This window comes from Mesoplodon bidens (assembly GCF_964165515.1).
Source record: "Mesoplodon bidens genome assembly, chromosome: Y".
Taxonomy (NCBI): Eukaryota; Metazoa; Chordata; class Mammalia; order Artiodactyla; family Ziphiidae; genus Mesoplodon; species Mesoplodon bidens.
The window spans coordinates 52,502,978-52,712,502 of NC_138180.1; the positions used below are offsets into that span (position 1 = coordinate 52,502,978).

Here is a 209,525-nt window from a genome sequence, read left to right on the forward strand (position 1 = left end):
TCAAGGGCCTGAAAACCCTTCAGGAATTTGAGAGCCGGGGCTCCCCTGGAGTGGGGGTACCCAGTGAGATGGAGGTGCATTTGTAGTTGTCTACCTTTATTTGTGTTTAACTAAGATCTATCCTTTCAAAACCGAAGATTTCAATGCACAAAACCACGGGCAAAAATCGCATTTGGACTCGCAGTTTTCAGCAGAAGCCAAGGACGTGGAAAGACTACCGATTTGGCAGTCAGATCTGTTATATAAATCAGCTTTCATCTGTCTCCATAAAAACAGGAAATCAGCTCAGATGAATAATTTATTTGTTCAATTAAAAAAAAATTGGACCCTTCACACACAAGCCCTAGAGACCAAGCTCAAATAATTAAGGAGGCAATAAGAAGTCAGATATCACGTGAGAAAAAAAAATAATGCATTACATACACACAGGCTCCAATGATGGAATTTATATTCTCTCTCAATAAGCTTCCTGGTTCTGACAGGGTGATATTTGGTCCACACTCCAAGGCTGAATGAGAACCGTCTGTCCCAATGACTCCTTGATTTTCCTTTTAATTCTCATGCCCATTGCTTCCAAATTCTCCATTTTTCTCCACTACGGAAGATGCAGAGATTCTTTTGCAGTCAGGACCAACTCTAGCCACGGTGCTTTGTGGGAAGCACAGCTCCAGCCTCTCGGAGAGGAAATATGTTTGTTGCGTGAGCACCACACCCCGAGCCCTGGCCCACAGCCCCCATTGTGACCGCCCGCTAAGCCAACCAAGACTCTGGGCCCAGGGCAAGGGGTGAAGGGTGCACACAGTCAGCACAGATAGAGGTGGGATTCGGACTCACCTAACAGGGACCCCAGAGCCTGGGTCTGTCCTTCAGAGAGATGAGAGGCTGGGGGGGGGGTGGTCTCGACCTTTCTCGGAAGGTGCCCACAGGAGACCGGTTGTTCTCCCACCGACCACATCTGCAGGGTCTGCACAGCTGCCCTGCTTCTCGGAGGGGGCCGAGCTCGTCCTGCCGTCACTTATAAGGGATCACATCCAACCTTGACGCCAGGGCCCTTGAGGTTGACCATGACAAGATCATTAAAATGATAAACGTGGGAAAGACCCAAGAGGCTCTGGGAGGGGACCCCTGACTCCCCGACTACTGGACGTAGGGGAACCTTACATCCAGGGTTAGGTTACAGCCTTGATGGGCCCCTTCCTCCATTTAAAAAATATAGTTCAGGGATCTCTGCTCAGTATTCTGTAACAACCTAATTGGGAAAATAATGTGAAAAAGAAGAGATACATGTATATGCGTAACTGAATCACTGTGCTGCACACCTGAAACTAACACAACATTGTTAATCAACTGTATGCTAATATAAAATCAAATTTTAAAATAATAAGAATAAAAACTTTAAAAAATAAAAAAATATTAAAAATTATATTTTATGACTGTGTTGCTATAAACATGAATATCATCCAGGCTGTGTTATAGGCACATTTTTTCTTTCCATTTTAAAAGCACTGAAAGCATTTAATGGGCCCCTAAAAGTTCACAGACCCTGGGCACTGCAAGGTTTTGTTTCAGTTTGCTTTATTGTGCTTTGTACATGTTGTGTTTTTCACAGTAGATTTGTGGCAACCATGCGCTGTCAGATGCTGCTTTACATTTTTTAGCCATAATATATATTTTAATTAAGGTAGGCATATTTTTTTAACACCTAATGCTATTGCACACTTAATAGACTACAGTCCAGTGTGAACATAACCTTTACATGCACTGGGAAGCCAAAGGTTTTGTGTGACTCTCTTTATTGAGATATTCACTTTATTACAGTGGCCTGGAACCAAATCCTCACCATCTCCGAGGTATATTACCTGTACCTGATGATGAGTACATTTTACATAGACAAATTTTCTTTTAGAAGAGGGTGCATACTGGATGCAACCTTTTTTTAAAGAATTATTAATTTATTTATTTTTGGCTATGTTGGGTCTTTGATGCTGCACGCAGGTTTTCTCTACTTGCGGTGAGCGGGGGCTATTCTTCATTGCAGTGCATGGGCTTCTCATGGCAGTGGCTTCTTTTGTTGCAGAGCACGGGCTCTAGGCGTGTGGGTTTCAGTAGTTGTGGCACGTGGGCTCAGTAGTTGTGGCTCGCGGGCTCCAGAGCGCAGGCTCAGTAGTTGTGGCACACAGGCTTAGCTTCTTGGCGGCATGTGGGATCTTCTGGGATGAGGGCTCGAACCCGTGTCCCCTGCATTAGCAGGTGGATTCTTAACCACTGTGCCACTAGGGAAGCCTGCAACCATGGCTTTTTGTTTTTCAATGTGGCTTCTAGGAAATTTTATTTATTATTTTTAAATGTTTTATTTCTTATACAATTTTTAATGGTTACACTCCATTTACAGTTATTACGAAATGTTGGTTCTATTCCCTGTGCTGGATAATACATCCTTGTAGCTTATTTATTTTATACATAATAGTGTGTACCTCTTAATCCCCTCCCCTTATCTTGCACCTCCCCCCTTCCCTCTCCCCACTGGGAACCACTAGTTTGTTCTTTATACCTGTGAGCCTGCTTCTTTTTGTTATATTCACTAGTTTTTTTAAAAAAGTGATTCGGTTGTATATATATATACATACATATATATATTATATATATACACTTTTTCATATTTTTTTCCTTATAGGTTATTACAAGATATTGGGTAGAGTTCCCTGTGCTCCGCAGCAGGTCCTTGTTGTTTATCTATTTTATATATAGTCATGTGTATCTGTTGATCCAAAACTCCTAATTTATCTCCCCCACTCCCAGCTTTCCCCTTTGGTAACCGTAAGTTTGTTTTTGAAGTCTGTGAGTCTGTTTCTGTTTTGTACATTAGTTCATTTATATCAGTTTTCAGATTCCACCTATAAGTAGTATCATATGATAAGTGTCTTTTTCTGTCTGACTTACGTCGCTCCGTATGATCATCTCCAGGTCCATTCATGTTGCTGCAAATGGCGTTATTTCATTCTTTTTTATGGCTGAGTAACATTCCATTGTATATAGGTACCACATCTTCTTTATCCATTCCTCTGTCAATAGACACTCAGGTTGCTTCCATGTCCTGGCTACTGTGAATAGTGCCGTCTGGAAGAAATTTTGAAAAGGAAAGCCATTGTCTTGGAAAGAGCCCCCTGGAAAGTGGACCAGGTGAGAGTATGAGATGAGATAGAAGGAGAGAGTAACCTACATTGTCTGGGGCGTGTTCACCAAACCTGTCCACAGAAACTTCAAAAACCCTCAGGCTATAGAAACATTGAAAACTTGGTAAGGACACTAAAAAAAGAAATAGTCCAGATGTTATTTTCAGTATCAACGCGTTGGCCATTTCGGAAGAAAGGAGGACACGAGCTATATATAAATATGTTAACAAATGAAAATTCCTTTGTGACTTTGCCACCTCAGGAAAAACACCTCAGCTCCTAGCTGGATATCTGGTATAATGTTGGGAATGGTTGTGTGGATTTTTCTTTTCATGCCTACATCGAGAAAGCAGCTCTTTGACAGTGTGAAGCTTCCAGAAAAGGTGGGAGCAAATTTAATTTGCATGAAGATTAATACCCTGCTCTGAGGAAAAGAAAACTCATACTCCAAAAAATATACAGAATCATTTGATCCTTGAGCGAGTGTGTGTGTGTGAGCACTCAGTGTGCTGTGTTGCCCTTTGGAGGTGAGACAGGCAATGCTAAAATGTAATATATATATTTTCAAAGTTTTATTGTGCATACAGCTGAAACTAATATAATATTGTAAATCATCTATATCTCAATAAAAAGAACATTTGTAAACAATATAATACCACCTATTGAGAAACAACAAAAAATTTTATTATGATAATATATATAAATATTATAAATATATATTATATATCTAAATATATATACAATCATATTATACAAACACCATATTAACAAATTAAGGAATAAAAACCATATGATCATTTCAATAGATGCAGAAACAGCTTTTGACAAAATTCAACACCCATTTATGATAAAAACTCTCCAGAAAATGGGCATAGAGGAAAGCTACCTCAACACAATAAAGGCCATATATGACACACCCACAGCAAGCATCATACACAATGGGGAAAAACTGAAAGAATTTCCACTAAGATCAGGAATAAGACAAGGATGTCCACTCTTGCCACTCTTATTCAACATAGATTTGGAAGTCCTGGCCATGGCAATCAGAGAAGAAAAAGAAATAAAAGGAATACCAATTGGAAAAGAAGTAAAACTGTCACTGTTTGCAGATGACATGATACCATGCATAGAAAATCCTAAAGATGCCACCAGAAAACTGCTAGAACTAATCAATGAATTTGGTAAAGTAGCAGGATACAAAATTAATGCACAGAAATCTCTGACATTCTTATACACTAACAACAAAAAATCAGAAAGAGATATTAAGGAAACAATCCCATTTACCATTTCAACAAAAAGAATAAAATACCTAGGAATAAACCTACCTAAGGAGGCAAAAGACTTGTACTCAGAAAACTATAAAACACTGATGAAAGAAATCAAAGATGACATAAACAGCTGGAGAGATATACCATGCTCTTGGATTGGAAGAACTAATATTGTGAAAATGACTATACTACCCAAAACAATCTACAGATTCAATGCAACCCCTATCAAACTACCAATGGCATTCTTCACAGAATTAGAGCAAAAAATTTTACAATTTGTATGGAGACACAAAATACCCCGAATAGCGAAAGCAATCTTGAGAAAGAAAAACGGAGCTGGAGGAATCAGGCTCCCTGACTTCAGACTGTACTACGAAGCTACAGTAATCAAGACAGTATGGTACTGGCACAAAAACAGAAATATAGATCAGTGGAACAAGATAGAAAGTCCAGAGATAAACCCACACGCATATGGTCAACTAATCTATGACAAAGGAGGCAAGAATATACAATGGAGAAAAGACAGCCTCTTCGATAAGTGGTGCTGGGAAAACTGGACAGTTACATGTAAAAGAATGAAATTAGAACACTCCCTAACACCATACACAAAAATAAACACCAAATGGATTAAAGACCTAAATGTAAGACTGGACACTATAAAACTCTTAGAGGAAAACATAGGAAAAACACTCTGTGACATAAATCACCGCAAGATCTTTTATGACTCACCTCCTAGAGTAATGAAAATAAAAAGAAAAATAGGGCTTCCCTGGTGGCGCAGTGGTTGAGAGTCCGCCTGCCGATGCAGGGGACACGGGTTCGTGCCCCTATCCCGGAAGATCCCACATGCCGCGGAGCGGCTGGGCCCGCGAGCCATGGCTGCGGAGCCTGTGTGTCCGGAGCCTGTGCTCCGCAATGGGAGAGGCCACAGCAGTGAGAGGCCCGCGTACAGCAAAAAAAAAAAGAAAAAAGAAAAATAAGCAAATGGGACCTAATTATACTTAAAAGCTTTTGCACAGCAAAGGAAACCATAAACAAGATGAAAAGACACCCCACAGAATGGGAGAATATATTTGTAAATGAAGCAATGGGCAAAGGATTAACCTCCAAAATATAGAAACAGCTTATGCAGCTCGATATGAAAAAAAAAAAAACAACCTAGTCAAAAAATGGGTGGGACAAAGTGAGAGAGTGGCATGGACATATATACAGTACCAAATGTAAAATAGATAGCTAGTGGGAAGCAGCCGCATAGCACAAGGAGATCAGCTCCGTGCTTTGTGACCACCTAGAGGGGTGGGATAGGGAGGGTGGGAGGGAGGGAGACACAAGAGGGAGGAGATATGGGGATGTATGTATATGTATAGCTGATTCACTTTGTTATACAGCAGAAACTAACACAACATTGTAAAGCAATTAGGCTCCCACAAAGATCTATTAAAAATATATGCAATCAATAAAAATAATGAAATCTGCCATTCTGACCATTTTTACGTGTGCCGTTCAGTGGCCGGAATTACTTTTATACTATTGTGTAGCCACCATTCCTCTGTGTTTCCAAGTATTTTTTAAAGTAGTAAGCCAAAGAGAAAAAATGCTTGCTTTCTAAAAATGTGTTTGGACAAAGGCTTTGAGAACGGTTGCCAACGAATCTTTCTAAAAATGATGAAATCATCTGAGTCAACTGAAGTCCATGGCATTTGGGAACAAACATGTTTTGCTGTGCTCACGACCGTTCCTGGGGTCCAACAAAAATTCTGGGTCCATTTGGCACTAAGACATCCTTGATGAAGGAAGGAAGGAGGGGACATTTAAAAGGGCAATAATCATCAGGGTCATAGATCTTGGGATTTCAAGCATCAGGCTCCTCAAAATGCCTTCTATAATCTGCACGATGTATTTTATTGTTATTTTTAAATAACCGTGACCCATGTTATCTCTATGTCCCATGAAACACAGACAAAGGTTTAATCCATTAACACTCTTCAAGGGACCTCTGATGTGTTCCACCAACCCTGTTCCTGTGCATCTCAGAATAATTTGGGAACTGAAAACTGTGTTGGCTTTCCACCAGTTATCTCGATTGTGTAACCATCCTTAGATATTTTTAAGGAAAGAACACTGCTTAGATTATTTAAAAAAAAGAATACAATGTCCACTAACCAGGATATTTGTTAAGCCTTCCTACACCTGTGTGAAATAAGTCAAGAAAACATAGTTTATGGACGTCCCTGGCAGTCCAGTGGTTAAGACTTTGCCTTCTAAGGCAGGGGGTGTGGGTTCGATCCCCGGTCGGGGAGCTAAGATCCCACATGCCTGGTGGCCAAAAAAGCAAAGCATAAAACAGAAGCAATGTTGTAACAAATTCAGTAAAGACTTTGAAAATGGTCTGCATCAAAAAAACCTTTTTAAAAAAAAGCAAAGAAAAAGGAAACCTAGCGTGGCACCACTTGGTTTCTGCACACAGACTGGAAGATGAGTCATTGGTTTTCTAGGACGCCCGAGGGGACACCCACCTGGAAACCCCCCCCATGGCAGCAGTGCCCCCAGAGAGCTCGGGCATGGCACAGAGTCTTCACTTAGGGGTTCACCACTGAGAACCAGCACGCGGAGAAAATCACAGCTGAGGCTCATGGTGGAGACGGAGCCGACACATCTGTGGCTCGCCGTCTAACCTTCATGAGAAATGGAGATGAATGTTCTTAAGACTTCTGTTGAATTTAATTAGGAAGGGATGCCGTAGGGCTGCTGAATCGATAACTTTCACAGCTTTTATTAAATCCCTCTCTCCTTCCCTCCTTCCTTCCTTCCCATCTGAACTCTTACATTACCCAGGAGCAGGACAGCTCTCTTCCACCCGGTGTACGCCGCCACATTTCTCTAACACTTGTGACCCATCCCTTCCCTCTGCTCCTCAACACCCACTACCCAGGCTTCTGCACCCTGCTCAACCTGTCGGGGCAGGGGGTCTGGTGCACCTGGACCACATCCCGGGGCTCCCTTGCCCTTTGGCTGCCGTTCTAAGAGTGGGGAGCCCCAGCCGAGGCTGGAGGGGGCAGCACATCCCTGCGTTCCTGATGCAGCATCACCAAGCACGGGCTTTCTTCTCTTGCCCAAGGCCCCGGCTCCTGTCCACTGGCCCTGTCCATTTAGCTGCCTTTTCCGGGTCTGGCGGCTGTCCCTTTCCTCTGCTGCCATTGCCTGAGATGGTACAGGCTCGCCAGGTTCCCAGCCCCCAGGAGCCCTCCCCGACCACCGCTGCACCTCTGGAAACAGTCCTTTTTTACAACTCTCCCACACCTTGTGTGTCCATCCACATCCTCCCTATAATCCACCCTCCCACCCCTGTCCTCAGAACCAAATACCAACCTGCGATCTCTGAGGGTCATCAGGAAGCAAGATGGTTCCACACACAAAAGCCCCCTCGTTTATCAGTCACTCAGACATCGAGTGCAAGAGGTGCCTAAACACGCTGGGTATAACATTACCTTATAGGGGAAAAACGCTGGAGCAGTTGGATGTTGAAAGCAAAGCATGGACATGCACCCCGAATTTTAAAAATCGCATTTACTGTTTCTTGAGCCCCGACTGTGCAGACGTTGTGGTAATGTTTTTAAAGTTTATTTTATTGAAGGAGAGTTGATTTGTTGTGTGGTGTTAATTTCTGCTGTACAGGAAAGTGACTCAGTTCTACATATGTATACATTCTTTTCCATATTCTTTTCGATGATGGTTTACCACAGGATATTGAATAGAGTTCCCTGTGCTCTACAGGAGGACTTTGTTGTGTATCCATCCTGACTATAATAGTTTGCATCTGCTCATCCCAAACTCCGGATCCATCTCATTATGGTAAATATTTGACACGGATCCTCTGATGGAATCCTTCCAACTTCACACTTAGGTGGTGTCATTATTTCCAGCTTACGGAAGACAAAACTGAGGTCCCCAAAGGATGGACCACAGGCAGATTCTCTGCAAACGCATGTCTGAGATATTGCCTCGTTCTTGTTGTTCTTGCAACCATGTTTGCAGAAGGATATTGGAAGAAAGTGATATTTTGAGCACTGGGTGTTCCGTGGTGGGTAATATAACCTTGTTTTACGTGAGGTGTGTGTCATCTGTACACCATTGACAACAAATTGAATTGTAATGCCGATTCTTAAATACATCTGTCGTTTGATTTTATACTAGGTATTTAACCAAACTTTTTGTTTCAGAATAGTTCCAGGTTGACAGAAAAGTTGCAAAGATAGTCCAAGGAGTTGTCGTCTAAGTTACAAACTTTCCCCTATTACCAACATCCTACATTAACCTAGCACGTTGGTTACCATTAATGAACAAATATTGATGCATTATTATTTACTGGTTCACAGCTATGCAGATTTCCTGCGATGTCCTTTTTCTATCCCAGGATCCACATGACACTGAATTGTCACCTCTTTGGGGGCACCTCTGGACTGGGACCATTTCTGAGACTTTCCTTGTTTGTGATGACCTTGATAGTTTTTTTAAATTAATTTTTATTGGAGTATAGTTGATTTACAGTGCTGTATTAGTTTTTGCTTACAGCTAAGTGATTCAGTTTTATGTATATATAGGTTCTTTTCTTTAAATTTTTATATTTATTTATTTATTTATTATTGGTTGCGTTGGGTCTTTGCTGCTGCGCGTGGGCTTTCTCTAGTTGTGGCGAGCAGGGGCTACTCTTCGTTGTGGTGCGCAGGGTTCTCACTGTGGTGGCTTCTCTTGTTGTGGAGCACGGGCTCTAGGGCACACGGGCTCAGTAGTTGTGGCTCGTGGGCTCTAGAGTGCAGGTTCAGTAGTTGCGGCGCACGGGCTTAGTTGCTCCGCGGCATGTGGGATCTTCTCAGAGCAGAGACTAAACCCCGTCCCCTGCATTGGCAGGCGGATTCTTACCATTGCACCACCAGGGAAGTCCCTACAGTAGGTTCTTATTAGTTACCTATTTATCTATAGACCTTGATTGTTTTGACTGGTGCTGGTTAAGGATTTTGTAGGCTGCCCCTCTATTGGGATTTGTCTGATTTTTTATCACGGTTAGACTGGGATTGTGGGTTTTGGGAGAGGAAGACCACAGAGCTCAAGTGCACTTCTCATCACGTTATACTGGGGTGATGACTACGAACACGGCTTATCACAGGTGAGGTTGCCCCAGGTGCCCTGGTGGAAGTGTTTATTGGATTTCTCCACTGGGAAGATACCCCTTCCTGCTCTTTCCCATACTGTATCATTTGCAGCCTACACTTACGAAGCGGGTAATTTGCTTTCTAAGCAGTAAACACTTCTCCGATTCAGCATCCTCATTTAAGAAGTGAGCAGATATGGTCCTTTATCATAGGGGTGGGGAAAACATCCACTCTCAACCACAAGGATTTTTAACAACGAACAAACTTCTCTATAATAATATATAATTATAGAATTTCTTCAAATCATCTCTAAGGCTGCACCACACAAGGATCTCAGTTATAAAAAGCAGTGGAACACGTTCCCAAGAGATAAAAGTGCTGAGGCTCAATTTATGAAAGCAAAGTGCTCTTCTGAGCAACTTGACGCCTTAAAGATGCTAAGAAGTATCGAATTCCTTTCCCAGCAATTGGAATGTAGCTTCAGTTGGACTGAACGTCCTACAGATAACAAGTATAAACTCTGGATGAAATTTCTAAACATTAAAACTCTCTGAAGACACTGGGGCATGACCCCAAATGAGCAGAAACCAGAGCAGGGTGGGGGAGTCTTTTGAACAGTGAGGAACTGCACAGTGAAAGTTGTGTATCTCTGCGGCGTTTCTCCTGAGAGCCGCCCCCAGTCTGCTAATCTGGGGGAAGCTAAAACCACTGCAGGTTTACTAGTCTGTAAGTCAGAAAACAGAGCTGGCAGGTGCCTGATCACCTGGAAAATGAGGGTGAGATTCCTCAATGGGGCTTCTGCGGCAGGAGGCCTGAAAATCTGTGTGTGAGTGTAGCCCACATTTTTGGCAGATCTGGAGGACGCCTGTGTAGGAAAGTTCCAGGGAACTAGGTAGAATGGTTTAGCCTGAAGCTGAGGTTTCAGCTGCTGCCCAGTGCAGGGAAGGCAGAGTTTAGAGCTTACATCCAGCCTAGTGAACTGTCTGCTGGACTCTGCAGGGGAAGTTGACTGTCTACAGAGTCAGTGACAACACATGGACCACAATGTCCATCACACACACACACACAATAGATGTGAAGAACCAGGAAAACATAATCTAAAATCAACTGGATATTTGTTTTTCTCTTTCTGACTGACTTCACTCTGTATGACCCTCTCTAGGTCCATCTACATCTCTGCAAATGGCACTATTTCGTTCCTTTTTATGGCTGAGTAATAGAAAAACAAATATCGTGTAATATCACTTACATGTGGAATCTAGACAAATGGCACAGATGAACTTATCAGCAAAGCAGAATTACAGACACAGATGTAGAGAATAAATGTATGCATACCAAGGGGGGTGGGTGGGATAAACTGGGAGACTGGGATTGACATATACACACTATTGATACTATGTATAAAATAGATAACTAATGAGAACCTACTGTATAGCGCAGGGGACTCTCCGTGATCTGTGGTGACCTAAATGGGAAGGAAATCCAAAAAAGATGGGATATATGTATACGTAGAGCTGATTCACTTTGCTGTACAGCAGAAACTAACACAACATTGTAAAGCAACTGTACGCCAATAAAAACTAATTAAAATATAATAAAATAAAAAAAAAATAAAATAAAATATAATAAAATCAAGTGGAAAAAAAACCCCATATCAATTCACCCCAGATGACCTGGAAATAGCAGATACAAACTTTAAGTGTTTCCATATCAGATCCCTTGACCCTGACTCACCCAAGTATGTCATATTGTTTCCTCAGGGCTCCTCCCTTGTCCCTGCATACCCTCCTACCCTGATTAGCAACTGTTTGAACCTGCCCTTTGGAACTCAGGGAAGGTCCAGGAGGCTGAAGCCTTTATTCTGCAAATAAGAAATGGGGGGACACAGAAAGGATTTGTCCCCAGGAAGGCCCCTCAGGGTCCTGCTCAGTTTCAGGCAGACAAAAGTTTGAGGGTGGATGTGGGATGTCTTTTCCCCAAACTCTCAGCTCTCACATCTGTTTTCTACTTGGCCTCAATACCGCTGGCCTTGTAGAAAAAGCCCAATGTTATTATTCATGTTCAAAGACCTCCCTGGAGCCCCAGCAAATCCAGACAGAATATACCTGCCATGCTTTCTGTGACTCTTTTAGGATGAATGACCAGAGGCCAGAGGATTATGAAGTCTTGATCAAGAGTCTGTGAAATAAATGCTCTTTTCCCAGGAAAAGAGGACCAAGGATGCACAATAAATAATAATTATGATGATGGAGACACAAACTTCTGAAGCCACCAACTTTGACATCTAAATACATAAATTTCCGGGGAAATAGAGTCAGATATTTTCTCATCAGAAAAGAATTTTGCTTCCATATTACAGAAATAAAAAGGAAAATGGAACACAGATAAGACTTTAAAAATGCCCCTGGGACTTCCCTGGTGGCGCAGTGGTTAAGAATCCGCCTGCCAGTGCAGGGGACACGAGTGGGAGCCCTGGTCCGGGAAGATTGCACATGCCGCAGAGCAACTAAGCCCATGCACCACAGCTACTAAGCCCGCGAGCCACAACTACTGAGCCCACAGGCCTAGAGCCCGTGCTCCGCAACAAGAGAAGCCACCGCAATGAGAAGCCCACGCACCACAACGAAGAGTAGGCCCCGCTCGTCGCAGCTAGAGAAAGCCCACACATAGCAACATAAATAAATTTAAAAAATAAAAGTAAGTAGAATAAAAATGCCCCTGAGAAATAGGGGTGGGGTCATGATTCGGTTAAAAGCGAAGGAATTCAAGGAATGACTTTTAAGATGTTGGATGCAAGAATCTCACACTTTGCTTAGTCTTTAGAATTCCTACAGGAGCGGAGGACCTCCAAGGCGTTTAAACTTTTCGAGATTCTATACACTGAACATGGAAGAATGTAATGTCTTCCCACTGTTTTACTTTTCTGAACCTGTTTTCTTTGTGACGGCGTCTAGGAGGGACAGCAGTGAACATCAACAGGATTAAAATACAAACCTGGACTTTGGGGACTTCCCTGGCCGTCCAGTGGTTAGGACTTGGGGCTCTCACTGCCGAGGGCGCGGGTTCAATCCCTGGTCAGGCAACTAAGATCCCACAAGCTGCGTGGTGCGGCAAAAAACAAACAAACAAACGTCACTCCATTCACATAAACCCAGCTGTCGTGGAAAGAGGTTTGTTATGAATAACAAGACACCCATTTCAAAAAAAAAAAATCTGAACTTGGGAAAAGGCAGGGAGGACGAAACTAACATGGAGCCCATCACTGTCCTTGGAAGGCTTCCTTGAAGTGAAACGATTCTTATATGGGGCTTGGTGGTAGAGAAGGATGCCCGAGTTGGAGAAATATCCACACACGGGCGTCACCCTTAGCCACCCAGCTGCACCTGCCTTCTTTGTTCTGCTCGTCACAATAGCAGAAGATAAAATGGGATGGCAGATTTAGAAGCAGATTTCAAAGGCACCCTCTCTTGCGTTTCCCCAGGGACACACATTATTGTGTGAATACCTACATAGGCGTCACAGCTGCTTCCGGAAAGAAGGAACACACAAGGCCAAAAACAAAAACAAAAAGCTCGACCATGTTCATTTTCTGAAGTGTTCTAAGGAGTTTTCTAAGGCGTTTCTCACCAAGTCGGTCGACAAAGCGTCCAGGTGGGAAACGCCAGGAAACTCAGTGTTGGGAAGAGAACACTTATGATCACCTGGATAGCTCACAGCCTTCTCCTAACATGAAGGAGGAAAGGGATATTTCACCGGGACCCTCTCCCCTGTAAACAGATAAGGTAGGAGGTCCCCGAGAAAGAGAACTAGGCATGGCTTTCTTGACATAAGAGAAGCCATTTTTGGCTGAAACCATTTTGGGATCTAGGCCTGGCCGCCATGCTTGCCCTTGAACAGATCTTGGTAGTTGATCATCTTAAGGGAACCAAAGAGCAAACTGTTATCAGACAAGAGAAGGAACAATAGCAAACATAACAAACCAGTGGTAGAGTCTCCCAGTTCTGTTTCAGTGGTGAAGATTAGTCTGAAGCCTCAACCACCAGATCCACTGGGACCTAAAGGAGGAGGATGATACTGGCCTTTTCTGACCCTGTGACTTCAACTCAACTAAAGTTTAGACTCTGTGGACCTTGGCCCCAGTGCAATGTTGAATTCTCCTCTGCTCAAGCCCCTTCATGAATATGCATGTACCACCCAAGTGTTCCCCCCCCATGAATATGCACATACCCTGAGATTAAAGCTTCCCCAATTTTGCTGTTCAGGAAACACTGCTTTGGGAAAGGTCTCCTGTGTTCTCCACATCCCCAAGACCATCCTCACTTCCAGCGCCAATTGTAACTTGTGGGCCCCCCGAGACCACCCTCAGGGTCCATAGTTCACCACGTGGACCCAGAGAACTCTGCCAGGCTGCTGATGTCATTGTTATGGTTCATTACAGGGAAAGGGCACAGAATAAAATCGGCTGAGGGAAGTGATGCGTGGGGCAGTGTCTAGGAGAGACCAGGTGTAAGCCTGCAGGTGCCCGTCCCCACAGAGTAATGGCAGGGCTCTCCCCTCCCACCAAGGGTGTGTGCTAATTTCCGGCTATGGCCAACCAGCATGGTGGACTGCCTGGAGGACTGACTTTGGTCTCCATCTCCTCCAAGGTCGAGCTGACACTGCATGCCCCAAGGCCTCCATACTAAATCACTCTGGAGCACAAACTATCGTCTGGCCCAGGCCCCAGGCAAGCAACTATACTCTTATCAGGCAGGATAGCCAAGGGCTCAGAGGTGACCTCCCAGGAGTCCGGGAGACAAGGCCAGACCTGGCTTTGAGCAAAGTTAATTCTTTCCTGCACACCTGGGTCCTAAAGAATATTCTCTATCTGGACTGGAAACTTTGAGGTTGTGGAAAAACACAAAAAGAGGACTCTGATCTCTTTCTGGGCCTCCCCAGAAGCATCCGCTCCCCGTCCCCCCCCACACCAGGTGCTGTTAGACCTTTTACGGGGCTGCACCGCCGCAGCAAAGAGATCTTTATCCCCGAAGGCCATCGGTGCTGATGCTGAAAGCTCAGCTTCTATTCTGCACCGTTGCCGAATTGCATCTCGGAGGGGTGAAGTAGAAAAGGAGAGGTTTATTGCTTTGCCAGGCAGAGGGGGGCACAGCGGGCTCCTGCCCTCGAAAAACTATGTATCCCAACTTGGGAGGGTTTGATGAGTTTATAGCCATGGTTCAAGGGTGGGCTTGCTGATAAGATTAGGGTGTGTGCAGGGTCTCCGGTGTGCAGGGGCTTGATTAGCAACTGTTCGCATCCGCCCTTGGGAACTCAGGGAAAGTCACGGAGGCTGGAGTCTTGCCTACCAGAAAGGCCTCTGTGCCCCAGAGCCCCAGAGGGCCCCACTCGGTTTCAGTCCTGGGGTTGACATACACTGCTCTGAGAAGACCTCCTGGAGCTTCCCCTCTTGCTACTAAAACGGATGAGATAGTTTCCTTGTTTAAAGCGTTCACAGTTTACGTGTATGTCTTTCATCTATGGCATTATTATTGTTATGTTTTGACTTATGAAGAGAAATAATGAGAACCCCAATTGCTTGCAAAACGTCCACGCTCGGCGTCTGGGTGATTCTGGCCCTGAGGGCTGAGCATTTTGTGCCGTAGAACTGGCAGGGCCGATGCAGAATAAAAATGCAGCCTGTGCCCAACCTTGATTTCAAGATGGCGACATGTGTACAACCATCTGGTTCCAGAATATTCTCATCCCTCCAAAAGGAGACCCCCCCCCAACCCCATGAGCTGTCACTCTCCAGCCCCTGGTAACCACAAATCCACTTTCTGTCTCTGTGGACTTGGCCTGTTCTGGACGTTTGCTATCAACGGAATCACACACTGTGTGTCCTTCTGGGTCTGGCTTCTCTCACTGAGCATCGTGTGTTCAAGGTCCATCCACGTGGTAGCCTGTGTCAGAGCTTCACTCCTTTTCACGGCGGAGTCATAGTCCACGGTGTGCATGGACCCCAGGCTGTTTCTCCATCCATCTGTGGATGGGTTAAATGATTTTACAAGCACTTGATTCCATCACAGTGAGAATTCCCTCACGCCATGTATAATAAGGATGCAAAAGCAAACCTATAAACACCCATGCCACCCAGACACACACACACACACAGTGAAAACAAAACAGGGCACACCTTGGCATCCACACCAGCTTTCTCTCCAAACTTCCGGGTCTTTCTCTTTTTTCTCTTTAACAATTCTCCAGTGGATTCTGACTCAGGAGGTATGTAATGTTTTCTGGGAGTCTGCCTTTTAAGTGAGTGCCCAGGTTTTAGATTTTTTTGATGTGCGTGTGTGTTTGTGTGTGTGTGTGTAATTTCTGGCAGGTCTGGAGCACACCTCCAGGATGCAGCCGTTAAACGAGTCTCCCCAGACTCATGGAAAAACACCCCTATGGATCTGCCCTGTGTACACGCCATCTGTGTAGGGTCGCGCCTGGTCTGCACACTCAGTAAAACACTGGGATCCACCTTCCTCCTTACACCACCGCATCCCAGCCTCCCAATCATACTGCACCGCAATGATGAAAATTAAGGCCAATGTGAGGTGCTTCCTTGGTGTCTGGGGGGAACCAGGGGGCCCTCAAATGGCCTGATGGCACACTGGCCTGTCCGCTCAGCATCTCCCTTTCATTTCCCCCAGCCCAGCCCCCTCCTCAGCAGGGGGGCCACGCTCGCTGAGGGTTCATCCCTCCGTAGTCAACTGAGCTCCCATCTGCTCGAGGAATTATTCACACGAGCCCATCACACCCTCCTAGGGTCCCCTCAGACCCTTGTGACTAGAAAGCCTGCCTCTGGGGTCCACCCTGACCTCAGGGGCAGCCCCGTGCGGCCCCAGTGGGCTTTTCTCCTCCACAGGCTGTGAGTGTACGTGACAGCCCGTCTCATGTGGGCAGTGCAGGGTAGCATGTGTGAGGCCATTCCCCCAACCCCCCGGGGCAGCATGCACGCACATGCAGGCACTCACACCATGGTTTAATTGCTAAATAACCCATCAACTCTTTTATTTATTTAGGCTGCCCCGCGAGGCATGCAGGATCTTAGTTCCAGGACCAGGGATCCAACTTGGGCCCCCTGCAGTGGAAGTGCGGAGTCTTAACCATTGGACCGCCAGGGAAGTCCCTAACCCATCAACTCCTGCTCCATCATTCAGGAGGGAGGTGAAGTAGGAAGAAATCAGTCTCATGTGTAAAGGTTGCATCGACCAAGTGTTCAAAGCGCGTGTCACAGCTTCCTATCGTGCTGGATAGAGAGTCATGGGGCGTCCCCCCTTCCAGGAGCTCAGGGCACTTGCCTATTTCTCCATCTGCTGCCGGGTACTGAACTCGGGCCTCCCTGATACCCCAAGAAAGCTGGACACCCAGAGCCTGGAGGAGATTTGGGCTCCGTGATGATTGTGATGGATCCATGTCTAGGTTATAGAATCTGAAGGTCTGAAGACATACTAGGGTGACCACAGAGCTCGAGGGGTCTGACTATCCCCTCAAGTGTCAGGATTTGAGGGCTCAGAACTGTGGCTGGGGGGGTCCCTTTCAGGAGAAAATATTTTTCTTCAGCATCTATGTTAGGTTCCGAGGGCTTTCATAACCAAGTACCCCAAACTGGGGAGCTTAAACAACAGAAATGTATCCTCTTACAGTTCTGGAGTCCAGAAGTCTGAGATCAAGGTGTGGGCAGGGCTGGTTCCTCCTGGGGGGTTTGAAGGAGAACCTGTTCTAGCCTCTCTCCCAGCTATGAGGCTCCTGGGACTTCCCTGGTGGCGCAGTGGTTGAGACCCTGTGCTCCCAATGCGGGGGGCGCGGGTCTGATCCCTGGTCAGGGAACGACATCCCACAGGCATGCCACAACTAACAGTTTGCATGCCACAACTAAGGAGCCTGCATGCTGCCACTAAGGAGCCCGCCGGCTGCAACTAAGACCCGGCGCAACCAAACAAATCAATCAATAAAAAAAAAAGACCAGGCATCCTAGTGAATTACTATAGCACAGTTTGCACTGGCAGAGTCCACGGTTATTGGTTATTTGCAGGGAATACAATTTGCACAATAACAGTGTTAGCACCAGGGATAGGAGAGGAATGAAACAGAAGTGGCCGGTGTGGCCCATGTACCTGGTGTGGTAGAGGAGCTGCCATGGGGGCTGCCTGCTTACAAGGAGACTCAGGTGGGAGGGAGCCACTGAATTATCAGGGGCTGTCGTACGGAGGGTGACCTTGGACCACAAAGAGGCTCCTTACCAACACAAAGTTCTCTGAGGGCCCACGTTGCTGTGGTTTAGTGTGTGGCCAGCATCGCTGAAGCCCCCTTCTCTAGGGCCAGGGGCCTCTAGGAACTGACCACCCCATGTGATGCTTCAGGATCTGGCTTCCTCGGGGCCATTCTATGGTCACCTTTGCGGCTTCCATAAGATATATTAAAATGTATATTTTTTTTTTTTTTTTTTTTTTTTTGTTTGTTTTTCTTGCGGTACGAGGGCCTCTCACTGTTGTGGCCTCTCCTGTTGCGGAGCACAGGCTCCAGACGCGCAGGCTCAGCAGCCATGGCTCACGGGCCCAGCCGCTCTGCGGCATGTGGGATCTTCCCGGACCGGGGCACGAACCCGTGTCCCCTGCATCGGCAGGCGGACTCTCAACCACTGTGCCACCAGGGAAGCCCTAAAATGTATATTTTAAGACAGTTCTGGTAGAAAACTTATTTTCCATGCTGCATGCATTATTTGTATTTATTCATTATTATTATTATAGTCTTCCCCCCCGCCCCCGATTTTAAGAGAAGTTCAAAAAGACTCCAAAGATGATTATGAGCACCTTGTAACTGTGCCAAGGGTGCCTGATGGCAGATGTTGGCCTCTGGGTCAACCAGATGGCTGCTCTCGCCCTGCTTCCTGGTCCTCTACTAGGGAGCCCCATTCTGCCTAACCTTCTTTTCCGGGGGGATGTCCTGCCCCTCAGCTGGAGTTGTCCCTGCCTCTTCTGGTCCAGGTGAACCTACCTTCAGTGGTGGAGTCCTAAAATCCTTGAAGGGACGGGAATTTGTCAAGCATGGTGGAGGAGACCAAGGATATCTCCCAAAGGTGTCCAAGCCAGAATCCCCTGGAACTTTATATGGCACAAGGGACCTTACAAATGTAATTAAGGTATGGACCCTAAAATAGGGAGATGATCCCAGATTAACCCGGTCCCTGCTCCATTCTAATCCCATGAACCCTCAAAAGCAGAGAACTTTGGCTGGAGCGGGAGAGATGTGAGAGACGGGAAGGTGACTAGATGCTGAGGGTGGCATCTAGGGGACACCTGCTCAGACCCCTCCCCACCACTGACCACCAGCGTAGAGGCGGGGACTTCAGCCCTAGAACCACAAGGAACTAGATTCTGCTGTTAACCCAAATGAGCTTGGAAACAGGCTCTTCCAGATCCACTCCCTTGGGAGCCCAGTGGGTAGACATCTCGATTTTGACCTTGTCAGACCTTGAGCAGGAGACCCACAGGCAAGACTTCTCACCTACAGGGCAGTGAGATCCTATGTTGGTGTTTGTTCGAGCTGCTACACGCGGGGTGATTTATTACAGGTGCCATAAAAGTCAAGTGCATTTGTAGCATCAACATTCTAATGCGTTCCAGGCTCTCTGAATTGGGGGCCGTGGCCGGAAGCAGCTGGTGACGACCCCAGCCCCTGCATTCACTGCTCCAGAAACCACGTTAAAACACAGACGCTTCGGGGAAACTGGGCAAGAGGACAGGAGGCGTCAGCTGGCATTGCTATGCCTCCACAGATAACATGCCTGGCAGCGGGCCTTTCTTTTTGGACAAACACCCAGGGACAGGTCCACGCCCCCACTGTTCCCTGGGTTCCACCTGCTTCTAGGTCCTTCTTATTCTATCACTGTGGCCACACCTGGGGCTCTTGCAGGAAACCCTTGAGGGTGGCAGCTATGGAGGCTTTCCCTGATGCTCTTTTCTGGGCACACCTGGGCATGCCTGGCACACCAGGGTGCACCTGGCCAAGGGGGGCAGCTGATACCATGGTCTTGCCAGGGATCCTGGGAAGGCTTCCTGGCCTCGGTTTTCTCATCTGTAGGACAGAGGGTCACAAAGACCAGAAGGACCCTCCTAACCCAGCCTTGGATTCCACCAAAGAGGTCTGTATGCTGAGCATCTCCAGGTGGCCTGAGTGGAGGGGGGCAGCCTGCACGTTGGGGGTGACCCCCCAAGTCAGACCAGCTGGGTTCACTTCCTGTGGCGATGGGGGGAGACCCAGAGTCCAGGTGCGGGGGTCACAGTTCCAGAGGGTTGTGGAGTGTGCGATCCTGGGTCCTAGCAGGGGCAGGAATCCTGGTGGGGCTGGGGTGGAGATCCTTGGTCCTGGGTGTTGGCGGGCACTGATGACAGGGAGGAGGAGGTCTCTGCTGGTGTGTGTATGAGGGGTGCTGTCCAGTAGGTGTCTGAATTGGGGGGATATGGATGTGGTCCAGGGTTCTGGTGGGTATTAAGGCCCCTGCAGGGTCTGGGGTTGCCAGGTTTAGGGTTTCTGTAAGGTTCTGGATAGGGGTCTGTGTGGGGTCTTACTGGGGGTCTGGGTTGGGGAAGTGTGGGGTGGGAGGGTCCTAGCTGTGATCTGGGCGGGGTCTGTGGTTCTAGTGGGGGTCTGGTGGAAGTCTGAGCTGGGGGTTCCACGCTCCAGGAGGGATCCACGTGGGAGTCCATGGTCCTGTCTGGGGGGCCTGGTGTTCTGTTGTGGAGGTGGGCAATAGCCTAGAGGGAGTCCACGGTCTCAATGGAGGGTCTGAGGTCCAGGGGGGCTCTTGTGGTCCGAGGGCCGGATTGGGGGTTCCGGGCAGGAGTCCAAGGTCGGTTGGGTCCACATCTGGGTGGGGGTCCTGCAGCCAGGCAGGGGTCCTGGGGATCCGGGTGGGGTCCATGGTCTGAGCAGGGGTCCGGGGTCAGGAGGGGTCCCAGGGCCCAGACAGGGAGGGGCCGCTGGTTCGGGCGGGGGTCCCTGGGGTCGGGGGGTGGTCCCTGGGTTCCTTGGTCTGGGCGGGGGTCCCTGGTATCCTTGGTCTGGGCGGGGGTCCCTGGGGTCCTCGGTGCGGGCGGGGGTCCCTGGGGTCGGGGGGGGTCCCTGGGGTCCTTGGTCTGAGCGGGGGTCCCTGGGGTCCTTGGTCCGGGTTGGGGTCTGGGGCCCCGGCGTCAGGCAGAGTCCCGGGGTCCGGGCGGAGGTCGTCATCCGGGAGGGGGTTCGCGGTGCGGGCGGGAGTGCCTATTCCGGGCCGGGGTCGGGGGTCTGGGGTCCGGCGCCCCGGGTCAGGCGGCGTCCTGGGGTCCAGGCGGGGTCCGGGCGGGGTTCGGGGCGGGCGCGTGGGCGCGGGGGGCGGGCCGGCGCGGGCGCGTTTCCGCCGTCCGGCGGGGCTCTGAGTCCCGCGGGCGGCGCGGAAGCGGCGGCCGGGCAGCCATGTCGCCTTTGTCTGCGGCGCTGGCGGCCCTGCGGGTGTACGCGGTGGGCGCGGCGGTGGTCCTGGCGCAGCTGCTGCGCCGCCGCCTCCCGGGCTTCGCGGAGCCAGGTCAGCGGTCGGCGGGGGGCGGGGGCATCGGCGCCGGGAGCGGGCGGGGGGCTCGCGGCGGCGGCGGCGCCCGGCCGGGGTCGCGCCCATCGCTCGGCCGGGACCCCCAGGGTGGGGGAGGAACGGGGGAGGGGCGCGGCGGGGACCCGCGTGCCCTTGACCCCGGCCGCCGGTCAGGGCGCGCCGCGCCGGGCGCTCCCGGAAGCAGGGCCGGGCGGCCGCGCGGGGGGAGGGAGGTGCGCCGTCCCCACGCGCCTCCTCCCCCGCTCCGCGCATCCCGGGCCGGGGTCGGCCCGGGGGTCCGCTCCCCGCGCGCACTGCGGGCCGGGGTCCCCGGGGTCCCGCGCGCCCCGCAGCCCCGCGGCCGGGGCGAAGGAGGGGGCGCTCGAGAGCCCGGCCGCGCGCAGGGTCAGGTAGGACGGGCCCTCCCGGGGTGGGTGGGGGACGCCGGGCGCGCTCGGGGGCGCGGCGAGTCCTGGAGGGAGGGGCTTCCGTTCTGGGGCACCTTGTTCCTCTGGCCCCCGCGACCTCCGCGGCGTCTCCGGTCCCAAACTTTCCGGGGACCCGTTCGCGCTCTTCACGCACGTTCGGGACCTCCGGGGGGCGAGGGGGGGTGGCGGTGCGTCTGGGGCTGTGTCTGGTCGCAGCGGCGTGCCCAGGACGTAAAACGGGGAAACGTGTAGGAATCTCTGTCTGCCCTAATTTGCAGGAGATCACACTCTCCCTAGGCTACGCGAGCATACATGACATTGTATTTTTAGGTGACAGATGACTCCTTTCTAAAACAAAGTATACTGTGGGAAGAGTGGTGCTGTGTCACCTTGTGCCCGGTCTCTCTACTGTGTGGCCTAAGGGGATAGATAGAGTCTCAGGTTCACCCGTGTTTCCACCCTATGGACCTGGAACCCCCAGCAGCATCTGGGCAACACCCCTGAGACGCGGGGGTGAAAAAAAGGCAAAGAACATGTGACTTTGGTTGTGAAAATACTTGAGAATCGCTCCACTCCCCGACGGCAGGGGCGCTGCCGGGGCCACACTTTGGAAACCTGCAGCTCCCCAGCAGGAGTAGATATTTTTATATGAGCTCCACCCTCCCAGGCCTCCATCCAGGGAAATACATCTTCCAGGTTTATGTGAGGTGAGCATTTGGTTTTCTGATAAGCTGGATTTCGGTATTTTTTTATTAAAAAAACACATTGAGAGCGATCAGAAATGAACAGAGGGTAAGACCCCAGCCAGTAGTACCTGGGGCTCGGGGGTGGGGTCCGCATAGTCACCTTTGAGATCAGGACTGGCTTGAAAACAGCGAAGAGGTATGGAAAGCTGTCCCAAGTTGCCCCGCGCTCCACTCCGAGTAGTTTTGCTCGGCAAGACAGCGTCTGGCTGTCTCGCCTGGGAGCCCGTTTAGCTGCTCGCAGAAAAGACAAGTTAAGGATGGAATTTAGACTTGTCGCTGTTATCGCAGCAGCACCCCAAAGTGCGTGCCTCGGAAACGTGTTGGAGATGCATCCAACCTGAGGGCTTGCCTTGTGGTTTCCACCTGTTGATTGATTGAGGAAAAAAAAAAAGTTGTGGAAAGGCAAACCAGCCATGAAGCCATGTGTCAGCCGAGGGCATCCTTATTCCGGCTTTTGCAGAGGGTTGTTTCATCGAAAGATGGGCTTGCTGTGTGCAAGCCACGTGGTCTGCGGGGTTAGAAATCATTTTAGGTCTGGGCGGAGGAGTGAACGAACATCCATCCCTTGTGCCTGGTGGTGGCCGGTGTCCCAAGTGGCACTGTTCCTCTGCTTTTGGACCCATTTTTTATTTGCCCCTAACTGGACTTAACCTTTGCGGGGGAGGAGACATTGAACTTTGTCCCGGTATGGAGCTGAATAAACAGTAACCAGAGGCCCAGTCCACATGGAGAGTAGCTGGGGTTTGTTGTTCTGAACCATCACGTTTTCTTTTTTTTTAAAATAATTTATATAGTCTATATAAATAAAAATGTGCACAGTATAAGATAGTTGATACGGAAATATTCTCTTATTTATATATTCTAAACGGGTAACGACAAACCACAGCGGTGATTATTGAAGTGCATTTGCTATTGTGAAAGTTCTTTGATAACCCACCCTGAGCGGTCAGATCATGCATCAGATTTCAAACTACCTTGGTTACGATCGTTTGCTAATATTTGCATGTCAGATATTCAATATCTAGAGAATCTGTCTGTAGATCGTCTCAGCGTTTTGATGAGTTGCTTGTGCATACTGCACATATTTAATGCAGGAATAAAACTTTTATTGGGACTCAGATAACATGGAGCTGCCTCACAGTTATTACTGTTGCTTTGGAATTGTGGGTGGTCCTGCACATTTTACCAGGTGGGGGACAGGCGTGTGGTGTGAGTTCACGTGGATTCTATGAAAAGGTGAAGGAAGATGCTGAAAAAGTAACCCACTCCTGAGTGTAACCTTAAAATGCGCCATCTGTAAACAAGATCATTACAGACTCATGATTGTTGCAGGTTGTGCCTGGATAGAGACGTGTGTAAGCAAATTAAAAATTCCTGTAAGAGACTCTGATTTCCAGATTCTCTGTGGCGATTGTCTATTACAAATTAAATGTCTCTGATGCATCAGTGAGTTTTGAAAGGGAGAGAAAATCATCCAGATGCGTTTTACAGGGCAGTTCTGATACCACACAGACATTTCCCTTAAGAATTCTGTTGGAAATAGGAGGTAGGTCTGGAAATGGACTTCTGCTGATGGGCTGACACCCCAAAAGATGTCAGCTGGCCCATTTATGAAGCTATTTTAGGGTGGATCCTGGTGTTCAAACTGTAGGGTTTTTAAAAACCGATAAAGAGGAAGTTATTTCTCGTTGGTGTTGTGTACAGATGAACAGTTGGGGGTTGTGGATCCAGGGAGGTGAAGCCACAGTTTTCATGATCTTAGGCATTTTTTACTCTTAAAAAAAAAAAAAAAAAAGTACTCCCCCCACCAAAGAACTTTTTTTAAAATAAATTTTTAAATTTTTACTTTTCGGCTGTCCCACGCAGCATGTGGGATCCTAATTTCCTGACAAGGGATCGAACCCATGCCCCCTGCCTTGGAAGCGTGGAGTCTTAACCACTGGACCTCCAGGGAAGTCCCCAAGAGCTTTTGTTTATGTGGCTTTTACTTATCCATGTGGATCCTGTTCACTTACATGTTAATTAAATTTAAATTTATTTGAAATGAAAAAAAAATGTGAACAGAAATTTGAAATGGAAATTTACAACATATATTTCAAGTAACATAACAAGTCACTTACATGTTATTCCCAGTAACATTTTTTCCCAGTGAAGAATAACTATGTTCTCCAACACAAACAAACAGAAATCAGGGAGAGTGGCCCTGTTTTTGGTTCTTGCCAGTTTCCTGAAGTACCCACTAGGCAGAATGCAGCTGATGCTCCACTTGGTGGCTTCATCCTGTGTCTTGTGACATGTTCCTTGTGTTGGTGAAGCTGATCGGGAAGATCTGGCTGGTGTCTCTGATGTGAGAAAAGGCAGGACCTCGCCACATCCCTGGCAGTGTCTTGGCGACGGTCCCCCCCAGAGATGCTCAGGCCGCCCTGTAAGAAGGACCCTGTGGAGAGGCTGCTTTGACAAAACCTTGATTCCTGACTGACGGGAGATGTAGACCTTTCCCTCCAGACAGTGGAGGGTGGCTTTGTGCAGCCGCCTTCAACGTATGTGCTCAGAACCCTCCTACTGTGTGTCACCTCCTTGGAGGTTCTGACATCATTGGCCCGAAGGAAGTGATGCCGCAGGGGGAGGCCCCACAGGCGGTGCCTCCTTAGGTTGTCACCGTGTCAGGGATGCTTCCTGCTTTGTGGGCAAAAGTTTGCGCCAGGATGGCGCTGGATTCCTTCAGCCAAATCACAGCAATAATTCATCATCATCATCAAGGTGTAGTCGGATCTGATAAAACTGAATCGCGTGGCCCGTGCGGGATGTGGCAACTCATATTCCAGAGCCCAGGTGTGGTGCCCGCTGTGCAGTTCCCGTCGCTTTTTGGGACCACCTTTCCCACGCTCAGGTGCCCCATCCTGGCTTGGCTGTAGGATGTGCGGTTTGGGGGTTTCCTCTTTGTGAAAGTCCTGGCTGTGTCGGAACCCCTCCTCCTGTCCTGGAGACTCTGCTGCCCCAGCCCTGGCTACGACGTGCCCCTCAAACCAGCCCCCCCAAGCGTGACCTCTCCCGGAAAGCCTCCGGTGGGCCCTTTTGACCGCAGGGCGCCCAGCACCAGGGGTGATGTTACCACTCATAGCTTTTTATAGTTTTGTTCTCATCAGCAGAGCGTCTGGGGGCGGCTGTAACAAAGTACTTAAAATCATGGAAGTTCATCCTGTCTCTTTCTAGAGACCAGAAACCCGAAGTCAAGGGTGTCCCAGGGCCGCGCTCCCTCCAGAGGCTCCAGGGGAGGGTCCTTCCAGCCTCTTCCAGCTTCTGGGGGCTCCAGGCGCCCCTGGGCTCGTGGCCGCCTCCCTCCCGTCTCTGCCTCTGTCTTCACGTGGCTTCTCCTCTGTGTCTCTCCTCTTCTGTGTCTTAGAAGGACCCTGTCATTGGATGCAGGGTCACCCTCATCCAGGAGGACCTCATCTCAGACCCTTCCCTGCATCACATCCGCAAAGACCTTTTGTCCAAATAAGGTCCTATTCTGAGGTCAAGGTGTCCCAGGGCCGCGCTCCCTCCAGAGGCTCCAGGGAAGGCTCCTTCCTGCCTCTTCCAGCTTCTGGGGGCTCCAGGCGCCCCTGGGCTTGTGGCCACATCCTTCCTGTCTCTGCTTCTGTCTTCCCGGGGCTTCTCCTCTGTGTCTGTGTCTCTCCTCTCCTGTGTCTTGTAAGGACCCTGTCATTGGATGTAGGGCCACCCTCATCCAGGGGGACCTCATCTCAGACCCTTCACTTCATCACGTCCGCAAAGACCCCGTTTCCACCTAGGTCCCACTGTCAGGTTTAGGGGGGACATGAATTTGGGGAGGGGGGCCGCTTTCAAACCACTGTCGTTGTTACTGGGTTTTGGTTTTGAACATACGCCCCACACTCAGAAAACACCTGGTTGGTGCACTTTGTGTTTTAACCCCCTGAGTGCTGTACAGGGGGTTGAAAGCTCGCAGACTTAACCCATTTCAGGGGGAAGTCTGTTCCATGGACATCATTTGAGGAAATCAAATAAGTAATAAAACTAACATTCATGCTCTTAAAGCATATCTTTTTCTCTCTGTGTCTAGGCATATATATTTATGTATATTTGTTTATGATTATTTACTTAAAAAGTTCTCTTTTATTGAAGCATACTTGACTTACAATATTGTGTTAGCTTCAGGTGTACAGTACAGTGATTCAATTATACATATATATTCAGATTCTTTTCCATTATAGGTCATTACAAGATATTGAATGTAGTTCCCTGTGCTATATGGTAGGTCCTTGTTGCTTATCTGTTTTATATATAGTAGTGTGTATCTGTTCATCCCAAACTCCTAATTTATCCCTCCGCACCTTTCCACTTTGGTGACCACTAGTTTGTTTTCTATGTCTGTGAGTAACAGCCAGCTTTTAAGAAAACTCAGCTGCCCTTTTGGGTGTCCTGGCCCTGATTGGCAGCTCCAGGAAGCCGAATGTGTGGGCACCACCAACAGTGGGAACCCGGGGATCTGGACCTAAGGTCGACTTCCCCACTGACAGCCGGGCAGTGCTGCACCACAGCTCATAGGTATCTCTGTGCCCAGGTGTGAGTGCCCACGGTGGGCATTTTGAGAAGTTCCAGGGATTGAGAAGTCCAGTATTGCCCCAATCTGGTTCCTGATCCCAGATGCACCTAGGAGAAAAATAGAGGGACGTCCCTGGTGGTCCAGTGGGTTAGACTCCGCGCTCCCAATGCAGGGGGCCCGGGTTCGATCCCTGGTCGGGGAACTAGATCCCGCATGCCTCAACTGAAACCTGACGCAGCCAAGATAGATAGATAGATAGATTTTAAAAAAAACAAAACAACTAGAGCGTGTGCAGTTCAGAAAGTAATATTTTTAACTTTCTTTAATTGATATATAGTTGATGTACAGTATTATATAAGTCTCAGGTGTACAACATAGTGATTCACAGTTTTTAAAGGTTATACTCCATTTATAGTTATTATAAAATATTGGCTGTACTTCCTGTGTTGTACTATATATTCTTGTATCTTATTTATTTTATACTGAGTATTATAGTTCATTCTTCTCAACCCCGTTCTCCTATATTGCCCCTCTCGCTTCCTTCTCCCCACTGGTAACCAGTAATTTGTTCTGTATATCTGTGAGTTTGCTTCTTTTCTGTTATAGTCACTAGTTTAAAGAAAAAAAATTTTTTTTTGGATTCCACATATAACTGATACCATACAGTATTTGTCTTTCTCTGTCTGACTTATTTCACTCAACATAATAATCTCCAAGCCTATCCATGTTGCTTCAAATTGCGCAATTTCGTTCCTTTTTTATGGCTGAGTCATATTCCACTGTATATATGTACCACATCTTCTTTATCCATTCCTCTGTCCATGGCCAGTGGACGTTTAGGTTGCTTCCGTGTCTTGGCTGTTGTGAATCATGGTGCTGTGAACATGGGGGGTGCATGGATCTTTTTTCTAATGAGTGTTTTTGTTTCTTTCGGATAAATATCTAGGAGTGGGATTGCTGAATCATATGGCATCTCTATTTTTAGTTTTTTAAGGAACCTCCATCCTGTTCTCCACAGTGGCTGCATCAGTTTACATCCCCACCAACGGTGTAGGAGGGTTCCCTTTTCTCCACACCCTCAACAGCATGTGTTATTTGTGTTCTTTTTGATGAAACCCATTCCGCCGGGGGGTGAGGTGATATCTCATTGTGGTCAAAAAGGCATCATTTCAAAACATAAAATTAGAAAAAGCTCGTATTTAATGCCACTCTGCCAACTTAATATCCGCTTGAGACCCTCTGTTTTCGTCTTCTGATCGGAGCCACATCTGATGGTGGTGTGTGGCACGCGTGCTTGCTGACCAGGTTTTCGGCTGGGGTGGGGGTCATCTTGGGCTGGTGGGGCGCTTGGGAATGTGGCCTCCATCTGGAGAACGAGCCCCCCTGCTTGGCATCGGGGCTCCTGGATTTCCTAGAACAGGACAGAGTAAAGCAGCTCAGGTGAGGAAAGAGCTGTCATCAGCAGCCCAAAGACGATCCCCAAACTAACAATAAAAAACGCGTGTCTTCGGACGCACCTGGATGGAAGAGTTGCTGGCTTGTCAGACTGGCCCCTCTGCTTTGCCAAAGCCACGAGCCGGAGCGGCGGCCCCCGGGGTCCCTCTCCGTGCGCCCTTGGTTCCGGAGCAGCCCCGGTCCCCGCCAGCCGGAGCCGGGTCTCTTCTCACGCTGTGTTTGTCTCGCTGCTTCTCGGCAGGTCGTCCCGAATGAGCGGAGGCCCGGCCCGGGTGGCGCCATGGAGGGCAAGAGCCTGGAGGGCGCGCAGACCGACCTCAAGCTGGTGGCGCACCCGCGCGCCAAGAGCAAAGTGTGGCGCTACTTCGGCTTCGACACGAACGCCGAGGGCTGCATCCTGCAGTGGAAGAAGATCTACTGCCGCATCTGCATGGCGCAGATCGCCTATTCGGGCAACACCTCCAACCTGTCCTACCACCTGGAGAAGAACCACCCCGATGAGTTCTGTGAGTTTGTCAAGAGCAACACCGAGCAGATGCGCGAGGCCTTCGCCAGCGCCTTCTCCAAGCTCAAGCCCGAGGCCGCGCAGCAGAGCGCGCCGGAGCCGCCGGCCGCCAAGGCGGCGGCGGCGGCGGCGCACGGCCACGACGGCCGCAGGCAGCAGGAGCTGACGGCCGCCGTCATGGGCCTCATCTGCGAGGGGCTCTACCCCGCGTCCATCGTGGACGAGCCCACGTTCAGGGTGCTGCTGAAGACGGCCGAGCCGCGCTACGAGCTGCCCAGCCGCAAGTTCTTCTGCGGCAAGGCCATCCCCGAGCGCTACGGCGCCGTGCGCGACGTGGTGCTCAAGGAGCTGGCGGAGGCCGCGTGGTGCGGCGTCTCCACCGACCTGTGGCGCAGCGAGAGCCAGAACCGGACCTACGTGACGCTGGCCGCGCACTTCCTGGGCCGCGCCGCCCCCCACGGCCTCTTCCTGGGCTCCCGCTGCCTCAAGACCTTCGAGGTGCCGGAGGACAACGCGGCCGAGACCATCACGCGCGTCCTGTACGAAGCCTTCATCGAGTGGGGCGTCAGCTCCAAGGTCTTCAGCGCCACCACGGACCGTGGCAAGGACATCGCCAAGGCCTGCTCGCTGCTGGACATCGCGGTGCAGATGCCCTGCCTGGGCCACACGTTCGATGCGGGCATCCAGCAGGCCTTCCGGCTGCCCAAGCTGGGCGCGCTGCTCGGCCGCTGCCGCAGGCTGGTGGAGTACTTCCAGCAGTCCACCGTGGCCATGTACATGCTGTACGAGAAGCAGAAGCAGCAGAACGCCGCCCACTGCATGCTGGTCAGCAACCGCGTGTCCTGGTGGGGCAGCACGCTGGCCATGCTGCAGCGCCTCAAGGAGCAGCAGTTCGCCATCGCCGGGGTCCTCCTGGAGGACAGCAATAACCACCACCTGCTGCTGGAGGCCGCCGAGTGGGCCACCATCGAGGGCCTGGTGGACCTGCTGCAGCCTTTCAAGCAGGTGGCCGACATGCTGTCCGTATCCAAGTACCCCACCATCAGCATGGTGAAGCCTCTGCTGCACATGCTGCTCAACAGCACGCTCAACAGCAAGGAGACCGACTCCAAGGAGATCAGCATGGCCAAGGAGGTGATCGCCAAGGAGCTCGCCAAGACCTACCAGGAGACGCCCGAGATCGACATGTTCCTCAACGTGGCCACCTTCCTGGACCCGCGCTACAAGAGGCTGCCTTTCCTGTCCACCTTCGAGAGGCAGCAAGTGGAGAACAGGGTGGTGGAGGAGGCCAAGGGGCTTCTGGACAAGGCCAAGGACGGCGCCTACCGCGCCCCCGGCGACCAGCTGTACGCCCCGCCCGAGGAGCCCCCCGTGAAGAAGCCGGCGCCCTCGGCCACGCCGCCGCCCGCCAGCGTCATCAACGACATGCTGGCCGAGATCTTCTGCCCCGCGGCGGGCGTGGAGGACCAGGACGGCTGGCGCGCGCAGGTGGTGGAGGAGCTCAGCAACTTCAAGTCGCAGAAGGTGCTGGGGCTCAGCGAGGACCCCCTCAGGTGGTGGTCCGACCGCCTGGCGCTCTTCCCGCTGCTGCCCAGGGTGCTGCAGAAGTACTGGTCCGTGGCGGCCACGCGCGTCTGCCCCGAGCGCCTCTTCGGCTCCTCGGCCAACGTCGTCAGCGCCAAGCGCAACCGCCTGGCCCCCGCGCACGTGCACGAGCAGATCTTCCTGTACGAGAATGCGCGCGGCGCCGGGGCCGAGCTGGAGGACGAGGACGAGGGCGAGTGGGGCCTGGACCACGAGCAGGCGTTCCCTCTGGGCGACGCCGGCCACGCCGGCTACTTCGGCCTCAGGGACGGCGGCTTCGTGTAGCGGGGGGCGAGGGGACCCAGCGTGGGCGCCTCTCGTCGGATGCTTGGCTGTCAGTACTGACCCCGCCGGTGGGCGCGCTGCCCGGGACAGAGGAAATGCGCAAAAGAGAGAGATGGACCTTGGGTGGGGCTTTGGGTGGCCCAAAGGAGAGAGGTGGGCTTTGGTTGCCCCAAAGGACAGGTAGGGGGGCTTTGGGTGGCCCACAGCTGGTGAAAACGAGCGTTTTCTCTGGAGGGGCCCCTTGCGTTGGGACGCAAGGGAAAGAAATGACTTATAAAAGCTCTAGATGTCCGCCGATAGGCTTGCAAATGCTAAGCTCCGCGACAGAAGCACGGCCGGCAGGGATGTTTTGCCTCCTAGATAATTCCGTACCCGCAACATGCGTGTCCTCTGCGAGGGACGGTTTGGGGTAAATCGGAGAAAGACTGAAACCGGCAGGCAGCTGAGGATGAAACCCCCTGCGTGTCCTGCACCGACACCATCCGTGGATGTCAGCCGTTGGCTGGTGAAGGAACCCGTGTACGCTGTCGTTTACGTGGGAGCCTTGCCTCAGGGTAGCCGGGGAGAGACACTTTCGCCAGACGCCCTGTTTTCAAGAGACACCAGTTTTATGTTTGGTGGAAAATGCTAACAGTGAGAGCCTGCAGTGCAACCGCTTATAAAAAAAAAAGCAGAAAAGAGGTGTTGGTTGTGGTGTGTTTTCTGCCATGAATCAGTCTTTTTCTCCCCTTGCCTGAATTCACAGTCCTTGTGAGCCCCGTAGCTACTGGGTCTTGAGGTGGGTTTTTTGTGAGTCTGATGCTTCAAAGGTCCGGTTTCCCCAGAATCCCTTTTCTTGGGATGAACAGAGAGAAGGCGGTCCCCTACTCCTTGGAAACCCTGCTTTTGAATACGGGGGACCCTCTTGCGCCCACGGCTGGCTCTAGAGGGCTGGTTTAGATTTGATTCCCGGAAAGGGCTCTTGCATTCTCTGTTTTAAACTCAACACCGATGGGGGGCGGGGGGCATTGAGTTAAAAATAGTACCAGGGATCATTTTATCTTTGGGGGTCCTTATGGGTTGCTTCCGCCATTGGGGGAAGCGGGAAGGCTGTTTCTAACACTCAGAACTACTTTTATTTATTTATTTATTTTAAACGAATTGCTTTTCTTTAAGAGGCAAAGCCCCTGGACTTCCCTGGAGGTCCAGTGGTTAAGACTCCACGCTCTCAATGCAGGCGGCAAGGGTTCGATCCCTGGTCGGGGCCCTAAGATCCCACATGCTTCACGATGTGGACCCAAAAAAGAAAAAGCCACCACTCTTATCTCTGGCTCCCACCTTAAAACAACCCAAGTCCGGATGGATGTTTTGTCGGGAGGTATGCGATTTACAAATGCCCCATCTCAGCCCTTGGCAATCTTTTCCCAGGATCCCAACATCGAGCCGCATCCCGGGGGCATTTCTCCAGGTTCATTGCCTGGGGACTTCTTGTGGCTCTGGCCAAGGCAGTATTTTATCTTCATGTCACCAGCCTTGAATGTGTTTAGGAAATCGGGTGTCAGAAAGCAGCTTCACCTGCGCCGTCTCCTTGAAGGAAAGCGATAACATCGCTGTCTCCAGACCCTCTGCTCTCCGGCTGGAAAAAGAGCCGCAGAGATGCACATCCCACCTCCCGGGCCGTATTTGGCTGCTTTGCATCTGACCCACCCCCCTCACATTTCTGAAAATCTTGGCTTTCTGTCACTCATGAAAACTTGGGTCCTTCCAGCTAGCCGCCTCTCTGCGTTTCTCACGTTTTTTTCTAAGCCCTGGGGTTGCCGGCCCTCTTCCTGGCTTATACTTTTCCTTATTTAACGCTTTCGAATCGGACGCTTGTTCAAGAAACCCCAGCAATAAACGGACTCCTAATTTATCTGCCCGACGTGTGTGAGTAACGCTTCACACTTGCAGGAAAGCCTCCGGCCTCGAGGGAGGGTTTTCTTTCTGTTTGTTTAAAGAGACTTTTCCGAGCCACGCAGAAGAAGTAAGGCCACTGTGCTTTGTTCTGGGGTCTTTGGAAATCACATCAAGGGTGTGATGCATTTCTGGATCTTTTGGCATCACAATGTGTTTATGTGAAGAAAGCTGCCGGCCGGTGAAGCCTGCTACAGGAGTAGGGATTCTGCACGTTCGTTCCCTGGGCTGTCTTTGCACTGGGCGTAGGGAGGATGATTCTAAAAAGCCGAGCCTTTTGGGGTGCTGACCTCGGACCATGTGTATAGCTAGGGCATCTGGGTTCTTTCCCATCGACTCTGTTCTCTCCCCGTTCCCTTCCTTTCTCTCCTTCCTTTTAAGAAAACGAGGTACCCCAGGAACAGACAGACTGGGAGGTCGGCGTCCGTCGTATTTTTCTCCTTTTGCATATTATGGGTTGCCTCTGTTCCTGGGGGCGTGGGGTGGGGGATTCAAACGTATAATTTTTGTGCACAAACATTTTGAGTTTAAACGGGCCAGTTTTCAGTCATGATAACCTGACACTTCCAGAGCGTTCTCCGTCGAACCGTTAAGTGGAATGTGGCCTTCAGTGTCTTAGATAAAGTATCTTTGCTGGCATCCAGAGTTTCTCGTAAAAACACAGCCCCTAACCGTTAAGGATGTGTCTTATCTGGGTCTGCCCAGGACTCTGCTTCCTCAAAATGGTGTGTGTTTCACGCTCAGGTCTTGCTATAAAGTCAGTTTCCTTTCAGAGTCCCGCTCTCATCCCGGCTTAGGGAGGCGGGCGCCTCAGTGTGTGTTTGGAGTGACCCCGGGGTCTCGGCCACCCTCTGAGCAAGGCCTGACCCGCTGAGAAGGCCTGGGGCCCTTCACAGGCTTCTGAAAGCACCGCGGCCCTCGGACGGTTCATTTTTCTGGTTTCCGCGTGCAGTCTGGACCAATCCCGGACACATAGCTAGAATTCTTTTCCTTGGGAACCTGCAGCCCCGTGTGTCCCCGTCCTATAAATTGTACTGAATTAAGACCCAACGTTGGACGTTTTGCAGCTGTTCTGGCCACCGGGGGCTGGGTTTGCAGCTCTGCCTGGAAACACAAGCCCTTCTGTGCCTCTCACGGCTAGCAGACCCACGGCTGGGCCTTCGGGGTCCTCCTTCTACGTGTTGGGGGCCCTTGGCCACCCTCCTCTGAACTTTGCTGGCTTCGTCCTCTGCAGCCCCGTGCGGGTGGAATACAGCTGCTGCTTGCCTTGGGTGGCTTCAGCCTCCAGCCCCGCCGGCCTCTCCTCCGGCCCTGCCGTGCACACAGCCAGCCCCATCCTGTCATGCTCAAGTCAAGATCCTGACCGTTCAGGCTCCCCGTTCCTCTCTGCAGACCCGGGTTCCTGGCCTGCAGCCCTGGCCTAGACCCGGCCTGTGGGCCAGCCCTGCAGACGCAGGGCCCTCCCAGGCCCTGGGGTTTGGAACCTGCGTGGTCTCCGGGTCCCCCAGGCTGCCTGGGCCCATCCCGGCTTCCCAGGCTATGACTCTGAGGCTGGGGGCTCTGCGTGGCCTCTTTGCTGGGGTGGTTTCTGCCGGTTTTCTGGGAGCACTCTTAGACTGTCTGCTCAGTGGTTTGCCCTTTGGCCTGAAGCAAGGTGGGACGCTTTGCCCGCCTCTCGTTTTCAGCCCAGTTTGTTCACCTTCTCGACTGGCCCACACTCACTCAATTTTTTGGGTGACGTGAGACCAGATGGGATAGGCTTTTAGCAGACGGCAGGTGGCACGAGACAGGGGCAGCTTCCTCAGCAAGTGTTTCCTTAGGGAGACGGGCATCGCTTCCTCTGTTAGAAGGATGGAGCCCGGTGGTCTCCGCAGCTGTCCTTGAAAGAGGACTTCTCCTGAGAGATTTTGTCACGTGGGGTTGACAGCAGATGCGTTTCCCCTCGGACGGTGGGTGTTCTGGGAGATGGTACTTGATGAGTCTTCTTGGGGCTTTTGCTTCCAGGAGGATCCCGGCTGGGTCTTCGTGGAAATGAGGCAGTGACTGGAGGGTAGGTGACATCGGGAAGGTCACGTCTCGTGCACAGCGCCAGGGACGCCGGGATTGGGGTTTATGGTCCAGCGGAGGAGCTGATAATTGTGTCGATGGCCAGTTTGTTACATACATACTAACCTTTGTGATTCCATGCCTGGATGGAGTTGATTCTATTTTTATATATACATATATATATATATATATATGTAATATATAATGTAAATATGTATATAAACATAAGTATATATATTTACATATATAAATATATATACTTTTATATCTTATCTATGTATATCTTCTTTTCTATATTCTGTCAATTATGTCATCTATTATCATCCATCTATGTATTTATTACATATCTATCATCTGTCTACATTTTTATCATCTATGTATGTATTTATGTATTATAATCTATCTATGCATCTATAATCTATCATCTATGCCTTTGTCCATTTTCTATATATTATCTATCAACCTATTATCTATATCATCTATGTATTTATGTATCTATGATCAATTTATCATACATCTCTGTATCTAACATCTTTCTATGTATCTATTATTTATCATCTATATACTTATTATTTATTTATCATCTATGTATCTATGTATTTTCTATTACCTATCAATTTGTCATATCTATCTATCTATGTGTCTCTGTTTATCTATCCATCCATCCATCCATACTATACTTTTATGGGTAAACTGAAGATGTGTTGAGCAGCTTTGATTCTCCCTGCAGGAAATTTAATGAGTTAGCACATTTCTCCTTCAAGGACAGCTGTCATTGGTCAACGTGTCATAGGTTCACACGTTTCCCTGCTCCATAAGACACTCTGGCAGGAACCGTGGGATTCCTGCAGGCCACCCTCCTCCCGGAACCTCTGAGGACTCAGCATTTCCAGCTTCTCACCCAGGAGAGTTGGGGGAGCATCACCCTGCACTCAGTGCCTGGTCCCCTGGCTCCGAGGCTGGTGTGGCCCTCACCCCTTCACACGCACTTGGCCAGAGAGCTACACCATGCCTCTCGGGCCCGGGCAGCTGGCCCCGTAGTGGATGGGCTGAGTGGCCGCAGGCCTGCCTGGGGGGTGTGTGTGTGGGCTCTCCCCAAGGAGGAGCCCGTTCCTCGGCTGTGGGCGGTGAAGCCCACATGGAGGGTCTCCAGTGGCAGGAGGACGTGGGGGAGGTCCAGCCGCTGGGATGCAGTGACCGGGTCACCTCCCTTCCTGCTGGCATCCGGGGTCTCGTGTGCCAGGCCACGGGGGCCAGTCCTGGGTTTGTGATCAGGTTGGTTCGGGGCTGTCCTGCCGTGTACGGCCTCGTGAAGGTGCGCGGCCCGGGACAGCGGAGGTGGCACACGCGTAGTGCCCGAGCCAGTGGTGAGCCTGCCTGGGTGGGCGTCTGGCAGGAGGGACACGCCCTGGGAGGGGCTGGTGAGGTCGGGGCGAGGGGCTGGCAGGGGCCCTCCCTGGTCTTGTCCTGAGCACCCCGGCGAGGCGTTGGGATGGGTTGGGACGGGGCGATGGATGAAGGGAGGAGCAGATACACAGTCGGGGGGGATGGTGGGTGCACGATGCACGTGCAGGAAGGCACGTCCGTACTGCTGGCAGTGCAGGGGGAGACCGAGCAGGGAGCCCCCGGCCCTGCCTTTCCTCCTCTGCCTCTGACCTCGTGTGGACACCTCCGGGTGAGGTGGCGGGAGCACGTTACAGACTGAGTCTTTGTGTGCCCCCCGAATTCGTTTGTGGAAGCCCTGACCCCCGAGGGGATGTATTAGACAGTGGGGTCTTTGGGAGGTGATGAGGGTTAGATAAGGCCATGAGGGTGGGGTCCCCGTGATGGGATTAGTGTCCTTATAGGAAGAGGAAGAGACCAGAGCGCTCTCTCCACCACGTGAGGACATGGCAAGTGTGCAGCTGTGCAAACCAGGAGGAGAGCCTTGCTGGGAACTAATCTGCCCTCGCCGTGGTCTCGGCTAACAGCCTCCAGGACTGTGAGGCACGTGTGTCTGTTGTTTAAACCACCTTGTCTGTGCTACTTTGTTATAGCAGAGCCAGTATTAGTCAGGGCTCTCCAGGGAAACGGAACCAACAGGATATATCTAATATCTATGAAGATGGATAGATGATAGATAATAATAGATAGATGATAGGTAGATAGCTAGCTAGCTAGCTAGATGATAGATATGTAGATGATAGACATATGATAGGTAGATAGATGATATATAGATAAATGTAGGTATTGGTTCTGTTTCTCTGCAGAACCCTGTGTAGTACATATATCTGTATCTTTATCTCTATATCGGTATGTATATATTGGTTGATTGATTGGAATTGACCTACACAGTTCGGGAGATCAAGAAGTGCCACTGTCTGCCATCTGGAGCCCCAGGAAAGCCGGTGGTGTGTTCAGTCCGAGTCCAAAGGCCTGAGAACCAGGCACACAGATGTCCAAGGGCAGGAGGAGATGGACATCCCAGCTCAAGGACAGAGAGAGAGAGAGAGAATTCTCCCTCTGCCTTTCTGTTCTATTCAAGTGTCAACTGATTAGACGGGGCCCACCCTCCCTGGGGAGAGCCATCTGCTTTCCTCCATCCACCTGTTCAAATGCTCATCTCGTCCAGAAACACCCTCCCAGACACATGCAGGGATCACGGTGCCCCAGCCACTTGATGCATACCTGTACTCACCATGCAGCCCGAGCTGGCAGATAGAGCAGCTGAGTGCCATGGGACGTGACCAGGGCTGCAGGCCTCAGCGGGCACAGCTCTTGGGTCCAGCGACTCTGTCGCCCACGTGCTCAGGGGTGGCTGGGGGCCTCTTCAAACTACCTGTTACCTCACGTGGCCCGCAGAGGGGGTGGGGCTTATATTCACACATAAAAGACTCCTGCTTAGAAAGGCCTCTGTCGGGTCCACGTGGAGGCTGTTTTCTCTCCCCCTTTCCACATTTATTCCTGTCATCCCTGGGGCTTCTCCCCACATGGCTCTTTCCTCTGGTGTTGGCCCTTTTAGCATAACCGTTTTTATTTTTTTAAAAAAAATTATTATTTATTTATTTAAAAAATTTTGGCCATGCTCTGAGGCTTGTGGGATCTTAGTTCCCCGACCAGGGATGGAACCCGTGCCCCCTGCAGTGGAAGCATGGAGCCCTAACCGCTGGACCACCAGGGAAGTCCCATGGACCTCTTGTATTTCTCTCGGTTTGGAGGGAGTTGCCACAGGGTTTAGTGGTGACCGCTGTAGGAGGGAAGGTTTAGGATCCATGCAAGGTGACATCACGAGGCTGAAGAGCCGTGGGGCCCGTCAGCTGCCCCCAGCTCTTCCTGTCCCCCTGCTGTTGGTGTAAGCAGCTTTGCTTCGTGGCTGACACCTGCACTTGTTTCTCAAGCTGTGGAAACACGCCAGCATGAGAGGCGGCCGTCAGGTCCTCCTGCCACAAGGATGAGCCGTCATCCAGGTGACGGTGCCATGCTGGCTTGAGCTGGTGCCTTTTCCACATTCCTCTGGACCGGCTGGCTGGGTCCCTGCTTCCAGACGATGCCCATCGGAAGCTAGTTAGGGCTCTCGGTTGCCTGAACACTCATACTTTGTGCTGGCTAATTTTATGTCCATGTGGCTGGGCTGTGGACCCAGCTTTATGGTCAAACGGTGGTCTAGAGATTGCTGGGAAGATATTTTTTAAGATGAGAGGAAGGTTGGGACTTCCCTGGTGGTGTAGCGGTTAGGACGCTGTGCTTCCACTTCAGGGGGCACGGGTTCGATCCCTGGTTGGGCAGCTAAGATCCTGCATGCCCCGTGGCATGGCCAAAAAAAAAAAAAAAGATGAGATAAACATTGAAATCATGCAGCAACATGGATGGACCTAGAGATGATCATACTGAGTGAAGTAAGTCAGAGAAAGACAAATATATAATATCACTTATATGTGGAATCTAAAATATGATACAGATGAACTTCTGTACAAAACAGAAACAGACTCACAGACATAGAAAACAAACTTATGGTTACCAAAGGGGAAAGGGGTAACTAAGGAGCTTGGGATTAACAGATATACTCTATATAAAATATAGAGTATATATGTACTCTATGAGTATATGTACTCTATATAAAATTAACAGTACTCTATATAAAATAAACAACAAGGATTTACTGTAGGGCACGGGGAACTATATTCAATATCTTGTAAAAACCTATAATGGAAAAGAATCTGAAAAAAATAAATCACTAAATCACTCTGCTGTCCACCGGAAACCAGCACCACATTGTCAATCAACTACAATTTAAAAAAAATTGACACCAGGAGGCTTTGACATGCCAGATTGTCCTTCACAATGTGGGTGGGCCTTGTCCAATCAGTTGAAGGTCTTAGGAGAAAAAAAGACCGAGGTTCCTCAAGGAAGAGGGAATTCTGCCTCCAGATGGTGGCGGGACTCAACCTGTAACCTCAGCTCTCCCTGGGTCTCCAGCCTGCTGGTCTACCCTGCAGATTTTGGGGTGCCCCCTCTACACATCTGTGGTTGAATGAACCAATTCCTTCAAATAATCTGTCTCTTTCTGTCTTCCTTTCTCTTTCTCTCTGTGTTTCCTGTTGGTCCATTTCTCTGGAGGGACCCATAACTAAACACTTTATGTCCATAGATGGCACTACAAGAAAGCCAGTTAGAGTTGGGGGTCCAAGGAATACAGGAGCCAAGCCCCTCCCAGTCATGAGAGGACCTGTCAAAAAAAAATTTCATTTCCTCATACTGACGGACTTAATTGCCAAGCATCTTCCTCTCGTGTAAAACACCCAAGCTGTGGTCACCCCATTCGCTGTCAATTTTAAACATTTCCTTGTCATTGAATTCTGCTTCTCAGATGCCAATTGTTTTTTTGTAATTCAGCAAATGTAGTTTTAATAAACCCTTCTTAAAGAAACTGTAAGTCTTAATTCTGCGTAATTGATAGTTGAACAGAGAAAATATTCAACTCCGTAGTTTAGATTAAAACGATATTGGCAATTATTGTTACAAAATAAAATGGTAATATTATAAAGCTGTCAATGTGAAAATTACATTACTAACCAAAGCTGTCAGGAAAAATGAAATAGAATAAGAAATTCATGTAAGTATTCCAATTTTATCATTCTTTAAAGATAAAAATTAAAAATGTCACATTAATTTAATAATACAAGTAATAGGTACATAAACAATTATCAAGGTATGGAACCAAACCCTAAGCCAACATGATACTGATGCCTGCTATCTGCTATCATTAGTCTTCCTTTTTTCGTTCTTTGAAAACTTACTTGAATTTTTCATTTATTTAAAAAAAAATTAAAAATTTTTATTGAAGTATTGTTGATTTACAATGTGGTGTTAGTTTCAGGTGTACCGCAAAGCGATTAAGTTTTATATTCAGTTATATGTATATATATATATATATATTCTTTTTCAGATTCTTTTCCCATATAGGTAATTATGAAATATTGAGTATAGTTCCCTGTACTATACAGTAAATCCTTGTTGGATAAAGAAGATGTGGTACATATATACAATGGAATATTACTCAGCCATAAAAAAGAATGAAATAATGCCATTTGCAGCAACATGGGTGGACCTAGAGATGATCATACTAAGTGAAGTTAGACAAATATCATGTGATATCACTTACATGTGGATTCTAAAATAATGATACAAATGAACTTATTTGCAAAACAGAAATAGTCACAGACAGAAAAATTTACGGTTGCCAAAGGGGAAAAGGGGGAGGGATAAATTAGACTGGGATTAACATACACACATTACTATATACAAAACAGATGAACAGCAGAGGTCATTATTAGTGAACATGCTTTTTTTTTTTGCTATGAACATCTGATTTATTTCCCTATAATGTTAATACTCTTTAACCATCATCCTACATCACATACAACTTTGTATCCTGTTTTGGTGTTTTTTTTTTGTTTTTTTTGTTTTTCACTCCATCATTTCTCTGTGGTTGATTGAAAACCAAGTATAAGTGACTGCAAAATACTTGCCTCTTTTTTTGGTCACTTGCATAAGGTTCTAAATTGTTCATCATGTAAAGCGTGATCGCTTTACAGGTGATTCCCTCTTAGTTATGCATATACCCCCTTAATATCACATTTCTTTTCTTCCCCAACTTTATTGAGGCAAATTGACCTGTAACACTGTGGATGCTTCGTGATGGACGTGCTTAAATAGAATTGTGCAAAGCTCAGGGCATGCTCCGAAGGTGCTGGTTGTTTAATTCTCCCCTGAAGAATCCAGGCACTTTTTCTTGCATCTTTACCAGGAGCCATGGGTGTCCCCAACCTCTGATGTGTTGGGATAATTTTTGGGAAGCGCTTGTTTTCCTACCAGCCCTGGACGGCCTCAGAGTCCCGGGTGGTGGCTTCTGAGGCCACCCCATCACTAATTTGTTTGTTTGTTTTTGGCCACATGTTGCAGCATGCGGGGTTCTAGTTCCCCGACCAGGGATGGAACCCATGCCCCCTGCCTTGGAAGTGCGGAGTCTTACCCACCGGACTGCCGGGGAAGTCTGAACGCATCACTAATTTTGACCCCCCGGCACTTCTGTCGAGTCTGATGCCTGGGCCTGGCTTCTCGGAGTTACGTCCTGGGTCGGCTGTGGTTTTTCTCTGACATTCTCATCCTCTCCACGTCCGTTCTCTGGCAACTGACAGCTGGTGCTGTCGATTTTGGGTCTCCCACCTCCAGCCCACACGAGCCCCCTTCTCACGGAGAAATTCCCGGGACCTATACACATCCACGCCTCCTCCGTTGTCCGTGATTCAGCACGGTCTTCACCCATGTTGAGCAGCTTTATTGAGATTTAATCCACCATTAAATCATACAATTCAGTACAGTTTTCAGGGGACCTGCCTCCTGGTGCTTGGGCTTCTGGCTTATGCCACCCATCGCCGAAAGCATGAACTCCTGCTCTCTCCAGGGATCTGGACAACATGACATGTGCATGGCCTCCCTGGACCCACCATCACTTACTGTGGCACAGTATCATTCCTCACACCATTGCTCGTAGGACTAAGTCACTTTTTTCTTTTATAAATTTATTTTATTTACTTATCTTTGGCTGTGTCGGGTCTTTGTTGCTGCACGCAGGCTTTCTCTAGTTGTGGCGAGCGGGGGCTACTCTTTGTTGCGGTGTGCGGGCTTCTCATTGTGGTGGCTTCTCTTGTTGCGGAGCACAGGCTCTAGGGCGCAGGCTTCAGTAGTTGTGGCACGTGGGCTCAGTAGTTGTGGCTCATGGGCTCTAGAGCGCAGGCTCAGTAGTTGTGGTGCACGAGCTTAGTGGCTCCGCGGCATGTGGGATCTTCCCGGACCAGGGCTCGAACCCGTGTCCCCTGCACTGGCAGGTGGATTCTTGACCACTGTGCCACCAGGGAAGTCCCCTAAGTAGCTTTTTAATGGAGGGTCTGGATGTCTTTCTAGATTGTTTCCTTTTCTGCCAATCTCACCTTAGGATTGATACATAGATGATATGATGTATTCATATACTAAGCTTTCCCATCTCTGCCCCCCCCTCGCCTCTCCAGTCTTAATGCTTCTAGATCATTCTATCCCTGGGATGAATGGCCATCCTGTCCCTCTTCCCTGGTCACCAGACGGGGCACAGGCTGGTATGGTGTCCAAAGGGCCTGATGGTGGCTTTGTCTGGAAAGGTTGCATCCCATCATCGGTCTGTCAGGCAGGTCTCACTAGTGAGACTTTTAAGTTTCTTAATTATCGTGGTTTATCGACACAGCCATTCTTAAGGACCTACGTGACGCTGCATGTCAGGAAAACGTGTTCCTGGGGCCAGCTGACGTGGAGGTTCAGCTATATGTCATTTTAACATCATTCTGTCAATTTTGAGGACTCTGAGATACATGCACACACACATGCCTAAGATGGTAGGAGGTCCATGAAAGGGCGGCTTATGTATGTCCGTCTTCATTTGTGAGAAGAATACCAGAATTTCCAAGTCCCCGCCTATCCCCCATTATTCACGATTAAGCAAGTTGTTTCCATTTTAAGCTGAGAAATACTTCACCATACAATACACCCAGTAAATGGCGCAATTCAGTGGTTTTTAGTATATTTGCAGAGTTGTACAAACACCATTGCTATGTCATTTTAGAACATTTTAAAAATCACCTCCCAAGGGAATCCCTGTACCTGTTACCTGTCACTCCCCACTCCTGTTCCCCGCCCCCAAGGTCCTCTGTCTCCATGCATTTGCCTATTTGAGAATTTCATGTAAATTGAATCATGGCATATATGCTCTTTTTGGGTCTGGCTTCTCTCACTGAGCATCATGTGTTCAAGGTCCATGGACACTTGGGTTGTTCTCACTTTTCTGGTTACTGGGAATCATGGTACTCTGAGCATTCATCACAGGTATTTGAGTGGATACGTGTTTTCATTTCTCCTGGATAGATTGATACTAGGAGTGGCATAGCTGGGCTATTGTATCTCCATGTTTAACCATTTGAAGAATCGCTAGGCTCTTTTCCAAAGTGGTTCCTGCAATTTACATCCCCACCAGCAGTGGAGGAGGGTTCCGATTTCTCTACATCTGTACCAACTTTGTTATTTTCTGTTTCTTTCTCTCTTTCTTCTTCTTTTAAATGGTGTTTTTTTTTTGTGGTAAAAGTCACATAATATAAAACATATTGTGTGGCTTTGATTTATGTTTTGCTAAGGCTCTCTTCAGAGAGGTATGTTGTTATTTCCCAGTGGAGCACAGGATCAAAGATTTAAGCAGTGAAGAAATGAATTGACCACCCACGTGCTCTTGGAAAGAATTCAGGGTGGCTTACACGTGTCTGTGGAAGATAGAAAACACGGAATAGAGACCAAAGTCCAGAAACCTGGTAGATGAGGGACGAGGTAGTGTTGCTGCTAGCCTGGGCTTAGCAAACCCCTGTACCTGGTGTCCGCTTTGTCTCGTGACAGCGGGCAGTCCTGGCTGGGGGTCCAGCTCTCAGTATTTGATAAAAGGACCAGGCACGGGGTCATCCCCAATTCAAAAGGGAGCCAGAAGGCTCGGGTCATTTCACGACAACTGGACAGGGGTCAAGAAGGCAGAGTTCTTTGTTTTGCTTTTTAGTTTAGTTCTTTTCTCTTTTAGGAAGGCTATATTACATGGCATTAGTTTAGACTTTTTAAAAAAAGTTCCTGGGAGTTCCCTGGCGGTCCAGTGGTTAGGACTCGGCGTTCTCACTGCTGAGGGCCTGGGTTCAGTCCCTGGTCGGGGAGCTAGGATCCCGCAAGACGTGTGGCATGGCCAAAAAAAACAGTTCCTACTTTGAGATAATTGTAGATTCACGTGCAGTTGTGAGGATTAAAATGGAGCAACGCTTTACCTGTTTTTCTCCCAGGGCTACCCACTTGCAACACGGCCGTACCATATCCTAACCTAGATGTTGACTTGGGTGCAATGCAATGCTTTTATTCAGAGTTCCCTGTCCTGACTTGTATTCGCGCATGTATGCGCGCCTGTGCGATCCTGTTGCATGTGTGGCTTTGAGAATCCACCATCACGGTCAAGACACTGGGCGGTTCTGTGACCCCAAGGATCCCTGGCGTGGCCCATCTGCTTCCCACACCAACCCCCCACCCTTGGCAGCCACTAATCTGTTCTCTATATATATTCTGTCATTTCAAGACTGTCATAGAAATGGAGGCATACACAATGGAACCCTTTTGAAATGGCTCTTTTTCTCCCCACTCGGCACAATTCCCCAGAGATCCACCCACCTGGTTGCCAGAACACGATGCTTTCTTTTGAATAACACCTGTAAAATGACAGTCACACTAAAGATCTTTCTTGTACGAACAAGGCTGCAGTGAATATTTTTGTTCCTGTGTCTCTGCAGAGCTGTGGGAGTATGTCTGTGGCATTAAATTCTTAGAAGTAGAATTGCTACGTAGGGGACATGCACGTCCACTTTAGACCCCCTCCAACTCACCTCCTAAAAGATACAGTCTCCGTGGAAAATTGAGTAAATGTGCAAACGGTTCATTTTTCTGGGGCGTTGCCATCCTGGATGGGAGGGAGCTGTTCTGATTTGATGAAACCCACTAACTTCCTTTGCTTTTATTTTCTTTAAGGAGGAGTGAGTTCCAACATCCGGTTACATATCTGTACTTTATTCAGTATCGGTGAATTCCTTGTTATTTCCTTTTTCTCTTTTTTTGGGAGGGTACAAGTTCGGGTCAGGCACCTGTGAGGCCAAACGAGCCCAGGCGTCGGAGTTTGGAGCACAGAAAGGTTTAGGGCAGGGTCCTGCAAGGAGACTGTGGCTTGTGTCCCCAAACCCCCGGACTCCCCGAAGGGTTTCAGCAAAGCATTTTTAATGGGAAGGTGAAGGAGGGGTGTGGGTGGTGATTTCAGACTTCCTGGTGCAGGAATCCTTTGTCCACGTAGGTCAGGTCACAGCATTCCTGTTAACCTTCAACAAAACCAATGTTATTCTCTGCTGTGCAACTTTTTCTCTCTCTATGAATGGAAACGTAGTTACACCCTTAAAGGCCGGAGCCTTGAGAAAGGGCTCTCCTGTATATTTCAGGCTATGGGCAACATTCTGAACTCAAAGCAGAAGAATACAAAGGTTAAAGTAAAAGAAACAGCCCTAATGTGGAGTCACACATGTTCTTCTCCGTTGCCCTTGGAGCTGTCTCTAATGTGCCGTGAGCTCGGTATACAGAGAGCTGTCCTTTTGCCATTTTTCCCAAGCGCTGGCCATCACCGAGGCATGAGGTCAGCGCTCCAAGTTAGACGCTGCAAACAGAACCGGGAGCGGAGCGCGTTCTAATCATAGTCTGGAAGGGACCTCTCTCCCCGCACCCTGCAAACATCGTGCCATTTGCCAAGATCTCAGTTGCCTTTCTTTTTGCGGTGCGTGGTGATCCAGAAACCAATCCAGGGGCAAGTAGCTTCCTGCTGCAGCGTTGGACCCAGAGGCTGCAGAGCTGAGTGACTTTGGCAGGAAAGGAGCAGGTGAAAGCCTTGTCATGGGCGGCTGGTAGATACCCATCTGGGACGGGGCAGCTGGCGACGCGGGTCCCAGTCACCACACGGGTCCCAGGCCCGGCTGGTGCGCTTGGGATCAGCTTACATCTGGAATTGACGGAGCCCTTTCTCTGACATCTGTCGGACAGGAGCTGACAGGTTGGAGTTGGTGTTGAACCCAGGATCAAAGACGTGCACGGTGTGGGGAAGAGAGGGTGACCGTGGAGGTGATTTGCAAGGACCCCGTGGATCTGTTTGCAGCTAGATTTCCGGGGGAAGCGTGGAAGGAATGTGCATTGCAGCTGACCTGTGTCGGGGAGATAAGGGGGGCAGAGAGGGCCCGGGTCACCTGCCCTCCTAGGGAGCTCCCTCCAGCCAGGCTGGTGTGTCCTCGCATGGATGTACGTGTGTGTGCAGGTGTACGCCCCTGGTTAGGGTTTGAATCATGCCTCCTCCCCCAAAAAACATATGTTGGAGTCCCCCCCCCCCACCAATACTGTAAACTTATTTGGAAATAGGGTCTCTGCAGATGAGTCCTCACCCAGCAGGACTGGGGGCCTAGTAAAAACGGGAAATGTGGACACAGAGATGCTGAGAAGGAGGACCCTGTGACGACACAGAGAAGACGGCCATCTACACGCCAGGGAGAGAGGCCTGGGGCAGACGTTCCCTATAGGCTGACAAAATGAGGACGTGTGCTGTACAGAGACCACCCAGGATGTGCTTGGACTTGTTGGCTGAAGCACCCCCCATCTCAGCAGAAACGCCGTCAGCTTGGATGGAAGATAAATAACGCACATGCTTCTAGTATAAGCATGTCCCGGTTATTGCATGGGCTCTACTTACACCAAAAATTGCTCATTGCTTGTTGTAAATTATATCTCTATTTCTATCTTTTCAACTGTATATGTATCTATGTATCTATCGTCTACCTACCTGAACGATCCATTTATCTATTCTCAGTCTGTTTATATCCATCTGTTATCTGTCATTTATCTGTCATCTATCAATCTATCATCTATGTATGTATGTATGTATCCAACCATCTTTATCTATCTTCTATGTATCGCTCTATGTATCTTTCTATCACCATCTTTCAAGTTATCCTGTATCTGTCTGTCTATTGATATCTATCTATGTATCTATCTATCCAGAGATTCATTTTAAGGAATTGGCTCATGTAATTATGGTGTCTAGCAGGTCCCAAATCTTCAGAGTGGGCCAGCAGGCTGGGGGAAACCCATGGAAGACTTGCAGTTTGAGTCTAAAGGCCGTCAGGAAGCAGAATTCCCTCCTCCTTGGAGAATCTCAGTCTTTGTTCTACTGAGGCCGTCAACAGATTAGACGAGGCCCACCCACACCAGAGAGGGCAACCTGCTTTCCTCAAAGCCCCTTGATTTAAATGTTCATCTCATCCAATAAAACACTGTCACGGAAACACCCAGAATAATGTCTGACCACATATCTGGACCCCATGGCCCAGCCAGTTTGGCACGTAAAATTATCCCAGGAGCTGTGATGGCCGTGCAACCATGGAGCACCTGTGATAGGATTCTTCTCTCAGCTGAAGCCAGAGGGAGACGCAGCTCCCACACCAGGCAGGGCACTCGGATTCGACAGCCTGAGACTTGGACTGTTTCTGGCTGGGCATGTCAGCTTCTTGCTTTGGAAGTCAGCTCTCCAGGAAATGTGGGGACTGGCCCACGTCTGGCCTGGGTGCCCAGCATCAGGGCGGTGGTCTCGTTCTCAGCACACATTAGAGGAATGATTCCCTTGACCTCACATCCAGTGCCTTTCGCCCGGCCATTCCTCCGCCCACCCTCCCTGGGGTGCTCCTGCCCATTTCCTCCTTTGCTGCCTGTCCTCCCACGGCTGGTTGAATCACGTGGACCCCTCTGCAATCCCAGGGTGCAGGTGACGCAGATGCAAAGACTAGCCTCTGGGATCTGGGAGGGGCAGTCTCTCTCCTGGGCATCTCTCGCTTCTTCTGGCCAATGCCCTACGCCCGATTCAGAGTCCTCTGACTGCTGTTGACCTGCAAGGAGGAAACTGTAGACCTTACTCATGTTGGAGGGGGTATGAATGCCTTCACTGGGTTTTCCCGTGGCCACTTCTCAGCAATAGACATGGGGGTAGAGGCAAGATTTTCAGACGTTGCAGGTGCTGACGGAAGCGTGTCGACATTGGATCTTTTTCACTTGACATGTCTTTTTTTTTAAAATAAATTTATTTGTTTATTATTTATTTTTGGCTGCGTCAGGTCTTTGTTGCTGTGCATAGGCTTTCTCTAGTTGTGGTGAGCGGGGGCTACTCTTCGTTGCAGTGTGTGGGCTTCTCATTGCGGTGGCTTCTCTTGTTGCGGAAAACGGGCTCTAGGCATGTGGGCTTCAGTAGTTGTGGCGCCTGGGCTCAGTAGTTGTGGCTCGCGGGCTCTAGAGCGCAGGCTCAGTAGTTGTGGTGCACGGGCTTAGTTGCTCCGCGGCATGTGGGATCTTCCCGGACCAGGGCTCGAACCCTCGTCCCCTGCATTGGCAGGCGGATTCTTAACCACTGCGCCACCAGGGAAGTCCCGACATTTCTTTTTAATGAAGTATTCCATTCCTTTCTGGGTGTGGACCGAGGGGTTTGTTTGGAAGCCTCCTTGACAGGGAAACAGAAACCCTCTCTCTGTTCTTTTCAATTCTGGCGGGAGGGACCAAGAGAATTAAGGACCTTTGTTCTTTATTTTAAAATTTAATTTAATTATTTTTTATTAGTTTTTCAAAGTGTAGTTGATTTACTATGTTGTGTTAGTTTCAGGTGTACAGCAAAGTGATTTTATATATATTATATAACATGTATAATATTGATACTTGTTATTTATATGTGTATTCCTTTTCAGATTCTTTTCCCATATAAGTTATTACAGAATATTGAGTAGAGTTCCCTGTGCTATACAGTAGGTCCTTGTTGTTTATCTGTTTTATGTATAGTCGTGTGTATATGTTAATCCCAAACTCCTAATTTATCCCTCCCTTTTCCCTTTGGTAACCATAAGTTTGTTTTCTATGTCTGTGAGTCTGTTTCTGCTTTGTAGATAGGTTCATTTGTGCCATATTTTAGATTCCACATATAAGTGATATCATATGGTATTTGCCTTTCCTTTTCTGACTTACTTCACTTAGTATGATGATCTCTAGTTGCATATATATATATGACTATCATTTTTACATAAATAAAACAGAAAATAAAATATGTAAAATATGTGAATATAAATATAAAATAAATATATTTATAAATATTATAAATATTTATATAATATATAAATACTATATAATTTATAAATCTTATAAGTAATATAAACATTATAAATATAAATAATAAATGTTATAAATATAACATGTATAACTAATACATATTTGTATAGTATAATATGTAAACATAAATATACAATATTTAATATTCATACATATTACTTATATTAACAAATATTTATGTTAAAATAAAAGTATCATTTATTTATTTTCATAGTCTTTTATCATTAAATAATACATCCTATTTGCTATTATTTACTTTTCTTGTTTACTTATTTTACATTATTAAATATTTTTAATGTATTAAATATATTAAACATTTAAATATATTAAAAGAAATATAGGGGGCCTCCCTGGTGGCGCAATGGTTGAGAGCCCGCCTGCCGATGCAGGGGACACGGGTTCGTGCCCCGGTCCGGGAAGATCCCACATGCCGCGGAGCAGCTAGGCCCGTGAGCCATGGCCGCTGAGTCTGCGCGTCCGGAGTCTGTGCTCCACAACGGGAGAGGCCACGGCGGTGACAGGCCCGCGTACTGCCAAAAAAAAGAAAGAGCATTCAATAAAATAAATATGTAAAATATGTAACATTTAAAATATATAAACGTAATTTTACCTAGGATAAGACTATAGCTTAGATACTATTTACAAATATCTAAACAGAAACAAACATGTCATTTATATTTATATAAGAATATATTTTACACATATATTTTTATTTCTTTTTTTTCCTTAGCGGTGGTGTGAAAAAACTTCTGGGCAGCAAGTGTGTTGTATGTAGGTTGCGAAAGTCTGGGGACCTGTGTTGTAATCTACTTTGTCTTAACTGTTCAGTTTCCCCCGTAACCTCGCTTTGAGATGAAAGTTCAGGCTGCTGATGAGGCTTCTGTGGTCGTCCTTTGGTTTTTCTCTTTTTTTTTGGCCCTGCCGCGTGGCTTGCGGGATCTTAGTTCCCCGACCAGGGATTGAACCCAGGCCCCTGGCAGTGAGAGCCCCAAGTCCTAACCACTGGACCACCAGGGACTTCCCCGTCCTTTGCCTCTTCTGTGTAACACTGGGAGCTGTAAGATGTCCCCTGCAGCCCAAGACCCCAGTGTGCACCTGTGCTCACGGCACACAGTCGGCGCAGCACAGTGCTCCACACGCGTTCAGAACCTGCTGGTCTGCGTTTTCAGGAGGGCAGATGGATGCCAGGGGGACAAGAAAAGTTGAGTTGGGTCCTCCCTAAGGCTCCCCGCCCTGCAGCGCGGTGCTGGGTCCCTTCTCTGGAAACGCCAGGAGCCTAGGAAAATAGCTGTTGTATTAATCCGGCTCACCTGCCCAGGAACTAAACCCACACGCGGTTGGAATCCCTTTAGTAGAATCAAGCCTGGGTGTCTGGGAACTTTGTGGGGCGCCCGAAGGGCTCATTTGGGGTTCCCGCGAAGGACGTGCTCTTTCTGATGGATGCGGTGACGGGACATATTCTCGGGGCGGGGACAGGAGGAGTGGTGGTCCTCCCCGCCTCCCGGGAGATATCGGTGCCCCTGCATCCCTCTTGGGGCTTTTCTTTGTAGGGTTGTTGCTTCATGTTATGGGCAGCGACGCCTTACTGCCCTGGTGGACAACAGGTTGTCCCCATTTATTAGAAGGATTTTCTAACAAGTGGATTAAACCTGACTCCTGGCCAACAGGTGGAATTATCCCCTGAGCTTGGACCGCTCGGGGCTGCTCAGTGTTCCCTGTGTGATGGTGGAGACCCAGGATGGGCTAGGATACCCCATGGTGGGGGTGAAGTATGCCCTACTGTATGCAGGTATGGCAGGAGGTTTATCCATCCTTCTCTACGGAGAGACAGGTGCTGCCCTGAGGAACCTTGGCTTTACGTTGGCAACTGGCCTTGTCTCTCCACGGCAGATTCCTGGAAGTGATTTTTCGAGATCAAACGCTAGAAGCACATATAAGTGCACTAGATATTACCCAGTTTCCCCTGATGGGGACTGTGCTGTTCTGCACTCCTACCCACGCTGTAGGTGAGAGAAATGAGGATGTTGAAGTCTTTGAACTTCCGCCAACCTGATGGGTGACATGGTATCTCGCAGTTTTCGTTAGCTATTAACATTTCTCTTATTAGGTGTAAACTTGGGCATGTGTGTGTTTGTTTTTTTTTTTAAGAAGATGTTGGGGGTAGGAGTTAATTAATTAATTAATTTATTTATTTTTGCTGTGTTGGGTCTTCACTTCTGTGCAAGGGCTTTCTCTAGTTGTGGCAAGCGGGGGCCGCTCTTCATCGCGGTGCATGGGCCTCTCACTATCGCGGCCTCTCTTGTTGCGGAGCAGAGGCTCCAGACGCGCAGGCTCAGTAGTTGTGGCTCACGGGCCTAGTTGCTCCGCGGCATGTGGGATCCTCCCAGACCAGGGCTCGAACCCGTGTACCCTGCATTGGCAGGCAGATTTTCAACCACTGCGCCACCATGGAAGTCTGGGCATGTGTTTTTAAGGGCCATTTCAGTATGGTTTTTTTTTTTTTTTGCGGTACGCGGGCCTCTCACTGTTGTGGCCTCTCCCGTTGTGGAACACAGGCTCTGGACGCGCAGGCTCAGCGGCCATGGCTCACGGGCCCAGCCGGTCCGCAGCATGTGGGATCTTCCCGGACCGGGGCACGAACCCGTGTCCCCTGCATCGGCAGGCGGACTCTCAACCACTGTGCCACCAGGGAAGCCCCTTTTCAGTATGTTTTTATATCAACAAGTGCTTTTGCCCTTCTCTGTAGCGTTTTTTCTTCTTCTTCTTCTTGATTTTTAAGAACTCTTTACATACTCGGAAAATAGCCCTTTGAATGTGACTTTGCTTATGGTGTTGTTTTAATTTTAATTTTTTGGTAGGATTTTTTTTCTTCTTCTTTTTTTTGGGCCACACCTCGTGGCTTGTGGGATCTTAGTTCCCAAACAGAGATGGAACACACGCCCCCTGCATTGGGAGCATGGACTGTTAACCACTGGACCGCCAGGCAAGTCCTTATGGTGTTCGTTTTTTTTTTTTAAACTGTGTACACTTTTTTTAGGAGTGAAATTGGTCTATTTATTCTTCTCAATATTGAGTTAGAATTAGGAAGGCATTTCCTACTCTGAGGTTGAGAATAGATTTGTCCCTGCCTTCTTCGAATATTTTCATTGTTTAGCTTTTTTCCTCTTGGAGTTCATTTTGATGTGTCCTGGGAGGTATGGATCTCATTTCATCTGTTTTCAAAGGTCTTTTTAGATGTCCCCACACCATTTATTAAAAAGTTTATCTTTTCTAGACAACAAACTAGTGGTTACCAGTGGGGAGAGGGAAAGGGGGAAGGGAGAGATAGGGGTAGGGGATTAAGAGGTACAAACTGCTGTGTATGCAATAAATAAGCTACTGGGACTTCCCTGGTGGTCCAGTGGATAAGACTCCACACTTCCACTGCAGGGGGCATGGGTTCCATCCCTGGTTGGGGAACTAAGATCTTGCATGCTGTGTGGCACAGTCAAAAAAAAAAAAGGAGAGCTACAAGGATATATTGTACAGCACAGGGAATACAGCCAATATTTAATAATAATTATAAATGGAGTATAACCTTAAGATATTGTGAATCACTGTGTTGTACACCTGAAACTTATAAAATATTGTATAGCAACTCTACTTCAATAAAAAACGTGTAAAAAAAATGAAATAAAGGAGACAGGGAAAATACAAAATTCATCTTTGCCACCTTGATCCTATAGTTAAAGCTCCTAGGACTAGCCAGTTCCTACAGGTAGCAAATAACTGACCTGTAAACTTGCTTCTCAAATACAAAGCTACCCATCCAGATCCACACCCCACCCCCTTCTCTAAGGGGCTCCCATACTCTGGGCCACCATCCACCTGCCCTCATCCCCCCCAGGGCAGGTACCAGACAACAAGGACAGTCCCTGCAGCCAGGACCCGATGAAGTTATTCACACCAGCCCATCCTAACCCCGCCTCACCTGTTCCTTCCTGCAAAAATCACAGTAAAGCCTCTTGTCTGGTTTCCCCCTTTCCCTTTGCCTCCTGACCAACCCTGGTGCTTCCCCGTGTAACCCTGCATGGTGTGCTGTGCCCCCTCCTCTTGGGAACTGAGAGAGATCAACCGTCTTTTCAGTATTGGTCGTCTCCTGACCTGTTGGCCTCACCCCATACTTGAATAATAATAAAACCTACACTTTATCCTTTCTTCCTTCCTCCCTCCCTCCCTCTCTCTTTCTTTCTTTCTTCTTTTTTAGTTTTACATCATAATATACCCTTTTTATTTTGGTCACACAACGCACAGTACAATTTTAAAATGGAGTCAAAAAGAGAAGTCTAAGTTTAGTAAAGCATTATTTCATCTTGTATAATAACATGTTATTGACACTTTGGGTAGTTTAAGATTTTATTAGACACAGTAAATTTTATTTTATTGACGTATAGTTGATTTACAACGTGTTTATTTCCGCTGTACAACAAAGTGTTTCCATTATACATACATATACATTCTTTTCCATATTCTTTTCCATGATGGTTTATCCCAGGATATTGAATAGAGTTCCCTGGGCTCTCCATAGGACTTGTTGTTTATGCATCCTATATATAATAGTTTCCATCTACTAACCCCAAACTCCCAGCCCTTCCCTCCCCCAAGCCCTGCCCCATTGGCAACCACAAGTCTGTTCTCTGTGTGTGTGTCAGAAACAGTCAATTTTACACCATCATGTAAACGTATATTCTCATATGTTTGCATACGTGTAGGTTCATGCAAAGGTACATGGTTAAAGGAGTCATCGTGTTCTCTGTTTTTATAAGATACTCTATATTCTCATGTGGTCTTCAGACTTTGTAGAAAACAATGGGCCGTCCCTCCATAACAAGCAATTTCCTAACTAAATTTGAGAAAATGAGTACAAGTATAGAATCTACACTTTACAACACAACCAACACGGTCCGAGAGGATTAACCTAGGACTCTCACCCACAGCCGTCAATGATAGACGCTACGTGGAGCTCTCTGCAGATCATTTTGGCAGCGTTAATTCCTGCAAAGGTATCATCGGGGACCGAGCAAGGATTTATCAGGTGGCTTTACCAGGCTGTCCTCATTCAGGGCAGCTGCACTGTATTACACTCATGCATCCCGAGCCTGTAGGAATTCAGAAGAGCAAAACCACAAATACCGAACCACAACTCCCGTTGGCATTGTGCCCTCTTTTGCGACTTCATTCTCATCAACGTGTGCTTGCTTCTAAACCTTTACCTCGGTTTCTTTTTCTTTTCTCCTGCAGTTTTCCCCCTACAACTCGAGCGTGTTGCTATAGTGACCGGCGGGACCGATGGAATTGGATATTCGACCGCGAAGCATCTGGCCAAACTGGGCATGCACGTTATCATAGGTGATGATTCCCTTCTACAACTCCTTGTATCTTAGAGCGAGCGGGAGATATGCAGCTGCTTGCTTCTACGTGTATGGAAATATTGATGTGCTTCCAGATCCAAGTGCAGGAGGCGTAAGGGTGAATACTCAAAAACTGAAAGAGACAGGAAATTGTGTTGCGCTTTTTTTTTGGACAGGAGTCGAGGTTCTGCTGTGATATGGATCATATATTTTTTTTCCTGTATGATTCACTGCAGTAAACAGCAATAAGTGTGAATTAGTTTGCCAGACCTCTCCTAAAAAATCCTATGACAATCTGGGTGGATTAAACAGCAAACATTTTTCCTGTCCCAGTCCTCGTGGCTGGAATCTGAGATCCAGGTGTGGGCAGGGCTGGTCCCTCCCGAGACCTCTCTCCTGGGTGTGTAGACAGCCGTCTTCTCCGTGTGTCCTCACGTGGTCGTCCCTCTGTGTGCGTCTATGTCCTGATCTCCTCTTCTTATAAGGACACCAGTTCTATGGGATCAGGGCCCACCCTAGTGGGTGGACCTCATTTTACCTTCATCCCCTCTTTAAAGACCCCATCTCCAAATACAGCCACACTCTGAGGTCCTGGGGGTCAGGGCTGCAACATAGGATGTTGCGATGTCATGATTTAGCTCCCAGCAGAATCTGAACAGCTTCTGCATTTCAGATTCTGAGCCGAAACTCTCTGTGTTTGCCTTCTTCTTTCTGAAACTTTCTAATGGCTTATTTCCGTCCCTAAATCCTCTTTGAAAATGAAGGGACTTTCTTCTGCTAGGAAAGTGAAGATGGTTCAAGTGAGCTCATTTTACATTTGCGAACATGCCCATTCAGTTGGAGGTAGAAGTTTAAATCAGCTGGAAAAAATGATATGGGGAGATGAGCTTTGAAAAAACGCCGTAATATTTATCATGCTTCTCCCGACATCATCTGGATTCAGTTAATCCCTTTTATGGTGGCTGTTTTTATGAAAATTGTACTGCAGGTCTGGTTTTAGGTGTTAGGAATTGCTTTTCACTTCAGTCTTTCTAAAATATTGACCACGGCCCTTCATTCATTCATTATCGATTCATTTCTTCCTTTCTCCTGTTTCTCCTCCATCGTGGGTTGAAGGATGACTTCAGCTCAGACACAGCACTTGGGGCTGTGGGTTTAAACACATGTGCATCTTGCTCCTTGGTGGGGCTGTCCATAAGTTCCATCCACAGCCAGATTCCCCCTTTTCTGCTCCCTGAATACCTTCACATCTAGTGACGCCTCAGTGCACAAACTGAAATCTATCATAGTATCAACCAATTGTATTGAAATGCAGGTATAAAAGTATATAAGGAAAAAAACTGCCACATAATTATACACATTATGTCTTTCTACAACGAATAATATGATCTTCTATGAGCTTAGTAACCCCTCCGATTTGGAGCTGTGAGGATCTTTTTTTTTCTTTTTTCCATTGGTTGCGCCGGGTCTTAGTTGCGGCAGGCAGGCTCCTTCGTTGCAGCAGTTGGGCTCCTTAGTTGCGGCATGCGTGTGGGATTTAGTTCTCTGACCGGGGATCGAACCCGGGCCCCCCGCATTGGGAGCATGGAGTCTTAACTACTGCGCCACCAGGGAAGTCCTGCTCTGAGGATCTTAAACCTTATTTCAAGACATCTTCAAGAACTGAACCCTGATAGGAGAATGTGATTTCTGTCGGTGGCCAAGCCGTAGATCCTGTCCATCCTGTCCTGTTTGTCTTGTCCACATTCCCTTGGAGGCCGGTCATGATGATGATGTCCATTCTTCCCCGTCGAAACTCACAGATGCCCTGAGTCCCACGTGGGACATCTCCAGGGGTCCCGTGTAGCCCTCTGCTCTTGGAGGGGTGGGGCTTACCTGGGCACACACAGCTCTCCCCTTATGCCCTTACATTTGAACTGTTTTTTTGCTTTTGCAAAACCTGACGGCACCATGAAAATTTCTTCCATTTCATGGCCTGTCACATGTTCCACTCTCTTTTCAAAGACTGCAGTTTCTTATGGTGATTCCCGTTTTCACATAACCATCTTTCTCTCATGTATGATGGGGTCTGTGGAATGGCCCACATTTGTCTCGCTTTGGGAGCAGTAAGTCACTTCTTGGTCTACTTCACTGTTCTTTGTCCCCATCGAAGGGTTCTTTCCATCAGGAATATGGCTAAGGCCCATTCTCTGTTTTCTTTTGTGTGTGTGTGCTTTCTTTTTCTTTTTTTCCCCCCCTCTTTCAATAAGTCTTTTTAAAAAAAATTTATTGGAATATAGTTGCTTTACACTGCTGTGTTAGTTTCTGCTGTACAGCAAAGTGAATCAGCTATGCATATATATCTATCCTCTCTTTTTTGGATTCCCTTCCCATTTAGGTCACCAGAGAGCACCAAGTAGAGTTCCCTGTGCTCTACAGTAGGTTCTCATTCGTTAGCTATTTTATACATAGTCGTGTATAGATGTCCATCCCAATCTCTCAATTCATCCCAGCTCCCTGCCTTCCCCCCCGGGTTAAGTCCTATTCTTTTGATAGATGTGGACATATTAAAAGTTTCTGAACTTGAAATTACCAACTTTATCACTATCCATAACTCCCCTTAGATGAAGATGGGTTGGTTGCAGACCAGGAGGTCTTGTGGGAGAGGGGATGCATCTGAGGATGTATACCTGGAGCTCCTTTATCAACTTGAGCACCTCTGTGATCTGTTTATGTCTCTCTGGGGCCTGAGAATGTCAAGGATGTAGGATGTGGGAGCAGACCTCAAGGCTGCAGGGAGGCCGTGAGATGGTGCTGGACTCTAACCCCCTGGTTTGTTGACTTTCCATGGTGGGGCAGCCTCTGTTGTCTCACTAGAGACATGACAAGCCTCCCATGTCTTGGATTTCTGCCAATATTTGGAAGACTTGGTCAAAGTGATGTCAGCTGTTGAAAAGGAAGAGCCATACATCCCCTCTGAGGACCGGCTGGACCTGGGCTAGTGGTGGAAAGATGCTGGTGGAGCAAATCCAGGAGGAACTTTCCAGTCTGAGCAAAGATGGGAGGCTGGCGTCCAGGGCTGGTGTCTCTGCCCCTGGGGTCCCTCCACCACAGACATCTTCACCTTCTTAATTCCTAGTGAAACTAGGTGATGTTGGATGACAGAGAAATAAAAAGAGCCCCATTTCTGTGCTTTTTGCCTCAGTGTGGTGGTTTTGCTCATGAGGAAGTCTAGAGGGTTAGGTCACGAGGAGATGTAGAGGGAAGGTCAGGAGAAGGTCTGAATGGAAGGTCAGGAGAAGGTCAGGAGAAGGTCTGAATGGGAAGGACTGAATGGGAAGGTCAGGAGAAAGTCTGAATGGGAAGGTCTGAATGGGAAGGTCAGGAGAAGGTCTGAATGGAAGGACTGAATGGGAAGGACTGAATGGGAAGGTCAGGAGAAAGTCTGAATGGGAAGGTCTGAATGGGAAGGTCTGAATGGGAAGGTCAGGAGAAGGTCTGAATGGAAGGACTGAATGAGAAGGTCAGGAGAAGGTCTGAATGGAAGATCAGGAGAAGGTCTGAATGGAAGGACTGAATGGGAAGGTCAGGAGAAGGTCTGAATGGGAAGGACTGAATGGGAAGGTCAGGAGAAGGTCTGAATGGAAGGTCAGGAGAAGGTCTGAATGGGAAGGTCAGGAGGAGGTCTGAATGGGAAGGTCAGGAGAAAGTCTGAATGGGAAGGTCTGGGAAGGTCAGGAGAAGGTCTGAATGGAAGGACTGAATGGGAAGGTCAGGAGGAGGTGTGAATGGAAGGACTGAATGGGAAGGTCAGGAGGAGGTCTGAATGGGAAGGTCAGGAGGAGGTCTGAATGGGAAGGTCAGGAGGAGGTCTGAATGGAAGGTCAGGAGGAGGTCTGAATGGAAGGACTGAATGGGAAGGTCAGGAGAAGGACTGAATGGAAGGTCAGGAGAAGTTCTGAATGGGAAGGACTGAATGGGAACGTCCCTAGAAGGTCTGAATGGAAGGTCAGGAGAAGGTCTGAATGGAAGGTCAGGAGAAGGTCTGAATGGGAAGGTCTGGAGGAAGACTGAATGGGAACGTCAGGAGGAAGTCTGAATGGGAAGGTCAGGAGGAGGTCTGAATGGGAAGGTCAAGAGGATGTCCAGTTGGGAATGTGAGGATGAGGTCTGGTTGGGAAGGTCAGGATGAGGTCTAGCTGGGTGCTGAGTATGCACTGCAGACACGGGCACTGAGCATATGTGAGCAAGCCTGGGCACCCATGCATTTGAGGGCTGGAGCCCTGAGTGGTATCAGTCACCTCCTTTAGGTGATGTTTCTTGAGCATCAGGTATGGTATCCGTCAGCACCAATTTCCTACTTTTCTCGAGTTAGAGACTAGGCAGCACGTCCTTACCCACTTGTGTCTCCTTTTCCTACTAACGTTCTGATGTCCCTGTTTGAACTTTCCCCGAGGGACACAGTTCTGACCCTCCCTGTCAATCCAGTCACATAGGGCGTCTCACTGCGTCTGTGTGTCTTTGAGGGGATAGTTGAATATATCCTGAGAGGGACAGTTTTTCTTCTTACAGGACAGCTGGAGACAAGGTCACTTAATGAAACATTATCATTGGTCAGCATGCATTTTTCTGTTAAACACAGATTAAGAGATGGGTTTAATCAATTCCACACTCTCAGTCCCGAAGCCATGAATATTGAAAGAATAATCAATTACTTGCTGAAGAATTGAAGTGATAATCTGGGTCCCAGTCCAGGCCATTAGTGTTGCTAAGCATGCATGAATTATTCAGTTTCCCATCTGTTCACAGTATCTTAGTTCCTACTGTTTCAAAATACTCTTTTGGTGGAGGATCCTTCTTTATTCATAATTCTTAATAAGCGGTCATCTAAGGTTTAGACCAGGGGTTGGTACGTTTTTTTCTGCTATAGGCTGGATGATAACTATTATCGTAGGTCTCTCGTGATGCTGAGCTCTGCCCTTACAGCAGGAAAGCAGCAATGGCCAATACTTAAAGTGCATGGCTGTTTAAGCGATGGGCCAGATTTGGCCCCAGGTCCATAGTGTGCTGGCCCTAATTTGGGTTCAGTATCTTTTTTTTTTTTTTTTTAAACAAGTGGCAGTTCTGTTGCTTCTTGCAGATATTTACAATCTGGTGGCTAGGGTGCTGTCTTCAGGGAGCGGACCTGGATATGAGAGGTTGTCCTTCCCACTCGACTTGGTGCCCCTGAAACCTTGCACTGCAGCACGTATAAAACCTCACCCCTGCTGCACGAAGACTGAGCGGAAGGCAGACCCACTGCGGTTGAGCCCTGCTTGTGTCGTGGCGGAGTGTTTCCTGGTATGCAGCCGTCACTCCGGAGATGTATGGGCAGCATTGGCGGCTGTGTAGGGTCAAGCATCCCATATCCAGCCCATAGGAGGCAGGTACTGAAGATGACCCTTGCCCCCAAAGTGCCTGTCCGTCCCTCCCATACAATCCAGCCCTGACTACATGAATATTTTTTTGTTTGATTTCTTTTTAATTTTTTAAATTTCTGTTTTCTGTTGGAGCATAGTTGATTTACAGTGTTGTGTTAGTTTCAGGTGTACGGCAGAGTGAATCAGTTATACGTGGACATATATCCACTGTTTTTTAGATTCTTTCCCCATAGAGGTCATTACAGAGTACTGAGTAGAGTTCCCTGTGCTCTACGGTAGGTCCTTGTTGGTTATCTATTTTATATCTAGCAGTGTGTATAAGTCAATCCCAAACTCCAAATTTATCACTCCCCCCTGGCAACCACAAGTTCGTTCTCTAAGTCTGTGAGTCTGATTCCGTTTTGTAAATAAGTTCATATGTATCAGTTTTGTTTAGATTCCGCATAGAGCCGATATCATAGGATATTTGCCTGATTGCCTGAACATGCAGTGAGCTGCCCGTCGGGGGACGCTGCTGGCCGTGGCCAGTTTGTCCTGCTGTTCCATCGCTTCTCCCCAGCCCACCCTCAGCTTTCTTTCTTTCTCTGGACACTTATGTCTTTCTGAGTTCATTTGAGCTTCTGCTACGCCAGCCCTTGATGCCAGCATGGTCTCAGGCTGGAGGGTAGCCGGCAGCAGATGGTGTTTTAATGTTTAAAAGTTGCACAAGTTTCAGAAACAAGCTCATACATGTCTGCAGCCCTCACTTACCCATGAATTCTTTTTTTTTTTTTTTTTTTTGGTCTTTGATGCCCGGAACATTTAGGGATGGAAGACATGCCTTCTTTGCCATCCTGCCCCTGCACTCCCGCAGTGCAGGAAGGCTCTCCCATCAAAAACACGTAATAACCGCGTAATGTTTATTTCTTTAAGGAGCTGGAGGTGCAAATGACTTTTGCAGCTGCATCTTGATGTCTGCAGCTTTGAACTTCTCCGAGGCGGTGACAGTTTCTATATTCCTTTTCGTTCACCCCCAGAGATGTCCTTTGCCACGTTTATCTTCAGCAGGGGGCATTTCTGATTCCCCCTGGGTTCACCACTTCTCCTCTCTTATATGTTTGTTACAGATAAACCCTTTGCTGTAAACATTTTTTTTGTTTGTTTTGTTTTGGAAAGGGCATTGCCTAGATTCATTTGGGGACACTTGTCAGTGACACAGAGCACATAATACAGAGGAAAATAGTAGGGAATTCTATTAGAGTGTGTACGTGAAACCACGGGTACGTAAACAGCATGCAGAAATGCTTGATAAAAGGATTGCTTGGTAGTGTATTTTCACGGAGACCTCAATAGGCTTTGACCCGAGAGAACCAGCATCTTGCCAGTAGGGGCTGGCTGCAGGTGGGAGGGTGATGTGGGCTGGACCTGCCCCTCCCAGGCCCCTCAGCGGTGTCCTCATGCCCCCTGTTGGTTCTCTGGGCATCAGGGCTCCATGCCCACCCCTGTGTTCACAGGTGCCAGCTGTGGCCTCCCTGTTGAAGGCCCCCTGTGACTCAGCCCCCAGGGAGTTTCAGGTGTGGCTTCTCCTGCACAGGGTCAGAGGTGCTGCTTGAGGCCGGCTCCTTAATAAGGGATGCTGCCTGGGAAGCAGGCTGGCCTGGCTTCTCCCCACCCTGAGCAGCAGCTACATCAGGCCCCCCTTAAAATGAGGGCTGTCTGCTCACAGATGTAGGGAAAAACAGCCCCCCTGCCCTGCAGGCTCTACCGTCATGGTCAGCACAGATTCACCTACTCAGGCATTAAAGAAACCTTCTCCACTTTCTCTCGCCCCAAATTTCAACTGGGACACCCTCATCCGACACAAAAGACCCATCGGCACCCTTCTAAGCAAACGTTCCTGGAATTGCACCTGCTGATTTTACGGAGTCACGGGTAACGGCAGGAGACGTCTCGAGCTCATGGTGGGAATGTCCCGCGATGTTTTATTATTTTTTATTTTATTTTTGGCCATGCCACGCGGCTTGCGGGATCTTAGTTCCCCGACCAGGGATGGAACCCAGAGCCTCGGCAGTGGAAGGGCAGAGTCCTAACCACTGGACCTCCCGGGAAGTCCCCCGTGATGGTTCTTATAGCTCAAGCCACTGTGAACAGAGCGGTCGCCTGGACCAAAAGTCTCGAAAGTTCTATGTCTAGTCTGACATTTCTGCTGACAGTTTCATGCGCATGCTCTTGGTGTCCCCGTGGTCCTGATGCCACTAGATGCTTCGTGTCCTTGGAATTAGTGAAAAGTAACATGTCCCAGAAATGCATTCTTTTGACCAATCCACCTAAAGAAAATGCATCTTCAATGGATACGCTGAATCCGCTACAGTTGCTCCGATGGCCAAATTCAATGCCAGGACGGAAGGAGACACTTAGTGTGTTGTAGGGCTGTGTTTCCTGTCTCAGGAAAACATTGTTTCACATGGGGTAGTTTCCTTACCCTGAATTGTATCTCTTCTTTTCCTTGTAGGCGGAAATAACGAAGGGAAAGCGGAAGAAGCTGTGAGGAAGATAAAAGAAGAAACCCTCAATGACAGAGGTACTCTCCTGCCCGGTGGACAGACGGCTCTTCTGCTTGGTCTGGGGGCTGCAGACCCTGGCGTGGGCTCAGGGACCCGGATGGTGGAAGTGGCTTTGGGCAGCGGTGTCTCTGATTCTTGGGCTTTTCTCTGGGGGGGCTTTTGTCCTCCTTGGGGAGTGGAAGGTGGCAGCAAGCGTGCTGCTACGGCGGCACCTGCTGGGGAGGGCGTTCCTTGTGAAACTGGGACCCGTTTTCATTCCGTGTCGCTCTCCAGGGCCCTCTGAGGCCCGTGTTCACTCAGGAACCGTTGGATGTACCCTCCGGCAGGTACACCTACTTTTCTCGGGTTCTTGAGGGGAAGATGCACCAAACAGGACCCTGCCGGGTCTCACGGGGATCAGCGCTGCCCCGTGGTGCATCCCCGGGGCCTTCTCTACCCATTGAATCTGGGGAATACACACACGGCCCTCACATCTTTCCTGATCCCAGCGCTCTCTGGTGCTTTCTGAGCCCAAGCCTGGTGCCTTATGTTTAAAAAAAGCACATGCAGGTCACTTTCTTGGCCACCAGAGCCAGGGTGTTTTAAGCATCACCCAGAAGCTGAGGATTCCCATCTGTGGGCAGATTGCAATTCCTGAGAGACACATGAAAACCCCGGATGGACGGATAAGCCTTATCTGTCCCTTTGTGTCAAGACTCCCACTTGTGGGTGTTCAAGGTGACCGTCCGGCCCTCTGCCCAAGGCTGGGACATGTTGACATTCCCAGTGTCTCCCCTGCCCTCGTGGCAGGATGCCTTTGATCTTTTTCCTTTTTTCTTTTTTTAATGGGGGTAGAGTTGTTTTACAATGTTGCGTTAGTTTCTGCTGTACCGCCAAGTGGAGTTCCCTGTGCTCTAGGCAGGTTCTCATCAGGTATCTACTAGGATGCCTTTGATCTTGAGAGAGACACAGAGGGGCTTCCGCAGCTCCTGCAGACAGAGGCGCTGCTTCTCTCCATCACCTGCCCCGGGGCAGAAGTGGTCCACTGTCGTGACAGCCGATCGTGACACCCCCGTCCCTAGTTTGCAGTGGCTCAGGGAGCCGCTCTCTCCAACGCCTTGGTTTCCACCCAGCGTGTATTTCCCGGGCATCTAGCAGTAGCATCACCAGGGGCAGGTGGTTAGAAGGGCTGATTTCCAGCCCTGAGCACGGGAGCTTCTGCAGGCGTGACCGGGAACCTGCATTTTCCCACACCCTCCCCGGGAATCCCCCTGCACCCTCAAGTTGAAGAATCGCTGCTGTCGTGACTGCATGAAACCATAATTTCCAGACCAAAAGAGGAGTCTCGTGGGAAACCGCCAAAGCGTGGGCCTCTTTCTGTGACTTGAAAAACCGTTGGAAAAAATGAAAAAATACTTCACCCAAACTCGCTCGCGTTACAGGCCTAATCGGCAAGGTGCCAGGGTTCATCTGGGGCTACGTGTGCTTCTTTAAAACGTTTAAGAGCTTCACGTGTTCTGACAGAGCTGTAATCCGTAGCCCTGATTTATGGCAGGAAAGAACGTTCTAGAACATCTTTAGACAATTTCCTGGTGGCATCAGCTTGTACGCTGCGATTCACAGTTTGTGCCGAAAGCTCACGGATTAAAGGGAAAATGCCTCCGTAGCAGCTCCGTGCCGGAGGGAGGCCCCCAGGGCCTGCGCTGGGCAGGGCGATGATTCCTAATCACCCAGGACCGTGGTGTCAACGTCCCTCTGGTCAAGGCTGGTGACAGAGCCTCGGCTGTGTCTGCTCCTGGGTCTTCATTTCTAGCAAGTGACACCAAGTAGATCCATGAAATTTGGATCTGGGAGAAGTAGCCGCCGGGGCGAATAGTCAGTCAGGTGCACACCGACAGCAGAGAAAGCCCAGGGGTCTGCACAAGTCTCAAACCCCAGCCTGCCTGCACCCTACTTCCTGGCAGCCACCCCCGCAGGCATCCGAGTTTATGGAAAGGGTGAGGCTGGGCGTCCTTGGTGGGCAGCGGCCCCGCGCTGGTCCTTGTGTTGCTTGGAGCGGCCCTTGCTCAGAAGCTGGCAGCGCTCAGGGAAGCTCAGGTTCCCCCTGGCCTGCGAGGGGACATGGGGGCCAGGGAGGTGTCTGGACACAAGCTGAGTGACCCCTGAGGTCTGCAGCAGGGATATGGTCTGAGCCAGGGTGAGCGTGGCCACTCCCACGGGGGCTGGTCCAGTGAGGGAGTGAACCCTTGATTACACACGCACATGCACATACACCTTTTAAAATTCCTCTTCTGTGCGTTGAACCAAACATGAAAGCAGCGCTGTCTGTATTTTACACCAGAAGCCTGGCACTTGGAAGTCGGTCCATGGACACCGCAGCCCATGCACGCCTGGAGGGGTCGCCATGGGACAGGTGGGAGATGCTGAGACCCGGCCAGAGGAGGATGGTTTGGTGGTGGTCCTCGAACTGATGGTGCTGAATTCTCATCCAGCCTCGGGATTCCCCCAAGCCAAGGTCCACAAGGTCCAGCCAGTCCCGGGGGAAGAGGGGCACTCCCTGTGCCGGGGACCCGCTGCGCAAGGGCAGGGCCGGTGGGGACACTGGGTCTCCCTGTGCATCGGTGGCCGTCGGTCGGCCCTCACCCTTCCTCTTGGCTTCGCTCCCAGCAGACTCGGCCGGAGCCAGTCTGGGTCGGGATGCTCTCTGGAGGGGAACCCACAGCCCTGCAGAGGTGCTTCTGCTCAGACTAGCTGCGCTGCCGCAGCCTCTGAGGGTCTTGTCCACACAACCCCCGGCTTCCCCCGTGGGCAGGGGGAGCCCCACCTGTTCCTCGCTTATGGCTCTTCCGTGATCCTCTGGATTCTTCTTTTTTTTTTTGGAGCAAAGGAGCAGATAGCCTGAGGCTAGCAGATGACTGTCGAGAACACAATTATTTCTTTTCTTTTTGAAATTTTTATTGGGGTATAGTTGCTTTACAGTGCTGTGTAGTTTCTTCTGTACAGCAAAGTGACTCAGTTATACATATACATGTATCTATTCTTTTTCAGGTTCTTTTCCTATATAGGTCATTACAGAGTATTAAGTAGACTTCCCTAACACAATTATTTCTAAATGCCGAGTTTCTCCATAGCCTACCTCCCCCCTCATCTCTGTACTGACCCTTTTTTCTTAGTTCTTCGTTGAATGCTTTATGTGCTGTAATTTCTGCCTTTGACATCACGGTCAGTTGAGGTCATAGTTTGGGCTGGGATGGGAGGATACCTGCATATCAGTGTATAACTAGTTTGGCTTTCAGAGTGATATATTTGTGGGTATGGTCAGGAATAAAGGTGATATGGCTCATTTCCCAACCTAGAGATTTCCAGGGAAGAGACTTTTCATACCTTATCACCATGTGTCCCTGGTACTGAAACCTTTATGGCTCTTGAGTAATTATGTGCTGATGCAAGCCCTCTTATTTGGAGCAAATAGTCTTGCTAATTTACCAAAAAAAAAAAAAAACAACCCACCCCAAAATACCAATAAAAACCCGAACACCACAAAAACAAACAGCAAAATGGCATAACAATGTTCAAATGAACCCAAATGGAAATAGATAATTTAAATACTTCTAAAAGGACTCCAGGCAGGTAAACTTTGCCCATTTCACAGTGACGCACGTAACCCACGAGGGAATTCCCTAGTCCCAAATCCTAGGAAATGTGGTGTCTGTTCTTTGTTTTTAAAAGGAGAAAGGCATCCCTTGCTTTGTGACACTGTTTCACACTTTTCCACTGTCAGCAGTGTCTTCCTGGACAATTTTACACCTTTCCTAACGTCATTCTTCTTTGAAATTTTTTAAATTAAAGTATATCGTGTTAATTTCAGGTGTACAACACAGTGATTCAGTTATACATGTACATAGATTCCTTTTCAGATTGTTTTCCTTTCTCGGTTATTACAGAATATCGAGCAGAGTTCTCTGTGCTCTACAGTAGGTCCTTATTAGTTATGTATTTTGTATATAGTATATAGTGTGTCTGTGTTAATCCCAGACTCCTAATTTATCCCTCCCTCCCACCTTTCCCCTTTGGTAACCGTAAGTTTGTTTTCCATGTCTGTGACTCTGTTTTGTAAATAAGTTCATTTGTATCATTTTTTAAAAAGGTTTATTTATTACTTATTTATTTATTTATTTTTGACTGCATCGGGTCTGAGTTGCAGCACGCAGGCTCTTCGTTGTGGTGTGCGGGCTTCTCTCTAGTTGTGGCGTGTGGGCTCTGGAGCGCATGGGCTCTGTAGTTTGTGGCACGCAGGCTCTCTAGTTGAGGCGTGCGAGCTCAGTAGTTGCGGCGTGTGGGCTTTGTTGCCTCGCGGCATGTGGGGTCTTAGTTCCCCTGACCAGGGATCGAACCCGTGTCCCCTGCATTGTAAGGTGGATTCTTTACCACTGGACCACCAGGGAAGTCCCTGTATCATTTTTTATTGAAGTATAGTTGATTTACAGTATCATGTTATTTTCAGGTATACAGCACAGTGCTTCAGTTTTATACATATATTCCTTTTCAGATTCTTTTCCCATATAGGGTATTACGAGATACTGAGTAGAGTTCCCTGAGCTGTTCAGTAGGTCCTCGTTGGTTGTCTGTTTTATATAGAGTAGTGTGTATATGTCAATCCCAATCTCCTAATTTATCCCTTCCCCCCCGCCATGGTAACCATAAGTTTGTTTCCTATGTCTGTGATTCTATTTCTGTTTTATAAATAAGTTCATTTGTACCATTTTTTAGATTCCACATACAAGCGATATCATATAATATTTGTCTTCCGCTGTCTGACTTACTTCACTTAGTATGATAATCTCCAGGCCCATCCATGCTGCTGCAAATAATATTATTGCGTTCTTTTTTATGGCTGCGTAGTATTCCATTGTATATATGTACCACATCTTCTTTATCCATTCATCTATTGATGGACGCTTAGGTTGCTTCCATGTCCTGGCTATTTGTAAATAGTGCTGCTATGAACATTGGGGTGCATGTATCTTTTCAAATTATGGTTTTCTCCTGTCTTTTTGATTTAACTTAAAATGGCCCTTATTGACAGTTTCCTGTTTCTTACACGCATCCTTTTCTTTCCCTCTTTCTTTTTTTTTTTTTTTGCGGTACACAGACCACTCACTGTTGTGGCCTCTCCGTTGCGGAGCACAGGCTCTGGATGCACAGGCTCAGCGGCCATGGCTTACTGGCCTAGCTGCTTTGTGGCATGTGGGATCTTCCCGGACTGGGGCACAAACCCGTGTCCCCTGCATCAGCAGGCGGACTCTCAACCACTGAGCCACCACGGAAGCCCTCATTTTTTTTAAATTGAAGTATAATTGATGTACAATATTATATATTTCATGTGTACAGTATAGTGATTCACAACTGTAAAGGTTATACTCCATTTATAGTTATGGAAAAATATTGGCTATATTCCCTGTGTTCTACAACATAACCTTGTAGCTTATTTATTTTATACATAGTAGTTTATACCTCTTAATCCCCTCTCCCTATGTTGTCCCTCCCCCCATTGGCAGCTACTAGTTTGTTCTCTGTATCTGAGAGTCTGCTTCTTTTTTGTTATATTCACTAGCTTGCTGTATTTTTTAGATTCCACATATAAGTGAGATCATAGACTATTTGTCTCTGTCTGACTTACTTCATTTAGCATAATGCCCTCAAAGTCCATCCATGTTGCTGCCAATGGCATGATTTCATTCTTTTTTATGGCTGAGTAGTATCCCACTGTGTATATATGTACCACATCTTCTTTCTCCATTCATCTGTCTGTGGACACTTAGGTGGCTTCCATGTCTTGGCTATCGTGAATAGTGCTGCTGTGAACATTGGGGTGCATGTATCTTTTCAAATTATGGTTTTCTCTAGGTATGTGCCCAGGAGTGAGATTGCTGGGTCATATGGTAGCTCTCTTTTTACTTTTAAGGAACCTCCATCCTGTTTTCCAGAGTGGCTGCACCAACTTAACATTCCCACCAACAGTGCAGGAAGGTTCCCTTTTCTCCACACCCTCTCCAGCATTTGTTATTTGTGGTCTTTTTAATGACAGCCACTCTTGACAGTTGTGACGTGATGGTGAATGATTTAATAAGTGAATTTTGAAAAAAATGGACTTTTAATTTTGGAACAATTCTAGATTACAGAAGAGTTGTGAAGGTTCCTGAGTTCCCACATACCCTATGCCTAGTTCTCTCCATCATTAGTATCTTCTTTTTTTTTTTGCCATACGCGGGCCTCTCACTGTTGTGGCCTCTCCCATTGCAGAACACAGGCTCCGGGCGCACAGGCTCAGAGGCCATGGCTCATGGGCCCAGCTGCTCCGCGGCATGTGGAATCTTCCCGGACCAGGGCTCGAACCCGCGTCCCCTGCATTGGCAGGCAGACTCTCAACCATTGCGCCACCAGGGAAGCCCCATCATTAATATCTTATGTTAAGTTCGTGTCTCACAGTGAAAGCACCTTATTGGTCTATGATCCCTGACTAAAGACCTTATGTTTTTTCCGAATTTCCTTAGTTTTTACCTAATGCCTTTCTTCCGTCCCAGGATCCCACACAGGATGCTATGGTAATATCTAGTTGTCCCATCTCTTTAGGGTCCTCTTGGCTGTGATCATTTCTTAGACTCTCCATGTTTTTTGATGACCTTGACAGTTTTGCAGAGAGCTGGCCAGGAATTTTGTGGAATGTCCCCCTTTCATCTTTAACTTGGTGTCCTGAGGTAGCCAGTGAGCAGGCATGCCTGGATAGACAGGCACTAGACAGGTGTTTATACAGACAGATGATTTCCTGTGGGCAATTAGAAGGTTTAACAATGCCTGGGGAAAACCATAATTTGAAAAGATACATGCGTCCCAATGTTCATTGTAGCACTATTTATATACAATAGCCAAGACATGGAAACAACCTAAGTGTCCATCAACAGACGAATGGATAAAGAAGATGTGGTACATATATACAATGGAATACTACTCAGCCATAAAAAAGAAAGAAATCATGCCATTGGCAGCAACTTGGATGGACCTAGAGATTATTATACAAAATGAAGTAAGCCAGACACAGACATATATCATACGATAGCACTTCTACGTGGAATCTGAAATATGAAGTAAATGAACTTATTTACAAAACAGAAACAGACTCACAGACATAGAAAACAAACTTATGGTTATCAAAGGGGCAAGGAGGGAGGGATAAATTAGGAGTTTGGGATTAACATATACACATTTCTATATATAAAATAGATAACCAACAAGGACCCACTGTAGAGCACAGGGAACTCTACTGAATATCTCGTAATAACCTATCATGGGAAAAGAATTTGAAAAGGAATAGATGCATGTGTATGTATAACTGAATCGCTTTGCTGTACCCCTGAAACCAACACAACATTGTAAATCAACTCTACTGCAATTTAAAAAAATGGCTTTCGGCGAGTCAATTCTATTAACAAAGGAAAAAAAAAAGAAAACTTAGAAGGTCATCGTGTCTTTTCTAAAGGGACGAAGGCGCAGCACAGCCCTTTGTGAACATTTAATGTTATCACTGCTCACCCGTGTTCGTCCTGTGAAGGGCTCTTCATTTCTCAGGCTCAGGAATGATTAATGTTGACCTTTGGAATCACCATCAAGGTGACGTCCATGAGAGAGGGGATTGTCTGCCTAGTTTCCTTAGCTCGTCTATAAATACTTACAGGAATAATAATAGAAGAAAAAAAACCAGAGGGAAGAATTTTCATTCTCATCGTGCGTCCAACGTTCTATTTCCCCCACCAATAATTTGTGCAATATTTTCACTCCCTCCTGCATTGTCCTGTTATCCTGTTCCATGTTTCTCCTCTTTTCATTTGTGGCGAGGAGTCATCGCCGAGGACATTCATTTTGACCGTTCCCTTCTAACACACCTCAAGGCGCTCCGTGCTTTTAAACTTGGTCATTAGAGAACCTGCTCGCGTGACCATCTCTAAAAGTTATTCTGGAAATGTTACTTCCATGATATTTTTCCTCCTGGGGGAAATGGAGTAGTCTTTAGTTGTTCTAGAAGATAAACATATAGTAAGAAAGGTTTTTTAAAAAAAGAAAACTTGAAGGATTATGTAATGATATTTCAAACACTTAAATGAGAGCCAGAGGTGAACGTTCCCTGGAAGGGGCTTCTCCTTCAGTGAAAAGGATGTTGCCTCTGAAATTGTAGTTAAGATTCTGATGAGAACAGTGGCTGGCTTGGCCAGCCTGTGCCCAGCTCTGCACACATCTGTGGTCCTCTCCGTGTTATTATCTCTGTGATGCGTGGTTTGGGGTATGCAGAGCCCATGACGTTAGCATGTTAGAAATCGCCTAGATCCACTTTCTAACAGATACTTGGGGGCTCCATAAGCTACTGTTGCCTTGAAGATAAATATTTATTTTCACTTATTGCAGGTTTTGTTTTAAAACCTTTTCCTGAAGAGGAAAGTTTCACTGTCTCCTCAGAGCAGGGTAGGAGATTCACATGGTCCTAAGTGTTTGCAGGTAGCATTATTCCGCCTTCATTTGTGAGAGCTATTCTCCACCCACGTAGAGTTCTGGGTTGAAAACACCGCCCTACCCCCAGGATAATTAAAGTTGTTGTGACCTGGACTTCTGGCCTTCATTGTTTCAGATAGGAAATCAGCTATAATTATGATTATTTCCTGAATATCATGTGCCTTCTTTCCTCTTTTTTTTTTTTTTTAACTTGTTTTCAGAATTTTGATAATAGGCCTATGCATGGTTCCCTGTGTTTATCCTACTTGGGTTTAAAAGGCTCCCTGTAACCATGGGGTAGGAAGTTTTGATAAAATTTGAACAATTTTTAGCCAATATTTTTCAAATACTTTTCCTGCTTTGTTTTTTCCACCTTCTTGTCAGTCCACAATTACACCTATGGTAGATTACGTGACACTGTCTGACATTTCATTGAGCTCTGTTCATTGTATCCAACTTTCTTTTCTTCCTGTGTGCTTTAGCTTGAATGATTTCTATTGAACTATCTCAAGTTCACCAAATTGTTTTTCATTTGTGTGCCGTACACTTGTAATCCCATCCTTGGATTTTTGTTGTCCTCAAAACGAACTGTAGTTTTCAGTTTTAGGACTTCCATTTGGTTATTTTTAGTTTGCATGTCTTTCCTGACGTTCTCCCTTTCTTCACCCTTGACCTCCATCTTTTCTTGTAAATGCTTTAATTCATAATTGTTATCTGAGAGTTCTTGTCTCTTCATTCCAACAGCTACAGCATCTCTGGGTCTGTTTCTATTGATTTTTTTCCTTCTTGACAGCAGGTGACATTTTCCCATTTCTCTGCCTGTCTAGTCATTTTTTTGTGTATTGGACATTGTGATTGATCCACTGTAGAGATTTTGGGTTCTGTTGCCTTCCTCTGAAGAATGTTGAGCTTTGTAGTGGACAATGATATCACTGGTGGGTTACCTTGGCTTCACGTCTTGTTATGATGAGTCTATTTCAGTTCTGCCCTTGGGCCTTGGATGGAGCTCTCAATCTTAAGATATGGAGCTCTCAATCTCAATCTTTTCTTCTAAGACATAGCCCATCTCAGGATTCAGGTGAGACTCTGAGCTGTTCACTGAGCCCCTGCAACTTGGCAAGATGCAAATGTCATCCTGTCTCCCCAGCACCAGGCAGTGGCTGAAATTTCTCTGCTCACATCTTTCAACCTTCCAGCTGCAGTTTGCCCCTGAACTCCTTGGTGTCTTGCCGTGTTTCCGCAGTTCACTAGTCTGCTGAGGTTTCGGTGGGATTTTCTACTTAGAATTTTCAGCTCCCGCCCCTGTGGCCTTTCATTTTGGATTGTGCACCTCCATTCCAGCTGCCCTAGGGGCCCCAGATTCTGACCTTTGACTCTTCAGCCCAACCAATTGTCACTTTCTCTTTGAGGTCTGCATCCGTGCATATTGAAATTTGAGAAGTACCCTCAGGGTACCGCACCCCCCCCAAAAAAAAAGATAAATGAGAATGGTCTGTGGCAAACCAGAATGTGTAGCCCCTCTTTAATAAGCTACTGAAGTTAGAATAAAGAGCTTCAGCAAAACAGATAACCAAACCGCTTTTTGTTAGAAATGATGATCATTAGAGTACATAGCTGCATCGTGTTGGATACTTGCTCTGTAGCGGGTATTGTTTTAAATGCTTTACGTGTATGGATTCTCGTGGTCCTCTCCTAGGAAGGAGTTATTATCACTCTTCCCTTTTTACAAGTGAGGAAACCAGGGCACATAGAGTTTTGGAAAGCCTCTTAACATCATGCAGTTAATAAGTGGAGAATTTGAATCTGAACTCAAGAGTCCTGGAAGGAACCCAGAAATAGAGTGACCTTGACGATGGGGAGAGATGGAGAAGGCAGGGAAACAGAAAGAGGAAGGCGGGTGGAAAAAGACAGAAAGCAGCTCAAGCATCTCAACAGATTGGAGTTGGGTGGGTGTTGATGGCCCAGGGTCTCGTAGGGACCCTGGCTTGTACATTGTAGTGTGTTCTGTCCCCAGGACAATCTGTTACACACACACAGCTGTGTGTACCTGTGTGTGTGAGCACAAAGATGGCATTGCACGCCTCTGTCAGTGGGACACAGTGAAGGCAGGAGAAACATGGCGGGGTTATAACCCTCCCTGTTATTTTCATAGCGACAAGAACGCAGCAGAGGGAACCACATATGCCCCAAGACCCCTGAGAGTACCGAGACCTGGGGAGGGCTCCAGGGCCACCACAGCCCATGGGAAGGGTATGGCTCCTTCCAATCCAGAACATGACCCCATGAGGAAGCAAGACCCCAGCTGCCACCCGGGTTGTGTGTATATATCCATTATCGATATATATCCATGAACAAACTCTTCCAACTTCTGTCTAGTTGGATGTCTTTCTTTGTCATAAAGAGAAGTCCTTATTTTTATGGCTATGTACACTTCTGTTGTCAGGATATCCCAGGGTATTGGCCTAATTTCTCATCAATGGCTTGTGTTTCGTTATCCTGTGTGTTCGGTGCCCTTGTATTTGTATCTTAAACACTTACTTACTTTTTCCCCCAATGCCTTCTGATATGTCGGATGAGGAGTCAAAGGCATTGAATGCAGGTTGCCAAACACCTCTTCAGGAATGTGGCACTGAACACGGCCACGACGAGTGGACCACTTGCTCTTGTCCTCCACTGTGTGTTTCCATGTAGAGCTATTCATCTGGGTGATGGTTTGGCCACTGGGTGAAGCCGTTTGGCCTGCAGGGGACTGGCAAAGATGCTGTGTGCCGAGTGATGCAGGATGCAGGTATTGCAAGGTCTTGGAGTTCCAGGTAGAGACATCTCTCTGTCTGGGTAATCAGGCCACCCATCTCCGTGTGTCCTGAGCTGACCCCCTTACCTGGAATTCACCTTCCAGGACTTGGCAGTTTACTCTTTGGAGTTGATTCAGCCCTTTTCTTTTTCCATCCTCACGTTTGCATCACTCCTCCACCCCGATGCCTGCAGATAAGCCTGGGCGTGGACGGGGAGGGTGCAGCTCGGGGGTTTTCAGGGCTTGGTACGCTCCTTCCTTGTTCATTTGTCTAATCACCATCCCAGGTGTGGGCTTCTTCCTGTCAGACGCCCGCCCTGACTTGTCCTCAGGGTGTTCCTGTTTCGAGTACCTGATGGATGGTGCCTTTTCACGCATCCACATTGGAGACATGCTGAAGGGACGCACAGGGCAACCCGTGATGGCATGCGTCTCCTGAATGTCCTGCCGTAGAGCTGGCTTCCCAGCGTAGGTTTTCCAGGGGTGGACCTGTCACTGGGAACCTCATCCTGTACAACGACCCTTCCCATTTGGAGCGAATGCCATGGATCACCTGCTTGTACAATTAAACGTGAGAAGACGTTAAGATTCCTTTAGGGAAACAAGTCGTAAAAAGCCCTCTCTCCTGGAATGTACATTCTTCTTTGTACCCAGTGGTGGTTTGAGGGGTCACCATGCAGGATCTGCTCACCTGGCAGGTACTGTTATTTTTTAAATTGCTACACTTTAGTGTTTAGTACAGTTTTAAGTTTACAGAAAATTGAAGACAAAATACAGGGAATTCCCAATACCTGCCCCACAGTTTGATCTGTTATTAACATCTTGCACGAATACACCACATCCGTGACAACAGATGAACCAGTACGCACACATTACTAACTAAGGTCCGTAGTTTACATTAGGGGTCACGCTTGGTGTTATACGTTCTGTGGGTCTGGACAAATGTGTAATGACGTGTATCCACCATTATAGTAGCACACAGAGTAGTTTCACTGCCCTAAAAGCCCCCTATGTTCTGCCTATTTATCCCCCCAACCCCTGGCAACCACTGATCCTTTTATTTTTTTATGTATTTTAATTTGGTTTTTTTTAGCACCGATCCTTTGACTGTCTCCACAGTTTTGCCTTTTCCAGAAAGTCATAGGGTTGGAATCACACAGTCTGTAGCCCTTTCAGATGGGCTTCTTTTACTCAGTCATATGCATTGAAGGTTCTTCCCAGTCTTTTCATGGCTTCAGAGCTCCTTTCTTTTTAGCACCGAATACCTATTTTTATAAAGGACAAAATTCCCCATATACAGGATTTTAGATGCTCATGGGCAAGCCTGACCGCATACAGCGCTGGGCGGTAGGTGGGTGTACCCAGAGGAGAGGGAGTTGCAGGGTACAGCGTCTTCAGTTTTTATTTTTATTTTATTTTTTTTTTAACAGAGAACAGGAGTATTTATTTATTTTTAAATTTATTGATTTAGTTAGTTATTTTGGGCTGTATCGGGTCTTCGTTTCTGTGCGAGGGCTTTCTCTAGTTGCAGCGAGCGGGGGCCACTCTTTATCGCAGTGCGCGGGCCTCTCACTATCACGGCCTCTCTTGTTGCGGAGCACAGGCTCCAGACGTGCAGGCTCAGTAGTTGTGGCTCACGGGCCCAGTTGCTCCGCGGCATGCGGGATCTTCCCGGACCGGGGCTCGAACCCGTGTCCCCTGCATCGGCAGGCGGACTCTCAACCACTGCGCCACCAGGGAAGCCCCGCGTGTTCAGTTTTTGAAAACCACAGCTGTTAGGTTGCCCCCAAAGGAAGGTCAGGGTGAGGGTGAGGCTTAGAGGGAAGAGGTTGGCGGTGGTCCGATTGGACGGCCAAGACTTGGTACATCCCCGCCTGGGCTGGAGGGCAGAGTCTTCCTGAGCCCATACCCAGTCGCTGGGTGTTCAGCCGCTGCACCCACCTGCGTTCCCACCTGGATGCGTTTTCTGCTCTCTGAGGCTGTTTCCTCTCTCTCGTCTAACGTCGGGGGGGCCTCACGGAGGCGCCCCCTGCCCGCTGACTGGCAGGAACACCCAGGGCGGGGTGATGACTGATAGCGCATCCTCAGCTCTGCGGATATGGCACTTGGGGGACCCTTTCTCACTTCCCCCCGCCCCCCCCGTAACGGGGGTGTGGCTTGTTGTACAGGTTAATTACCCGGAAGTTAATCGTGTGGTTTTAGCCATGCATCCCTCGGGCAGGCTATGTAACGAGAGAAGAGATAACAAGTGTGGTTCAAAGACAAAAAGAAAAAAGAGCTCCACGTCCTGGCTGCTTTCTGGAAACGTTCTGTCTGGGAAGCCACGCTCGGGCAGCCGGTGAGGGGCCCCCAAAGGCCACGCTGAGCCTGTCCTGTGGGGACCTGCTCCTGCCCCAAAGACAGAGGCACCACGTACATCCGAGCCCAGGGCAGAAAACTGTGTCCCGACAGCTCCTGGCCACGGTCCAGCTCCAGGTGTGTTCGGCCCGCTGCTGCGTCTGTTCCGTGACGGATCACCTGCCCTGAACGTGGCCGTAGCTTCAGCAGTGAGGGCCAGGCGGAAACAGGGTGGTGGGGGTCTGTTCGCTCTGTTTCTCACACTCTGGACCCCCTCGTGCCTCCAGAGAGGGGACGTGGCCTGGGAGCTGCCCTTGACATGCCCTTGAGAGCCTGTTGGCCATTTTTATGTTTTGGGCAAAGCTGGGATCACGTCTGCTGGGTGGGGAGACAGGGTTTCCACCTGACCTGGCCAGGAGATGGGAGGGAAAGTCCCAGGAAGGTGCTGCTGCTGCTTGTTCAGGGCAAGCTGAGGCCTGCGACCGTGACACTGGCCTCGTCCCCCACGACTAGAGATTTGCAGAAGCATCATCATCCATTTCTCAGGGAATGAGGACGGTGACTCTAGAGCGCAGGCTCCGTAGCTGTGGCTCACGGGCCTAGTTGCTACGCGGCATGTGGGATCTTCCCGGACCAGGGCTCGAACCCACGTCCCCTGCATTGGCAGGCAGATTCTTAACCACTGCGCCACCAGGGAAGTCCCAAGGAAGGGAATTCTGACACCTGCTACCACATGGGTGAATCTTGAGGTCGTGATGCTCGGTGAAATAAGCCAGACGCAGAGGACAAATTCCGTAGGGTTCCACTTCTGTGAGGTCCCTAGGGGAGTGAGATTCATAAAGACAGAAAGTAGGACGGTGGGTGGCAGGGGCTGGGGGGTGGGCAGGAGACGGGGAGTGAGTTTTTAATGAGGACAGAGTCTCAGCTGGGGATGATGGGAAGTTTCTGGACCTGGATGTGTTTTTGTAACCGCCAGCCTCTTGCCTCTGGGGTCCCTGGGCTCATCCTGGTGACCTCTTTGAGGAGAACCAAGAATGACCCCCTAGGACTCGAACTCCGGTGTTCTCCACAAGACTTGTCACCCCCAGCAGCCCTGGGAGGACGACCGGTCCCCATGGAGCCACCTCTGTCCTGTTGTCATGGCCACGGCCTTCTTCGGGGGGGAGCCAGCACCTATGCTGTATAGCTGCCCCTGCAGGTAACAGGCTTCAGGTTTCAGATTCAGGTTGCTCCAGACAGGTTTCCTCTGTGACTCACCCCAACCCCTAGGCCGGCCCCTTGGCACGTCCTGGGTCTGGCTGAGGTCCCAGAGTTGGGGGCCCCGTCCTCTCACCCCCCAGCATTTCCTCTGCGAGCTTCTACACTTGGGGTGCTCCCCATTTCCCATCCGTTTGTCTGTAACCTTGGTGTCTCAGCTGATACGTAGCAGGACCCCCCTTTTAATCTTTAATGCTTCTGATTCAAAATGGAATTTCCAGGGCTTCCCTCGAGGCGCAGTGGTTGAGAGTCCGCCTGCCGATGCAGGAAACACGGGTTCGTGCCCCGGTCCAGGAAGATCCCACATGCCGCGGAGTGGCTGGGCCTGTGAGCCATGGCCACTGAGCCTGCATGTCTGGAGCCCGTGCTCCGCAATGGGAGAGGCCGCAACAGTGAGAGGCCCACGTACCGCACAAAAAAAAAAAAAAAAAGGAATTTTCAAAGGCCCAAACTCACATTAATTTTTGAAAGCTCCCCTTGTAAAGCATGTCGACAGGGGATTCATAGTGAGTAACAAAATATTTTATATTTGAAATGGAAATGCAAGGCATCACAATCTCTGGGATACAGCCAACATATGAAGAGAATTTATGTTGCTCTAGGCTCTTGTACTCGTATGAAATGAAAAAACAAAATTATGACTGGGCACCCAGGGAGTGAAGTAAAAATTAGGAAGCACGAATACGCATGTAATCATAGTGCCCAGAAATAAAGCACCAAGTGGAAAGAGCAGAGAAGCCACAAACAACATCAATAATAGTTTCCTTCCAAAAATAATGAATGGATAATCACCCACCAAAACCAATTATTCATCTTTCATCTCGCAAGACACAGGAACAAATTAGTATTGCCTTGGAATGAGAAAGAGAAAATATCACCCAATAAAAATACGATTTACGTTTGGACAAAAAGGAATTTATTCTTGACTCTGGGCAATACTGTTTGATTATCTGTTACAGAAGGATGTCTCATTCCCCAAAATTGGATTTTCCCAGATTGATGCAAACAGAATTGGAGATCATGCACAGATCAGCGACATGTTGAAAGACCAAAAGTCACAACTCTCCCCCAAAAGGCTGCTGCCTGTAGTGAAGTTCCTAAGTACTCTTTCCAAACCTCCAAGGATGATGTAGATCAAGGATCTGCAAACTTCAGACCCTGAGCTAAATCTGGCCCTCTGCCTTTTTTTTGGCAAATAAAGTTTTATTGAAACAGCCACACCCATTCATTTCCTTACTGTCTGTAGCTGTGTTTGCCCGAGGTCAACAGAGTGAAGAATTGCAACAGAGACTGTATGGCCCGCAAAGCCAAAAGGATTTACTCCTTGGCCCTCTGTGCAAAACGTTTCCCAGCTCTTGATCTGTAGCATTCAAAGGGGCCGTGGCCACCAAGCTTACTTTATGTGTTACATATACTTTTCTTCCTAACTGCGCAATTTCCAAAGCAAAGTTATAGCTCAACTTGCTTACTAACCTAGATACAGAACGTTTAGCTTAACTCTAGCTATTGAATAGACTCCCAGGTTAAAAAATACCCTCTGACATAACTACATCTTCACTTCCTTACAGAAAAAATCATATTTCTCTCAGAAGATAACAGTAAAGCATTCAGGATCATTCACTATCCATTCATTAATAAACTTGGAAATAAATTAATTTTGTAGCAGCAGGTGGAATGGTGGCAGGTGGTCTGTCTACACCTGAAGCATGAATTGAATGGATAACAAGTGAGTTTCCAGTCCTGAGGCTGGTTGATTGGTTCTGGCTGCCTGGTACCCTGAGATGAAAACGATGCTTCAGCAAGGGAGACTGTGATTGATTGGTGATGTCTGCTGTGGTCATGGGGAAAGGACTGTGGCCCATATGCTACAGTCTTTTTTCTTCTTCTCTTATAAATTTATTTATTATTTTTTTAAAATTGAAGTATCATTGATTTACAATGTTGTTAGTTTCAGGGGTACAGCAAAGTGATTCAGTTTTCTCTCTCTCTATACACACATATATATATTCTTTTTCAGATTTTTTTCCATTATGGGTTATTATAAGATACTGAGTATAGTTCCCTGTACTCTACAGTAGGTCCTTGCTGTTTATGTATTATATGTATAGTATATGATACTCCCAAATTTCTAATTTATCCCTCCCTCCACCTCATAATTGTTATGAGACAGTTATGACCTCACAATTGTCTCAGAACCACAATGAACCATAAATCTCTGAAAGCATTGGAAGCAGCCACCAGCCAGCACCAGAGCCATTTGGCTGGTTCATGGGGAACATACCCAAGCCTTAACCACTGCTGGCACTGAGTGGGCACTTGACAAATAAGTTATTTTCGAAGATAATCAGATAAGTTAGGTTCTTGCTCACATGGAGTTTATATTATAGCTGGAGAGGAAGAGTAATCAAATAACAGCACACTTGTCTGAGTCGGCAAAATTATGATAAACGCTGTAAAGCACTGTCCTTAAAGCAGCTATGTTAAAACATTCACTTCCGTCCCCTCGCATGATGCTCTGTCTGGTTTCCTACCCTCCTGTGCAGTTTCCTCTTTCTTTACTGCCCCCTTTCATGCTGGACCCCTTTGTGTGTCATCCTAGCATCTCACACAACACCCCTCTCCCGGGCATTGCATGCACACCCACGGTGCTGGTTCTCCCTGATACAGTTTTCTCTGAAACTCCTGCCAGCTAGACCTCTCTGCCCATGCAGCACATTCAGGACTGGACGTACCGTCTTCCTCATCCCTGATTTGGTCAGGGGTGCCACCACCTCCCAGCTGGAGGCTAGACGCCGGGGTTTCCCTGATGGGTTTTGCTACTTATCAGTCCTCTTTCTCCAGTCAGTAACTGAGCACTGTGTCTGCCTCGTAAACATCTCTCCAAAGCATTCATTTCTTTTTCTGTGCTTCTACCACTACTCCACCTGTTTGCTACCTGGTCCATAACCCATCCTCCTGGCTGAAACCCCTACGGGTGGAGTCCCTCCATGCTTCCACTAGCTCTAGACTTGAACATGAGCTCTCTCCTCCTGCTATTGACCTACGCACCCTACACTTCTCAGCCTCCACAGCAGACCCTGAAGGAGCTGTCCGAAACTCAGGTACCTCCACTGCTTCCTCCCTTACCCTCTTCCATCTCGCCGACCTCACACATTGTCCTGTGGTTTGTGTAACCATGTCACCGATTTCCTAGTCCTCTGCATGGTCCCTGGCACATCGTGGACACACAAAAAATGTGCTGGCCAGAAGAACGCAGTGTGGGGAACGTCTTGTACTTTGTGGGATCTCAGTGAATGGCAGATGTCATGACAATGATGGTGACAGTGATGGTGGTGATGAGTGTTGATAATGATAATGATCATGGTGATGGTGATGATGGTGATAATAGAATGATGATGATGATGATGATGATGACAGTGATGGTGATGACATGGTGATGGTGATGATTACGGCTCTCTTGTCCACTGTAGTTAGTCACACATAAAGAATTTTGGAGGGGATGCCCAGAGGCATTAATGGGCTTCCTGGGGCTGCCCAGCTAGCTGCTGGTACTGACTATCTCATTTGTGTCTGTCCTCTACAATATGCTTTTTCCGCTGTGTTACAGGAGAGACTCATTAATTCTGTGGATTCACTGTGTCCTGTGATGGTATCATATTTAATTTAAGATCATTGTCAGAAGGAATGTCAGGAGAAGCTAATTTGAACTGTCTCTTTGACCTAGGACATGGTATTTCCTCAATTTTTGCATCTTCTCTCCTGAGCTGAAATTTTGCAGCTTTTACTCAGCTGAGAGAACAGTCTTTTCCTCTGATATCCCCAGAAATGATTAATTCATGTTCGTCTTCATTTCATCGATACCTTTGTCCCTCGATAAGGACGTTACTGGTAAATTTTATCTCATATCGCTTTTGTCACTTTTCAGCCTTGCTTTTGCATAGAGCATTTATCAGACATATTCCTAGTCACCATGGTAGCTGGCTATACTTTGCGTTGATTAAAGTACATCTTTCGGGACAACATAAAAAAAGAAGCTCCTCCACTACTTCTTAATTTTCTTATATTAGAACTGCAGTTGTAACCTTACCTCTCCATGCTTCTTACGGCTGGAGTTTTCATGATATGAAATACTTACTTTGAAAGCCCTTTCTCAATGAAATCAATTGCATCCCAGATAACTTTTGCACTGGGTACATGGGCACTGAGACAGGATACTTCCCCCCAGGAAAGGTAAGTCAGAGAAAATCAATTTTCTCCTTATTCTGTTCAGAAAAGAACAATCTGAAGGTTGCAGGGGGATTCAGGGGGGAATGGTTGCTCTTGTCTTTTGTTTTTTCTGAGTCCTGTTTTGTCCAAATCGGAATTACGTGACTTCTGATAAGCAAATACCTCCTGTCAGACCTCCCTTCCCACCCCTCATGGAAAGCGTTTGACAGGGAAAGAAACGTTGCCCACATCTGTTAGCCACATTTCTAGGACACGCATCTCCTCACGGATGCTTTCATTCGGGATGTGACTGCCGTGATACCATGCAAAGGTAATGACTGGCACCCTCTCGGGATACTTCACGAGGTCCACTCTTCGTGGAAACATCCTTGCTCTACTTAATGGTCCACAGACTATTCTGTGGCCCCTTCGTCTGAGTCTCTTCCCCTGCTGCCACCTCCTCCCAGGAGCCTAGGGAAGCCGGACACATCTGACGTATTCCTCCCCACCCAACCTCCCTGGCTGATGCCAGCCCTCACGCCTGCAGACTCTCGGGTCCTGCCCGCGTTCAGCTTCCTTGCTCAGCCCAGCAGAGACTGTGGTTGATGGAACTCAAAGAATGCTTCTCTAGGGAGCAGGGGTTGTGTTTCTGAATATTTTAATTAAGCCCGTTGAGTCTGGGAGGTCCCATAGGACCTCTTCATGCATCCCCTGGTCCATGTTCTGCCCTCAAAGGCGATGCTGTTGGCCATCCCAGAAGCATGGTGACACTTCTCCATCACGCTGACTTGTCCATGGAGCTGGGCAGGTGTCAGCCACCTGTCACCCCTCCAAATGTGCACAACCAGGCTCTTAACCTAATCATGCACCCGTCGGGTTGGAACTTTACAGAAGTCCCATCATGCTTGGCATCTTGGTTGCTTCCCTTTGCCTGTAGGAAGCTGCAAAGCTGGGGCTTGTCCTGGGCATAACCAAGATGTTTCATGACTCAACCCTCTACTTCTAGGGAACATATAGTGTCATGGGGGAAAGACTCTGATGCCGATTTTGCTTTCACCTGTTATGTCCCTCCATCATTCAGACCTATTCTTTTTTTTTTTTTTTTTTTTTTTTGCGGTACGCAGGCCTCTCACTGCTGTGGCCTCTCCCGTTGTGGAGCACAGGCTCCAAACGCGCAGGCTCAGCGGCCATGGCTCACGGGCCCAGCCGCTCCATGGCATGTGGGATCTTCTCGGACCAGGGCACGAACCTGTGTCCCCTGCATCGGCAGGTGGACTGTCAACCACTGCGCCACCAGGGAAGCCCCAGACCTATTCTTTGTCTGCTACTCTTGTGGCTTTTAGATGCTCTGAATTGGGCACCCCCTGATTCTCCTGTTACCGAACCAAACTTTGGTCCACTCGCCCATGCGCAATAAAGCCAATCTACTGACACGGTGTTGTGGTGAAGGAAAGTGCAGCATTTACTGCAGGCACCAAACAAGGAGAAGGACAGGCAGCTCTTCTCAAACGTTCTTGATATACTGGGACTTCCCTGGTGGTGCAGTGGTCAAGAATCCGCCTGCCAATGCAGGGGACGTGGGTGCAATCCCTGGTGTGGGAAGATCCCACATGCCGTGGAGCAACTAAGCCCCTGTGCACAACTACTGAGCCTGCACTCTAGAGCCCACGAGCCACAACTGCTGAGCCTGTGTGCCACAACTACTGAAGCCCGTGTGTCTAGAGCCCGTGTTCTGCAACAAGAGAAGCCACCACAATGAGAAGCCCACGCACTGCAACAAAGAGTAGCCCTGCTTGCTGCAACTAGAGAAAGCCCGTGCACAGCAACGAAGACCCAACGCAGCAGGAAAAAAAGAAAAAAAAGTCCTCGATATAATCCATTGTCTAGAAGCTCACGCCTGTTATCAGCATGTTAGTCACTCATCCCTATGCATCCAAAATTAGTTTCTGCCGGGCTGCTTGATGGATTTACCAATGAGGAAGGCAAGTTGCATGTTCCTTAGAAACGTCTTAGTGGATGAGGGCACAGGAAATGTTTGTGGAACGAAACTTGATGACCCAAGGATATCTGAAAATCCATCCCATCATCTGAGCACGTAACTATGAGACTGGAAAGGTCAGATGCAAAATGCAACAGGAAAACGACTGCCCCTCAGTTTGTAATGCTGGAACCGGTGTGCCAGGCACAGTCTTGGCCCCAAGCAAATGATTCGAAAGTGATGGCTCTTGACTCTGTGGGGTATGGATTCAGTTTGGTCAGGGTCTTTTCTGCCAAGTACAGAATGCTGCGGTCCTTGTAGCAGACTGAGTGTGTTCATACGTTGTGATTGCAAAATATGGATCCAGGGCAGGATTCTTCCCGTTATTTTATTTATTGCCAAGGAACGCAATTAATAAACTTTTTATACACGCACACACACACCACCTCTTCTTCATCCATTCCTCTGTCGATGGACATTTAGGTTCTGAGGGTGGGTCTTTAATCCAGTATAACTGGTGTCATTATAAGAACAGAAGACACAGAGAGAGACACTGAGGGGAGAAGCCATGTGACGATGGAGCAGAGATTGGAGAGATGTGTCTACAAGCCAAGGACCAGCAAGGATGGCCGGCAGCCCCCAGAATCTGGAGAGAAACCTACAACAGATTCTCCCCTGGAGCCTCTGGAAGGAACCAGCCCTGGCTGCACCTTGATCTGAGATGTCTGGTCTCCAGAACTGAGAGAAGATACTTTTCTCTTGGTTTCAGCCATCTGGTGTGTGGTCATGTATGATGGCGGCCCCGGGGAAACTAATACAGGTGTATGTACTCAGGCGGCTCATCAAACTGCATGGCTTGGCCGCGTCGGCGTTCAGGGCAGTAATATTAAATGAACAACATCCAATGAGTGATCGCCATTTCTCTGTGTTCTCCGGGGGAGTCCACTGCATTGCTCTCCCAGACACACCGTGTAGGATATTTGATGTTGGCTATTTAGACTCACTGGTCCGAAATGCTTACCCTCCATCATCCTCCCATGACCTTCCATCTACAGAGCAGGCTCTGGTTTGTTAGCAGGATGCAGTGCATCAGGGGCTTTCAGATCTACCTTCTCACTTAATTCTCTGCAGATGTTGAGAGAAAGGCCCTGTTAATATCCCACTTTATCAAACAGGGGAACTCTGGGGCTCCTAAGATGATGAATAAGGGAGTGGGCTTTTATACCCAGATCTTCTGCCGTCCCTAATCAACAAGTGCTCCCTCAACCTGGCTGTGCATCCAGTTCAGTCCAGACACCCCATCAAAACACACATTCCTGGGCCCCGTCCCCTGAGAGTGACCTGGGTAGATATCAGGTCGACAGTATTTTTAAGAAGTTCTTCCAATGATTCTATCACTGGCCCCACAGAGAGGCGCTCAGGGAAAACACTGAGATTGTTTGCAATTTCGTCATCACCTCTCTGGGTTAACAAGAGCCTTGGTCTCATTTCTGGAAGAAGGAAAGAATTCAAGAACCGTTTTCTTTGCACGTGCACGATGCCCGATACTCAAGCACAGTGTTGCAAAAAGTAAGATGACTGGTTATTTGCATGTCCCGTGACAAATCAGACATGGTTTCAGGAATCAGTTTGCAACAGCACGGAAATCACGGACCAGCTTAAACTGGTTTTGCCTTCTTAAATAGGTTGTTGATTAATCAAGCTGAAACAGCACCAGCTTAACCTGGTTTCGCCTCACTTAATAGGTTGTTGATTCATCAATCCTCGAGTTATTTTACAGAGACAGCACTGCACACGCTCAAGACGGGAACCCATGTTTCTAGGGTGACCTCGGAACCAAGAATCTTCAGTCTACAGAACTTAAGGACTAGAAATGTTACCACTGGAGCCCTTTACGAAGCGAGAACCCCTTCAATAAGGAAAATCTGGCTTCCAGCTGCAGGAGTAGCTTCTGTGGCCTGATTTGAGACTAGCCAATCAGCTTCCAAGCTTAAAACTCCCTAACCCCTTAAATTGCACCACGGAGGAGGGATCCGGAGACAGGTTTGCGAGCGCGGCGTCCTGCTGGTTGTTCTGACGGTAAAGCTCTTCGTCTTCTGGGAAAGCTGGTGCCCTAGCATTGGCTTCTGTGCACGTCGGGTGGTGAGCCTTTGCTCGGTGATAAGTCTTGGGGGCGCTTATCTCATGCTGAGTCACCTAAAGATACTGCGTCTCAGTCAGTGTGCCCACCACAAGCCCCACCGGCGGGATGAGAGGTCTGAGATGTGTATCCAAGAGGAATGAGAAGACGCTGGCGCCATTTTTCGTGATGCAGTTGAGCAGGATCCTGTACCACCAGTGGGATGCAAAGGTAAGAATGCGCGTGCCTTTAGGTGTGCAGCCTGGGCTGGATTTCCACGCGCTTTCTACAGAGGCGCATTCAATCCCGTTCAGCCTGATGGAGTTTCGGAGAGGAGGCTTACACTCTCCCTAGTTCAAATAGGGTCACTCCGGGGGGGAAAAGAAAACAATTAAGACGCCAGCAGCAGTCTCCACGAATTGTTTCCAAACTTGCATATGGTGGAGCTGGAGGGAATATGACAACCCAAAAGACTCCTGCACCCACCCTGCCCACCTTTGTTTTGTGCCCCATTTTTTTTTTTTTTTTTTTGCCGTACGTGGGCCTCTCACTGTTGTGGCCTCTCCCGTTGTGGAGCACAGGCTCCGGACGAGCAGGCTCCGCGGCCATGGCTCACGGTCCCAGCTGCTCCGCGGCACGTGGGATCCTCCCGGACCGGGGCACGAACCCGCGTCCCCTGCCTCGGCAGGCGGACTCTCAGCCACTGCGACACCAGGGAAGCCCTGTGCCCGTCTTTTTAATCCAGCCCAGGCTGTGGTCACTCATGGACTTGGTCTCACAGCCGTGGGAGGGAAACGGGCTGAATTCTTTTTTTTTTTTTCTTGCGGTTCGCGGGCCTCCCACTGTTGTGGCTTCTCCCGCTGCGGAGCACAGGCTCCGGAGGCGCAGGCTCAGCGGCCATGGCTCACGGGCCCACGGGCTGAATTCTTAATGAGTTGGACCATTGTCAAAGCAAGGTGGGGAATCTAGGCTAAATACTATCTGGAAATGAAGATGCATTTTTCTAATTACTGGAATCATATGTCTTTCGATGTATCAATTTGAGGGGAAATTGTGATGTTTTTAGCTCACTTTGTAATTTGTGTTGTTTTTTGGAAATCTATAAATACTGAAATCAAGTACACCTGAAACTCATAGACTCTACAGCAACTATAGTTCAATTAGAAAACCCTGTAGGTTTTAAAAACCGAATTCAAGGCCGAATCAAGAGGTAACTGATGAACACCTGAGACTTTCCCAAGACAGTGCGTGTATATTCCCAGCAGAGCTGCTAGAATTAACACTTTCCTGGTGCCTGTTTCATAATCTTATGTGGGGCCTCTGGCTTCGTGTGTTAAACTTTTCCCAAACTATTGGTCCCATCTGCCCTGCCTGACCCTCCCCCCGCCGGAAAACCCTTCTGGTTGATTATCTGGTGAAAATCTGGCTTTGAAGCCAGGCACTGCCGTTCTCTTCCATGCTTCAAATTCCCCATCAGACCCTCAGCCCACGGGCTGTGTTACCCAGCAAATAACTAATAGACGATTCTCCATGACTCAGTTTCTCCGAGACCAAATCTGGTCACCCCAGAGCTTCTCTGCAGACGCATTTAACACGGAGAAGACTCTACCGCGTTTCATGTTTTATGTCCACGTGACTTCTCCTGTATCAGTCCCCTGAGGGCAGGGTCTGTGCCCCACTGGGGTACACGGGGAAATTCAGAGGACGCCCACCTACCCAAGCCTGTTTGCTAGCCGCGTCGGGGGCAGCGCTTGCAGATAATTGTTACCAAAGCACACCTGAGTCCCGTGCTCAGCAAAGCCCAACTCCTGACCCCGGGTTGTGGTGCGAGAAAGAGCAGCGTTTATCTGCAAGACGCCCCACGTGCGGCCAAGGACAGAGGAGGGTAGCTCGTGCTCAAGAGGCCCGAACTCCCCGAAGGGCTTCAGGGCAAGGTTTGTAAACCAGGGTGAGGGAGGGGTTTCGGGTGCGAGATCAGCTCGTGGACCCTCTTCGGCTTGGTTGGCGGCGACCAGGAGTCCACATCGTCAGCCTTCTGATTCCAACCACCTGGGGTCTCCGTGCTGGTGGGCGGCATGCAGGTAAGTTCTGCCACCTGGTGGGGCTTTCAGTCTCTGCAAAGCAACGCCAAGGACGTGGCTCAGAATATGATCTGTAGCCTTAGGGAGGAACTGGAAGTCCTTGACTCTGTTTAATGGCTAAACTCTTACGTTGTCTTGCGTGACTGTTTTCTTTTGTCTCTGCATTTTCTCACTTCTCTGATTAAATTTAGTTTTCGGAGCTCGGGGGAGTCCGATGAGGCTACAGTTTTTCCAGCAATAAGAGGCAGGTGGAGGACATTGGGGGAGGGGTGTCTACCCTGTGAGGCCCCATAGGGTCCTGCTCGGTTACACTGTGAGTTGGCAGGGCCGTTAAGACAGCCCAGAAGTGACGAAGCCGGACCAGGCTGCCTTCCTGGGATCACTCTTCATCTTTGGCGCGACACCCCCGGCCTGGGTGTTTGTGCTGTGGCTCCCTGGCTGACTGCCCTCCCGCTGGCTGGCCGTATCCACCAGTACGTGCTTACTGTCCCTCTGTGGCTTCATCCAGGGCTGGGGGCTTTATTTACTGTGGTCACCTCCAACTGGGGTGGGTGCTGACCCTGGGCCATGGGAGGACACAGCTCCTCAGAACCGAAGGCACTGAAGAAGACATATACATCATATTGTCCCTCGAATGCTCACTCTGACCTAGTTGACGAATGGTGCTCATCATGGTCTCACGAATATGAGAATTCATGCCCGGGCTGGCTGTAGCATCTCGTGGCTGGTATCCCAAGCCCTCATCACACTTCCCTTGACTCTAGTTTAATGCTTCGTGCACATAGCACCTCAGTTTGGGGGGCTGAAACAAATAATACCTGTAGAAGCCAGACACATGTGTTTCTGGTAGTGTGTATATTCCCATTTTGTGGAAATCAGCAGATGTTCTTAGAAACATAGAGAGGAGTGCCTGATGTGGTCATACTTCATTCCTTACGGGGTGTATGAGTTTCCAGAGGCTGAAACAATTGACTGCAAGCAAGGGGCTTAGAACATGAGCTTATCCTCTTCCCGTCCTGGAGACCAGATGTCTGAGGTCAGGGTGTCCCAGGACTGAGGAGGGTCCTTCCCGCCTCTTCCAGCTTCTGGGGGCTCCAGGCATCCCTGGGCTTGTGGCCGCATCCCTCCCGTCTCTGTGTCCGTCTTCCCGGGGCTTCTCCTCTGTGTCTGGGTCTCTCCTCTTCTGTGTCTTAGAAGGACCCTGTCGTTGGATGTAGGGTCACCCTCCTCCAGGAGGACCTCATTTCAGACCCTTCACTTCCTCATATCTGCGAGACCTTTTGTCCAAATAAGGTCCTGTTCTGAGGTTCTGGGTGGATGGGTCTCTTGGAGGTCTACCCTTGTAACCAACACACGAGAGAAGATGGAAAAGGGACCTGATGAAGGGATGGGGATTCCTGCCCCAATTACATACGCTGCTGATGCTGTTCATTGATGGAAAGTTGAGGGAAATACAGTCTGTATCTCTCACCAGATACGTAAGGGAACTTTGCTCCCCTGCTGCAACCAATGAAGGAAAACCATTTTTTTTAAGGTTTTCCTAAGAAGCCTAAAAGAGGTCCAGGAGGTGGGGCCCGCATGATGGCATTAGAGGCAAATAATTCACTCTCTCACTTCCCTCCCCCTACCTCAGGCAGTGATCTGAGATATTCAGGTCATTCAGATACTATATATTTTAAATTACACACTTAATTTGAATTACTGGTGAATTCATTTTCCTTTTAGATGTTCTAAAGGATAAATTTGGAAATGCACTTTATTAAGATTTTTTTTTGATGTGGACCATTTTTTTTAAAGTCTTTATTGAATTTGTTACAATATTGCTTCTGTTTTATGTTTTTTGGGTTTTTGGCCATGAGGCGTGTGGGATCTTAGCTCCCTGACCAGGGATTGGACCCGCACTCCCTGCATTGGAAGGCGAAGTCTTAACCATTAGACCACCAGAGAAGTCTCAGGAAGTTCACTTTAATAAAAGTGTGTGTGTATGTGAGTCTGTGTGTATGTATCTGTGTATTTATCCTTTTACTTTTATCTATTTATAGATAATATCTATTAAAAATAGGTATCTATTAAGTATAAAGAGGTATATAAAATATACCTATACATAGTATAAGTAGATATCTATTTATAGATCCAAATATGGAGACAGAGAGATTGTTCTGCATATTTTTTATTGTAACATGTTTTTCAAAATTTCATATTGGAGTAGACTTGGTTTACAATGTTGTTTCAGGTGTACAGCAAAGTGATTCAGTTATACATATACATGTATCTATTTTTCAAATTCTTTTCCCATTTAGGTTATTACAGACCATTTAGCAGAGTTCCCTGTGCTCTACAGTAGGTCCTTGTTGTTTATCTATTTTAAATGTAGTCGTGTGTATGTGTCAATCCCAAACTCCCAATCTATCCCTCCCCACAGACCTTTCCCCTTTGGTAACCATAAGTTTGTTTTCTGTATCTGTGAGTCTGTTTCTGTTTTGTAAATAGGTTCATTTGTATCATTTTCTTTAGATTCTGCACGTAAGTGATATCATAGGATGTTTGTCTTTCTCTTTCTGACTTACTTCACTTAGTATGATAATCTCTAGGTCCATCCATGTTGCTGCAAATGACATCATTTCATTCTTTTTTATGGCCGAGTAGTATTCCATTGTATATATGTACCACATCTTCTTTATCCATCCATCTGTCGATGGACACCTAGGTTGCTTTGTTCGAGAACTTCAGATCCTTAGCTTTGCCAGGTTTGTACAGAGGAGTTGAAGGAAGAGGATGGTGGTTCAGGTGAGGCTTCCTGAGCAGACATTTGAGTCCGAGAATGGTTAAGACACAGGGTGATTTGGTGATTACAGGGTGCATTACTGAACCACTTTATGTTCTAAATGTCTAAGTGAGGACCTGGGCTGACATCTTGTGAGTGGGAACAGCCATGAGCTAGTGTACTAACTTCAGGTCCTTTTCATGGCGTTGGGTGCCGCTCACCCGACTGGATATCACGATCACCCAAGACTACCTTTGGAACCGTCCACGAGTGGACACCTTGAATCAGGTTGGGCGCAGCTAGAACATCCAGGTGCGTCCGTCTGTCTCCCACAACTGTGAACGTCCAAGATCATCACCTCCAGTTTCGTCATTAAATAAAAGCACCCGAGCAAGAGTAAGTCGATGACGTTTATCCCAGTTCACTGATTTACCAATAAGGCTTCCAGGTAACTGGGAAACCTCTCGGGGTCAGACTGTGCTCTGCAAATCTTGTGCGTTTTCCTATGACTTTCCATTGATCATTTCCCCCTACATTAGGTGGGTAACCACCTGACTTTTATTATTTAAAATATTGAGAAAATCCTGTATAAGGGCCTGCTTCTAGCTGCCTACTGGGCATCTGATGCCAGTGGGCTTCAAAATAAATACTAGTATTGAGGATGTTGGCATGAAGTGGGTCTGTTGCTTAGATAAACGGTGGGCGTTGTTAAGGTCTGAAGTGCTGACAGAGACTCGGAAGGAGAGCCCAAGATTTCAACACTTTTTTTTTTTTTAAGATTTTGTTGATGTGGACCAATTTTAAAGTCTTTATTGAATCTGTTACAGCATTGCTTCTGTTCCATGTTTTGGTTTTCTGGCCGTGAGGCATGTAGGATCTTAGCTCCCCGACCAGGGATCGAACCTGCACCCCCTGTGTTAGAAGGCAAAGTCTTAACCACTGGACCACCAGGGAAGTCCCTAGATGTCAACACTCTTGGCGTCCCATCGTTGGCAGCCAGGGGTGACTACTTTTACCTGCAGCCCATCTTGGTTCCTCAGTGGCAGGTGGTTTTGAAAGCTAGGTTTTCACTCATTTTTCCCCGTGACACAGAAATCCGCCTACGTCCGTCCAGCCGTCCTGCCAGCTGGGTGGCCTCTGTGTATCTTGATGAATTTCCAGAACAAGAATGGTTGGTTAACCTGTGCTGAATTCCCTTCTAGCATCTCACTTACCCCAGTAGGTTACAGCTGCCTGGGCACAAAACCACGCAAGGTGATTTCAGGATGAACGTGGTGGGAGGTTTGGTATTCATGCCTGCGAGACTTCTCTGTGTTCTTGCTATGAGATCCTTATTTTATTTTATCTTATTTTATTTTTTTAATTGAAGAATAGCTGATTTACAATGTTGTGTTAATTTCAGGTGTACAGCAAAGTGATACAGTTATACACATGTATCTATTCTTTTTCAGAATCTTTTCCTATATAGGTCATTACAGAGTATTGAGTAGAGTTCCCTGTGCTCTACAGTAGGTCCTTGTTGTTTATCTATTTTATGTATAGTAGTGTGTATCTGCTAATCCCAAACTCCCAATTTCCCCCCCCATCCCCTTTTCCCCTTTGGTAACTGCGGGTTTGTTTTCTATGTCTGTGAGTCTGTTTCTGTTCTGTAAACAAGTTCATTTGTACCATTATTTTTTTTTAGATTCCACATACAAGTGATATCATGGTATTTATTTTTCTCTGTCTGACTTGTTTCACTTAGTATGATCATCTCTAGGTCCATCCATGCGGCTGCAAATGGTATTATTTCATTCTTTTTTTTAGGGCTAATATTCCATTGTATACATGTACCACATCTTCTTTATCCATTCATCTGTTGGTGGACCCTTGGGTTGCTTCCATGTCCTGGCTATTGTAAACGGTGCTGCAGTGAACATTGGGTGCATGTATCTTTTTGAGTTAGAGTTTTCTCCAGGTATATGGCCAGGAGTGGGATTGCTGGATCACAGGGTAGCTTTATTTTTAGTTTTTTAAAGAACCTCCATACTGTTGATTTTATTATTTTAACTCGGAGAGTTGGCTTTGTGAATTGGGCTGTTTGAATTTTCCTGCCTGCTCACTTCATTAAGAGCCTACCTTTCGTAGACTCTCATTGGATTAGGAGTTGGATCAAGATAAGGACATACCTGTTACGGACTGAACGTGTTTCCTGCCATTCTCCTGCCCCTGCCAATTCATACGCTGAAGCCCTGACCCTCAGTGGGATGTGTTAGGAGATGGGCCCTTGGGCAGGTTTGGATGAGGTCAAGATGGTGGGACCCCCATAATGGCATTAGCATCCTTAGAAGAAAAAGAAGAGGCACTAGCCTCCAGAACTATGAGAAATAAATGTCTGTTGTTTATAAGCCTCCCAGTTTGTATGGATTTGTTTTATTAGAGGCCGAACAGACTAAGACATTTATTTAATTCATAAAGTGTTTTATTGTTTGATTAAAAAAATAAATGGAACACCTCAAAAAATTTCCAAGTGACAAAGCATCATAGCAACCCACCAGTATATGTGTTAAATAATTGTTAGAAATTACTCACAACAGTTATGTTTAAAATAATCATTTCACACGTTGAGGTTTGGTGCCTAAAGAAATCCCACCATATTTTATGGGTGTATTAAAACGAAAAAGGGGGAATTCCCTGGTGGTCCAGTGGCCAGGACTTGTTGCTTTCACTGCCGCGGGCCTGGATTCAACCCATGGTTGGGGAATTAAAATCCCACAATCTGCAGGGCGTGGCCAAAAAATATATATATAAATTTAAAAAGAAAAAAAAGGATGACAAGAAACTTATTGAGTAGCTGATATTTTAAAATACTTTTAAAGGTAGAGCTTTTTGAAGTGGATATTTTAAGATAGAGGGAAACATTGTGATACATTGTAACCATCCAGGTGATGCCCTGTGGCTGAATTTGCAGATAAGGAGGGGCCCGCCCCCCCGGGGCATGTGGGCATGTCTGGGTGCTAGAGGAGAGGAGGAATGGATTGTCCCCTGGATTCCCCAGAAAGAACCAGCCCTGCCTACACCTTGATCTTAGCCGGGTGAGACTCATGTCAGGCTCCTGGTTGGTGGTCATTTGTCCCAGTGGTCGTAGGAAACCTGTACATCTAGTTATCTTTTCAGAACCATCAGTTTTAGATTCTGCACAGGATGCACAGACTCCACCCTCTGTGTGTGCGTGTGTCCGCCGAATTTATGGCTAATTCTTCCACGCCCTGGGGCTCCATTCGACACTCTGGCCACTGTTCTGAGAGCCCCCAGTCTGGCAGTGCCATTCTTTAGAGGGAGATCCACCCGTGATTTCAAAACCCAGAGAAAAGACAGCCCTTTGTCTTGGTTTCTGGCTTGTCTGCTGGATGGGTCACACTGTGCTTTGTTAGTGAATTACCCTCATAATTGGTCTAATTGCTTTTAGTCTGCAAATATTCCTCCTGATTCATTAGCATTGTAATCAAGGCTTCCCCGAAGTTGATTTAAGGAAGTGCGTGGAGGCGGCCAGACATCCTTTTTATTCAGCCCAAGAGGGCTTTTTCTCTTGCTCTTACCCAGAGTCTGTGTTGGAGTTTTCTACTCACTGATGGGGGTGATTTCAGGGGCTGCCCTTGACAGCGTAACAGGAAAGGTCAGAGCTCGTTCTAATAAACAGCACATGCATTGCTCATTGTTATGCGTGGAAGTAAATTCCCACTGAAGGAAAATGTTTTCCGCGGTGCAGTTTCACATCGTCCTGGGTCAGTCGTTGGCCTGTTGATGATGATTTTCCAAGCAGCTTGGGACTGTTCCTGGGTCATTTGGGCAGGCTCGGATTTTTTTTCTTTTCTTCGTAACTTTTTACTATATGGTTTGTTTGATTCAGTTAAGACTGGTTAAAGACATTAAATTAGATGCAACAATAAAAATGTATGGATCATATGTTGATGGAATTAAGTTATATTGATTACATGACAAACTCGAATAATCAGAATAGTTATATACAATGACTAGGCACTCAGTAAATGCTTTGCTGAGTAAATGAATAGTGAATGGGAAAATCCCAAACAGATGTCTGAATAGTTGCTTGTAAAATTTCCTATAAACTCTGCCTACTTCTGAAATTTATCCTGTTTCCAATTCTCCCAAAGAGAAAATTAATATCAGCAACTTATATTTATTCTTTACCAGGTGTCAGGTACTGTTCTAAGTGTTTCCTCTATTATTATTATTTTTTAGTTTTTATTTTATATTGAAGTATAAGTTGATTTACAATGTTGTGTTAGTTTCAGCTGTACAGCAAAGTGATTCAGTTATACATATACACGTATCTATTCTTTTTCGTATTCCTTTACCATTTAGGTTTTTACAGAATACTGAGCAGGGTTCCCTGTGGTCTCCAGTAGGTCCTAGTTGGTTATGTATGTTAAATATAGTGGTGTGTATATGCGGAATCTAAAAAAAAAAAGATACAAATGAACTTATTTACAAAACAGAAACAGACTCACAGTCATAGAAAACAAACTTACGGTTACCAAAAGGGAAAGCTGGGAGGGGGGGATAAATTGGGAGTTTGGGACTCACATATGACAGATTTTTTTGTGATGTATAGTTGATTTACAATGTTGTGTTAGTTTCAGGTGTATAGCAAAGTGATTCAGATACATACACACACACGTAGTCTTTTTCAGATTCTTTTCCCTTATAGGTTATTTTGAGTAGAGTTCCCTGTGCTACACAGTAGGTCTTTGTCGATTTTCTATATTACTTTTTAAAACTTTTAATCTTTATTTATTTGGCCGTGTCGGGTCTTGGTTGTGGCATTCGGGATCTTTCGTTGCGGCTCATGGGCTTCTCTGTTACTGTGGCGCGTGGGCTTAGCTGCCCCCGGGCATGTGGGATCTTAGTTCCCCGACCAGGAATCGAACACGCATCTCGTGTGTTGGAAGGCGGAGTCTTAACCACTGGACCACCAGGAAAGTCCCTCTATTTTATATATAGCAGTGTGTATCTGTTAGCCCCAAATTCCTAATGTATCCCCCCTCCCCTTCCCCTTTGGTAACCATCGGTTTGTTTTCTATGTCTGTGCGTCAGCAGGCTGAGGTTAATCCCCTCTGCGTTTCTTTGCCGTGTTGGACTAATTAGCTGTCAGGAATCTCCAGAGAGCCACGTGTCCCGGGAGTGATTATGAAGGTCAAGGACGTCCGTAGACCTGTGACGTGGGGAGGAAGGGCTGAAGGCCTCTGGGATACTTGCTCAGGGGTGAGATCTGCCTTCCCCTCTTCCGTTCTTTTCTTCCCTGGCGAGCTGGTCGGGAAGCTCGGGGGCAAGGCAAGCGGTGCCACAGGACGGAGTTGCCGTGAGACGCCCACACGTCAGGAGAGCCACACAGTGGTGGATCCGTGAGGCTCCTGGTGCCGTGAGGACAACGCAGGGGGCTTCCAAACACCAGGTCCCCTTTCTCCTTGGGGGACAGTCCTGGGGTGGCCGTCACCAAGTGCCACCAGCTGGGGCGCTTAGACAACAGAAGTGTGTCATCTGTCCTTTCTGGAAACCAAACGTCCAAGTTCAAGGTGTGGGCAGGGCTGGTTCCTTCTGGAGGCTGCAGGGGACAAGCTGTCCCATCCCCTCTCCCAGCTCCTGGGGGCTGCAGACAATCCTTGGTCCATCTTGGCTTGTAGGAGCATCACCTGCATCTCGGCCTCTACCTTCACATGACCTTTCCTCTGTGTGTCTCTTTTTTCTTCTCTTCTTATGAAGACCACCCTGCCCCTGCCATCACGTCATATTTAAGACCTGCCCTACTCCAGGAGACCCTCATCTTTTTTTGCTCTTCCAGTTTTACTGAGATATAATCAACATCCAACACTAGATACGTTTAAGGTGTGCAGCATAATGATTTCAGTTACATACATCATGAAATGATGGCCACAATAAATTTATCAACACTCATCTCTCATACAGATGCAAAGTAAAAGGAATAGAAACACTTTTTTTTTTTTTTTTTTTTGCGTTACGCGGGCCTCTCACTGTTGTGGCCTCTCCCATTGCGGAGCACAGGCTCCGGAGGCGCAGGCTCAGCGGCCATGGCTCACGGGCCCAGCTGCTCCGCGGCATGGGGGATCTTCCCGGACCGGGGCATGAACCCGTGTCCCATGCATTGGCAGGCGGACTCCCAACCACTGTGCCACCAGGGAAGCCCAGAAACAATTTTTTTTTCCCCTTGTGATGAGAATGCTTCGGATTTACTGTCTTAGCAACTCTCATGTTTAATGTACAGCGGTGTTAATTATATGTATTATATTGTACATTGTTCATAGTACTTATTTATCTTATGACTAGGAGTCTGTACCTTTTTCTTGCTTTTTATTTATTTTTTAAATTTTTTTACATCTTTATTGGAGTATAATTGCTATACAATGGTGTTAGTTTCTGCTTTATAACAAAGTGAATCAGTTATACATAAACATATGTTCCCATATCTCTTCCCTCTTGCGTCTCCTTTTGACCACGTTCATCCAATTCCCCTCCCCCCACCCCTCCCCTCTGGTAACCACAAATCTGACCCCTATTTTTGAGTTTCTGTTTGTTTTGAAGTATCACTGCCCTATGACACTGTTAAGTTCGTGTTAACACAACCTAGTGATTCGACATTTCTCTATGTTTCAAAAGGATCACCACGACGATTTAGTTACAGTCTGTCACCATACGAAGATGTTACAGCGTGGGGAATATAGTCAATAATTATGTATGCTTCATCCCCGGGACTCATTCATTTTGAACCTGGAGGTTTGTACCTCCTAATCTCCGTCCCCTGTTCTCTCCATAGGACCACACTTAATGACTCACATCTGCAATGACCCTATTTCCAAATAAGGCTTAGGTTCACTAATGTTACTTAGGGCCGTTCTGTGTTCATTCCTGGCGTGCGAGCAGGTGGGGACGGGGCAGCTTCTTTGTTCTCCGCTGTATTTGCAGCGCAGTAGACAGTGCCGTGCCTTCCAGGTCCTCAGGCAATCGAGGGAGTGAGTTGATGGGTTTTTGCAGCGTGTAAATCATCAGACACCGTTGTCTTGCATCTGAGAGGCCTCAGACAGCTCCCCTAAAGGGTCAGGACAAGGATAAATTGCAGGACCTCCCTCGCAGACAGGGCTGGGGTTTTACATCATCGGTGAAGAGGTTTAAACAGGGTGGAGGCATACGGGACTGGTGGAGAGGTTGTCAGGGCCTGTGGACAGGGTGCACTCCCGGCTTAAAAGCAATAGGCCCCCAAAGCAAAGGGACCAGGGGCGGACGTGTTTGGGAGGCTGAGCGCTGGGAAAAAGGGCACCTTCATTCGTGATCTTTTTTTTTCTTTTTAATTGAAGTAGAGTTGATTTTTATAGTGTTAATTTCTGCTGTACAGCAAAGTGATTCAGTTATATATATGTGTACATACTTTTTCATATTTTCCACTATGTTTCATCACAGGGTATTGAATATAATTCCCTGTGCTCTACAGTAGGACCTTGTTGTGGATCCATCCTATATATAACAGTTTGCACCTGCTAACCCCAAACTCCCAGTCCATCCCTCTCCCACCCCACCTGCCATTTGTGATCTTGAATTGCTTTGTAAGAACATCAGCAATGCATGGGAAACACTTCCTCCCCAGGATGGCTGCTTGTTTAACTGTATATATCGTAGGGGAATTTAAGCCGCCTGTCCTTGGTGACGTGTCAGTGCGTGTCCTTTCTTAAGTTCGTCCACATTCTTGCAGCGTAAAAAACACTCTTCTTCCCTCCCTCCATGGATGTCTTCCTGCAAACAGGACTGGGAATATTCATATGCCCCGAGCCCGCGTGGGTCTGGAGGACTGTGGGTGCCACTCCCTCCAACATCCAAAAATAGTCAGGATGCAGTTGTCGGATGCAGCTGCCAGATACCTTTCTTTGATCCAGCTTTTGTGAGTCAGGAGCCTTGCTTGGGAGGGAGCTCGTGGGAAACCCATAGGAACGCAAAGGGGACTTCACAGCCCACAGTAAGAGTTGTTGGCCATAGAGACTTCAGCAGGAAGGTCGTTCCTTCAAAGAAAACACAGCTCACCTGGGAAGGATCTGAGAATTCCTGAGTCCCCCAGACTTGAAGGCACACAGTCAATTGAAAAACAAAGTTGCGTTTTCTGTGTGCTTCTTGCTTGAAAACTCCCTCTTTCTCTCTTTCCCCTCTTTCCCCTCCCTCTCCCTCCCTCTTTCCCTCTCTCTTTCCCTCTCTTTCCCCTCTCTTTCCCTCTCTCTCTCTCCCTCTCTCACACACACGCACGCACGCACACACACTCTCTGCAAAGTAGCAAAGACAATGGACACATGCCCCAAAGGTCTTGGGTGTCACTTTCTATAACCACAAACAAGTCAAAATTGGTGGAAGCCTGGAATCCATAAAGGACTCGCCATTTCCTTTTGAGATGAGGCTCTGAAGGGTCATCAATGAGTCACCCAGAAGAGCGTCCATTCCTGGGGGAGGAATTAAAGCTTTTTCAGATGATGGAGACCCCCGTGTATCTAGAATCAAACATCACCTCGAGTTAATGAAGAGACAATCGGGAATTCCTCTGCTCAGAATGTGACATGTCAGCCATGTGTCTGGGGACAGTCAGGGATACTCTTTGCAGCCAGAACAAGCTCTAGGACTTAGGTGGGGTGGGGAGGAATCGGGGGTTCACATGGACACAGGGAGTCTTGCCAGGCACTGGCCACAGACAACGGGGGCTTTGACCCCAGAGAACTCCATCCAACTGTGGTCAAGTAACCACCTTTCTGAACTTGCCTAAACTCTTAAGAAAACTTTGTTGGGTTCCATTTGTAGAAGTCAGTGTTAGGTCTTTTTTTTTTTATTGAGGTATAGTTGATGTACAATATTACATAAGTTTCAGGTGTGCAGTATAGTGATTCATAATTTTTAAAGGTTATACTCCGTTTATGGTTATTATAAAATATAGGCTATATTCCCTGTGTTGTACAATATATCCTTGTATCTTATTTGTCTTATACACAGTAGTTTGTACCCCTTAATCCCCTGCCCCTGTCTCTCCCCTGCCCTTTCCTTCTCTCAACTTGTAACCAGTAGTTTGTTCTCTGTGAGTCTGCTGCTTTTTTGTTATATTCACTAGTTAGTTGTATTTTTTAGATTCCCCATTTTTTTAAGATCATACAGCATTTGTGTTTCTCTGACTTATATCACTTAGCATAATATTCTCCAAGTTCATCCGTGTTGCTGCAAATGGCATAATTTCATTCTTTTTTATGGCTGAGTAATATTCCATTGTATGTATGTACCACATCTTCTTTATCCATTCCTCTGTCGATGGACACCTAGGTTGCTTCCACATCTTGGCTATTGTAAATAGTGCTGCTATGAACATTGGGGTGCAGTAATTCGCAAAGATACATGCATCACTGTTCACTCATGTTTCATTAAGGTTGTATGCTTAAGTATTCTAAATTGAGGTTTCTACAGAAGGTTCCATGACCCTATGGTACATGATGTTGACGTGAGCTAAAGGACGACAGGCTGTGATGGGCATGGGCTTGTCAGGTTCAACTCCTGGTCCTGCCTTTTAGTGACAGGAACGCATTGGGTGGGCAGGTGCTTCAACATCTGTGAGCGACACCATCACTGTCTTTACAACGGGGCTGATTCCACTTCTGTGAGGTCTGAGATGTGATGCCGTCCGGCTCCTGCATGTCATAGGTGGGCCCCATGAACTGGTTTTCTGGGGCAGCTGCAACAACATTCCTCCAACTAGGTCGGTTAAGACAACACAAGTTATTCTTTCTCAGTTCTAGAGCCCAAAAGTCTGAAATCAAGGTGCCTGGCATTATGGGATGCTCTAGAGGAGGGCTCTTTAGCCTCTGGGCGCTCCAGCAATGCTTGGGGTTTCTTTTCTTGCTGATACATCCCTCCAATCTCTGCCTCCATTTTACTATGCCTTCTTTGCATGTCTCTCTGTCCAGATTTACTTCTTCTCATAAGGACCCCTGTCATTGGATTTCAGGTCCATCCTAATCCCATAGGACCTCATCTTACCTCATTACCTCTGCAAAGACCCTATTTCCAAATAAGGTCTCATGCACGTGTCCTGAGTGGACTCATCCTTTCGAAGGGGCCACAGTTCAACCCACTACCCTCAATGCCTGGGCAAGAATCTGGGTGGATGTTAGGCTCGCACCCCACATTTCCAGATAAGAGTCTGGAGACCTTTGTCCGTGGCTGCCATATTTGTCATAAACACATCATCCTGTTTAGATGACGGACACCAGCCTTGCAGGTGATGCTGGCTGGCATTCTTCCTGGGGACAATTCCCTTTTTTACTTTGGTTTATGGCAAAAGTACACACACACACACACACACACGCGCTTTCTCCCTCTCTTTCTCTCTGTCTCTCTCTTTCTCTCCCCCTCACCCTACAAGTTCTAATGCCTCCAATACCTGCTGCCTTCAGCCACTGCAGCTAGATAGAATCTAGACTTTAGTAAGAAAAGAGTCACATAGTTGCCTGATTCCATCTTTCCATCTGAATTAGAGGCACCTGCATGGAAGGAGGGGGTACTCTTTCTTCTACAAGAAAAACAAGACCCCAGGAAAATTGCCCTTTTTATTTGTGTTTGGGTGAAAGCATTGTGACAACGATGGTGGCCACGGGCAACTTAGTATTAAAAAAAAAAAAATCACAGTGAGGCAACTTCTTTCCTCGGGGAATCCCGTGGATTCTTTGAAAACCCACTGAGCTGTGTGCTTCCCAGACAGACGAAATAAGAAACCGAAAATCAAACAAACAGACGAACCAAGATCATACAATGGCTAAGGACTGTCCCTGTGGGGAAAAGGAAGTAGGGACACACGTGGGGTTTTCCAGACAAATACAAATAGGTAGAGAGAAGCAGGAGGTGATTATGGAAAATGCCAGCCTCTCTGCAGTCGAAATCGCTTTCATTATTTTCTCCACACTGCCCCCCACACTGGAAGTAAAGGAATGCATTTTACAACCATCATGTGCCCGCGGCACCTTTACTTCCTGCTTTTAGGCGTATTCTCTGTGTTGTGTGGATTACTCCCTGCTGGAGATTTGAGGGCTCACCAAGGGTGGGGAGGTTGCTCCCCACCCGGACGTGGTGCTTTGTGCCCTCGCCGGGTCCCCTTTGAGACTGGCTCGAACGTGCCATGACCACACAGTCAGCCAGCCTGCTTGGGGTTGGCCTCTTCAGAGAATGCAGGTGGCGTGGTCTGTTTCTGGAATGCTCTGTTTATTTTCAGAGGCAACCAGATGTTGGTATGTGAGAACCGATTGCTGTCTGGAGAACACACATCACCTGGGTCGTCCCCTGGGCTGGGCAAGTGTGTGGGCAGGGCAGGCGTGCGGACGCAGGAAGGTCTTTCTCTTGCTCACTCACTGCCTGCCTCTCTGTGACTTTTTCTGCCTAATGATATACCAGATGGAAACCTCCTGGGGTCCAGGTGCTGTTGGCCGTTTCTGTCCATCACTGGTCGTGTCTTCCTGTTCCTGCTTCCTCTATAGCACTTTCCCGCCGGAGTGCTTTGCCTTCTCAGCGGTCCTGCGGCCTGTGTCCTCCTGTGGCCCGAGGGCTCTGCACAGGTGCACCATCCCCACTGTGCCAGGCGCCCAGGAGCCCCTCAAGGCATCACGTTGTGATGGCCAGCTGGCACTCAAGCCCTCATTTTGAGATCCAGCCTCATCCCTTTCTTGCTGCCCTGATAGTTTATAACTCCATGGAGACTCAGTCCAGCCACAGCCTAATTGGACAGCTGTTCTTTGTTTTTTTTCTTTTTTTCTTTTTAATAATATATATTTTTCAACCCCCTATAGCCAAAATATTATCCTTTCATAGACAGCTGTTCTTTAAAGCAGTCATGCTTTGGATATGAGCATTTCCTGCTTGTAAGGTGAGGATGTTAGAGCTTGAGGGGCGTTGGAAACCACCTATTTCAATAGGAGGAAGGAGGGCTATTTTCTGAGGGAGTGCGGCCCGGCCATGAGATGTCCATGCATGGAAAGGTCAGCAGGAAGGACCTTTATACATAAACCTAGAAAGAGTCAGGCGTGGGAAGAGTCAGGTGCCGTCATTGAAATGTTTGAGCCACGGACGCGTTTCCTTAGAGACAGCTGATTTCTGGAGGGGTTGTTCCGCCTTCCGATGCCGGATCAGATGTCCAGAGGCCTTGGGGGGAAGCTGAATGAATGTGGGAGCTACTCCGGACGGCAGGCGTTTTGTCCAGATGGGTCAGCACATGCGCACGCTTCAGCTCATCCCTGGGGAGCCTGAGGCTGGGACCTGTAGGGTCTGGGTGTGGCCTTGTTCTGGGTAAATAGGGGACCCCTGTGAGTCTTGGCTAAGTGATACAGGGACAGAGGTTCTTCAAAGTACAGCGTTTCCTGGAACACAGAAGGCATGGGGGGTCTACCTTTAGTTTTCCAGGAGCACAAGGTGCTATGGACTGAATGTGTGTCTCCCCAGCATTCATAGGTAGAAGCTGTGACCCCCAATGGGATACTACTAGGAGATGGGGCCTTTGGGAGGGGATTAGAGTTAGTTGAGGCCATGAGGGTGGGGTCCCCGTGATGGGATTAGTGTCCTTTTAAGAAGAGCAAGAGACCAGAGCTCTCTCCCCACCACATGAGGACACAGTGAGAAGGTGCCCATCTGTAAGCCAGGAAGACAGCCTCGCCAGGAACTCATCTGCCCACACCACGATCTCAGACTCCCAGCCTCCAGAACCTTGAAAAGACAGATGTCTGTTTTTCAAGTGCACAGTCTGGGGTGATCTGTTATAGCTGCCCACGCTGACTAGAACAAGACTCAGGAAAGTTTAAAGATGTCCGTGGATTATGGTCCCACGTGCAAGGTCTTAGAAGCTGTAGTTTGGGGACTTGGAGAAGCCCAAGGCAGAGGGGCCATCTGTCATCTTCTTCCAACTCACTGGGACCGTGGAGGGCAACATTCCCTGCTGGCTGCCCTTTTGGCTTCTTCAGATGTCCTTCAGGGTGTAATCGTGTTGTAAGCAGGTTGAGAATCATTGAACCAGAGGAATCAGAAATTCAAATCATTGCTGCAGAATGAAAATGATAATCTGTGTTGCTCAAATGCTCACATGAAATTACAGGCAGACCTTGATTTATTGCAGTTCTCAGATATCGGTTTTTTAAATAAATGGAAGGTTTATAAAAAATGAAATTTTAATAAAATTTTTAATGAAAACTGAAATTTTTATAAAAATGAAATGAAACCAGATTAAATTCTTCAAAAGGGCAGTTCATTTGCTCATTTCTTGTTTTTTTTTCTTTGCCAGTTTTGTATAAGTTTTTGACACGAACCCACCCCCCTCTGCCTGCAGTTCTGACAGAGACATCTCTCACCCTCAGACAAAATTCATTTTATTCGTTCTACACCAGTTTAACCTCGGTATCTTCAGATAGAATGTTGGCGAGTTTATGACCAGCTGGCACAGATTCTGATAAATTCATTGGAAAAGGAACCATTTCCCACTCAGGAGATTCATGAAGTCTCTCAAAGAGGGTAGCGGCTTTGTCTCAACGGAAGGAGATTAGACCCAGTGAAAAGGGGAGAGCTTTCATGGGATTTTAGTTTACACAGAAGGCAACATGCATTTCAAATTATTCTTTTTTAAACATTTATTTTATTGAAGTAGAGTTGATTTGCAGTGTTCATTTCTGCTGTACAGCAAAGTGATTCAGTTATACATACATTCTTCTTTATATTCTTTTCCATGATGGTTTATCACAGGATATTGAATATAGTTCCCTGTGCTCTACAGTAGGACCTTGTTGTTTATCCATTCTGTATATAAAAGTACGTGTCTGCTAATCCCAGACTTCCAGTCCATCCCTCCCCCACTCCCCTCCGCATTGGCAACCACAAGTCTGTTCTCTATGTCTGTTTCTGTTTCATAGATAAGTTCATTTGTGTCATATTTTAGATTCCACATATAAGTGACATCATATGGTATTTGTCTTTCTCTGTGTGACTTCTCAACTTATTCTTAGAGGGAAGGCAGACCTTGGTAATGATGTGGGTTTGGTTCCAGACCACCGTAATCAAGTGGATATCGCAATACATCGAGTCACACAAATATTTTGGTTTCCCAGTGCACGTAAGAGTTATGTTTACACTAGACTGTAGTCTATTAAGTGTGTCATGGCATTATGTCACAACAGTGTTCATTAATTAATTAAAAATACTTTATTGCTAAAAAAATGGTCACCACCCTCTGAGCCTTCAGCAAGTCATAGTAGTAACATCAAAACTCACAGACATCATCACAAATAGAATCATAATGAAAAAGTTTGAAATATTGCAAGAATGACCAAACTGTGACACAGAGGCATGAAGTGAGCAAATGCTTTAGGAAAATTAGTGCTGATAGACGTGGTGCTCGAGTCAGGGTTGCCCCAAAACTTCAATTTGTAAGAAATACAGCATCTTTGAAGCACAATAAAACAGAGTCTGCCTGTAAATTCATGTCAATGTTTGATCCACAGAAATTAGCATCATCTTTTTGTAGCAACGATTTGAATTTCAATGTGCCTTTAAAATTTTTCTTATAAAATATTTCATGCATAAGAAAGATAGAATATAAAGAATAGTTGTGTACCTGACATGTAGTTTTATCAAATGTCCACATTTCGCTAAATTAGTTTTAGATCCTGTGTGTGTGTGTGTGTGTGTGTGTGTGTGTGTGTGAAATAAAACGTTTCAGATACCATTGTGCGCCTGCATATCCCTCTCCATTTATTTTGTTATTACATAGAAAAAATCACTAGATACTGTAGGTCAATAGGAGAAATTTCAAACATTGTTTTGCATGGCTTAATGGGTCTTCATCTTCTGTTTATTCACATTCTAGAAGAGAAAGATGTCTCTTTACTGCTCTTATTTTCAATTCCCAGATGATGCTTCAATTTAACACTAATTATCTAAGGAAATAGCATCTCTTTCTCTGCTGAAGAAAGTTGTGCTCTGAAAACTGGGATCTTGGTGTTAGCGGTTTCTGGTTATCCCTGAGGTGAGCTCCGCCATTCCCTCCTGGGTTGCCTTTATCCAAAGCCCAGGCAGAGTCTGGGTGTTTGTGAAATGGCCCCATTTGGACCAGAAGTGGGTCATGGGCCTCTTCGCCAAACCCCCAGAGTCAGCTCTTTGGGGGCTGAGTTTTACTTTGCATCCCTCTGTACTTTGCCAAGTGGTATAAAAAATGGAGAACGTCAGATGTAAAAACGACCCAGGATGCAGGCAGAGACCCCTGGGATCTCTTGATTAAACCCCACATCCCTGTCCTATGTTGATAGTAATGGTAATCTCCTCATGGGATATAGAAGTGCAATTGTAGAGCATTATCTTAACCATGTTTCAGGACTGATAACTTTCTGCTCTATGGTCAGCAATAGCAATAGATGCCCCTGCGGGTTCTGAGAGGGTAGAATATGGTCTGTGATAACAAGGCGGGCGGTGGGAGAAGAGATCCCGGTGCAGGGTGTATGCTGGGGGAGGGGAGGGCTGTCATGGGACCCCAGTCTTCATCTCAGGTGTGGGCAGTAGGGTAACAGCTATTCTCAGAGCACCAGGGTCCACCTGCTTCCCACCTCAGGCCTGACCCCTTGGAATGGTCTGCAGTCCTGGGACATGTTTGTCCATTTTCACCCAGTTTGGGGAAATCCTGGGTCCATCCTCAGAGCTTCGTAGCCCTCAGGATTCCCTAAAGCGTGCAGGATGGAAGGTTGCCTATCCCGTATGTGTAATGGGGACCAGCTCTTAGGATGAAGGAAGTAAATGTCCAAGGAATGTGGCATCCCAAACAAAATAAGACAGAACCTGGCATGTTGGCCATGCGTGGTCTCCTGTAAGGTCTACAGCTTTTCCCTCTGGAATGCTGTTTCTGTTTCTTTTTTCATACATGGGCAAGTGATCCATTCTGTGCACTAACTGTACCAGTCAATCCAGATTTAAGAGAATAAGAGTCATCATTCTATTGGTGATTCCAGGTGCCATATTGCAAATGGACATTATGAAAAGACCCCTTGTTGGTTTGGGGGGATACTATCAAAGATAATCCACAATTGTCTGGAAAAGCTATCAAAACACTCCTATGTTTTCCAATGACATGTCTGCGTGAGGTTGGATTTTCTTCAACAGAAAAAACATGGCAACAGATGGAACGTAGAAGTCGATAGGAGAATCGGGCTGTCTTCCTCTTAAACCATACCTTGGCAAAACTGTAAGACGTTTGCAAAACTGTAAGACGTTTGCAAAACTGTAAGACGTTTGCAAAACTGTAAGATGTTGGCAAAACTGTAAGACGTTGGCAAAACTGTAAGACGTTGGCAAAACTGTAAGACGTTGGCAAAAACGTTAGACCTTTAGAACCTTCTGTCTAGACATAGAGGCCAGAGGCCGTGTCTCCAGTGTGTGGCTTTCCAGCTGGGCTTTTCCCCATCTGCTTCTGCGTTCCTCCTCTTACAATATTTCTTTCTGTTTAAGAAAGTCCAGCCTCACCCAAGCATGTCGTTGGAAAAAGGGAGGAGTATTTTCATAGCTCTTTCACATAGTTGTGGAAAATCTTTGACGCTCTTCCAAACCCAACAAGTAGTGGCTTTGTAAAGGGGAGTTGCCCCATGGAATCTGGAATCTTTAACGATGCCAGGTAGATGGACGGGTTCGGCGTCTTCAGCCATGAGGCCTGCCGTTGGCTGTGCTCACTGGGGCAGGTCCGAGCACCTTTCGTTCGTGAGAAATGCACTGGGAGTGGAGGAGAAGGTCATAGCGCCCATTGGGTGGATCTGTGTCCTACATGGAGAGGCAAGGCTTTCTCAGCCCTCAAACCGCACCCGCCCTGTGCAGGGCAGCCACGTGGTCCCTGCTTTCGTGGAGCTCCTGGCCGAGGTGATGGACCGGGGGGCCCCTCCCCGTGACCTGTGGGGTGGGGGAGGGCAGGAGGAGTGGGCAGAGACACCTGGGCATCGGGAGGAAGCATGGACTTCGTGTGGCCCTTCCAGACAGACACGGTCCCAGTATCTGCACCCCTGAGCCTCTCACGTCCAGAAAAGAGCCCCCCGCCCAGCATGGTCCCTCCCTTATCTGCACCCCGGAGCTCTCAACTCTGCAGAAGAGCCCCCGGTCCGACTTGCAGCACCCCTCTGTGTGTTCAAGGGGGAGTCCACAGAGAGCCTGCAGCCCAGGGCCGGAGGCGCCCAGAAGGTGCTCTAGATTTGTGCACCAGGGAAGTTCTGTGCTTCCCGGGGCTGCTATCTCCATGAGCCAGCCTATGCACGTGGTTTTATTTGTAGCGCATTGGGTTATTTTGTGTGGCCTTCTCCACAGACAGAGGGGTTCTGTTGTGGTTGGGGATGGTAGTCTATAAACATAGGGCTCCCTGGAGGGCCTCAGAGTATTCTGGAAGAACTAGAAGACCTCTGGAGGAGGGAGATGTCCATGTAGGGGGAAACACCAGATTCTGTGTTACTGGTCCGGAATCCTTGACTCGGTGTCAAGAAATAACAATGGAGATCCATGCAACAGTCACGCATGTGTGTGGCACGTGCATGATTGGAGGTGGCTGTGGTGTGTAGTGGAGAAAGGGGGTCATACTGTCTGTGTCACATTCATAGGCAGAAGGCAGCTGGGGAAGATAATTCCGGGTACACGAGGGGCGTGAAGTCGATGATTTATTCTCTTTTCTGTCACGAACCCCTTCTGCTGTGACTCATCACCCTCCCTTTGGCTACAGCAGGGTCCTTGCTCCTGGGTTCAAAAGGAGTTTGTCCAAAGGGTTAGCTTGCAGGTTAGTCCTGCAACAGAGCCCAGGTCTTTCTGTCCTTATTTTGAAGGGATGTAAGTGACAGTGTGGAAGGAAAATGTACGTCTGGGTGGGTCTCCTAGGAGGGTACAGTCTTTGGAGGCTGGTGCACGTGGTCTAATACCACAGCACACACATACACACACACACCATGTTAGCATAACTGACATGTTTTCTGTGAAAGCAAAACAAGCAAACAGACTCAGGAAGGAAAGTGGCATTGTCTTACATTTTTGCAATTGTCTTATGTTTTTGCAAATGTGTGTGCTTCAGGGGAAGACAGCTCAATTCTCCTGTTGACCCCTGCATTCAGTCTGTTGCAATACGTTGTCTTCCTTGAGGAAAATCCAACCTCACGCAGACATGTCTCTGGAAAACAGAGAACTGTTTTAATAGCTTTTCCAGACAACTGTGGATTTTCTTTGATATTATTCCCCCAAACCAACAAGGGGTCACTTCATAATGGCGAATCACAATATGGCATCTGGGGTCATTATCAACAAAATTTTCTTACTCTGTTAAATTAATATCAGTTGTTCTAGGTTAGTATTTGAAGTGGACCATTTGCTCATTGGTCCTTTGGAAAAATGTGTGTTCACGGAATTATGGAGGTCTTCTCAATGTGGACACATTAAATTATACAGTATCCCCCCAAGTCACATTTGTTAGTATAACCGCTAATCTCATCAGAGAAGGCTTTATGTATTGGGAAACTTTCAAGCTCACGATAGCAGGTAAAAGTTTTCCACAATTCCAATTTTCTTGTTAAAGCTCAAATTTTGTCATTGGCAATAAATACTGTCATTTGTTTTCCTTAAAGTGACGCGCTCACTTTGTTCATTTTCAAGAAACTGTCTGCCAAATCCCCCACGTGGAATAGCCATAGTTACTCTTATCACTTGTTCTTTCAAGCAAAACTGGTGTTCAGAGAGGCAGCTCATCTCACTTACCATGCCAGCCAGCCACCACGCTTCAGCGCAGGGTAGCCATGCTTTGTGTATACTTCCCATCTTGTCGCATAGGATGTTAAAAATATATAGACTCTGTACAATGGAATATGATTCAGCCAAAAACAAGAATGAAATCACGCCATTTGCGGCAACATGGATGGACCTTGAGATGATCAGACTAAGTGAAGTAAGCTAGATAGAGAAAGATAAATATCATATGACATCAGTTGTATGTGGAAAATTTTAAAAATGATACAAATGAAGTTAAATACAAGACAGAAATAGACCCACAGATGTAGAAAACAAGCTTATGGTTACCAAACAGGAGAGGTGGTGGGGAGGGATAAATTAGGAGTTTGAGATTAGCAGATACACACGACTATATATAAAACAGATAAACAACAAGGACCTACTGTAGAGCACAGGGAACTCTACTCAATATTTTGTGATAACCATAAGGGAAAAGAATCTGAAACAGTATATCTGTCTATCTAACTGAATCATTTTGCTGTGCACCCGAAACTAACACAACATTGTAAATCAACTCTAGTTCAGTGAAAAAAAGTTTTTTCCACCTTGTTGAGGGAAAAAAATACATATACCCAAAAGTCACAAACAACAAAATTAGTCATCTTTACTGCTCCATCAAGGACATTTTTTAAGTGAAACTGGCGCTCTTTTGGCTGCAGTAGTGCTGGGGCCGATGGCGGCCGATACAGTTGGCGCCACGACCTTGATTCAGGCTGAGACGCAGTTTTCCCCAGGGTAACTGCTGCACCATCCGTGTAAACATCAACACAGTGAAGAGGGCAGAAGCGTTTCTGTATGATTATGAAACTAGTTAGGACCTCATGGATCCTACCCCAACCCCACCCCAGGCTGTGTGGTCCCACCTGGAGAGCGCTGATCTGATGAACAGTGATTTCCAGTCCTCATCATGGTGGACAAGCATAAAACCCACGGTCCCCTCCACAGGTACCAGAAAGAGACCCTCCCTGGAAGGCCGTCCTCTTGGAGACTGGTTATGTCAGCTTCTGACGGTCGTTGTGTCCTTGGGTTCCATGAGTTTTGGTCTTTTCATTGGGTGTTTGCTTTTTCATACTACAGAAAAATATCCAACAGTCCTTTCAGCCAAGCAGTGTTTACTTGCTTCAGGCTGATCTTGTCACCTTTTTTTTTTTTTTTTTTTTTTGCGCGGTACGCAGGCGTCTCACTGCTGTGGCCTCTCCCGTTGCAGAGCACAGGCTCCGGACGCGCAAGCTCAGCGGCCATGGCTCATGGGCCCAGCCGCTCCGTGGCATGTGGGATCCTCCCAGACCGGGGCACGAACCCGTGTCCCCTGCATCGGCAGGCAGATTGTCAACCACTGCGCCACCAGGGAAGCCCCTTGTCACCTTTTGAATTTGCCTGTAGCACAAGGCACTGGGTGCATCCATGAATTTGGTGATGTGTTTTATTTTGGGGTTTTCTCCAGTGGACCTCTATGGCAGGCTTCAGTTACAGTGCTGATGGAGTTAAAAAAAAATGAAGTATAGTAGATTTACAATGTTATTTGTTTCAGGTGTACAACATAGTGATTAAATAATTTTATAGATTACACTCCATTCAAAGTTATTATGAGGGCTTCCCTGGTGGTGCAGTGGTTAAGAATCCGCCTGCCAATGCAGGGGACATGGGTCCAAACCTGGTCCGGGAAGATCCCACATGCCGCGGAGCAACTAAGCCCATGTGCCTCAACTACTGAGCCTGCGCTCTAGAGCCCGTGAGCCACAAGTACTGAGCCCGCACGCCACAACTACTGAAGCCCATGCGCCTAGAGCCTGTGCTCCGCAACAAGAGAAGCCACTGCAATGAGAAGCCTGTGCACCTCAACAAAGAGTAGCCCCAGCTCGCCACAACTAGAGAAAGCCTGCACGCAGCAACAAAGACCCAACACGGCCAAAAAAAAAAAAGTTATTATGAAATGTTGGCTCTATTCCCTGTGCTGTACAATATATCCTTGTAGCTTATTTATTTTGTATGTAGCAGTTTGTACCTCTTAATCCCCTCTCCCCTTCCGTCTCCCCACTGGGAACCACTAGGTTGTTCTCTGTATCTGTGAATCTGCTTCTTTTTCGTTATATTCACTAGTTTGTTGTATTTTTTAGTTTCCACATATAAGTGATGCCATACAGTATTTGTCTTTCTCTGTCTAATTTATTTCATTTAGCTTAATACCCTTCAAGTCCATTCATGTTGCTACAAATGGCAAATTTTCCTTTTTTTTTATGGCTGAGTCATATTCCACTGTATATATATGTCACATCTTCTTTATCCATTCATCTGTTGATGGACACTTAGGTTGCTTCCACATCTTGACTACTGTAAATAGTGCTGCTATGAACATGGGAATGCATATGTCTTTTCAAATTAGTGTTTTTGTTTTCTTTGGGTATATACCCAAGAGTGGAATTGCTGGATCCTATGGTAGTTTTATGCTTCATTTTTTGAGGGGCCTCCATACTGTTCTCCATAGTGGCTGCACCAATTTACATTCCCACCAACAGTGCCCAAAGGTTCCCTTTTCTTTACACCCTCGGCAATACTTGTTATTACTTGCCTTTTGACGATGGCCATTGTGACTGGTGCGAGGTGATATCTCCTTGTAGTTCTGATTTGCATTTCCCTGATGATTAGCGATGTTGAGCATCTTTCATGTGCCTACTGGCTGCCTGTATGTCTTCTCTGGAAACATGTCTATTCAGGTCTTCTTTTATCTTACTTCCCTGAGGTGTGTGGTATGTGTCCACATATTTGCCTGTGGGTTTCACCTGCACCATCATTGTAGGTCTGGGCTTTCCATCATGTGGGGAAAAGACCTCATTTGCCCTTCTACTTCCCCGACCTCTCTTATCAGAGACAGTCTGGCCAGTTTGGGGATTTGCTTCCACGGAGCGGGTCCTGTGATGCTTCTCCTCTCGCTGTCCTGTGACAGGATGTGCTGAGATTCCTTGTCTCTCCTGCACCCTCCATAGGGTGTGTTATCAGCTGGGTGATGCTGATTCAGGGTCTCATCCAGAGTAGATGCATTGCTGTTTGACCCTATGCCTGACGTTTTCACCCATGTCTCTGCTTCCATCTTGCAGTCGGGAAGTACGCTCTTCTTTCTTCTTTTCTCCTTGCCTGCGTGCATTTTGTCTGGCTAACCTCCTTTAGGTGGTTAGGTAGAATCATCATCAGTGTCTCAAATTTGAGTTGAATATCTAATTCTTAAAAAAAAAAACCCATAAATCCCTAAAGACCACATGGTAATCTTGAGTGAGTTTAATAATAGGAGGAGTTTGGCTAGGAGAGCTTGGGCATCTCCTACCTTGTTTGAAGTGCCCCTGGGCACTCAGGGGCTCCAGAATGGCTGTCTCGTTCGTTCTCAGCTTCACTGCCACCTCTGTGCCTGTGCTCAGCCAGCCAACCCCATGTTCACTGGAGCTTTTGCAAATCATGGTCTGGACTTTGGAGGGAGTAAGAGAAAATGTCAACTTGAGGACTCAGAGACAGGTCTGAGAGTCGCCCCTGTCATGAAAGTTGCTGATGAGGACCTGGGTCCAGAAAACCCATCAAGCGTCCTGCAGGACTTGGAGAGGGTAGGCTGTCCTCTCAAACTTGAAATGCATACGGGGAACCAGTCCAGAGGTTCAAGGAATCATACAGGGTCCTCGAATTCTGATGGAGGATGGTCATGCATCTCAATGAGAAGGCACGGGTCCAAGCCGACTGTGATTTTGCTGTATCAGTGCCCGAAATTCACTGCAGAGCTCCCGTAATGCCCTGGGCGTATTTTAGGATGATGCTGACTGTTGCGGAAACTGGGGAATTGTAATCTATCATGGCATTCAGGATGCGTGACAAGGTCACTTTGGTGGCCGACCGACGTAGGCTATGCCTCTCCATCAGACAAGAACAAACCAAGAAAGGTAGTCAGTTGAAGCTGCCTACAGCTTGGAAGGTTGCTGTGATTTTTTTAAAACAACAGGGAGACTTATTGTTGACATTAAAGGTGAGTAGTCCTTGGTGGTGGGTGAGAGCTGGGACTTTCCAGCTTGGGTGCCCACGGAAAGCCCCTTTGCCCATAATGATACAGGGAGCATGGGTTACCATGGTAGACGTTTTCACGAGGCAAACATAATTTTACTGGTTTCCATGGATGGTCCAACTGAGATTCTGATTTCTCAAGAACAGGGTTCCTCAACCTTGGTGCTATTGACAAGTCCGGGGGAGGGGGAGGGGTCAAAATGTAAATTGGGGAGGGGTCTCCAGCAGGTAGAAGGTATGGAGGAAGAAAGAGGAACAGAAGGCAGGCTGTGGTCCTGGACCATTAGTAGGTATTAAGATTGAGTGTTCACAACACAGGACACAGGGATAAGGACCTGGAAAGAAAAGTTTGGGTGTCAAAGATAAGACTGATAGATGTGGTCAGGGGACAGCATGGCACGGGGATTAGGGGTGGAATGGGAAATAGGGAGGGAGGGAGGAAGGCAAGGAAGGAAAGTGAAAAGCAGAGAGGGGTTTTGCAGAGACCAGTGTTGGTGAAGTTCTGTGAACCTAGGACTAGATTAATTCAATCCTTTACACTTGAATTCTAAACTCAAAAAAGAAGTACACTCACACACATCTTGGCAAGGTGTCACATGACCTTGAACCTGAAAACCTCACAGACGTCCTACATGTCCTTTTTCCTTCTTGGAAATAGAGGGGCTGCTTTCACGAGGGCTGCTGCTGTGGCCGAGGTGGAAGGTGATTAAGACATTTGTCCGTACACAGCAGGTCCCTGTAGAATTCATGCCTGCGCCGTGGTTCCAACTCCTGTAGCCGGATTATGCTTTGAGAAAAAGGTTGGGCTGAGTTTGGGCGCTGTCTGTGGCCACAGAAGAGAGAGGAAGTTCCAACCGCCTGTGTGGGCTGGGTGCTGATCATTTTGCTTGGCTTGCTGGGCCCGCTAGACACGTGTGCCCCGCCAGACAGATGTCCCATCCAGACAGGACCACGTGTGTGTAGTCTATGGCATCGCGATGTTTAGGATGTTATTTGCTCCGATTCTCAGTGTTCTCACCAAGAATAACTGAAATCAGGAGGAAGATAGAAAATGGGATACATTTCCTCCTCCTGTTTATGCAAATGACATTGGTGGCAGTGAACCTCTGTTCCCTACCTCTGATTTCCTGCAGCGTTGGTACCGTGCTTGGGTTGCTTTAGGGAGCATCTCCTCTCTTTCTAGAATGTCTTTATCACTGAAATATACTGAACCTTGACAGAGGGGCGCAGTTGGGATTGTCAGCTTCCCAGAGAGAAGCTGTGAAGCTTTTGGGAAAAAAAAAAGACATTTTCCTGCAGACCAAGGTTTTCCTGGGTGTCTTCATAACTTCTGGGGTTTAATATAAGGACACAGATTGGGGGAAATGGGATAAGGAAGGGTCGCCCCATGGTGTTCTGGACAGGTTGGTGTTTGAGCATCCAGGGTGAGGTGTTTTAAGTCCAGAGATATCCCAGCAAAGGGACTAAACATTCTATGTGCACATGGATTGGGGTGTAAATGGGGAGATGAGGGGTTCCAGGAGTCCCCAAGCTGAAGGAGTCAGAACTAAATGAGATTGTTAAAGCTATTGTAGAAGCTGGTTCCTCTACAACTTGAACAAGTGAGTTAACATATCAACATATGAGTTGAACATATGTTACCATTTGAACATCTCTCGGTATTTATACAAGAGAGCTGAAAACAGGTGTCCACGTGAAAACTTGTGCCTGAATGTTCATAGCAGCACTACTCACAATCCCTAAAAGATGGAAACAACCCAAGCATCCATCAGGGGATGGATGGATACACAGCATGGGGTCCATCCACACAGTGGAATATGACCCAGCCATGAAAAGGAGTGAAGCTGACACAGGCTACAATGTGGATGGACCTTGAACACATGATGCTCAGAGAGAGAAGCCAGACGCAGAAGGATACACAGTGTGTGATTCCACTTATAGGAAACATCCAGAACAGGCAAATCCATGGAGACAAATCGTAGATTAGCAGGGGCTGAGGAGAGGAAGGAATATGGGGTAATAGCTATACGGTAGAAGGTTTCTTTTTGAGGTGAGGAAAATGTTCTGTAATTACATCAAAGTGATGGTTGCACAGCATTGCAATTGTCCTAAATGTCAATGAATTATTAAAAATTTAACAATTTAAAACATGACAGTTAACTTTCTTTTTGATACAGCTTTATTGAGATACAATCCTGTACCATGAAAGTCACCCTTAAAGCATACAATTCAGTTATTTTTAGTATGTTCGAGCTGTGTCACCATCACCATTATTTAATTTCAGAATATGGTCATGGCACCAAAATGAAAATTCTATGTCCAGCAACACTCATTCTCCATTAGCCTAGCCCGTGCTCAACTCTGGCAGCCTTGAATCTGCTTTCTGTCTCTGTGGGTTTGCCAGTTCTAGACATTTCATGTAAATGGAATCACACACTGTGTGTTCTTCTGCGTCTGGCTTCTCTCACTGAGCATCATGTGTTCAAGGTCCATCTCCATTGTAGCCTGTGTCAGAACTTCATTCCTTTCACGGCTGAGTCATAGTCCACTGTATGGTTGGACCACATTTGTTTATCAATCATCAGTTGATAGACATCTGAGTGGTTTCCACTTTAAAGAATTTTAATTTAACATTTAAATTTAAAATCTAAATTTTATATTTGCATTTTACCACACACACACACACACAAAGCTAATAAGTCCTGACAGCTTTCTATATCCCAGGCACTACCAGAGCCTGGTAGTGTTTTATGATGTGACCGGTGTCACCCCACAAGTATCCTTTGAGGCAGGCACTTTTATGATCACTATTTCATAGATGAGGAAATGAAGGTATTGAGATACTCCAGGAGCTCAGGAACCCCCAGGTAGTTAATGGTGGGGCTCGGAGGAGAACCAGGCACCTTCAGTCTCCCCCGTGGACACCCCAGCTCCCCCATAAACAGGAGGCACCAGGGCTGAGAACTGTTTCATAAAACACAGATATTGTATTACTGTCATCATGACCTCAAGAATGGAGCTGGGTTCCTACAAAGAGGGAAACATGGGTCCCAACTGGCCAGACCACAAGTGGACGGGCAGTTCAGATGGTGGAATGTTCCAGAATGAAGGATGAGCCAGAACCTTGTTGAAGGATAAGGGATTAGGGTGCATTAGGGGGATATTGTGAGAGGTGGCACAGGAAGAGTTGGGCGTTCCCCATGGCGGGTCTTGGTCACTCGTGGTGGAGAAGCTTCCAGAAGGTCATGAACAACACCTATTTTCAGTGGGATCTGTTGAGGGTGACGCATCCCAGGTGGAGGAGGTTTTCTGGGAGCATCTTCTCCGTCACTTGTGTTCTGTTGCCTTACCCATTCCTCTGTGGCTTCCTGGAAAGGACAGATGTCCCAGAATCCTGGACACCTCCACACTTTCATTGCAGGAGCAGATGTCCCCCTGGCTTCTTAGACCTGAAATCTGCTGCAGGTTTGGGGAGACATATATGAACCTTGTTTCCACTGACTCACTTTGGGACCCAGGGCCAAGTCACTCTCCCCCGCGTGTCTCGGTTTCCCAATCTGTCAGCCCTCAGGGTTGGAGGGGAGAGCATTGACCTGGAAGATTCTTTTCGTTGCTTTTGATTCCCTTTTCCAGAGCTTCTAGCCTCGTGATCCGAGTATATTACATCTGTTGTGGGGAATTTTGGGGGATTGGTAATACACATTTCTGCCTCTGACTGAAAATTGGATCCAAAGATAGGGCAGATAATGCTTTGCTTTTCAAAACATGTTTCTGGATTCTGTGATATCCACAGAATATGTTTGGAAAATATGAATATTTTATATGTAAGCCAGGGTGTCTCAGCCTCAGCACTACTGATAGTTGGGGTTGGATGACTCTGATGTGGGGCATCCTGTGCTCTGTGGGGTGTGGAGCAGCATCCCTGGTCTCCACCCACCACATGCCAGTTGTGACCATCAAAATGTCTCCACATATTGACAGGTGGAAGGCAAAATTGCTCACAGTTGAGCACCATCGTGAAATAGTTGGATAGATAGATAAGTGATACATGGATAGACAAATGATAAATAGATTGATAGATGGATAGATGAGACAGATAATTGATAGATGGATAGAGAGATCAGTAATTGTGAGATGGATAGATGCTTGATAGATGGATGGATAGATGATAGATTGAGAGATAGATGAGAGATAGATAATTCAAAGATGGAGAGATTGATAATTGACAGATGAATAGATGCTTGATAGATAGGTGATAGATTAAATAGATAGGTAGATATCATATAGCATATAGACAGAGTCTCTTATGCTAAGGCAGACTTTCTCAGTCTTGGCTTTGTTGAGATTTGGGGTGGATAAATCTCAGTCATGAGGGCCTCCTGTGCCTTGTAGGGTGTTGAGCAGCGTCCCTCCCTTTACACCCCCAGAAGCACATCCCCACTTCCCAGTTGGTGACAACTAAAAATGTCTCCAGACTTGCAGATTGTCCACCCTTGGTGGGGGGGACGGGGGGAGAGGAAGCAAAATGGCCCCAGTGGAGAACGACTGATGCAGAGCCTATTGCCTTGGAGCATGACTGCCCCAGAACTACAAAATGACCTGGACCCAAGACCTGACGGCACTCCGAGCCTTTGGGAAGGGGGGACCCCCAGGCCAGTATCCTGGGGAGCATTTAGACCTCTGGGTATCATGTCACGTTACAACAGTTTACTTCCCGTCACAGGTGGGTGTGACTTGAGGACACTCATCCTGGATGTCTCCATCCCACCCAGCACTCACCCTTCCCTTCAGCCTCACTGTGTGGACGCCCCACCTGCATCTGTCCTATACCCTGGGCCAGTTATGTGGGGAGGACTCTTCCCGCACAGCCCCATCCCCGCCGGGAATGTCCCCACATCAGGGGCTCTGATTGCATGAGTGAGGATGTGGGTGGCTGAGGACCGGCTTCCACTTTGCCCTCCTGTCCTTCTGTGCCGATTTGCTCTGATTCATAGAACAGTGATTAAAAATGGCAGATGATACCCGCATTTGATTAGAGATCCTGAAATTGTACCACCCATGGCTGGATGGTGTCATTGGTCCTACTTCCTGTCCTGTATCCTGGAAGAAGAGCACAGCATCCAGAGCATAAACTGATGGATTCTTCCCTGGGAGCCTTCCATGGAGGGATATTGCTGAAAAGAGAGGGAGATGCATAGCGCCAACTAAACCCCTGAAATACGAACCTCGAAAGTGAGTGTTTTTGAGGAAAATCAAAACAACAGTGATGTCAACATGCTTAACCTATAAAAGCAGTTAAATGTCTTGGGTCTTTTTGAAGTTCTTACTTCTGAACACTCTTCCCCTGTCTACCCCCAGCCTTCCCTTCTTTGAATTTGGGGATGGATTTTGACATTTCTTCTGGTGGGATCGAAACACCACACTGTTTGTTTTCAGCCATGTGCCGACAGTGTCGAGGACGTGCTGGAACAGTCTGGTGTCTGTACTCCTGTAATCCCATCCTCTTGGATATGGGGTTCCAGGAAGCATCGTGAACTGGAGCATGTACTGTGGAGCCGAGATGTCTCCCACGGAAGGAAATTAGGCGCTAATTGAAGAAAGAATTAGAAGCACTGAATTCATGGAAATGCCGTCACACCCCGTAATTAATCTTTGAAGGGAAGAAAATTAAGAGCTTGGCCACTGGCAAACAGGTCCAGCATTTGCATTAGATTTTGCATGTTCAGGCGACATGACTAAAAATGCTTCTCATCATCCTGCCCATCAAAAGCAGGAATCTAGCTCCTCTTTGTAGTTCTGGAATCATGCTCCAATCTGCTCAGGAGTGAGCTGGGACCATACTAAGGAGACAGGGTAGAGTTTCGTGTGTACCCACGAGGGTACCTCCTTCTGCAGGGTAAATTGACTGGACTTAAGCTCTCTGCCTCCTAATCCATCTTGATACTTGAGCAGCTTTTCTCCCTCATTAAAAATTCAATCTAATTCAATGGAAATTGAAAGGATTTTAAAGACCTCAAGAAACCACAGATTAGGGTCTTTGTTAGACTTTTGTCAATGGTAGTTGATTCTGTAATGCATACATATCTTCAGCTGTTATAATCACCATTGTTGGCATCACTAGCGGTCTTTTGAAAAGTTCTCTTAAAACGTGTATGAAAAGGGTCTCCTCTAAGTGGTGCATATTCTCCAACTGAAGACAAATTTCCATCCAGCATGTGGAACTGGGTGGGAGGGGGCTGGTGTTGCCTTTCTAGTCACTCGGTCTGTCCCCAAATTCCAGCTCCATCTTTGCCTTGAACGTGCCAAGGGACCTGGTGTTCCTGACTGTAGATATTTATTTGATATTTAGTCATTCAACCATGAAATATCTACCTTTGGTGGTGAGGGGTCAGAATATTAAGTTTTTGGCATCCAAAGAACAGTAGGAATTTGCCCACATTTTCTAGTGGATTTTAGGTACCGAATCCTTTGATAGCTTGCAGTAACCAAGCAGAAGGACCTTCCGACATATCTTGGGGAGAGCCTGGCTGTATCATCTCCCTGGATGATACACACTTAAGTGGCCAGCGAGGTAAATGGTGATGTCATGGCCGTTAGAGCTTCATGGCAACAGTCGGCCCTGCATCACAGTTAAATGTTGAATATTTTTGCCTTGAATCTATTTTTTTTCTGATAATATTTTGACCCTGGGTTGCTTTTGGTTTATATTTACCTGTAACTCTCTTTTCTGTTCAACCCAGATCACTTTTATGCATTCTTTTCAGAGGCAGTATATTTAGTTTTTGCCTTCAGCCTTTCGGTGATAGGGTGCATCTTTCCTTGAATAGGTATGTTTATTCCATCAACTTAAAAAATATATATTTTTGTAACTCCCTCTGTCTTATTTGAAACTGTATCTTTTTGTGCTTCTTTGTTATTTTCCTGTTTTCAGAGTTTTGTGCTCTGGTGCATGTCTTGTCTCCATGGAACCCACATGTCTCATCTCCCCAGCACTCTGGTAATTTGGGTTTTATAAGTCGAAACTCACATAACATGAAACAAAGTGCACTTCTCAGTTGATTGTCAAAAATGAAACCCTGACCATGGGCTTCGCCCTTTGAAGATAAAGGATGTTCCATAACCATACAACTCCACCAAACTCCATCTCTTGCAGATGAAGGGTGTGTCTTATTTTTACTTAAAAAATTTTTTTTATTGGAATCTAGTTGATTTACATTGTTGTGTTAGTTTCAGGTGTATAGCAAAGTGAATCAGTTAGACATGGATCCACTCTTTTTTGATTCTTTTCCCGTATAGGTCATTATAGAGTACTGAGTAGAGTTCCCTGTGCTATACGGTAGGTCCTTATTACTTCTCTATTTTATATATAGTAGTGTGATGATGGGTGTTATGAGAGAAAAATCTTTTCATATTACTCTCTAATACTTTTAAAAAATAAATTTTAGAAATGATGTTCTTTTCTCAAGAGTTGTTTTGTTTTTACGATGTCAGCTTCACCCTAGTTATGTAGACGTGGTTCCAATAACCCCAGTTCTGAATCCCTCATTTGAGGTTCACTGCCCTCTTTGCCCAAGGCTGAGTTCCTTTCCTTTTCTTTTTTATTGAGGTAGAACTGATTTACAGTATTACATAACTTTCAGGTGTACAACATAGTGATTCACAATTTTTCAAGGTTATACTCCATTTATAGTTACTATAAAATATTGGCTCTATTCCCCATGCTGTACAATATATCCTTGTAGCTTACTTACTTTATACATAGTAGTTTGTGTCTCCTAATCCCCTAACGAGGGTGAGTTCTTGGTTGGCCTGGGAGTCCCAATGAGCTGGAGTGGGTGTCTCAGTACATTTTGTGGGAGAAAAACAATGACCTGTTTTTTTTTCTTGATTCCTAAAGTATTTGACAGTATCTTGCTTTCCTGCCTGAATGATTAGCCTCTTGGGTCTACAAGTATTTGTTGAAACCCTTGTAATTCAAGATCCTGTAGATGTTTCTTCACTGTTTACTGAAATCTAACAGTGGGGGAAGAGGTGTCTTGACCTTATTTGATTTTCCCTTGGTCAGACGTCATGCTTTTTCTCCCTGGAAGCTTTTAGGATTTTCTCTCCATCTTTAAAGCACAACAGTTTTACCAGGATGTGGTTAGTGGACTTGTGGGCATTTACAAATAATGTATATGTTCTATAATAACTCTTTTTGTTGCAGGTTTGAGTCTGTATCACAGGGCTTTTTTCCTGATCCTGAACCTTTCCATATTTTTCCAATTTTCTTTTCCACAGTTCATTTCTTCAGAGATACCCATTCTCTTTTTTTCAGACCATTTTTAAATCGAAGCATAGTTAATTTAGAGTGCTGTGTTAATTTCAGGTGTACAGCAGAGTGACTCAGTTACACATATACATATATTCTTTTTCAGATTCTTTTCCATTATAGGTTATTACAAGATATTGAATATCGTTCCCTGGGCTATACTGTAGGTCCTGGTTGGTTATCTATTTTATATACAGTAGTGTGTCTATGTTAATCCCCAACTCCTAATTAATTACCCCCCCCTTTGTTAACCATATGTTTGTTTTCTGTGTCTGTGGGTCTGTTTCTGTTTTGTACATAAGGACATACCCCTTATCTTTATGCCAGGTCCCAACTGTCTGCTATCTGTTTCATTTTCCCTGCTCTGTTCATTTTCTCTCATCATCTTGTTCTCCTGCATTCCGTATTTTTCCACATCACTGAGGTGATTCTCTGCAGTGTCCATTCCGACCTTTCCTCTGTGTACTCTTGTGCCAGGTTCTCCAGAACTTGATTTTATAGCATCTTCCACTGGGGCTGCCCGCCCCACACAATCTCAGGATGTCACCCCTCTCATCTCTCACTGTCTTTAGGATGGCAAACGGATGCTGCCTGATGCTCATCCTCCTTTGCTTTGGGTAAATCTTCCTTTGAACTCAGGCTCTTCACCTGTCTTACGTACTATTATTATTCACATCCTACAGATTATTACATATTTACGTATTGCCTATTATTTCCTTCTTTGGCGTTTGCGTGTCTTTCCTCACGAGTCCCACGACTGGGTAGTTCTTTGAATGCCTACTCTTTGACCCTGAAGGAGCTGGGCTCATTCTCTTTCCTTCTTGCTCTGTAGACCTCAGATGTGGCCACGTTTTTCTGTGATTTTTAAGACTTTCATACTATTCAGTCCTTCAGCTGCCCGAGGGGGGAGGACAGGGGGCAGGACTTGTGAGAGGTCACAGCTGCCCATGAACTCTTGTCTGTGGGCACTTGCGCTCCAAGGTTGGGGAATCCCCAGATGGGAGCCAGCTGTGGCATGGTCCCTGCTGCTGTGAGCCAGGTACAAGTTAGCAGGCCAGAGTGGACAGCCATCCAGTGATGGTTCAAGGCCAGAGTGGACAGCTGTCCAGTGATGGTTCACAGCTAGTGGACAGCCATCCAGTGATAGTAGCAGGTCAGAGTGGACATCCATCCAGTAATGGCTCAAGGCCAGAGTAGCCAGCCAACCAGTGATGGTTCTTGGTTAGAGTGGATACCTGGGGCACCACTTGGCGCCCTCTCTGAGCCCTGCCCTTATCCAAAGCAGGACAGGCTACTGGCCTGGAAGCCTCACCCACATGGACAGGACCTCCAGCCTCGGAAGCCAGGGAACCTTGTCCTGCAGCCTTAGCTGCCTCCTTAGTGGGGCAGGGAGTCAGGACTGGTCCCTCAGCCTCATCCAAAGACCAGACACACACGCCATGGCCCTTGTCATGTCCAGGACACTGCTGTCCGTTGGATGGTGTTTCTCCAGCTTCTGTCACCAGGTATGGTGGCCTGCACTGCTGCTTCAATCGGAAATTCTCTGGGTCAGCGACAGAACACCGCATCGTTGGCTGAGCTGTGACCTCCCTGAGGTTACTTGGTAAATGCCAGGGGCACAGTAATTAACGCATTTCTTGTTATATTTTTTATAAGCAGTAATTTATATTCAAGTCTTTAATACACAAAGTACAGGTATTTCTAGCTACTCATCAAAGCAGATGTGGACAGTTAGGGTTGAGGTTAGGGTTAGGATCGCTCTCACTTTTTAAAAATTTATTTGTTTATTTTTGGCTGCGTTGGATCTTCGTTGCTGCACGCGGACTTTCTCTAGTTGCAGCAAGCAGGGGCTACTCTTCCTTGTGGTGCACGGTGCACTTCTCATTGCGGTGGCTTCTCTTGTTGCAGAGCATGGGCTCTAGGTGCGTGGGCTTCAGTAGTTGTGGCTCGCGGGCTCTAGAGCGCAGGCTCAGTAGTTGTGGTGCCCGGGCTTAGTTGCTCCGTGGAATGTGGGATCTTCCAGGACCAGGGCTTGAACCCGTTGTCCCCTGCACTGGCAGGCAGATTCTTAACCACTGTGCCCCCAGGGAAGCCCGTGGATAGCTCTCACTTTGAATGCCATTATGGATTTGAACCCTGAAACTTGTTTGATTTTCTTTTTCGAAAATTTAATTTTATTGTGGTGAGAACACCTAACAGGAGATCTGCCCTCTTGAGAAAGCATTCAGTGTATGATACCATATTGTGAATTACGGGCACAGTACATACCGTAGGTGTCTGGAGTTTATTCATCCAGCAAAACAGAAACTCTACACCCACTGACCTTCATCTTCCTCGTCCTCCAACCCTTGCCTCTGGCGACCCCCGTTCTATTCTCTGATTCTATGAATTGGACTATTTTAGATGCAACATGTAAGTGGAATCCTGCAGTATTTGTCCTTTAGTAAGTGGCTTCTTTCACTGAACATAATACCCTCCAGGTTCATCCATATTGCTGCATATGGCAGAATCTCCTCCTTTTGTAAAGTCTGTATGATATTCCATTATTATATATACACCACATTTCCTTTATCTGTGCATCTGTCGATGGACATTTAGCCACATCTTGGCTATTGTGAACATGGGGGTGCAGTTATCTATTTTAAATGCTTTTTTCAGTTCTTTGGGTAAATTCCCAGACATGGGGTTGCTGGATCATAGGTTCTCCTCCTTGTTTTTAATGTAAATATGTATTTATATATGTATTTTAAAAATTTTATTGAGTCATAGTTGATTTACAATGTTGTGTTAATTTCTGCTGTACAGCAAAGTGACTCAGTTATACGTATACATACATTCTTTTTCATATTCTTTCCCGTTATGGTTTATCACAGGATATTGAATATAGTTCCCTGTGCTCTACACAGGGACCTTGTTATTTATCCATTCTGTATATACTAGTTTGCATCTACTAACCCCAAACTCCCACTCCATCCCTCCCCACCTCCTCCCCCTCCCCCTAGGCAACCACAAGTCTGTTCTCTGTGTCTGTGAGTCTGTTTCTGTTTTGTAGATAAGTTCCTTTGTGTCATATTTTAGATTCTACATATAAGCAATATCGTATGGTATTTGTCTTTCTCTGTCTGGCTTACTTAGTATGATAATCTCCAGGTCCATCCATGTTGCTGCAAGTGACATTATTTCATTTTTTTTATGGCTGAGTAATATTCCATTGTATATATGTGCCACATCTTCTTTATCCATTCGTCTGTCGATGGACATTTAGGTTGTTTCCATGTCTTGGCTACTGTGAATAGTGCTGCTCTGAACACTGGGGTGCATGGATCTTTTCTAATTAGAGTTTTCTCCAGATAAATGCCCAGGAGTGGGATTGCTGGATCATATGGTAGGTCTATTATTAGTTTTCTGAGGAACCTCCATCTTGTTCTCCATAGTGGCTGCACCAATTTACATTCCCACCAGCAGTGCAGGAGGGCTCCCTTTTCTCAACACCCTCTCCAGCATTTATTATTTGTAAACTGTTTGCTGGTGGCGTAGGCTCTACTTTTAATTTTCTGGGGCTCCTCCCTGCCATCTCCCAGGTGAACAGATTTCTGCTGCAGCAGCTGGCCGGGAACTCAAATGCACGTCTGCTGGCCTCTCCCGGCACCTGCTGTGTGTAAACATACCTTCCTCTCTCGTCCTGTCTTTGCAAAGCCAGATGGCCATGGCACACACATTGGGCACTTTTTTTCATTTTGACTTCTGATTTTCATTTTGCTTAGTATCTGCATGTACCTCTTTCTTACCTTCGGTGGAGGGGGGGGTCCATTTCACACCCGTCACACGGTTGAGCCTCTGTTTTATTTTTCGACTGAATCAACACAGACTCACACATCCAGGGTGAATCAACACACGTGTCAAAAGTCTGCCTGCAAGGGACTGACCACAGCTTGATCCCTCTGAAGACTTTGCCCCCACGTCCAGTCTGCAGCCACGCTGGTCCTCCCGTCCCTCTCAGCAGCCAGGAGGAGAGCCCGAGCACCCGCGCGAGGCACATTCCCTCCCTCTGAGGTCTTCGGTCACTAAGGAGAAGATTTATTCCCCCAGGACAGCTTCTCTTTCCTTGCTTTACCTCCAGTGCTGACAAACTGTCTTTTTCTCCTTTGCCCTTGAAGCATCCCAGGGTAGGGTTCTGCTTGGTTCCGTTTGGGTTTCATGCGGGATGCTGGGTTTGGATTGGCAGCTGTGGGGATTCTGATGCACTGCAGACGGGGTGAGTCAGGGGATGCCGCTTCCCAGGTGCAGCTGAAGTAGAGGGGACGTCCCTTAGGTGGATGGAACACTGAGTGCCCGTCGGCTGTGGGGATCAGCTTGTGGTCCACTTGGGGACAGATGCCGCTGTTATGTACGTGACCCATGCACACGGGCCTCACGGTGCTGGAACAGTGGGGCGGCTGGAAGGGAGAATGTTGTTTAATGCAGGGGGACATTCTCAGGGTGGTGTATCCCTACCTTTGGGAATGAGCCATGGGCGGCAGGGGCGGGGTTCTTGGGCATCACTTCATTGTTGCATGAAGCTGGAGGAGGTTTCCCAAAGGCTGTGGGTGAGACAGGAGCTATTTTGGGAGATTAAGCTCGACAGCAGCTTGATGACCGCTGGCAGGAGGGGAAACCAGAGGGAGGAGAACCAGGTGGGTGGAGAATGCAGCGACTGGCACGGAAAGTGGTGCCAGACGGGGCTGTGCGAGTGGAGAGGAACCGTCTCCGATGACCCCTTCTGTGCTTCCGTGACGTCCTTCCAGATGCTGAGCCTACAAGATTGGCCAGTGGCTTGGGGAGATTTCCATTCCCAGGGTCTTGAAGCCACGGCAGGTGTGCTTGAGCGCATGTGTGCGCAGATGCTGTGGCCGGGATGTCGGCTGTTGCCTGGGGGCCTGAACACACCATCATGAATCAGATGTGTTTGAGCCAGATTTTAGAGGGTGAGTGGGGAGTTCTTTGGGTGGGCACGAGGGCAAAGGGCTTTCCTGGATGAGAGTTTGTCCTGGGTGTTCGCCTCAACCTTACTTATGTCCTAGGAAAGAAGGGGACACAGGTCCTGGGTGTATTGGTGAGGGTTCGCCAGAGAAACGGGACCAGCAGGGAGTGTGTGTGTGTGTGTGTGTGTGTGTTTGTGTGTGTGTAGATGCAGATGTACTTGTACATGTAAATAGATTATAGATATACATATAGGTATAATTGATGTAGGTGTAGATATAAATAGATATAGATGCACGTACAGGTATGATACAGATGTACGTTTAGATGTAGACGTGAATAGATATACACGTGGATAGAATAGATGTAGATGTACATACGGATGCCGACATAGAGATATATACAGATTCCCAATGGGGAGAAGATGGTAGCTAGGTGACACAGGGTCCCACTGACATTTCAGAAAGAGGAACCTTCCAAAAGGCACCAGTTAACTGGGAGGGAGGGCCAACAGAGTGTCTCAGGGCCATCTCTCTTGGTTCTCCAGGATGGAGCTGGGAAAGTCCTCTGGCTTGTCTGTGCTGTCAGCTAAGTTACCAGACTTGGCTTGAGGCTCCTCCCTTCGGAACCTGAATGGTTGACTTTCCCGTTGGTCCCCACCGGTTGGCATGTTGGCACCCATCTTGTCTAAGAGCCTTATTATGTTTTTCTATCCCCAGTGCATATTTAACTGAGAATCACAGAATGTTGGCATAAAGGGACAGTGGGAGAAGCCATGTCTGCCTTCCAGGGGACAAGTCAGAACAGAGCCCTGTGGCTCCATGAGAGGCTGCAAGGAGGGGCCTGGAGCAGGGGGTGGGGGTCTTCCTTCAGTGGTGCCCACTCGGCGCCTTGACCATGGCAGTTATGTGAACGGAGTGAATGGGAGTGAGTCTCTGCCAGGGGCCAGGGCTGTGTCTCAGGCCAGCCCGGGTGACCACGAGTCTTTAAGAGGAAACACATGGCTCATGTGTTTGTCACCTGGTGAGTTGATTTGGTGACTATTTTTATGTTTGGGGATTTGGAAGAAAGGCCAGGCTGTCTCTAAAGGCAAATAGGGGCCAGCCAGATGGGCACTGCCACTCGGTCACCCGCCTGCCCAGGAGCTAGAAATAGAATCCGTCCTCGGGAAGTTAGGGGAGGATCAGAGGGCGTGCAGCCCAGTAAAGAGGAAGCAGGATGTCAGGGATGCTGCGCCATAGCACGTGAGAGAAGACCCAGATCAGAGCTGTGACCCCCATGGAGACATGGGGCTTGTATTTACAGTGTGAGGATGCTCTCCTCAGCATGAGTGGTCTGGGTCTGTGGCCGCAGATGGCCATCTCCACCCATGCCACCATCACTTTGCAGGTGACAAGGGCTGGAGGAATCTCAGACCTCCGGGCCCACAGGCATGAGCTTCGAAAAGACCCCAAGTGTCCATCCACGGATGAATGGACAAAGAAACGTGATCTCTCACAGGAGCAGAGAACAAATGTATGGACACCAAGGGGGGAAGGGGGGCTGCAATGAATTGGGAGATTGGGATGGACAGATACACACTACCATGTATAAAATAGATAACTAATAAGAACCTACTGTAGAGCTCAGGGAACTCTACTCAGTGCTCTGTGGTGACCTACATGGGAAAGAAATCCAAAAAACGGGCTAGATGTATACATAGAGCTGATTCATTTTGCTGTACAGCAGAAACTAACACAACAGTGTAAAGCAAGTATACTCCAATAAAAAGTAATAAAAAATAAAACCAAAACAAACCAAAACAACAGCAACAACAAAGAAATGTGGTCTCTACCTACAGTAGACCATTATCCAGCCATGAGAAAGAAGGAAATCTTGCCATTTGCAGCAACATGGTTGAACCTTGAGGGTATTGTACCAGGAAATATATCAGACAGGGAAAGACAAATACTGTATGGTCTCACAAATAGTGTAGGATCTCACTTATATCTGAAAAAACTTCAAAAATAGCTTCAATTTTGGGGGATCGTTTGAGAAGGATAGTTATATGATCTCACTTATATATGAAAAATCTTGAACTTGTAGAAACAGAGAGTACAATGGTGTTTACCAGGGGCTGGGGGTTGGGGAAATTGGGGAGATGTTGGTCAAAGGGCATTCCTCCATCAATAGACAAATGGATAAGGAAGATGTGATGTCTACCTACAGTGGAACATTTTATGTGTTGGTCATATTCTGAGCCCGCAGATACAACGCCCACCAGACCTCCAGGCCCACAGATACGAACTTCTAAACCAGCCTCAGGTGACCATCACTGGGTGAATGGATAAGGGAGGTGTGGTGTCTACCTACAGTGGAGTGTTATATGTGTTGGTCATACTCTGTGCTTGGTCATTGTAGATACAATGTCCATCAGACCTCCATGCCCCCAGAAAGAGGCTTCTAAACCAGCCTCAGGTGGCCATCACTGGATGAATGGATAAGGAAGGTGTGGTGTCTCCCTACAGTGGAGTGTTGTATGTGTTGGTCATACTCTGTGCTTGGTCATCCCCTGGAACCTGCAGGTAGCATACCCATCCAGGGTGCACAGTATCATGTGAGGAACTGCAGTGCAAAATCACATCCCATTGTGGAAATTATACAGGAGGCCATTTTGTGGGTGCACCAGCTTCCCTAGGGTTCTGAGCTCATGCAGGGGATGGAGAGCGGTAGGTCTCCCGAAAGCTGTGGGGCTGAGCCCTGATCGGGTTGTTTGTCAGTAGCTAAATAAATACACCGTTTTAGACAGGGCTGTGGGTGCTGTAGCGAAGTGCAGACCATCTGGGGATCCATCGTGATCTACATCACCATGCCGTCCACATGCCCATAGAGGGGTCGCGATGGTTACTTTAGAACGGCTGCAGGTTCCTCCTGGCTCAGCTGAAGAGACACCTCGTCTCCTCTCTGTAAACCGTGGCTTATCATCATCCATTTGCTACTTGGGTCCACCAAGGACATAGAAAACCACTGTTGATTCTCAGCATCATTGCACAAATCCCTACTGGTCAGTCTTGGAAGCTGGAGCTTCATGCCTAGAAAATCTTCGCTGACCATCACCTCCTTGCTGAGGAGAAAGCTTCCCTGAGCAAGGAAACATCACATACTCGTGAAAGGTTCATCAGTAAAAGGACAGCCAAGGGGATAGCAGTGCTCCAAACCTTCATTGCACATTCATGCATAGAAGTAATGATTCAACTTCTGAGTGACACTTCCTTTTTTATAAAAAATTTTTTTTAAGGTGATTAGCTTTTTAAAAAAAATTATTTAACTTATTTAGTTTTGGCTGTGTCGGGTCTTTGTTGCTGTGCGTGGGCCTTCTCTAGTTGCGGCGAGCGGGGGCTGCTCTTCATTGAGGTGCACGGGCTTCTCATTGTGGTGGTTTCTCTTGTTGCGGAGCACGGGCTCTAGGCATGCGGTCTTCAGTAGTTGCAGCACGCAGGCTCAGTAGTTCTGGTGCACAGGCTTCAGTAGTTGTGGCACACGGGCTCAGTAGTTGTGGCACACGGGCTCAGTAGTTGTGGCTTGCGGGCTTCAGTAGTTGTGTCTTGCGGGTTCTAGAGCTCAGGCTCAGTAGTTGTGGCACACAGGCTTAGTTGCTCCACAGCATGTGGGATCTTCCCGGACCAGGGCTCGAACCTGTGCCCCCTGCACTGGCAGGTGGATTCTTAACCACTGCGCCACCAGGGAAGCCCAGACACTTATGTTTTTATTTCTAGCTCATTCGATGTCATCAGCTCCAGTTGAAGAGCCACCTGTGAGGCACACATACTCCAGACGCCAATGCCTGGGTATCTCAGAGTTTATTTTAAATTCTCTTAAAACAGTGCATCTGCCTTGCCAAGAAACCAGTGAGCTGCCTGGGACACTCGGCTCTCCTCTTAGGTTTGCAAAAAACGTTTAAAAGAAATTAAAAGTGGGGGGAGGGTCGGAGGAATTGGGAGATTGGGATTGACATATATATGCACTATAAAATAGATAACTAATAAGAACCTGCTGTATAGCACAGGGAACTCCACTTCACCGTACAGTAGAAACTAATACAACATTGTAAAACAACTCTACCCCAATTAAAACAATTTTTTTTTAAATATAAGAATTAAAAAAAAAAGTAGGATTTCCCTGGCAGTCCAGTGCAGGGGTGCATGTTTGATCCCTGGTTGGGGAACTAAGATCCCACGTGCCATGCAGCCTGGCCAAAATAAATAAAATAAAACTCATCTCAAAAAGAAATACCCCCTGAAAAAAAATTTAAAAAGAAAGAATTGTGTCTCTAGAAAAAATTTTTTAAAGTAGATTTTATGTTACTAACCCACTTACTTCACTGCTTCTTATGCACTCAGTGAATTGAAGATAATTATATCAAATTACCTAGAAATAAAATCCTCCATGTCTCTTGGAACTGAAGGATACTGCTTGTGTGTGAGTATGTGCGTGTATAATGAAGGTTTCATTTAAGCGCACGGCTATGCTTTGCTTTTGTGGGTTTACATGGAAGGAGCCATGAGGTCTTCACGTTAAGGGGATGTCCATTCTGGTGGTCATGGTTGGAAATGGGACCCTAATTATGCAATAGCATATTAATCTAACGCAGTTCAATTTAAGTAACCCTACTAACACCAAACAGAGGAGCGTTATGAAGTCCGTTGATATGATTGGAAACACTTGCCTTTAAAATTATGTGTGGCAGGGCTTCCCTGGTGGTGCAGTGGTTGGGAGTCCACCTGCTGATGCAGGGGACATGGGTTCGTGCCCTGGTCCGGGAAGATCCCACATGCTGCGGAGTGGCTGGGCCCGTGAGCCATGGCCGCTGAGCCTGTGCGTCCGGAGCCTGTGCTCCGCAACGGGAGAGGCCACAATACTGAGAGGCCTGCGAACCGCCAAAAAAAAAAAAAAAAAAAAAAAAAAAATTGTGTGGAAGACTTCCACATCATAACACTTCTGTGACAATATGAATTAATAGAAAACTCTATGTATTGTATTATAATTACTCTGGAGTATTATAATTTGGAAATAGTATATGTTCTGTTCTACAATCAGTTTTTGGGGGCCAGTGATTTTCAATCTTTTCTGCTCATCACAGTCACTCAACTTGCTTTAATAAAAATACAGATGTGTGGGTTCCAAAAAAAAAAAAGAAACGAGACCTGATCTCACGATGGCTTATTAAATTGATCTAGGTAGATTTTTGAATTATGGAGAAAGAACAGGCGGAAAGGTTTTGTCAGAATGAGGTTTCGAAGGCTTTATGAAGTTGTATTTAGTTGTTGACACAAGTAGAGTAAATATTCTCTTACCAGTGAGAGGAATCCGTCCCCCCACACTATTTTTTATTTTTTTATTTTTATTTTTTTAAAGGGCTTCAAATGCTTGGCTTTTTATTTGTTTGTTTTATTTATTTATTTTTGGCTGCGTTGGGTCTTCATTTCTGCGCGAGGGCTTTCTCTAGTTGTGGCAAGCGGGGGCCACTCTTCATCGCAATGCACAGGCCTCTCACCATCGCGGCCTCTCTTGTTGAGGAGCACAGGCTCCAGACGTGCAGGCTCAGCAGTTGTGGCTCACAGGCCCAGTTGCTCTGCGGTACGTGGGATCCTCCCAGACCAGGGCTCGAACCCGTGTCCCCTGCATTAGCAGGCAGACTCTCAACCACTGCGCCACCAGGGAAGCCCCCCCACACTATTTTGAGGAATGTTTTTACAGGTTTGGCGAAGCTGAGATTTCAGGTGTTTTGGTCTGCAGTAGTGATCAATATCAATATTTTTTTAATTTATAAAAAAAATTCCATTTTTCAATTCCTACATCTTTAAGCTAGGTTAAAATACAAATCAGTGCTTATATCGGGACTTTAAAATAAGTTTACCTGAAAAGTCCTCCTGCATACTGCAAGGATGTGTTTTGCTTTCTTGTATCTTTCAAGGAATTTATTAAATCTTTCTCAAAAATGTGGTCAATTGGGGAGCACCAAGAAAACCCAATTATTACTTATGGATGTGAATTTCACAGTGTAGCTTATTGAACAGACGTTTGCAACTTAAAAAAATAATAACAGTTCTGTGACAAAACAAGTGATGGCTAGACACTGCGAAGACAAACCCCCAGGGCTTGGGAAACCACAGAGGAACATCGTCTATGGGTTATGGACACTGGGGCTCTTACATCCTCTGCCCTATTCTCCCAGAACCCATGGCCATCACAGGAAAGATGGTGGCTTGGGGAAGGTTGTTTTGAAATAGAGGATTTGTTGTTACTCAGGTATGGTGAGGCCAACAGATGAGGAGCAACTGACATTGAAAAGAATTGGTTTCTCTCAGTCCCTAGAAGGAGGAAGCACACCATGCCATGCAGGGTTACATGGGGAAGCATCAGGGTTGGTTTAGGGAGAGGGGAACACCTAGACGAGAGCCTTTGTTGTGATTTTCGCAGGAAGGAAGAGGTGAGTCAGGCTGAGCGGGGTTAGGATGGGCTGGTGTGAATAACTCCAGCAGGTCCTGGGTGCAGGGACTGTCCTCGTTGTCTGGCACCTGCCCTGAAGTGATGAGGGCAGGTGGATGGTGGCCCAGATTGTGAGAGCCCCTTAGAGAAGGGGGTGGGGTGTGGACTCTTCCTGGGTTGGTTTGCATTTGAGAAGCATGCTTATGGGCTAGTTATTTACTATCTGGAGGAATTATCTAGTCTTGGGAGGGGCAGTCCCTCCATGGGCAGCAAGACCCCAGATGCTGGATGTCAATGTATCAGAAATACAGAAAATTAAGACACTGTTCCTACAAAGGCGGGGCTGTTGATGATAAGTTAATGGAAGTGGGATGTATTTTGAATTTCCCAGTTGAATGTGGCACATGAGAGAAACGAAAGGGTCTGTCGTGATGCTAAGGATTTTGTTCTAAGAAGCTTCTAGGTGATACTTACTGAACTGGTGGACGTGGCTGAGGAAGGAAAGGTCCAGAGAAAGTTGGTGGAACGATATTGCAGAAGATTAGTGAGACCCAGCGTGAATGGAGGTTCATGTCTTCAGTTAAGGCTGTGTTAATTCCTTAGGGCTGCCGTCACAAATGACCCCAAACTGAGGGGCTTAAAACAAGGGAACTTCATCCTCCCCCAGTTCTGGAGACCAGAAGTCTAAGGTCAAGTGTGGTCAGGGCTCCAGGGGAGGGTTCTTCCCGCCTCTTCCAGCTTCTGGGGGCTCCAGGCATCCTAGGCTTGTGGCTACATCCCTCCTGTCTCTGCCTCTGTCTTCACGGGGCTTCTCCTCCGTGTCTGGGTCTCTTTTTTTCTCTTACAAGGACACCAGTTATTGGACTTAGACCCTATGCTAAATCCAAGATGATGTCATCCTGACATTCTAATTACCTTCCAAGAATCTATTTCTCAGTATCTTTACATTCACGGGCGCTAGGGGTTATAAGTTGGGCATATCTTTTTGGGGGATAGAATTCAACCCACTATCAGGGTCAAACAATAAAACATATTGGATTGGTGGGGGGAGGGGACATTGACGAATGCAGTATTTGGGTGGTTTGGGAGCATGAATGTTCATCATTTTCATGAATCCTCATGAGTCTCATTTTGCTCCTCTTACCTTTGAGAGCGTTGATGAGATCGACCTTTTCTTTTATTTTTTAATTAAAAAAATTTTTTTAAGTTTTTTGGCCAGGCCGTGCAGCATGTGGGATCTTAGTTCCCCGACCAGGGATCGAACCCTGGCCCCCTGCATTGGAAGCACAGAGTCTTAACCACTGGACTGCCAGGGAAGTCCCAAAATTGCACTTTTAAACACTCACCATCTTACTTTCCAAGTTGACGACTCTGGACCTTCCTGGGACAGCAGTGTGATCTACCAGGGGTATTCATTCAGACCAAGTGGGACCCTTATGGGGTAATAAGCTCCCTGTTTTTTTCAGGTGTGACAATCATTTCTTGGCTCCGTCTCTAACTTTATTCCAAAGTCATTGGGAGCCTCGGTGAGCCGATGGCACCCATCACATGTCATTCCGTTGCTCTGCCAGAAGAATCTGAGGGTACCTAGCACCACCATCCTGGCTTTCTTCACCAGCCTCCCAGCCAGAGCAGAGTCACCCGACATCCAGACCAGAGTCAGAATAGAGGATGGTTGGTGGCCTTCGGTGAGGATTTGGAGGGTGATTCCAGGTCCAGTGTAAACACAAGTGGAGGAACAGCCAGTCTCCATAGACATTGGGGGCTGGCGGACTCTGATGTGGGGCGTGCTGGGCACTGTGGGCTGTGGAGCAGCATCCCTGGTCTCCACCCACCACGTGCCAGTAGGGATGCCCCTCTCCAGTGGTGACAATCAAAGTGTCTTCACATATGGACAGATGGAAGGCACAAGTGCTCACACTTGAGAACCACTGAGAGAGAGATAGGTGGATTACTGATAGATGGATAGATGATGGATAAATAGATTAATAGCTAGCTTAGATATATTAGAGATAATTGATAGATGGGTAGAGATGGATAATTGGTAGATGGGTAGATGCTTGATAGAGAAATAGATGGATAGATGATAGATTAAATATATTTTCTAAATTATTTTTTTAATGGGACTATAGTTGATTGACAATGTTGTGTTAGTTTCTGTTGTACGGCTAAGTGAATCAGTTATACATAGATCCACTCTCTTCTAGACGCTATTCCCATATAGGTCACTACAGAGCACCGAATAGAGTTCCCTGTGATATACCGTAGGTTCTTATTTGTTGTCTTTTATAAATAGTAGTGTGTATATGTCAATTCCAATCACCCAGTTTATACCCCCCCTTTCCCCTTTGGTAACCATAAGTTTGTTTTCTACATCTGTGACTCAGTTTCTGTTTGGTAACTAGGTTCATTGGTACCATTCTTTTTTTTTAGATTCCACATATAAGCAATATCACATAATATTTATCTTTCTCTGTCTGACTTACTTCACTTAGTATGATCATCTCTAGGTCCATCTATGTTGCTGCAAATGGCATTATTTCATTCTTTTTAATGGCTAATATTCCATTGTATATATGTGTCACACCTTCTTTATCCATTCATCTGTCATTGGACATTTAGGTTGTTTCCACATCCTGGCTATTGTAAATAGCGCTGCTGTGAACATAGGGGTGCACGTATCCTTTCGAATTATGGTTTTCTCCAAATATATGCCCAGGAGTGGGATTGTAGGGTCATATGGTAACTCTATTTTAGTTTTTTAAGGACCCTCCATACTGTTCTCCATAGTGGCTGTACCAATTTACATTCCCACCAACAGTGCAGGAGGGTTCCCTTTTCTCCACACCCTCTCCAGCATTTGTTGTTTGTAGATTTTTTTTTTTTTTTTTTTTTTTTTTTTGCGGTAGGCGGGCCTCTCACTGTTGTGGCCTCTCCCCTTGCGGAGCACAGGCTCCGGACGCGCAGGCTCAGCAGCCATGGCTCACGGGCCCAGCCGCTCTGCGGCATGTGGGATCTTCCCAGACCGGGGCACGAACCCGTGTCCCCTGCATCGGCAGGCGGACTCTCAACCACTGCGCCACCAGGGAAGCCCTGTAGATTTTTTGATGATGGCCATTCTGACAGGTGTGAGGTGATACCTCATTGTAGTTTTGATTTGCATTTCTCTAATACTTAGTGATTAGATATAGATAGATGATGGATTTGGTAGATAGATATAGAGAGAGATAGATGATAGATTAGACAGATAGACAGATAGCTGCGTGTCACGGGGTGTGGTCTCATCTGGTGACTCTCACTGCGTGATTCCCAGACCAGCAGCATCAGCATCATCTGGGACCTTCTTACCAATGCTCCTTCCCAGGCTCCCCCCACCAACACACACTTGTGGAGTGACAGACTCTAGAGCTGATGCCCCCGATCTGCACTTCCACAAGCCCTCCAGGTGCCCCAGTACATTGTACGGTTTGGGAACCACCCGTCTGCTTCTCAGTCATATCTGTTCCTCCAGGAAGAAGAGAGAGTGTCTGTTGACTGTAGTTGGTATGGGATCTGCCCTGAGGCTGTGCATATATGGAACCATATAAATTAATCCGCCACCAGCAACAAAAATGCTGATTTGCACCCTCAGACACTTGTGACAAGATGGGCACAATGGAAATGAGAATTCCCTCCTTAATTCTGTTCCTCTGGCAGCAAAACCTCTTTTTGTTTATTACTCAAAGGCAATTAACCTTGTTGCTGGATAAATGTTGCCGTAGCTGTCTGATATAATAAGGGTGCATTATCCATAGCAAAATGCTTTTGATAAAGAAAATCCACAGGGGTCTGCAGGGAAGGGAGAGAGTGACTAAGCCTGGTGCCTACTGAGTGGCAGAAGCAGCAGCTAAGGCAGAGAACGGTGACAGCAAAGCTAGCATAGGAGGCTTGGTGCGAAAAAGAACTCGGCATATATTAGAAACGCTGTGTTTTGTGTGACTCAGAGCTACTGCAAGAAACCTACAAGTGACTCCTTTACGGTGTCACCTAAGTAAATAAAAACAGAAGCATAATAATAACAGAGATAATTTAGGAAGGTTTGGGGATGAGCACAAATATGACTGTAAAATTAAATATTAATAATGTTGACAAGGCTGTGGAGAAAAGGGAACCCTCCTACACTGTTGGTGGGAATGTAAATTGGTGCAGACACTATGGAGAACAGGATGGAGGTTCCTCAAAAATTTACAAATAAAACTACCGTATGATCCAGCCGTTCCATTTTTGAATATATACCTGGAGAAAACAAAAACACTAATTTGAAAAGATACATGGACCCCAGCGTTCATAGCAGCACTATTCACAATAGCCAAGATATGGAAACAACCTAAATGTCCATCGACAGATGCATGGATAAAGAAGATGTGGTACATGTATACAATGGAATATTACTCAGCCATAAAAATAATGAAATAATGCCATTTGCAGCAATACGGGTGGACCTAGAGGTTATCATACTAAGTGAAGTAAGCCAGACAAAGACAAATATCATGTGATGTCACTTATATGTGGAGTCTCCAAAGGTCATACTTATAGAAACAGGAAGTAGAATGGTACAACAGGCGAATGGATAAAGAAGATGTCTCTCTCTCTCTCTCTCTCTCTCTCTCTCTCTCTCTCTCTCTCTCACACACACACACACACACACACACACACACACACATATACATACATACATACATACATACATACAATGGAATATTTTGGAGCATGTAGTGTCAAAGGTCAAATGCCCTTGACCTCTGGAGGGAATGTGCACTAAGGTCTGCCATGCATGTGGTCAGCCATGCCTACATGACTGCCACTCAAAAAAACCCTGGACATCAAAGCTCGGGTGAGCCTCCTGGGTTGGCCATACTCCATCTGTGTTGTGTCCTGCATGGTCTCTGGAAGAATTAAGCACTGTCCACAACCCATGGTAATGACAAAGACCAGCGGTAAAGAAAAGTGTCTTCTTGCATTTTTGAGTGATTGCCTTTGTGGCCACATCAAATGGAAATGGAAATGCTTCATGTGCCTCTGTGATTCTGGTGATCTGAAAGAGAACTCGGTATTCAATTGTCTTGCTAGAATTCAAAGGAAGACAATCCAGGTATCTTTGCCAATGTAGGAAATTGAGAATCCCGTCTTTTGGGGCTGCAGCAGGGTGGGCTCTTACTGGGTGGTGGTCATACGGCTACATAGCTGACACAGATTGTGTTTCTTGTTCACGGTGTAGCCATTTCATCTCTGCTCGCGTGTGAAGCTCCAAGTGTCTGGCGGGGTCTGTTGACCTGGAATCGTGGCTGACACGGCAGTTACGCTGCCCACGCTGTCACCCAGCCAAGGTCTAATTTGGCCAGTTAGCAATCTAATTTTATTTATTTATTTATTTATTTTATTTTATTTTTTTACAACTTTATTGGAGTATAATTGCTTCACAATGGTGTATTAGTTTCTGCTTTATAACAAAGTGAATCAGTCGTACATATACATCTGTTCCCATATCCCCTCCCTCTTGCGTCTCCCTCCCTCCCACCCTCCCTATCCCACCCCTGCAGGCAGTCACAAAGCACCGAGCTGATCTCCCTGTGCTATGCGGCTGCTTCCCACTAGCTATCTACCTTACGTTTGGTACTGTATATATGTCCATGCCTCTCTCTCGCTTTGTCACAGCTTACCCTTCCCCCTCCTCATATCCTCAAGTCCATTCTCAAGTAGGTCTGTGTCTTTATTCCTGTTTTACCCCTAGGTTCTTCATGACATTTTTTTCCCTTAAATTCCATATATATGTGTTAGCATACGGTACTTGTCTTTCTCTTTCTGACTTACTTCACTCTGTATGACAGACTCTAGGTCTATCCACCTCATTACAAATAGCTCAATTTCGTTTCTTTTTATGGCTGAGTAATATTCCATTGTATATATGTCCCACATCTTCTTTATCCATTCATCTGTCGATGCACACTGAGGTTGCTTCCATGTCTTGACTATTGTAAACAGTGCTGCAATGAACAATGGGGTGCATGACTCTTTTCAAATTATGGTTTTCTCCAGATATATGCCCAGGAGTGGGATTGCTGGATCACATGGTAGCTCTATTTGTAGTTTTTTAAGGAACCCTCACACTGTTCTCCATAGTGGCTGTACCAATTCACATTCCCACCAGCAGTGCAAGAGGGTTCCCTTTTCTCCACACCCTCTCCAGCATTTATTAGCAACCTAATTTTAAAAGCACTATGAAAATATCACTGCACACACTTTGGCCTGACTCTCCGCTTCCTGACACATTTCTCCTGGGTAATTTTTACTCAGCATCTTGGCTTTCTCATGACATTCCCTGGGGCCTCATGCTACCTGTCCAATCCATCAATCTGTTCTTTTCCTCTTTCTGCAACATCTTTCTTGGTTCTCCTGACAGGCCATCACCCTCCTAAGTAACAAAAACAGGACTCGCGGAGTGAACCAAGTGGTCGTGGGATATTCAGTGTATGCTGGGTGTGAGGCAAAGAACATCGCTTGGTTTATCCATACAACACCCCAACGGTAGTTGTGATGCTCAGCTCCATTGCACAGATGAGAAAAGCAAGGCTTTCCCAGGTCTCGAAGGGGTACAACTACCTCGTGTGGAAGGCTGGACCACGTGCCACGGCTGGACACCTCTCGAGCCTCCTCTTCCATCTTGTGTGCCCCGTTGTGCCCTCAGCCATCACCTGGGGGTCCTTTGGTGGAAATGTTTCCTCCTCGTCCATAAGTCTTTGACATTTTAGAGACATTTAGAATGCCCTGGTCTGTGCTGTTTCCTCCTGCCTCTGGGTCACATCTAAGGTTTCCATATTTCCTTTCTGGTTGACTTCCAGATCTACACTTTTGGAATCAAAATGGCGCCCTCTTAGCTGGTTATATGGAAGCTGCCTCTTGCCCTTGGGTTCTGCTCTGCCTTTTGTATCCATTGCAATTGGGTGTGTTGTTGGTATCAATAAGTGTTTTCTCCGTGAGGGCAAACCACGAGCTAGTTGCTGTGTGCTCCCTAGATTACCAAGCACATTATTATTATTATTATTATTATTGAAATATAGTTGATTTTACAGTATTGTGTTAATTTCCACTGTACAGCAGTGTGATTGTTGTACATATGTATACATTCTTTTTTCATGTTCTTTTCCATCATGGTTTATCACAGGATATTGAATAGAGTTCCCTGTGCTCTACAGTAGGACCTTGTCGTTTATCCATCCTATATAGAATAGTTTGCATCTACTAACACCAAACTCCCACTCCATCCCTCCCCAGCCCCCTCCCCCTAGGCAACCACAAGTTTGTTCTCTGTGTCTGTGAGTCTGTTTCTGTTTCGTAGGTAGGTTCACTTGTGTCATATTTTAGATTCCACACATAAGTGATATCATATGGTATTTGTCTTTCTCTGACTTATTCAGTATGATCATCTCTGGGTCCACCCATGTTGCTGCAAATGGCATTATTTCATTCTTTTTCATGGCTGAGTAGTATTCCGTTGTAGATATGTACCACGTCGTCTTTATCCACTCATCTGACCAAGGACATTTTTTTTATGAGGTCGCTATGAAGCATTTGCTTAGTGAATTATAAGAATGGCACCCCAGGAACACAAAAAACTAAAGGAAACTTCCTTGGGAATCTAGAATTTGAAGGTGATTTTAACGTCACTATGAGGGCTAAGTATCAAGAACTGGTGTCAGTGTACTCTTTATGTAGCAAAAGAAAAATGGTGTCGCACGATTGGCACTTGATAGTTTTATTTTCAAATGATCCAAACAGTAGCCAGGAGAGACAAAGCAGGCCAGGCGGAGTCCAGTTTTCAGTAGGTTTTCCATCCCTAAGTAGTTTTCCAAAGGTGGGGAGTGCCTGTATGTATCCACCTGCCCATCCTGGTAATAGATGGTGACCATGGTGAGCTGAGCAAGGCATCCACATCCTTAATGCACAGCTGGTGCTCATGGTGCTGCTCTGAGCTAGATTCCACTAGCATAGCTGTCCCCACCACTATCTTGTTGGCCGTGGGTCCACCTTTGGGTCTCAGGTCTGCCTTGGTGCTTCTGTATGAAGGAGCTAGAAGGAAACTGGCATGGCGCTGGGGCCACGAGACCAAGGATGTCATGGGAGCTGCGGTCTGTCGGTGCCTGTGCAGTGAATCGTCATGTGGGTTCCTCAACCAAAGCCTTCACTGTGAGCCCATGTCCCTTGGAGTAGCCTGTTGTCCTGCATTATCAGAGGATGCCGTAGGTGCCTCTGAGTAACCCCCGCGTGTTACTTGGAGCCCTAGTGCCTTGCACGTTCCCTGCCATAAATATGGGACCCCATAAATACGAGCTACAAGGATGCAGAAGCTGTGTCACAAGAACACCACGTATCCCTTGCTTTCTTTCCTCATCAGAGAGCAAGGGATGGGAAGGGGACAGTGTGTCTCCCTTGGTCACCTGGAGTGGCCCTCACCCTGCATCCCACAGAAACTACCGTCACTCATACAGAAATTCTGATGCTTTGCAGTAACCACATGAAGGTCGCGAAAAGAGATCTCTCCTCCAGGCACATGGCCGCTGTCAGGGTCCCTCGAGACACCCCCTAAAGAAAATCCATCTTGATAGGATTAGTTCACCCCGAAGCCCATCCAGACGTGGTTTCCTGGGGTCCTGACGGTGGGAGACAGGAGGCGATGTTTATTCGGACGTTCGGGTTTTTTTTTCAAGCACGTACCCGAATGTGGACAGCGTGGATGGATGCGGCGACATCTCCTTACACCGTCCGAGACAGCCCCCGCGAGGCCCTTCACAGATCGTCATTAGGTTGAAATTAGAAACAGGTGCAGAAGCAGGTTCTGAAGATATATAGGATGTGTGGAAGGGGTGAGCCAGGACGTGCTGGAGAGATCTGCACCCTGGAAAGGCAGGCAGTGCACGGTCCACTCTTTATAGGGTTTGGCACATACACAGTTACTTAACCCTGCGGCTGGACCAGAGATTTAAAAACAACGTGGATGGCTTCTGTGTTGTGTCCGCTGAACACACCAGAACAGCCTCAACACCCGACTTGCTCACAGCCTTGCGTGTGCAGCGTGGCTGCAAACTGACGGGGCTGAGGTCTAATTTCATGTCACACGGATAGCAGCACTTCTAAAAAGAAGTGAGACGTGAGCCCAGCACTGCCAAAGAGCTTTATGGGTGAGGACAAATCACGTGTAGCGTCACAACTACTATTTCTGGATCCCTCACTGAATTGTAGATGCTGCGCTGAGTTCTGGGCACATTGGGGCATTGACAACTCATGCCAGCCCTAGAAGGGGAAGGTTTTCTTCTTCTACTATGAAATGAATGTGTGTCCATCCGAAATTCATATGTGGAAGCCGTAACCCCCGACGGGATGGTATCAGGAGATCCTTTGGGAGGTGATTAGGGTTAGATGAAGTCATGAGAGTGGGACCCCAGGATGGGATTAGTGTCCTCATAGAAAGAGACACAGAGGTCTTGTTGTCTCTCTCTGTCTCTCCCCCAGAAGGTGGCTGTCTGCAAGCCAGGAACAGAGACCTCCCCAGAACCAATCATGTCGGCACCCTGATCTCAGGCTTCCAGCCCCCAGAACTGTGAGAAAATGAATTTCTGATGTCTAAGCCCCCTCATCCTCTGGTTATGGTGGTCCAGGCTGACTGGTACAACCCCAGAGCTCAAAGAGGTTGAGGGACCTGCCCAAAGTTACCCCGCCTTGGAGGTGGGATGGAGACTCAGACAGTCAGGCTCCAAAGCCACTGAACGATGGGGCTGTTCTGCCCCGTGGAGATGAATCACGTCTTTCAGGGAAAGATGTGCCTGGATTTGAATTGGTGTGTTTGAGAACGTCCTTGGGATGCTGTTGAGCCTTGCTGGTGATTGTGGACATGTCTGAGAAGTTAAAATTCCCGTGACCCAGTCTTTTATCAGGACGGGAGGAGGCTGCCCTGTCATGCAGAACTTCCAGGAACCCCACCAGGTTCTAATGGTAAAGACTGGAGCAATATCCCCTTCTGCAGGAATTCCATTTTGGAACAAGCTCAGAGAGTTCCTTTCTCTGCCTGCCCTCAAGGGAAATTACTTCACCAGTGCCTACCTGACCTGGGGGCAGGGAAATACTCAATGCCAGCTCCCTCCATCCTTCTTGAATTGAAAAATACTTCACGGGGGGGAGTGGGTGATGGCATTGGCTTAGCGGTTCCGTCAAGGCACTAGCCAAGCCCCATTGGTGGCCTGTGTGGTCCAGGTGGCTTTGCCTTGTTCTAAGACCAACAATTTCCCTGGTCACTCTGCGCAGACATCCCCACAGCATGGGTCACTGGTCCCAAGGAGGACCAAGCCAGACAGTCTGGTTGGAGGAGCCCAAGTACGGAATATCTTCAGCGCAGGTGACCTGGGTCTCACAATTCGCGGGCATCATGGGTTTTCCCCATGATGGCCCCCCAGAATTCACATGTTGAAGCCCTGACCCCCAGGACCTCAGAATAGGGCTGTATTTGGAGATGGGGTCTTTAAACAGGGGATGAAGGTCAAAATGAGGTCGCTAGGGTGGGTCCTGATCCCATAGGACGGGGGTCCTTATAAGAAGAGGAGATCAGGACAGAGACACACGGAAGGACGACCCTGTGAGGACGCAGGGAGAAGACGGCCGTTTACACGCCCAGGAGAGAGGCCTCGGGAGGAACCAGCCCTGCCCACACCTGGATCTCAGATTCCAGCCTCCAGGATTGGGAGAAAACAAATGTCTGTTGTTAATCCACCCTGTTTGCAGAATTTTGTTACGGCACCCTAGCAAACTAATGCAACAGGATCTCCACAACAGCATCTGTATCTGAAGCACATTGTTACTCTGTTTATTACCATTTGAATATCTCAAAAATGGCAAAACTAAGGAAATTCAGATAGGCTGGAAGCAGAAAGAAAAGACTCATTGAAAAATCTGAGCGGATTGAAGCAAATATTATGACAAATGGGAACATTTTCATCGTGCCCCTTAAAAAAAACCTGGCAGATCCTTGTCAAAGAAGGATAACTTTGGGCTTCCCTGGTGGCGCAGTGGTTGAGAGTCCGCCTGCCGATGCAGGGGACACGGGTTTGTGCCCCGGTCCGGGAGGATCCCACATGCCGCGGAGTGGCTGGGCCCGTGAGCCATGGCCACTGAGCCTGCGCGTCTGCAACGGGAGAGGCCACAACAGTGAGAGGCCCGCTTACAGCAAATAAAAAAAAAAAAAAAAAAAGGATAACTTTGAGATTAATTTCTGAAAAGATAATGGGGACTTTTTCTGTTTTCTTAAATGAGAGAACACTTTTTTAAGTGCACTGCATGGTGTTGGCTGTTTGGATTGGAGAACAAGGAAGGGATCAGGCAATCCCATTTATTTTTAAACTTTTGGCCCATTTGTTGGTCTGGCGTGAGATGCTGTCTTCATCTTCTAGGTGTTTTGCTATATGAATACTTGAAAAGGTAATTCAGAACAAAGGGCGATCGGTGCCTCACAGGCAAGAAACACAGAAACGTGAGAGATCCTGGTGGAATTTTGTCCCAGCGCAAGGAATCTGCCCATTTGCTCAGCCAGCCTCACTGAGGATGGTGTATGTGTCTGTGCTGTGCTGCTGTCTTGAGCATGCATGGTCCTAGCTGCTTAGTTTCTCAGTCAAAGATGTCAGTTTACCTCCCCAGCCCCCGCGGAGTGCAGACCTCCCCTTGATTTTATGAACTTCTGAGGGAGCGTCATTCATGGCTGATGGGTAGACGCCGGAAGATCGTTCTGCTGGCGTCCTCAGTCGTTCTGGAGTCTCAGGGTAAAGCTTTCTTCTAGGCAGGCCATGGAGTTATTTGAATGTCCTGATATATGTATTTTTGCTATTTCAAATATTTATAAATCTGGACCTTCCCTGGTGGTCCAGTGGTTAAGACTCTGTGCTCCCAATGCCGGGGGTCTGGGTTCGATTCCTGGTTGGGAAACTAAGATCCTGCATGCTGTGTGGCCAAAAAAAAAAAAAAAAATCTAATAAAATCATCTATATCCTATGGTTTTTTCAAGTGTCTGTGATAGCGCTAAAAAAGGGTTCAGGTGAGCTCATGGTCTCACTGATGTGTTGTCTTATGGCTGCATTAATCTCAGAGGAAGCTAAAGCAGGGCGAATATGAGTCAAGATGCTTCGAGGACAGGACTACGCTCTCAGCATCACCTGAAAGCACACATCTCAGCCCGGGGTTCTGTGTTCTGTGTGGCGCAGTGTGGGATGCACGATGCATTGGTTACGGCAGAATCTACGTTAGTACCACTGCTTTGGCCGGACTTTGCTGTCACCTGTGGGCATGTCTCTGTCGAGTTATGCAAAAGGAAACTCTCTCTCTCTCCCTCCCTCTCTCCCTCTCTCTCTCTCGCTCTCTCTCGCTCTCTCTCTCTCTCTCTCTCTTAATACGTAGCTTCAAATTCAGATGGGAATTCTATCTGTATCTTCTTCTGCATGGATAGTACTCCCTCTCTATTTCTAACTACGTGTAAGGAAAATTATTTCCAAAATCCAGCACTTATTTTAGTACCAAGGGCTTGTCATGGGGAGTGAAGGTGAAGTAAAAAAGGCCATTACATATAGACAACAAAGGAGCTACTAAGGAAACACTGCAAGATACAATTATGATGGCAGACAGCTAGTTGTGGATAGTATCAAAAAAACCCCAAAAACTAATATACAGCTTTTATGAATTTAAATCCATACCATCCTACAATATTCCAGATATCAGTAAATGGAACTCTTGAAGTTCTTTTACAAAAAGGACCTAGGCAGAAATACAAGGTTAGGACATTAAGTTTGCATTTCACAAAAGAAAAATCAGATGTAGGTAATTACATACTGGCAAAAATAAATACTTCTGAAGCTTTTGAAATTCATGTTGCACGCTGGATCACTATAGCCAAAAAACACCCTAGAATCACACCTCAGTGATTTATAATCAGTCTAGATTTCCCTTTATAAGTATCTCTGGGGCTTCCCTGGTGGCGCAGTGGTTGAGGGTCCGCCTGCCGATGCAGGGGACACGGGTTTGTGTCCCGGTCCAGGAAGATCCCGCATGCCGCGGAGTGGCTGGGCCCGTTAGCCATGGCCGCTGAGCCTGCGCATCCGGAGCCTGTGCTCTGCAACGGGAGAGGCCGCAACAGTGAGAGGCCTGCGTACAGCAAAAAAAAAAAAAAAAAAAAAAAAAAAAGTATCTCTGGAGATTAATTACTGTCCTGTTTTAAGACAAGTGGCTTGGTCAAGAAAGACCAGCTGTGATTGATGTTGGATTAGAATGTATCATCACATACGATGGGGTTTTCTGTTATTTATTACTGCACAAAACCACTTTAGTAAATTAGGCTAAAGTTTGGATAGCACGATCTTGTTTACTTAGTGCTGTTCAATGCTGGAAAATGGAACTACTGGCAGGAAAAGTCCTGAAAAGTACTCCTTGGAGCCAGACGTGTTTCACAATTAATATTTTTCTAGATTTTAGAAAGGTTGTAGTTTACACTCTGTGCATTATTGTATATCCAGCTGGACTTTTAGTCACCAGGACATAATTGAACATCATGCCAACATAGGACAGGATTAGAACTGTGTAGTATGTAGTTATTATATAAAAATAAGGCAATTGATTTCAAATTTATCTATAGTCAGAAGAACAAGAGATTTTTCTAGCTAGGAATGTGAAACAATGCAGGTATTACTAATCTGTAAAGCTGCCTGGAGAAATCCTCAGTTTTTGTCCAGAGAATGTAGTTTTGCAAGATACGAGGGGGGAGAAAAACAAGAGAGGCCACCCACTGTTATGTCCTTTCTTTTTTTTTTTTTTTTTAATTTAATTTGGCTGCGTCGGGTCTCAGTGTCGGCGTGCGGGCTTCTCTCTAGTTGTGGCTCGCGGGCTCTAGAGAGCAGGCTCAGTAGTTGTGGCACACGGGCTTACTGGCCCCATGGCATGTGGTGTCTTCCCGGACCAGGGCTCGAACCTGTGTCCCCTGCATTGGCAGGTGGATCCTTAACCACTGCGCCACCAGGGAAGCCCCTGTTATGTACCTTCTAGTCCAAAACAAAACTGTTTCTTGAAAAGCAAAGGGAAAAAAATGAAAGACTTGTAGAAGGCGATCATCTGCATTAAAAAAAAAATCCACTGTCTGCAGAACTGCAGACATCTGGAGAAAAACAAAGCACGTTTTTGTGTCTTGATGTTGCTTGTTCTTCGGGAAGGTTTAACAGCCTTGATGAACAGGTTCTCCCAAACGTTAATGTGTCCCTTACGCCCATGGAAGGGAAATGATGCAGAAAATCGCTGTGGCATCCTCAAGCAAACGATCGTCATTACCGTGCACCTGCTGAGACTTTGGTTGTGATCGGAGCTTCAGGCTCAGCTGACGGAGGTGGGGCGAGGTGTGTGCTCAGGACCGGGACTGTGGTGATTTCTGAGTGGGACGGATAAAACTGGGACGTTTCTGTCTTTCCCTCCATGACATGCATACCAGCTGAAGAGATAGTAACTGTGGCGAGCGAATACTAATCCCAGTTCACGTCCTTCAAGAAATAGTCTTGAGACACTACCAAGAAAGATGACAGGCCGGTATCTTTAATGAATGTAGATGCAACAGTTGTCAACAAAACCTAGCAAACTGAATCCAACCATACATCAGAAAGATCATGCACCACGACCATGTTGGATTCATCCCAGGGTCACAAGGATGGTTCAACATATGCAAATCAATCAGTGTGATACACCACATCAGTGAAAGAAAAGACAAAAACCACATGGTCATCTTAAAAGAAATATATTTTTTTACTAGTTTATTTGATAAAACAAAAAGAAAATGAGTGAAAAAAAAAGAACACTGGCACCAATTACCATCACTAAAATGTGAGCAAGTAAAAAGAATTCTTCTATATTAAAAAGAATCTAAACCCGGGGGTTTTCTGTTCCCAGCAGACAGACAATAATCACACCTCTCCCTCTCCTGTCTCCTTTTCTTCTTTCCTCCCTCCATCCCTCGCTTCCTTGCTTCCTTTTTTTTTGAAAAGAAATATTCTTTAAAATAGAATGGAACAATAAAATTGTAAATCAACTGTACCCCAATAAAATTAAAAAAAAATAGAATGGAGCAGTGGCCACCACATACTGGGGTTGCCTGCGTGTCCGTGGAGACGGGGTGTAGCCGAAACCAAAACTAAGCAAAAATTTCCTGTTCTTAGATAATGTAAAAACATGGAAACCTATTACTGAAATGATTCCCTACTCCAGTTTTTACGAGATAAGCCCGAGAACTTTCATACAAGTGCAACTGTAGTGAACCGGACATACTGCTTAGGCAGTCAGTGAATTCTGTAGCTTCCCTTGGTGCCCAAAGAATTTTACAGATACTGAGGTATTTAGAGTGTTTCCTTATCTGCCGCACCTCTGAAAACCTGAGCATAATAGGGCACATCAAGTCATTTAAGGGGTTGCCAGAGTCTGGATTTTTTTCAGGGGAGCTTATTGAAGGAAAAGAAGGTAGGCAGAATGACAAGATGAAATGTGAGTTTGTGTTCATGGGAAGCTAGGTCTGTGGTCCAGACAGTGTTTTGTAGGGGAGCGGGGATGGAATGGCATTGAGTAGTGTCAGGTCATTGCTTGGGAATGGGATGGAGCCGCCATATGCACTGAGCACTACCAAGTCATTGAACGGGAATGGGATGGAGCCGTCATATGCATTGAGCAGGCTTGGGTAGTATGGATCCTGGCCCACATTCATAGCGGGGAGGTGAAGGTGGACCTTTTAGGGTCTTCTCATTCCTGTTTATAACAAAATTAGGTGAGTGGGAGGATGAGGAAACAACCAGTCAAACCACAGGGAGAGTTCAGGGAATGCTTTTATGCCCGTGGTCATAACGTCTAATCCAACCAATAATTCACATTTTTAAGTATTTTGGAGATTTCATGATTCAATCTTATTTCAACAAGAAAGTTTCTACTCTGACCATTCAGCCTTAGGGAATGTGTATTTTTGCATGTGTGAGTGTATGGTGATAAATGGTGACCACACAATGGCGACTGCAGTCCAGGTTGATTTGGATACTTACCTATGTTACTATTTTTTTAAGTTATTATAAAATATTGGCTGTATTCCCAGTATTATACACTGTATCCTTGGAGTTTACTTTATACCTAATAATGTGTACCTCTTACGCCCTGTGGGTACAAACCTGCTTTTAGATCGTTGTTCACGTAACTTTCTCTTTCCACTGACTTCCCCCGGAGCAAAGAGCAAAAGTGAAAGGGAGGTTCTCCTGATGGAGATCTGTTGATGGAACTGGGTAGAGGGGACCCCAAATAAAGGAGCACTGGTTTGCATTATGCAAAGGTGGCCTCAAGATTCCTGCCCCCCTACAAGGTGTGCATCCCTTATGTAATCCCCTCCCCTTCTCTGTAGGTGGGGCCCAGGGATGATGGGGGTGTCACTCCCATGATTAGATTATGCTACATGACAAAAGTGAAGGGACTTTGGAGATGTAATTAAGGTCCAAAATCAGTTGGCATCGAGTTAATCAAAAGGGAGACCATTGGGTGGGCCTGGCCTAAACAGGTGACCCTGTGAGAGAGACTTGAAACAGAAGCAGAAATTTTTATGCTGGCTTAGAAAAAGCTGACAGCCGTGTTTTGGGAGGGCCACGCAGCACGGAGCTCAGTGACCCCTTGAAGCTGAGAGCCACCTTTGCCCGACAGCCAGAAAGAAAACGGGACCTCAGCCCTACAACCGCATGGAACTGAATTTCACCTACAACCCGAGTGAGGCTGGACTAGGATCCCCAGCCACAGAGGATGACCCCCCAGCCCTGTTGACACCATGGTTTCAGCTTTGTGAGACCCAGAGCAGAGGACCCTGCCCACCCCCACCCAGACTTCTGACATAAAGAGCTGGGAGATGGTAAATGGGTGTTGTCTTCGTCCAGGAAGTTAGGGACAATTTGTTACACAGTGTAGCTAGCTGATACCCATGGCTCCCTCTTCAAGCCCTTCAATCCAGGTGAGAGTGAGGAGAGCCCTGCAGGCAGATGGGCGCCTGTACTCCCTGGATTCAACTTGCTAAAGCTGGTGTCTACACCCAAGTCAAGTAACCACACGACCTTCTCACCAGGGACTACGAAAGGGGATCCTGAGAGCAACAAAGGAAGTTGGCCATCTTTGTACATTTGTTTGTGTTCTCGTGGTAGGAAGTCTTTTCATCTCAATAAAAGCTGCTTGTGAAGAACTTTTTCCACCCTGAACCCCACATTACTGATGTTGTCCTGCCTCCTAGTGGACAGAAAATTTCACAAGTTAGAGTGCTGGTCGCATGGGTGGGAAGAGGGCATATATTGGAGTTGGATTTTTCCCCTTTTTTCCATTTCTGTCCACCAAACGTGACTCTTGGAGTATTTGGATTTCTTTTTTCTTTTTCTGTGACTGAGATCATTCGCTGATTGATTGACTGATTAATTGATCTGGTTGTACACTGCGGTGTTTTGTTTTTTTATGAAGATGTCCCGTGTGAAAATTTAACGTGCGTATACATTTTGAAATGATTACCAGAACCGGTGCTGTATTATATACTTGAAATTTTGCGAGGTCAGTAGATCCTAAGCGTTCTCAACACACACACAACACACCCATCACCATACATGGTTACCATTTTGTTGTGTGTGTGTGTGTGATGAGAACATTTAAGATCTACTGTCTTAGCAGATTTTGAGAATATAAGACAGTATTGTTACCCGTAGTCACCATGACGTACATTAGACCCCAGAACTTTTTCTTCCTATAACTGGAAATATGTACCCTTTGAGCAGTAGCTTCCTATTTTTCCCCAAACCCCAACCTCTGGTAACCACCATTCTACTCTCTGCTTTGTAAAGAAAAGATATTTTAATTTTATTGGAATATAGTTGATTTAAAATGTCATGTTTCAGGTGTACAGCAAAGTGATTCAGTTATACATATGCATATATTCATTCTTTTTTTAGATTCTTTTCTCATAAAGGTTATCACAGGATATTGGGTAGAGTTCCCTGTGTTACACAGTAGGTCCTTGTTGGTTATCTATTTTATATATAGCACTGTGTGTGTGTGTGTTCATCCCAACGTTCTACTTTATCGCCCTCCCCCCCTGCCCACCAAGATTCCCCTTTAGTAACTATAAGTTTGTTTTTGATATCTATAAGTCTGCTTCTGTTTTGTAAATAAGTTCATTTGTATCTTTTTTGTAAATTAGATTCCACATATAAGTGCTATCATATGGTGTTTATCTTTCTCTGTCTGGCTTACGTCACTTAGTGTGATAACCTCTAGGTCCATCCATGTTGCTGCAAATGGCATGATTGCATTCTTTTTTTTTTTTTTGCTTTATAACAAATTTAATCAGTTATACATATACATATGTTTCCATATCCCCTCCCTTTTGCGTCTCCCTCCCACCCTCCCTATCCCACCCCTCCAGGCGGTCACAAAGCACCGAGCTGATCTCCCTGTGCTATGTGGCTGCTTCCCACTAGCTATCTACCTTACGTTTGGTAGTGTATATATGTCCATGCCTGCTTCTCACTTTGTCACAGCTTACCCTTCCCCCTCCCTATGTCCTCAAGTCCATTCTCTAGTAGGTCTGTGTCTTTATTCCTGTCTTACCCCTAGGTTCTTCATGACATTTTTTTCCCTTAAATTCCATATATATGTGTTAGCATACGGTATTTGTCTTTCTCTTTCTGACTGACTTCACTCTGTATGACAGACTCTAGGTCCATCCACCTCACTACAAATAGCTCGATTTCATTTCTTTTTATGGCTGAGTAATATTCCATTGTATATATGTGCCACATCTTCTTTATCCATTCATCCGATGATGGACACTTAGGTTGTTTCCATCTCCGGGCTATTGTAAATAGGGCTGCTATGAACATTTTGGTACATGTCTCTTTTTGAATTATGGTTTTCTCAGGGTATATGCCTAGTAGTGGGATTGCTGGGTCATATGGTAGTTCTATTTGTAGTTTTTTAAGGAACCTCCATACCGTTCTCCATAGTGGCTGTACCAATTCACATTCCCACCAGCAGTGCAAGAGTGTTCCCTTTTTTCCACACCCTCTCCAGCATTTATTGTTTGTAGATTTTTTGATGATGGCCATTCTGGCTGGTGTGAGATGATATCTCATTGTAGTTCTGATTTGCATTTCTCTAATGAGTAAAGATGTTGAGCATCCTTTCATGTGTTTGTTGGCAGTCTGTATATCTTCTGTGGAGAAATGTCTATTTAGGTCTTCTGCCCATTTTTGGATTGGGTTGTTTTTTGTTATTGAGCTGCATGAGCTGCTTATAAATTTTGGAGATTAATCCTTTGTCAGTTGCTTCATTTGCAAATATTTTCTCCCATTCTGAGGGTTGTCTTTTGGTCTTGTTTATGGTTTCCTTTGCTGTGCAAAAGCTTTGAAGTTTCATTAGGTCCCATGTGTTTATTTTTGTCTTTATTTCCATTTCTTTAGGAGGTGGGTCAAAAAGGATCTTGCTGTGATTTATGTCATAGAGTGTTCTGCCTATGTTTTCCTCTAAGAGTTTGATAGTGTCTGGCCTTACATTTATGGCTGAGTAATATTCCAGTGTATATATGTACCACATCTTCTTTACCCATTCATCTGTCGGTGGACACTTAGGTTGCTTCCATGTCTTAGCTATCGTGCATCGTGCTGCTGTGAACATAGGTGTGCATGTATCTTTTGAATTATGGTTTTCTCCAGGTATATGCCCAGGAGTGGGATTGCTGGATCATATGGTAGTTCTGTTTTTAGTTTTTTAAGGAACCTCCATACTGATCTCCATAGTGGCGGCACCAATTTACACTCCCACCAACAGTGTAGGAGGGTTCCCTTTTCTCCACACCTTCTCCAGCATTCGTTGTTTGTTATCTTTTTGATAATAGCCATTCCAACAGGTGATGAGGTGATATCTCATTGCAATTAAATTTGCATTTACCCTGTGATTACTTACAAAGCGCTTTAGTTGGCTGTGAGGAATGCTCATGTCATCTTGGTGTTATAATCCATAAAAAGTGGGTAACACACTCATACTAAACCTACACTAGTTAGGGACTTGTGATCATGTGGGCTGGGTGGAAGTTACTTTTAGTCCAGCTCTGTGGGTGGATAAACTAAATAAGATCCCCAGAAGTACCATTTACCTCCTGGGAGTACGAATTGCTTTTAAAACTCTTTAGAAGCCCCTGTTTCCAAGTAAGACGCTGATTGTCTTCTAACCATCTGGCTTACCAGTTAGTTGGAGGTCATTCTTTTTTTTTTTTTTTTTTCGGTACACGGGATTCTCACTGTTGTGGCCTCTCCCATTGTGGAGCACAGACTCTGGGCGCGCAGGCTCAGTGGCCATGGCTCACGGGCCTAGCCGCTCTGTGGCATGTGGGATCTTCCCGGACAGGGTCACAAACCCGTGTCCCCTGCACCGGCAGGCAGACTCTCAACCACTGCGCCACCAGGGAAGCCCGGAGGTCATTCTTTTGTCTTTAACTGTAAAGTGCTTTGAGGCATCTGTTACTTGTCTTGGGGTCGATGGAGAATGTTCTCACTTTAATTTCATTTTCCAAATATACTTGGCAATCATAAACATTTGAATAATCTGTAACCTGAAAATTTCACAAATTTCAACACCTTTTACCAAAGCTTTTTACCTGTGTTGTTGTTGACTCTTTTTTGGTGGTGGCAGTGGTTTTATACTTGAGATTCTGGGGTTGAATGTAACGTCTTCCTGTGATGGTTCAGTGGTGGTGGTTTGGTGTCTCCAAGGAGAGAGAGAAAAGCGAGTGGGGAGACTTAAAGAAATGAACTTCCCTGGAGGTGTGTGTGTGTGTCCTAAAACTGTCTGTCTGTAGGGAGGAATCCCTGTAATCTGAGGACCAGGGCTTTGCTTGATAAGGGTGAGCTTGAGGCTCAGGCGGGCACAGGGGGGACAAAAAATTGCAGCTGGTTATTGTAAGACAGCATTGGATCTCCAAGATATCTTTGTGATGTGGACAAAAAATGTCACCAGCCTTTTCATTAAACAAAGGATGTTGCAGCCATCAAGCCCTCAGCCACTGTGGCTTCCCCAGTGTTTTGCCCTGAGGGGATTCAGGATGGAGTAAAACAGGATCCTGGCCCCAGAGAGTTAAGGTGCATATCAGAGGAATGATTTTAATGAGCTCAGACTCCTGCATCTTCCCATATATAGAAAAGCGCCAGATTCATTAACTTGAGATGTCTGGTTTCTTTAATAATCTTTTGATGTTTGAACTACCTGGTGTTTGTTGCAAAAACTCCTGCGTACCCTGGCTGCTTCCTGACCTCTTTGGAACAGTCCCCCAGAGCTACCTGAGAGGCTGTATCCCAGGCTTAAGTCGTCAGCAAGTCCACCAAGTAAAACATAATTCTCAACTTTTAGGTTGTGCTTTTTTTTTTCAGTTGACAGTTTAGAAAAAGGGAATATGGACAGAGCAGAAATACTTCAATTAGGAGAGCATTAGACTTAAGGAAAAGGGGATTTTTAACTATGAACCATGAGAACAAGTGACGCTGGGGCAGTGGATGTGCACAGACAGGCATCAGGGGACCAAGGCAGGTGGATGAGACCACTCAGGTGCACCTACCTGGCTGTGCCCACTGACCTCGCCTGCAGGGACGGGCAGCTGTAACACAGAGCAACCAAGTGGCTGGGGCCTCACGGCTTCCCTCGGATGCTGGCCGTACAGGCTGGCTGTCTACGGTCTGATCCTTTTAGAGGTACAGACACACCTGGGAGGTATCGTGGGTTTGGTTCCAGACCACCACGATAAATCGAATATCACAATAATATAGGAAGTCACGAATTGTTTGGTTCCCCGGTGCATCTAAAAGTTATGTTCACACTAGACCATAGTTTAAGTCTATTATGTCTTGGGAATTCCCTGGCAGTCCAGTGGTTAGGATTCATAGCTTTCAGTGCCAGGGCCCTGGGTTCAATCCCTGGTCAGGGAACTAAGATCCCACAATCTGCGTGGCATGGCCAAAAATAAAAATTAAAATTAAACAAAAATTTTTTTAATTAAAAAAAGTTGCACGTGGATTAAAAGTAATTCACGTGTAACTTAAAAAAAGTCTTCTTTTTTCTTTTTTTACAATTTTTATTGGAGTATAGTTGATTTACAATGTTGTGTTAGTTTCAGGTAGGTGTACAGCAAAGTGATTCAGTTATACATATACAGGTATCCACTCTTTTTTAGTTTTTTTTTTCCCATACAGGCCATTACAGAATATTGAGTAGAGTTGCCTGTGCTATACAGTAGGTCCTTACTGTGTCTAAAACAACAACACACATACCTTTATTTAAAAATAACTTTAGAGCCCAAAGTTGCTTCACTTCCTTGTGAGCCTTCCCCAAGCCATATCCTGTTGCAGTAGTAACGGGAAGTTTCCCTGATCACAGGTCAGCATCTCAAACAGAATCCTAATGAAAATGTTTGAAATATGGCGAGATGGACCAAAATGTGACCCAGAGACACAAACTGAGCAAATGCTTTTGGGAAAATGGCCCCGACAGACTTGCCCGACGCGGGGTTGCCCCAAACCTTCCATTTGTAAAAACAAAAACAAAAAACCCAAAAAACAAAACCCCCCAAAAAGTCCACAGCATCTGCAAAGCACAATCCATTGAGATGCCGTACAATGAGGTCTGCCTGCACTGGTCAAAGAGAAAAAGCAAATCCACCTTGTGGTGTGGAGTCACAGCCCCCGAGAAGGCACGTCAGCCAGGCCCCGTGGTTCAGAATCCGGTTGCTTCCTGAGATATTTCCTGAGATGCTGTCTGTGATGCCGAGTTGCTCTGGGAAGACCGCCCTTGCGGGGCGGGGTGGGGTGGGGTGGGGCTTCTGGAAGAGAGGCTGCGAGGAGTTCATTCCGCATGCATGTCCTGGTCCTGATGCAGAGCTGTCCTCTGGATGCTTTCTGGGTACAGCCTCCTATTCCGGGAAAGCGCACCCCACTCAGGACATGTCCTGGGGAGACATCCCCCTGTTTAGGAGCCATGGAAGGGTGCTTGTCACCAGCAGAACCAGAGAGAAAAATGCTCATTGGTTTATTCACTTTTCTCACTGTGTGCCTGGGATCGCTCTCTCTCTCTCTCTCTCTCTCTCTCTCACACACACACACACACACACACACGCACGCACGCACACACAGAATAATCTCCCTCTGTCTGCCTTCCCTATCTGGTTTTAGGGGCAGCTTGGTTCTGCTTCCTACCTGGAAAATAGCATCTCACGTCTCAACAGACTTGAGTCTGTCTCTCTGTCTAGAACAGCCAAGAGGTGTGTATATGTCACGTTTATCTTTAAGTAATGAATTATTATTTTTCTGGTTGACAGGCATTTTGATGTATTTCTGGTGTATTTGTCTCTGCCCATAGAAACGATGCGCATACAAATATTCGTATACACATCGCCTGGTGGACAGGGGTGAGACATTTTCTAGGGTATATACGCCTAGGCGTGGAATTGCTCAGTCCAGTGCTACACACACATTCAAAATGATTGTGTCATATTACATTCTTTTCCAAAGATCTGGCCCAGTTTCTATTCCGAAGAGCAATGTAGACATGTACTGATGTATTCTGTATTCTCAGAAACCTTGATAATGCGAGGTCTGACGTTTTTGACACCTTGGTGGATGTGAAGTGACATCTTCTGGTTTTAATTTGCATTTCCACTTGCTGTTGAGATAGCATGTCTTTTAGGGAGTGTTTTGGCATTCCGTTTTCTTCTCTTGGCGAGTGCTTGCTCATGTCTCTTGTCCATTTTTTCATAAGGTTGTTTGCCCTTTTCATATCACTTTATGGGTGCTGTTTCACCTTTATCTTTTAAATAGAGAAATACAGGGAAAGGTGAGAGGCAGGCTGCGATAACCAAGCTGTTCTCCTTCTGGGTGCCTCCTGTTCCTTTGGGGGACCCTATTCCTTTGTCTGGAGTGAGGACAGGGCCAGGACTCCGGAAGCTGCATGGATGTAGCAGCCGGCAGCTCCCCGAATTCGTCTGTGATGGAGCCGGACAGTGCTTGCTGCCCTCACACACAGGAAGAGTGAGCCCCTGTTCCCTGTTGGGGAGAGGCGGGGCAGATCTTCCGGGACCCGCTGGCCCCGTGTACGGGGGCTGTGCTTGGTGTCGGGATATTTGAAAGCTGCCCTCATGCTCACCTGAACTCCCTTCACTATAAACAGTGCCTCTCAGCCTTTCAGGGTCTTGGTGGCCCTAAAATTACCCCTGTTAGGTTCCAAGGCGGGTAGTGGTTATGGTGAGATGCAGAGAACCAATTCTAGGAGCCCTTTCATGGCAGAAATCATCTCTGAACAGACAGCCTCTCTGAAAATCATCTTGTGTTTTTCTCGTACGTGCTTATGTTTATCCCAGTGGAAACGTTTTAATTTACATTTTTGTTCGTGAATTTTTTCTTCTCTGAGTATTGATGTGAACTCCCCTCTCCTTCTGGTGCTATTTCTTTGCAGATTTTTGTATCAGAACAAGGCACACTTCATAAAAAGAATCAACTCAGGCTTTTCCCCCCACCCGCGTGTTCTAAATCAGTCAACAGAGGTGGGATCATCTAATTTTTGAAAGTCGGAAAAAATTTGATAAAATACCATGGACACTGTCCCCGCCTTTTCTGGATGTCGTTCTTTCATTAATTTTTCTATTTCTCCCATATTCGTTGCTCTGATTAGTCCTAATTTCCTTGATTAGGTCGTAACAATCAGTGTTTTTCTCAGAAAAGCATTCATTTCCTTGAGATGTTCATATTTTACTTGTAAATCTAGCATATTATTAATATCGTTAGAAGCACACACCTATCATTTTAAAATCTTCTTCCTATGATAGACTCATCCCTATTTGTAAATTTGCATTTTCAACCTTGTCAAATATATTATTCACAGTCTTCTCTGGGTCTTTGTTTCTGTCTTTTTGTTTTTTTTGCTCTATCGATCTGTCAGATGCTCAAAGACGTACACTCATTTCTCCCATAACCATTTTGGTTTTGTCCACTTCTCCCTGCATTCCCAAGAGTTCCTGAGAAATAGACTGCGATATTGTGTTATTCTGAGAACATGGCACATGACTATCGTGACTTCAACTTGACTGAGCGTTGGACCCACAGATAACGATCCATGTTGCCCCATTAATATTTTAGTCCTGAATCGTCTCCACCTTGTGTCAGTAGGGCCAGCCCTGCTTGATTTCTGCTTGTTTGCCTGATACTTTTCAGCCTTTTAATTTTCAATCCCTGCTTTAAAAAGCTCTATCATGAATATCCAGAAGAACTCTGAGTGTGGTCTTCCCATACAAGGCTACCATCTTGGTTTTGCATCCTGACCAGCCCCTTGGGGTTCACTCTTACTCTTTCAAACTGCACCCCTATCTGTTTCCTGGGTGTCCTGTTTTACTACCCGGACAACTGGTATACCTCCTGTGTTCCAGTCCTCTGCATGGCAGACGTTCTGTTTCTCATTTCCTAAGGGTATCTTGACCATTCTCAAAACATCGCAACCTTCATTTCTCTAATTATCCAGATAGAAATGAAGGTGTTCGTGATGGCACCCCAGGTAAAATGAAAAATGTCACTTGTGTCTCCTTCTCCCTGCCAGGAGCCCTGCTGTGTCACTTATCCCTGTCCCCTCTCACCGTGTGCATTGTTGGGGGGATACTTGGGTTTTAGGTGAGCCCGTAGCATGCGTGAGTCCCCATATCCTGTCAGTGATCAATCCTGTTGCTTCTGCTCGATGGGGGGCACACCTCACAGTTTGCACCTTGTCTTGGGCGTCTCTTTTCTCAGGGATGGAGCCCTTAAAGCCTTATGGTCTGCAGGGAACAGTCTGCCTTCCTCAGTGGTAGGGCTTGATTTGAGGGCTCATATTCCCTGTGCAGTGTCACCCCATCGTCCTGCCAGTGATGCTATTGTAGAGGTGAGGGGTGGGGGGCAGCTCCTCAAAGGATGTAGAAAGTGGGTGCTAATGACAAGAATGGGTAGAAAAGAAGCAAAACCCAGTAGCTCCTTCACAAGGCAGCGCTCTCAACGTGGAACATCAGTCCTCATGTTTCTGGTCATTTCTGATCCTTTTCCCCCAAGGAGCAGGGAAAAATCATCTTCTGACATTTCGAAGATCCAGTAACCGTGCTCTATTTCTGGAAGCTGAGTGTGTGGGTCCACCCATCCTTTTACCATGGGTTCGAGTTATTAGCAGTAGTGTGAGTTTTCCTCTTTTTTTTTTTTTTTTTTAACATTCTTGGGAGTGTTTCAGGCGAAAGTTAGAACAGTGTGTCAGGAATGCCTATCCAGATGGCACCGTGTTCTAGAGCAGAACTTCCAAACGCCCTGTGGCAAAGCTCCCTTGTCCCCAGTCTGTCACAGCCTGATGCCATTGGAGACAGAATAGAAAGGAATTATGAGAAAAAATACATGTAAGACACATGCAAAACGGGAGTGCCCAGTGTTGCTTTTTTTTTTTAATTACTGGATTCAGCAAACATAAAATGACTTGATTTTTTTTTTAATTTCTACACGCATCCTCAATTTCTGAACGCGTCCTCTGGCAGACTGGTAACCAACAGATCACAGGATGGTGCCCGTCCATAGGCCACGCTGAGTAACTCTGATCCAGGAGCATGCCCACCCCCACTCCCACTGTAAATTTTTAGGGAAAATATTGAAAATATTTTAATAAATATAAACACTCGCTTGTCCTCAATGGCTGTGTGACTTGGCCCACATAGGTTCCATTCTCCGTGCTCAAGATTATCTTAAAATGTCTCTTCTGAGTGAACACTAGCATATGTGTTCCAAAATATGTACCTTCCCAAGCGAGTACTTTTGCTGGCTCTCAGGTGTAATTATATTTAAAACTCCCTACAGAAACCACAAACCAACAAAATCCTGCAGGCATGTCTCACCCCTGAGATGTACGGCACAGTAGGTGCTGGTCCTTAGGATATGGAAACCGTACTCCCCTCTGTTCCCGGGTCCTGGGGCCACGGATGTCCCTGTGAGCATCTTAACCAAGAGCTGGGTCTGGGGAGACCCAAAGCGATCCTTCAGCAGAGCCAGCTGCGACAATGCAAGGACCACACTGCTGCAGAATGACCCAGAAAACTGCCTTCCGCTCAGAACGGTTGTCTGGCCTAAGTTCCCCTCTGGACCACAGGATCATCTCTGAGCTCACATGGCTGTTGGATGAACTCAGTCCCTTAAGGTTGTAGGTCTGAGGTCCTGACTTTCCTGCTGGCTCTTGAGTGGGAGCTGTTCTCAGCTCCCAGGAGCTGCCCTGAGGGTCTTACCCCATGGCCCTCTCCCAATGAGGCAACTTATTTCTTCCAGAACAGCAGGAGAATCTCTCTGTCTCTAGTCTTCTCGCAAGAGGGAATATTATGTAATGAAATACAGTCATAGGGGTGACATCCCAGGATCTTTGCCGTATAAGAGGACACAGTCCCACCCACACTCAAAAAGAGGGCATCGTCCAGGACGTAACTCATAGAGGGTCTTCTTAGCGTATGTTGCCCACAATGGACCTTCCTCTTTTCTCTAATCCAGTGTTACTTCCCAGGAGGGATAGAAGTTAACCTCTTTAGAAATCGTCTTAGCATCTGCAGTAAATTAGAGGATAACCATGCATTTTTTGTCTTTCTCCAGTGGAATTTCTGTATTGTGACCTGGCATCCATGAGGTCTATCCAGCGGTTCGTCCAGAGGTTCAAGATGAAGAAAATTCCACTCCACGTCCTGGTCAATAACGGTGAGTTCTGGTGAAATCCAGAGGTTAATTCAGACACAGACACGAGCTCTAGCGGTCCTTTGGGAAAGTGGGATTCCCAAGGAAATGTATGTTTCAATTGTTGCCACTGCTTTGTTCCACTGATGTGTTTGGCTTTCGTTATCAGGACAGTCAATTTTAGGATGTTGCTTTGAAATGATGTAAAGTGTGGTGATGTGTCCTGTGGATTTGATACTTGGACCGGTCCACTTGGGATAAGATATGTGAGGGACATGCAAAGCGTTGGGTGTTTTCACAAGGGTTATTTTATTAAAGCCTCAGTGTGTTTCCATGACGATCATTATCTGGGCTCCAGACCCTCACGCCCAACTCTCTCTCTTTTTTTTTTTTACAACTTTATTGGAGTATAATGGCTTCACAATGGTGTATTAGTTTCTGCTTTATAACAAAGGGAATCAGTTATACATATACATCTGTTCCCATATCCCTTCCCTCTTGCGTCTCCCTCCCTCCCACCCTCCCTATCCCACCCCTCCAGGCGGTCACAAAGCACCGAGCTGATCTCCCTGTGCTATGCGGCTGCTTCCCACTAGCTGTCTACCTGACATTTGGTAGTGTATCTCTGTCCATGCCACTCTCTCTTGACATCATCCTTACAGCCAGCACTCTTCAAACGTACGTGTGGAGTCCACATCTCCCCTCCCCCTGCCTTCCACCTGCCCCCTGGCCACCTTCAACACAGACCACCCAGAGCACTGCTGTCAGCCACGCTGAGCTCTTCAGAGCATTGGAAACACGTCTGCTTTCTCACTTTCCTGCCCTTTTCCCTGCCTCTTTCTCTCTTCCGCGGCTACAGTCAACTTGTTTCATAAAAGTTCATCCAAACTCTCCAAAGAGAAACACAGTGATTAACATCTCCAGACAGTACATATAGAGGACGAAAGCTATTGTAAGCATCCTGGAAAACATTTGTGCTGGTAGAATTTAACACATTGCTTTCAGACTTGGAGAATCCAGTATATGAAGGAGGTAAATAGTTAAATTGATACAGCAGAGACTTCCCTGGCGGTCCAGTGATTAACGCTCTGTGCTCCCAATGCAGGGGGCACGGGTTCAGTCCCTGGTTGGGGAACTAAGATCCCACAGCGTGGCCAAAAATAATTAACTTAATTAATGAATACAGTAAAAGGAATAGACGTAAACAGTGAGTTACACCCACTGTACTTTTTTCCCAAACGGATAAAACATTTGTCAAATTATTTGTATTTCGTTTTTTTTAATGTCTTTTATTCTGTTTTTAAGATTTTCTCTTTACCAAGGTTTTTAGGCAATTTTATGGATTCATTTACTTATTTTGGTCGTGCCCCGTGGCTTGTGGGATCTTAGTTCTCTGACCAGGGATTGAACCCAGGGCCACAGCAGTGAAAGCGCTGAGTCCTAACTACCGGACTGCCAGGGAATTGCCAAATTATTCGTATTATGGATGGCAGGGAAAACTAGGACCCTTGTGATCATACTGAGCCTCCTGTGGATAATCCAGGGTCATTTTCGCATCTAAACGTCTTTAATCCCTTCTCCGAAGTCCCTTTTGCTGGCACCCCTTTTTCTGAGGGACCCTATGCACAGTGCCGGGGATTAGGATGTGGACACATCTCGAGGGGACGGAGCATCGTTCCTCCTCCTGAGGCTGTGACACTTGTCCACCTGCTTCTGGCTCCCGAGGTCTGCTTGTTGTCATTTCCTCACCTTTCTCTTTGTCTTGTGTATTTTATCTTTCTCCCATAATACTAATGGGGTTGGCGGTCAGGGTCAGATAGAGATACTGCTGCTCAATCCACTTGTTTCATTGGAAATTCCCACTTAAGGGAAATGCATGGGATATAAACTGTGTCTCCAAAGCTACACGTATGCATCTGTGGCTTTGATGTGTGGGTACCTATGAAACACCTACAACGAATACCATTTCCCTCTACTTAGCCTGGGAAAGCACTCTGCGTGTCGTTAATGCTGCCGGCTTTTCTGGGAAGGTTCAGAATGAACTTAATGTACGCTTGATTGATATTTTTCAAGTCCCCCAAAATGATTATGCCTTAGACCTCTTTGCAGAATTAGTGCTTTCCAGAGACATGGCCATTTGTGATCCTCAGCGCTGGGGTGGGGTTCGTTTGGTGGGTGTTCATCTGTGTCCTCTGTGATTAGGAAGAAAACATTATAAATGGCCACATGTACAGGTGAGTTACATGGAGGGGCCGTGGAGATGTGTTGAACCACACATCTTTTTTCCACATTAAATTTAACACCCTCAGGAATCAGTAACGGCAGTGCGTGCCCGGTACGCTGCCATAGTGCAGGATTCCTGAGATTTTATAGGCGCATGCACAACGGAACTGAATATCCACTGAGGGTCTTTTCTTCAGTTTCAGTACAGCCTTCCATCTGCCAGGAAGTAGGGAAAATTATGTATCTCAAATCTGATGCCTTTCCCCAACAGATCTCTGCTTTGGGTCAACAGAATTTTAGTGGGAAATATGTCTGCAAAGCACATTTGCTGCAGTGGAGAGAGCTCTCTGGGGAAAATACCATAGGCAAGACATATCAATGTGTTCTCCATAATTCACCCTCGCCCTTAAGTTGCTGTTTTTTTTTTATTTTTATAAATTTATTCATTTTATTTGTTTATTTTTGGCTGTGTCGGGTCTTCATTGCGGTGCACGGGCTTCTCATTGTGGTGGCTTCTCTTGCTGCAGAGCACGGGCTCTAGGTGCACGGACCTCAGTAGTTGTGGCTTGTGGGCTCTAGAGCGCAGGCTCAGTAGTTGTGATGCACAGGCTTAGTTGCTCCGCGGCATGTGGGATCTTCCTGGACCAGGGCTCGAACCCATGTCCCCCTGCATTGGCAGGTGGATTTTTAACCACTGTGCCACCAGGGAAGCCCAAGTTGTTGTTGTTGTTGTTTTTTTTAAAGAGAAAGCACTTTAAGTAATTTTATTTAGTTTATATACAATGCTCTGTTGACTGTTCTGCTTTTTTTTTTACTTGAAGTATAGTTAATTTACAATGTTGTGTTAGTTTCAGGTGTACAACAAAGTGACTCAGTGATACACACATGTATATATATATGCTATTTCAGATTCTTTTCCATTATAGGTTATTACAAGATGGTGAATATAGTTCCCTGTGCTCTACAGTAGGTCCTTGTTGTTTATCTATTCTATATATAGTCGTGTGTATCTGTTAATCCCAAACTCCTAATTTATCCCTCCCCCCACCCTTTTTCCTTTGGTAGCCATAAGTGTGTTCTTTATGTCTGCGAGTCTGTTTCTGTTTTATAAATAACTTCTTTTGTATAATTTTTTAGATTCCACATATAAACGCTATCATATGATATTTGTCTTTCTTTGTCTGACTTACTTCACTTAGTGTGATAATCTCCAGGTCTATCCATGTTGCTGCAAATGGCATTATTTCATTCTTTTTTATGGCTGAGTACTATTCCATTATATATATATGTACCACATCTTCTTTATCATTCATCTGTCCATGGACACTTAGGTTGCTTCCATCTCTTGGCTATTGTAAATAGTGCTGCTATGAACATTGGGGTGCATGGATATTTTCACATTATGGTTTTCTCTGGATATATGCCCAGGAGTCGGATTGTTGGATCATATGGTAACTCTATTTTTAGTTTTTTAAGGAACCTCCATAGTGTTCTCCGTAGTGGCTGCTCCAACTTACATTCCCACCAACAGTGTAGGAGTGTTCCCTTCTCTCCACACCGTCTCCAGCATTTATCTGTAGGGCCCTTGAGTTTTGAGATGACTCCAGTCATCCTACGATGGTCCCATGTTCCTTTTCTCTGCAGATTTTAAACCCTGCATGCATGGCTCTCAGGAAGATAACACTTCTCTGGAAACCAGGACAGAGTTGCATTTGGACCTGGGGAGGCTTGCTGCTGGCCCCTCTTTTCACACCCTCTCTCTCCTTTCTGCAGAGAATCTCATCCACACGTTGGCTGACCTTCAGCCCAGATATAACTCCTTCATCCAGATCTTTCCTCTGAGCTCAGGACCTCTTGTTTCTGCTCAGTGCCCCAGAGGCACCTCAAGGCACCAGAACTGCTGTGGGATTCCTGAGCCCCTAAAGGACCCTGGCTCTTGGGAAAATCCGTTTCCTAACTGTTCCCAGCTTCACTGTCCAAATTCCTTAGCTCATGGCCCCTTCCTGCATCTTCAAAGCGAGCACCACAGCACCTTCACGTCGCCCTCTCCCTCCAACCTCTGTTTCTGTCCTCACACCACCTTCTCTGAGTCTGACCCCCTGCTTCCCTGCTATTAAGGACTGTGAAATTACACTGGGCTCACCCAGGGTCAGCGCCCCAGGTCAAGGTCCTTCATGTAATCATATCTGCAGACTCCCTTTTGCCAGGTCAGGTGGCATAGTCACAGGTTCCAGAGATTAAAACATTTTTGGGAATATTATTCTGTTCTCCACACGGGATCAGGACGTGGACATTTTGGGGACATTATTCTGTTCTCCACACGGGGATGAGGACGTGGACATTTTGGGGACATTATTCTGTTCTCCACACCCACCTTCTTGGTGATTCACACGCAGGAGCCCTTGACCTCATGCAAATCATTCTGTAGCCAAGGAGACACACATTAAACAAAGACTTACTCTGTGAAATGCCTGACCCTAGCAGATGTCTCTTACCGTGTGACACAGGGTCGTGTGAAGAGAAGACGGCATCGTTAGGTGTGATTACATTAAATTCCACGTCTGGAATTTCCCAGCCCGGACTCCGCCGAACGCCATTTCTGAGAGTCGGGAATGGGAGTCCAGTTATGACAGGACGGTTGGCTGAAATCACATGTGGCATTTGCTCCTGTCGTGTGGTGCCCTTTATCTTTCAAAATGTTGGCTGGGTTGGGCACATTGGTGGCTCTGGGGTGTTTTTTTTTTTTTTGCAGACTTAGGACGGTTTTTCTCGGAACCCCATCTGGGTCCCTGTAGGGAGGGGCCCGGTTCTGCAGGACTTGGAAGTAACAGCCTCTGTGGGTTCAGACAGAAACTTCCAGGAACGATGTGCCCTGGGGCGGAGCTTATACTGGTGCCCATAATGGATGCCCACGCCCCAGGGTGCTGGGCAGGACGGTTGTCAGATCCCTCAAAGAGAGGATCTCTCCTTTGCAGACCCTCTGTGTCTCTTGGAGATGCCACGGGAGCACAGAAGTGTTGGCACGAAGGGGCATGCCCCCTCTGGTACCCAGGATGGGTGGACGGCTCCAGGGATCAATGCCCCTTGGGCCAGGGGTTAGCCAGGAGGGTCCAGTCCAGACTGACAGTGGATTCATTACCAGCCCAGTGTGCCCAGCGCTCGGGGCAGACTTAGCTGATTTGGGGGAAGTGAAGGATTTTTTCATGCATCTCGTGGCTTGCTTTGTACATGAGGGTTTATCTTTGCTGTGTTCAAACGACACTTCTGAAGGGATGGATATTGGAGAGATTCTGAGTCAGCAGATGCCAATGGGCTTCCCAACTACAGGACTTCTCAGAGGGGAACCCTGTCAGTGGTACTGTTGGTGTCCAGGAGGGTCTGCAGAGTTTCTGAAAACGATATGCCTGGGACCCTCCTCTGGGATATTAACTCCCCCCCCCACCTTCCCCTGCCCCAAGGTGATTGGTTCAGAGGAGTTGCGTTAACAGGACAAACTCCTGCTCACCCATCAACTCTCATGGAAAACAGCCCCAGCTGTGTCCCACAGAGAAGACGTCCAAAGGCCACGTCTAGCTAGACTTCGTGCTTTGCATTTCTAAAATTTATTCCTAAAGAGAGCGATCAGGATTTTGCCAATGTTTGGTATTTCAGACGCAGAATATTTCTGCACTTGCTAGCAGGACATAAATAGAACCAGACCGCCTCTCTCTGGCTGTGGGGAGCTCAGAAGAGAAGCTGAGCATTTATCCAACCCAAGAACGATCTGCGTCCTGCCGAGCTGGTCAATATTTATCATTTATTCACATCAATATTGATTTACCTCATTTTCCATCCCTGTGCCAGAACTCGGGTAGATTTGTAGCCAGCCCTCAGGACTTCTGCTTTAGCCTTGTAGGAGTTGTCCCCGTAACACGCACAGATATATTTCTCAAGATCAAGAATTACTAAAAATTGTGTTTTTCCCTCTAAATAAATATGTCCGTGGTAACCCTGAAAAATCACAAAGATGCTTGCCTGGCCAGATACGTAGGAACCCAGTGTTCGGTATAGTTCATTCGTTCATGAAATTCGTATCCTAAGTCAGCATGGGGAGCCAGGGACCAGGTACACTTAGAGCCAGTCCTCCCGGCAGTGGCCGCCATGGCCTTGGCACCGACAGGGTGGTCAAGAAAGCAGGGAGTCGGGGCCCAGTTCTCGGGGGAGGGGCGCAGATGCCCGAATACTTTCCTTATTTATGTGCTCGGCGTTTCCTCCGAGAAAGAGGTGACCGATGTGTCTCTTGGGAAACTGGTGACGCCCCGTGCGTGCCTTTACCCTTGGAGGGTTGGATGCGAATATGTGTGGACTACTCATCAGCGCCTTCTGTTTCTCTCCCGGGGTTTGTGTCTCCCCGAGGGAACCGTTTCCTGCCGTGTCGTGCTTTCTGGGGCGCTCCTCCTGTCTTTGGGAGCAGAAGGCGCTTGGATGCTCCTTTGCTGGTGGTGGAGCTCGCAGGGCTGTTGGACGTGATCGACCCGGATTCCATAAGTGCCCCAGGAGTACAGGAGGCTGCCCATCCCGTGTCCCTGTTCAAGGGGCTCCTTCTTTCAAAGCCCTTCCTGAGCATCCAGGAAGTGGGTCCAAAAATGCAGTGGTTTTTTCCTAATTACCCAAATGCTCCAGCATCACTTAATTCAGGAGCTCTTTTTTTTCTTTTTAATTTTTATTGGGGTACAGTTGATTTACAATGTTGTGTTCGTTTCAAGTGCATCCGTGATACATATACATATATCCACTCTTTTTTAGATTCTTTTCCCATATAGGCCATTATAGAGTATGAAGTTGAGTTCCCTGTGCTCTACAGTAGGTCCTCGTTGGTTATGCATTTTAAATATAGCAGTGTGTACAGGTCAATCCCAATCTCTCAATTCATCCCCCACCTTCCCCCCTTGGTAACTATAAGTTTCTTCTCTACATCTGTGTGTCTGTATCTGCTTTGCACATAAGGTCATATCTGCTGTTTTTCTAGATTCCACATATACGTGATATCATATGATATTTGTCTTTGTCTGACTGACTTCACTCAGTATGATAATCTCTAGGTCCAACCATGTTGCTGCAAATGGTATTATGTCATTCTTTTTTTTTATGGCTCAGTAATATTCCATTGTATATAGGTACCACATCTTGTTTATCCGTTCCTCTCTTGATGGACACATAGGTTGCTTCCATGTCTTGGCTATTGTAAACAGCACTGCTGTGAACATTGGGGTGCCTGTGTCTTTTCGAACCAGAGTTTTGTCCGGATATATGCCCAAGAGTGTGATTGCTGGATCAGACGGTAGCTCTATTTTTAGTTTTTAAGGAACCTCCATCCTGTTCTCCACAGTGGCTGCACCAACTTACATTCCCACCAACAGTGTAGGAGGGTTCCCTTTTCTCCACGCCCTCTCCAGCGTCTATTATGTATAGACTTTTTGATGATGGAGCAGTTTTATCCTCAGACTGTGAATGGGATGGGTTTTAGCCACTTTGCTCTGTAAGAGGGTGACATGTCCTCCCGTCTTTGCAATTTCTTTGAGTGCCCTCTGGTTTCACAGTGAGTCAGTGATAAATTCGTCTTCTTTTCAGAAGGGTTTTCTGGGTGGGAGGGAGATTTTGATGCACCCTCCCCGAGAAGATGCACGGTCCTCCCGCCTTACTTTGATGTCTTTTTGGAAATACTGCAACACAGGAGCTCTTAACAGAGTTGGGCATTTCCGATCCCCTGGCCCCAGGTGTCCTGGCTGTGCTTATAGCGGGTCCCCAGCGGGTATCTCTAGTGCGAATAGTTGCTCGTTGGGGAAGCATCCTCAGTGAGTGGTGGCATCTCTGCGGTGGCCATGGGGCGTGGGGCGGTCTGTCCTCTGTGGTGACAGGGAGATAACAGTATTGGAAACACAGGACGAGGGTGACCTGTGGACCTGTCCACATGCTGCTCTAGCCAGTGTTTTCCCCGTTGACTTAAGGATGATCTTGGACACACTCATGTGCTCTTTGAAGCTCGACATTTTCACTGGCCCAGGACGTGACTGTGTCCAGTACCCCTAAGCACTCAGCCCCAGCACCCGGGTCCGGCTGGGCTGACAAACACCTGGGTTCATTGCCACCCCCAGTCCTGCCTCAGATCACAGGCTTCCCTCCATCTACGGATTTTCCCTGAGACACAGGGACACCTCCTTTCCTGGTCGCGTTCTGCAGGTGGATTCAGAATCCTCGGCCCTTCCAGAACCTTCTATCCTTCCTCCCGAACATTCCTGCATTCCTCTGCTGACTGCCTTGGTTGCCCGCTTCCAGACGTCTTTACTTTTGCATTTTTAGTTCCACTGACGGTAAAGTCTCTGGATTCCAAAGTTGCAGCCGACCCCAGCTCTGGAGGTAGGTTTTGTGGTCAGCCCTGGACTGACGGTGGATTGTCTGCAACAGTTTTCTACGATGTTCCTCGTGTTCTGGACTTAAACCTTCATGTAGCCATTGGGCACCAGCTAGAATATACCCTTCCCTCATTCTCTCTCTCTGTGTGTGTCTTTATCTGTCTCTGTCTCTCTCTCTGTCTCTCTCTCTGTCTCTCTCATTCCCTGCCCCTCTCTTTTCCCCCGTAAGGCAAATAACTCTCTCTCATCCTCTCCTGATTAGGACACATATATTTTTTTCCCCTCTCTATAAGGAATAGCACATGGTTTATTTTTAAGTGAAAGACTTTATTTTGAATAATAATATACATATCATTCATGCCATTTACTTTTCACGGTGCGTCGCTATGTCTGGAAGTAGACAGGGAAAAAAATAAACGTTAGAAATACCTAAGCATGGAAATATACAGGCAGAGAAGACATTTGATACATCTCTATGAACAAGCATCATAGGCCAGTATCCATTAGAAAAGCATGAAAACCATTCAAAGAGTCTGCCCACATCCCAGCAGCCAAGTGCAAACAGTACACATTATAGTTTCTTGGATACAAAACGTATATATTTTCTTTGGAATGGAAACATCCTACAGACGAGTGGCTTGGCTTTTCTATGCAAGGCAAAAATTATCTATAGAAGTAAAAACAGTGGGGGAATTTCCTGGCAGTGCACTGGTTAAAACTCTGTGCTTTCACTGCTGGGGCTCAGGTTCGATACCTGGTCGGGGAGCTGAGATCCCACAAGCTGTGTGGCACAGCCAACAAATTAAAAAAAAACACAAGTACAAAGTGTAGAAGCCACCTGTGATGATGAGATATTCCAGGCCACAGACGTGTGTCTACTCCCCAATCAAATTCGTCCATCAACGAGCAGATTTTTTTTTTTTGGCTGCACTGTGCAGCTTTGCGGGATTTTAGTGCAGGGATCGAACCCGTGGCCCCTGCAGTGGAAGCGTGGAGTCTCAACCACTGGCCCGCCAGGGAAGTCCCTAGCAGATATATATATTTTTTCTTTTGCGGTACGCCGGCCTCTCACTGCTGTGGCCTCTGCCGTTGCGGAGCACAGGCTCCGGACGCGCAGGCTCAGTGGCCATGGCTCATGGGCCCAGCCGCTCCGCGGCACGTGGGATCTTCCTGGACTGGGGCACGAACCCGTGTCCCCTGCATCGGCAGGCGGACTCTCAACCACTGTGCCACCAGGGAAGCCCAGCAGATATTTTTTATGGCTTCTTTTCCTATGTTTCAGTTCGCAGAGGCTGCCGTTTTCACGGATGGTCACCAACAAGGATGACCATTTGAAGCCCTGACGTGACATCATCCCTTTATCCATTTAAAAAAATACAAGTGTAGCGACGTGGGTGAACCGTTAAAATCTCTCCCTCAGCACCCGCCAGACGTTCAGTAAATATTGTTGCTGTTAGAACTGCTACCCAGGGAGCTGTCTAGGACATTTTGCTTTAAAAATGGAAACCAGGGACTTCCCAGGTGGTCCAGTGGTTAAGACTTCGCCTTCCAATACAGGGGCTGTGGGTTCGATGCCTGGTCGGCGAACTAAGATCCCACAGGCCTTGTGGCCAAAAAACCAAAACATAAAACAGAAGTCATATCGTGACAGATTCAATAAAAGACTTTTTAAAAAAATGGTCCACCTTAAAAAAAAAAAGAAAAGAAACCGGCGTGATTATTCTCAGCATCTCACTTTATCGTGGGCTTAGTCGTGGGCAGGGACCCCGGGAGTTTGGGGGTCCAGCCTCCATGGGGCTATAGTCCTCACACAGCTTCCCTGGTGGATGAACCCCAGGATGGGCTAGACGCTTCTGGAACACAGTGGGTGGGCAGCTGTATGCATGGCAGCGATGTCCTTGCTGTTGCTTTAAAAATATGTTTTCCCCAACGATGCTATTTCTGCCCAGACCTTGGTCAGATGACTGTGATGATTTCCCAACTCACCTTGAACTCGTGCTGTGCACGGAGCATCCTCACTGTTGCTCGGGGTCAGTGAGTTTCTGCTAGAATCTGTCAGCAGAGCTTGTATGCAACGACGATCCATGTTGGCATGTCCCCAGGGCTGCGTCGTTGCTGCACATGTCCTGTCTTGTACATTCTCGTTAGGAAATACGTAATTCGGAGTGGAGTGGATGGAATAGGTACAGCCTTAAGGAGATCGGGGAGGGGTTGCCCTCCAGCTCAGGTCACCACGAACCGGACCCTGGGCGCCCCAGCGAAAATGAACACGGATGAGTCCGGCTGTTCTGCCCCAGCGGGGTGAGATCCAGAGTTGGTGCAGCTGTACCAATGTCTGGCTGACCCGAGCCTCCTGGCTGTTTTCTCTGCTGTCGACGTCCAAGGAATCAAAGACCATCGTAAGGAGGTGACAACCAGCACCAGCTTCCTTTTACTGTATAATGTTACCCTCAACTCACCAGGCTGAAGCCCGGGAAGTCACCGTGGGTTAACACCCCCAGATTCAGGCCGTAATTCCTGCTGACCTCATATCCCCCTCAAATGCCCCTGCTCCGTGATGTGGGGCATTTTCCAATGGATTTTGACACTTGGAAGGGCATGTCTAGTGGCTGCCGGTTTGTCCCAGGAGATGGAGCTTTCAAAACGGACTTGACCGTTTTGGCGTGCACAGACCACTCCCCGATCCTAGTGGCTCAAAATAACCGTCTCCTTTTTTATTTTCTATTTATATTTATTGAAGTACAGTGGATATACAATGTTATATAAGGTACAGGTATACAATATAGCGATTCACAATTTTTAAACATTATACTCCATTTGTAGGTATTATAAAATATTGGCTATGTTCCCCGTGCTGTACGTATATCCTTCTAGCTTATTTATTTTATGCAAATAGTTTGTTCCTCTTTACTCCCCCTCCCCTGTCTAGTCCCTCCCCGCTTCCCTCTCCCCACTGGGAACCGTTAGTTTGTTCTCTACATTTGTGAGTCGGCTTCGTTTTTGTTATATTCACTAGTTTGTTGTATTTTTTAGATTCCACATATAACTGATACCCTATAGTATTTGTCTTTGTCTGGCTTATTTCACGAAGTATAATAATCTCTAGGTCCATCCACGTTGCTGCAAATGGCATTATTTCATTGTTTTTTTTATGGCTGAGTTGTATTCCATTCTATGTATGTACCACATCTTCTTTATCCATTCCTCTGTCTTTGGACACTTAGGTGGCTCCCAAGTCTTGGCTATTGTAAACAGTGCTTCTGTCAAAATAACTATTTTGCTTGCATTTTGGGCAGTCATCACTCTGGTCCTCCCATGGGGTTGCACCTGGGTCGCTGTTGTCTGACGGGTCAACCAGGGCCAGATGTCCAGGGTGGGTTTCTCCTGTGGCAGGAAACTGGTCCTGCCCGTTGCCTGGCCTCAGCTGAGCTGGTCGACCAGGTCCCCACGTGTGGTCTCCTCACCAAAATAGTGAGGAGACCTTAGAATTGCCAGCCTTCTCTAGTGAATCTGGCTGTGCCCAGAAAGACAGAATTCTGAAAGCCGGAAGCTCCGGGGTCTTTCTGAGCATGCCCTTGGACGTTGTACGACATTGTCACTGCCACCGCATTCGACTCATGACAGCAAAGTTCATGAGGCTGCCAGGATTTGAGGGATGCGATACAGACTCCGTCTCCCGAGGAAACGGGTGTCAAACGAATGTGCAGGCTGGTTGTCTGGCTGCTTGGAGGCCGCTGTCCCTTTCAACCAGCCTCACATCAGCCAAGTGCCCTGGAGGCACGGGTCCGTCCTGCGCTGAGGGCTGCCTGCACTGCAGGCACTGACAGAGCTCATTGACCCAGCTTCGTCCTACTAACTTAGGCAATCAAGGAGACGCATCACCAGGGAAGTGTGTGCGTTTTCTCTAAATGCCAGACCTTTTGTCCACTTGACAACCAAAAAGCCAGTGTTTCTTCTGGATGACTTCTGAAGGGCACCCTGACATGCGCTTCAGAAACATTCTTCAAATTTAAAAAAAGGTTTAATTTATTTTGGCCGTGCCACATGGCATGTGGGATCTTAGTTTCCCAACCAGGGATCGAACCCACGTCCCCTGCATTGGAAGGTGGATTCTTTACTGCTGGACCGCCAGGGAAGTCGAGAAACATTTTTTTTTATACCTTACTTTTTATTGACTACAAGACAACATTTTAGAATATTTTTGAGCCTAATATCATATAATCTCAACAAATTCATTTGACTGTGAAAATCGTAACAAAGTATCTCATCTCAGAATGACACAAGTTTAGAGACCAGACATGCTGGGGAATATAGGTCTGTAGCTGAGGAAACCTATTTTTGGTTACACAGTGGTCCTGGGAAAAAAGAGAATCATAGGGTTTAGAGTTAAAATAATGCATTTTAATTCTGTAGTAACCTAAATGGGAAAAGAATTTGAAAAAGAATAGATACGCATATATGTATCACTGAATCACTTTGCTGTGCACCTGAAAACTAACACAACATTGTTAATCAACTGTACCCCAATATAAAAGTTAAAAATAAAATCATCCTTTGACCTAAAAAAAAAAAAAAAGGATTTTTAATTCTAATTCTATAATTTACTGGCTGTGTGAACTTTGCCAAGCCACTTGACTTCTTCTTTATGTTGTTTTAATGGAAAGGCATTTTATTTTAAATACAGCTGTGTGAACCTGTCAGTCCCAAACTCCCCATCTGTTTTGTTCATCAAATTTTAGTGGCTGTAGGTATATTTGAACACACACTCCGTGGAGCGCCTGAGACACGTGTAGCTCATTTTTCTCGTGTCTGTGGCCTCCGTCCACGCGGTGCCATACTCATGATGTTAGGCAGTCATCAGCGCAGGGGATAAAATTTCAACATCCCGGAGGTTTTTTGGGAGAGCTGGGTGTGGAGGGAAGAGGCAGGTGTGGCCAGGATGCATGTGAGGGTGAGACGCCACACACCTGACCTCCCCGTCTTCTCGTTTCTGCGTCTGGAGCCCCACGTTCCGTCACGGTTCCTCTTCCATCCTTGTCTGTGGAAGCTGCCATCAACCTGCAGCCTCCTGACAGCTTTGGTTTTTAAAAATATTACCCCCTTGCAACACGCAGAGCACTTGGCTGGCTCTGTGAAAGCCAGAGCCTGAATCAGATGTTTTCTTTACCTCAGGAACCTCAGAACCTGCAGTGGGGATGTATGGGGTCGTGAAACCCAGGGTGGATCCTACCTGGGTCCTGAGTGTGGAGAGACATGCAGTGTGGCCTGTGTGGCCCGGGAGGGGCCTTGCAGTGCAGCTGGGAAAACTGTCCACAGATACAGTTACTCAGACACGAACGCATGTATGCAGAATGACATGTAGAAATGCCTACACAGGCACATACAAATATATATATATATATACACACATATACAAATATAAAATATATACATATAGAAATACACATCCATATAAAATACACATCAACAAACACATACACATATACAAATGTATATTCAGAGAATTACAAACAGAATTGTATATACCTGCAAATATACGTACATTATACAAATACAAAATATATACATGTAGAAATACACATCCGTATAAAATACACATACATCAACAAACACACATATACAAATGCATATGTGGAGAATTACATGTAGAAATGCCATATAAAATACACATACATCAACAAACACACATATACAAATGCATATGTGGAGAATTACATGTAGAAATGCATACACAGGCACATACATATATATATATACACACACACACAAATATACAAATACAAAATATATACATATAGAAATACACATCGATATAAAATACACATCAACAAACATGTATACAAATGCATATACAGAGAATTACATATAAAATTGCATACACAGACACATACAAATATATATATGTACGTATATACAACTACATAGATATAGAAATACACATCCATATAAAATACACATCAACAAACACATCTACAAATGCATATATGGAGAATTACATGTAGAAATGCATACACAGGCACATACAAATATATATGTATACATATACGAATACATCTATATGAAATACACATCAACAAACACATACACATACAAATGCATATACAGGGAATTACATATAGAAATGCATATAGAGCCACATACAAATGTACATATACATATGCAAATACAAATATGTCTATACATCCATGTAAATAAACATCAATACAAACATAAACATATACACATATGCAAATGCATATACCCAGAGAAGTGTATACACATGCAAGTACAAACACATGTACATACACATGCAAAAATATATATGTATATGTGCACAGAAATCATACACATATGCAAAACAACTTGCAAATGCAAATATATATGCAAATACAAAAGCCTATGTGGACGAATATACAACTGGAAATAGACGTATGCATGCATTACACATAAACACGTGCAAACGCATAGTTGACTGAACACTTACACATAGGCAAATAACTCTGCTCATATACTTACAAATACGTACACATATACACATGCATATGCATGTGTTATATGCAAATACAGGCATTCATGCAAGTACATACACACATGCATCTGCAATGAAAATTCATAGACATGCATATACCATATATGCAAAAGAAAACGCATGTATAAGTTGATAGGCATTTATAAACACATGTGCATGCAAATACACAAACGCATAAACATGTATGTGTATAAATGTGTGCATGTGCACATGTGTGCAAATACATATAAATACATACATGATACACATATATGTGGACATACACAAATGCATCTAGAATAAGCATACGAATACACAGAAGTACATGCACGAATAAAATGCACACACACACACCTAGACACACACACACACTTAGACACACACATAGACAAACACACGTGCAAGCCCGCTGGCTGCTCTAGGAGATGGAACTATATGGGCTGGGCATGTGTTCTGCACATCACCTGTGTCCTGGCCTCTGTGAGAGGGACTTAGGGACAGGGATTTAGAGGACCTTTGCCCCCCACCGGAGGGCAGGCCTGGGTGTCCCAAACTGACGGGTAGAACGCACAGAGCCCCAGGCCATGCTTCACAAATGTGTTTATGGATCAATGGCTGACCGGCCGGCGGGGGCCTGCCGTGGGGACGTTCCCCAAAGGGCGCCTGAGGGATGAATTCACTTCTGGGGTTCACCCGAATGAGGGGCTGCCGTGGCAACATGAGTTTGGGGATCAGGGCTCTGTCTACCCGCCTGTGGACCATAGGACAGCGTCACCCCCTGGTGTCCCAGCTGTGCTGCCCACGCCTCAGACCAGGCCCCTGGCATCTGCGGATGGCTGTTCCCATCCAGAAGAGTGACCGGCCCGGGGGACACTGTTGGGTGTCTCAGGACAGTCCCACTTCCTGGGGGGTCCTGCTGTTTTGTCCTCATTTACAAGCTCGGGCCATCGACGGGCAGAGATTGAGAACAGGAAGGGGTCTTGTTGGTCTTTTGGCATCTTCCCCACCATGTACAGAGCAGGAAACTGAGGCAGGAAGGTGGGGCAGCAACCAGGACAAGAGCCACCCTCCTGGCGCTGGGCAGCTACCCCATCCACCTGGGGGGCAGCGCCGCCATCCTGTCCTCCCTCCTCCTATCCCATCCCATCCCATCCTCACCCCCACCTCATCCCATGCAGCCTCATCCCATCTCCTTTCATCCTCATCCCCTCCCCGTCCCCATCCCGCCTTATTCCATCTCCTTCCATCCTCATCCCCTCCCCGTCCCCATCCCGCCTTATCCCAACTCCTTCCATCCTCATCCCCTCCCCTCCCTCCCCCTCCCGCCTCATCCCATCTCCTCCGGTCTCACTGTCCCTGAACCCTCCTCTGTCCCCAGCTGGTGTAATGATGGTGCCGCAGGGGACCACTGAGGATGGCTTTGAGGAGCACTTTGGTGTGAACTACCTGGGGCACTTCCTGCTGACCAACCTCCTCCTGGACACCCTGCGGGAGTCGGGCGCCCCCGGCCACAGCGCGAGGGTGGTGACTGTGTCCTCGGCCACACACTACATCGGGGAACTGAACTTGGACGACCTTCAGAGCAGGTGGGTGCCAGTCGCCAGGGGTCTCGGGTGCTGCCAGGATGGTCAGGGTGACTCGTCACCACGACGCACTGGGCAGCGTGCTCGTCCCAGGTGATGGCGGTGCACACCCCCAAACGTTTGTCACTCAACCTGTCTCGAGGTGAAAGCTGTGTTGACTAACACAGGCAGACCTGGGAGATGCTGCGGGTTTGCTTCCAGACCACAGCAATGAAGCAAATATTGCAGTAAAGCAAGTCGCACAAATTTTTTTGCTTCCGAGTGCATCTAAAAGTGATGCTTACACTAGACTGTAGTCTAGTAAGTGGGCAATAGCATCATGTCTATAAAAACAATGTACACACCTTCATTAAAAAATACCTTATTGCTAAAAAATGCTCACCATCCTCTGAGCCTACAGTTAGACATAATCTTTTTGCAGTAGTAACATCAAAGATCCCTCATCAGAGATCACTGTAACAAATACAATAATAATGGAGAAGTTTAAAATACTGCAAGAATGACCAAAATGTGACGCAGAGACACAAAGCAAGCAAATGATGTTGGAAAAACGGTGTCAGTAGACTTACTCAACGCGGGGCAGCCCCAGACTTTCAATGTGTAAAAAAATGCAATATTGGTGGGGGCTTCCCTGGTGGCGCAGTGGTTGAGAGTCCGCCTGCCGATGCAGGGGACACGGGTTCGTGCCTCGGTCCGGGAGGATCCCACATGCCGCGGAGCTGCTGGGCCCGTGAGCCATGGTCGCTGAGCCTGCACGTCCGGAGCCTGTGCTCCGCAACGGGAGAGGCCACAACAGTGAGAGGCCTGCGTACCGCAAAAAAAAAAAAAAAAAAAAAAAGCAGTATTGGTGAAGCACAGTAAAATGAGGTCTACCTGTATTCATAGTTGTTTGCTAACTGGCACCCACACATCCATATCAGTCTATTTATATTTATGCTTTGAGGTAAATCCTATTATATCCTCATTTTACACTTGAGGAAACTGAGAAGCATATATTTAAAAAAATTTATTTAATTGCAGTATAGTTGATTTCCAATGTTGTGTGCATTTCTGGTGTACAGCAAAGTGATTCCGTTATACATATATATATATACGTTTTTTTCCGCATTCTTTTCCATGATGGTTGATCCCAGGATATTGAGTAGAGTTCCCTGTGCTCTGCAGTAGGACCTTGTTGTTTATCCATCCTAAATGTAACAGTTTGTACCTGTTAATCCCAAAGTCTCAGTCCATCCCTCCCCCTCCCCCTCCCCATTGGCGACCACAAGTCTGTTCTCTGTGGCTGTGAGTCTGTTTCTGTTTGGTAGATAAGTTCCTGTGTGTCATATTTTAGATTCCACATATAAGTGCTATCCTATGCTATTTGTCTGTCTCAGACGTCTGGTCTCCAGGACTGGGGGAGGATGAAGTCCTGTTGCTTTCAGCCCCCAGTTTGTGGGTCACCTGTGCTGGGGCTGTAGGAGACCTTCAGGGTGTGGGGGTTTCGTAGAGGACCAGCCCCGTGGCCTCTGAGCCGGGCCAGGATGGGTATCACGGACGCTCTGGGTTCCTGATGGAGTTAACGGACTGACTTCATTCGCTGCCGTTTCTGAGTTTTCCCCGTTTATTTCTCAGCACGTAGGTGTGCGTAGCCCTTTAGCCAACCCGGTGCTTTCCGCACGGGGCGTGCAGAGCAAGGAAGGAAATGAAAAGGACCCTGAGCCTGGAGAGATTCTGATGTCCCCTCAAGCACTCACACAGCAATGCGGTTGCTTCTCCCCCGGGACTCAACACCCTGTGTTTTAACTCCTGGGGTCCAGTCGTCCCTCAAAGAGGTGTCTTTGGGGCTTCCCTGGTGGCGCAGTGGTTGAGAGTCCACCTGCCGATGCAGGGGACATGGGTTCGTGTCCCGGTCCGGAAGGATCCCACATGCCGCGGAGCGGCTGGGCCCGTGAGCCATGGCTGCTGAGCCTGAGCATCCGGAGCCTGTGCTCCGCAACGGGAGAGGCCACACAGTGAGAGGCCCACGTACCGCAAAACAAACAAACAAACAAAAAACAGCATCGTGACAAGGGGACCCGTGTACAGGGTGGGGTGCTCCTTTCAGGGATATTCTAGTCTTTTTCTCCTTTGAATACGGGTGTAGAAATATGCAAGAGAGAACGCAGATGTGTGCACCCGTAGCTTCCTTTTTCTAAAATGAAGCTTTTTATGGCATTGCACAAAACTCTGACATTTGCAGAGAAGTCATCTCATGGCCCGCAGGAGTGAGTGTGTCAGGAAGTGCTGATAACTGCCCTCCTGTATTTGTTTACATTTTCCTGTGTCAGATCACATCATAAGGCATCTCGTTGTATCATTTTTTTTCCCTAAACGGTTATCCAAAGGGGATGAAACGGTTTAGGACCATTGTTTTCAAGGTGGGGTCCCCAGAGCAGCAGCATCTGTATCACTTGAGAAGTGATGGATGATACAGGTAGATGCTCAGACCACACAGCCCCCACCTGTGAAATCAAAACTCGGGGGGTGGGAAAATAATCTGAAAAAATATATGTACATATACACACACATATATATACACACATATATATAACTGAATCACTTGGTAGTACACCTGAAACTACCACAACACTGTAAATCTTACTATGTATAAAATAGATAACTAAGGAGAACCTGCTGTATAGCACAGGGAACTCTACTCACTGCTCTGAGGTGACCTGAATGGGAAGGGAATCCAAAAAAGATGGGATATAGGTGTACGTAGAGCTGATGCACTTTGCTGTACAGCAGAAACTAACACAACACTGTAAAGCAACTCTACTGCAATGAAAATTGTTTTAAAAAAAAATAAAAAGGTATTTCCTAGCAACCTGTCCCCTCCAAGTAAATTTTATATATACCTTATAGTGTATATTCTACTTCAGACCATGCCACGTATAGCCTTTTAATTCTATAATAAACATACAGAAAATTACCTTTAAAAAAACCAAAAGAGCCCAACTCACTCTTGTTCTATTTTAAAGGCTGGACAATAGACTGTTAAAATGTTAAAACTGTGTTAAAAACAAAACAAAACAACTCAGGGTGTGTGGCCAGGCATTGGAAATTTTAACACGTCCTCTGAGGGGCCCTTAATGCATGCTGACATTTGAGAACCACTTGGGTTGAAAACATGCTGCCTTTCGGGGTAGAAAAAAAAAAAAAAAAAAAAAGAATTCTTGGCTTGCACCTGATGTAAACACCACTGGTGATGATGGTTAATTGACAAGATTGATTTGCTGGCTTGCATAAGGAGCGTACTTGTCAAGCATATATCACTTGTAAAAGCATAAAGTGTTCCAAACCCAGGTGGGTTGTTACACACGAGAGGGCTTGTCACCTCTGCCCGGCTGCACTCAGTCCCTCCTCCTACAGAAGAAATTCTAATGGAAGAGGTGAGCAGAATCTCTGGAAAATTGTAGTCAATGAACAAGACTCATGATGTAGTGGATAGCTTTGTTTAAAAAAAAAAAATGTTATATTTAGTGGGAAGAGGGTGAAAAAGCTATATACTATTTAAGTAAAAAAATTATATATCTAATATATTTAATACTTGTATATCTATAATATTTAATTATATATAATATGTAAATGATATAAAATATTGCAATATTTATGTAATTATGCAATTATAATTATATGTTTATAGTTATAATTTACCTATATATGAGAGGGAGAGAGAGACTGACTTTAAAGGTATCAACTGTGCACAAAGCTCTGTTACATCTTTTTTTAAAAATTGCCACACAATATTATATAATATATAAGTTACAGGTGTACAACAGAGTGATTGACAATTTTTTAAGATTCTATTCCATTTACAGTTATTATAAAATATTGGCTATATTCCCTGTGCTGTACAGTATATCCTTGTAGCTTATTTTATTTTATTTTTTAAATAATTTTTTTTGGCCGCACCATGTGGCTTGCGGGATCTTAGTTCCCTGACCAGGGATCATACCCAGACCACGGCAATGAAAGTGCCAAGTCCTAACCACTGGACTGCCAATTTCCCAGTAACTTTTGCTTTTGTAAAACAATGGTTACTCTATGAGTTTCCTGGGGCGGCCATGACAAAGTACCAGAAATCTGGGTACCTTAGAACAATGGAAAGTTATTGTGTCACAGACCTGGAGACTGGAAGTCCACAATCAAGGTTGGCTGGTTAGGCAGGGTGGGTCCCTCGTGGAGGCCCTAGGAGGAACCCACCCAGGCTCAGTCTCTTGCAGGCTTCTCTCCAGCTTCTGGAGTTTGCTTTATGGCACGAGTCATACTGGATTGTAGCCCACCCAAACAACTTCATTTTAACTTGATCACCTCTGTAAAGACCCTATTTCCAAGGAAGGTCCTATTCTGAGGTCCTGGGGGTTAGGACTCCAGCATAACCTCTTCTGTTATGGGAAGAGGGGGGAAACAGTTCAGCCCACAGCACGCACCATTGGTCCATCCCCAGTAGATAGATCCTTAACCTTTTAAGGCTCACGTTATTTCAGCCTGACCTTGCTTTGGAGACACAATAATCATGGACACGTTATAGGCACAGCACTGTCTTGTGAAAATAGCTGTCTTGGTTTGAGTTTCCCAAACTTATTTAACTTTGGGGCCGTTTTTCACTATTTTATTCACAAGTACATCTTCACATCCTATATCGTTGTTTGTGGCACCTCTGGGGTGAGATGTCATGTTATAAATATGCTGTCCTGCACTGATGTGGTTTTCACTAAACATTTAGCATGTTCAGTGTGTGTGTGTGTGTGTGTGTGTGTGTGTGTGTGTCCTGGGACCCTTACAGGCAGCCGGCACCCTTGCCATGCTTCTGTGACCAACTCTAGCAGGTGTTTGGATGAGGCTGGAATTCACAGGTGGCCCTGCCACATCCCGGGCTGTGTCTGCCGACTTCTCTTCGTGGAAGGACAGAGACTCCTGTTAGCTCACGATATTTTCAGAGGTCCTGGTGGGTGGCCTCTCTTTCCATCTTCCTCTGTCATGTTAAACCTAGGACACCAAGGCAGAATGCAAGGCAGTTCTTCGTCTTGTCCAGGGAAAACTTCAGTTTGGAGCTCAGGGATTATTTACTTACCGACGTACTGGATGTGGGTCCTCCTTGCAGACTGATCGTTTTCAGGCTTGACCAGCATCCAAAACGCGCCAGTTGGAAACTAGGTTATGGGTAGTACGTGGAGTTTCCATAATTGTGTTTGCCATGTGCTGAGGTGTTACTGTCTCCGAATTGAACTTTTAAGGGAAGCAAATGGGACTTACTCATATGAAGTCAACATCACAGAGTCAGTTGTCTTACTGGAGTGGGACGGAGCCATCACACACACACACATACGGCACGGTGTCCATCAAGATAATCAGTGAAGAGCTCCTTTCTTAAAATAAACTGTCCAGGCCGGTTGGTTTTTTCTGATCTCCAACGGCAAGAGGGGAATAATGTTTTCTATAATACGCTGAAAACACAGACCTCAGATACCCTTAATCATATCCACATTCAGGGTCATGTGTGTTTCACTGAGGTTTTCCTTCAACACGAAAGCTCAGTGAATTAATGGTTTTCAAGATACTGTCTTATAAATCCTGTAGTCATAGGCATGATTTCTCATGGGATTGAGGGAGTTCAGGAAACGGACTCCTCGTGAGACACTTAAAATAATGCAAAATGGTTTTCTAGGACAGGTGGGCGATAGTTTGCTTGTGGGCAGTAGAGAGCAGTGCCCAGAAGGAACCTTGACCACTGGTGTGGAAGTAGTTAAAAAATCAATGGCGCTGAGTAGAAAGCATATGGATTAATACGGTGTAAGTCAAAGATTGTGGAAAGCCAGTGAGAAGAGTCATCTTTAAGATAGGACGGAATATATACACACACACACACACACACACACAAACATATATCTATACACACACATATATACGTATATGGGTATATATATAGACACACATATAGACAAACCTATATATATGAATATGTATACACACATATATAGAGACATATATGTATATATGACTATAGAGACACATAGACACACATATACATATATATGAATATATATAGGCACATATATAGACACATATATATGAGTATATGTATATAGACATATACATATATATGAGTATATGAATATATATGTAGACACAGATACATCTATGTATATATGAGTATATATACACATATATAGACATACATATATGTATATATGAGTATATATACATATGTGTGTATACACATGTATACACACGTTCATATACATGTATGTGTATATGTGTATATACAAATATATATACACACTCAGTCCTGCAGTGGGATCGATGGGCATTTCTTGGTGGAGGAGAACACTGAAATCACTACGGAATTGATTTTCTATTCTTCTTTGAGCTTTGTAATTTTTTTTTACAACCAATATATATTTCTTTTATAATAATGAAAAATTAATATAATTCTTAAAAAGTTCTCCCAAGGTATACTTTGGTCCTACTAAAGGGGACCAGAACATGCCAGCCCCAAATGTACCTCTTTGATCCATGGGATCTTTTGAGCTAAAGGCAATTGAGAACAAGCAGACCCAGGAAATGCTCTTTACCACCCCCCACCACCACCCCCACCTGTCTAAAAAATAAAGTATCAATTTACTGTTTTGTAAAGGAAATTTACATTTATCCAGGGATTTTCCCTTTGTAGTAATGTCTCCATTCCAGGAAGAGAGCTACTCCTGGAGATGACTCTTTTCACCCGAGAGACTCTTTTTTGCATAACAAGACAGTCCTTATTTATATACACACATTTCCTGCCTTCCCATAACCTGCCTCCTCCACCCAGAATCCCAAAACCCCTTTTCCTTTGTTTACCCTAAGATGGTATATAAGCCTCTATCATCTGGCCACCTCCTTGAATCACATCATTTTGGGAATTCCTATATGTATGTATGTAATTAAAACTGTTTTCTCTTGTTAAACTGTCCTTTAGCAGTTTGATTTACAGGCCCCAGAACAGAACCTAAGAGGATAGAGGGAAAAGATTTTCCCCCTTACAATACTTTATTAAAATGTAGGTTTTACGTGTGTATATTTTAAAAAGTAGAAATATGTGGGTGTGCATTTATTGTCATAGGCAATAGTAATTTTGTCTTTGATGAGAACTTGAAAACCTCATCTACTTAGCGGAAATGTATGACCTGCTACGTTCCTGGTATCTTGCTGAGCATGGGGGCACTAGCGGACCATGTGCACTTAGCACCTGGTCTCAGGTGGCTCAGTGAGCAACAGATGCAGAAGGTTGCCTTTCTGGAGCCTCCCTTATCTGACTAAAAGCAGAAACTTGTGAGAAATGAGGACTGCCCAACTCTTTGGGGTTTTCTCTTCTTTTCTGTGAAGTTCCCCATACGTGTAAAATTAGAAGTAAAATTGGTATACTTCTCTCTTTAATCTGACACTCGGTGGTTTAATTTGCAGGCCTCAGGTACAGAACACAAAAGTACAGGAGAAAAATCTTTCCTCCCGGACAAAAAGGCTACCACAAGACTGTCTCTACTGTTGTTTCAGATGGACTTTCAAATTAGTTACGAAGTAGTTACATCAATAGATTATTATTTATTGAAAACAAAGATAGATGTTTATGGTTTCCATTTTACCTTTTGACACCATTCATTACAAAAGCAATGTATTAAAAATCTCATGTTTCGAATCAAGCCATGCAGACATTTCATGCATTTCTTCCACCTCTGCTTAAGTTTGTGGATTGATTCTCCGTTTCAGCTGCCTTCTGTCTGTTAAAATTGCAACAGTCTCTTCATTGTTTTAAACAGCAAGTATCTCTGCCATTCCTCGGGCCTTTATTTATAAACTTTCATGGGGAATCATGTCCTCTTGTGGATCGGCTTTGATTCTTTTCTAGTTCTACCGTGGATGTTTATTTATCTTTAAATCCACCAGGGAACCTCTCCTGAAATGACTTGTACTCTTGATTTCTTTTTCCTCCTGTAGAGAAATGTATTGACTTTGCCCCCCACATAGTATTTTTAGAGAATTTCCGTTCTCTCTTCTCCATGCTACCATAGAAAACCATAGTTACATCACTTGTCAATTTACCCTTGAGGAATCTGCACATTTATGGTTCCCTCTCTTCTTTCTAAATTCAGGATTCCTGTTCCCTCTCAAACAGCCCTGGTAATTCAGGAGCAAACGCGTGCACGTGATGTCAGAATGGCCCAATTCCAAGGTGAAAGTTCAGCCTTTCTCTCCCCCCCACTTATATAACTCCCTCTTCCCTGGAGCTCGTTCCTCTTCTGGGGGGAAGAGACAGGAGGAATCTGCCAGAAACAAGTATCTTGACGATAATTGGGAGGTTGTCGTGGATCACAGGAGGGCATCTGTGCTCAGAACTGTGCTCTATTTTTGTCTTAATTCCTCCCTCCAACAAAAGATCTGTTTGGAATTCCTTTGGCCAATGCCCTGCGGCAAGCTTGTCCGGTGTCACCCTTGGCTGACATGTTCTGAGTCATCTTTCAGACAAAAGACCTGGGGTTTATTTTCCAGCTTAAACTGCATGGACCCGAGGCCAAACCTCAGAGTTTGCCTGTGGCCTCTTGTGACAAGGGGCTATGTGATGGGCACACCGTGGGGACATGCTGATGAGGAAGAAAGATGCTACCCAGGAAACAGCAGGAGGCAGGACCCAGTCCGAAAAGGGGTTGATGTGGTTGTCACATAGGAACAGACAAGCGCCCATGTGTGCAATTTACAGAATTGAGGTTTTTCAGAAAGTCTCATTCGGCAAGTAAGCATACGAGGCTTGATTTCTCTGATACCCTTTCTTGTCCTGTTTTCTACGTTCTAATATTTACCTTTTCCTTTTATTATTTTTGTCCCCTTCTGTGCTTTCCTTGGTCACGTTTTCTCAGTTCACTTTTCTGAATCATTTAGTCAGTTTAGTTCATTTATTGCAATCTTTTTTTTTTTTCTTTTGGCTGCGTTGGGTCCTTGTTGCTGCACGCAGGCTTTCTCTAGTTGCAGCGAGCAGGGGCTACTCTTTGTTGCAGTGCATGGGCTTCTCATTGCAGTGGCTTCTCTTGTTGCGAAGCACAGGCTCTAGGGCCTCAGTAGTTGTGGCATGCGGGCTCAGTAGTTGTGGCTCACAGACTCTAGAGCACAGGCTCAGTAGTTGTGGCACACGGGCTTAGTTGCTCCGCGGCATGTGGGATCTTCCCGGACCAGAGCTCAAACCCGTGTCCCCTGCGTTGGCAGGTGGTTTCTTAACCACTGTGCCACCAGGGAAGCCCCCATTTATTGCAATTTTTAATTCCTATTTAGGAAGAGCCTTTGTCCATTGAATTCCAAAGAGTGTTTTCTCTGCGTTTCACGCGATGACTCTGATTTCCTTCTTTTCATCTTTGTGTGAAACTCCCACGAGGGTGATTCCATGGATGGATTTTCTCCCAACTTAGGAGACACCTCTGAGGTTGAAAGTGAAAGTAACATAGAATATGGGGCACATCCCACTGGAAGAAGGAAATCAGGTGGGGCTGTATTCATATCCCATAAAATTCAGGAAAAGGAACTATGGGCCTGAAGAAAGTGACTAATCCCTGACAAATGAGAAACGATGTGTTTTGCCAGAAAGGCATCCCTGGTTGTCAACATGTTGTGCCCCTCTTAACATAATCTGCAATGATAGGGAGCCAAATTGGACAGGCTGCATCCGAGCAGGACACGCGTCAGGGCCTGTTTCCCAAGCGCTGAGCGTTCGGAGGAGAGAAAAACGCAGTTAGTCCTCAGAGATGGAAACAATTCTCGTAACACACTTGAACTCAGGTGTGTGTGTAGCTGCCCTCAGCCTGTAGCTGGAGATTGCCTCCCCGGCCGGGCGAGGGGAAAATCAGGGCCAGATGCCTGCGTTTCACACCCTCTCCCGCTTTGCTTCTGCAGCAACAGCTACTCGGCGCACGCGGCGTACGCCCAGAGCAAGCTGGCCCTGGTGCTGTTCACGTACCACCTGCAGGCACTGCTGGAGGCCATGGGCAGCCCTGTGACCGCCAACGTGGCCGACCCCGGCGTGGTGGACACCGACCTGTATAGACACGTCTTCTGGGGCACACGGCTCATTAAGAGGCTATTCGGCTGGTTGTTATTCAAGGTAAGGCTGCGATGGTCGGGTGTGTTGCTGTGGCTTGTGTGCTACGAGCCCACGTGTGCAGTTTGGTTGCACCTTCCCGAAGGGGCTGGGCTTTCTGTACTCGTGCCCGTGGGTGTCCTCAGGACGATGAGCATCCTCGTGGCCTGGGAGCCCGTGGTCCCATTGCCGACATAAGAAGCACCGAGGCAGAACCCTCCCCTGTGTGTCCACGCGGGTGTCAGCATTTTTTGTTCTTGTTGTTGTTGGAAAGGAGAAAAATCGATTTCAGTCAGAGGCCGGCGGCGGGCTTGCTTTTGCTCCCAGGGACCCTGGTCATGCGAGCGTGTCTGACTCGGGGCTGATGGGTCTCAGAGGGTCCTGTCTTGAAAAAGCAGGCGGCATCTGGGGTTGTTCTTCTGGTCTCTCCCTGGCCCTGGTTTGCGCGCTCTTGAAGGGCGTTGGAAGGACACCTGTCTGCCTCTAGAAGTGAAAGCCGTGTGTCTTCCCCTCCAGTCTCCCTCCGGTTCGGGAATAATCGTGTGTGCTGCCCGCTTGTGTCTGTGCTGCCCTGTGCGCGGTGTCTCCTTGGACAAAGCTTTGCTTCTCTTTTACTTTTTATTTTCTGTTGGCATACAGTTGATGAACCATGTGGTGTGAATTTCATGGGTACGGCACAGCAATTCAGTTATGCATATACATGTGTCCACTCTTTCTCAGATTCTGTTCTCATTTCGGTTGTTACAGTATATTGAGTAGAGTTCCCTGTGCTCTTCGGCAGGTCCTTGTTGGTTATCCATTCTACCTGTGAGAGTTTGCATCTGCTAACCCCAAACTCCCAATCTATTCCTCCCCCCGACCCTTCCCCCCATAACCGTAAGTTTGTTCTCTAGGCCTGTCAGTCTGTTTCTATTTTGTAATTAAGTTCATTTGTGTCATCTTTTTTTGGATTGCACATATAAGTGATACCACATGGTAGTTGTCTTTGTCTGACTTCACTCCATATGAGAATCTCTAGGTCCATCCATGACATTACAGGTTATTGTAACATACTGAGTAGAGTTCCCTGTGCTCTACAGTAGGGCCTTGTTGGTTCTCTATTTTATATACAGCCGTGTGTATACGTGAGTCCCAAACTCCCAATCTCTCCCTCCCCCCGACCCTTCCGCCCATAACCATAAGTTTGTTCTCTAAGCCTGTCAGTCTGTTTCTATTTTGTAATTAAGTTCATTTGTGTCATTTTTTTTGATTGCACATATAAGTGATACCACACAGTATTTGTCTCTGTCTGACTTCACTCCGTATGAGAATCTCTAGGTCCATCCACGACATTATAGGTATTTTAAGATAGTGAGTAGAGTTCCCTATGCTCTACAGTAGGGCCTTGTTGGTTCTCTATTTTATACCCAGCTGTGTGGACATGTCAGTCCCAGTCCCACCAAAGCCCACGTGGAGGACTCATCTGGGTCCCGCAGGACCTCAGCAGACCCCTCTCCACGGGGCATCGGACACCCAGGGCACAGCACAGCCATGGCTGGATGCCAGGGCTAAGGGCGGGCTCTCACAGTACACGTTGAACCAGACACAGGGGGTGAGGCCAGCAAGTAGGAGCTGGGGACACATGGAAGGCTTGGTGACATGTGCCTGCCGCCATGGCCATGGCTCAAATGATGCTGAAGTGAGAAATGATGAATGCCAGGCCCCTCAAATCCCTTCGATTAAAGGTTCCCCATGTTCCTGTTTGAGTGTCCCTCCTGCCCCATTTTGCCCACGTAGAGTGAGCCCTGACAATCTAGTATGCCGGGGTCTCTGGGTTTTTTTTTTTTTAACGTCGGACTCCATTTATAGTTATTAGAAAATATCAGCTATATTCCTGGTGTTGTACACTGTATCCTTGGAGCTTATTTTATGCCTAATAGCCTATACCTCTTAATCCTCCCCCACTACATTGCCCTTTCGGGTATCTATTTCTTGATCAGACTTCCTTTCTGGTGCAGTTAGGTTGTTATCCGTTTTACCCTGATAAGTGCAATAATCATAAGAAAAATTAACATCCAGTCTGCCACCCTCTGTATGAGATACAAGCTAAAAACAATTTCTTTATATACAGTTAATCCCCAAGTAACCTGGTGAGGCCCATAAAGACCATGGTTGTCGTTATTTTACTGTCCACACTGGAAGCATAGGGGTGAAGTTACCTACCTGCCCAAGGAGGCCCTGTGCCCCTAGACACATTGATGTTTCTGTGATTATTTCTTGCTTTTCTTTAAAAACATTGCTTTTTATTTTTGGGTTTTTTTTTTGCTTTTTATTGAAGTGTAGTTGATTTACAACGTTGTGTTAGTTTCAGGTGTACAGCAAAGTGATTCAGTTATATATATATATTTTATATATATATATAGAGAGAGATATTCTATTTCAGATTCTTTTCCATTATAGGTTATTACAAGATAGTGAATATAGGGCTTCCGTGGTGGCACAGTGGTTGAGAGTCCGCTTGCCGATGCAGGGGATACGGGTTTGTGCCCCGGTCCGGGAAGATCCCACATGCCGCAGAGCGGCTGGGCCCGTGAGCCACGGCCGCTAAGCCTGCGCGTCCGGAGCCTGTGCTGCACAACGGGAGAGGCCACAACAGTGAGAGGCCCGCGTACCACAAAAAAAAAAAAAAAAAAAAAAAATAGTGAATATAGTTCCCTGTGCTCTACCGTAGGCCCTTGTTGATTATCTATTTTATATATAGGAGTGTGTATCTATTAATCCCCAAATCCTAATGTGTCCCTCCCCCGCTTTCCCCCTTGGTAACCATGAGTTTGTTTTCTATGTCTGAGTCTGTTTCTGTTTCATAAATAAGTTCATTTGTATCATTAAAAAAAATTAGATTCCACATATAAGTGATATCATATGGTATGTGGCTTTGTCAGTTGCATCCATGTTGCTGCAAATGGCATTATTTCATTCTTTCTTTATGGCTGAGTAGTATTCCATTGTGTATATGTACCACATCTTTGTTATCCATTCAACTGTCGACAGACACTTAGGTTGCTCCCATGTCTTGGCTATTGGGTATTGTGCTGCAGTGAACATTGGGGTGCATGTATCTTTTTGAATTCGAGTTTTCTCCAGATATTTGGGATCGCTGGATCATATGGTAGCTGTATTTTTAGTTTTTTAAGGAACCTGCATACTGTTCTCCATAGTGGCTGCACCAATTTACATTCCCACCGACAGTGCAGGAGGGTTCCCTCTTCTCCACACCCTCTCCAGCATTTATTGTTTGTAGACTTTTTAATGATGGCCGTTCTGACGGGTGTGAAGTGATACCTCATTGTGGTTTTGATTTGTATTTCTCTAATAATTAGTGATGTTGAGCATATTTCCATGTGCCTGTTGGCCATCTGTATGTCTTCTTTGGAGACATGTCTGTTTAGGTCTTTTGTGTGATTATTTCTTTAGGATAAATTCTTAAAAACGAGTTTGTTTATCTAGAGGCTGTGCACATTTAAAATCTGGTACCCAAATTCCCACAACACATTTCTGCTGATAATTTTCTAGTGTTTTGCCCCTAGACCATATGTGGTCCCATTTAACTGCATTTTTTTCCCGTTAACGGTAAGATGGTATGTTTACAGAACAGTGTCTGGCTTCTTGTTAGGATTACATCTTTCTTTTCTCTGACCGTCACCTTTCAGTGGGAGGTGCTGATCAGCTTCCACAGTCTTGGCAGGTGGACCATATTCATTTCTTTCTCACCACGAGGTCACAGAGATTAGAAACGATGATCGCCAGAGCCCTGGAGGGGAGGGTGGATGCCATAAATGACAGTGGTTGCCCTGAGTTCTCCACCACTGGGCTCTCCTCAGTGCAGCATTTTGGGGCCACCCGTGGAACTCAGATTCTCACAAATATGAATTAACAGTTACAACTGGGCCCCAGCATCCAGCCAAGGCCAGCTGTAATTACATCTTTGTCAGCAGGCCATCAAAACCCACCTCTCCTGAATCACCCGGTTCCCCTTTGTGGTTCTGTTTAAAATCTAATTTCCCTTTGTGAATGTGACAACTTGTGCACATTGTTGGTTCTTGTCCTCTGGGGACACTTATCTGTGTGTGTGTGTGTGTGTGTGTGTGTGTGTTGCAGAGGGGAGGTGATGATTCAGAAAAAGCTTTTCTGTATATTAGGGACATAATCACTTGTTTCATCTTCCACGATTGGTCCCCAGAATTCTTCTGTCTTCTGGTCTTAGAGAAAGTGCTTTTTTGCCAGAATGAGTCAAGCGGTTAACTTTTTTTTTTTCTTGTTGTAAATTGTTTTGTTGTTTAACTTTCATGGTTTCTGGGCTGATGTGATTAGAAATTCCCTTCCAGTATTTTTACCTGTGACAGCAACTGAATCCTTAGTTAGCCTAGGTGATGTCCGCAGGGGGTGATGTAGGGGGACCACAGGTGCTCATTTCTGTTCACACTGGGAACCCTGTGTCCAAGGGTCCATCCTTCCCTGCTGACCGCACACCATGACGGTTACTAAAACCGCCAACCATGACACTTACTAAAGGTGTTTCCTAAAAACCTACCCTTGCTTCCATCTGTTCTGAATTTACCTTTATCTACACCATCACTCTCTTGTCCTACCTTTCCTGACTCTGAACTGATTATCTTTCCAGACCACCTTTTAGATGATTTTGCAAATCAAGAAAAATAGCATCTAGGAGGAGGGGGTCTCCTGTGTAATCATTTGCTCATATTTTGTACATTTTGGTGGTTGTCATCTTTTCACAACCGATATAATCATTGTAAGAAAACTTAATTTGGGAGGGGGAATTTTTTTTTTTTATTGGAGTATGGTTGCTTTACAGTATTGGATACATAAATCCCCTGGGAGGGAGGATTTTTAATTTAATTCAGGGAGCCTCAAGATTTCAGACAGTGCTGTTCTCTGTCTGAATATAGGTCATCTCTTGTTTTGACCATGTCTTTCTTGATGCTTGCAATATTGTGGTTTATAATAAGAAATATATGTGCTTGGTCTTTGTCCCCATTTCTGGCACAGAGCTCCTAAAACCCTTGGAGTTTCCCGAGTGTTGAGAGCCTGAAAGGTGTCTCTTGTTATGTTCATGAGGTGTGCCCTTTGGAACTCACTTAAGGATGGTAGCTGGTTGCCAGGGAAACCAAGCAGCGTCTAAAGGGTTGGGATTTTCATTCCCACCCCCTGACCTCCCGGGAGGGGGAGAGGGGCTGGCGGTTGAATCCATCACCAATGGCCAATAATGTAATCAATGGTGCCTGTGTCATGAAGCCTCCATAAAACCCCCAAAGGTCAGGGTTCAAGTAGTTTCCTAGTTCGTGAACACATGGAGGTACCAGGAAAGTGACAGCCTGGAGAGGGTTTGGGGGTCCCCTGCCCCCTCCGCAGATCTCACCCTCTGCATCTTTCCCATCTGGCTGTTCCTGAGTTATCTGCTGTTATAATAAACTGGTGATCTAGTGAGTAAAATACTTCCTGACTTCTGTGAGCCATTCTAGCCAATTAACTGAACCCCAGGAGGGGTCATGGCAACCTTCCATCTATAGCCAGTTGGTTTGAAGCATAGGTGACCACCTGGCGTCAGAATTGTGGTAGAGGGAGGAGGGGTAGTCCTGTGGGACTGAGCCCTTCACCTGTGGGGTCTGAGGCTACCTCCAGGTAGACGTGTCAGAATGGAGCTGAATTGTAGGACACCCAGCTGGAGTCGCAGAATTGCTTGTTGGTCTTGGAAAAGCCACACTTGGGAACCTGGTGATCAACATCTTAGAGCTTTTCAGAGGTGCCTTATTAATTCTGCATAAATGCCCATATATTTATTGCATTGATTCCTAATTATTTTATGAAATGCTGATGTTTGTTTCGGTTCTGAATAGGGTTTATTAAAAATATTACAAACTCTGAACACAGCAGAATAAATAAAATATTTAAAAGTCAATAATAAATGAGCACACATGTCATCACAGCATCTGCCATGCCGTGCTTTTCTCCAGATGCAATTTCCTTCCTCCCCCGAGACGTAACCCCTATCCCAGGTGTGGTGTTACCCATTCTCCTGTTTCTCATTACATGGGTGTGTCTCTGAAATTTAATTTTGCATTTTTTCATCCTGACATAAGTAGAGTAATGTCTGTGATTTGCTTTCTCTGCACCATAAATTTGTTTCCTGGGGTCGTTATAATAAATGACTACAAATCAGATGGGTTAAAACCACAGACATTCATGCTTCTCCCGGTCCTGGCGACCAGACGTCTGAGGTTAAGGTGTCCCAGGGCTGCGCTCCCTCCAGAGGCTCCAGGGGAGGGTCCTTCCCGCCTCTTCCGGCTTCTGGGGGCTCCAGGCGTCCCTGGGCTTGTGGCCACATCCCTCCCGTCTCTGCCTCTGTCTTCACGTGGCTTCTCCACTGTGTCTGTATCTCTCCTCTTCTGTGTCTTAGAAGGACCCTGTCATTGGATGTAGGACCACCCTCCTCCAGGAGGACCACATCTCAGACCCTTCATGGCTGCAAAGACCCTATTTCCAAATACAGTCCTGTTCAGGGACTAGGGCTACAACATGTCTTTTGAGGAGTCACAGTTTACCCCAAAGCACTTAGTATTCAATGTTGGAGATCTGCCCATGTTGATGCATGTAGAAGTAGATTATTGATTTCCATCCCTGTGACGTCGTCCACCTGCACATACATCATGGTTCAGATTCATTCTCAGGGTCAAGGACACTTGGGTTCTTTCTGGTTCTTTCCTGTTACCGCAGCTTTGCCGTGATGGGTCCTCCACGGATCGCCACGTCTCACTTTCTCTAGGGAATATCACAGGCAGTGACATTTTAAGGCTAGAAGGTTCTCACATGTTCACGTTTCCTGGGAATTCCATTTGGTTTTCCCAGTGCACAATCCAGGTACTGAGAATTCCCAGTGGTTAACATCTTCATCATATGCGTTAAGTGTCGGACTTTTCAGTCTTTGCCAACTTGGGTCAAGTGCCAAGCTCCTCAGTCCTGGAGCAGGAAATGGCATTGGCTGTGTTTTAATTTGCATTTGTATTTTCCGAAATATCCTTGTGGTTGAACAGTCTCCGTGGGATTATTTGGCCTCTGGATGCTGGCTTCTGGGAAATGCCTTTTCCCCATTTTTCTAGGGGGTGTTTAGCCTTTCTGTCTTGGATTCATCTCTGTTCTTTATTCTGGCTGCTGATTTGTATCAGTTATGTATGTTGCCGATACTTTTTCCTTTATATTTTCTGCTTCAAGAACATACAAAAAAGTAATATTGTATGGTTATAACCAAAGATATTAGAACATAGGAGAAAATATTTAGAAAATGGAGAAACAAAAAAATAGATACATGTATATCTGTGTGTATATCTGCACACATGTACATATACATGCATACATATATATGGAGTATGTGGCATATATCGTTTGTGGAATGCACATTGATTTATAACTTCCTAGATGCACATAGTTATATGGAAGATTATTTATTCAAGGGACATGATTTCTTCCCAAGTAATTTTCATATATTAAGAAATACTGGGCTTCCCTGGTGGCGCAGTGGTTCAGAATCTGCCTGGCAATGTAGGGGACACGGGTTCGAGCCCTGGTCCGGGAAGATCCCACATGCCGCGGAGCAACTAAGTCCGTGCGCCACAACTACTGAGCCTGTGCTCTAGAGCCCGCGAGGCACAACTACTGAGCCCGTGTGCCACAACTACTGAAGCCTGTGCGCCTAGAGCCCGTGCTCCACAACAAGAGAAGCCACCGCAATGAGAAGCCCGCGCACCATAAAGAAGATTAGCCCCCGCTTGCCGCAACTAGAGAAAGCCCGCACGCAGCAACAAAGACCCAACGCAGCCAAAAACAAATGAATGAATGAATGAATAAATTTATTTAAAAAAGGAAATATTGAGATTCCAAAATTTCTGTCACATTACCAGAAGAATCACATTATAACGGCCTCACTGATAACAGTGGTCAGTATACTCTGAGCCTGTACAGCCTGTGGTGACGGCTTTATGGTTCATTCTATGTGGGAACATGGAAATATAATTTCAAAATATAGGAAGACAATGTTAAAGAAAATAAATGTCTATTTCATTTTTAAAAAACAACAAAAAAAGAATAGACAAAAACGTGATTTTACCAGTTCCATCACTGACATCTTCTACTTTCTAATAGATTTTCAGTCTCAATTTTTTTTTTTAGCCATATGCTTATTTAATCTGCATATATGGATCAGACTGTCTCCTTTGTGTGCTGCTTTTGAAAATGTCCCCATCTACTCTCTAGGCAATTAAATAGTAGCTCATGTATAATTTGTTCTGCTAGCTAATTTGTTATTTTGAAGGGAAAACATCTAATGTTTCTCTCTGAAGAATACTTATACCTATTATCACTTGTATATTATACTTTATTGTATGCTATGTTGTATATCATTCCTATCTTTTTTTTCTTAGAAATTTATATATTTATTTTTGGCTGCGTTGGGTCTTTGTTGCTGTGTGCGGGCTTTCTCTAGTTGCGGCGAGCAGGGGCTGCTTTTCGTTGCGGTGCGTGGGCTTCTCATTGTGGTGGTTTCTCTTGTTGCGGAGCTCGGGCTCTAGGCACGCAGGCTTCAGTAGTTGTGACGCGCAGGCTCAGTAGTTGTGGCTCATGGGCTCAGTTGCTCCGCGGCATGTGGGATCTTCCTGGACCAGGGCTCGAACCCATGTCCCCTGCATTGGCAGGCAGATTCTTAACCACTGCACCACCAGGGAAGTCCTCCTATCTTACTTTAAAAAAAATAAAGTATCAGATTAATTTTATAAAAACCTGACCTATGGGGCACAGGGTTAGGCAACTATGGGTTGGCTGCATGGTTTTGAGAATAAAGTTTTATTGGCACACATGGCTGCTTTCATGTTACAAAGGCAGAGTTGAGTAGTTACAGCAGAGACCGAAAAGCCCACAGAAGTCAAAAGTATTTCTTATCTGGCCGTTTGCAGACAAAGTTGGCTGGCTCTGACCTAGAGGGATGACTGCATTTTAGTTTCCTTTTGCTCCCTTATTTGGGTAGTGTGGATCAGTACGTTCCCTAGAAGGGGTGGTCTTTATTTCTAGAATGATTCTGACCGTCGTGGAGCCTTATTCTGTAATACCCTGTGGGATTCTGTTCCCCAGCGACTTCATTGAGCACTTGCTTATTGATATTTATCCCAGAGCTGGAGATCCCCTTTCTGTTTTTTGACAAGGGTGGATGGTAAAGTTTTGATGATTTGTTAAAAAAAAAAAAAAGGAAGAAAGAAAAGAGAGAATTAAGAAGCTTTTCTATTTCCCGCCCTTTTGCTTCAGAATAGTCTAATTGTCATGAGAAGCTTTTGAAAAGTGGAACGATTCCCCTTGAAAACTCTTAGGGTTTGGGAATTTTCAGAAAAGGAACTCTAAGTCAGCTTTCAAAATGCCTTCAATGCTTATTGCTTGGTTGAGGGTTTCTTCCTCTTCTGTGGTTAGTTCTGGCAGCATTCTCATATCTGTTTCAAGTTTAAATTAATGTGTTTTTACTAATGTGCTTTTACCAGTTCCATCACTGACATCGTCTACTTTCTAATTCCAGTTGAATGAAATCAGTTACTCCCCTGGCTCCTTTTAGACCTTCATTAACACTTTTCAGTTTGCTTTTTCATCAGCTCACCTTTTAGTCTCTCAATTCTCAAGCAAAGGATTTTAAAATTTTTCAAATTTTAAGTTCTTTCGCTAGCAAAACATCCACACTTAGACATACTCCCTATTCCTCCAGGAATCCCTCTACATCTCGAGAGAGTATGTGTTGTTCTTTCTTTGTGGTCCAACATTGAGGTGAAACTTTCACCTACGTATCATTTTTTAAAAATCTTTTGATCATCACATGCACATTTGGATTTAAAATGTGCAACCACAGGGCACTGAGTAATGGTGCTTTTATATATAAGAGAGGAAATTATGGAAACTGTAGAATTACATAGTGGAAGCCTATTTGTTACCATGTCAATAAAGCAAAAGTGATGTGAGTTGTAAAGAGAAAAAAAGCTGTAGGACGATGGCAGGCTCTGATGTCACCTTTATAATGATGATTGTATGTCATCATTATACATATTATTTCGTTATACGTACGTGTGTGTGCATGCATTGTGTGAAGTCTGCAAGGATGTGCCCTCAGTCACTGGGGGGCCGGGGGGGGGAGTCTTGAGGATTTATGTGTCTTTATGTCCCTTTATGTCATTTAATGGCATTCTTTTATATCAGTCCGAAACCTCTATTCTACACCTTATCAAAAGGCGTGGACTTGATTCCAAATTCAGAGCCGGTCCCCTGGGTAAACCAGTTAGTACCTTGAAAAAACCCAGCAGGTTGATACATCTATAAAGATATGAGGCTTCATTGGTTCTTTCTACAAGCAAATCAAGACCATTCCATATGTCTGTGCCGTAGGGTCAGGGAAGGTCTTCAGAGGGCGTGCGTGCCCTTCAGGCATCTAGGAAACAGTGAGTAGCTTCATAAATCAAATCCAGCTCCGATACAGAAAACCTGCATCTCCCAAGCCGTCGGGCCCTTGCATTTGGGGGTGTCATCCTGGCTCCCTCCCCCGACTCCCTCAAGATCAACGTGTACCACGAAAAAGCACGATTTTCAATGCTGACTGTGTCTGGTCCCCTGGTCGGGGCTCCTGTCCAATAAGCCCTTTGAAATTCCCTTTATCAGGTCTCCCCTGTGGAATGTGCCCTTGTCAGAATAACACGTATGGCTGCCCGTGGTCGGTTCTCTTCACCATGCATCTAAATCTGTCCAGTGAAGACAGGAGATCAGAAAGTCCGGTTCTCGGATGGATGCGCTCAGCGTCTGAGAGGCCTAATTAAGCACCTCAAGGACACACGTCCAGGGAGCCTTCTCTCTCACCTCTGAGTCCTGAGCTGCTCCGTTGTCGGGGACCGAGCATCCAAATGCAAGCACGCTGTCCCAGCAGCTTAAGACACGTGACACCCCCAGTTGACATTCCATCATGTCGTAGGGACCCACCATCCATGACTCCAGGCTCCTTGGAAGTCAGCCTCTCGTCGGAGAGGCTGGATGACCCAGGGGAAGCCCAAGGTCATCACAGGGGTCCTCGTAAGAGAGGTTGGGGGGCTGAGGGTCAGAGAGGGAGTAGTGATAGTAGAAGCAGGGGTCGTGGATTCCTGGCTTTGAAGGTGGAATAGAGGACCGCGGGGATGCAGTGGCCTCTCAGAGCTGAAAGAGGCAAGGAAACAGACTCTCCCCGTGACACCTCCAGAAGGAATACAGTGCTGCGCACACCTGGTTTTTCGCCCAGATTCACTGTATGTTTCTGACCTCTTAGAATTTGAAGAAGATGATACCTTTGTGCTGTTCTGAGCCACCAATTTTGTGATGCTTTACAAGAGCCCCCAGAGGAAACTCATACACTCTCCTTGGATCTCAAGTATCCAGACCATCATCTTGTGGCTTTTTAAGCTCATTGGCTTCAGATCCTGCCTTTCTGGTTGATAAGACTCACCTCTCAGGTGGGTGCCTGCATCACCTAGCTGTGCTGGGCGCTGCCCCAGACACCACGAGGGAATCCTTCTTGAAGCATCAGCCCCTCCCATCCTGATGATGCCTTTGACCCACGTCTTAGAAACACCCAGATGACACCCACGACATGCTGGATGTTGCACAGCACTTTGTAAACGTTGGTGTATTTAATCTGTATTACAAGACCATGGGGTGGGCACGAATACTGCCCCCAGTTTACCGAGGGGGACATGGAGGGATTTTATTTTAACATTAGAAACGATTCGGTTTTATGAATGAACATATATTAAAACTCACAGTTTATAGCATAGTCTAAATAAAGCCTTTCAAAAATACACTGTAGGATCCTTGATCAAAGCAAAGATGACAAGCATTCAAGAAACATCCTTGTCCTTCCAATACCGTGATCTGAGGCTGGTGCATGTCACGTACCAAGCATGATGGAGTGTGTTTCCTGGGTGCCGTGTGCTGGGAAATGAATATCGGATTCTGAATAGACAACGAGGTGCTCTAAACAGTGCTCCCTCTGGGATAAATAACATCTTCCATTTTCTGTACACCTTAAGAAAAAAAAAAAAGATCCCATCATCTCAGATGGGATTCCCTAGGAGGCATGGAGCAGGGAGTTAGTCAAGGCGTGATGTCCTTCAGACTGGTGACATCTCCCTGCACAGAGCTGTGAAGACAGTTAATATGGCATTGGGAGGTATGTCCCAACATCGTACCATGCAATGGATACTTCTGCTTTCTCAGCAATTTTCATGAGTGCTGAAAGGAGGAGGACAGTGTCAGTGATCTGCCCTTGCAGTGGATGCAGGACACAAAAGGTGCAGCCCTTGGAGGGGGTTGAATGCTGGGCTAAGGTCCAAGGAGCCTGAACCAGGCTGGGACCATCGGTGATGCAGAAATAGCTCAAGATGAGGGTGGCCATACTGTCATTTCTCCCTTGTCTGCTGGGTCCCTCATCAGAACCCCAGATCGCCACAAATGGTGTGAGCTACCCCCATCTCCATTCTCCCCAGGACAACTGGTCCCAGCCCCAATGAGTGTCTTAGACATTGGGTCTGGACCTCCTCCCAGGACGCCCGATAATGGATGTCAATAGTGATGTTATTACAGGTGGCAAGTAGGCACACGAAAAGATGCTCAACATCACTAATCATTAGAGAAATGCAAATCGAAATTACAGTGAGGTATCACCTCACACCGGTCAGAATGGCCATCATTAAAAAGTCTACAAGTAACAAATGCTGAAGAGGACGTGGATAAAAGGGAACCCTCCTACCCTGTTGGTGGGAATGTTAAGTTGGTGCAGCCACTATGGAGAACAGTATGGAAATTCCTCAGAAAACTAAAAATAGAACTACCATGTGTTCCAGCAATCCCACTCCTGGGCATATATCCAGACAAAACTCTAATTCAAAAAGATACATGCACCCCAGTGTTCACAGCAGCACTATTTACAATAGCCAAGACATGGAAACAACCTAAATGTCCATCAACAGATGAGTGGACAAAGAAGATGTGGTACATATATACAATGGAATATTACTCAGCCATAAAAAAGAACAAAATAATGTCACTTGCAGCAACATGGATGGACCTAGAGATTATCATACTAAGTGAAGTAAGCCACACAGAGAAAGACAAATACCATCTGATCTCACTTATATGTGGAATCTAAAATATGACACAAATGAACTTATCTACAAAACAGAAACAGAGTCACAGACAGAGAGAACAGAGTTGTGGTTGCCAAGGGGGAGGGGAGGGGGGAGGGATGGAATGGGAGTTTGGGGTGAGCCGATGCAAACTATTATATATAGGATGGATAAACAACAAGGTCCTACCATAGAGCACAGGGAACTCTATTCTGTATCCTGTGATAAACCATCATGGAAAAGAATATGAAAAGAGAAAGCGTCTATATGTGTACAACTGAGTCACTTTGCTGTGCAGCAGAAATTAGCACAACATTGTAAATCAGCTGTACTTCAAAAAAAAAAAACCCAGAAAACAGTGACGTAGGATCAGATGCATCCAGTCTACAGAACATCCCGTGGACTGGAGGGCATGGTGGGATGGACCTGGGGTCTGGTTAGAGGCCAGTGCAGAGGGGCAGGAGTTCGTTTTGAGAATGATTCTAGAGACCAAATCACGTGGTCTTGACTGGTTGCCCGTGGAAAGTGAACCAAGAAAGACTCGGGTCATTTGGGGTTTCTGACTCAGGGAAATCGGGGTGCATGGTGGTGGCTGTCCAGGAAACGGGGGAACTGGCAGGTGGGGATGGAAGGATGATTGACCCTGAGGTGTGTACGTAGGGTCTCTACCTCTGGATGCCAGCTGGGCTGCCATGAGCGTCTGTCTGCAGCTCAGAGGTGCAAATGGAATTTTGTGGTTGCAAACATGCAGGCAGGAAGGGAGGTGACCCACGAGGCCATGGCCGTGGGTGTGGGTGACGCACCCATCATGACTGATGAGGAAGATGGGGAGGGTTGGAGTCTCTGGAAGAAGCAAGACCTGGCCATTCCATGCAGCACCTCCCCTCCCACCTCTCTGCCCCTCATTTTCGTAATTTGGATAATACCATCTCCTAAGACTGTTGTGAGCATTGCTGACATAATACATGGGAAAGTATTTGCAACACTGTAAAGCCCTGTATAATTATGTAGTTATAAGGCATCCGTGTTCCCCTCTAACCGCACACAGCTCGTGGCTCTGTTATGCACAGTGTAAACCCCACCCTCTGCTCTCTTTCCTTCACTTTATTTTATTTATTTAGTTTCTGTGTGCTTGTACCCAGCCTCGACCCACCGCCTCTGCTGGTCATCCGCTCCAGGGGCGCGGGGGCTCTTATCTAAATGATCTTTCTTGGCTTTCTTGGCTTCATGCAGACAAAAACTTTAGCTGTTAATACACGGTGCTCTCCCCAGCCCTGCGCCCCGGGCCCCCGGCGTGCGTCTGTCCTTCAGGGATTCCGAAGCCTCTGATAAAAGCCACCATGTTTCCTACCAGGGTTTGGCTTCGCATTTGAGACATCTTTGCTTTCTTACAAGTCTCCAAGAGGATCTTAGTTTTTTTTTTTTTAAGCTGCAGGTAAAATGGGAGATGTTATTTATCCCAGAGGGACCACTGTTTAGAGCATCTTGTTGTCTATTCAGAATCCGACTCTCATTCCCCAGCACATGGCACCCAGGAAACACACTTCATCATGCTTGGAAGAGCTCCTATCAATGACAAGTGAACAGGGACAGATAATCCAGTTGTACTGGGAGCTGCAGCAGGTGTACCTGGGAGGTGCAGCCTTCATTTTAAAAATTGTAGGAGGCACCGTCCTCAGATCACTGTATCAGAAGAACAAGGATGTTTCTTGAATGCTTGTCATCTTTATTTTGATCAGGGATCCTACAGAGGATTTTTGAAACACATTATTTAGACGATGAACTGTGAATTTAATGTGTTCATTCATAAAACTGAATCATTTTTAATATGTTAAAAAAAATCCCTGCATATCCTCCTCTGTAAATTAGAGGCTGTATTTGTGTGCACGCCGTGGTGTTGGAATACAGATTAAATGCGCTAGCATTTACGAAGTGTTTTCCAATATCCAGCACGGCCTGGGTGCCACGTGGATGTTTGTTTCTGAGACGTGTTTTGAAGGCATCATCAGGAATGGGGGTGGGATGCTTCAGAAGGATTCCCTCGTGGTGTGCAGGGCAGCGCCTGGCACAGGTAGGTGCTGCAGGAGTTTCTGCTGTTCCCACCGAAGCTGCTTGGACCAGTACCATGACCACTTTTGTCTGTTGGGTTCTAGTTCAAAAGGATTTGGGGAAAGGTGTACTGGTTATTTCCTCTTCATGCTTTTTGGATAACCTGAAGACATCCTCGTTTAAATATAGAGTTGGGACATGTAGTCATCGGCTCAGGCTGCCCCAGTAGAACACTGCAGACTGGGCAGCTTAAGCAACAGTCATTTGTTTCTCCAGGTTCTGGAGGCTGGGAGTCTGAGATTATGGCGTGGGTAGATTAGTCCCTGGCGAGGCTGTCTTCCTAGCTTACAGATGCCGCCTTCTTGCTGTGTCCTCACGTGGTGGAGAGGGAGCTCTGGGGCATCTTCCTCTCTTTTAAGGACACTAATCCCATCCTGGGGGCCCCACCCTCATGAACTCATCTAACCCTATTCCCCTCCCAAAGGCTCCATCTCCTAATAGCACCCCGTCAGGGATCAGAGCTTCAGTGTATGAACTCGGGGGTCATGCACATTCCGTTCATAGCAGGACGTATGCATTCACTGGACACCTGTTTAAGAAGCATCTCCCACCCGCCATGGACGTTTCTGGTCTCAGGTCCATGTGGCAGAACCTGAGCATTGGGGGCCAGACACCCACACAAACACCTGGCATCCGGGTGAGGAAGCCGAGGCTAACGGAGAGTGGGTGGCTCCAGCAAGGTCTCCTGGGTCACGAGAGGTGATGCAGAAATTGAACCCTGGTCCTGGGACCTGCAATTCTTTGGTGCCACTCCCTCCCCCAGAGGATGTAGCTAAATGTCCCAAAGTTAAAGTTGGGCGTGGGTGAGCGTGTGTGTTGTGCATGTGACTGAGTGTATGTGTGTGCCTGCTTATACACACACGTGTGCATCTCAGCATCTACCAGACTTTCTGCCTTTCACTCAGGCATGATGTGTCATCACCCTGATGGGTGAGGGTTAGGACAGTGACATCGGATGTCAGGAAGAAGAAATGCATGAAACCGTCCATTTCGTGAGCTGTCAAAACATTTAGGAATTAAAAAGTACAGATGAAATCTCATTTCCTCTATCTTTATCATCTGCCCAGGGCTTGGAAATGTTCTGCAAATGGCTCGTGGGTGGCTGTTTTTAGCCTAGCATCTATCATGTGTTTAAGTGGGATAAGTGGATGAGATTAATTCTCCATGAGATGCATGAGCAAGAAGAACAGCTCTTTTTTTTTCCCTGTCCTTTTCTATGTCAGAGAACTCCCTGGCTGGGCAGGGCTACCCTGGGTGAGTGTGTGTACATGTGAATATATGCATGTAAGTGTGAATGTATGTGTGTGTATGTAAATGTATTTGTGTGCATGGGTGTATATATGTGTGCATGTGAATGTGTATGTGCATGTGAATGCATGTGTGTGTGAATGTGTGCATGAGGGTATGTATGTGTGCATGTGAATGCATGTGTGTGTGAATGTGTGCTGAGGGTATGTATGTGTGCATGTGAATATGTGCATGTAAATGCATGTGTGTGCATGTGAATGTGTGTGTATACGTGTGTGTGCATGTGAATGTGTGCATGTGACTGGATGGGTGTATATGTGTGCATGTGACTGCATGGGGGTATATGTGTGTGCATGTGACTGTGTATGGATGGGTGTATATGTGTATGTGCATATGACTGTGTGTGTGGATGGGTGTATATGTGTGTGCGTGTGTGTGCATGGGGGTATATGTGTGTGCATGTGACCGTGTGTGGATGGGTGTATGTGTGTGTGCATGGGCATATATGTGTTTGTATGGGTGTATATGTGTGTGTGCATGGGGGTATATGTGTGCATGTGAATGTGTGTGTGTGCATGGGGGTATATGTGTGTGCATGTGAATGTGTGTGTGGGTGTATATGTGTGCGTGCATGTGACTGTGTGTGGATGGGTGTATATGTGAGTGCATGTGACTGTGTGTGCAGGGGGGTATATGTGTGTGCATGTGAATGTGTGTGGGGGTGTATATGTGTGAGTGCATGTGACTGTGTGTGTGTGGATGGGTGTATATGTGTGAGTGCATGTGACTGTGTGTAGGGGGGTATATGTGTGTGCATGTGAATGTGTGTGGGGGTGTATATGTGTGAGTGCATGTGACTGTGTGTGTGTGGATGGGTGTATATGTGTGAGTGCATGTGACTGTGTGTGCATGGGGGTATATGTCTGTGCTTCGAAGTCCCTTTCCTTCAGAAACACGATCATCAACAGAATTCCACTGCAATCCTGTCTCCTGACAGTAGCTGAATTTTGGGCACAGTGCTGTGTCCTTTGGGCATCCCAAGCTCATGTCCAGCGCACCACAGGCAGTATCTTCTAAAACTGCCATCCTTGTGTTTTAGTTGGACATGCTGATCACAAGCACTGTTACCCAGACAAGAGGACTTTCAACCTGTGGGGGAAGTGGACCCCAGATAAGGCCCACTGGAGGACCCAAAAGAAGCAGCCTCTAAAGAGAGGGCTGGACACATCCTAGGGAAATCTCAGGAGCGGGGGAGCCTGTGGCTGCAATAAAGCAGGTCTTTCTGATGGAGGTGACTCACTCTGGGGGTGAAACGTGGGGGGTTTCTGGGCATGGACCCCTGAATCCTCAGCCTGAAGAACGGCTGACTTACGAAACAAGCTCGTCCCAGGAGCTGATTGAAGGATGTGTTTGCCCAGGAGGTGTAAATCCATCTGAACAAGAACGTCTCAGACACCACTAAAGGGAAAACCGGTTCCTCTTTCTTGTAATAACCTATAATGGAAAATCATCTGGAAAATATATGTGTGGGGCCCTCCCAGCTCTCACCCTGTGGCCCACACTCTTCATGTGGCTGTTCCTGATCTGGATTTTATCATAAAAGTGGAATCACAAGGAGATGCCGTCTTGGATTCTGTGAGTCGTTCTTGGAAATCCTCAACCCTGCGGGGGTCCTGGGTACTCCAGTACCTATAGTCAGTGGGTCCAGAGCGCAGGAGGACCCCAGAGACATGTGGTGAGGGCAGTTAAGGAGAACCGAGGCCATAAACACACAGAGGCTTTGCCAACTCTGGGTGGACAGCACCAGAATCGAATCACAGGACGTCCAGTTGAGGTGGAAACAGAACACTGGTCGTAGCCACTGGCCCAGGAAGACAGGTAAATCCAACATCCATTCCCAGAAAACAGACTCAGGGCACATGCGATGTGCAGGCAGTGTCTCCTATTTAAAATGGGTAAATCCTTTTTTTTGGAGGATTTTTTTGTTGAATACATCTGAAAAGAATTGCATCTACAGAAAAACAGATGTGAGAAAGCATTGGATCAACACTGACGAATTGACAAGGATGAGGACTTGGGGCTGGTGGAAAAGGTGACCTAAGCGTTTTTAAAAGTTGGAAACTGCAACCAAAATAAGATGAAAAAATCCCTATCAACACTTGGGGAAAAAACCCCAAAACACTTAGGAGTCTTCATAAGACTGTGTGTCAAATCAATCTGTTTTATATCTTATAACTGACATATAATATTGTATAACTTTATCTCCATAAAAAAGTAGTAGAATCCTGTCTAAAGGAGCTCGTTGCTACAATGAAATGAATGTTTTTTCCTGAAGAGGCACACTGTTCCCTTCATGACCCCTGACCCCCTCCAGACGCTGTGGCCACCCCGTCCCAACACATGAGAGAACACAGGCTTTCCAATAATGCGTGTTCCCCTCTGCAGACTTTCTTGCACACCTTCAAGCTCCTCCTGGGAGATGCCCATAGGTTTCAGATTGTCCTCATCAACTCATGTCTTGACCGTAGGGTCCCAGGATCTTGCTTCCTTGAGTATGGGACCCAGTAACATCAAAGGAACAGTTTACCAGGCTGCCCTCAGCAATTTCCCATCTTTGTCATGTTCAGTGTTTCTGGCAGGTGGGTACACAGCCCTCTTGGGAGATCAGATGGGGAGGTGTTGGTCTTCCAGACAGTACCTTCAAAGTCGCAGCTTCTCTGCCTGTCAGATGGCTCCGTGGAGTAAAGGAAGCTTTGCCCTTTACTTCTCTTTTTAACCTTCTCCAGCCCGATTATACGTGCTGGGGGACATTTGTCATCACGACTTCCGAGGTACCCCTTTTGAGCACGTCTGAATCTAGAAAGTGTGACCGCGCGGGGTTGTTTCCTGGCCTGGGTGTGTACCTGAGGGTCCTACAATGGTACATTCTTAGAGGCACATGAGAAGGACCAGGATTAGGCGACGTGAGCGGATTTCCAAAAGTTTGTTACATGCAATGAGCTCCTGAAAAGTCATTGTCATGACAGTAAGATGAGGGAATTCTGTCGGTTTCTGGATATTGAATCGTAGCCCCAAAGCCCCTCACTTCCCACAAGGTCTAATCCCTTGAACTTCTTTGCCTGCTTCTTTTAATCCACTGGTTCTTCTTCTTTTTTTTTTTTTTTTTTGCAGTTTTTTAAAAATTATAGTTGATTTACAATGTTTCAGGTGTACAGAAAAGTGATTCAGTTATATATATCTATATATATATATATACACACACACATATATATTCTTTTTCTGATTCTTTTCCATTATAGGTTCTTACAAGATATTGACTATAGTTCCCTGTGCTGTACAGTAGGACCTTTACATAAAATAGTGTGTGTCTGTTAGTCCCAAACTCCTAATTTATCCCTCCCCCCTTTTCCCCTTTGGTATCTGTAGCTCTGTTTTCTATGTCTGTGAATCTGTTTGTGTTTCATAAATAAGTTCATTTGTATTATTTTTTAGACTCTGCATATAAGTGATGTCATAGGGTATTTGTCTTTGTCTGACTTCACTTAGTATGATCATCTCTAGGTCCATCCATGTTGCTGCAAATGGCATTATTTCATTCTTTTTCATGTTTGAGTAATACTCCATAACACAGACACACAGACACACACACAGTTATATATATACACCCCACCACCCCATGTCTTCTTCTAATCCACTGATCATGCCCAGCGACCAGCTCCCAACCCAAAACACAGGGTGTCTGGCGTTCAAACCTTCCTCCTTCCCTCTTACTGGTCCACTTTTCTCAATCTCTTCTCAGCCTTTCAAGCTTTTTTTTTGAACTTACAGTTCTCCTACTGTAACTCTCCTCACTGCATGGAAACCAAGAACCTTTCTGCTGTCTTGACGTTTCCATCTCAAATTGCTGAATGTCGTGTGTTCAACACAGAGGCCAAACAATCATCTGCTTTGAGCCAATGAATAAGCATTTCACTTTCATCAAGCGTTGGCCATACAGCAGAAATGAACACCACATTGTAAACAGCTATACTTCAATAAAAATAAATTTTTTAAAAACGAGTTGGAGACCTGAGTATTTACATTGGGGTCTTCATATGCATGTATTGAAATGGATTAACCCAATGTGGAAATACAACCCACGTGGGTGCACCTTCCTGCACCCATGGAGGCTGGGCTGCCCCAGCCTGTCCGGCCTGGCTTTGTGCCTGAGTCGATGGAAGAAGGTTGGAGGTGCTGTGTCTCACGTACATTGTCTGTGAGCGTGGAGACGCCGTGTCTCTGCTCTGAAAACTGACTCCTGTTCTTCTTTTCTTCTCCCTGCAGACCCCGGATGAGGGAGCTTGGACCTCCATCTATGCGGCGGTCACCCCAGCGCTGGAAGGCCGTGGCGGCTGCTATCTTTACAACGAGAAAGAGACCAAGTCTCTGGCGGTCACGTACGACCTGGAGCTTCAGCGACAGCTGTGGGCCAGAAGTTGCCGGTTGACGGGCATTGCCGATGTGACCCAGGAGGTCTTCTCGGGTTAGCCACCCGCCGGGGAGACCGTGACCAGGCGCTCGCAGGTGTGTCTGTGCTGGACCACATGTCTGCATCGTTCACATCCCCCGCCCTTGGGGTTCTGTCTCCCCAGCGTCCCCCGTCGGCTTCCTTGCCCTGGGCCGGAACTTGAGGAGAAGAGGAATGTTGAGTGCGACCCTAAGCAGCTGGTCCTCAGCCATGAATCTCGTGATCCCCAATGTGTCCAGTTGTACCGGGTGCCCTGAGTCATTAAACCCTGCCAGCCACGCAGGCGGTGTTCTTGCTTAGCACGGAGGCGCCGAGGACCCTGGGGTAGAAACATCCAGGTGAAACAAACACTTTCAAGGGAGCCTGGGACTGTTGGCCGCTGGTGGCTTTGAGGGTGTCCTGTGTCCCCTGTTGTCTCACACGCAGTTTGTGCCAGAGATGCGGCTCTGATTTGTGGGTCCTGGAAAGGGAGAGACGTGAGCCTTCCTTAGTCTGTTGATCAAGGGTCATGTGACCACCCTAACCCTCTGCCCTACCATCTTTAGGGGGACCAGGTCCTAGGGGTTTCCTGCAGCCGTTAGGGTACCTATCAGGGCTCTCACCCCGTGACTCATGGAAAGGCCCTCAACAGAGGGGTAGGGAATTCTGTAGGACACGGGGTAAGAAAGGGGGCCTGGACACCTGTCACCATGGGGTCTGTAGGACGGGGATGGGGCCTGGACACCAGTCATCATGGAGATCT

General features: G+C 46.6%; 2 protein-coding genes across 2 annotated transcripts; both read left to right on the forward strand.

Moving 5' to 3' along the window:
* The first annotated feature begins 21,057 nt into the window (after positions 1-21,057).
* Positions 21,058-30,772, forward strand: LOC308609623 (E3 SUMO-protein ligase ZBED1-like). Its single transcript, XM_081223356.1, has 2 exons — positions 21,058-21,184; positions 28,625-30,772. The coding sequence occupies exon 2, from the start codon at positions 28,664-28,666 to the stop codon at positions 30,755-30,757; it is 2,094 nt and encodes a 697-aa protein (XP_081079482.1). The 5' UTR covers positions 21,058-21,184; positions 28,625-28,663; the 3' UTR covers positions 30,758-30,772.
* Positions 21,069-209,062, forward strand: LOC308609624 (polyprenol dehydrogenase-like). The gene is made up of 7 exons (XM_081223357.1): positions 21,069-21,184; positions 54,320-54,427; positions 62,320-62,388; positions 160,814-160,915; positions 177,372-177,579; positions 187,516-187,723; positions 208,600-209,062. Exons 1-7 carry the CDS (start codon positions 21,076-21,078, stop codon positions 208,801-208,803), a joined length of 1,008 nt encoding a protein of 335 aa, XP_081079483.1. The 5' UTR covers positions 21,069-21,075; the 3' UTR covers positions 208,804-209,062.
* The last annotated feature ends 463 nt before the right edge of the window (positions 209,063-209,525 follow it).

Excerpts from the sequence above, each read along its gene's own strand:
- LOC308609624 (XM_081223357.1), top strand. The coding sequence starts at position 21,076 with ATGTCGCCTTTGTCTGCGGCGCTGGCGGCCCTGCGGGTGTACGCGGTG. Across the intron at positions 21,185-54,319 it reads CCCGGGCTTCGCGGAGCCAG|TTTTCCCCCTACAACTCGAG; the intron begins GTCAGCGGTCGG and ends TTTCTCCTGCAG. Across the intron at positions 54,428-62,319 it reads GGGCATGCACGTTATCATAG|GCGGAAATAACGAAGGGAAA; the intron begins GTGATGATTCCC and ends TTTTCCTTGTAG.
- LOC308609623 (XM_081223356.1), top strand. The coding sequence starts at position 28,664 with ATGGAGGGCAAGAGCCTGGAGGGCGCGCAGACCGACCTCAAGCTGGTG.